Genomic DNA, 288,358 nt, shown 5'->3' with positions numbered 1-288,358 from the left:
TTAGTTCTCCACTCGTAGTTAGAAAATTATGTGCGAATAGTCACTTTCTCAATCGAAATATAGAAACTGGCGTCATATGTCGCGTGACGCCCAACCCAGTAATATATATCCATGGCAACTGCTTTTATGCTACTAAGCAGTATCCTGCACCTTAGGCAGTGTGATTTTACGAGGAAGAGGGCAGTTCTGATCAGGTCCAAATGTATTATTTAACCCTTGTGCAATCTTAGATGACCCCATCCTTACATTGACGTGTTCTCCCTACCATGACAACGGTGGATAAAGGTGGAAAGATTTCATGTAATCCAAGCCAAGTGTATGTTGTTTCTTAATCATGCTTGTTAATGTTTGCCTGTGATATGACTAATTCTGACATAATGGATAATTCTGAAATAATTTCTTTACTTATAACTATTACTTTACAGTTAAAAACGTGTTACTATCAGCTGTTTACTCATTAAAGTTTTTTCTCATAATAATGGGTTGTAAGAATAAAAGTTAAATTAAAGTGCTAGTTCTTTGTGATCTCTGTACTATCAAACAAAAACAGCCAGACACAATAAAACTATAAAATAATTTTCAAAGATCATCTATCATAAAAGAAGCATCTAAAATAGACTTTTTTCAGATTGTTAAAGCAAATGACTCTTTAACAAATTCAAGTATGTGAGGCAGACCAAATCACAATGGAAAACCTTCATCTGTAAACATTTGAAAAGAATGAAAAGAATGTAATCCTATTTTAGAAAAAAATAAAAACTTCAACCAATAATTTTATTCAAAGCAAGTATCATTGTTAAAATAATTGTTCCAAAAAAGAAAGAATGATAATAGACTTGGTTTGTTTTTGTAGGTAAACGCCACGCCACCAGAGGGCGCTACAATAACAAAAACTTGTAGAAGGACAGGAATAAACGTAGAAGAAAGGAAGCGTAAGTAAAATAAGGGGGAACAAGTTAATAAATGCTTTCCTTTGGACTTTTTTCGCTATTTGGTGTTTCTTCTGTATGGAGGTGAGACGCTGCTGCACTCAAACTACACGGACATCGACCTTCGCTCGGTTTTCTGCTGATATTTACCGCGAAGCGTTATGCCGCTCCACCGGCTCCAGACCGGGCGGCTCAGGCAGCCAGGAGCTCTGCCGGCCGCTGGAACTATGTAACGGAACGGAGATGTAACGTGATGTACGTTACATCTCCTTTAAATCCACAGTAGTCACGAACAGATATGAGTCGTTATTGTTGTTAAACTCGATGAGGGTGGTCAGTCTCGCTTTTATTTAGCAATAAATGTTGGCTTTGTTTAGTGAAGTTATTTAAATCGTGCTTTTTAAATAACTCACTGCATTTTGAATTTTGTCAAGAATTAAACAAATGTTTATTGTAACATTTTTGTTATATTTTAGGTGTTTATTGCCTTAATAAGCTTCTAGACACAATAAAAATGGAAGTTAGTTTCCAATTAGCAATCAGCGTTCTTCTTTATTGTTTAAGTCTGTCGTCTCCATAGTCATCGCAATGATACCCGTTACCGCCAGATGGCGCTATTGCTCTATTTGTGAACATCTTCAAGCTTCTCTTTACTTTACGGAACTGTTTTCTGTGAAGTCCAAACTTATAACAACATTACTTCAGAATTGTGCTGCATTACTTTACAATTCTATTTTATTTAAATTTTTTGTTTTGTTTTTATGAGTTTAATTGATAGGGGCATGGTACAATAAAATGCATCTCTGCAAAAGGACAAGTTTAGCAAAAGGCTATTTTTCATCATTTTTCATACAGATTTGGCCCCCTAAAACCAAATATAGACATGAACAGAAATATATATTAACGTTATAAAAGGGTAAAAAATGCAATATAATTAAAAGTAAGTATTAACCTAAATTATTTCTCCTTGGCATGAATGTTAAAATAAGACTGTACAACCTATATAAAAATGGCCTGCAGAGCATTTAATCTTAATCTGCCGTATGTGTTGTCATGGTAACCAACCTGTTTTTAGCTGATAAAGTACAGGTAGGTTTTTACTAAAGAAACAGAGTTTGTGTTTAAAATATTTGTTGCAGTTTCTGTTTTCTGCTGCGAAACACTAAAACCTGTGGGAAGATAGAAGAATTGCTCTACATGTAACTTAGTGGTGATTGCAGCAAAATGAGTTGATGGCTGATGACAGAACATATTCATAATGAACTCATTTGGCCAACAGCATAGTTCCCAGGTTTGTTTGAGCAGGTATTTGCTCTAGATGTAGAGTCGTTGATTGGTTTTAGAGATTAGAGATATTTTATAATGCCGTAATAGAAGCCAATATTTAAATGTAAATTGTATTGATTGTACTTTTACAAATGTGTTTTGATATTTTTCTATTCTTTGACAGGAACAGTGTATATATGTGTCCTTCATCTCCTTTGATACAGTTGGACAGATTTCTGATGAGCTCGTTTATTCGTTATCTTCTGCTTCCGGTTGCATCACTCTCTCCATTCTGCCGTCTTTCTGTCCTCTTTGCTCCCAAAGGTCGTTTTCAGCAGCGTGTCGGCAGCGGTCTGTGACAGCAGGTCACCACATTCTACGTCTCTCCCACTCGCTCACAGGTAAGAGTTTTTATTTAGATTAAGGAAACTTTTCCAACCATAAAAACATATTTCCATAAAAAAAAAACAGTTTACTGTCCCGTATGTGCTCAGTTTATTCCTTTACTGTTTGGATTAAACATTAACCAAAGACGACGGTTTAGAGTGTTCTGTTCCTTCAGGCTGCAGGATGTCCAAGAAGCTGCTGGTGGACGTGGACTGTGGTGTGGACGATGCTCAAGCCATCATGCTGGCGCTTGCCGCCCCAAACGTGCAGCTCCTGGGCATCACTTGCGTTCATGGAAACACGTCGGTGGAGAACGTGTGTAAAAACTCTCTGCGTGTTCTGCAGGCCTGCAACAAACTGGAGGTGAGCTGCTGCAAAGCAGTTTCAAACCTGCGTTCAAAGGAGAAGGTCAGAGTTTTCAAGGAAGTTCTGGTTCTGAACTACAAGTGGAAAGAGTTTTGTAAAGGTTGTTCTACTGGCATCATGTGACATGTCAGCCTGTTTGAATAACGCTCCAACAATAAGCGTTTGTTCCTTAAGCCTCATGATTTGAAGCAGAAATTGGAGAAGTGTGTTTCCTGTTTTTATACACTCAGAAAAAAAAGACTGAAACATTGTGAGGAGCAATAAAGTCAGTAAATGACGGCAACATTTGCTGTTCTAACAGCAGTATTAGTATTTCGTACTTTGAGTGTGAAAGAGCCACTTTGAAACTGTAGAACTTTAGTACTCCCTTTGTTTACCACAAACAGAGACTTTTCATTTTCATTTTTTCATTATCCATCACTTACTGCTTTAATAAAGCAGCTTTGAGAAAATTACCACAGTAGGAAAAAGCTAGAAAACCTTCATAATAGAAACTTAAAGGGCTTGAAGAAAAAATCCTGTTGTCCTGATTGTTCAAAGGACTAAAAAAAAAGAGTAAAGAATACATTTTAAGAGGTAAAACTTTCAACTTCAAACTTTCACTTTTTCATTAAAAACTTTTCACTTTAATGAAGCTGCAGTAATTTTATTCTAGCAATATTTTAATCAAGTTTTTTGTAATTTTAGCATTTTTAAATGAATAAAACTTTATTTCTCTCGCACTAGTCGCGGTGCCAAAGCGCTTTACAATAAAATAGATGAAAAAAAAATGGTTTAAAATTGAGCTAATTAAGAACAAAACAACAGCATAAAATTACAACAGAGAATAAAATACACGAACGACAAAACAAATAGAATTAAATGAGGAAAATAAAGACGCCACCAACTACCGAGTATTGAAAGCCATTCAAAAAAAAAAGTAAGTCTTAAGTTGACCTTTCAACCTGTTTAGTTCTGATACTATGCACAGTTTGGGAAGAATATAATTCCATAACTGAGGACAGGAAATGGGAAAAGCACCCAGTGTTTCTCTGGGACACATGAAGCAGATGTGTTGGCTGACCTTAAAACTGTAGAATGGCTGCAGACAGTTGAAGGTTTTGTTGAGTCATACAGGGGCAAGACCACATTGCTTCTCACGTTTTCCCCCACAATCTATATGTCATAAACACTTATCAGTCTATTTTCTTAGACTTGTTCTTTCCAGGAACCGTCCTGCAGCATGACTGTACCGGACCAAAGCAGCAGTAACAAGTGTTGAGCCTGATGTTGATACAAACGTTGAAAATTAGTCAGCAGAATATAAAGTTTGAATGAACTTCCGACATGGACAGCAAAGCTCAAGACTTCCATCATTTCTGCCTCTAGTGGTTTTGCCCGCCCTCGTAGTTCCTGATTTGTACTAGTATATGATTTATATTCACGTGGTTTTGTTTACTAGCTTTGGTTTAGTTGGTTTACTAGCTTGACGGCAATCTGAATACAGACCGAAGCGAAGGTTCAGAGCTCGATCCGGACCAAATTAAGTGGACTGAGTCTGGAACAAATGATTTTCCCCAGTCTGACAACATCCTCAAAGCGAACCGAAGCTCAGTCCGATCGGAAACGTACCGACACCACCTCCAAAGATGGGGCTGAGAGTGGTTCCTGGTCCCGGACCAGGGTCCACTTGGGTGTTTTCAGACAGAGAATTTGTTCCGGATTATTGGGGTAAACAAACTCGGGTTCACTTTAAGCTAACCAAATGTGTCCAGTCTGATTACAGACAAGTTGAGGTAAGGTTTTGTCTTAGAAGAGGCTGGACCACAGCATGTGTAACCCTGGTGCTATCCTATGGGGTCAAGATGACCATTGACATGTTCTCCATACCATGACACAAGTGGATAAAGGTGGAAAGATTTCATGTAATCCATGGACACCAGTGAAGACAAAAGTTCAGCGCACTGTCTAGATGACCCAATTCCCAATGTTAAAGTGCCTAGGATAGCACAAGGTGTAAAAAGCAGTTGGAACGACTCCAGAACTTGAGGAAGTGTTAATAAAGGTCCAAAGTCCAGGTCCCACAATATCAAAACCTCCCTTTAGAATTTCAATATGAAAGCTGTTTCTACAGAACGGTTGTAATATGATAACAGGATGAAATGACTGACATTAGTTAATATATGTTGTGCACAGATCCCAGTGTTTAAAGGTGCGGACAGACCGCTCCTGGGGGACAGCATTGATGCTGGACACTTCCATGGAGAGGACGGTTTGGGAGACGCTCCAGACTCCAACGCTCCCACTCTGGATCTGCTTCAGGAACAAGAAGCTGTGTCTGCCATGATCAGGATAGTGAATGAAAACGCAGGAGAGGTGAGATTTCAACAAACACTCATTAGCTCGTTGGTTTTCCAGAAAACAAATACTGAAGTTTTTGTGTTCAGACGAAGGTCTGATCTTTGACCATTTTTTAATCTGGTGATTCCGTGACTACAGTGCGTTCCAAATGATCATTCAGATGATATTTTTCTATAATGTATTTTCTAAATACTCATTGCAAATGACAGTCAGCATAATTTTCAAGTCTCTAAACATTAGAGTAAATACTAAATGTCATTAAACCAACCTCCTAAAGATAACAGTCTTTTCTTTTTCAAAAAATAAAATATTCAAATGCAATGTTCCAGATACGCAGCACAGACTTCCACAGCATTTGATAGATTCTAATCAACTGAAAATGGACATTTGTTGAATTTACTGCATTAGGAGGTCATATTTACAAAAATCAAAAGCTTTCCATTTGAACGTAGGACCCTTATTTTGTAGCAGCGTCAAAATTCTTGCATCCATTGAATTTGTGACTTTTGGAGACTTTCTGCTTACATTTCTTTGCAGGATGTCAGAACATCCTCCCAGAGCTCCTGTTTGGATATGAACTGACAGGATTCTCCTGAGGTTCTCAATAGGGTTGAGGTCAGGGGAGGCTGAGGGCCACACCATCAGTTTATCTCCTTTTATGCCCAAAGCAGCCAATGATGCAGAGGTATTCCTTGCAGCATGACATGGTGGATTGTCATGGAGATGATTTTTGTTATGGAAAGCACGGTTCTTTAGTCAGAAACTCCACCTACCTTTCAGAGGTCATTTTCACATCTTCAGGGACCCTAAAGAGGCCGACCAGCTCTCTGCGTTCGATTCCCAGGGCGTGTAAAAAATCCAAAACCTTCCCCACTTCTGCCTATCTGGGTCTCCCTGTGCTGTAAATGTACAGGGTTGTGTCAGGAAAGCCATCTCTGCCAAAGCACCTGTGCTGATTCGCTGTGGCGACCCCTGAGGAAATGTGCCGAAAGGTGACCAACATTTTGTTATCAAGGAGGTTCTAGAAACTAAAAAAAAAAAAAAATACAGACAAACGTTTGATGCTGAAAGTACATCAATGAACAAACCCAACTGTTCTGATCTGTTGTGTTCTGATATAAAGGCCCGCAGCGCCTCAGGTGATTTATTCCTTCTCTTTTTGGTCTTTCAGTGACCATCGTTAAACCGGGTCTGGGATGAACTTTTGTGGGAGCTTACTCCCGTTGCTATGTGTCAGGAGAATGTTTTGACTGTGTGGAACATCATCAGGTGTCTCTGGTTGCCACGGGGCCTCTGACTAACTTGGCTCTGGCTGTGAGGTTGGACCCGTCTCTGCCGAGCAAACTCCGAGGGCTCTACATCATGGGGGGCAACACTGAGTGTGAGTAAAACACTGTCAGTCTCTCAAGTCCTGGAAGGGACCTTTATGCTTCAGACCACAGTTTATGAAGCTGCGACCACAAACATCACAATCCCACAGAGTCTCTGCTGCTGCATTGTAGCAGATCAACCTCTGGATGCTGTCAGACTTCCTTCAGTTAAACAATGATAGTCGTTGTCATGGAAACACAAAGGTAGAAAGAAAATGACCAGAAGAGGTGATTTCTACAGTAAATAAAGGACCAATATTCAAGTTAGAAATGTTTAGGTGGTTACCAGCTGCATGTAGGAGAGTTTAGAAATCACTTAATGGTGTGGGAGCCAAACATCTGTCACATCTGTTTGTGGTTCACAAACATTTCTTCCCTTTTTTGAGATTAGCAGGTTCTGAGACACTCTGAGCCCAAACCAGTACTGCTCCATCTCCATGCTTAAAAAAGGGGAGATTAATGTTTGTTGATGTCTTGGAGCTGGCAGAGACCAAACAGTCTGACTTTGGCCTCCTTTGTTCAGGGCGTTGTTGTTGTTGAAGTCCTGCAGTTTGGACAGATGGATGATGTTTGTGGGACTTCCTGTTCTTTTTGCTGGAATGACTCTAAAGGAATACATGTAATAATAAACATTAAGCTCTCTGCATGAGGACTGTAGAGTCTGAGGTGACGCTTTAGTCGTTGTTTTTCTTTTTGTTTCTTTGAAAACAAAATGATTGTATCTTGTTTCTACAACAGTTTCAGAGTTTGTCCTCTGCCTCCTGTGTCTCAGCTCGAGGAAACACCACAGTGTGTGGCGAGTTTAACTTCACTGCCGATCCTGAAGCTGCATACATCGTCCTAAAAGATTATCAGTGTCCCACATACTTGGCCTGCTGGGAGTTTACCTGCTACAACAAACTATCCTGGGTAAAAAAAAAAAAAAAACAAGATTGCAATAGTTGTATCTTATAGATGAAAATGACTCAGTCTGTTTTTGCAGGACTTTTGTGAGGCCTGGTTGGCTCAGGACAGCCACAAAGCTCGCTTCATGGAGACCATCTTCCGCCACAGCATCCAGGCATCCAAAAGTGAACGCTTTGAGAAGGAGTGTGTGGCCGGCACGGGCTTCATTTCCTGTGACTCCTACGCCATGGCGGCCGCCGTGGATGACTCCTTCATCATAGAAAGCGACTGTTACCCCGTCAGTGTGGAGTTGACAGGAAGTCACACCAGAGGAATGATGGTGGTGGACAAGCTGGGCTTTCTGAAGAAAAGCCACACGGCTTTTATCATGAAGAAGGTGGACATGGAGAAGTTCAAGCAGATGATGATGGCTGCTCTGAAATAGCAGCTTTAGTTCAGGCTGATGCAACTCAGCAGAAACAGCAGATTTTGGATCATTACACCTGTTGTTTAGTTCAAAACTTTAGACTAACAGTTATTTTAAAAATCCAACTCACCCCAGTTTAGGGTACACGTCATTTTGACAGAAAATTTTCTAAAATCAGCTCCAAATCATCTCATTTGGAATGATCTGCTCTGAAAATTATTGACCCTAAAGAATCAAAGATATCTGATATTTTATATTTGTTTACATTAGTTTATTCCACCTTTATAAGTTTGAAAATGTGAGCAAATGCAGATTTACCGAACTTAATATAAATAATATTGTTGTATTAATGTGCTTGAATATAGAAGTGTAGCTAAAAAGCTTATTTAAATTATTTCCAATCAGTCAATCGTTGCAAATGTGAATTTAAACCTTAGAAAAGAAAACAAACCCTGGACATGAATCACTATTGTTATAAAATACTTGATCTGTATAAAGTTTCTAAAACTTTATTAATAATTGCCAAACCAAACATAAAATGTGTAAAAAAAATACAAAGAAACAAATGAGAATGACTGACAATGTTAAATAAAAAGAGCTAACACTTGAATCACTTTAGGAACTTCAGTCTAGCTTAACATTTTATCAAAGACTAGAAGAAAACTGAATTTGAGCAACTGCCGAAAAAACACTTCTGAACGGAGACGACGACTTTAAGAATGAATTCCATGATATTCATTCATCGATGCAAAAGAATTAGCTGTCCTTATTTAAATGACCCCTTCACATAATCTGCATGTTTAAAGTCCGAAATCAAACTTAATGTTATGCAAACTGCAAAATTTGTAGGTAATGAATTTTATGTAATTCAGTAACAACGGGTTAAAAATGTGTGGATTAAATTTCAATCTGTATCTTTATTTCCCTAAACATTCATGTCAATATTTTTGTATCTTAAACTAATGTGAGAAAAAACTAACAAATCACCCAAAATTTATACAATTATTATATCATTAAATATAATGCAAATTTTTTATTGTAGATTTCATAAAAGGATTTAAAAAAACATTTTAATTCCAAAAATATGTGATTTTTTTTTCTGTCTTCTTAGATGCAGTAGACGGTACGGGGTCAAACACGTACTTGGTTCAAATCTATAGCCGTTTCCTGAGATTAAATGTGTGAAAAACGAATCACTAAAGTGAGGAAAAACCACAACAATAATGATTGAATTGAGGAAATCTGGTAACTAATATTACGGAGCTCAATCGGAGGCCCTGCTGAAAATGATTTTGGGTTTTACATTTGTAATCATATTTCCACAGTAAATTCCTGTGGCGTTCAGGGAACAGGTCATCCTAAGAAAGATGACTTCCTTCTGGGTTTTTGTTATAGCACTGAGAACTTCTGTTTGGTCATTTTCTGTGACTGATGATGTCCTTCTGAAAGATTGGACCTTTTTTCTGGAAGTATTAAAGCTGAAAAGATGAAGCACTTTAAATGCATGGGTTTTATTAACTATAAGACATCCTCTAAAGGAGTTTCATCCTCTGACAGCAGCTGGTCTGTAAACTTTATAAGGTGATGGATACAAATGTGTTTCAAACTGGACTAAAGCAGGAAGTTCTTAACCTCTTCAGGCGTTTAGGACTCTGCTGTCACTTTACCTAACTTCCAGAGATAAGGGAGCAGATGATTTCTTTACCGTGAGGAGGTGGAGGTCTCTGAGGATGAGATGAAGGCTGAGCTTCATCTTCATCTGACCAACAGGAAACCACAAGAGTCATTTCCTGACATAATGTGTTAAAAAAAGCTGTGAAAGCAGTAATTATTCCCCCTAAACCTTTGAATGACTGCTTCATAAAAATGCATAAACACCACAATGATAACTTGGACTTTATGCATAATTTTAATCCCACAACATACTCATAACAACAAAAGTATTTTCTAAGGAATGGATGCTTACGACAGACGTCCTGTTTGCACGCTGCTCATGAGTTTGTATTTCTGAGAAGTTAGTGGTTCTCTCAAACTCTGAAGACGTGTGATCCATCACGGACACGCACACCAACGGCGGCGTTCATTTCGACAAGGCAAACGCGCGCAGCCGCACGGCTGCTGGCGGCATGTGGTCTCCTCAGTATCCTTTCCTCCCTCTGAACCTCGACCTCGTGTCCAGCTGCAGGGAGAAGTCGAACCCCGGTCAGCGTTAGCGTTAGCCCGACGCTGTGAAAACCTTAAACATCCTCAGTAAATTCCTGCTCACGCACCATCGACCTCTTGCACTCAAAGAAGGATGTCTGCAGCGCTCTGCAGTGGCCTTCCTTCAAACACTCGCTGGGTTTCTTCCCTTCCTGACACGTTCAAACAAAAAATTTAATAAACTTGTACAGCATCACATGTCATATGATCTTTTAAACCAAATCTTGGGATTATTTGGGACTACAAATATTAAAGTCTTAAGAATTTCATCCCAGATATTCATTCAGGTTACGGTTTAGATTAAGAGAAAGCTAATTCATGATTAGAAAGGATCTTTCAATGCTGTCTGCTAAGATTTGACCATTTTGGATTTAAAGTATGAAAGAAAAGTGAGTAAAGCTGAACTGGACTTTTATTTTCAGCTGTAAATGTTTCTCCATCAAACAGGAAAAGACTTTAAAGACAATTACAGCAGTTTCTGTTTTTTTCACAAGATCTTTTCAAAATAAAACAAATTTCTTCTCTTCACAGTAGCAAAACCTTTGCTGATAAATAAAACAGCTTTGAAAAATTGTAAAGAAATGTCAACGGTGTTCCCTTTTAAATAATTTATTTACCACATTGAGGACAATATCAAAAAAAGAGTAAAGAGTTGCCCAAGGAATTACTCAAGTTGCTGTGACTCAACTTCAAGACATAAAATAATTAAGATATTTTTTTCTCAATTAAATTATGAATTTTAAAAATTGCACATTGACTAAAATAATGATGTGTTTCCATTCAGTATCCTACCAATGTACACGAGCTAAAGTATGAGCCAATATTATCAAAATTAAGAATTTATCAAGACAGGCTGCTTTAGAACTGAAGTCCATATGAAGAATATTGGAGTTTATATATATATATATATATAAAATATTTTGTTGCTGCTGCTGAGAAGGTTCAGTGTGTGGATATGTTTAATATCTTCTATTATCAGAGATGATGTATTTATCTTTCAAGCATTTCTACATTTTTATTGCTACAGCTTTACATTAGTAGCAGTTCAGCTAAACGAATCTGAATACTTTTAGCATCAATACCAATAATGAAATAGTTTAAAATAAATATTTCTGATTTTTAATTTGTGATAACTTTCCACTCAGCCGTTCTCATTTGCCCCCCATAACTAGTTCAGTATAGTTACCTGTACTAGTACTAACGTTAAAGTAAGTCGTTACTACCCAGTTCAGACAGTAAGAGTGACCAGGAACAATGTCACATACGATACCTATACTTAAAGCCATGCTATAGTTACTAATTTACATTTTTTTCAGGTTATTAAAATTATAGTCATTTTCGAAATGTACCAATTGATGACCAATGGTCGCGTGCGCCAAAACAGAATCGTATGTGTCGTTGACAAAAAAAATGTTCACGAAGCAGATCTTCAATTTAGCCTTTGCGGTTGTATTCGTCCTCATAAACATTTGTGTTCCGATAGACTTCTGGGTTAGTGGTCGACAGGCTTACTTACTTTCACCACGCAGTCATGCTGAAGGAGACAGGCTTTAAAGTCCTCTCTGACGCCGGCGCAGGCTCTGTAATCTTCTTCCTTGTCCTCATAATATTTCGGCATTTTCCCCCAAAACTCAATTTAACATCGATTTGGAGTCATAGGATATTTCAAGTGGAAGAAAATAGTCTTAGTGAGCCGTTTTCTACCTTGTTATGAAAGGTTGTTGGCCGCCATGACAGGAAACGGTATTATGGGAAACCGGAAATGCTAACGCATGCTGGGAACACTTGTAGTTTTATCTGTTTGCTAAAATATGATGAAAATTAAAGCTTTAAAAATGTAGATGAGATGAAAAAAATGTTTGTGGAACTGATTCACAACACAAAAGATTATGACTTTGATTTCTGTAACAACCGTTCTCATTTATTTTGAGCATTTCAATGAAAAATGATCAGGCAGATGCATGTACACGGGGAAGGCACGTGAACTGATGGGAGCTGAGGGGCTGTTGGCAGAACGTCATTTTATCTATCGTCTCATCAAAATCCATGACATGTCATCCTCTGCATGCTTTCACTTCTGTTCGTTTGTGAAATCAAGAAAGGGAGAGTGGCCTGTCTTGTTTGCAACACCGAAGCCATCTTTCAAAATAAAAGGTTTACAAACTAATCTCTTTTCATCAAGCCTGCTCAGAAAGACTTTAAACATTTTAGTTACCCTTAAAAGTACTCACAAGTAAAATCATTGATGCTTACTAACAATAATTTCTCCATTCAAAACAAAGAAGAAATGCACAATATCCCCAAAAATATGCTTCTGTAAACTATTCTGAAGCAACACAAAAACGCACACAGCCAGTGGCAGGTTCTAAAATCAGTAGTAGTTACAAATAACAGACAAATCAGGTTCCATCGTGAATCTGAGAAACGGAACTCAAAAATATGAACTATGAGGTACAAAAATTACTGAATGAAGGGTGAAGAAGCTGTGCAAATATTGCTGTTTTAGTCAGTAAACTGGTTTAACTCCTTTTGTTTACTAAATTCATTCAGTATTACAATTGTTGTCCTCCACATCCAATCATACACTGTCAGTGATTTTCAAAATATTTGTACATCCAGCAATCAATTTTGTAGGCAAAAAGTTCAGGGAAACTGATTGTACTGATGATGATGAGGGCGATTTCAAAGGATCAAGCTATAAGGCACATATTTTAAATTTATACCAACAACGTTGACAGAAGATATTCACAACTGTCCTATCATTTGCTTAAACAGAAAATAAACCATCTTAGTAGCTGTTACAGTGAAAATAAAATATACAACTGCAATTTAGATTAAAAAAAGCACACAATAACACAGTCTTTTAATCTACCATGAACATCTTTTGGTAGAATAAAAATATATTTTACTTTTTGTACAAATTCAAGATTTATTTCAAATAAATTAAGTCACCTTCATAGATTGCCAGTAACTGTAATGTTATTTCAATAAAAACAATATAATCCTTCAGGAAAATGTTACCAAAGCCATGTCTGGTGTTTTCCTAGAAACGGACACTGAGGTGATAAACAGCCTGTCAGAAAGTAGGCCAGTCAGATGTGATATCGTTACTGCACTGTGGTCCAAATGTCCCAGACTGGCTGCAGGCAGGATTCTGAAACGACGAGCTTATAGTGAGTTTTTGTTTCAGGACAAGAACAGCATCTGATGAGAGTGTGTGACACATTCCCATTTTGGCTGGAGTTGATTTAAAGCTCCAGCATCTACGGGAACAGAGAACAGCTGAGCGTTGGAGACAACGACATTCTTGAAGATCCCAGGTTCTGCTGAGGCGTTGGGGACAGTGCAATACCTCAGCTTGCCCATGTGTGGCAGCACTGAAAAACAAAGAGGGATTTGGCAGCATCTACATCATTGGCCAGCTGACCGGACGTCGAGACATGAAGAGTCAAGTTCCTGGTCCATGACTTTTGTGATTGTTTTTCAAAGCTGCTGAATAACAACGTCACTTTGAGAGTCGCAGCTGAGAACAGCTGCCTTCAGTGTTCAGCAAACAGTAGTATTCACATTCTGACAAATAGATGAAGAGCATAAAGACGGATAAAGACAGGAAGGCAGAAATGGAATAACAAGACAGAGAGGTGGCGCTTTCTCTGAGAAACGGCTCCATTGACTTCACTGCTGGTTGCTAGGTGCCAGAGGTCCTGCACAAGCAGTCTGGTGATTCTGCTTCTACAGGGACCATGATTCATAAACCTGCTCCAGAGACATCAACCAGCTATCCTTTTAATGTGTATCTGCAATAAGAAGCAAAGTGTTTAGGATTACAAAGTGTGGTCAAATCGGCATTTGGTAAGAGAGAAGACTCACCTCACTGAGGATCGCCCAAACAGCAGAGTCTTTCTGAACTGAGAGGCGAAGTGCAATAACGGGATTGAAGGAAGGGTCTACAACTCCCTCTGCCACTCCTTTCTCAAAGTGACCTGTGTTCAAACATGCACACGCTGATTTAGGTCATGAAAACCACATGTAAAACAAAGATAAAAATTCAGCAATCTTTGTATTTTAAAATAAAATTGAACTTCTCGTATGTCGGACACTTTTCAGACAGCCGGATGTTTTTACCGATCCTGTAGAAGCGGTCTTCAGTTCGCTTGAACTTGTCTTTGGTCAGCAGTTTATTTTCCTTAAAGAGAAAGGCGAAAATCTGTGAAGATTTACAACATTCAAACTATTCCCGATACATGTCAGCGAGTGCTCTCACAACTGAAATGTGTGAATGCAGAGTCACAACGTATCAGTTGCATCACAGCTAGCATTCTGTCATTAATCAATCCTCCACGTGCAAAAGAGCAGCAAATCTATGTAATCTAATCAGAATCATTTTCACCATCCAAAGACAGTGTGAGTGAGTGTGTGCGTGTGTTTGTGTGTGCGCGCGCGTGTGTTTCACTACCGAGACAGGCAGTATTTCCACAGTGGTGTTCTCGATTTTATCCCCGGGGTGCTCCTGGTTACCGCTGCGAAACAGGAACCTACCATTCAAATGAAGAACAAATAGATTTTTATTACCAGATAAAGATTCAGTCTTGTTCACTGTTTATTTTAGTGTGAGCCATATCTAATGCATGGAAAAGCAGTGGTTTAAGAATTCAAATGTCACATATAAGAGTTGTTGTATTTGTATTGTACATTTTGCTATGCAAATGCTCTGATTGTTCCCTTTTCATAAATCCAAAACTGCAGCAAACATTGGAAAAATAAGCTAATCGTTAAACATGTTTGTGCTTTTCTTCAATGATAATATCTAAACAAAAGTTGCAGAAAATCAAGAGCCAGCAACAAAACAAGACAACATTGATTGTGTTCATTTTCTTCTTCATCAATCATTAAAATTAGTGTCTATTAAATATACCATACCATTTATTTTGATTTTCAAGTGCTGAAATTGTATTTATTTTGTAATGGTAATAATAAGTAACACTGTCATTTTTGGTTCAGTTTGAAGGATGGTATTTTCGAGTTCTATAGATGAAGTTTAACTGACATTCATTTTCATTATTTTAAAGGCAAAAGTTTAGAATATAGTTAAAAGAATAAGTGGTAGTTTTCAATTTTATGAGGATTTATTAAAATGGGACAACTTGTACTCTTATTTTGTTGACAATTTGTTCTAAAATAAGTCATTTCTACTTATTCCATTAGTTTTTTTTGTCACTGTATTTAAAAAAACTACAATCAGGTACATAAAAACTAAAAAAATACAAAACATTTGCTTGGAAGTAGAAAAAAATACTAATTATTGGGCTATATAGCATTCAATCTGAAGTAATTCAATCTAACAGTCTTTTTAGCTTATTTTTCCCTTTTTGAGTGTTTAAGTAGAACTCATTATTTCTAGATTTTGATATCTAATTAGATTTCTTATAAGTAAAAATTACTTGCTTCATGGACAGATGAATTTCCTACTTTCTAGTCATTTTTTTACATTTAGTGTTCTTTTTCTATTTAAGGCTACCTCTTTTACAGTGAACACTAACATATACTATGTAGGTTTGAGTGGGCTTTGGTCTGTCTTTGTGACTTTTAACCTCACTTTATAATTCAGCGATTTCCCATCTCCACAGAGGGAAAGGATGCTGGCCTTAGGAAGTTAAATTTAGAACAGTCTCATTAGGTGTCACTGATCACCACAGAGAGAGCGTGCAGGGACACTCATTAAAACTGCAGCAGAATAAATGAACAGGAAGATGAAAAGAAGGTTTGAATCCCCCCCTGAAACTATTCAAGTCATTACGTCAGGTGCAGACGCCGTCACACACTCCTGAAGCTTGTCAACAGACCTGTCTGTTCCCACACTACATTAACTCAGTTGTGTGGTCAAAGTACTATAAATAACTTTCACATTTACTCTTCAGTGCACAGGTCACAAAGCTCTGTTACAGTCAGTGGAAATGACTAAAGAGCTCTAGCTGGAGGTGTATTTTATTTCCACAAATACATTGGGGCTGGAAGTGGATTAAGCATCAGCCAGCCCCCACCTTCATATTTATGCAGCTCACCTTTTTAACCTTTTCCTTACATCTTAGAAAATAAAATGACACCAGAAACTGGAGCAAATTACCTTTTTGTCTTTGGTGTAATGAGAAAACTTTGCCGTTAATGTTCTTAAAGACCCACTCTGATAAATAATATTATGTTTTTGGTATTTTAACATGTTCTTGGGGCATTTTTCTCATGATGGAGGACATATGAAAAGAAATTTAAGCTTAAAATTGCATTTCTGAGGATTTCTTTAGTCAAATTGTCGAGAATCAGAAACAAACAAATATGCCGCCTGCTCCAAGCTGGGGGGGGGGGGGGGGGCCTCCCACCCACAACTCAGAGGGGATTTTCTAATGAACTCCTACCACTCTGCAAAACTAGGTCCTAGAAAACAACACAGGCTTTTTGATTTTGGCTAAAAAAAAAGACAATGATGGTTAAAAGACCACTGGGGATGTTTTTACAATAGATCTAAAGATGATTGGAGCGGGTCTTTAAAATCCAGTTGGGTTTAAGAAGTTTCAATTTTCTGCACATATACTTATTACCAAAAAATTGATTCTAGCATTTTTTATTGAGTAGGATGGTGGAGAGGATAAAAAGATTTAAAAAAACATTCCACTGTTTAGCATCCAAGTCAAACTTTCATAAAGTGCTTCTGCTTTAACTTTTAATCTCTTATTTTTTCTCTTAGAGCATTTGAATTCTGACTCTTCTACTGTTCTACATGAGTACATGTGTCTCATCACTCTTTAAAAAAAAAAGTATTAAAGTATTCTAAATATGTTTTAGGCTATAAAAAATATATAACTAGAACCCCTCCTCCAAAGTCACTGGCAGGTACTTTACCCTCTTACCTCTGTAGTTTGCTTTTAAAATGTTACCCTAAAGTCCCTGCGTTCTCTGGTCCAGTGTGTGGCGCTGGTTGTGAGAACTAAATGCAAGTTCTGGGGGGACCGTGTATTTGCTGTGTTGTCTCCTTAACTCTGGAACAGACTGCCACCAGCGATGAAGGAGGCTCTCTAAACTGTTCCTCCACTGTCGTGCCTTGGTTTCTGCCTAGCTGACCTTTTATTATGATTATGAGCATTACGTTCTTAATTCGTGTCTAATTATTTTTATCGTTTAAGCATTTTACTGATGTAATATTCTGTACAGCACTTCTGGGCCTCCTTCAATGGTGCTGGAAGGGGCTCTAGAAATGAATAATTAAGAATGAATGAGCAAACCCTCACCGCTCTATGTTGACAGGCCGGTCAAATTTGAAAAGTACGTAATCTCCTTTAGTGGGAGTAATGGCCCAGAAGAAATCTTCTCCCAGGTAGGTCTTCTCCAGCGTGTGACCCTGATACACCTACAAGGTAAAAGGCACATTCGAATGAAGGTTTTCTCCTAGATGACATAATGTGTTTAAACAATTTTAAAGCTTTTTTAATAATGTGTAATTTTATCCTAAGGAAGTTTTCAAAGGTTTTCTTAAAATCTAAGAAAACCTGGATTAAAAGTTCACAAAGTCGCAAACACTGCATCTTTCGGTTAATTTTAAGTATAGAATTTCTTTTTTAAAAATTAGTCCAAGCACTATCAATCTATCAAACAGCTGCTGAAAGTGCCATCTGAAATCCAAAGAGGCCCTTTTCCTACACTGTCTGCTCTCTTGTGATGCCTCTGGGTATTCTGTACCTTCATTGAAGTGGAGACCTCAGCTGGGGGGTTAACGTGCATCTTGTGAAGCAGCGGTTTCAGGAAGTCTTTATCCTGTGAGAGACAGACCGAGAGGAAACCTCACTTTTCACACAGGAAGCTGCTTTAGATGCCTTTGGCCAGAGTGCGAGACTCACTGTGAGTTTCTGAATCTTCCCAGCCAGAGAAGAATGGAGTCCCACGTGCTGAAACAGCGAGGGTCTAAAGCGCACGCGAAGGCTGGACTTCTGCCGCTCACAATGTTTCTTTAAGAAAAGAAAGAAGGAATAATTCAGAGCCTTTTTTACAACGATCAGAACTTTCTATACAGCAATGTCACGACTTACTGCATCTTTCTCAGGATTGCAGACTTTTACCCAGAGAATGTGGTCCAGCAGCCAGTCAATGGGCTTTTCTTTATAAAACATAAAAATAAACTCCACTATGAGGTTTAAATCTGGGGCCTGGAACATTTTTCCTGTAAGGACATTTAAAACAGACATCAATCAAACACAAAAGTGCTTTTGGTATCCCAGCAGTTTTTCCTCTTTCTGGATGACAGCCAAACAATAAAAAGACAGTCATCTGCATCAGTACTACACTGCTTCTGCCTAGTTTGACAGAGTCCTGCTAAATGCTGCATTACCAATGAAGCCCAGCTGAGAGAACTCTAGAATCATCCAGTCTTCTGAGGAAAGCTGCAGGGCAAAGTTCTTCATGGTAGCAAAGTAGTTGGGCTTGGCCACAATGTCGTCCTCCAGCTGAAAGATAAAAAGGAGTTCAACACACAGGTTAAAATAACATAAGAAGCTACTTCCTGCCATTTCTGTGTGTTTTTAAGGTCATTGAAGGTGGAGTGGGGTAGCAGGTGGAAGACAATGGGGCATCTCTCTAAGTAGATAGTCTTAAACTAGAGATGAAGCTAACTCTAAGATCACACACAGTACCTCTTCCGCCTCTGTGAGAGACGTAGCAGAAGCCACATCCATGAAAAAGGCATCAGCATGAAAAACAAACAGATAAACTGAACCAACAATGGCTGCTACTTCAAATCAAGAACCGGCATTTACTTCAAGTCAGCCGTTGATTGACTGCAGCCTGCTAAACATTACCTTCCTCTATCAAAGGGTTTTTGATTTTCTAAAACACTCTAGGAAATGTTTTAAGTCCCACTCCAACTGCATTTTTTCATTTGTAAAAGCGTTCCCTGTGGTCAAAAAAAATCAAAGATTGCCAAAGACAGAAGTTAGCCTCCACTAATTTTCCAACAACCCTTTGTTTACACTATCTCCCAGCTAGCCAATAGCACCTCACAAGCCCAAGTTAACAACAGCGTATCAAAAAAGGAAAAATGGTGAGCAATGTCAGAGCTATCCAGCAGTTCAGTTTAGAGCCAGATGCCCTCCGAGATGAATAAAAATGAGACACTGATTGATCTATTCCTCTGCAAGTGGATGCATCAGAATTGGAGTGGTGAAAGGAGAATTTGGCCCGCCCGTGGCATTTGCTGCGTCACAAACCCGGGCTTTTCCAAACTGCGAGTTTTGATCTGCTCCTGGTCCAACACGATTTCAATAAAGAAATACCCAGAAATGCAGTTTTAATCCTAAATTATTTTTTGCATGTCCTCCATCATGAGAAAAATGCTACAACATGTTCAAAACACCAAAAGATGATTTTCGTTGGAGTGGTTCTTTCAACAGTTTGTGTTGAACTGTTTTCTGAGCAGATACAACAAATGCCTCTATTAGATGAACAGGAAAAATATGTAAACGTGCAGTAAAACAGTATGTATATATATATATTAACTGAGACAAGATCAAAGCCCAGAGGTTACAGAATTTCCACCGGAAAAACAGTGTACAGTCCGACTATACATGAACTCACAGCTGCTCCAAAGTTCAGTGTCAGGTTTAAACAGCTTTAACACGTTTAAGAAATCATTCTCTTGCCATTTTTAACCTTAAAGCAGAGTTACTCTTGATCTCAGCTGCAGTCTGGGTGGCCTGAAGGCTCCAAATAAACAGATGCTTGCAGAATGAGATTGGTCTGCTTGGTCCAGCCCTCAGGGTGGTTTGCTTTCTCACAAGTACCAAAGGTTTTTGATTTTTTTCAGATAAATCATCACAAAAGCACTGGAGTTTATCACCACAGGTGCATTTTAAAGGTCAATTATTATCCCTGGCCTTGGAAGACTAATGACTCCAATGATCAACCAGGCTAATAATCATCAACTCATTTCTAAAACCGTTTTTCTTTTCTAAATTCAAGAACATACCTGGACGTAATAAACCCCTTTGCTCACTGCATACATCATGAGGAAGGAATAATCCAGGTTCTGCTTTGTTCGCCATCTAAAAATAAACAAACAATAAGACATGACACAAAAAACTAAAGTAACATGTGTGATGTTCAACATTACAAAGGTCATTTTCCAGATGAAAGCTAATTGTGCCCAAAAAATGATCGATTCACAAAGATCAATAATGGAAGAAGCTAAAATATCACAACAGTAGCTGATGAATTGTACCATTTTGCAAGGTCCAGATCACACAGACAGGAAATGCAATCAGGAAGAGCTATGTGGCTTAGCCAGTTACTATCCATCAGATTCTACTATTGCTTCTAATCTCATTCATCCCTGTGTAGCTTGATTAAAGTCTCAACACTGCAGAGCAGACACAGATCAGCAGCATTGGATAGTGACCACTGATTAACCAATGATCATCAGTAATGAGTTGGATACCCCTCTTTTTAAAACAAACTGACCTAATGAGAGGGATGACACAACCTACATGTCAAAAAGTCAAACTTGACTCAGTTGAGAACTGGACTGAAGGACCCCCCCCCCCTGGCATTCCAAACAGAAGTACCTGCTGGCTCCAAAAAGCCAAAAATCCCATCAACTTCTATAGAGAAACTAACAGCTATTATTACTCAGCTTTTATATTTGTCAGAACAAATATTCTTGCCCTGCTACTTTTTTCTTGTTCTTGGTAATCCAATTTTTTTTCTTTTTTAGTTCCAAGTCCAACTAAATTAAGGTATGAACTGACCAATCAGACGTCACGTATGATGCTCACGTCGAACATTTGAAATGTTTGATTGTCAGAGTCTCTTAAGCCCACTGTCAGTGGTAGATATGTGGCCTTCCAACAAGCCCACTCCTGACTGGCGAGAGTTGTTGCCATGAAAACAATGACCCAGACTGTCTCGGACCAGTAACAATTTACTGACGTCTGGCTCTAACATGGCGGTGTCCATATTAAAAAAAAAATGGCGCCTGAATTGACTTCATTGGGTTGGAGCTGGATGAGGGAGGGTCTAAGGGCAGGGATGCCCAGTTTAGTTTAGTCTGTTTAGTTTAGCAATCAGCCACTGAATTCTATGACTTTATGTTCTTTATGATTCATGTTTATTACACAATCACCGGCATGAAGCCCATTGAGATGACTATTGTTGTAAATATTGGGCTATATAAATAAAATTGAATTGAAGTCATTCTCTATGGATGACATCATGATCACTTGATCCAGTTCTTAGATAGAATCGATGCTTCCAGATCTGCAACCACTAGTTGACTCAAGAAGTGACTCAAAAAGGCAACAAAAGATCCCTTCCTCTGTGGTTCGCTTTAGTTTTTAGTTTTTTTATGTCACTTTGAGAGACATAACTTCAGAAAAATGAACTGAAATGCGACTAATTACTGCTGCTGTGAAATCTGTTGCTTTAGTAAACCCATTAAGCATTTAATGTTCTGCGCCTTGTGTTTCTAAAGGGAGCCCTCTGTGTTATGTCACCAGTGGAAACCATGTCAGAGAAGCTACTTTACATGACTAAAGCAGATCTGCACTTACAGGTTTACATTCAGAACTGCGCTAGCTAACTGAATAATTTATAAACCACAGCTGTCACAGTAATTGTTTTACCCCAATCGAGCCGCGGTCTGTCTGAATGCTGTTCAGAAAGGAGCGCGGAGAAGTCGGCAGATTTCTGAAGAACGCAGGCTCGCAAACATCCAAGATTCTTGGAAAACGTCTGACTAAACGGACCCTCATTCCAGCACAGCCAGGTGGTTGGTGCTTCGGTTTTCACAGGGAGGGTTATAAAACAGACTTAGCACATAAAACGTGACAGCAATGCTAAACAAGATAGTGACTGATGTCATTTAGGTAAGAAACATCTGTGAGTACAAACATCTGCAAACAAGAAGCCTGGAGGACTCCTGAGGGCCATCGTCAGAGTACATATTTCCTGGGGGCAGTTCTCTAATGAAGCCCTCTTAAAGAGCGAAAAAAGCACACAGGATCAGTGTGAGCACTAAAGACATAGAGTGCTGCTTCTGATGACCTTGATCTGACTTTGACAAACGCCTTTGGAATACTAATTGCCCACTAAATCTTCCCTCCCACATTTCCACTGACTCATCCATGCACATTCTCTGGGATTCTCATCACAGCTAGTCTCCAGCACGGTCTCTAAAGCTTTAATCTGCTCTTTCATTACTGATTTTTGTCCTTTTTTCCCCCCCACAATAGCTCCAAATAAGGCAAACATGCTCAGCCATTTTTTTTTACCTGACTCTTTCTTTGGAGTCCCCAAAAGTCTCCTTGAGGTTGGTGAGATCGGGATAGTAAGATGCAGGAGGAGAGATGACCTCCAGCAAACCTGAGTTCAGCTCTGTAGAAAACCTAAACACGGAAGTGGATCTGTTAGAAAAAAAATAATGTACCACAAGTCCCCGTTCTTTGTCACAGAGTCGAATTCCTGACCATTGAAATGGATTGCAAGGAAAAAAAGAGAACTTTACTCACTCTTTCTCCAGACCAGCAACCACACTGTGAACATAATCCAGGTCCGTCTGCAGAAGTGACCCCAACAGATTAAATGTACTGATTATTGACAAACAACAAGCTTTGACTTACATGACTTCTCACCTCCCCAACAAACACAATGATGACACAATCAAGTTTTTCCTCAGGGGTCAGCTTATCGATGAGGGAGCGCAGCGTCTCCGACAGATACGACTTCACCTTCCGCTTTACCGTGGGAATCCCCATCACCATCGTCACTGCGAAGGACATGAACAGTTCAGAGGGTTCATCCACGAGTTTGCATCTGCAAGCAGATAATCTGAGTTGACAGATTATGTCCACATGAAAACTTTATTCAACCCCAAAATAACAGATGGCAGCACACTGGAGGAAAGTTTGTGATGCATTTATACTGCAGTCATTTATGCAGACATACTTATATAATACTGTGTTCACAGTTTTCATACATAGTGGAGACAAGACACATTCACTCTGAATTACTCTAAGTGTAGAACTGTTTGTGAGCTCTGGTTTGGCTTTTAAGCAATAGTATGTTGGAATAAATGCATTTAAAAATTCTTAATAATCACTTCTAAGCTGCATTTAGAGCACCTTCTTAGGCTACAAGGCAGATTTCCATTGAGCCTAAAAGCATGTCGCTTGCACGTACTGGTGAGATCAGGGAAATGTGCGGTTATGTCATGAAGGGCACAGCAAGGACACATCGGCGTGTAGACAGCCACGGCTGGGAATGAAGCCACAGACACTTCGATTAGCAAATAGTCTACCGACTTCGTCCTGAGCAAAAGCCTCCAAAAGTGAGGTGGCTTTTAAGAAAGCTCAATAAGGCAGACATAGCAGAGGAAGGAGCAGGAGTGGAGCCAACTGGCTCAGTCAGTCAAAAGATAAAAGTGAACTGTCTCATCCACAAGCTTTTCCCTGAACACAACAAAAAATAAGAACTACCAAAAAGGAAAGGTGTAATACGGCTCCTACCTTCAATTCTGTTTTTTTTCTAAAGCACCAATTCATAATCAATGTCTCTCAAAGTGCCACAGACATAACAAAAACTATTTTTACCACTACTGTCTTATAAACAGTTTATTTGAATGTCAACAAATATTCAGGAAAACAGGCAACACTGCAGTTGAAAAAATGGAATAAAACTTCAGCAAAACCAGACTCAGTCAAGGTAACCATCTCTAATGATCAGAGAGACCAGACACAACAATTATTAACCAATCAGCTAAATGTCAAATTTATTTTTTTTAATTTTTATTTTTTTACTTGTTCTGTCCAACAGCTGAAAAAAAAGAGCTGAAGGCCTGTTGTGTTGGACATATTTTACTGTTACAACAGGGGGTTGTGGATCTTCTGACGCACAGTGTATGTTTGAATGAACCCCTTTTGTAAATTAGACTAAACTTTATTCATATTAGATATATATGTAACTGTTTTTTGTTGAACCGGACAGAAAAGAAGAGGAGGGAAGAAGACAGAGGGATGTTAGAGAGAGAGAGGGGGGGTGGGGGGGTGGAGGGTGGTTATAGAAGCTAAGACTGGCTGAAAGTTCTACAGGTAAACAAAGCCATCTTTGTTGTGAGAGAAAGACAAGTAGGAAGCCCAATGCAGCTTTATGAAAGAAAGATGTTTTTGGAAGCAACAGCAGACGATGCTGACATAACCAGCATTGAAAGGAATGACATGGGATGTCTCGCCTGTCCTAGAAATGTCTCAGCTTCGCTTGGCATGAGCTGAATGAAGGCGACTGGAGGGAGGAAGGTCTGTGGAAATTCCCATTCTTCATCACAAAGCTGGAAGCACTTGGTTGTTTTGTCTTTAGAATAAAAAAATTAAAGTAAAACAAACAAAAACAAAATTAGGTGTGTTATAAAATTTAACTTATAAAAGAAATGTACTCACTATTAATGATAAACTCTACCTTGAAACGGCATTCCGTGCAAATATGCATGTGTGAATACTTATTAAAATTAAATATGCTGATGTGCGTTCAAGCATTATCGGAAAATATTAGGACAAAAATATATTTAAGAAAAACTTTAAAGTAAGTTCACTAATCCTAAATTAGCTTGTTAAGGGTGACTAATACACAAAATCTGATATCAAATATTAAAGATACTACAATAAATACCAGTTTGAATAACAACTACATTAACTCTATACATTTTCATTTTTTACTAAACAGTCAAAGAAAACATTAAATTATATAATAAAGATTAGAACTTGTAAAAAGAAAAATGCATATAAAATAAAGTATTTTAAAAATACTTCCTTTTTTCCAATAATTTTCTATATGTGTAAGACTATTAGACTTTAAAAACAATAAAAGCTAAATGTCAAACATAAACCTCGACTATTACCTAAATATCTCAATCCCAGAAGACATTAAAAAGCAAAAGCAAGCAGGCTAAAAAGTTTCTGCGCTCAAAAAAAACCCACCTAAATGCTTCTCACTATTTACACAAACATTACCAAACAAAGTATATTCATTGAGCTGAAAAAAAGAACCTTCGGGCAAACAGTGACTCGTGGCTTTAAGAAAGCAATTGGTCAGCTGCTTTACCAGACAGAATCATCTGACTTTACAAACAAGAATGTCATTATAACCTAAAATATAACTCTGTGCTGTGTCCTGATTCCCAGCATCTTGTTTGTGTTATTTGTTGCCTAAACTGTGAATCCATATCTAATAGGTCTAAATTGCAAAACAAAAATATAGCTTTACATTAAACTAAGATTACAAACTGAAAACAAATAATGACATTCAATAAAATATGAAAAAATCCGACAACTAATCTAGAGTAAAAAAAAAACAGGAACTACACATTTTACTTAGTAGATAAAAGGAAATCTTAAAGATGTTAAGCATTTCCAGTATAAAGAACAATCCTCTATTGTCCCCACGATAGCAAAGTGTCTATCGTCCCCCCTTCTATTGTTTCTAACCTAAATTTATCAAATAATACAACAGATATATCATTTAATAGCTTGCAACGATTGTTTTAGTGTCGTCTTGTCACCATGCATTTTCAAAGTTTATAAAGTGAAAATAAAGCACAACAAAGATTTTGACTTAAATAAAGCGTTGCTACTACGCAAGTACACAAAGCTGTTTTAATGGGAAAACAAGCCTTGTTGGGGCTAGTAATAAAGCAAAAGGATAGTGTTAGTGTGGTGGAGGCTTGACAGGGTTAAAGGGTGGAAACGGGCTGACTGACATGATGTGCGAACAAACAAGGCCCAAACAAAAGCACAAAACAGAGTTCAGGTCCAGCTTCAGTGAACTGCACAATGGACCAAGATGGGGAGCGATCCTCCAGATCTGTGCAGCGTAGAGAATCTGTCCCACTTCTGCTTTGTGTCTCTCACTCTAAGCTTCATGTTGTATAGCGACACCCACCACCACCGCCAAGAAAGTAGGTCGAGGATGAAAAAAACAACGTGGGAGGAAAGACAAGAGACTAAAGTGACACTGTAAAGGAGGGAGGCAGAGGGATAATGCATGCATTTGAAGCTACCCGTGACCCTTGATCAACCTGCACACATCTGCCACCCCTTTCTTCGCAGGGGTGGGGGCATAACAATCTGCATGTCTGCACACGTCTGTTGGAACAGAATGCAGGGACTTGGTGTGACATGTTCAACCGAGAGCATAAATATTAGGATTTGTTAGGACTGTTGGTACGTCAAGGCTGTTATAGATATGTGACATTTTCCTGAAGCCAAAAACAATCTGTCACCATTAAACAAGAGAACATCAGGGTCAGAACACACATTAGGAACAAAAAAAAAAGAATAGATTCCAACGAATTTCTATCTAAATTTCACATAAATATTGTAATTTATCGATTAAATGTGACAATCTGATAAACTTAATCCTTCTTAAAGAATGAATTATTGGAAAATAATCCCATCTACTGTGCTTCAAGTACAGTACAATTCTTCACACAGAGACGTTCAATTCAATAGAGGTATGAAAGCTTCAGCTTGTGTCGTTCACAGAGGTCAAGTCTGGGTGAGGCAGAGGACATTATCTAATCAAGTCAGTTTCCAATGATGCAGTCCATCAATCTTGTGCTGGGTACACAATTCAACGATCCCACCCAGGAATAACATTTGATTGTGAAACTAGGGGAGCTTCATACTATGGCAGCAGACCAACCTGAGGGCAGATGAGCTTTTGTTGCCCTCCTACAAAGTCAGCAGGGAGACAAACAAGCTGGGGTCAGGTGTTTCTGCACAAATATTAGGAAAATAAATCATGTCCCTCAGTATCTAAACACATTTTGTTTAAAGTTTTGTTTGATAAAAAAAAGATGAAATAGCTTTTAAAGGTATAATTATGTCAATGTTTGACCTGTTTAGCTTCACACGAGGGAAGAAAACGTGCTTAGGTAGAAGAAAAAGTACTGAAAACAACAGAAATGACTTCAAGAATTTGCAAGTGGCTGGTTTATATGGGATAAGCCAGTTGTTGCTGAAACCCAGAAGAACAACAGATCATAGTGAATTACAGTCACCAACCTACAGGGTAGTTATAAAGAAGAAGTGATTAAGGGGGAAAAGGGTTGACAACAAGGTAACAGCACTAAAAACAAAGAAAAACACAAAAGAGTTTTTATTGCTAAAAAAAAATCTTTTATTATATAGAGCAGCACTAATAAAATAACTTTAGTAGGACTCTTAAATATGTGCTAACCCAGCCTCAAAAAGTAAAACCAAGTCAAGTATTTTATGAAAGTTAAAAAAATGCCAAACTGAGATGCTTATCTTTAGGTTCAGGTAGGTCTGCTGACACCTGAGTGTGAGTACTGCAAAGCCTCAGATCTCTTCAAAAAGTGTTTTCCTCACTATGTCATGGTTCCCCTCCTGGTTTTGTATTCTATTTTTTTTGTATAGGGGCACTGTGTTCCGAGTCCTGACTGGCTGGAGACCTTGTCAATCGATCTCCTCTGTGCCATGACTCCTGCACAGATATGTGCAGCCTGCCAAATCTACAGAAAATCTTTGATCGTGAGCAGATTTTGTCTTCATTCTGCGATACAGTGTTCCTCACTATACGTTTCATGGTCTTGCTGTTTCAGGAGTGTTTTTCAGTGCTACTATGCAGGGACTTGTTTCTTTCTTTAACAGTGCACTGTATTCTGCGCCCTTATAGAATGGTAAATCTTGTCAATCAATCTCTTCTGTCCCGGGCCTGCTTTACAGAAACATGCCACGTGCAGTGGGCCAGAGCTACATATTCCTTTGATTGTGATCAGATCTTTGTTTTAATTCTATAATACTTGACTTATTTTTCTATGAAGGTTTGAACTTTGAGAGTTTAAACAAGAGAAAAGTGTGAAAATGTTCATGCGTGTATGAGAAAAGTGTGTAGAGAGGAGCTTTAGAGTCTTAAACATGTGTAAAACTACATCACAGATTTGAACTACTGTGGGATTTTTTTAGAACGTAACCCTTAAAATGACAAAGGGAACACTGTGTGTAGATATCAATGACTACAAATCCAAATTGGACTATAAGGTCACGTTGGGGTTGAACTAGTGCTTTGCCATGTTACTTGTTCAAAGCTTCACACACTGTTGCTTCTGTTCTAAAGGTCTAAAGCCACTACAAACAGTTTGTACATTTTTCATGCAGGAAATTTTGGTCTTTCGTGATGCCTGCGTGACATACGTAGTTCATATGAGTTTCTTCTTCTTTTCAGTTGTTCAAAGTTTTTGGTCGGTTGAGGAATTTGCAGCTTACGCATATTTTACATGGTTTATACGCTATTATCATGGAAATCTTGCGCAGTTGTACGTGATTTTTGCAAGATGCATACCCAAATTAATGGCTTTCCATGACCGTTCCATGTATGTCTGACGGACTTCTTACATATGTAACACTGATTTTTAGCTTTTATATTGTATATACGGTGCACAAATCACATTCAAATTACGTAATTGATGCATGCGTCACTAATGAATTCCATATTAACAGCACAAAAGTCACACACGGTTCATGTTTTTTGTTCATTTATGAGTACTTTGCATGGTTTATTCATGATACATCTGTGAAATTTTCATGTAAAGACCACAACTTTTCTCAATTTTTCCACGTGTGTGCATATGTGCAAAATGTACATAGTGGCTGTGTGACACAGCCTTCAAGGAACATGGAATTGCCAGTTTTGTTGAACAACCCTTGAATTTTATTTTCTCCAGGTTCAATTTTACCCCCACCCCAAACTTAGCAAAGGCAGATGAATAATCCTCTTTAAGAGAACCTGACATAGGAGAGGTCACCATCAGTAAACTGCACTGCGATGGGTAAAGACGGGAAATTAGTATCGAATGTGAAAGCCCAGAACAGGAGTGGTGTAATCCAACATGAGAGGAGATTATTATGAGAATAGATAGATGAACTGAACATCTGGGAGTATTTTTTTAATCTTTGCTGGTGTTTTGAAAGAAAACTCTCAGAAAATGTCAGACTCGAAACCAGACGGTTTCCATATCCAATAAGGGACTTTTTGGAAACGTAATCCCTGGAGAACAATCAATCACAACAAGGACTTGTTTTGTAAAGCTGGATGCTTGTTGGGACATGATTTTTTTCCCTCGGGGTCATGGCGATGTTTGGAGGTTTCATTTACCAGAGAAACCAGCGTTGGTGTATTCAACAGGGACCATAAAACATGGGTGTCACTCTTATGCTACATTCATAAATGCGCTTTCACTTCTCACCTCCTGTGCGTCCCAGACCAACCTGCACCGCCGGGTGTAGGCTGCCCTCATTGTTGAGAAGGTGAGGCAGGTGGTGGTAGATGTTCGGCACCTGGAGAGGCTTCTTATACGCAAGCTCCTTCAGTAGTTTCTGTGTTTCATCTGAGAAAAGAAAAAAGAAAAAAAAAGAGGAAGGAAATTTATGACAATGATTAATTGATGAGCCTCCAACCTACATGCATGCATTAATCATTAATTTCATCTTTATGAAATTAAAAAAATGTCTCTCTTTCTATTTGAATCAAAATGAGAAAATGTTTTATTCTAAACCACAATTTCACAATCTGACATTGAAATAGAGAATACAATGAATATATGTTGCTTAACTGAAATGTCACAAACAAAACCAAGTTAAAATGGTAAAACATTAACTGCCATAAGAAACCAACATGTGAGAAAAGACCATGCTTCTTACTAAAGTCAATAAATCTAATTTAGTAACTTATTGCTATTGTGAGTAAAATAACTCACTCAGTCTTCATTAGGCGGTTATAAAGTCTGATTTAGTTTCGGACGATCTTAACCATTTAGTTTTTTTGTAGCGAATCAGCACACAGCGGTCTGAATGTGTGGGTCACCTGAGAAGTTTATGAGGGCATCTTTGCTGCTGTTGGTTTCAGCAATGGCTCTCCTGAACTGCTCCAGAATGTTGTTGAGCTCGGATGAACGCTGCAGGGTTCTGTGTTCTGCCACACGGAGGCGCTCTTTCAAAGCGTGGAACTCCCGCTGGTATGCTACCAACTTTTCTGTGAAGGAAGAAGAAATGTTTGCGTTGGTTAAAAAAAATAGAAGTACCGATAGTTACATGTAACAACTGATTGGCACTTCCTGATTTTGTCTTCCCATCTTCCAGATCGGAGTTATGACCTGTCATTTAAAATTCAGTTAAAAGGAATCATTAGCTTTTTTAGTGCTGCTTCTTCCTTATATTTCCCCAAATGTCCTTCATTTGAAAGCTAAGATACACAATCCAAATAAATAAAGAAGTATTGTACTTTTCTAAGTAACATAGTATTTAACCTATTTTGACACTCATAAAAAGTAGAATTTTGAAGAGAAAAAAACCCACCAAGCAATTTTGACCATTTAAAAGTCACACCGATAAAGACTGTGTTTTTGGTGTTTTTAACATCTATTTTCTAATGATGGAGGACAAGTGTATACAAAATTGAGCACAAAATTGCACTTCTGACTATTTCTTGATTCAAATCATAGTGAATCAGGAGCAGATAAAAACACGCCGTTTGGAAAAAGAGCTTATTTAACATAGAAAAATACGCAGATGTGTCAGCGGGACACATGCTCCCTGCTCCGCTCCATTCTGATGCATCCACTTGTAGACGACTAGATCCATGAACATCTTTGTTTCCTTGTCGACACAGCTTTTTTTTTATTTTTAACTAAAAATGGGAAAGCTTTAATAATAGATCAAAAGATGATCGGAGTGCGTCTGTAACAGCCTTAATTTAACAGCTATATTTGTTGGAGGTTTTTTTTTTTTTTTTAGAATGAAATAAATGTACTTAATCTCTTTAATTTCCCTAATTTACCTTTATGTCTGATCTATCAGGGAAGTCCCCAATTGTCCATATTTTTGGGAGACCCTCAACATTTGTACATTGAAAAACATTAAAACCCTGATTTACTCAAATGAAGACCAAGAAAACACAAATGTTCTGGGTAGAACTATGTGTACAAATCTAACATTTTCCCCCAAATCACAAAGCAAACATGACCTTAAAAAGCTAGATGTAGATCATATGTTATGTATTTGTGAGCATACACAAGGAAAATAAGGTTTTGGTTTGGCTCACATCTTCTCCTGATGGGTTGATTGTGCCCTCCCACAGAAAGCTGCACCAAAACAAACAACAGGCTCGCTTTGTCTACCTGTTTCCATCACTGACCGAGTTATAGTCCATACAACCTGACCCCACTCTTCGTCAGCCCAGAACCAGCATACAGCTCATCCGACACTGTCATTTATCCCAAACCTCAGTAAACTTCAAACTGTAAACAAGACTTTCCTCTTAACCAAAGTGCTTTGATCGTAGGGAGCTCCTGCAATGAAGCCATGACAGTATATCGCATTTTAAGAGAACACAAAACACTGAACAGCACAGAAACAAGAGCGAAGAGTTTCCCTGTTAATTTTAACACACTCTTGTTGCCAGCACTTTAAAATACGTAAACCTACAGAGGAAAACAAAACCTGTTTAGTTTTGATTGCTGAACTGAATTAAAATAGATCCAGCCAGTCTACCAGGGCTGTTTGAGTGAATGGGTGAGCAAAAAGCATTACCGGTAACCAATTAAATTTACCAGAGGTCTGGAGTACGCCTGTACAATCTGATTATTGTCCACTGATCTCCAACACCGTAAGCAATGCTAGAAGGGCTTAGAGACTCTGAGCTGCAGAATGTCTCTATTTAATCGTGCTTTTTGAATCTGACCTCCAAATACATCAGACATGAAAACACACAGTAAATCCATCGTGATTAAATGTTTGAGATGATTTTGTTTTAGCCATTTCTTTTTGAAAACAAAACTACAGTTGAAAACTAGATGTAAAATGAGTTTTCAAAAGTAGATTTGTTTTGATAAATGACTAATTAAGCTTAAAGTCCCATTCTGATCCTTTTTGATCTATTTTAAAAAGTGTTCCCTGTGGTCTTTCAACTATAATTATAATTATGCTGTTTTTAGCCATGGATCTAGTCATTTGCAAATGGATGCATCAGAATGAAGTGGTGCAGGCAGCTTGAGGCCTGCTATAGTAGCTTCTACGTCACAGCTACAAGCTTATTCCAACATATTTTTCTCTGGCCTGATACACAATGTTTTGAAGAAAAAAAATTGCTCAGAAATGCAAATGTAAGCCTAATTTTTTTATATATGTCCTCCACCATAGTAAAAATGCCACAAGAACAATTAAAAACACCAAAAACACTATTTTCATCAGAGTGGGTCAATAAAGTCTTGTCAAAAAGAGGCTATTTCATCTATTTTATAGGTAAAATGCCCTTGATTTTCTGCCTCACCTTTTTTGTATAAATGACATGCTCAGTAGTTACACTACAATTAATCACTTATCATTTATTTAAGCAGGAAACTCCAGCTAAAAGAATTATTCCTATGAACAAAGAGATTTTCTTTGTACTGACAATAGTAGGAAAAAATTCCAAAAGACGCATTTACAACATTTCCAAAAAATAAAAAATAAAAACCTTTCCTAATTCTGCTTGTTCCTGGTCAGGATCATGGGGTTGTTGGAGCCTATCCCAGCTACTTTCAGGCATGTTTTGTCAGTACATTACACAGTGACAGCCACACACTCAAAAACACACCAAAGGGATAATTAAGAGTCACTAATTAAGCTTTGAAGTAAGATTACGAAGCCAGACAGCCCAGAGAAAACCCGTGCATGCACGAGGACACAAACTCTACACAAAAGTCCCAGCTACGATTTGAACAAGAGCCTTCTTGCTGTGAGCGCTAACCACTATACCATTTCTGAAATCACCAGATGAGTCTACAGATCTGTGCAAAGATGACAGACAGCATGTTCCACGTCATAAGTAGTTGTAATGTTGAGTGAGTTTCACATTCCTTTCTGTTATTTCACTGCTGTTTTAGCCTGGTTTTCTGACAATTGGGCATGTGGAGCAGTGTATTATGACAATCCAAGGATTCAAATTTCCCATGATTCATTAAAACCTCGATTTTTGGGCTCACAGTACCGTTTACTTCGGAAAAAAAGCTAAAAGCAAAACAAAAAACCTAAAAAATGCATTTTTTTCTTTTTTATTTGCTAATAAGAAAGTAACAATCAAGAAAAACCCTTTTAGTTGGCTTATAATACACCTGGTGTAATTTAATGAAACAATTTTAAATAGTTACATTTAGCACAACACACGGGTTTGACACTTTCAAGTTCAATGTAATCATATGCAAAAGTATGCAATTGCAACAATTCACTTTCCTCACGATTCAGTTCATTGGTGTAACATACAGTTTGGTTTTAAATCAGGAATTGTGGCATCAATAGTTTATTAGAAGGTCGTCATTCAAACTGCATAATAATGGGCATAATTGAATCTGTGCAAGTAGTTGTTTTAAATTTCAAATTACCCAAACTCTATAAATTATCTTATGTTTAAATAATAGAAAGGCCAATCAGTTATTTAGAATGTAACAAGGAAACTTTAAGATGTTGAGTCGGAAACCTACAACATGATCATCATTTTGATCATGTTGCGAAGCCCAACAACCACAGCTGTTCAAATGTACTGCAAGAAAAATGATGTTTCTTTAAACATTGTGCAATAGGAAGAAGGAACATTGAAGTTGTTTTAATCCATTCACCCCTAAAGTCCTTCTCATTACAACACTGCCCGGGGAAAAAGCTCACTAAATGTCTTCACAGTGATCCTGCACCTCTTGCTGATGCATGCTGCTGACAGCATGACCATGAGTGCTGACCAAGTACTAGTCTGTGCATTAAATGGAGATACTTGCAGCACTCTAATATGCACATTTATTTGTCAAAGTTTCCTAAAACTATAACACACAACGGGCTGATTAGAAGGAAAAAATACTTTTGACAATATTGTTGTGATCTGAATACAATGTGAGAGACAAAGTGAAGTCAAAATACTGCAGAGGAGTTACATCATCCCTCTTTTCCAACATCAAACTACTGCGTCCACAGATGCTCATGACATACTCAGAGTACAGATTAGGCCACCCACTCTCATCTTATCTGCCTAAACATGTAATAAACTTTATTACTTTGCAATCCACCCTTAAAATATATTTATAACACAAACAACTCCACTCAAAAACAAACAACATAAAAAAAACATAAAATCAGGGAACAAAACTACTGATTTACACCAAAGACGATGTAGATATTTTAGTCACTTTGCTGCCACTCATTTTCCTCAAAAGCTTTTCAACTTTAACAAAGTCGGATAAAATTGGTCATTTAGCAGCTGCGATGCATTGCACTGCATGTGCATGATGCACACATCTTGTCTTACAAAACAGTGTGTTTTTGTTCTGTTCTTTACAGATTCTAAAGAAAGAAAAAAGAAACGTGATTAAGTGATACTAGTTACGGTAGATTAAAACTTTGACTCTAGAAGTTTTACTAAACTCTACAATAGTAAAGACAAAAAAACCAACAAACATTGATAAAAGAATGAATGTAAACAACCAAAAAGCATAGAAGTTTTTTGTAATTTTGATGGAATTTTCTTGTAGTAAAGTCCAAGAGACCTCTAAAGTTTGCAAGTATTATAAAACCATTTTTTTGTCTTTCTTTGAACCAAAATACATTTAAAGACTATAGAGGGATATTTCTGCCACCACGTTGCACACAAAACTTTTAAGTTGCCAATGAAAATATTAAATATTTGCTCTTCGATTATTTTTTATTATGCGTTAAAAAATGTTTTGCTTTCAAAAATTTTTTTTTGCTTTCAAAAAAGTTTTTTGCTTTTGCAAAACATGTTTCCGCATGCGTTGTTTGTCATCTCACTTTTTTCCTATCTTTGATTTTGCTGAGATAAGTTTGATTTTAGCGTGACAAAGCTACCATCAAACAGCTGCTGATGCAAACAGCTGCAGTCAGCTGTCTCTGTCTCATATTGACGTGCTTGGAGGCACACATGGACTTTTTGACTTTGTGTCGGTTCTGTTCTAACGGGATTCTGCCGTTTTCAACCATTCTGGCCCCATTCTCTCAGAGTAAAACCCAGAAGGAGCAGCTAAAATAACTGCCATAAAAAAACAGAGTTTTGTATTTATTTGTCAGTGTAGTGACCATGTTTAAAATGTCTGCAGCAGAAAGAAACGTCAGAGCTCCGACTCCGTCCAGCAGGAAGTAACACTTTTTAAGATTTGTATCTGAACTACTGTTTTATTTTAATCAATAGAAAAAACTGTTTGATGTGTTTTCATTGTGGTTTCAAGACGTTTAACAAGAACGACTCGTGCGCTGAGATGCTGTCATTTTAACCCAATGCATCATGGGAAATGTAGTGCAAAGAGCCGCCGATTGCAGAAAGACTCTTGTCTCTGAGCTTCATTGTTTTGTTCACTTGTTCCACGGTCTGACACCGGATCCCGCAGAAAGCTACACCGCTAAAGACGAGCTTTAGCTGGTATTTTTGTTAGAACCGAGAGACTTTATGAGCAGAATCTGAACAAGGAAGTGAGGACTTTAACCACTTCTGATTGGTCAGACTGATGACGTGCGATTGAGCCTCCAAGAATGATTGGTGGAGACAGTTAAAGGGGCGGGACTTTTCCTAAAACAATTATAGGCTGTAGCTAAATCGCGGTACCGTCATTCTTATCAAAATGTCTTTAATAGAATCAAATAAACACAAAGAAAAAAGTATTTTACGATTCTTCATATTCCTAACCTCTCGGTGTTTTATCAGGGCCTGTTTGGATGAACACAGAGTTGATTTCCTGGAGATGGAAAATGTTTTAGATCAGTTAATTAGGGCAATTTCCCACGGCAGCACACTGGTTGAAAAACACTGCTCTAGATAATCCTTTTTTCACAGCACTGCAAACTCTTCTTCCACTTTCGGCTTCTCCCATCAGGGGTCGCCACAGCGAACGAGTCGCATGGTAGATTTGGCAATGTTTTACGCCGGATGCCCTTCCTGACGCAACCTTCTCAAACCGGGCTTGGAACCGGCAGAGGTAGAGAAGGGAACAGGGAGCAGCCCGGAGTCGAACCCTGGTTTCACGGACGGAAGGCGCCGCAAACCAGCACGAGCTAAACCGGCCCCAATTCACAGCACTGCAAACAATAACTGAATAAATTACTGTGACATGAAACTAGAGTTGTATTGATTCAATTCATGTCATAATTTGTTGTAAATATGGTAAATGGTGTAAATGGCATATACTTATATAGCGCTTTTCTACCTACAAGGCCCAAAGCGCTTTACAGTCACAGACCCATTCACCCAAGACAATCAAGTGTAAATGAAATCAGGGGTTGACATAGCCCAGAAATTTGCACTGGCCCACAGGGCCAGTAGTTTTTGAAACTTACTGGCCCTGCCTGAAAGTTACTGGCCCGACACCGCGCATAGCGGGACCCGCCGCTCCGCAGGTGCTTGCAACTTTAGGGGGGTCCGGGGGCATGCCCCCCCGGAAACTTTTAATATGGTGCAATTTGGTGCATTCTGGTGACATCACTTATTTCTACACTTTTCAATGACTGAAAATAGACCATATCAAACTTAAATCTGCTCTAGTCTGTTTCAGATGTTTTGAAGAGAGCACTGCAGTGTAGTAGGTAACACTAGTTCAGAAGTTTTCATGGTGCTTCTAACGGCAAATAGCGCAATAAATCATAAACCTTAAATGTGTTAAAACAATCTAATGGCAGCTTGAACCATTTAACGAATCAAATAAATCCCTCAATGCATTTGACCAATCGGATGGACGCCTTCACATTGTTGACCAATCAGATGAAGCCCTGTTATGTTAGATGTTTGTAACCTATGTCAACGTGGGTCATTTGGAGTATAATTTTTAAACTGGGAATGGTTATTTGGTTATTTTGCTGTTTGTTTATATACCGCAAATTATATCGTTATCGCAATTTTAATCTCTGATATCGCATATCGCGAGTTTTCCTCATATTGTGCAGGTCTAACTGAGATCATTCAGCTAACTAGAAATACTTACTGCTTACAGTGTTGTAAAGAAAAACTAAATTAAGTAGTTTAACATTCTACTGCATTTGAGTCTGAGATTCAGGTATTTGGAGTTGCCTTTGATTCTTTGACATTCAGCTTAAAGCTTAGTGCATACAGTTTCATCTTCAATGCATTCATTAAATATCTTGCTGTCCATACTACTAATTATACCCACTACTCCATCCAACATATTCCTATCTATTCCTGCCATGTCTTCCACATCTCTGACATGCTTCAGTCTCTCTTCAGTGACGGTGTCGGATTTATAATCAAATGTAATAATAACCCACTGGCTTGTGCCTTCGTTGTTGCTGTTTAACATTGTTTTGTATTGAATTGTTACATTCAATAAAGTTTTTAAAAAAAAAAGTAGTGAGCGCGTGCCGCGTGGTGCTCGGCAGCGACAGCCGCGCGCGCAGGCGGGAGAGAAGGAGAAGTGATCAAAGGTTTCCCATAGAAACCCTTGAAGTCTGAACACAGGACTAGCAGAAAAACTAAATTATGAAGACGAGGTAAATCTACACGTTTTCGCAAAATTTACTTTATTGAAAAAGGTGAAGAATATATAAACCGTTAGATATTTTAGTGGCCCGAGCGGGCAAGTGAAAAGTAAAGTCTTGTGGTCCGCACTGCTCGAAAAACAGGACCGGGCCAGCGGACAAATGGCTATGTCGAGCCCTGGAAATGTGTGCAAAAAAACAAACAAGTAAACAAGAATGAATGTCAAATTCATTTACATTTTAGTTTCCTAAGGTTCAGCCCACTGTTGTTTTTCCACATCAAAATAATCCAAAGGGAACATTATTAAAACATTTTACTTCATCGCATGGTCACATCTTTGCTAAATTCAAAGTGTTTCCACACATTGGACTGGAATGAGGGACATGCGTGTTGTCCGCTGTGATGCACTTGGACATTTTTATGTTAGAGTAAAATAAATCTACGGTTCCTCAATCCAAATCGTATTTTCCAATATTAAAATGATCAATTTCTTTCATTTTGAAATCATTTTATAATGGTATAGGTTGATTCAATTAAGAAAGACAGACTGAGGTGGTTGGACCCTAGAAAATAAATCGAGTCATCAATAAGTTGAATAATCCTTACGCCCATATGTGACATACCTTTTTTTAAGCAACAAAGAATAAAACACAGTCTAAAAGACCCAACATGCCAGTTTTAAATGTTTGAAGTTGTTCTGTCATATACATTTTGTGTTTGTTGCTAAAAATAAAAAGGTGCAGTAAGAAGAAAAAAAAGAGAGTTCCTCTGTTAAAAAAACGCGTATTTATCGTTTCAAATGCCAAATGAATAATATACAGTATATCAGTGTTTTTCAACCTTTTTTGAGCCACGGCACACTTTAACCTTGACAAAAATCCCGCGGCACACCAGCATCCCAAAAAAAAAAAAAAAAAAGCAGAAACTCATAGTCTGTTTTGATCTACAGCCCCCCCCCCCGGCAATCTGACGTGCATTTTTGTGATAATTGTGGCAGAAAAAGCAGGAAGTTGCAGATGTTTTTCTAAAAGATGTAATAAAAGTTAAGTTACATACAAACTGTATGTCGTTGTGTTTTCAAGACGCTGTCCCTTTAAGCCAATGCATCATGGGAGATGTAGTGTGAAAACTGCGAGAAAACGGCAGAAAGACTCGCGTCTCTGAGCTTCATGGTTTTGTTCACTTGTTCCACGGTCTGATACCGGATTCTGTGGAAAGTTACACCGCTAAAGACGAGCTTTAGCTGGTGTTTTTGTCGGAACTGACTGAGTTATGAGCTAAATTGGAACAAGGAAGTGGAGACTTTAACCACTTCTGATTGGTCAGACTGATGACATGTGATTAAGCCTTCAAGAATGATTGGTGGAGTCGTGGAGACAGTAAAAGCTGCGGGACTTTTCCTTACACAGTTATAGCTGCAGCTATTTCGCGTTACCGTCATTCTTATCAAAATGTCTTTAATAGAATCAAATAAACACAACGAAAAAAGTATTTTATGATCGTTTATATTCCTAACTACTCAGTGTTTTATCAGGACCTGTTTGGATGAACAAAGAGCTGATTTCCTGGAGATGGTAATTGCTTTTAGATCAGTTAATGAGGGCAATTTTCCACGGCACACTTGACCATCTCCCACGGCACACTAGTGTGCCGCGGCACACTGGTTGAAAAACACTGCAGTATATCTACATTGTATCCATTTAGCTAAAGAATCGGAATATATCATTTTGCCACAAAGTTAGTTGAATCTTGTCAGGACTAGTTAGCCCTCTGGCTGTCACTTCCTGTTTTATTTTGAAGTCCTGTCTTTTCTGTCTTAATTTTCAGTTCCTACTGTGTGATCTGCTTCCTCCCTAATGTGCTCCACCTGTGCCTCATTGTCTTCCCTATATAAGCAGTGCTTTTTCTCAAGCCAGTGCCAGATTGTCTTTCTTTCACTGTGAGCAATCCAGCCTTAATCTCTCCAGAGTTCTTAGAGCTTTTTTGTTCCTGAATGATTCCTCTTTTGGATGGCCTCCTGAAATTATATTAAAGACTCTGATTCTGCCAGTCCCTGACTCCACCATTGTGTCCGCCTGAGCTGCACCTGATAGTACAATCTGGCCATAACATGGATACATCGGAGTCAGAACGTCTCCTCGCAGCGCTTGGAACACAAGGTCAGAGAATAACCCAGCAAGACCAACAGCTCGCACAGCTTCGCCATGATTTTGCCACCGCCATGTTATCACTCTCAACGCAGCTCTCTGACGTAACCACGGCGCTCCAGAATCGGAACGTTTCGGAGTGTTCTTCCTCCGTGACTCCCTCTGCTCCCTCTGAGACAGCTACTACGTTCCCCGGACCTTCCGAGCCCCGCCCTGTTAGACTATCCAGTCCAGAGCGCTTTTCCGGGGACTCAGGAGACTGTCGCTCTTTTCTCACGCAGTGTGAGCTCCATTTTGAGTTCCAATCCCACGCCTTTCCTTCGGACAGAGCCAAAATTGCCTACATCGTATCCTACCTGTCTGGACGAGCCAAGGCGTGGGCCACATCGGAATGGAGCCGGCGCAGCGCTGTGTGCAACTCGCTGCCTTTATTCCTAGAGACTTTCAGACAGATTTTCCATTCTGCTGTCCCTGGAAGAGAGGCTGCCAAAGCTCTTGTGAACATAAAACAAGGTAGAAGATCAGTGATGGATTATGCCATTGAGTTCAGAACTCTATCTGCTGATAGTGGATGGAACCAGCCGGCGCTAGTGGATGCCTTCTACACAGGATTGTCGGAGTGTTTAAAGGACCATCTCGCTCCTCTCGACCTCCCCCCAGAGCTGGATGCTCTGGTCTCGCTGGCGTCCAGAATAGATCAACGTTTACAAGAGCGTCAACGTGGGAGATTATCTGCCCCTCTCTCCAGACCTCCAAGTTTGCCCTACGCCCCTGCACTCCAACCATCATGCTCAGGGGCTGTTCCGCCTCTTGATGCTGTTGAACCCATGCAAGTGGGTCACACCCGCCTAACTCCAGCAGAACGCCAACGGCGTTTCAGCGAGGGTCGCTGCCTCTACTGTGCTCAGCTGGGACACCTGATCGCCAACTGCCCTATCAGGGGAGCTGCTTCCACCAACACCTCCTCCGTCATGGTGAGTGCAACCCAGTCCAGGATCTCTGTACCCAGAAAATTAACGCAAGTCACGCTCACCACAGACACCTCCACATCCGCTCAGGGTGCGCTGTTAGATTCCGGAGCAGACACCAACTTGATGAGCTATGCGCTAGCGTCCAAACTACGCATAAAGGAAGTTGAGATGTCAGTACCTCTCACAGCCACTGCACTGGACGGTAGATTGCTTTGCTACATCACGCACAAGACCCCTCCCGTGACTCTGTCATTTCCTGACGGACATTCAGAACTGATAACCTTTCACCTGTTTCGCTCAGCAGCTCATCCTCTGATATTAGGGTTCCCGTGGATTCTCAGGCACAACCCTCACATAGACTGGTCCATGGGAACTGTGAAGTCCTGGGGGAAAAGCTGCTTTAGTGACTGTTTCCCTGTGTCCCCTAACCTAAATCCTGATGACACTCCAGACCTGGAAGGTGTTCCTCGGTGCTACCATGACTTAAAGGATGTGTTTAATAAATGCTATGCCACCTCTTTACCTCCCCACAGAGACGGTGATTGCGCCATTGACCTCCTCCCAGGGGCCCCCATCCCTAAAGGCAGGCTGTTCTCCCTGTCAATCCCTGAGCGTCTTGCCATGGAAGAATACATCAAGACCTCGCTACGGGCGGGGCTGATCCGGCCGTCCTCTTCCCCTGCTGGTGCAGGATTCTTTTTTGTTGAGAAAAAGGACAAGTCTCTGAGACCTTGTATAGATTACACTCAACTAAATGACATAACCATCAAAAACAGGTACCCTCTTCCCCTTGTCTCCTCTGCCTTTGACATTCTGCAGGGTGCTAAAATATTCACAAAACTTGACCTACGGAATGCCTATCACCTGATCATAATACGGGAGGGGGATGAGTGGAAGACGGCCTTCAACACCCCCATCGGACATTATGAGTACCTGGTCATGCCTTTTGGCCTCACAAATGCCCCCGCCGTCTTTCAATCTCTAGTGAATGATGTTCTCCGGGATCTGTTAAATAAAAAGGTTTTTGTGTATCTGGATGATATCTTGGTTTTTTCCCCCAGCCTGGACGAACACGTCTCCACAGTAAGAGAAGTCCTCACGCGACTACTTGACAACAACCTCTATGTGAAGGCGGAGAAGTGTGAGTTCCATAAGGACCAGGTCAGTTTCTTGGGTTACATCATTTCGCAGGGGTCTCTGGCCATGGATCCATCCAAGGTGGATAGTGTGCTGAAGTGGCCCACCCCTACCACCAGGAAAGATCTCCAACGGTTCTTGGGCTTTGCAAACTTCTATAGGAAGTTCATCAAGGGTTTCAGCTCGGTGGCTGCTCCCCTTCATGCGCTAACCTCCTCTAAAACTACCTTCCAGTGGTCTGCATCGGCTGACGCCGCCTTCCAACGTTTAAAGTCATCTTTCACTACAGCCCCCGTCCTCACCTTGCCGGACCCAGCTAAACAGTTCATCGTAGAAGTGGATGCCTCCGATGTTGGTGTTGGAGCTGTCCTCTCCCAGAGGTCAGGTGAGGACGGAAAAGTTCACCCTTGTGCTTTCCTTTCTCGCAAGCTGTCTTCTGCAGAGAGGAACTATGCTGTGGGGGACCGCGAACTTTTGGCAGTCAAAGTCGCACTGGAAGAATGGAGCAGTCCATCCGGTTCTGATCTGGACCGATCATAAGAATCTGGAATTCATAAGGACAGCTAAACGTCTAAATCCCCGGCAAGCAAGGTGGGCTTTCTTTTTCTCCAGATTTAACTATATACTTTCATACAGACCTGGATCCAAAAACGTAAAACCAGATTCTCTGTCCCGGATGTATTCCTCTGCTGACCTGCCTGTGGAGGAGTCTGTCATCTTGGCTCCTGAAAGAGTTCTGGGAGCATTCACATGGAGCATTGAATCCAAAGTAAGGTCTGCCAACAGGTCCATCGCCAGTCCTGCAGCATTGCCCCCTAATCGGCTGTTTGTTCCTCCGGAGTTGAGAAGTGAAGTACTACAGTGGGGGCACTCCTCCCTGATATCTTGTCACCCAGGGGTGAAACGGACCTTGTTTCGTGTAACAGAGAGGTTCTGGTGGCCAGATATGAAAAAAGACGTGTCCGAGTTTGTGTCTGCATGTTCTGTCTGTGCCCAACAGAAATCCTCAAATGCCCCTCCAGCTGGACTCCTTCAACCCCTGCCTATTCCTCAGCGTCCCTGGTCAGAGATCTCTGTGGATTTTGTCACCGGATTACCTGAATCTCAAGGTAACACTGTGGTTCTTACAGTGGTTGACAGATTCTCCAAGATGACTAAATTTTTCGCCCTGCCCAAACTTCCAACTGCCAAACAGACTGCTGAACTCCTCACCACCCATCTGTTTAAAGACTTTGGCTTTCCTCAGAGCATTCTGTCTGACCGGGGCCCACAATTTGTTGCCCAATTCTGGAGAGCGTTTTGTGTCCTGATAGGTGCTGAGCCGAACCTGATCTCAGGTTACCACCCCCAAAGCAATGGCCAGACAGAGCGAGTGAATCAGGATCTGGAAACGGGACTGCGATGCTTGTCTGGGCAGAATCCCTCGTCCTGGTCTAGATCTCTTCCCTGGGTGGAATACGCCCACAACACGTTACCCTCTGCCTCCACTGGCCTGACGCCCTTTCAGGTGGTTTTTGGTTACCAACCTCCTCTTTTTCAGAGCTTGGAAAAGGAGGTTGCAGTTCCTTCAGCAGCAGCTATGGTGCGTCGTTGTAAAGGCATGTGGATCAGAGCGAGGGCAGCCCTGTTGAAATCGTCGCACTCATACAAAAAGTCTGCAGACCGCCGCCGTCGTCCAGCTCCGGTTTACTCGCCTGGGCAGAAGGTGTGGCTTTCATCCCGGGACCTCCCGCTGAAAGTGCAGTGCCGTAAGCTGGCTCCGAGATTCATTGGACCATTTCCAGTATCAAAAATAATTAATCGCTCTGCTGTCAGACTCCGCTTACCCAGGTCTTCTCGGATTCATCCCACCTTCCATGTTAGCCGCATCAAGCCGGTGCGGGAAAGCCCCCTGGTTCCATCCTCTGTACCACCTCCGCCCCCCCGGATCCTTGGTGGAGGCCCTGTATATACTGTCCGCCGCCTGCTGGCGGTACGGCGTCGGGGCAGAGGTTGCCAGTACTTGGTGGACTGGGAGGGTTACGGGCCTGAGGAACGGTCCTGGGTTCCCTCCCGCCATATCATGGACCCCCAGCTCATCCGGGATTTCCGCACCTCTCACGGGTCTGGGCCGCACGGGGTCGGCCGTGGGAGGGGGGGGTACTGTCAGGACTAGTTAGCCCTCTGGCTGTCACTTCCTGTTTTATTTTGAAGTCCTGTCTTTTCTGTCTTAATTTCCAGTTCCTACTGTGTGATCTGCTTCCTCCCTAATGTGCTCCACCTGTGCCTCATTGTCTTCCCTATATAAGCAGTGCTTTTTCTCAAGCCAGTGCCAGATTGTCTTTCTTTCACTGTGAGCAATCCAGCCTTAATCTCTCCAGAGTTCTTAGAGCTTTTTTGTTCCTGAATGATTCCTCTTTTGGATGGCCTCCTGAAATTATATTAAAGACTCTGATTCTGCCACTCCCTGACTCCACCATTGTGTCCGCGTGAGCTGCACCTGATAAATCTTTTATGTAATAATTGGTGGACCATGTATTGAGCTGTGTATCATATCATGCAAGAGGGAAAAATACACAACCTTAAAAGTAATTGATAATCTATTTGGAGTAAATAGAAATAAGTTATTAAAAGGTTTATGCAAAACTCCTCAGTCTCTCCCATTCTGATATTAGACCTAACTTCAGCGTATGACAAATATGTCTGAATCTACAGCTGCTGTCTAACTGACAAAATATTGAAATCAATAAAACAGTGAAAGCATGTAAATGTGGTTGGTGTCCATAAAATCATTGTTCATTTATTTAATATACTTTATGCAAGAACATAGCAAGACATTCATTTGTTAGAAAAAAATGTTTCATAGAAAATAAAGATGACCTAGGAGAATTGTGAAAAAAATATTGCCACACTGTGCTTTCATAGCTAAATTTAATTTACTTTGGTTGCTTCGTACACAGTTTTTTGTTATTACCATTTGTGAATGCTATTCACTGTTTGCAGGGCTCGACATAGCCATTTGTCCGCTGGCCCGGTCCTGTTTTTCGAGCAGTACGGACCACAAGACTTTATTTTTTACTTGTCCGCTCGGGCCACTAAAATATCTAACAATTAATACATTTTTCACCTTTTACAATAAAGTATATTTTGCGAAAACGTGTAGATTTACCTCGTCTTTATAATTCACTTTTTCTGCTAGTCCTGTGTTCAGACTTCAAGGGTTTCTATGGGAAACCTTTTATCACTCTTCTCCTCCTCTCCCGCCTGCGCGCGGCTGTCACTGCCGAGCACCACGCGGCACGCGCTCAGTCAATTTTTTTTTCCAAACTTTATTGAATGTAACAATTCAATACTAAACAATGTTAAACAGCAACAACGAAGGAACAAGCCAGTGGGTTATTATTACATTTTAGGCAGATATATTTAAACTGACACACATATCAGCGCGCCCCCTGGTGGTTTTTCACCGCGATGATCATAAATCCGACACCGTCACTGAAGAGAGACTAAAGCATGTCAGAGATGTGGAAGACATGGCAGGAATAGATAGGAATATGTTAGATGGAGTGACGGGTGGAATTAGTACTATGGACAGCAAGATATTTAATGAATGCATTGAAGATGAAACTGTATGCACTAAGCTTTAAGCTGAATGTCAAAGAATCAAAGGCAACTCAAAATACCTGAATCTCAGACTCAAATGGAGTATAAGGTCAAACCACTTAATTTTGTTTTTCTTTACAACACTGTAAGCAGTAAGTATTTCTAGTTAGCTGAATGATCTCAGTAATTTAATTGTATTTAATTTTTCAATTATTTAATTTAATTAGGTAACTAAAGTAACTAAAAAGTAAATGTAACTTTGCAACAGTAACAAAAAGCAGAACCTTAAGGCAGTCAGGGCAAAAAAGTCAATAAAACTTCTTAACTATTGATTAGGAACAAATGTGAAATAGCAGTGATTAGAAGCAGCATGAAAACTTCTTAACTAGTGTTAACTACTACACTGCAGCGCTCTCTTCCAAACATCTGAAACAGACTAGAGCAGATTTAAGTTTGATATGCTCTATTTTTAGTCATTGAAAAGTGTAGAAATAAGTGCTAGATGTCACCAGAATGCACCAAATTGCACCATATTAAAATTTTCCGGGGGGGCATGCCCCCGGACCCCCCTAAAGTTGCAAGCACCTGCGGAGCGGCGGGTCTCGCTGTGCGCGGTGTCGGGCCAGTAACTTTCAAAAACTACTGGCCCTGTGGGCCAGTGCAAATTTCTGGGCTATGTCAACCCCTGGTTTGAGGTCTAAGATTCCAGCAAACAACAAATAATGCTAGTCTTGTTTGCAAGTCATTTGAACATAAAAAAAAGTGTCGTTGTTTGAAGACTATATATAAAAATGTTAAAATATGCATGTTTTAAAGGGCCTATATCATGCAAAATTAACTTTTTGAGTCTGAAGTCGAACCCAAATTCTTTCTCTATCCCTTCCACTTCTCTCCAACCCCCAATTGTAGAGGCATTTGGAGGGTTAGGGGGGTCCTTAATGTTTTTTTGAAGGGGAAACCTTCGCGGCAGAGGGATTTGTATCCCTATGCTGCGAGGGTGATCCGCGTCGTGCTTTTCCGTGGAGAAGAAACGTATTTCTTCACGTGGGTGTGCTCTGAGGCACAGAAGTCTACATGTAAATGCAAGTACCGGTAATCACTTTTTTGTTTTAGCATGACTTTTTAAAGTAATTAAACTGATTTCAACCATTTCTGAGCGCTGGCAGCTACGAACTAATGTGGATGACGGACTATACATTACGTAATCAAGTGGTGGTAATGTCCGAATTAGAAGACACTATTTTTCCATAACTCTCCGTTTGGAGGGCTAAATGTATAAGTGATCCATTCACCTATCTCAGAGCATTCCTCTAAAAACCTGCTTTCTGAGCAACAGCCCTTCCCATTCCACGAAAACGAGTGGGTTCTCACATTCATACTTATGACAGTAAGGAACCACCACTTCCAGGAAGAGTCTGCGCTGCCAGCACTGTCCCAAGGCTAACACACACTTTCTCTATCAGTGATGAGCAAAACGCTTTCATTTTATCTGCACAATATGCACATCCATCTTTGCAAAAGTTTGGATGTTTTTGTTTTCTTGGGCGAAACACAGACGCACTGCCCAGTTCAGCTCCAGGTTGACGTCATGAAATGTGGAACCCACATAAAAGATGGTGCCTTAGAGGTTGAATCGTCTTACTTCTGGGTAGGAAAAAGAGCTGTGAAAATAACTAATTTCATTCAAAAAAATCATTTTTTAGTGCGCTAAAGGTAATATATTATTGTTAATATGGATATAGTTTACTTTGAAAGGCTTAAATAAAAGCATTATATAGGCCCTTTAAGTAACATAAGATCAGATTTTAGGGAAGCTGACATGTCAGGATATCCGTTTAAAAACTTTTAGATTCAATGATGAAGATAAAACGTGACGGTAAATAATTGGATCCAGTCACTTGATGTCCCAGTATATTTATAAGTCCTGTGACAGTGCATGATGAACGGACCTTTTCAGAGTTGAACAGTGACAACTCATTGTTTAGTGTCTGGGAATGCTGCTGAGACTGACGTATGAATGGAGTACACTGAGTAAAGGAAGTGAAAGGCGGACCGAGAGGCAAACAGAGACTTGACTCCTAACTCACAACAGTAAATAACTAATTAAACAGAGTAGGGACTATAAGACAAAGAGCAATGGGTGCATTTGTGTGGTCTGTATCTGACTTTTTCACTGCCTTGTCAGCACCCACTGCTTTCTCTTCCCATCATTAACCTCAAATTCTTCCTATCCTCTACCTTAACATCCATTCTTCTTTCCTTTCATGGCCACTAAGGCTTTGTCAGGCACAATGTCTCGCCTCACAATCTGAAACCGAACATACAGACATACATGTAGGCAAATGTGAAATAAGGCCAAAAACAGGAAAAGAGCAAGCAAGCCACAGCACACCACAGCACACCACATCATGCAGCTATTCGTCCTCATACTAGCTGCTTGCTCATTCTTCTCCTTTACTGCAATAACACATGCTATTTTTGGTCTATTGTGTTAAGAAGGACGTGATGATGGAAAAAAACTAAGCCTTTAATAACAGCGCGAAGGGACACTGCATGTTGAATAAAAGAGGAAGCAACTTTTGCAAAAACAATAGCTTGTTGGTGCTTGGTAGCAGTGAACAGAATAAGTTCAATGACGTTGACCATGTGCTCCTATAACGATTTCTCTGTTTCTCCAAGTCTAAACCTGAGCCAGAAAAGTTTTTTTTTTGCCTTCAAAACGGAGTTTAATCATTTGGGATAAATGCCCAATCTGAGTTATTGATTACACCTAGAAGGTCCAATCAGCTGCAGTAAAAGCTGCCAAAGCTGTTTCAATTGTTTGTAGAGGTCAGAGTGAACAATTATCAGATCAGTTTCAGTGCTTTCTTACTAAATCACATAGTGTGGAATCGAGTTCTTTATTATCAAAACCAACATAATTTCTCTGTAGAATAACAAGTGTTTACATTATAGTATTTTCGACTTTTTGGTTCCACTTTAATGGTGGGTTTTTTAACAAAAAGTAGACTTTTAAATTCAGTTACGGTTCACTTGAGATAAATTCACAGAGAAACCAGAGTATTCTCTCACCGGGGGAATGGATGAGACTCAGAGTGAAGTACACATTCTGAATGTGGAGTGTTTAGACAGCTGACTAGCAAAGCTCTTCCAGACAGCAGCAAAACAAGCACAAGAAAAGCGGGGCCTGAAACTCAACATTCAAAACAGGAGGGAAAACTTTGGGATACACAGATGGGAAGAAATTTCTAACCTTAAATACAGGCTGGTGATTCAATAATCCACTTTAAAAGGTTTCCTAAATAAAGTTCATTCTTCCTAGCTTTTCTTTGGGTCATTTTATGCCGATAATCAACCTTCAAAAAAGGAGGGGGGTAAGGATTAATCAACTTAATCGACAAATCGATTATTATTTCTATGGTCCACCAACATCAATGTGTCAGAGGCAAGCCATACCATTATAAAATCATTTCAAAATGAAAAAAAATCGATATTAGAAAATACCATTAGGATTGAGGCATTACATATACATATTTTTATATTACTACAACATCACAGCGGACAACACACTTGTGATGGCAGCAAAAGTGTGACTCACATTACCAAAGTCCTTGGTTCCAAACAAACCCTTTGGTTTGCTGTCAAAACACTCACCTAGAGCTGAAGGAGGCAGCAATATCTCTAATTGTTTTATACCAGTTTTTATAACAGATCCATTTAGAAATATTTGATGAACATGTGGACTAAACATCCAAAACGTCCGTTTTTTTAATTTAATGAAGTCACATTTATTAGGATGCACCTACATTTTATCCAGAATAGAGCTTTCCCATAAAGATTTCCAGTAAGTTATTCCCACTTCTGCTGGTAAAGTTTTGTTGTTATTATGGCTGGTTATGTTTTTATTACAATGATTGGTGGGTCGAGATAAACATTTTATCATTCTTGTGAAAACGCCCTTTTTAGTCTGAAGAGATAAATTACATTCTAAACAGTCAAAGCTGTAAAGTAAATTTAACTTTTAAATGATCCAAATTGCTACTTTTATCAAAGGTCTATGTTATGCTCACATCTATGTCCAAAATAAAAATTAAAAATGGGAGAAACTACAAAACAAATGGAGGGGGTAACAGAAAAAAGAACCTAAAACTTATGACCAAGAGCAATTGGAAAAAAAAAACATTTGCTTTCAAAAATAGTATAGATACAAAATTTATCATAAGAAGACAAGAAAAAGAGTTCAAAAAAATTTATTTTAAAGATTATGTCAAATATTTCTCAACTCTCAAGTTTTCCAAAATAAAATGTGAACATCTTTTAAGTTCCCAACAAACATGGATCCCGTTTCAAAGACCTATATTAAATTACTGAAAAGGTTTTAACACATTTAGTGACAAAAGTTTACCAAACAAAAACCAAAATTTCAGTTAAAGAAAAATAAATAAAGAAAAACCCAGCTAGACTACATTTTAACTGCAGAAACAGATGTCTGCAACATACTTCAGGGAATCTGGTTCTGGTTCTAATCAGTTCTATGGAACTCGTTCGGTTTTGTGAGTTGAGAATTGTAGCAACAAACCACACGCTGCAATATCTGTTTGAAGGCTGTTGCAACCAAAAGTGGAAGTACGACAAATCTGATTAAACAGTCGAGTGGAGAAGTGCTGCTCTCTAACAGATGCTTACTAGCGGCAGCTCACAAAAAAAGCATTTTTACAGTTTGTACTTAGTTGATTTTGAATTCAGGTCAACTTGCAAAGAAAATTTTAAATAAAATAGTTTTTGTTAAACATATTCTGTCATTGACAATTTTAAGAGCGTAAAAGGAGAAAGAAAAAAATTATTAAAATCAGAAATCGAATTTGGTGTGAAAAAAAAATCAGATTATATTTTTTGGCCATATGGCCAAGCCTTTTTAATCGAGTATATAATTTGTAACAGATCTTTACAGTTTAAGGGGGTATCTGTTTTAATGTATCCACACATAATGTATTCACTATAGGTTAAAAACAGGACAGAGATCATAAACTCTTCATGTTTGTCATTCATTTATTCATTCATTATTCCCTTTCAGGATCACGGGGCTCCCGGAGCCTATCCCAGCCACTTGTGGCCGAAGGCAGGGGACCTCCTGGACAGATCGCCAGTCTGTCGCAGTCATGTTTGTCAATTTAATGGAAAACATTTCATTCAAGAATTGGGAACACTGGGAATAATTTTAAAATAAAGACTTTTAATTACGATTCTGCCATTTCTAGCCAAGATTTGAAATTAATTACTTCAATTGGTAACAATTAATTGAGTAAAATTTATTCAACCTAATTTCTTATGTCTATCCGACTCAATAATTCTTTATACAACTCAAATTTACAAATTTATCAAACTAAATGTAATTTTACTCCAATTCAATTAAATGTTTTTCCATCTTAATTTATTGTAATTCTTGATCTCTCATATGTCTGAGTTTGAGCCCACAGGTATTCTCTTTTTTTTACATTAAAATCAATGATTCAATGTGGATTTGCAATATGAAAAATGTATTCATTTATTATAGCTCTTAACAACTTAAGTTGTTGTGATTCAAATCACCACTAGAGGTGCTAAATAAGCTCATCATTCTCTTCCGTCCTCCCTCTCACTCATGGTGCAGAAAGAATTAAACATAACAGGGTAAAATAACTCGGCAAAACACAGTAAAACAGCTAAACAGCTAAACACATTTGGTCAAAAATCCACACTTAAACACAAATCCGTCCAGACAGGCAAAGGGAATGGTATCCCACAATTCCTTGCGCTGCCAATCTAACAGCTGCACCAAAGTTACACCTACTTAATTGAATTAATTTGAATAAAAGTCAAATAAATGTCTGATAACTATGTTTTATTTTTAGGTTGACTGAACTAAAAAAAATTATTTATCTTAACCGAAGCAAATAATTAAGTTGATCAATGTAAACAAGTTTATCTTTCCAACATCCATACGTGGTCTCATCACCCTCTCATGGTGGAAAAAGTATTATCTGAGCTTCTTCATCCACTTAATCATCTTCAATGGACACACCATGCTCCTTTACCTCTCTGAAACCAACTAATCTAAACCTGCTCCAGACCAGGTTATTTTCAAAGCACGAGTTGCTATGGCCACTTGATATACCCTGAAACATACTTCCATTTTTGGAACCAAAAGCTGAGGTTATACGCTTCCTAAGCCTCAAACTTACCATGGTAACTCACATGACCTGCTTTTGGGAATACCCCCCAAGCCTGCAAACTACAAACTTTTTCAAACAGCACCTTTCCTCTGTTCCTGATTTAAAACCATTTTAAATAACGAAATATGCAATTTTGAGCGTAATTTTCTTTATAAATGTCCCCCGCCATCAGAAAAACGCCACAATATGTTAAAAATGCCAAAAACACTATTTTCATTGGAGTGGTTCTTTAACCTGTTAACAGTATTAATTAAATAATAAAAACAAACAATAAGACCTTAGTTTTTTTAAGAAAGTGTCTATTTGCACGTATTTTGAAAATTACGTGCAGCCAGCCCTGAACTTTTGTCGTGGATGCACGGACATAGAGGAAGGGTTAAGGTTAGGATTACGGTTGCGGTTAAACCACCCAATAGTATGGTGTCAAAATATAGCCTAAAGTATTGCGCATCAAAACAGTAAAACCGCGCATCAAAACCCCAAATCTGCGAATCAAAATGCATAAATTGAGAACCAAAACCCACAATTTGCAACCAAAAGCCTTTCCCCAAAGCACAATCCTATTTCTCAGCTGCCGATTTGTTTTCTCGCCATTCTGAAATCCTGTTTTTGAGTTGCAGTTTTATTTTGAAACTGTCTTTTTGAGTTGCGCTTTTATTTTTTGAGTTGTGCTTTTATTTTTTGCGGTTTTGATTCTAAAACCTGTCGACACGTAAAAACAGTGACATGTCAGTCAAGGGGAGGGAAGGCGGGACATCCCTGATATCCAGAAGCTCATTGGCTACCGAATAAGACCGAGTCTTACGTCAACAGACCAGTTTAGAATGTGCCGGTAAGTTTCTCATGTTTTTCATATCTTTTACTATATTAAAATATCAAAATTGTACTTTATTTAACCAGAGGACGCCAGCACATTCAGATGAGGAGCTCCACCAGTAGCTGCTAGTGAAAAAAGATGTTAGAAAGTTAGATGTTGCATGACAAACTATCACCATTGTTCTCCTGTGTTAGCATGCTAGCTAGCTCAATGCTAGCGGGGTATCCAGCTCTTTTCATGACTTTTGTGGATTAAACAAAGTACATTTTTTACCACAGTGTCAGGATCAGTCATGTCAACCTGGGAATAATTGCCCGTGGATTGTCACTATGGTTATTCAAATAGTTTTATAAGAAGTACATTCATGTGTATATATAAGGTTTTTCAATATTTCCTTAGGGATTACACAGATGGATTGAACAACAAAGCAACATATTGCTGCAAGAAAGTGACACCTTTCCTAGTTTGGGATCAAGTTAATCCCTATTTAAAATAAATAAATAAAAGAAACACAATTTTTATTTGAAGTACCAGAGCAAATTTCCCACAGGTGGGATCAATAAAGTTTTTCTGATTCTGAACTGTATTCCAAAATAATTTTCTCAACCTTAAAGATTGCAGGTTAACACAGGAAGTTACCTTTCACAATATGCAGCTACTGAGTAGCAATTAAGGTGTGTGTGTGTGTGTGTGTGTATATATATATAAATATAAACACACACACACACTCATTTTAACTGTCTTAAATACATTTTTCTTTGTGTGCAGGATGCTGTGGACATTGGACGACAGACTAACTTAAACCAGGCAGAGCAGGAAACTGTTGGAGTTGTTGTTCCCTCTGTGGCTTGTCCTCTCTCCTCTCAGACCTGTTCAACCCTTGTGGGACATCAGAAAACCATGGCCAAGACATTAACATTTATGTACTGATCTATGCATGTCATCACAGCAGGATGTAACAAAAACTAACAATGTGAACAGATCTCATCTGCCTTACAAAATACTGCCCCCCTTAAGAAAATAAATGGCTAATAATCACCACTGGTATTTTGTAAAGCTTCATTTTTTAATGTTTGACCATTAAATGTGTTTTGTACAAAAGACTGATGGTTTTGCAAAGATCTTTGAAACACAGAGTCAAGTGCATTAGGTTCTGTGAAATTCTGAACCACAATTCAGAGAAATTAAAATAACTGTTTTTAAAACTCCTTAAAAGACTTGAGGTGGAAAAGTCACTGTTTTCGTACAGGCACTAAGAAATGGGAAGCAGACAGTGTGGTCGAAATGGACAACTATCTTAAAGGCTTCTCTTTCAGTTGACAGGAGATGTCTGTGAGCCTGCTGGACAGCCTTTGCATCACACTGGGACATCTTTGGGGCCTGCATCTGGAAAGAAACAAAAACAGCAAAGTTAATTAACCAAAAAAAGAAGAGAAAAATTAAGATTAAATTTTTTTTCATTACCTTAAAGAAGATGTAGACATCCACGTCGTAGCTGCCTCAGTATTCCTGCCTTTTTTGTTATGGTATGCATAACAACGGCCCTTATAGAAAACAACAGACATACAGCATTAGTCAATTTTAAAACCACCACCCAATTAAATATACTAATAATTCTATTGATGTCTAATACTGGAATAATTTTAAGTGGAATAAAACACGTTTTTGCTGGTCTGCTACAATTTACTCTGCTCTGGTTCACTCGAATACCGGACTTCTGCCAGTCTGCATAGTGCAGACGCATACATTTTGAATAATATGGCACAGCAATATTGTTTCTCTGTTCAATAATTCCCTCTGTCTGTAAACCCTGAAAAATATTGAGAAACCTTATAGGTTATAACGTATTTGATTAACCCTAGTGACAATTCACGGACAATTATTCCCAGGTTTACATGACCGATCCTGACACTGTGGTAAAAAATGTACTTTGTTTAATCCACAAAAGTCATGAAAAGAGCTGGAAACCCCGCTAGCATTGAGCTAGCTAGCATGCTAACACAGGAGAACAATGGTGATAGTTTGTCATGCAACATCTAACTTTCTAACATCTTTTTTCACTAGCAGCTACTGGGGGAGCTCCTCATCTGAATGTGCTGGCGTCCTCTGGTTAAATAAAGTACAATTTTGATCTTTTAATATAGTAAAAGATATGAAAAACATGAGAAACTTACCGGCACATTCTAAACTGGTCTGTTGACGTAAGACTCGGTCTTATTCGGTAGCCAATGAGCTTCTGGATATCAGGGATGTCCCGCCTTCCCTCCCCTTGACTGACATGTCACTGTTTTTACGTGTCGACAGGTTTTAGAATCAAAATCGCAAAAAATAAAAGCGCAACTCAAAAAATAAAAGCGCAACTCAAAAAGACAGTTTCAAAATAAAACTGCAACTCAAAAACAGGATTTCAGAATGGCGAGAAAACAAATCGGCAGCTGAGAAATAGGATTGTGCTTTGGGGAAAGGCTTTTGGTTGCAAATTGTGGGTTTTGGTTCTCAATTTATGCATTTTGATTCGCAGATTTGGGGTTTTGATGCGCGGTTTTACTGTTTTGATGCGCAATACTTTAGGCTCTATTTTGACACCATACAATAGTTCCTGAGCATGGCTGTTTCTGCTGCTCACTGCTCCTCCAGTGGATGGATCAAATGCAGAGAACACATTTCACATAACTACGCATGTGCGAGATAATAGAGCTTTAAGTTTAATATTAAATACGTGCGGCCAACAAGAAAATCCAACCTTGGACGCACTTAAAATACATGTGGGCAATGAAACAATGTGCATCTTGGTAGCACGTTTTACGTGTGACCAACACATTTCCATTACCTTTTGTGCTGGTTGCACGTAAATACATGCAAATAACATCGCCCTTGTTTTTTATTTAGTTTTTTTTAAAGCTGACTTGCATTAGGGGGTTTTAACCCTGGTCTTTAACACCCCATCCTACTTGTATTTTAGCCATCCTAAATGCTGCAGATTACCTGAAACAGGTGTGTTGGGTCAACAAGAGCCTGAAGTCACCTGACCAAGCTAATGAGCAACAAGTAAAGTAAACTAAAAAAGATAAATAAAATAAAAAAATAACAAAAAACCTGGCTGATCGGGTGCTTTTATGAGTGTTAGCGTGAAGCAAAGTGCAGTTAGATAACTGACAACTGTGTCCATCGTTAATTTAGTGTATTGAGACGCAATAGATTATCTTTAATCTTTAAAATTTGTGACTATTTTTCCATAGTATGTCACAGCTTGAATTAAGCTAAAAGTTTATAGGAAAATTTAAAAAAAAGACTGATGTTATTTCAAAGCGAAATTAGAGAAGAAATTACAATAACTCACATAAACCAAAGAGAAAAACAAAAAAACAGAGTGAATGTGAAGACACTGCATTCACAAAAAGTCCTTGGTAGGACATGTGTGTGGGAAGTGGGGGTTCCACTTACCTTTGCCGTTCTGCCATGCTGTGTACCAGGAGAGGCTGAGGAAGGAGGTGAAGAAAACAATCGCAGTGGCCACAGTTCCATTTCTGAGCCTCATCTCATTTCAGCGATGCCTGTCCTCGGCTAAGTGTCACGGACCCCGGAGCTGCCTTCCTTCCTCCCTCCCTCCCTCCGTCCGTCCGTCTCTGTCTCACGGCTTCAGGATGTTGAGACGGGCGTAGGCGAAGACATAAGGGCGCGCCAAACCGCAAACCGTCCAGATAGCAAAACGGGGATGCAGACTCTTCCGCTGTAAGAGGCGATGTAAGAATCTAATGTGTCCCAGAGTGTCCGTCTTCTTCTTGGAAGTGAAACCTGCTCATGCACGATCTAACGGCGATCATCATACCCGTGTCACCAGATTGTCGAGACAGTACAGCTTACATGGTCATTTAACCTCGGATAACTAACAGCCTGGGGGATTCATTCTGATTTCCCAAATAGCCTCGTTAGCTACAAGTTAGACTAGATATGGCATATCAAGTGCTTGGCTGATCTTTCTCGCGATAGGCTGTTCGGACTCTGACGGTGTCCGCTAGGCGACGCCTCAAATCACGCCGATTCTGCTGTGACTGGCCAAACATTTACACGGAATTAAACACAAATACATTAAATAAAGGGAAGCAGCGTGCTGCTTACTCAAACAAAGTAGCCGGTAAGTTGAACGCGTTACCGGTCGGCTGCGACACAGTTGGACAAACCTAGTTAGCCGTCAAGCTAGCATTGCACCGCGTCTGTCTGTGACTCCGGTCAGTAACACCGACGCTGCCAACGCAAAAAGCTGCTTCCTCACCCGTTTTGGGCACTTAGCTTCAAGCTTTTACCTGTGTTAACAATAAACATTAACACAATGTTACTCCCTGCTGCCTCCATACATTTCTTTATGATCTACGTTCAAAACTAACTGCCAGCCTACACCTGTCATGAGCAGCAACTACTTTTCCGTCATGAATTTTCAAAATAAAAGAAACACAGTTTGATGAACATGGACAAAACGGAAATGCTGTCGAACATGAAGATATATAATATAAAAATAAATAAGAAAATATTCTTTCTAAACATTGATCTATTTCCTTTCTAAATACATTCTTTAAATGTTTTTCCATTTGATTATTTAGCTCCAGGGTACCAACTTTTGAGTAAACCTTCTAAATTACATCCATTTGATTATCCCTTCTTACTCACTGGACAAAACAACAGTTAAAGTTGTATTGAAAGATATTATACAAATAATTTTTTAACTAATCTTTTAAGCAAACATGTTGACTTCGTAAAAAAGAAACACCCCCAAGGTACTAAAAGAAGTTGGTGAAAAAAAGTGATGGTTTTCTTTTTGAAGTTTTGAAAAGGAATTTTACTTCTTTATGTAATAAAGTATACTTGAGTACAAGTATAACAAACAAATATAGTAAGACTATATCTGTGTAGTGTAGGAAGTATAACTGAATACTTCTTCACACTAAATTGGACCATTTTAAGTTTACAATAGTATATAAAAAATAAATTCATATATATCCGCCTCACTTATAGTATAAAGTATACTTGTAATACACTGAAATAGACTTATTATTATTAAGGTTTTTTTATTAGTAAAAATGTTTATTAATCATAAATTAATAAATTATAAACCATAACCCTTTTACTCGTCATGGCATTAATTCAATTTCTATCTATTTTTCCAATAAATGTTTAATATCTATAACATAACATTAGGAGAGGTTGCTGCAGGAGAAGAAAAAGCTTGGAATTTTCTGTACAGATTAAGATGTGAGAAATGAGTTTTCCTATCATCTCTGGAAAAATGGCACCTTCACACGTGAGTGTGGTCGCGCGTGTGTGTTATTCAGCAAGAGCAGCAATCCCAAGCAAAAAAGGCTCTGGAAGGATAGATTGAAGAACTGAAATGTTTTGCACCGTTTGTGTGTCAGCAACTGTCACTGTCAGCAACTATAATATATAATATGGTTAATATAACATGGTTAATAATCTGTTTTAAATTTTGTCTTCAAGTTGTTGTTTTTTTGTTTCGTTTGGAAGCACTTTTAAAATGTTAAAAGTCCTTTACTTTGAAGTATATTTTATTTTGAAAAGATCATCAAACAAAAAGGGCAAAACCTGTTACTAATTTAAAGACTAGTAATTTTTGAAAAGATTACAAATATTTTTCTGTAAAGACCATCGTTGCAGCTCATCCTACAAATAAATTGACATATCAGTTTGACAGGGAAAGAAACAGACTTTTTAACAGTATAAGATTTATTATCAAGAACTCTTGCAAGAAATACAAAACCAAACAGTCTTTCTCACTTTGTCTGTTTAATTTTAATATAGTTGTAAACTCATTTTTCAGAAAATGTCAATTACATGTGATAGTTCATTTTTAATGCTTATTAAATATGAATACATTCATGCATCATCAGGCACCATCCTAACAAGGATCCTCCTCCTCTCTCAATGTAGTGTGTATTTATACTGATTTCGCCATCATTTTGGATGTATATAAACATGCGAGAGAAGTTTTCTTTGCTTCATCTGCTTTATGAACTCTTCTTGCTTGTGAGGCAAACCCAGAAATGCTCGGCATGTTCAGATGGATGATGTAAGGCAAGAGTGAACTTTAGAAGGGTGTAGCTTTGAAATAGTCCTCCACTGGAACGAGGGACACTCCACCGACCCAGTCCTGCAGCCAGACCTGAACCAGATCCATCTTCATGAAAAACCACTTGTGTCCCACAGGCCACTTGGCCATCACAGGATGTCTGTCAAAAAGATGCACGCAGGAATGAATGTGCCGAATGCAGCCTCAGCAAACTGCACCTGCTGCTAACTAGGTTACCTTGAGAACATTGCCTCCTTTGCAAAAGCGAGCTCTTCTGGGAGAACTTCCACCATTTTGCCAGTCAGTGTCAGACGAGCACACCTGGGATCCTCTGGATCATACATCATCTGCCTTTAAACATAAAAAAAAGCTTATTACATAATCTGCTGCTATCAAAAGCTTTAATTAATCAGCAAAGTGCAATCGCACATCAGAAGCTCAACCAAGAATAATGCTCAGACTTTTGTCATTTCCTCTAAACAGCTGTTTCAAACCTAAAAGCAACAAAAGAATCAACATTTTCTGAGGTCCATACACAGCTGTGAGTCAAACTCTACAGCATAAATGGTTGGAAAACTCAGGACATGAGATGGATAGGGGTGGGGAGGGCAAGTGAGTGGGATGCAACCATCAAAATGTGAGGCAATATGAAATCAGTAAAGATGCTCAGAGATACAATCCTCTGAAACTCAAAAGGTTTTACTGATAGAACTGTAACATTAAAGATCCACTCCCATCATCTTTTGCTATATATTAAAGGCGTTCCCTGCTGTGGCTATTGTGTTTTTAGCAAGAATTTTAAAAAGTCTTTTTCTAAACCTTTTTTTCTAAAACCTGTGTCAAAATTCTTAATTTGAAATTCACAAATGAGTAGTAGGCAGGACTTTTGGCATGGAGCAACCACACCACCTTTCCCCTCCCCAGCACCCATAACTGAGCTATGTGTTTACACTCTCTCCCACTAGCTTACTGTCCCTCACTCGCCCAGCCTAACATTACAGGTGCAACAAAAATGGCGATTAATGTTGGAGCTATCCAGCCGTACAGTTTTGATCCTGATTCCAGCTCAGACGAGGAAAACAGAGACGTACATGGATCTATTCAGCATTAGAAATAAGGGGGGAAAAATGGCAAGTAAACTTGGTTGTCCTCCCAAATTTTTGGTTGTCCTTCGATACCAATATTCAACAGCGACGAAACCTACTCAGATGTCAGTACTTACATCTTTATTTCTTCTATACATCTAATATCAACTGCCTCTTATAATGGACATTTAAAAAACTCTTTAAATATTAAAAAACAAACATTTTACTAAATATTGAAGCATCTAGTTACACAAAGTATTGCCAAAAACTTGAAACTAGTATATTTAAAACTAGTATCTTTACACAGATTTAAATATATTGGTTCTTTTTTTTCTTTGGTTTTGATAATTGTTGCTTAAAGAATATAAAATACAAAGACTGTTGTAAAAATTTAGAATATCATATTAATCCCATGGAAAAAGTTTTTTTTCAGCTCATGTCAGTCTGATCTGTTATGAGTGAAAGTTCTAGTGTTATATGAATGTGTTTTAAATTGTTTTTTGCGTGTTTTTGGAGAACTCTAGCGGTCGCGCCAGGTACTGTTGTTCAACACATTTTTTGAATAATCTTTATTGAACAGTACACATGTAGAAACAGAAAGGATTCGCTAGCATGCACGCACTTTGTTAGTGGAAAGAATTTGCTGCATACGTCTTAATTAAGAGGTTGCCAAAACTAACCCTTGAAACTTGAAAAATAGTCGAAAAATACCAAAATGTTGAATAAAAGACCTGGTTGTCACACGGTCAACCATCAGGTTCATTTTGGTTGTCCTCCGTGAAATCTGGTTGTCCCGGATAACCACTTATTTCGAACGCTGCTATTTGACTACATGTGGATGCATCAGAATGGAGCAGAGCAGTGACCCTGTAGCCTGCCGGCCCCTCATATGCCCACCTAACATATACGCTCTTTCTTTAAATTGCATTTTTTCATCTGCTTCTGATTCACCACGATTTTAATTAAAAAAAATTCAAAAAGTAATTTTGAACTTAATTTTCCTTATCCATCATCAAGATGGATAAGGAAAAACACATTTTTCACTTTTCTTTAATTTTACTCACTTTTCTTTTTTTAATAAAAAGACAGAAGACCAACAAAAGTACCAAAGCATGTTGGAGCGTTTAGGCCCAGTGGTTCCCAAAGACACCCTTGGGGGAGAGCGGTCCAAGTTAATATGCAATATTACCATTTTCATAAGCAATAGATCAATGTTTGAATGCTCTCTACTATAGAAATCAAACAAAAATCCTTTAAAAACTGACTAAAAATGTGTGACTAAAGATCGCTGTGTTAAAACATACATTATTCAGTTCCCACTGACCTGCAGAATTCTCCCTCTGCCTCTGAGAAGGTGAGAGAAGCATACGGGTTACTTTTCAGGTCTGCCACCGTGTTGTCCATAGGAGTCACATAAAAGTAGATGACTCCTGTGCTGTTGTCCAGAGGCCCGTCGCTGACAGAAAAGATATTTCCAAACGGTAGGCCTTTGATCTGTAGGAAAAACCAACCACATAGAGGCAATAACAACATCTTGTTCATAAATTTAACAGCAAATGTAAAGAAAATTCTTGCCTAATTTTTAAGAAAATTGAATAAACATTAGGAAATTTGGTGGGAAATAAATAGAAGACAAAGGAACAATTAAATAATAGTTATGTAAAACAATGAAGTATGCAGATTATTTTATTGTTGCTATTAACATAAATGCCTGCATTTTAGTTATCAGTTCTTTTATTTTTATTTTTTTATTATGTATGTTGTATCTGTCTTCTTTTATGGACCGCATCTGAGTCTGAAATAAAGGGAATTATTATTACTTTAATATCTTAATCCAAGTCTACTATTAGATTTAAAACAAGAAGTGAGTAAACAAAAGTGGTAATTTTGCTAAATGTTAAACCATCAGATTACCTACATTTTATTTACCTATTTTTTCTAATGTAACTCTTACATTAGATTTTTTTGGGCTAAATCCTTAAACCTCTCTTAAAGATACCAGAATTTACAGCAAAGCCTCTTTTCAGTACTGTGGTTCTCATCTGTGGAATAACAGAGTTTTCAATTTAGATCAAAGATACATCTTTTTAATTTAGGATTGAATTAATTCATTTAATAAACCTTTCCTATCTCTTTATTTATCTTTTTTGTAGCTTTTATGGTTTCTCATTTGTACATTTTTAACCTTTTTTATCTTCTAATCTACACAGTGCCTTCTCAAACTATTAGCCACAGCATTTTCTTCCAGTTCATGTCATCTTTTGATGTTGTTTTTGGTCCCTTGTGTTTTATGACTTTTCATTGTTTTAACCCATGTTTATCTGTCTTTTCTGTTGTGTTCTACAGCATTCTGATGAAAGATGTTCTACAAATAAAGTGACTGATTGATAAAGATGATAAATAAATGAAATAAGGCAAAAATAGGTAAGGCAAAAACTGAATAAATTAGCAATATTTATCATCTATTATATTTTTATTTAAAAACTAAAAACCTTTTTAAAGGTGTTTAAGACCCACTCTGATGGTGTCTTTTTAACAAGGTCTTGTGGTAGTTTTCTGATGGATGACATTTAGGCATAAAATTACATTTCTGAGTATTTTCTGTATTCAAATCGTTGTGAATCAGACAGAAAAAATAAAGTTCGGAAAAAGACCTTATTTGTGCCGTTGAAAGTACGTTGGGTGGGCTACAAGTTCCCTGCTCCTAGCTCTCAGCAACCAGGAGAGGAAGGGGGGCGGGGTGGCTCCACGCCAACATTCCCGCCCACAAATTTCTAAAAAACTACTGCCGCTCTGCAGTAACTATGTTCTAGAAAAGGACACAGGTTTTTAGATATTGATAAATCATGTAATAAAATGGTTACAGTAGAACAGGGGTGGGATTATATAAGTTTGCTTCCTTCCACTCCCTTTCAAGCAATATTTATTAATATGACTAATTATCCAAAGTTTGATTAGTTATTGTATGAATGTATAACTGATGATTGTATTGTTTTTATGTATTATTCCTATTTGATTGCTTGAAATAAACCATTTAAAATCAAATCAAATCAAATTTAGGTTAAAAACGACACAATCCTAATCAAAAGACCAATGGGAACATTGAAAAGGGATCAAAAGATGGTACTCCATTGGTGAATTATGGAGTCATATTTTTGCTGTCTGATGGCAGCTATGTCCCGCTAAACTGAAACTTATGTGAGCAACATCAAAGATAGGAAAAAAGCGAGGTGAGACACAGGAGAAATGCGAAAACATTTGTGTTGCAGACACAAAAATATTTTTTGAAAGCAAAAAAAAAAGTATTTGAAAGCAAATGTTAAATATTTTCATTTGCATTTAGAAATTTTTTTGTGCAGTGTGGCTGTATACTACGGAGCCCCTAAAGTGCCAATGATGAAAAAAAAACTGGAGGAAATAATTTTTTTTTGAAGTAAAAAAAAATTCTTTTGGAGTAAAAAAAATTCTTTTGGAGTAAAAAAAAAATTTTTTTGAAGTAAATAGGAAAAAAAAAACTAACTGGTGCGCACCAGTTAGTTTCAGGTGCGCACCAGTTAGTATCAGGTGCGCACCCGTTAGTATCAGAAGATATCAGATAGTTGACCTGCTTGCTCATTGTGCACCAAGTAGCTACAGTTGTCTTGAGAATGGCTAAAGTTGAGGATATGGACCTTGTAAACTTTCTGAAAACACGAAATATTACTGACAATGTCATAATGTCACCTGAAACTAATTGGTGCGCACCTGAAACTAACTGGTGCGCACCTGATACTAACTGGTGCGCACCTGATACTAACTGGTGCGCACCTGAAACTAACTGGTGCGCACCTGAAACTAACTGGTGCGCACCAGTAATTTATTTTTTTCCTTTTTACTTAAAAAAAAAAGTTTTACTCCCCAAAAAAAATTTTTTACTTCAAAAAATTTTTTTTTCCTCCAGTTTTTTTTTTTTTTTCATCAATGGCCCTTTAGGGGCTCCGTAGTATACATATTCATCCATAGTGAATTGTTTAAACTGTCGACAGTTACATTTAAATGACTATATAAATATTTTTTTCGACACTGGACTTTTTTGGCCTCTTGCGGCTTCCGTAATTTGTTTTCACAACAGAAAGTGTGTAGATTTAGATGTGAAACTCAAGAAAGAAACATTTTGAACAAACAGGCTTAAGTTATGAGTCATATATTTGTTACATTACCTTGTCTAGAGTTGAAATTGTGGCTAAATGTCCCCAGTCGCTGTAATGAGCGATGTATCTGGCCGTTCTAGCGGTCTCCTGGTGAGGAGGAGGAGCGCCGCTGCTGCCAGCCTTCAGCTTCTCTATTCTGTAGGAAAACAGCCGAGAGGACTGCCGCGCGGCGGCGTCGCCTTCGGCCTTGGCCTGTTCTCTGGGGGTCTCTATGCCGTCCCCGAGGACGTTGGCTTTCCACAGCCCCGCTCCGTCCACCAGCAACGCCGGGGCGACTTCCTCCGACAGGTCCGCATCGTCCACGTCGTTGGAGGACACCACCCACGACACGGAGCTTCTCAGTGTGTAGCTCTGCCCCAGGCACAGAAAGCAGGCGAACAGAGCCAGAGGGAAGCAGCGGGGCCTCATGGCATTGAGATGCGGTCGCCTTCCTTCACCACAAACTCTGTTGTTTACAAACTGCTGCACAGAGAAGGTTCTACAGCGCCCTCTGCTGGCCGGCGTGAAACGTCCCGAGTAGGGGTCACCTCTGCCCCCGTCTTCTCATTACATGACACGTCATTGTTATACAGGAAAAAACAGATTTTTCTGAATATGTAAATTGTGTGTGTACGTCTATCTAAATACATGCATACAGACCAAAAGTTTGGACACCACTTCTCATTCAAAGGGTTTTCTTTATTTACTTGACTATGAAAATTGTAGATTCACACGGAAGGCATCAAAACTATGAATTAACACGTGGAATTATATACATAAAACAGTGTGAACCCGTAGCAACTGAAAATATCTCATATTGTAGGTTCTTCAAAGTAGCCACCTTTTGCTTTGCACACTCTTGGCATTCTCTTGATGAGCTTTAAGAGGTAGTCACCTGAAATGGTCTTCAAACAGTCTTGAAGGAGTTCCCAAAGATGCTTATGGCGTATACTTTTATAGCACTTTTCTACCTACAAGGACAAACCACTTTACAGTCACAGACCTATTCACCCAGTCACACATTCACACACTTGTGGCTGCTCCGCTGCCAAACACAAGGCGCCTGTGTTTGGCAGCCCAAGGACACTTCGACTCATGGGTGTGCAAGGCGGGAATTGAACCTTCAATATTACGATCATGGGTCGACCGCCCTGCTGCTGCACCACAGCCGCCCCTTATCACTTGTTGGTCCTTTTGCCTTCACTCTACAGTCCAGCTCACCCCAGATCATCTCAATTGGGTTCAGGTCATCTGGCGCAGCACCCCATCCCTCTCCTTCTTGGTCAAATAGCCCTTACACAGCCTAGAGGTGTGTTTGGGGTCATTGTCCTGTTGAAAAATAAATGATGGTCCAACTAAACGCAGACCGGATGGATGGAATAGCATGCTACTGCAAGATGCTGTTGTAGCCATGCTGGTTCAGTATGCCTTCAATTATGAATAAATCCCCAACAATGTCACCAGCAAAGCACCCCCGCACCATCACACCTCCTCCTCCATGCTTCACGGTGGGAACCAGGCATGTAGAGTCCATCCATTCACCTTTTCTGCGCCGCACAAAGACACGGTGGTTGGAATCAAAAATCTCCAATTTGGACTCATCAGACCAAAGCACAGATTTCCACTGGTCTAATGTCCGTTCCTTGTGTTCTTTAGCCCAAACAAGTCTCTTCTGCTTGTTGCCTTTCTTTAGCAGTGGTTTCCTAGCAGATATTCTACCATGAAGGCCTGATTCACACAGTCTCCTTTGAACAGTTGTTGTAGAGATGTGTCTGCTGCTAGAACTCTGTGTGCCATTGACCTGCTCTCCAATCTGAGCTGCTGTTAACCTGCCATTTCTGACTCGGATGAACTTATCCTCCACAGCAGAGGTGACTCTTGGTCTTCTTTTCCTGGGACGGTCCGCATGTGAGCCAGTTTCTTTGTGGTGCTTGATGGTTTTTGTGACTGCACTTGGGGAGACTTTCAAAGTTTTCCCAATTTTTCGGACTGACTGACCTTCATTTCTTAAAGTAATGATGGCAACTTGTTTTTCGTGCTGCTTTTTTTCTTGCCATAATACAAATTCTAACAGTCTATTCAGTAGGACTATCAGCTGTGTATCCACCTGACTTCTGCACAACACAACTGATGGTCCCAACCCCATTTATAAGGCAAGAAATCACACTTATTAAACCTGTTAAGTGAAAAACATTTCAGGTGACTACCTCTTGAAGCTCATCAAGAGAATGCCAAGAGTGTGCAAAGCAGTAATCAAAGCAAAAGGTGGATACTATGAAGAACCTACAATATGACATATTTTCAGTTGTTTCACACTGTTTTATGTATATAATTCCACATGCTGTAATTCACAGTTTTGATGCCTTCAGTGTGACTCTACAATTTTCATAGTCATGAAAATAAAGAAAACCCTTTGAATGAGAAGGTGTGTCCAAACTTTTGGTCTGCATTGTTTATATATGACGATTTTTGTTCAAGTTATTTTGACAAAATTTCACACACACACCACCATAACCAAAGTTTTGTTGATCTTTGACCTCAATAAGAGCCTGCCATCTTGAAATAAATAAAAAAATCACCTTTAGTGCATTCTACAAATTTAAATTCCACCTAGGGATTTCAATCTATCGTCTACAAATTCCTCGTACATCAGTGGCAAGGTACGTGAGAAAAAAATTAGTTTTACAGTTTGTATATTTTGAACACTGTTAAGCGTGGTGAACTCACAGAAGTGGCGTTATTCTGTTGTTGCTCGCACATTTTTATTTTTAACAGAATACTGTAAAAATGTAATACATGAATATTTGGCTTAAACTGAATGAAACAACATGTCATACAATCGGACTATATTTGGAATTCAATTTAATTCAGTTTTAATGTTATAGCCCAATATTACAACACAGTTGTCTCAACTGGCTTCGCTAATTGTACAAAACATAAAATCAATCATAAAATACAAAAGCTGATTGCTAAATTAAAATAAACAGACTAGTAGACTAAGTAGGTGAGGTAGGGGGAGGAATAAGTAAAGAATTCTCTACTAGCAAGCCTGACAATAAGCCTGTCCAAAGAGGAATGTTTTAAGCCTAACTTTGAATGTAAAAAAACAGTGTCGGCCTCTTTTACATGAGCTGAGAGCTGATTCCATAAGACAGGGGCTTGGTGGCTAAAGGCTCTACCTCCAACTGTACTTTTACTAATTCTGGAAACCAAAAGCCGTTCTGCTTTTTGTGAGCAAAGTTTTCTGTTTGGGTGGTAAGTCACTATGAGGTCTTTGATATAGGACAGGGTCATACCATTTAAGGACTTATAGGTTGGCAGGAGGATTTTGAACTTGATTCTGGAATCAACTGGAAGCCAGTGAAGTGAAACTAACACAGGAGTGATGTGATCTCTTCTGCTAGTTCCTGCTAACAATCTAGCTGCTGCGTTCTGAACAAGTTGAAGACTGTTTTCACTTTTAAGTGATTTTATAACTTGCCTTAACAACTCGCCTCAAACGGATTGATCTGGTTAGATTGTAGGGATATAAATCAATTTATCAATGAAGTTGATTAAACATTACACCAGTAGTTAAATGTTATCTCGTCCAATAAGTTGCATTATAGTTAATTATTAATTGAATTTTGCACCCAAACCGAGAGCTTGTTTTTTCATAGGAAGTGAAAGGTAAACTGTGTCTTCCACTGTGGGACTTGCATAAAAGTGCTACTCATTCATTATCTTCTTCTTCTGTTTATTCCGTTTCGGGGTCACTGTGCTGCCGGACTCTATCCACATGTGGGCAAAGGCAGGGGGCACCCTGGACAGGTTGCCAGTTTGTCACAGGGTAGAGTGTCCACAATCACACACCCACCCATGCACACTCACGTTCACACCTAGGGACAATTTAGATTAACCAATGAACCTATGAAGCATGTTTTTGGGACGGTGGGAGGAAGCTGGAGTCCCCGGAGAAAGCCCACGCATGCACGAGGAGAACATGCAAACTCTACACAGAAAGGTCCCCCATTGATGTTTTGGTCCCCCAGCTGGGGACTTGATCCGGGGGCTTTCTTGCTATGAGGCAGAGCTGCGCCACCATGCAGCCCTCCTGCACGGTGGCGCAGGAGTAAAAGTGCTACTGTAAGGTTGTAACACAAAACATAAGGCCATTAAAGCATGAATTGTTTGCATTAAAAGGGTTTTTTAAAATCTTCACCAGGTTTTTAAAAATCTTATTGTTAAAAAGTACATTTATTGCCTTTTTGGTGCAAATTGAATACTTTTCTACTTAACCTATTAAACACCTTTGAACCTTTGTTGAAATTTTCTAAAATATACTAGATCATATATAGATAACATAAGAAAGATAATTCTAGAGAGCTATGGAATCTTTAAGGGTAAAAGCAGATTTCAGTTGAAAGAACACGCCTCAGAGCAAGGTGTTCATTTACAGATGTTAAACTTTTAGGGTAAAAATGAATGCATTTTCCAGGTCAAGTTAAAACTAAATTCTAGACTATTCTATCTCCATTGTGTTTCTGAAAAGGGTCCATGATTTCAGTAACTGACGACTTGCCCTTTTAAATAATTCTGTGAATTAGCAGCAGTTTGTCGTAATGCCTCGTCATTCAGAAAAAAGAGAATAGTCTTTGTTTAGAAATAAAAATGTGTGCTAAAAACTTCAGATATTATTTTTTTTACTTGGGGGTCAAAAAACGTGAAAACTCCACACAGAAAGGTCTCAGATGGGATTCGAACCTGCACCACTGTGGAGTCTGAAAACACGCTTTTTAAAGAAAATGGAAAACCGTTCGTGCTCGTTCAAGTGCAGTTCCAATATCTGACCTGCAGGGGGGGTTGTAAGCTAAATAAACGGGTGTCTTCTGTGTTGGTTTCATCCGTTCAGCATCACAGGGATCAACTGAAGCCATCTGTATAAGAAATTTATTGAAATTTACAAAGCTGTGAAATGCTGAAGGATTCGTATGTAATTCATAAACAGACACATTGAAATGGGATTGGCATTAACCTTCAGTATGCTTACAGAACAATCAACATTTTACAATTAAAACCACCTCACACTCAAAACTGACTGAAGAGTTAAATCAGCATCTCTGTGAAATCTCAGCAATTCTAATTTTTTACAACTTCCTGCATTGATTATCTCCTCATTAGTCCATGGTCTTATCACTCCACGCCATGGACTTTCTCTTCGCCAGCTCCATCCAGGATGGCTGCCCGCTGTCAGACATGGACTGCAGCACTGACGGCTGCGTAGGTGACGATGACGGTGATGGAGACGAGCCCAGGTTTCTCCTTAGCCATTTTTCATCGCGAGGCTTTTCTGGTACTTTGGTGGGGCTTGACTCTGAAGAAAAAAAAGCAAATTTTAATCTTACATAGCAGGTAGATTTCTTTTAGTTTTAGAAGTCAGTCTTACCTGAGGCAGGCTTTACCCACTGCTTTCCGTCGGCAGTCGTGTCTTTGCTTGGAGGTGTCACTTTTGCTGGAGATGGGGGTTCGCTGGCTGTCTGCACTTCTGTTTGAGGTTTCCTTAATTCCACCTGGAGAGAGAAAAATCACTGATGAAGGACGTGAAACCAATATCTTGGTAGTTTAACGATATGATAATTACTCCAAAAGCTTTCAAAGTTGCTTTACTAAGCAACTTATAGAGGAAACCTAAAAAAACAAATGTAAAAGCATTGCACGTGCCTGATCTGAGCCTCCTGATTTTTCAGGAAAATATTTAATTCTTTAACCCCTTGATGCCTATTCATGGAAATATGCAACTGCTCCAAAACTGACTTTAACTCAGCATTAAATCAATTTAGCAAAAACATGTGATTTTTTTTCATACATGGAAATAAATTCAGGCCTCAAAGGGTTAAACATTTTACTTGCTTTAAAGACTGAATGAGCCCCAAAGGAGCACCACGAACCCCTTTGATCACAGGTGTAGTGGTCCACGCTGTGCGTTTTTCAAGAAACACGGCCCTGTCGCTGGCTGAACCTGTCCACACTGCTCGCCTCACTGAGAGGGATGGCACGTCCTTCTGCGTGGGGGGTTCTTTCTCCCCACTCTCAGAGGCAGAGTCTGCAGGAGGACCTGCAGGAGTCGGTGTCTGAGCTGCAGTTGTTGACTTGAGCTGGCCGGCGGGTGGATTGCTCCAGGGTGCCTGCTGGTGCTGGACTGACGCCTGTGCAAGCGGCTCTGGGGCGTTCACCTGTGCAGAATGAGATGAGCTGACTGTTTGTGATGCAGAGCGCAAGGGGGACAGGCTCATCCATGGGTTGGTTTGCAGTGCTGAAGGAGAAACAGACTGTGAGGTGTGTAGGCTTGGGTTTAGCTGTGACTGATCTTCTTTGGTTTGTTTAAAGGAATATGACTCTCTGGAGATGTGCGACAGAGCAGGAGACGTCATCTTCTGCCTTTTTACCACTATCGATGGTTTCAGAGACGTCTCTAGAGTTTGAACGGATTCTTCCCATGCTGCATCTGACAAAGGTTGGTTTGGAGTTTGCGCCAGATGCTGCTGACACGTTACTGTCTCATTTTGAGATTGTAGGACAATTTTCGTCTCACTTTGATCCACAGACTGTCCCTGCGGCCGAGCTGTGCTTTGAACGTCTCTGAGGAACGTGCCGGAGGAAGGCTCTCCAACAGCTTTTTTATCTGCAATCGTTGGATTTGTAGCTGATGGCACAGTTGGATTTTGTTGACCACTCGTCGTCTCCTTGTGTGTTTGCATCCCAGATGTGGCCTCTGTTTGAACCGTAGATTGTGGTTGTGTTCGGGCTCCTGAATCTCTGGAAAGTCTGCTTGTGAAAAGCTGCTGGAGAGTCCTGGTCTTTTCCATTGCCAGACTCATCCAGGACACCTCGGATGAGGACGTTTGGGGGCCGGGCTGTGGCTCTGTTTCTTTGACGCTGGAGGAGGATGTTTGGACTGTGTTGGGGGAGTCGAGATTGTCAGTCGGGGGGATGTTGTGCTTTATCTGAAAGGAGACACCAGCTGGAGCCGGATCTGGGGAAAGACAAACATCTGTTAGATCTCCTTGGCAACAGTTAAAGCAAGCCTGTAATGTTTATGAGTACAAGGTTCTTCCGTCATCAGAGGAAATCTTATCTATGGTGCTGAATGATTATTTACTACAACAAATCATCTTTGCTGCAGGAACTTTCTTTCTTTCTTTCTTAATAATGAGTAGAGTAAAAATCTGTCACCCACAAAAATATTTAAAAAAAAGATCAAAACATGTGTTGTCTTTTTTCATTTCAGTATGTAATTTTCTGTCATTTTGCAGGAACAGAATATGAAGCCATGTCACCTGTTGGTCTAAGGGTGGAGCTGGTGCTTGTAGGCAACTTTTCCGACATTCCACTGGATTTTTCACCTACTTCCGTTTTTTTTGGCTTCTCGCTGAGCTCCTCTTGCATGACTGTCTTTGAAAGGCGGTTAGTAGCTGCTTCCGATCGGAATTTGATCGACTGAGAAGTGGCCCGCAGTTTAATACCGAATGCTGTCTTTTTTTCCTCCTCCCGGGCCTCTGTGACTTCCTCCGCCTCCTCTAACTGCCCCGGGCTGTCGTCCGCCTCCTCCGTTTCCGCAGCAACGGTTTCCACAAGTACGGTTTTGGTTGGTGATGCTGGTTCTTCAGTTTTGGCACTGTCTTTCTTATCCCACGGAGCTCCTGAGACTTTGATAGATGCTCCCTCTTGTTTAAAGCGTCCCAGGGCAAAGGGGCTGCCTTTGAGCTGGAAGCCTTTAAGATCTTCTTTGTCCCTCACGATTTTCTCCTCCCTCTTGAGTAAAGCTTCCGCCTGCTTCAGCACAAAACTGCTTGAACGGGGTCTATCATCATCACCGCTTTTGACACTGGAGAAATGGAAAGATCCAGATCCTGGAGAAGGCCTTGTTATCCCTCTGAAGCTCTGGCCCTCAAAGGGAGCACAGCCAGACTTGGTGGGCACCGGTGAGCTGAGGTTACTTGATATCTGGTCTGACAGAACCTCAGCCATTCCCGTTTTTGTCTTTTCATGAAAAATTACTTGTTTTCCCAAATCTGTTTCTCTTTTGTTTTTAAGTTCTGACTCTAAGAAGGAAGAAGGTTCATTGGAAAAAGCCTCTACGGCATCCATGTCAGGATTAACTTGGAGAACCCTTAGGAGCACATCCTCAGGAGGAGCATGGTTGTGTTGTGGGAGGTTTGGATCGGATAATTTGAGTGGCGGGTCTGAAGTGATGGGTGGAGACTCCTCAGACTTCAATTGAAGTTGCTGTGGAACCTCTTCTTCTGACTTCTCTGTCATTTCCTCCTTCACACCACTCTTCTGCTCGTGCTCCTTCTCTGACTCCTCCTTGTTGTTTTGTGGAAAGGACACAGACTGAGACTGCAGAGAAACAAAAAAGAAGTTCATAACAACAAAGACAGAGGATGGTTTTGTTGTTATCTTCTCACAGGTGAGTGGAGCTGGTGTCTCACCACAGAGGAGATCTTCTTCTTGGTGCTGGCTCTCTGGTTTCTGGGCTTCACGGACATTCTGTGGCGTGCCGCAGAGCTATCTAAGCGTGAAAGGGCTCTGGGCGGAGTGCCAAAATCTAACAGAGGCTCGATGGTAGATGTAGGGGAATTTTTGGTGGCAGAATAAGACCAAGGATTGGAAAAAGTCGGGGACAAAGTTTTAGTTGGTGGAGGTTTGGAAATAGGACAGAGAGGCGGATAAACCAGCTGAGTCTGAAAGATAAAAACAAAAGAAATTATTTTCAAGTGAATTAGCTTATTAGGATTTCTTCAATTGATCCATACTTGCTATTTTTTACTGCATTCTTTTTTTGAAAAGTAGATAATTTTTTTACCAAGCTGAATTTTGTCTGATGAATTCTGAGAATTCCTTAAAATTTTGAGCACAAGCCACAATGAAACACATTTATAGAAAACGGTTTTGGGAGCTCTGAATTCTTTGGGTTGAATAAAGTTTTAGTCAGACATTTATTTAAAAAGGACTCAGGTCTTAATAAGTGATGCCTCTTTCATCCAGTTGCCCATCTTTGTTGAAAGTAAGTCTCTGTAGCTTTGTGGTGAGCATGGACTTTTGTAAAAAGCTGATGAGAAAGTGGTTTTTAACCAGGTTTCCAGTTTAATTGACAGTAAAGAAATTAGATTATTCCGGAAAATCAACTGCAAACCTTTAAGAATGCAAACATGACAGTGAACACCTAGTTTTGTTCAGCAAGTCGTTATCTAAGAAAGAAGCTCAGGTTTCGGCCAAAAAAAAGATCTGGCAACTTGTGCAGTGACCCTGGATCAGGTGAAGCTTTGAACTGCTGAGAAGCTGCAAATAAAAACTGTTTTTAAGCCTGTCTGCTTTTAATTAAAAAAGAACTGCAGAAAGAATAGGCTGTTAAAGAAGCTGCTACAAACATGTTTCTGTTAAAACTCATTGGAGTTGTATATAATTTCACAAAAGGAACAGATATACCTCAGTTAGGTCTTTTTTTGCTCTTGTTTCCCTAAATCATTGCAAATAATTACATTTTGCCTCAGAGCTTGAACTTTGTGAGATTGTGAAGCTAATAACACAACAATAATGGCAAGTTTTCTTTAAAGACCATCTCGGATGAAAATCATATTTTGGGCATTTTAAACGTGTTCTTGTAGCATTTTTTTCATGATGGAGGTCACATGTAAAGAATTTTAGGCTTAAAACTGCATTTTTGAGTATTTCTTCATTCAAATCATTGTGAATCAGCAGAAGACGAAAAAAATCCTGTAGGAAAAAGCCTGCAGTTGTGAGGTCAGAGCTTTAATCAGTCAGCCACAAGCTCCCTGCTCCGCTCCATTCTGATGGATCCACTTGTAGATGTCTGGATTCATGACCGTCTTTGTTTTCTTTGTCTGAGTCTGACACTTTTAAATGCACTTGTAATGTTAGGTTGGGGTTGTAAGGGGCTGTAAGCTAGTGGGAGAGTGTGTAAAGAGATGGATCATGGGAAATACGGGTGGGCTAACTCCGTGCCAACATTCCTGCTGTTCTGCAGAAACTATGTCCTAAAAAACAACAGGTGTTGTTTTTTTTGTTTTTGCTAAAAACGGCATAATCATAACTAACAGACCACTGGGAACTTTAAAAGCAGAAAAAATAATGATTAGAGTGGGACTTTTAACAAGCTACCTCAGACAGAGAGGCTCCTGGCTATTCACTTGTAGAAAGCGTTTTAGAATTTTTTAGTGAAAACCTCAACTTGAAATCATTTGGAACGTGTTTTCTGACTCATTCTTGCTTGAGAGTTGAGAGGTATCTGCTTGTTTAGTTTCAAATATTGCAGTTCCATAAAAACCACTGGAGGCTGGTTACAAAATGGAGCAAGTTCCCAAGAACTTTCAGGATTTAAAAGTCCAACTTTACAGCAAAAATAATTATTTTTACAGTCTGATTTTAAGTACATTTTCCATTAATATTGATATGACTGCTACTGATAACAACTGCATGTCAGCTGTTTTGATTTAATCAGAGCTCAAAGTTGTGCATTTGTTTAAAGTTCCACTTCGATCATCTTTTGGTTTATTTTCAAAGTCTTCCCAATGGTCTTTTAATTATGATTATGCCATTTTTAGCCAAAATAAAGAAGCTCAGAGTTGGGTGGCGCAGGGTAAGCCTGCCCCCACTTCTCATCATCCATCTGTTTACTTGCTCTCATGCTAGATTTGAGCGTTTCACAACCTCAACCTAACATTACTAGTGAAACAAAAATGGCGAGCAAATTAGAGCTATCCAGCTGTATAGTTTTTATCCAGATTCCAGCTCAGACGAGGACAACAATGACGTACATGGATCTGTTTGTCTGGGAGGGGATGCATCAGAATGAAGAGGAGCAGGGAGCTTGTGGCCCACCATAGTAACATTTGAACACACTTATAAGCTTTTTCTAACTCCATTTTTTAATCTACACCTGATTCACAGCGATTTGAATAAAGAAATGGTCAGAAGTTAAATTTCAAGATAGATTTTCTTTATTTTTGTCCTCCATCATCAGAAAAATGCCACAAGAACATGTGTAAAAACACCAAAAACAACATTTTCCATCAGAGTGGGTCTTTAAGGGCAATTGGATGGACCAATATGTGAACCCAACTTTATTGGAGTCAGGCGCTGACCAAACCTGATTAACGTCTGACTCCAGACTTCATTTTAACTGATCAGAATCCAACGACTGACATCAGAGACTATCTGTTCAGTATCTCTGTTTACAGCTGTGGTTGTTGTGCTTTCGCTCAGCACACTTCAGTTCTGGCAAATGTGTGCTCATAACTTTCAGCCTTTGCCTGCAGCTTTTTCCCCTTCAGACCTACAGAGGCAAAGAGGAGCTACCTGTAGCTCCCCTTATGTTTTTCTTTTTGGATTCATTTATATTGAATAAATAAAAAATAATTTGGATTCAGTTTGTCTGAGATGGACATTCCTCAGTAAGACACATTACAATCAGATGATTTTTGATGACTTTAGTCAACAAAACCAGGAATTGCGAGAAGGAACGCCACATTTTCAACTTTGAGATGCTTTATTACCTTGTTGAGGGTCCCCTGGGATGAGACCGTTTCTCCTGAGGTGTCACGTGAGCTTTGAAAAAAGAGATCCTCCGAATGTCCACACTTGTCTTCTGAGTCTGGACTTCTGACGGGTAAAACCATAGGGGGGGGCCCAAAATGCATTTTCTGCAGCTGAAGCTTCATCTATGATGGAAGGAAACAGCTTAATGCTTTAGAAATAGTGTCAATAATGACAATAAATATTATATTTCACGTCTTAAAACAAAAAAGCAGTACCTGAAGAGCTTTGATTTTGCCGGGAACGTTTTCTTGAGATAAAATCCTGGCTGGTTCCGGGTCTGACAGACCCTCCTCAGACAGGAAGATGCTGTCATGGGAAAATGCTCGAGAGCCCATTATTCTCTGACCGCTTCTGAGAGGGTGAAAAGGAAAAAAAGAGAGGGTGTATGAACTTCAATTGTAAAAAAAAAAAAGGATGCATCTGACATTAAAAAATAAAAAATAAAAACTTCCTACTCACAGTAAATCCTCATCTGATCCAAGTCTCTCTGCAAAAGTTATGTCACTGGCTGATTGGCTGAGTTTCTCTGCTTTCTCTTCCCCCGATTTCTTACTCTTCCGGAACAGTCGCGTTTTCAGAGACCTTATTTTGAACTTTTTATTCCCTGAAACAGATTCGGGACACAGATTCAGACATGCAGAAGGACTCTCTTCTCTTGTTCTTATCATCCTTAGCATTCACATTATTTCTCCATAGCATTTTCTATCTTATTGATGTGTCTTTTCATTCTTATTTTAGGAAATTTGAAGTTAATCTCACCTGCAAGGTCCTCTGTACCTTCTTCTGCATCTCCAGAAAAAGACTCCATCAGTCTGATCTCTGGAAAAGAAATGCAAAAAATGAGAGAGGTGATAACAGAAAGGAGAACTGAACCAAAAAAAGTACCAAAAAGTAAAGTCATACAGTTTTTAGAGGTCCCATAGTGGAGGGCACCAAAAGTGGAATGAATACTGCAGCTGTGAGATCTCAGGATCAAATACGGGCGTGCGGTTCAAAGGTTTATTACTCTGCATTATCAGGAGAAAAGCTAACCATTACTGCAACAACACTGGATGGGTGAGGTTGCCCGAAGATCAACAAAATATAATGAACTGAAGATAGAAATGGTTACAAAAACCATAGGTAAGTTAACATTTGAGCAAAGTAGACAATCAGGATGCAGAGGTTTCATTGTTTTTTTTACTGTTTTTGTTGCTTTTGACCATATCCTAGAGAAGGTATTGAGTCTGAGATTTATAAACAACCGAAGCTGTGCCTCTGAGACATAGCATGGTCTTGCATGATAAGACAAGAGGTGTTAAACAGCCAAAGTCCACATTGCTGCACAAAGTACACCTTTTTAAAAGCACACATGATTGTCTCATGACACTCAAAGGGGGAAAAAAGTGTCCAAACTTCTCCGCTTTAATTAAACTTGTTTGTTTTATAGCTCCAACAAAACCAACCAAACTCTTTACAGCTCACACAGCTAATATATTCCACAGAAAAACAAAGAATAATCTCCTCGATTATATTGACATTGCAGAGAGATCTTTGTAAGACTGTTGCACCATAATAATCCACATCAGGAGCTTAGCACGGAGCACAGATTCCCGGGAATCTCACCTGAAAAAACACAGACAGTCCTGCTCTCATCAAAAGTAAAGGAACTTACCTTCGGTTTGTCCTTCTCTCAGGTTTAAACCTCAGGCTAGCCAGATCTGCAGAGCAAGAGGCAAATAACTGAGGGAGGTGGGAAAAAAAACAGCACAGGGAAATAAAGAGAGGGAGAAGGTCACTGAATGACTGGGTAAGCAAATGCAGAAAGAAAAAGGAGGACAGATGAGAATGTGTGAGAGAAGGAGGGAGAGGGATACTCTATTACATTAGTGGCACACTGTGGCCCTCTGCGCTAAGCTCCTTATAAAACGCTAACCTGATTTTAGGCCCAGAAATGAGAGTAGAGGGAAAAAAAAAATAAAGCCCCCGTTGGAAAGAGGACACGCATTCAGGATTATGGCTCATAGAACTGTTTACACTTCTGACTCCTCCCCACATGATCCCCGGGGGGGGGCTGTATGTTGCAGGTTGAAAAATTCAATAGAACAGCCCTGGAATGTACAGTTTCAATATATCTAAACTGCAGTCAAAGGTGTAATTTAATGTGCTTAAAGACTTATTCCAATCAATATCAGGTTTCAGGTGTTTTTTAACATGATCTTGGGACATTTTTCTGATGATGGAGGACAGATATGAAGAAAATTAAGCTTAAAATTGCATTTCTGAGTATTTCTTTATTCAAATCATTGTGAATCAGAAGCAAATAAAAAATAACTTTTGAAATAGATTGTATTTTTGACGTAGGAGCTACAATCAGCAGCCCATAACCTCCCTGCTCTGCTCCATTCTGATGCATCCACTTGTACAATTACATCCATTTCCTTTCTTTGTTTTCCTCATCTGAACTGAGATCTGAATCTTAACTGTACGACTGAGTAGCTCACCATTTTTGTTGCACTAGTAATGTTAGGGTTGGTGTATGATGGCTATGAGACTGTGGGGGAACGTGTAAACAGATGGATGATGGGAAATGAGGGAAGGCTCACTTCATGACAACTCTGCCCTGCACATGAATTTCTGATTAACTCCTGCCGCTCTGCAGAAACAATGTTCTCGAAAGCAACATCATCAAAAAAAGTTCATATTTGTTAGGTTTCATTGGAGACATTAAATTTGGAGTTTTAAAAAATGTCTAAAAACCAGTGAGCATGGTGTCTGGATTCCCTTTAATATCCACGGCACTTGATAGTCCTGCACTATAGAGTTTTTCTTCAGTTAGGGATTAGGGAGGGATTTCGGACGTACAGTAGCCCCAAAACCCTGTGATAATGAAATTTCGGCGTAGTGATGCACCCCTCCATAAACACGATGACATCACAGCTGGAATGGGGCCCAAAATCTCTTATGGGGATAAAAAAAATCCAAAATCCACTAACAAAACCAAAACACTTTTGTCGAGGATATCCAAAGGAAGTTTTGAATTTATTATGGGATGGCAACAGGATCTACAGCCAGTTGGTGGCAAAGTGTGAAATTTGGCGATTTTTCGCACGTTATGAGAGAAAAAAAACTTTTGTTCAATCTTCATGAAAATTTTTCATGCACACCACTAGGTTAAGTGTACAACCACAACTGAAGTATTGTTGACCTTTGACCTCAGGAAAACACTGTCATCATGAATAAAAAAGAAAAAAAAATCTCCTTTAATTTAGGCTACAAATTCGAACTCCTCACAGGTAATTTGGTTTCTCTCGTCCTAACTCCTTGAGCATCATTGGGAAGCCACTGTGGAACAAATGTTGGATTCAGGAGTTGTAGATTTTGAACTGCGTTAGTGTGGTGAGCTGCAATAGTAGCATTCCCCTCTTGCTCGCTCATTTTTTTAAATACTGGAATACTGTAAAATGTAATACATGAATCAGTGGCTTAAGCTGAACAAATGTATATGCATATGAACATATTAAGAATGTGGGCGTGGTTAACAAAAAAACCTCTGTTGCCAAGGAAATAAAAAAGTGTACTTTTGCCAATTCTTCTAAAAATTATATAGAGCTGTTCATCACCCCCAGTCCACCAAAACATGAAATTGTTGCTATGGAGATAAAACCAACAGAAAAGCCACCATTTTGAAAAGAAAAAAAAAAGCTTTTTATGAGTTTCTTAGTGCAGCTCTGACCAGTGTGGCAGAGGCAGAAGGGGAGAGTGAAGGACCGGGGAGGTAAAAAGGGAGCAATGGGGGGACAGCAAAGGTGGAGGTGGATGTCAACTGTGGGGTAATTAACACCGTTTTAATTTGAAATTAAAAATATTTACACTGCTGAAATTATTCAAATAAATAATAAAGAAAAAAGTATAACATTGAAAACTTTTTAAATGCAATATTGCCATTGAAAACAAATTTTTTAGGCTTCGTATTAAAATAGAAAATGTTAAAACGTGAAAGCAGATAAAAATAACAGGTTAGGTATTTTGCTTCCATTTGAACTAAAATAGAAGTTGAATAAAACTACAGAAGGAAGTCATCTGCAAATTATTTGACCTTATTAAAATGTGCAATCCAGTTTTCAGAAATGCTGAGTAATTTTGGTTCCCCTTGACCTATTATTACTTTAAAATTTTGAAGAGTAAAATATTTTTAAAAAATCTTCTTGGATTTCCTTTAAATTAAAGTTCAGCTGCTGCAGCCAAAGTTTTGTCCTTATCATTTCTAATTAAAACTCAGTTTGCTTGCCGATTTATTTCTTTTGTTTTGTGGATTATTTTGTGTTGCAGCTGTCTTGCACATTCATACAGCATAGTATTCCCTTACTGAAGAGCTATGTAGGCCACTGGGCTACAGTCAGTGGGAGGGAGGGAGGGAGGCAGGGAGGACAGCAGGAGTTGACATTGCATCCACATTCATTCATCTCGCTGCAGCCGTCTCTCCGTCACGTAAATATACCGGCCTTGTGTCAATGAGACCAGTTTCTCTGATCTGCACATGCATGAAAAATATGAGGTTTCTTTATCTGCATTTATATTCTACTATATAGTATATTTTTGGCACTCCGCTTCCTGCATGGCAACCCTTGTATCCACCTAACAACGAAAAACACAACACATTCAGCTAAAGGATGCCATATCAGTGTCTCTTCAGGAGGTTTCCACATGGATTATTTTGTCTTCCACTCGGTCACCAGATAAAGACCGAGTATATCGAGATTAAGGCTGAAAGATAATCCGATCCCATCCCTGCGTGAAGTGTCGGAGTCCACCTCTCAATTGAGATTTCATGAACAGCGTTGTTCTTCCATAGAAAATGATTTTATCTTGACTAAAACAATAAAATTTGATTAAAATGTGTTTGTTATCCATCTATAAATCCATCTTTGTCCTGTTCAGGGTCAGGGTTTTTTTCGCGGGAGCCAATCTTAGATACATCAGGGACAATCTCACACACACACACACACACACACACCCACACACATTCACAACAAAGGGCTCATTTAGTCACCAATCAACCTATAAAGCGTATTTTTGGACAGTGGGAGAAATCCAGTGAAAACCCACAAACGAATGAGGAGAACAACCAACTGAAAAACCCAGCTGGGATTTGAACCAGCTTTGAGGTTTTTACCACCTGTGCAACCCCTGCACAAATCCAAACATACATCTGGAACTAATTTTGGAACCTTTTCTGGTTGTAGACACTGCAGACATCATCAGCTTCTCACTGCTTTAATCTTTTATAGGATTTTCTGTTAGTTGCTGACTGAATGTCAGACTGAACTTTTTTTAAACATCAGTGTATATCATCTGAGTGCCCTGACATATTGGTAACTGTTGGTTGATACGTTAATAAAAAACAAATGTATATATAGAAATAAACAATATCAAATGTCATACATTATTTTTTCTCAGTATCCCAAGCAATTCACCAAAATGTGGCCCAATTTAGCTGATGTCACCCTAGTAGAATTAATATTTGGAGTGAGTTTTTTTTAAGCTACTTTGCTTTTTACAAATTCTATAACCTGGGATTATTTTGATGTTATAGTTAAAAGATTATGCAAAAAATTACAACAGAAATGTTTGTGGTATCATGAAAGCTTATAACGGTTTGTTTTCTACACAAAAAAAATGCTCTAATTTATTTACAACACCTAATTCTTTAAAATCTTTAACATCTAAAAGTGCCATTTTGCAAATGAATATAGTTAAATAACATCAGAAGTGCAAGAAGAAACAGGAGAAGCCCACAAAGTACAAAAGTATAAAAAAATGTAATGTCGCGGTTAACGTTTCACCCATTCCAGATCTGAAAAGTAAACCCTGATTATGAGTCCAAGCCCTGCAAATGAACTGAAGGCACTATTAGATAATATGCATCCCTGCTTTTTTTTTTTGCATATTTATATAAACACACGTTTGAAAAAAAAAACACCTTAAGCTTTTAAAGTTTCATAGAGATTTGGTGTGCTTGGTGTGGAAAATGTCTACGGTGGTCTCCTGGCACTGCCTGAGGTCGTAGTCACAATATCCCACAGAGAATCTTCCCTGAAAGGTATAAGAGGATCGGAGCTTGTTATACCCGTTCACAGTAAAAGACAAAAAGAATAGACAGCAGTCATTTTCTGTGCTGAAATCCCACCTTAGGTCTCTTGAAGTAATCTAGTCCTCTTCCAATTTTAATGATCCAGCCATTGTCAAACCTAAGAACAAAGTCTCGTTTATTAGTCTTGTTTATGTTGTACGGATCCCTGAAAGTGACATTCAAATATTTTAAAAAAAGGTTCCCTCAAAGTAGTAAATTATTTTTTTGAAGCCAAGTCCTTAAAATTCAGCCTATAAAAGGTGTAGAAAACAAAAGAGTGTAACTAATGTCATTGAAGGGAAGACCTGATCTCCCGGTCATGGATGGTGGAGGAATACTGCAGATCCAGATCGACTCCCTGAGTGCTGAGGCTGTCCTTCAGCTCAGCCAGAGCACTGCTCTGCTGGCTGCTGTTGGCCTGCAGGACACAACGATAATCTCTAAAAACAAACTGAAACAAAAGAAACTTTTGCCGATTTAGGAAACAAAGTGACTTACCTCATCTTGTGATGTGAGAAGGTGGATCTGTTTCACCTTGCAGGGGGCTTTCAGCAGCATCTCACAGAAGCGCAGGAAGTTGTACAACTGGGGAAGTGACAGAGGGGCTCGGTGCAATAAAAGCATGTAGTGCAGTTTACAAGACGGCCTCCGTGTTTTACTCTTGTGACAATTTTAAAGCATATTGAACAAAAAAGAAAAAACTAAGATTAATAACGAATCTAAGAAGTAACGTTTTTTACCCTAAGTAATTTAGAAATAAGAAAGAAATAATAAGGTCTTTATGAATCCAACAATGGGGAAATTGCTTTTAATGTACAACCAGTATCAACATATTAACAATTGTTGTTCATTTAAATCAATATTTGAGAGTTTTCTTTATTATGAATGGAAAGGATCTTGAACTTTATATAAAAAAACTACAATTTTGTAATATTCATGTTAAAGACTCGTGTTCCCAACAAAATCATGTTTTAACACTTTAAATGTTTTGAATAAATATGCATCATTTGGGGTTTTTAAGCTTTGCCTGAATACTGAAATCATTCAGTGAAATTTAAAAATGTACAAACAAGTGTTTGAAAACTTTAAGAAACAGTTGTTGAGATAAAAACAAAGTTAAGGATTAAGCTCCGTTGATGGTTTTTGTGGTTAAAATCTTTGGTCAGTTGGTCAGTGCAGTCTATCACACTGGTTTCATCTTTGGATTTATAAATTAAAACAATAATAACAACAATGAAAGCCTCAATAAAAATGATGATCCTAAAAAGCACAAAAACAGTGATAGAGAGGAGTTTTCATACTTGGTGAGTGTGCCGGATGTATGGATCCTCCACCCAGACCTCTGTCAGAGCGCTGCTGATGTACGGCTTGAAAAGAACCTCATAGCTGTAACCGGTGGAATCCTCTGCGATTTTTATTTCTTCGTGGTATTTCCCATCTATCCAGAGAGGGAATGGTAAAAGATGAAAAAAGAAGAACGCTTAAAATGTAAGTTTGGGAAAGTCCGATACTGAAGTCCAAAAGTAAATTCTATTAGGGGTAGGATTATATAAATTTGCTTTAAAGAATGAAAAAATGAATGAAAACTTTATTAATCCCAACAAGGAGAAACTCAGTTCCAGTACATCTCGATGAAGAAGGTCAGACAAACAACAACACAGGATACACACACATCTCGAGAGGTTACTGAGGTCAATGCAGCCGAGCACCTTAGATGACCTGCGCCAGCGCACCTTTGTATAGCATGCAGATGGACCACGAAGAGGGTCAAGACGGAGACGGCGGATGCCTCCATGCCAGCAACATGATTTTGTGTCATTCTGACTTTCCGTAAATTTAATGTAACTAAGGTGCTTTAAAAACTGTCTGAACCTGATGGAAAGCTCCCAGTGTACCACCAAAATAAGTCCAGGAGAAACACAACAGTTCAACAATAAAATAAAACACGGTTTATATTTCAGGTACATTGTAGGATTAGATGTTAAATATTTATTTTAAATTATTATTTAATATATTATTATTATTAAATTATCCCACTCCCTTTCAAGCAATTCATTAAACTTACTGATTAAAGTCACATCTATATTTTTTTTCCAGTCAAGTCACAATTAATCGCCTAGAGTTTGATATATGAATAGTCATACATATCTTTTGCTTGTCTTTCTTCGATATTTATTGTTTTAATTGCTTGAAATAAATCAATTCCAAATCCAAATGAATGTTATTAAACTATTGGTTTCATGTAAACTTTTTAAGATGAAAAGATCATCAAAAGAAGCTTAATTGAGTATGAAAGCTTGCAGTCCGCCCAATCTATTTTTTACCTAAATACAATCGATTTTCAAATTGCATTTTTCATTTGCTCCTGAATCACAACAATTTAAATAAAGAAATACTCAGATGTGCAATTTTGAGCTTTATTTCTATAATATATGTCCTCCATCAGAAAAATACCACAAGAACATGTTAAAAACAAAAATGTCATTAGAGTTGTACCTCAAATGTCATATTAAATGTCCTTTCAGGTTGTTGGATCAATCTGTTTGGAAACTAATATCTAATTTATCTTTGCTAATTCTTTACACGAATATTAAGGTCATTTTACCCACAAGCAAAAGAAAGGAGTAGGTTGCCTCAAAAACAGCTGGATCATTATTATTTACCTTCTTTCATCTGGTTAACGTGAGCTTTGATCTGCTCTGCTCTGTCCATGTAGCCTTTGATCCTTTCTCTGAAATGTCCTCGTTTTGTCTCTTCCTTTACCGCTGATCACAAGGAAAACAATAAAAATGACTATTAGCATTTAGAAAATGTATATTATTGTTGTGAAAATGAGAGGAGACCTTTCAGCACATCCATCAGAAGCTGGATGCCCTCCTGGTAGCAGACAAGGGACTCCTGGAAGCGGCCGTTTTGGTCCAGCTCCACCGCCCGCTTCAAGACGGAGACGGCGGACGCCTCCATGCCAGCAACATGATTTTGTGTCATTCTGACTTTCCATAAATTTAATGTAACTAAGGTGCTTTAAAACGGTCGGAACCTGATGGAAAGCTCCCAGTGTACCACCAAAATAAGTCCAGGAGAAACACAACAGTTCGACAATAAAATAAAACACGGTTTATATTTCAGAAACATTGTAGGATTAGTTGTTAAATATTTATTTTAAATTAAATTCTAACCGTCTCGGTATTTTTTGGCTCAAAAATTACCCACACTTCTAAAATCATTGCGTAGTTGCGGAAAATATCGATATCTGTTTCTTCGTATCGGTACCATTTAAATGTAACACCAGAAGCATTTCCGGTTTAGACGTAAATGAAACTAGACAAACGTGTGTTCAAGAATTTACTTCTATTTAGGTATATATATATATTTAAAATTCTAGCCTTGTGGTTTTAGTTGTAGTATTATGACAGAAGAGTCGCTTCATTACGATCGAAATAAGCAGTAATTTGGCGGGTTTCGGGACAGTAACCTTGGTGTGATATTGTTGTTTCCCAGCATTCATCATGTCAGCTGTCAGCTTTTTACCGGCGAAGGTAAGTGCAGAACTGGTTTCAATAAATTCACCTTTGATAATGATCACCAATTTTTTTTTCTACAGTCAAAAAATTTGATATAACCCATTTTTATTTCCAAGCTCATTAAAGAACAACAAAATCGTAACACAGGGCTTTAGAGACGAGCAAAGCAGTATTTAGGTCAACTTAGACTGCGTCTTTGGGTAAATGACTATAGTTCACTATGAAAAGTAAAATCTTATTTACGATTTACTTTGTTTATCTTTCAAATTTAATAAATCAGAAAAAAATGACATCTCTTTTTTACATGACAGTCCCTGAAGGCAGCAGTTCTGTCCCCGCGTGGATGGCTTGTGTCAGCACGCAGCACCTTTAGGAAAGCAAGGATCCTCAAAGAGGTAAGAATAAGATGGATAGATATAATTTATTACAGACACATGGTCCAATCAGTAAAAAGGAATACACAGACCCAATAATTTAAAAAAAATACACAGTGTCAAGAATACACAAGTTGAGGTACAGTATATAGTTAATAAACAATAAATTAATTAAAAAGGATAAGAATAAATACCAAGATAATAAGATTACATATACATACCACACCATAAAAACATCAGTTGCTATGACAAATAAAAAGACAGTCCCTCCAGTGTTTCCATAAATTTGACTGGAAGCGCATGGCACTAAATCTAATGTTACTTATAGCCAAGATGAGAGTATTTTCTGAAGCATTTAATCTGCAGATAAACTTGAACATGAGTGAGGGCATGCAAGCCCAGAGAGTGTTAAGTCTGAGAGAAACGAATAAGAAAGAAAAAGCTTTTATGTCTGTCATTCGCTTTCTGACATGCACTCTTTTCTGTTGAGCCTCAAGCTGGTGAATATGTCTGACTCAGAGTAAATGTCCAAGATGAGTTGTGTTCCAGGCTGAAGGAAACAATTCACACATTCAGTTAGAATAGAAAATAATGTGCATTGAAAGACAGAGAGAGAAAAAAACCATACATATTGTTAAATATAAATAAGTAAATGTATCATTCATTAATACGGAGCAGATCTTGCAGGGGGTTTGGGTTTTTCTTTTCATAAAGTAGATCCAATCAGACGTCTTTGAACTCTTTCCAGGTGTTTGCTGAGAGATCAAAAGAGCACGACAAATATGGTGGTGACCCAGACCAACCCCACAAACTGCACATAGTGACTCGGGTGAAGAGCACCATGCGCAGGCCGTACTGGGAGAAGGAGATGGTGAAACACCTCGGCCTCCAAAAGGTGAGGATTCAGTCGTGGGTGGAGCGAACGCTTGCATTTTAGTGGCTCTCAAGACATCCACTCCTCAAATAATTGTTTATGTACCGGTACCTGTTTCACAACACAGTCTTGATATTGGGCTTCCAAAGGGTTTTTAACTGACAGATTCCAGATCATTCTTTTTTTTTTTTTTTGTCTTACAATTTTGTCCAAATGTCTTGCTTATAGGCACATGTACCAGTAATTCACAAAAACACACCTGCAGTCAACAGCCAACTAAAGTTTGTGAAGCATCTTGTGAGGTAAGATTCCTGCACTAAAGCAAGCGGTTAAAATTGTCCAATGTTAAGTCATTTTGGTGTCTGTGCTCCTTCAGGATCCAGCCTCTGCAGACTCCCTATGGGCTGCCCGCTGAGCAGGACATGGCCGACGCCTTCCTCAACAGCAAGGGCGAGCTGATAGTGCGGCGCCTTCTCCAACCGGTCGCCCGAATCAGCGAGTCTTAGCTTCGTCGTCGCTTTGTGATCCAGTGTTCAAAAGTTGCTTAAAAAATAAAGTTTTTGGTTTTGCTGTAGTGTGAAAATAATGATTTGAGAAATTTCTATGTAATGCCAGCATGATCCTTAATATCTGTATATTTTAGAATTGGATACAAAATTAAAAATTGAGTACCAATTATCTACACAAAGCTGTTAAATTATAAAAATGTTTATTTTCCACAGCAAGTCTGCACTAGTTGATGTTTGAAACATTTAATTGACATGAGTGACATCATGAATACATTTTTCAAAGTTAGGAAAATGATTTGGTATATTTTACCAAGACCAGAAAAAGACCAGAAAAAAACGTTGAATCCGAAACATCAATAAGTTAAGACGTCCACATTTAGACATTTCTCTGAATGTCTTATCAAAGGTTAACAGAGGTATAAACTTGAATAGAAGCTATTATAACATGTGGGCTGGATGTGTCTCCTCAATAAGGTATTAAAAAGAGACAGGAACATGAATGTTTATTTAGAACTTACAGGGGGGTGGAGAATCAAACTGCAAAATCAAGCAAATATATGCTCAACACTACAAAAGCTTATTATATTCTGAGTCATGCTGCTGCTTAGTGATTGGAGAGGAAATAACTTAAGGAAAAGATTAACTTTATCAACAAAAAAAACTGCAGACGTTCTTTCTGCATCTTAGTCATTTAATCAAAAATGATTCAAGGCGGATTTCTCACAATTGGGGGTGCTGATTCCTAATCACATCTGCTGCTGATGACCTGAATCAGGTGAGCAGAGCAGAGCAGAAGCTCCTGAAGCCTGGATTTGTTACTGAAATACATTAACAAAGTCAAGATTTGTCAAATTCTTTTCATACAAAAAATTATACTGATGCAAAATCCTGAACACATTTAACATTGGCACACGTGTTACAATGGTGGCTCAAGGACAAGACTGACGAAATATATCCACTCAAAAGGAAATGAAATGCTAATAAGGAAATAACTTGGGAAGAGCTTTCCGTTCGACCTAATGCTGAGGTAGAAGAAAAGCGGCTTTTGAGTTTTCAGTCCTCTCCAGAGTCTGAATCAGACTCGCAGGCTCGCCCTCTGATGCTTCTCTTCTCAACTTTAGAGAACTTCGTGCCTGATTTCTGTGCTGCTGTTGGAGGCTCCATCAGGTTACCGCTGGAAGAATAAAATGACAGCGTTAGTCCTATCTATAGCACCACAACCCTTTTTATTCCAGATTCTGCCCATCTCACCTGTAGTTGATAACATCGGCGCATCCAAGTCTCCATTCCAGCATTTCCGTTGAAAACTCGTCCGTGTTTCCCAGGTCAGTGAATCCAACCACATAATCCTTAGACTTTCCGTCAATGAGCAGCGCCAGCGTGGGAATGACTTTGATGCGCAGCCTCTCTGTCAGGAAAGGGGCCTTTTCTGCATTCAGTTTGAAAAACTTTGTCTCAACGTGCTTCTTTGCCAGTATGGCCAAATGTTTGTCCAGGATCTTGCATCTGCAGATTAACGGAGGAAACAAATGTTTTTTGATTTGTTATATATATTTATATATATATATGAATGAAGCAATACAAACTTTCACAAAAGTTTAGAGTATTGTCATTTTTCCCAATGACAATGTAACCTTTTACAGTCATTTTATTTACTATTGAATGTTTCAAATATTTAGTTCTAATTTAGTTGATTAACAGAATTTGTTTAGTCTTTAAGTTATGCCTTAGTGAAATTTGACTAACTGATTCTGGATTTTGGTTTACTTGTATTATAAAAACGGTCTCATTCCTTTGCTGTGCAAAGAATTTAAAGGCAAACTGATGAAAATTGTAATTTTGGTCTTTTTAACATGTCGGGTCATTTTTTTGAAGATGGATGACATATTTGAAGAAAATTGAGCTCAAAACATCATATTCTGAGATTATCCTCAATCAAATCTTTGTGAATCGAGAGCAAACGACAAAATGATGGTTGAAAAAGAGCCTAATTGTGACGTAGAAAATACACTCCCTGCTCCGCTCCATTTGAATAAAAGCGGCATCATTATAGTTAAGACCAATGGGAACGCTTTAAAACAAGACGAAAAGATGATGGCATGGGTCTTTAATATCATCTCAAATTTCAAAGTTTAAACTTTTTTTCCCCAAAACTTAGAAATTCTTTTAAAATGCACTTAATGTTAGCGTTAAAATCTTTCCTCAGGTGGGTGTTTCTTATGTAGCTGTAATTATACCTGAAGGTTGAACTCTTGTAGAAATGGCAGACGACATTCTTGCTCTCCTTCACCTCGCCGAAGAAGTCTTTCTCACTGGCGATCTCTCTATACTCACCGTGGCCTTTAGCCAACCACTCCTAAAAGGAAAAAAACATCAAATTATTTACAATCTTATCATTTTTCTAACTGTCAGACATGAATATTACCCATTTCAGGAAAAAAAAAAAAAAAAAAAAAAAATCACAAATCTACACTAATTATCCAGATTTAGATAGTTTTATTTTGCTGGGTTTTTTGCAGAGCAGCATTTAAAATTTGAGCTGATGTCAGTCAGAGAATGACACAGGAGCAGATTAATAATTGATCACTTCAGAAATTAGATAATTTAATCCATATGCATTGGCTACAAGATGTTTGCAGTCATAGTTTGGCCATTTTCTCTTATTAAATAAGACAAATGTGAGTTTCCTAAAAGAGAGATTAAACTAAAACAAAACATTTTCAAAACGCACAAAAACTAAAAGGTCTGCTTCTTCTAGACTTGCACCAGTTACAGCTGCTTAAATGTAGGCACAACTTTCCTTCTTGGTTCATGATTATGAATTGAATCAATTAATACAATCAATCATTTAAAAAAAAGTCTATTAGATTCAACTGTAATAGGCCTGCACAATATACCGCAAATTTATCGTTATCGCGACATCAAGCTGTGCAATATGCATACCGCAAAAGACGGCAAAAATCGCAATAAATGGTTACCTTGACCCTTGTGCTATCCTAGGCACTTTAACATTGGGAGTGGGGTCATCTAGACCCACTAGACCAGAGGTGGGCACTGAGGGCCGCATTCCTGCATCTTTTCCAGCATACCCTGCTCTGGCATGTTCTAATTGGCTGGACACACCTGAACCAGGTAATCAGCCATGAGTAGGGCAAGATTATTGGCTGGACACACCTGAACCAGGTAATCAATCATGAGTAGGGCAAGACTATCTGGAAATCATGCAGACACACCGGCCCTCGAGGCCTGGAATTGCCCACCCCTGCACTAGACAGTGCTCTGAACCTTTTTTCTTCAATGATTTGTGATCTTCACTGGTGTCCATGGATTACATGAAATCTTTCCACCTTTATCCACCTTTGTCATGGTAGGGAGGTAGGGGGGGGGATCATCTAAGATAGCACAAGGGTTAAATGTGCTAAAACAAACTCATGGCAGCTTGAAATATTGAATAAATGAAATAAATCCCTTTGTGCATTTAACCAATCGGAAGGACACGTTTACGTTTTTGATCAATCAAATGAGCCCTTTTATGTTTGCTGTTTGCTTCCTATGTCGACAAGGGTCATTTGGAGTATAATTTTTATACTGTTGCATTGAAATGGAAATTATGATTTTGGTTGGTTTGATATTTGTTTATATACCGCAAATGATATCGTTATCGCAATATTAATCACCAATATCGCATATCGCGAGTTTTCCTCATATCGTGCAGCCCTAAACTGTAATAACTTTTTATCATGATTTATATTTTATTATTCCAGTGTCTGGGTAAACACTCAGTTCTGATTGGCTGCAGGGGGTCCTTTAAAAAGTGATGACGGACACCCAAAACAGGAGTTCTGGTCACATAGCCTAAATGTTCAATACCACTCTGCTGGCCTCAACGCCAGTTAGTTGGGACAACAGAAACATGAAACACAAGTTTAGAAATCGTTTAATTATAAATTAATTTAAAAATTGATTTAATGGTGAGAGTGAATGGTGGGTATTTCTTTCATATAGGATTTAGGAAACTACTTGTGGACTTTGTTTCTTTGGCAGAAGATTTTGCTTCATCATTTGGACAAAAACAAGTGGGAAGAGGTAAACGTTCCCTCTGAAATGATACTTTTCTCTGCTGCTGCAGAGCGAGATCGGTGCAGACTCTGTAGCTATTACCATGGCAACGCGCATCAAAAAGTACGCTTCTAATGAAAAATCTAAAGATAAACATACACCTAAAAATAACTAAATTAAAGTACTAATAACTGATTAAATATTTATCGCTTTTGTAAATGATCAAAGTATAATTGGAATAATGCACTTCAAGCTGTCCATTATCAGATGTTAATGGACGCTGATGCGTGAACCAGTTGCTTCTGCAAAGTCGGACATTCTCCCTTGTTTATTTTTACGCTTAAAAGAAAAAGTGGGTAAAATAATCCACTTTATGAAATTCTTTGAAATGTTCAAGTGCTGCTTTTCTAAAATGTTAATTTTTTAAAAGGAAATCGTATTTAGAGAAGCAGACTTTTTCAATATTTTATAAAATACATAAACATTTTGAAAACATACAGAACTTATGGTTTCAAAGTAAAGGTGCCATATTCTTACAAACAAATACAGATTCAGAGAACATTAGACTCACCTGCTTTTGTTTCTGTGCTTTCTTCAGTGCCTCTAGTCTCTTCTCTTTGAGTTTCTCCAACTCGTCTTCATCCATTTCATTCAGCTGGCTCAACTTCGCATCCACCTGCTCTTCTGCTATTTTTGCTGCTTGCTCCAAAATGTTGGATATTATTTCTATGGATGAGTTGGCCATGGCTCCTAGTTGAGTTGAGTCTGCCACAATCTGGAACAGAACTTTAAAAATATATATCAGTTTATTAGACATGGCTAGTTTTGGCTCACATGGGTAGTAGTCTTTGAATCTGCAGATATGTTTAGGTTGTTGTACATGTCACATCCAACTTAAAACTCAAAAGGTACACCTTGAACCTGATTCATTTCTCCTTGTAACCCTTGTGCTATCCTAGGCACTTTAACATTGGGAGTTGGGTCATCTAGACCCACTAGACAGTGCTCTGAACCTTTTTTCTTCAATGATTTGTGATCTTCACTGGTGTCCATGGATTACATAAAATCTTTCCACCTTCATCCACCTTTGTCATGGTAGGGAGAACACGTCAATTCAAGGGTGAGGTCATCTAAGATAGCACAAGGGTTAAAGACTTTGACCAAGTCAGTTTTTGAAATAACTTTTAAATGCAGGTTCCTGCACTTTCTTTGGACCAGGTGCCAATAACAAAGAAGTTGATAAGAAAAAACAGTCAATAAATGTCCCAATGATCAGTGTATCTTTTGTTCTTAGCAGCAATGGGAACAAAAGATGACACAAGCAAACAATCAGCAAAGAAAAAACCTTTCTTCCTTAATTTTGAGGTGCATCATCATTAGGTCACACCTCTCACTCAAAACATTCAATCATTTCAAACTCAAAAAAGGAAAGTTTGATGTTTATTACACTGTGTCTGTGAGCATTATGCTACAGCAAGAAACAGCAAAAAATGGAATCATTACATTTATTTATATTTTGTAAAAAATAGTTTGCGTTAACTGTTTTTCCTCACAAGTTTCACGGGGAAAATTAACGAATCTACACACAGTTAATAACACCGACAACGCCTTTATGTTGTTCGTCAGTTGTTAGCTAACATTTGCTAAGTGCAACACAGCTAACCATAAAATGCGTCTCTCTAGGCTCTTCATATTACTTTTAATTTTTACTGCTGGTAGTTTGGACGTAAACATACAAACATTAGCATTTAACGGGTTTATTAATTTTAACAAACACGCGCATTTGGCGATTCATTGTGTTACCCAAATAAGCTAACTTGCTATTTATCATCGTCGAATGCCGTTAAAAAAATTACAAAACGTATTCTTTTATATTTCTACCCCCACCCCAGGATATTAATTTATGCTAGTGTAAGAATTATGCATCTACTAATTTTTCTAAATGTTTTATATTCTTATTCTTACCTTAAGGGAAGATATCTAGCGTTGACGGCAGATGTTCCCGAGGAAATCTTGTTACGTCACACATTCACTTCCGGACCACTTTCAAACTAAAGCTGCCAAAAGTTTATCTTTTTAAATGAGTGAGTAACAAGAAAACAATGTATTTACTTATAAATTGTACAGAACGCTATTTTCTGTAACTGTTTAGAAGGAAGGAAGAAAAAAGACGTGCCGTATCAAGTCATCTACAAACAGATGCGTTAAAACGGAGCGGAGCAGGGAGCTTGTGGCCTGCCCAGCATATTTTCTTGCACATTTTTAACCAGCATTTTATTTGTCTGCTCCTGATTCATTAATGGAATAAAGAAATACGCTACTCAAAAATGCAATTTTGAACTCAATTTTCTTAACTCCATGATATCCAACATCATCATCATAGAAATGCCACAAGAACATTTTTAAAAAAAACAAAACATTAATTTCATCAAAGTGGGTCTTTGGGTCGCTTAAAAAACTAAATTAAAACAACGCCAAAACAAACACAAAAGAATCAATACAGAATTCAGTTTATTACCAAGGTTTAGAAAACTTACAAACAAGTTCACAGCTTCAGGTCTTCAGGCACAAGCCAGTTTATAGAACACTGGCCAATTTTTACCTGTGGCCACTCCTTTGATAAAAAGATGACAGGTGAAGAAACTTACACTGAGTGAAAGTGAGTGAAAATATACACATTCCAGATTACATTCAATTCAACAAGTATTCAAAACGGTGATAGACTGATCTGCTTTGCATATAAGGATACTGCTTTTAAACTACATACATAATATCTCCCAAGGAGAGTTCAGAGGTCATCCGGCCATATTACAACAAGTACTTCCAAGTGATTGGTATAAAAATTAAAATGTGCACAAATACGGAAATGTAGCCTCATGCTATACAGCCGTTTTCCAGAGTGAGTACAACAATAAGTAAGAAAATCCCCTGTAATTATACAAATCAAGAATTCTCTCAATATAAACATTATTAATCAGTGAGAGCACATTGCAACGCTTGATACTTTCTTAAAACAAATGCTTGCTGAACATGGCATCACTTTTTGAGTAGACATCTTGCTTGTAAGTAGAAAAAAAAGATGCATAAGCTGCTTGATTGCCATGAATCATGTCAATGTTCTCCCGAATCAGAGTGCTACAGTGAATCAGTAACTAAACCTTCATGAGGTACTTTGGCGAGCTTCTGATTTCCATGTTGGAACAATTAAAGAGTGAGTAGTGTTACAATTATAAGACTCTTACTAAGAATTCACTACAGGTAAACAATACAAGAGGCAAGTCCTCTCCACTTTTTTTCCTTAAAAATTCTCAACCACGATTTTAAAAACATTATTTACACTGAATAATAGGATTTGGCACTTCTTTTCTTTTAAAAAGAAGTAAAAAATATTCCACTGTGTGCAGCAGCTTTGAATATTTCACAGATAAGTGTTGGAAAATTAGAGCACCGAAGAAACAAGCAACCGTGTCTTTTTGTTGCTGTTTTCAGAAATCTGTGCACGCCTGAAGCAAGAATCCTTCGATTCAACAGGTAGGAGATGTACTTGAACAGAACGAGCACGCATGTAACACGAATACTTTTACATATGTGGAAGGAGTAGTGGATAAAAACACATTTTTTTTTCCTGCAACATGGCAGGGTTGGAACATTGTTCTAGACACAGGTAAAATCATGCATTGTCTGCAGAAATAAACAAAGGGGGCAATTTTATAAAGCTGCTGGTCTTCACAGAAGGAGGTGAAGGGAAACTGAGAACAATTTTTAATTTGATCAACTAAAAAAAACAAAACAAAACAACCGTATGTACTGAACATATCAAATACTGTCATGGCTCCCGCTGTTTATTGTTGGCCACAGAGATCACTGGTAAACGTGGCACACTTGAGAAGGTATTACAAAAGAAATCACTTCCATGTGACTTCATTACTAGATGGACTTTATAAAAACAATAGAAGTGCAAAAACCACATCCGGTGAAGACGGGGACTGCTCCTTCACGTTATCTTCAGGATGCTACCATACGCTTGCTGCAAGATCACCTGCACGTTGTCCAGGATGAAGTCGAACGCCATACTCCACACAGACTCCACCGACTGCTGCATGAGCCTGCAAAGGAAAGAAAAGCATACAAATAGCACAAGTCAAAAATGAGCAAAAATCAATAACAAGAGATGACATTTGTTTTACAAAGGTGCCACGCGACGGAACTGACCTTTTCATGTACTTTATAATCAAATCTAACTTTTCCAGATCTTTGTCTTCGATCAGTTCAGTGCAGTATTTCACCACCTGCAGGATGTCCTCCTCCATTGGTTCTAACAAAAGGCAAACGCATGTAAGAAACCAAAAAGACAAACCTAAACTTTCTGTTCTATGAAGCATGTACCAGTTATGGTGGTGACCCATTCCCGCAGCAGTGTCCTGATGTCTGTCAGGTCAAAGGCTCCGGCCAGCATTGGAACAGGACTAGAAACGGCCTCGACCGCAGGTTCTGCGAGGTCCAGGTTTGAGGTGGAGGGATTGTTTTCATTCTGAGCAAAGGAAATCCATGAGAGCCGTGAGTTCAGCTATTAAGCTACGTACACATCGCCCTCTGCAACGCAACCACTTCCAATCAAACGTTAAAATTTTGCGTTCACGTGTAGCTGCTCAAGTTTTTACAACCTTTTTGGGGCTCTAGTACAAAATGCGTGGCCATGAAATGCGTGTTGGTAATGATGGTAATCCATATCTGCAATTGCCAGGATGCTGGCAATAAACCCAATTGTCTCCAGTTTGTTCCCAAATTGCGAAATTTGCACCGCTTCGTCATTTTGCACCAAGTCTCTTCCAACTGTAGGTGACGAACATGCGCTAGTAAACAGTAGGAAAAGAAGAAGCCCCTCTCTGCTTGTCCAGTGTACTAAACACACGTCCTGAAAGTGTGTCAAATGTCTGGTAGCTTCAGACTTCCATCACAGCAAGACTCACCTTTGGTATATTGATCGGTTCTCTTGATTTTCCAGCAGCTGCTATGGGTTTGACTGGACTGTTTGTCTGCTGCCTCTTCATGGGTGACGTTCCTTTTTTAAGTGGACTGACTGCGTTCTTCCTCTTGTAGCGTCTCTTCACTCGACCAATGCCAGTTCCCACCGCCGGCTGTTTTAGCTGTAGCAGTGGATTCTTCTGCTCCACTGCAGATAAACCAAGCAAGTAAAAAGTTAGACTTGGAAAAAACAACAACAAAGAAATGTTAGCAAGAACTGAAAGAGTCAACTCACCTGTTTTCAGCTGGGCTTGCACATTGGCTGCACGGTTGTAGGCGGACTTGAGTTCTTCCTGTAGCTCTTTGGGGAGGGCTGCAAACACATCTGGATCAACCTGCAATCCAAATGATGAGATATAAGTCGCATCATTAAAATGTTAGCTGGGTGCAGTCAGAAAAGAACAAACACGCTTCTCTGCAGGAACCTTTTAGTATCCGTTATAGGAAGATATCTTTATGGAATTGCTCTAGTGCAGCATTTCACACACAGCATTTTATCTTTCTTTTACATGACAACTTCTCCTTGATTATAAACGTAAATCCAAAAATCAATGTATATTAATAAAAATAGCATCATTCCTGCTTTAGGTTTTTCAAATTACAACTTGACTATTACAACATCTTCTACACTTGTTATGTGAGTCTTTAGCTCTGAATATATTAATATAGAGACAGCTTAAGGTCACTAAATCGCCTATACACTTTTCTCAGACAGAATTGAACATTTTAACACTTTTATTCTTATTATACTTTTGTTTAAACTCTTTCAAAGCTCAAATCTTCATAGAAAAATAAACCCAGTACTGTGGAATGAAAAAGATTTGCTCACGGTTGATGATATATGTAAATCTAGCAAACTGCATGCATTCTGTACAGGAGACACAGCACAGAGGAGACTGACTGACAGACGAGGCTCTACAGCCAATCAGGACTAAGAAAAGGTGAACTGCAATATAGCGAGGGAACACTACTTTTTTTCCTTTGTGCTAAAACTCTAAATAAATGTAATAATTCTAACCTGTGAGAAGTTTGGTAGTTCAAGTACAATTCCTGGAGTGTTTGGCTGGTTTGGAATCTGCAGGACTAAGGTTCCAGCAGGTGGACTGGACAGTGCTGGACGAGGAGGGGAAGCTTGGCGGGGGTGTGGCGAAGACTGCTGCAGAGCAGGTGAATGGCATTTATTTGGTATTCCATCTCTCTTGGTCCACGACTGCTCTACTTGTTCTCTCAATTCTGGGGGAAGAGCTTCCAGCACAGAACGATCCACCTTAGAGTGATATCATTAAAAAAAACACTGAGGGTTAAAAACTTTAAGGGTGCCACCAAACAGCAAGTATTGTCTGAGATGTACCTGGGAAGGCGAGGGAACTTCAATGGTGATGCTGAGACGTGTGCGTGAATGTTTGGGTGTCTTCCTGCAGGTCGGCTGTTCTTTGCTTGTTCCTGGAACCGGCTCAGCAGGAGACGAGATAAGCGAAGAGGTGCTAGCTGATGGAGTGGACTGTTCCTTACAATAATCTGCAACATTCCAGACAAAAATACTTTAGATTTTGCTTGTCTTTCAAAGCAACAATAAAAAGTGTACAAACAAATTAAACTAACTGTTCTTATTGGATCTGATGGTCAACATCTCCTTAATGGAGCATGACCGAGGACCCCGACCGTCCGGTGGAAGATGCCGATTTCCTTCGAGAAGTTGCACCTGAATGCCAATTCCTCTTAAGTCCTGCACCTGCAGCTGCATGGCGTGGAGTAGCTTGATGACTGCGGATGCGATCAGCTGTCCACTGTCAGTGGGCTGAGTGAGCATGACAGTTCTAAAATGAAGTAAATGGATGGGGAAAATAATGAGGAGAAAGTTGTTTCCATGTGTACTCAACAACAGTAGTCCCCAACCAGCAGTGGTACAGAAATTGGGATTATTTCTGTCTTATTTTCAAAAACTATCAGATTCTGTCCGTTTATGACTTACTCTTGACGCATGTCAAGTCCTTCACCTCAGTCAGATGTCTTAAAAACATCTGCTACCTTTTTAAAGGGGCTGCTTCGACGGCTAAATCAAGGACCCAAAGCTAGAAAATCAAATTAAAAAAATAAAACAAATGTTTTTGTAAAGTTTCTTTAGGGGGAAAGGAGCCATTGAAGAAATGGAGAAAAAATTTCCAACTACAACCACACCAGGCATGTAATACTCATTCTTGAATGCGCATGTTTCTGCAAGCATCATATAAAAACACGGACTGCAGTGCTTGTAGCGGGCTCGATTATTTATGAATCCACTGTCTTCTGAAGATAAAAACGTTGATGAGTTATTAAAAAAATACATTAAAAACATTTTTTTTGACAAAAATTGTTCCGACGCAATGCATTGTGGTCCATCAATCTAGTGAACATCGATGCAGACTGGTTTTGCGATTTGGGAATTTTACACTACAAAATGGCGAGCGCACTATATAGAGCAGTGTATAGGGTTAGGGTGGGAATTTGGACATAGCCCGAATCCTGAATTGAATTCTCCGTGTTAAAAGTAGCATTCTATTAAAAAAAATGTAATTTTGTCTTTATAGAATTTTTACAAATCATAAACAACTTCTTCAAATCAACAACTTTGTTTTGTTGGATCTTCATCATCTGTAAAATGTCTCCAGACAGTTTTAAATAGTCTTTTTAAACTAAATTTTACGGAGTAGCGTTTTCATTTGAAAAATACATTTTTCAGAAAGCTTCAAAAACTTAAACGCAAACTTCAGCCCCGTTTGGACCAGTCCATGAAAATACTGTCTGTCATTAAACCAGTTCATGGCCTAAAAATAGTTGGGGACCACCGGTCTACAAAGAAAACTGTGGTATATTTCCTACCTGGCTAAGTTATCACAAATGCCATGACCACCATATTTGGCTGACTCTAGCGGTGCTCCAACCTTGCGAACCATGACTTTGAGCGTCACCCTGCGACCCCGCAGTCCTGCTTCCCGTAAACGTTTTTGCACCTCCATGGATAAATTTGACAGGAAACTCTCTGCCTCTTCAACCTATTGATTTAAAACAAGAGAGACTTTTAGAAAACACAAAGTAAAAAAAAAACAGACTTCAACTGGGGAAAAAGAAAAGTCTCAACCTTTGTAAAGCGAATGTTATAGTTCATCTCGGCGGAAACAGATTTTCTTTCCTTCTCGCAGCGGACGGGACGGTCATCTAAACCCCTACAGAAGCGAAACAGGGTTTGTCCTGTTCGGGGGCCAAACATCCTCTGCAGCTGAGACAAAGACACCTGCTGGAGGTCCCCACAGGTAGTCACACCCAAAGTAGCCAGCTTTTTGCCCATAACATGCCCCACCCCTAAAAAGAAAAAACACAAAAAAGATATTTATTTATTCAAATTGTAACACAAACAGGTGCAGATTGTAAAATAATGTCTGTGGCCAGCAGGGGGTGCTGTGTAACTACCTGGTAATCTGGTCACAGGCAGATCTCTGATAAAATCATCCACCTCTTCAGACTTTAGGAAGTACTGCCCGTTTGGCTTAGCCTTGCGAGTTGCCAACCGAGCCAAAAGTATGTTGGACCCTGAGCATAACAGATTAGTTTTTTTGAATTATACCATATGACCACAGCCAATTATGTCTTATTAAAAACCGCGAGGCAAACATGGCTCACCCATGCCCACTGATGCACTGCATCCAGTTTTCTCCTTGATGTCTGCTCTGATGGCCTGGGCCAAATCATCAGGGCTAATTCCCAATTCAGCAAGCAGGGCAGAGCCATCTATCAATGCTTCATCACAGCTGAGGGCTTCAATGTCACGTGTGTAACTGTGGAGGGCCAAAAAGCAGAATTTAGGGGTTTTTATGTTACACAAACAAAGCAGGGATAGACAGAATTCAGCTCCCTCTCACCTTGCCAGAATCTCATACATGTTAATAGCCACCTCTTTATAGGCTTCAAAATCATAGGGGACGGACTGCAGAGAGGGGCACAGCTGCTTCGCCTTGCCAAAAAACATCCCGTTCCTCACGCCCGCCTGCCTGTGGAGCAAAGATCGTCACACACCCCCGTCCACGCACAGCCATTGAAGTTTGTTATAACGTTTTACCTAGCCTCATAACTGCAGGAAGCTATCTCTGCCATTGAGAGTGCAGCAGAATCCAGATTCACTCCGTTGGCATACGAGTCCGGACTATCTTGGGATGGGGATGTGTGTAAAAGATCCCCTTCTTTCTCTATAAAAGAAAAAACCTCTGTGTTTCATTGCTTAGATAATGTTTTTCCTATCATCATCAGAAAATTCAACACAATACGAGTTGATTTAATCCTATATTTAAAAAAAAATAGCATTAGGAGAACAGTTGACAAAATGTCCCTGTATGTTAGTCAGGCTCAGTTCACCACCACGATGAACCAAAAAAACAAAAAGAAACTGACTTCTGGATTTGAAGCTCATTTGAAAGCAAAAGGAACTGGAGACAGTTCATCAAGTGACCACTAGAGGAATGTTTTTCCAATGTAAAATATTTCTAGACTTGGAACATTTTTTGGTTCAAATTTAGAAACAACAGATATAAAAATGTAATACAAAAAGTTAACATTTTTATTCCATTTAGCTTTGAAGGCAAACTTATTCACAGAGTGTTTTATTTTGATTGCTTGATGGCCATCATTCACCATCCGTCCATCTTCTAGACCCATATCATGACCTCTGTTGGGGTCATGGGGCTGCTGGAGCCTATCCCAGCTTCTTATTAGCAAAGGCAGGGTACACCCTGAACAGGACAGCTGTCCATTCCAGAGTCAAACAATCACACACTCTCACATTCTAATATGAGCGTCTTTGACATACAGTAAATTGATGCAAAGCCACTTTTCTCTGTAGAATCAGCTGATTTAAGTTGATTGTGTAAGCACTTCACTACTAAAAACTGTTGCATATCAGCACAAAGGCGGCTTTTCTGCGCATTAGAATCTGCTGGAATTATGTTAATTGCACGAACGATGAAGAGTTACGGTAGTCGAAAGAATGTCAACACTGGCGTTAAGAAAGTGTCACCGTTAAGGGGTCACAATAAAGGAATGGGTAATATGACCAAAAACAGTTTTACAGTTACTGGGTATTCTTATTCCTTCAATCTGGAGGGGGTCCTGTGACCCAGGATTGGGAAAAGCATGCAGGCTGCTGCTCGCTGATGGGATGCTTTTGAAATGGCAAAGCCGTTTTCTGTAATACTGGTGTCGTACCAGGCTGAGGATGCGCATGTTTTCTCTGGTAGTACTGCTGCTCCACCTGAGGGTTCGCTCCGGGTCTTGTGGGCACCCGGCCGTGTCCACGGTTACTGGTCACAGCAACAGGTTTGCCTGCAGAAAAGCAACAAGACTATAAAAAACAACGTTCAAGCTCACCAGACAGTATGAAATAATGACACACCTTTAAGGTCCGGTCGATGTCGGATCCCCACAGACACAAAGAAACAGTCCATGTCTACGTGGAAAATGCACGACTTGACACTGACTGGTGCTGAAGAACCTGATGCAAAAATAAAAAAGTTTAAAACAAACACTTTGAGTAAATGTGCCATCAAATCAGTAAATACTTTGGATGAAAAGTAAGCATGCAATGACAATTTTTAATACTTCACATCAGCAATCCTGAACCCTTTTTGCACCACATACCGGTTTGATGCCAGACAATATCTTTACAGACGGGATTTTTGGAGCAATTTTGCCTGTTTTTTTTTTTTTTTTCCCCCCCAGTGCACTATGTTCTGCATCCAGATCGGCTGGAGACCTTGTCAATCAATCTCCCCCATGCCATGTTTCCTGTACAGATACATGTAGCTCTCCAGATCTACAAAAATCTCCAATCACAATCAAACTTTTGTTTTCATTCGAAAACACTGAACTTTTTTTTCTATGAATGTTTGAACTTTCAGAGTTTACACAACAGAGAAATGGGTGAAAATGTATGTCTGAGAAAAGGGGATAAAGTGTTTAGTGGGGGTTTTGCTGCCTGAAAACATCTGTGATCTTACTTTGTGGATTTCAGCTCTCGCTGGTTATTTTTGAAACATATCACCCGTGATAAACGAGGAAACCCTTCTGTGAGAAGTGAACTCAATGAGCCCTCCCCCCCCTTGTTCCAAACAGGAAGTACCTGCTGGTTCCTAGAAGCCAGAATTCCACAGACTTCTAGAAATGAATAGCTATTACTCAGTCATTCTATTTGTCAGAATAACCATTCTTGCCAATACCTTTTTTAAACATGTTCTTGCTAATCCGAGTTTTTTCACAATTTATTTTCTTTTTTGCAAGTTATTCAAGTTATATACTGGTTAGTTATAAACCTTTTTTATAAACCCGAGGCCTCAATCAAAGTATTGTGGTCTCACGTCGAACTTTCGAAACGTTTGACTGACAGATTTCATCTAGCCCGCTTTCAAGCGGTGGGTTGATGACTTCCAACAAGTTCACTGGTGAGACTGGTTGCCATAGAAATGATGACTCAGACCAATTGGGACCAATCACTGCTGACTGATGTTGTCTGGCTCCAATATGACGGTGAAAAAATGGCGACTGAATTGACTTCTTTTGGTTGGAGCCGGAAGTAAGTCACTCAGTCCAGTTCTCTTAAACAGTCGATATTAAAAATAAGTTAACAAGTGAAATGAAAATAACATAAGCAAGGCACTAAAGTAGATGCATTCTTTTTACCTCGACTGTCTGATGGTCGTTGAGCTGCAGCTTTCCTTAATCGATCTTTCCCTGGGTAGGAAATGCTCCCAGATTCTTTTTTCTTATGATGAAGTTCATTTATGTATTCAGAAAAGCCGATCCTCCATGTGGAGATCTGGTGCAATCGGGAGTGGGAATAGAACTCGGAGATCAGACTGCCCGTCTGTTCAAGCAGCTGCACAGAAGACTTGGATGAGGGGTCGCTGTGAAGGTTAAGTTTGGTCTTGACACCAGCAGGGCTGGAGAGGGCAGGATTACATGAAAAGGCATTGTGGTGACTCCCATTTGGGCGGAGTAAAGAGTGGGAATGAGAAAAAGGCGGCTGGGACAGATGGTTTTGCTCAGAACCCGTAGAGACCTGTGGAGATGGTTGGTGCAGTTCAGTGAAGAGTTGTGTTTCACTGTCTTTTGCAGTGTCATGGTTGGTGGGTGGTGTATGGGGACATCCACTGGCACCCTCTGTACTGGATTGATCTAGAACAACTGGGGACATCTGAGATTGCTTTGGGGGACTTAGAGGAAACTCATACGGGTCAGACCTGGCCTGTTCTACAGGACTTTGAGGTTTCTCAGGTGAACTTCTAGCTCTGTGCTTTGGCTGGTTAGAGCCATGATGATCTATAAGGGGTTCCAGGTCCTCTGGTCTTAAGGCACCATTGAGAAGATGAGCATGTCCATTGGTCAAGGGGACTTCCTTTGCCATGTTAGAAGCCGCGGGCAAACAAGGACCGCCTTTCACACACTCTTGCATTTTGTTTGTCTTTGAATGGCTCATAACATCCGATGAGGTCGGCAGTATACCATTTCTGCTGAGGAATAAAACATGTCAATAGATTTGCAGAAACACCTTGGATCTTTAAGGGTAAGACAATACAATCAAAGTTGAGTCAGAATACTCACATTGCTATTTTTTCTTCTTCTTTACGGTGAGTAGACTTGTGTGGGGGCTTTGTGTGGTTTAGGTTCTGAGGTGGGTGGGACTGTAGTGGGCCTCTATGTTTGGAATCCGTAATGATTTGACCGACTATTGAATGGCCTATTGAATGCTGGGTGGGCTGAGGGCTACTGCAGCTGGAGGGAGGGATGTGGTTGTTCCGGCAGCTAAGTAAGGACGGCCCAGTGTGGGGAACAGAGAGGCCGATTTTTTGCTGTGGCAGATGCAGCTTTTGACGAACATTTGGCTGAAGGGAACTTTGGCTTGTTCCTGCAACCTCCAGGGTCTGGTGCAAAGTGATGCCGGGGAAGAGTGTGCTCTTCTGTTTAGCATACAGCTGGTACTTTAGGTGGGGTAGAAGATGCCCGGCCTTGATGCTGTTTGAAACCAACGAAAAAGTAGAAACAGAACATGAAACGATCTGGGCTAAACGGGTAAAATCTCACCTTCACCTGAACAAACCTGTCAGTGATCCACTCTGGCCTGATGACCTTTTCACCTTTGAGATCTTGAATTTTGCAGTTGGGCAGATTATTGGCGATGATGTGGGTGGTTTTTGAGCGTGAATAGTAGACATGGAACTGACCCCCATGCAGCATCATCAGTCTGCGAAGTTCATCCGCACTCGGCTCTAAATATCAAATAAGTCATGTGTAAAATGAACGTCAAACGAAAAAAAAAATTGGTTCCTTTGCTGGAGGGAAGAGGACAAAAAGGACTCAGCGCTTCACAAAAGTCTGTGCTCAGGTTTACCTGTGTATCCGTTGACATAAATAGCCACCCCTCTGAAGATGCCTGAGCATGCTCCTTCCTTCTGCTTTTCTCTGGGGGCATCGAGTCTGAACTGCTCATCCAGCTTGGACACCTTGGCAGCCATGTAGCCCCCCTGAAATTCACGCAAGACAGGAAAAGGATAGAAATATGTGAGCATCAAGGGGCTTGTTTATGTTCAACTGAGGATTAAGATTGTGGGGTTTAATGACAGTTTTGGAACATTTATGTGATGAGACAAAAACATGAAGTGGAGGTAACAGAATTTGATATCTTAAAAGCGATATCATCCCATCATTCATGCTAACAAAACGTAGAACTAAAAACACTAGTCATCACTCTTAATATTACTCTATTGTAGGGCTGCACGATATGAGGAAATCTTGTGATATGCGATATTAGAGATTAATATTGCGATAACGAAATAATTTGCAGTATATAAAAAAAATAGAAAAATGGCAAAAACCTCCTTCCCATTTCATTGCAACAGTTTAAAATTATACTCCAAATGACCCTCATCAACATAGGTGACAAACATCTAACATAATAGGCCTCCATCTGATTGGTAAACAATGGGAAGGCGTCCATCTGATTGGTCAAAGCATAAAGGGATTTATTTGATTCGTTAAAAGCGTCAAACTGCCATAAGATTTTTTTAACACATTTTGGGTTTACGATTTATTGCGATATTCGCAGTCTTTTGCGATATGCCTATTGCAGAGCTGGATATTGCGATAACGATAAATTTGCGGTATATTGTGCAGGCCTACTCTATTGTATTTGCAAAATGGCTGCACAGTGGTGCAGTGTTTAGCGCTCTTGCATCACAGCAAGAAGGCCTGAAACAGAACACTAGTGGGGAACCTTTCTGTGTGGAGTTTGCATGTTCTCCCCATACATGCGTGGTGATTGAGCCCCTGCGACAGACTGGCAACCTGTCCAGGGTGCCCCCTGCCTTCGCCAACAAGTGGCTGGGATAGGCTCCGGCATCCCCGTGACCCCGAAAGGGACAAAACGTTTAGCAGATGACTTTGCAAAAGATTAAAAAAATCAATCAAAATGGATTGCCCAAGTATGAACCCGTCACATTTCCTGCACTTCAAAGCAAAGCTTTGTTTAACTCTTGACAATATAGAAATGGCCAACAAAATATTTAATAGCCAGGATAGGTTTTTACAAAACACTTTAAGTCAAAACCATTAACTGTATATGTGAATTGGACTGAGTGAGTGTGATGTTGCCCTCAGAAAATGACTTATTTCTGGCTCTGACTAAATTAAATTAATTTAGTTGCTTTTTTTTGTGCGAGATGGACACCACTATGTTAAAGCCAGACATCATCAGTCGGCAGTGATTGGTCTAAATCTGTCATCGTTTCTATGCCAACCACTGTCGCCAATCAGGAGTGAGCTTGGTGGAAGTCCAAATCCCAACCAATTAAAAGTGGAGTCCTCATGGGCAACACAAAATCTGTCAATCAGAAATCTCGAAAGTTCAATGTGAGACCACATGCTTTTATTGAGGCATCTGATTGGTCAGTTTATCACTTAAGTAACTTGCACTACAGAAAAAAATATCAGAAAAACAAAAAACGAGGATTATCAAGAACATGTTTAAAAAAAGTATCAGACCAAGAATGGTTATTGTTCGTGTGCTAAGTGTATCATGAAGTATTTGTAAGGCTAATTTAAATTTCACACTCTTATGACATACGGGTGGTGCTGTCGCAAAGCACCCTTACGTCGCACATTAATTATTATTGAGATGCGCGCACTGGCTCCTTACAGATAGCACACAAATGTGGCACACAGGTAGTACACAAGTGCCCTTAAAATGCACGTAAGATAAATACACAAACTACACTGCGGTTGTCCATTTCCTAATTTCTTACAGCCAGGCTACACTGCAAGGAGTGCACACTTGTTACTTGAGCAGCACAACAGGCTCCTCGCAGAGGTTTCGGGGAGGTTTAATATATGAAAAATCTGTATGACGGACCTGCATCTCACCAACTTCACCCTTATATTACCCTTGTGTGTTGTGTAAGTGCTATGATCTGTTGCCCAGTAGAAAAAAATGTTCATGAATATTTTGGCTCTATGGGCCCAGTAACAGAAATGCCCATTTTTCACCTGCAGACAGCCCGTATCCACCCATAAGGGCAGTTGGGACTAAGGCATAACCAGTGAAAGTGGCTGCTTTTTTAACGCCATGCATAATGCCTGGAGTAGCTTTTATACATTTGAATCATATGTTCTCTTCATGCTTTGAGATAATGTGCTTTGTGAAACTCTCAACACTGCAGCACTCACCCTTTCAGCCCATCCATTGTCATCACCAGCACTGGCTCTCTTCCTCATCCAGCCATCTCGACTCATACTGAGCCACCTGAAAAAGGCCATCATTCCTCAATTAAAAAACACATATATAAACCAAGCCTTAGACTGAGACCTGGTTATCAAACCACATCAGACGTAGACTGAAGGATCAGTCAGTAAATGAATCTGACATTTTCTTTCTTTCTTTTTTTTTTCATTTTATCCCCCCATTTTAAAACGATTGGCAGTGGCTGACACCTGAGAGTGCTGAGCCAATTATCGGGCCAGCAGCATTTGTGGACACCAAAGTGCTGTTGCTCTGGAAACAAGTGCAAGAAAAGAGAAATCTGCCCTTTAATTTCTACTCTCATTCTTACTGCCTTTTAGAACTTTTGCAACGGCTGTATTTTATCAGATAAAAGGGAAAAAAATGTTTATCATTAAAGAAATATATAAAAGATCCTTACATAAATCCGATCAATAATCTTTCTTATGTTGAAAGATAATTGATCAGATTTCTGCAAGGATTAATTATCTTTCATATGTTGAAAATAAGAAGTGAAATCATCTTTTTTGTTTTGTTTGTTTAATGCCCTGTAAACTATTTGATACATGCAAAAAAATGTAAAAGCTTGTTTTTAAAGATTCAAGATATTTGACCAGGTTAGAAAAGTTACTTCTATTTGCTCGATACCTGTCTACGCTTTTCTCAAAATCAGCACAGTTGATAATTTTTTGGTCTCATTAAGAGCTAAGATCTAGAAAAAAGGAAATTATTATCAAAATGAATCCAAATCATTTTGCTGTCACCCCCCAAGTGTGGCTAGTCTGCAGGGGATGGGTCAGAGTGCAGAGAAGAATTTCTCCATTGTGGGATAAATAAAATATCAATTATTATTATTATATTTATGTTCTAAGAATAAGTGCTAGTTTTAGATTTTATGAGGATTTATTAAGACGAACCAACTTGTACTAAGATCACATTCTCATTTTGGTCACATTTGTCTAAAAGGTACGGTGGCCCTGAAGTGCAAATCACACCAACAAATCACTTCATGCAAAAAAGTCTTAAGAAAAAACAAAAGAGCAAAAAAAACCAAAAAAAAAACAAACAAACATTACATTTTAAAAATCAAAACAAAGTCCCACAAACCAAAACACAGTTTAAAAAAATGAAACAAAATAATTTATGATTCCCAGAAATCAAAATAAAATGTAATAAACTGAAACACGATAAGAAACCAGGAAAGGTAGGTGCTATGGGATATCGCTGATGATCCAGTATTGCTTTATGGCAAATAACTTTCAGTTAAAATAAGGAACAGTCATAATAATTGATTTCCTTCATCTTCTGGTTTATTATTATGTTTTATTTTTTAACTTTTTTATACTTAATTACTTTTGTTTTCCTGAAATGTTTTTGTCATTTTATACAAAAACATTTTCCAAACATTGAAACAAAAACATTAAAAACCAAACATTGAAGATGCATTTGAAAAAAAAAAAAAAAAAACTCATGTCAAAAATCAAACATCAATATCCAACATCATCCTTATTTTATTTACTTTTCATTTTTAATTCTGGAAATTCCCAACCTTTTCATTTTTTTGAAATCATGCTTTTGGTTTCTGGAATTTTGTTTGGATTTCTAAAAAGTTGTGTTTTTTTGTTTTGCTTTTTATTTTTATTTTTATTGTTGTGATTGTTAAGATGTTTTTGCAGTAAATGATTTGTACTTCAGGGTCACAATAAAAAAAATTGAATTTTTACCTTTTACACTCGTTTTTTCTGTCACTGTAATAAAATGAACTACAGTTGGGTCCACAAAAACTCAATAAATACAAACCCTATTTTTAGAAATAGAAGTAGCAAAAATACTTTTTATTGGGCTGTACAACACTAACACATTTAACAGTATGGTTTTTAGCTCACTTTTCAAATACTTGAAGTCCTTGTTGATATTATATACATTTCCTAAGTATAAAAAACTTGCTGCATTGACAGATAATTTACTACATTCTAGGGATTTTCTTCTTAACGTGTTCCTATTTTTAGGCTAGCTGTTTACAAACTTTAGTTAGAGTAAACACATGTATTGCGTGTATAAGTGGTCAGACTGTTGTTGTGATCATGGGTTGGTCGGGATGTTGGGCAGCATGGTGGTGGAGGGAGGTCTGTGCCCTCAGACATGCCCGGGCAGCCTCCCTCTGACAGGTCGGTCACAACACAGCCCCATGTGGCACTTCAGATTTGGAGCTAGCTGCTAGGTCAACTGCTAACATTAGCATAGCAAATGTAAGAAATGTATCGCCGTGCTATCCGGCGCGCGCCAATGCATGAAAACATCGTTTTATTTCCATACAGCCTAATCTGGAAATGTTTTAACTGCACTTGCTAACAAACCTGGCGAGAAGGAGCTAAACAACGAAGAGGGTGGCGGACTGTGCAACTTCAACACCGTAAGTAATAGGGTCGTAATCAAAGAATGGGGTTGAGTGACTGTTTATCAGGAGAAGTCACCAGGTTTTGTCATTTTTGCTACCTTTTTTGCTGTCAGGCGACGTTGTTGGTCACACACTTCTCCCTGCAGATACTGAGCCGTTGTGAAAGCGCTGCTGTGCTGCTCAGGTTAAACGAGGTAAGACCGCGGCGAAATGGAAACCCTCCGCTCAGCTCGACCCCTTGGCTTTATTATTCAGACGAGTCCCACCGTTAGCTGGAATTCCTTTATTGTGTCACGCTGCCACGCCATGTCTCTTGAATATTTCTGCGCACCCTCCCAATCCATTCGCTCTCCATTTCAACCGCCTGATCCATTTGCCTTCTCTTTTTCTTTCTGGGCGCCTGTCAGCAGCCGCTGTATTCAGGCTTCCGGGGAAGTCGCTTTCAAAATAAAAGACACAAGGCCCACAGTTACTTTTTATGAATTTTTTCCCCCTAGATATTTTAATAATTTTATTTTTTCAGTTGTATTCATTTAATTTTATTTCTGTGTGTTCTGCCATGTTGAAAGATGAATTTCTGGTCCTTTAACATACATAAAAGTTTGTCTGTCTGTATGTTTCCTAGATATTTGAAATCTTTTTACCGTGTATAATACTATACATGTTGCTCATATTATATATGTTGCTTCAATATTAAATGTAAACTAATTTTGAAAAGGAGAAGTCAAGCAAAAATAAAATCAAACTACAGGATTTAACTTGCTGCAAAGCAGGACTGGTGGCTCCTTAAGATTTGGAAAACCTTTGGTAAAAACCTGGTCTGAAAACATCGCTTCTGTTGCCCAGTTCTTTTCTTTTGAAAAATAATAGAGCTCAACCTCCGGTTTTGTCGACTACAGCTAGCTTGATAATTGTCCTCCTGTCTTTTTTTCCGCTTTCAAGTTGAGTAGTAATACCGCCTCTAAGCGGACACCAGAGAACACGTCTCTTCTTTGTACAACAGTTGAGAGGCTCAACAGTTTTGACCAAAGTACGGCCGCGTTGTTTACCTGCTGTGACCCCGCAGTCGTTCACACGCAGCCCCGTTTTTCTGTTGCTTAATAATAGTATTCATCCAATGACACTGATCGTTTCCCTTTTCCATTGATACCAGTCTAGTGTCCACCATTTCCACTGTTCTTTTCTTTTCATTGCTTCTTTTTTTCATTGTCTTTGTTTTGACTGTTGGCAACCATTGTCCTCAGGCGGCTCCATCCCGTTGCGAAGGCAACCGGACCGCCGTGACGCAGAGGCACGTGCAGTTTGCTCGAGCCAGCAGCAGCGTCACGGGTCCATGACAGCAGTCATCTAACACTGTCTCCGTGGAAAAACATCCTCTGCTCGTGATCTCCACCACAACAACCTGCACATACATGTAGTCTAAATCATTCTCCATGTTCGAGCCTTGAAAATAAACTATTAAAATAAAAAAATAATTTTTTACACAAATGGATCAGAAGACTGTTATTTTCGAAAAAAACAAATAAACGAACATATAGCTCTTGAAATGAATGAGTGGGAAGGAAATTTTGTATTGAAAAGAGGATGCTGTTGACACATTTCCAACGGAGCCTGTGATTGGTTAGTCTCTGTTGCTATGGTACCAGACATCTGATGCTTTATGTCGGTGAAGCAGGAAGTGACTCCAGTCCCCTCCAGAGACCATGTGAGTTTGTTTTTGACAGACAAACATGCATCATTTATATCTTTTTAATATGAAAAAATGACTAAGAATGTAAAATACTTCCTTGTAAAATGTTGTTTAAAATCAGTGAAGTAAACAAAATTTAGGACCAGCCTCTCAGTGGAACCAAAGTGTTTTCAGATGAGATGAAGCTACAAGGGTTTGTGGGTCAGAGAAAAAGAAAAACAGCAAAAGGATATTTTCTTCATGTGATACTTCAGTAAAACTAGTTTGCAAAAAAATCAAAAAAGTTACAAAACTAATAAAAATTGTAAATGATCCCCAGCGTTTATGAATATTATTTGAAATTTGAATATTCTGTGTCAAATTATTTCACAATTTGTTAACATTTACAACAAATTATTCTTTTTACAAAACAATTTAAGTAGTAAGACTAAAAAAATTCTTCTAACTAAAGTTGTAAAACAATGTTAATTAAAAAGACAAATACATATTTTCTATTGTGCTTTCATGCTTTTCAAGTAGAACTTTGGATATGAAATTGTTGTTGACTGTTTTACCTGAGCTACACTCCTTAAAAATACACTTAACATGTTTCTCTGGGAAACATGTTAAGTTATGAGTATTTGCTTTCAATGCTTCAAGGGGTTAAAATCAAAGAATAAACAAAGACAAATAATTCATTCTTCACATTTGTATTTAATGATTTTTTCTTATTTTTCAAAAAAATTCTACAATTCAAAAATATTGCACAGTTAAAAAAAAGGTTTAAAAAACGTTCACACACCTAGTTGGCAGAAATTTTCAAACTTTTTGGGATTTTTAAAAAATAATTTGTTGATTTTATTCTTACACATTGTATTTCCTAACTTGAATCCTGCGCTCAAAAAAGAAAAAAAAGGAATTCAAATATAAGTAAAATGACATTTTCCACAAAACGTATGTTTGGCAAATGACTTAAAATCTCAGTCATACACAACACAGCTCCTCAGGTTACTTCATCCGTGAGAATGAAATTGATGCATGTTAATCCTTTAGAAGGTTTTGTGCAGCCTTTTCCCACTTTGACCTGTTGCGGCTTCTTCCTTTACACACTGCTAAGTCCTGCAAGCTGCATGGATTCCTGCATCTCCTATGTGAAAACAAAATCTCTGCTGGGTCTCCAACAAGTCCTGTCAGTGTCAGTTCAGTTTGGCACTAATGCGAATCCACTGAAGAGCCTGTCTTGTGTATTGGACAGCGTGAGCAATGCTGCTGTGGAGAGTCAGTGGCCCAGATAAAGTATTCAAGTAGTTGAAGAACTCTGAAAAGACAATATTTAAATCACATTTATATCATATTTATATCTGTTTTAGAGAAAAAAGATCAACCTCATTGGCTATCATTGATGCTGTGGAGAAAATCACAAATGCTCTGGACGAAAAGAAATATGAAGCTGGAATTTTCATTGACTTAAAAAAAGCATTTGACACTCTCAATCATGACATCCTACTTGACAAACTGGAAGTATATGAGGACTGGTGCTAACTTGGGTCAAAAGCTATCTAATGGGAAGAAAACAATTTGTCAAGATTGATAAATGTACATCAGAAACCATAGAGATAAGTTTTGGTGTCTCACAAAGATCAATACTGGGCCCGCTGCTATTCAATATATACGTAAATGTTACATTCAATGTTTCAGAGCTTGTGAAACTCATATTATTTGCTGATGACACAAACATATTCTCTTCTACAGACAATCATAGGGAACTCGTCAATGTGGTAAATACAGAGTTAACCAAAATAAAATCATGGATGGATTACAGCAAATTATCTTTGAACCTAGATAAAACCAAAGTGATGTTTTTTGGTAACTGCAACGCCAATACCAAGCTCTCAATTGAAATAAATAATGTCCTAATTGAAAGTGTTACAGAAATCAAATTCTTAGGGGTTGTTATCGATCACAAACTAAATTGGAAGGAACACATACAAACTAAAGTCTCAAAAAGTATTTCAATCATAAATAAATCTAAACATATATTTGAATACAACAGTAGATATTTATTGTACTGCTCCTTAATATTACGATATTTGACCTGCTGTATAGAAATTTCACTACATCCTCTCTTTTCACTTCAAAAACGAGCCATCAGAATTGTACATAAAGCTGGATATCTTGATCATACAAACAATTTATTTTATCAATCTAGACTTTTAAAACTGTATGACCTTGTGGATTTTTACACTGCCCAACTTTTATACAGAGTTAGTGGGAAATCGTTACCATTCAATATCCACAGTTCTTAGAAAAGGAAGAAGGCTACAAACTGAACCACAAAAGTTTCTGTGTGTCAGTGTGTGGCACTAAACTTTGGAACGGTTTAAGTAATGAGCTCAAACAGAAACTCTGATTTCAGGATATGAAGATACGAGGGGTTAAGGATCAACACGTGTTTGAATTATTCCAAATACATGTGTGAACTTGATTGTGGTGAAATAATCAAAGCTCTTTTAATTTCAATCAGTGAGTATTACATTATGTAATGTGCAATAATGATTACTGAAATGTTTTAATTACAGTTAATAATCTATTGATTTTCTTTACTTGATCTGTAATATGTAGCAATAATTACTGGTTTATTGTGATAATGTGTTCTAATAATCGATGATTATTACATATTGGTAACCATTACTGTTTACAGAATTCATGAATGAATGTTTTCTGAAGATAATCAATCATTTCTAGGCACTGGATTTTGTTACTTGAAAAGAATCTATTTGATGAGAACCGAATTACAAAAACTATGTAAAACTATCAAATGAATGAACTCAGTAGGGGTGGGATTATATAAATTTGCTTCTTCCCACTCCTTTTCAAGCAATAAATCAAGCTCTACCTGACTTTAGTTAATGATCACTGTATTTAATTAATCAAATGTGATTTAAGTGACCTTTTCGTTTTGTTTTATTTTCTGTCTTTTTAATCTATGCATTTCATCATTTCTGTAATGAGTTTGATAAATATGCGTAAATTCTTTATTGCTTTGAGTGCAATGCTTGAAATAAATCAATAAATCAAATCAAATCATATATTTATGCATTATGATTTTAAAAATCTGACATTTCAGAACAAAACCGCCCAAATAAGATGATGGATTTACCTTTATTTTCCTTTGCAAGGTTGTCTGCTACCTCCCAGTACTCATAGCTGTACAGGAAACTGTTGGTTATATTCAGATGATTTGCAGCCATCTGGTGGATACGGTGGGGAATGCTTATGAGAAAAGGACAGCTGATTGTCCCAGGTATCTCCTGCTTTTGTTGTTTTGCAGTTGGTGTGAGGGAGGATGGGGGCTTCCCAGTGTTTCTGAGGGGCAAAGTATATAAACTTGTAAATATATATTTGATTGATCATAACCGTTGACTGTAAAAACAATGGACAGCTCAACCCCTCTCTTCTCGTGTTCCCAAATAAGAAGTACCATTGCTTGCTAATGGCCGCTACTGTCGCCAGTGCCATAGAAACGATGACTCAGAGCAACTCGGACCAATCACTGTCTACTGGTTTCAACATGGCGGCATCCGTATCAGGAAGCAATTGTGACGGATTTGGCCTCATTTCGAGAGAGCGGGAGGTAAGGTATTTTCTATGGGTGATGTCACACCTTGATTCATCCATTGTTTTTACAGTCATTTGATCAAAACACCACTTCACTATAATGATTATGCACTTACTTGGAGTCACCCCAAGAGGGTGCTGTTGCAGGCACTTTAGGAGAAGCCTGTTAAAGCATCAAAACAAAGATACTGAAATTACACACATAGATGTTAATCTTTCTACTTCGTAGTGAGGTTTTCTTCAGACAAACCTTAAAATAGTTGAGCAGCACTTTTGAATATTTAAGTGCGTGATCCTTCTTTAAACGAAACATCTGCCAATAAAGGAGTGCAAGGCATCTGAAACTGCAGCAAAGAAGCAAAAATTCAACCAAGACTCCTCCTATAAATGCTGCTTTTGGTTGTGGTGAGATCATACACACCACAAAACCGCCAGCTGCTTATCCTCCTGTCTTGCTCCAGGACCCGAATGACTCTTCAGCTTCATTGCGTACCTTAAAACACAGCAAGGTCAGGGTGGCTGCAGTTTTCATGTGTTTGCTTCTCCTAATCCTAATTATATCTGTCTATAAATGCATCCGTATATATGTCACCTGATCAGCTCCACTGTTTCGGAGTACATGGTATAAGGAGACTTTGCTTCTAGAGGCCCTTCCTCCATTGCTTTCCCGCATTCCATGAAAGACAGGGCGGCATCAATGTAGTTTACAGCTTTTCCTAGCTTGTCCACCTGAATAAAAACAACAGATGTGTAAAAGAGTAGAATTAGGAACTGCAAAATAGAATTTAATGTCAGTTTTAATGTAATAATAAATGGCGAGACATAAATTAGACACAATGAAGAGATTTTTTCAACTCACAGAAGGGATTATTTTTCACATTGATCCATTTTTTATAAATGCTTACTATAATTCTTGACAATAAATGTGGAATTGAACAAAATGACAGTAAATTTGGAGCCTTTAGAACAGAGATGTCCAAAGTCCGGCCTGTAGGCCAAATGTGGCCTGTGTTCATATTTCCACCAACTTGCAGGCTCCTTTCGTAAAATTTATTATTTTATGAAAATTATAGATGAAAATTTCTAACAACAATTTGTACAATTTTCTTTTATTGTAAATTATGTCTTAAACCTGTGTCAACACTGTCACATGACCCTTCTGTAACACTTTTTATGTGATTACTGAAACAACGACCGTAAATAAAAAGAAAAGCTGACAGGGAGGGTTGCCGCTTCCAGGACAAGTAGAAATGGCCTTTTTTCAGTGAACTATGAAACAACTGTGTCTGCCAAATTTGTCAAAATGCTGTGGCTGTTTTCAAGAAGTTCAATATCAAGAGGCACTACCAGACGAGACGTGCTATCTACAACACGCTAATTATGGATTAATGAACATTGTGAAAAATTTGACAAATTGACAGTAATTTTGGTACTTAGACGAATGTGTTTCCTATAGGCAGAGATGAAAAGTATTCTACTGAAATGTTCATTAAAAAGTAAATTTGCATTTAGTGCTATTATAATAGTTCAAAAAATGTCAGGCCAAATGGTTGGCCCCTTAAACATTTACATCTCACCAAATCTGACCCTCTTTACAAAAAGTTTACTTTAGACGTTTGGTTTTTGTTTGTCCTTTAACTTTTATAATACCTTTTCTCTAATGGGCTTGCAACTTTGCTAATCCTGTGAAACCATCCAACACTTCACAATGAAGCATTTTCAGATGCTCAGACACATACAGTCAGGACCATAAATATTTGGACAGAGACACATTCTTTCTAATTTTGTTTCTGTACATTATCACAGTGAATTTTAAATAAAACAACTCAGATGCCATTGAAGTGCAGACTTTCAGCTTTTATTCCATGGGTTGAACAAAAAGATTGGATAAAAATGTGAAAAACTAAAGCATTTTTCATACACAATCCCTTCATTTCATGGGCTTGAAAGTCATTGGACAATTGACTTCTATGCTATTGCATGGGCAGGTGTGGGCAATTTCCTTGTTGTGTCATTATGAGTGAAGCAGATAAAAGGCCTGGAGTTGATTAGAGGAATCATGCTTGCATTTTAAAGATTTTGCTGTGAACAGACAACATGCGGTCAAAGGAGCTCTCCATGCAGGTGAAAGGAGCCATCATTAAGCTGATAAAACTGAAAAAACCATGCGAGAAATTGCTACAGTATTAGTAGTAGCTAAGTCAACAGTGTGGTGCATCCTGAGAAAGAAAGAAAGCACTGGTGAACTCAGCAATGCAAAAAGACCTGGACGTCCACGGAAGACAACAGTGGTGGATGATCGCAGAATCATTTCCATGGTGAAGAGGAACCCGTTCACAACAGCCAACCAAGTGAACAACACTCTCTTGGAGGTAGGCGTATCAATATCCAAGACTACCATCAAAAGAAGACTGCATGAAAGTAGATACAGAGGGTACACTGCGAGATGCAAGCCACTCGTACGCCTCAAGAATAGGAAGGCTAGATTGGACTTTGCTAAAAAGCATCTCAAAAAGCCAGCAGTTCTGGAAAAACATTCTTTGGACAGATGAACCAAAATCAACCTCCACCAGAATGATGGCAAGAGAAAAGTATGGAGGCAGTGAAGGCAGTGTGATGGCCTGGGCGTGCATGGCTGCTAGTATATATTTGTTTTTAAAATTAAACTGTAATCTCTGAGAATTTTTTTATTCAAATCGTTGTGAATCAGGAGCAGATAAAAAAATGTCGTTTGAAAAAGTGCTTATTTGTGATGCAGAAAGTCTGATGGGCGGGCTCATTGTATTATGTTCCTGCTCCATTCTGATGTTTCCACTTGCAGACAAATAGATCCATGTATATCTTTGTTTTCCTCGTCTGAGCTGGAATCTGGATCAAAACTGTACGGTTGGATAGCTCCAATATTGCTTGCCATTTTTGTTCCACTGGTAATGTTAGTTTGGGAGTGTGAGGGGCTGTAAGGGATAGCATGTAAACAGAGAGCTCTCAGCAACAGGGAGGGAAGGGGAGTGGAGTTGCTCAGTGCCGACAGTCAACTCATAGCCCCCAACTCATAGGTAAATTTCTAATGAACTCCTGCTGCTCTCAGAGCTCAGTCATGTGTGATGGTAAGGAGGGTGGGGTTGCTCTTGGTCTCGTCCACAACCCAGAGGCGAATTTCTAATGAACTACTGCCAATCTGTAGAAACTATGTCCTGGAAAACAACACAGGTTTTTGAATTTTAGCTAAAAACTGAGTAATCATAATTAAAAGACCACTAGGAACACTTTGAAAATAGATCAAAAGATGAGAATTGTATGGAAGCAAATAGGCAATTTTACTTGTATACCACCTGCCAAACTAACAAAATGCTCAAAGTACCAATGAAAACTCAATAGAGGCATTAACATGGAAGGCCAGTAAATGAGGACTTTTCCTTTCACTAAAAAGAATGATTACTCTGAGTTTTAAATTGGATTTTGGGAATCCCTGATAAATGTTGGCCTGTTGACCTCAATCCTCTGGAGGGACAGGAAGAGGTCAACAGGGCCCTGACCATGACATAATGATTGAAATTTGAGAGTTGATTCTGAAACTGATGAGCAGCCAGTGAAGTGAGCAGAGTTTTGCACAATCTAGATGGATTTTTTGTGTTTTTTTCAAGATAAGCAAAAGGAGATTTAAAATTGTTTAAACTGGAAGGATTATTGCCAAGTGTTACATGGGTCAGAATTGATTAAACCAGTGGTTCTCAAACCTTTTCTCTTGTTCCCCCCTTTGGAGGAGGAAAAATGTTCGCCCCACCCATTTGATCTTATCAGACCAGTAAAGTAAGATGAATATGTGCTTTTCCCCCTTATGACTCATTTTCCAGCATGCAAAACCCGTAAAAGATTTTCAGTGTAAAACATCTCTATGTCTTTGGCCCCTTAAATAATAACTGCTGCCATTGGTTTAAATTATTAGTATTAATTTAATTAGTTTAAATTAGTATTTTGTAGCTATACTTTAATTACATTATAGCTGTATCTAATGCTTTCCTAATGATCCTAACACATTTTTATGGTTCATTAGAACATCTTTTATGTGTGTGCTAGATGAAGCTGCTGCTGCTGGAGAATTCAGAACCTCAGTGCCAAACATTAAAATGTCAATAAAAGCTGTAGGCGGCTCATGTGAAAAAGTCTGCTGGGTGTAAAAGTGTTTGTCGCCAGGCAGCAAAAACAAACTCACCATGGCATCAGCTCGGTGCTTCATCCTTTTAGCCTCGTGTAAGTAGTATTCAGCATGGTGAGGACTGCAAAACACAAAAACATGTGAGCAAAAGGAGTATAAACCGTCTGCAAAGTTTTTACGGGAATCTATTTTTTGGATGTGAGGCAGTTTCAGTGTTTTAAGGATATATCATTGACTGTTTATGAGAACTGGACCAAGCAAGTGTGACGTCACCCAAAGAATAGGGCTTACTTCCACTCAAACCAAATGGTTGGTGTTGACTGGTGTCAATTCAGTCACCATTTTCTTCACAATACGGAACCCGCCATGTTGGAGTCAGACAATATCAGTAAGCAGTGATTGGTCCAAGTTGGTCTGAGCTATTTATTTTTTATTTATCAATCAGGAGTGAGCTTGTTGGAAGTCCATACCCTTTCCACTGAAAGTGGGTTTAAGAGAATCTGACAATCAAACATTTGACAAGGGGGTGAGCAGACACATACTGATCTGATTGGTCAGTTTGTAACTTGAAAAATTTTCACTACAGAAAAAATATTATGAAAAATAATTAGGATTATCAAGAGCATGTTAATAAAAGGTATCAGAGCAAGAATAGTTATTCCGACAAATAGAATGACTATGTACTGTAATAGCTGTTTATTTCTCAATAGAAGTCCAAGGGATTTTGGCTTCTTAGAGCCAGCAAGTACTTCCTGTTTCGAATGCCAGGGGGGAGGGGTCACTTTGTCCAGTTCTTTTATAAAGTCAATGGCATATACTATTCAGACTCACGTTTCATGGTTTGGTACTTTGGCACCTGCAAGGCCCCAAGATGTCTCAGTCACCGGTTGGAGCTGCTTTGAGACCTTGACACACTCAACCTCTGACTTGGGCTATTGTGACCAAACAGATGAGAAATGAACTGAAGTGTTTGACAGTGGGCTCGTGATAGTAAGGCAGAAATTTTAGGTTACCTTTACTGCAGGATCTTTACTCTTGTCTCTGCTCTTCTGGGTGTGGAAATGATGCTGGTCAGCAGGCTTTGCTTTGGAGGTAGGCTTGTTTGACTCAGGGCTTTGAGGTAGAGGAGACAAAGGAGATAAAGGAGGTGTTGGCCGGTCTTCTTCTGACAACTCCTCCAAGCATCTGCAAATACACTCACACATGTGGATTGCACATTTGAAAAATCTACTTTATTATTTTTGTGCACAAAAAAACATTTTATGCCTTAATCACATGCACCCATACAGGGGTTGACCCATTTGGATGCTTTGGGTTGTTGGGTTGTCTGGACACGTGAAGCATTGTAGAGAGAAGTGGCCAGATCTTAAAGGATGCGGAGGTGTGTCTTGCTGTTCCCTTGAGGTTGGTATGGCCATCTTAAGGGACGTAATGAAAATATGGTTGTTGTGCGTGTGGTTAGTGTATTGTGAAGTATTTGTAAGGATAATGTGAGTAACACGCACTTATGCCGTACAGGTGAAGATGTTGTACGGTGTCCTTAAGTCGCGCTATAGTCATTAGTAAGATGTGAGTATTGGCTCCTTACTGACCGTATGGGGTGTACAAGTGACACGTAAGTTTGCGTAGTATGCCTGTAGGATGTCCACACAAAAACCGCTCTGATTGTCTAATTGCGTTATTTCTAAGGGTGTATTCAGACTGGAAAAATCCCTAGATCGGGGGACCCAGTCTGCTTAATTTGGGCCGGGTCGAGTCCTGAACCTTGCGTTTGGTCTGTATTCAGACTGCCGTCAAGCAGACTTTCCTGTTCCGGACTAAATCTTGTAAACAAAACCACATGACAAAAGATCTCTTCACTCACTGGTCAGAAATTATGAGGGCAGGGCAAAGCAACTGGAAGCAGAAATTATGGAAGTCCTTGACGGGACAGTTCATTTAAATTTAATATTTCGTTGACCAATTTTGAACGTCTGTATCAACGTCAGGCTCAACACTTTTTACTCGCTTTTTTTGGTCTGGTGGAGTCATGCTGCAGGACAGTTACTGACAAGAAGACTGCTAAGAAGGTACGCTGTTTATTACACATAGATCGTCGGGAAAACAGTGAGAAGCAATGTGTATCACTTTAAAAATTGTTTCAATTAGGCTGCATTCATCCAACCACATTTAAATGAGTTGCTGTGTTAATATTTGAGGTGTTATGGGATTATTTTAAGAGAATTCTGCAAAGGAACTACACTGACCTCAAGGTAGCTTTTAGGACGTCACAGCAGCGCTGGGCGCATGCCGCGTAACGAGACACAGACAAGCATGTAAGAAGCGTTTTAGCGGTGTAGAATAAATAAATGTTCTAACAAATAAGGAGTTGAACCTTTTTTTCCTCTTTCATAACTCGACAGTTTTTGCTTAACATTTGTCAGCCGCTTATCTGTTGCTACATTCCTATTTTGTTTACATCACGTGGTGGCCGTATTTCCGCTCTGAGGATGAATTGTATTCAGACTGATGAATCTCTGAGCGTATTGAAGCTCAGTATGATTGGAAACTAACCGACACCCCCTTGAAAGATGGGTCCGAGAGCGGTTCCTGGACCCGGACCAGGGTCCACTTGGGTGTATTCAGACTGAAAATTTGTTCCGGATTATCGGGAGAAAGTAATTCTGGCTCACTTTAAGTGGACCAAATGTGTCCAGTCTGAATACACCCTAACAGTTAGGCTACAATTACGGAGTCTGCTTATCACTAATCAACCTTATGCAGGTTTTGGGGGCTTGAAAAAAATCAAAAGTCTGTACAACATGCCTGCATCTCAACTACTTCAGCATTACGTAATCTTGTGTGTTGTTAAAGTGTTTGCTACAACCTGTCGCCTGCAGCATTCCCATAAAAAAATGTGCACAAACATTTTTACTCTATGGTCTCACAGAGTGGTTTACAACCTTGATATTTTGTGATAAAGCAAAAGGTGTTTTACCCATTTTTCACAGTCTCAGTAATCACAATTCCAGCAGCGATTGATGGCGATGCTGTCTGCCTTGATCTGTCATTTGAGTCAGGAACACTCCTCTTGTTTTCTCTCTGTGACACACCATTCTCCAGCTGATCAAAAACAAGGGAAATCTTTACAGAGATCAAGTCAGAATCAGCTCAGATGGCTTCAAACCCCAAAAGGTAAGGACCCTTATGTCTACCTTGCGTTTCCTTTTTCCGTCCTTCATGGAAGTTTCAGATTCACGTGATTGCTTCCTAACGTCTCCTTGCTTGTTGGCGTGGGATGAAAAGGAGGCTGGTTTCTTTGCAGCTGAGTCTGTAGTGCTGTCAGGGATTCTTTTCAGAAGACAGAGGTCAATCTGAACCACTAGATTTCGCAGTCCACGTTGCGAGTTTGGGGGTGCCTTTTCGGACCGCCCAAATGGGACTAGAGTGTAGAGTTTTCGCTTTTCTTTGCTCTGCTGGAGTTCATCTGTAGTAGCTGTGCCGGGCTCTTTACAGTGCAGCGACTTTGTCCTGATGCCATCGGGCCTGCCTGGGCCTTGTTGCCCTTTCCTTGTGGGTCTCTTGTGAGAGGTGGAGTCTGCTGGTACTTTGGCAACTGGAACTTGTGGTTCAGACTCTGAGTCTGAACTTGAAAAAGAGGAAGACGATGAGGAGGAAGACACTCTGTGGGGACTTGGAGAAGGAGAAGTGACAGGTACCGGTGGGTCTGGTATTTGCTTGTCCTCCTCACTTGACCCTCTTCTTTTAGTTCCCTCCCGATGGGTTGGAATGTCCGGACGGTGGGGCCGCTCGGCATTTGCTGGTGCTCTCTTTATGGCCTGAGCAGTTTTCCATTCGAGAGGCTGCTCCTTCTTTCTCTTGTTGTCCCCTCTCACTGTCTCCTCTCTCTTATGTTCTCGTACTTCCTCAACCTCCTCCTCCTCCTCTTCTTCTGAACTTTGAATCCAACGGCGTCTCAGCAGCTGCTCCTCCGCCAGCCTTCTTTTTTCCTTTCTCTCCTGGTGTTTCTCCTGGTGTTTTTCCTGATGTTTCTCCTCCTTTCTTTTGAGCCCTACCCTGTCTTGGATTGGGTGGTCCACTTTTCCCGCTTTAGCATTGAGCTTTCTCTTAGAAAGCCTCTCGTGACTGAAAGACACAGAGTTGGAGGCTGAAGCCTCCCAAGATTTGGATCTAGTAGGTTTTAGACCGAGACCAGGTCTACAATTTGACTCAGTGCTTGAGATATGAGCGGCTTTAGAGTTTGACTGAAAGTGACTAGAGTTGGGTGGAGGAGGCTTTGCTTGTGTAGGTTGTTGTAAACTCTGTTGGAATGAAGGTCGAGTTTTGGAGTTGGATTTATTTCCCTGGATCTGTTCAAAGTGGGTTGTGTTTTTGGCCTTAGGGGACTCAAAGAGCCATTCTGCATCTGGATAAGCAGGGTGGGATTTAGACCTCTGGGTGTAATGCCGACTTGAAGCTACAGGAGTTTTTGATCTGCTTGAAATTTGCTCTTGGTCCTGCTTAGGGCGTGTCTTGGACCTGAGCTGGGAAGATGATGGCTCAGGAACGTGATTTTTGCTCTTAGCAGCAGGGGAGGTCAGTGGAGGAATCCATGGTCGAATTTTTGGCCTCTGTGGGATACTTGTTACAGTGGGATTTAAATTGTTCTGAGTTTGAGGGTCAGAATGACGACCAGAGTTAAAGGGAGCATGTAGAGTGGGGCTCGGGCTTCTTGGAGGATGTCTTTGTGTAGGGCTAGGGCTCCTGCTGGCTCTGGGGCTCCCACATGGGCTGGGACAAACACCTGGGCTAGAGTTTGTGCTGTGCCTTGGACTGAGAGTAGGACTTGGACAAGTGCTAGTGAACGGGCTGGGGCTAGGACAGTAACTATAACCAGGGCTTGGTAGGGGGCTGTTGTGGCTATAACTGAACTGTGGACTTGGAATAGGGCTTTGGCTAGGGCTGTACTCCTGACTGCTGTCCCATGATCTGGCTGGTGAAGGGCTGCGCTGGGTGGGCGGAGAGATCAGGCGTCTTGGAAAGCTCTGGGATGAATTTTGTTCAGTGCTGGCAGATTTCTTCTGGGGCTTCTGAAGCCACTTATCTAACTGCCACTGGGTAGCAGGTGAACGAGGAGCCTTAAAAAGGATCAGGTACAAAAAACAGAGTTAATAGAATTACAAGAGCTACATATGTATCATTGCCAAAATGCTGAATTGATTTGAATTGGAAGTTATTGACTTCATTCACATTTTGAATTAAAATTCAATCTAAACTAGTCCCACTCCAATCATCTTTTGATATTTCATAAATGTGTTCCCAGTGGTCTTTTAATCATGATAATGCTCATTTTAGACAAAATCAATAAAACCTGTGTTGTTTTCTAGGACAGTTTCTACAGAGCAGCAGGAGTTCATTAGAAATTCACCTATGAGTTGGGGGTGGGACGGTTGATGCATAGCAATTTTACCCCCCTTTCCTCCCTGTTGCTGAGAGCTCTCTGTTTACACTCTATCCCGTGAGCTTACACCCCCTCACACCCCCAACCTAACAACAAAAATGGTGAGCCATGGTGAGCCATCCTGGCTCAAACAGGTTTGAGCCAGATGCCAGCTCAGAAGAAGAAAACAAAGATATACATGGATCGATTTGTCTGCAAGTGGAAACATCAGAATGGAGCAGGAACATAATACAATGAGCCCGCCCATCATCCTTTCTGCATCACAAATAAGCTCTTTTTCAAATGACAATTTTGTCATCTGCTCCTGATTCACAACGATTTGAATACAAAAATTCTCAGAGATTACATTTTAATTTTCTGAATATATGTCTTCCATCATCAGAAAAATGTCACAAGAGCATGTTAAAAGCACAATTTTAATCCTAGTGGGTCTTTCAAATCACAATATGTTAAAGGTTACCAATTAAGTTAGCTTTGACAACTAGTACATGGCGTAAATAACATCTGCATTTTATACATAATGTAATTCATCAGTATTTCATCAGCTGTCCTGACAGTTATGAAAGTTTCCACAAATAGCCAATTTTTTAACCCTAGAGAACCCAACAACAATTTTCTTTAGGGCCTTTAAAGTTAATTAAGCAAATTTGTTTTTGTTTGTTTATTTTAGGAAACAGCAATTAACAACAGCCAAAAAAAACATTACAAAAAATTGGAAAAAAGAATTACTTTTAAAATTAAAAAAAATAAACAACAAAAAAAGGGCCACATTTGACCATGTGGGTTCTCCAGGGTTACAGAACATCCAGGACACGAATAGAGAAAGGTGAGTTGGCATTAACATTAAAAAAAAACAGTGGATTTGACAGAATGACTGTTGGGGAAGGAAGAAGGGCAGCCACATTTCTAGAATTTTACATGGATCAAAGAGCATCTGTTTTTTTATTTATGTAATTAGTTTAAAGGGATTTTAAAAGTGAGCAAGTAGATAGTTACTCAATTTTATTTGAGAATGTATCATATTTATTAGTTTTGATAATAAAGAAACCATCAAGACACAATAAAAGGGTTTTTGTAGCATATGACAAAAATGAATAGGAATCTATCCAGAGGTGTTTGCCAGCAAATGCCTTGACAGACCATGAGAATAGGAGGAAAACCAGAAAAGAAGATGATTTTATGGAAAAAGATCATAAACAGAGGATACTCACAGCTGGAGAGCTAACTTCTTTATGTCTTTTTCCCCCCTTTTTCTGTCTGAGCAGCAGCTAAATTAAAACTCTATTCCCGAAGTCAAACAGTGGCCCCTGCCCCGCTCCCCCCATCCCTCACCCTCTCTCCAGAGAAGACACTGCATCTCTTGTACTGTCTCTGCTGCCCTCCCACTCCTCTGTCCCTCCCATTTTTCTACCACTACCTGGAACTCTGAACATGCTGCTTCCACCACTCCAACCCCCATCTTTTCCCTGGGAGACACTCACACACAAATGAAAAACACATGGCGGCGGCGCACCCCTTAAATCCCCTCCCTGCCGCTCTACAGGGGCTGAAAGCACAGCATGTTTAGTAATACAGTCGGCTATGTCACACAGGGCACTGCATTCATAAAAATGGAGCTCCCTACATTGATGGCCTCTAAACCCCCACTTTGCCCCACACCCCCCAAAAGTCCATCATATCACACTATGCATCCCATCTCTTTATATTTAAAGTTTACAAGCACTTTAAAAAAGTTTTTGCCTCAATTCTAGAAACAAAGTAAACTATCACTTTTTGCTTTCATCACGTGTGTGTTGTCCACTGTGATGCACTTAGTTGTTTTTATGTCACAGTAAAATAAACCTACAGTCCCTGGTATGGTATTTTATTAGAATTTTATAATGGTATATATTAATTTGATTAATAACTTGCCTCAGATAGATTGTAGTTGGATAAATCATTTAACTGATTCATCAGAACAACCCTATTTGTTTTGGTTTTAAGTTGTCATCGTAAACCCAAACCCTAACCCTTCATTTTGTATTGTGTTGAGTGATTCGTTGATATGATTTAAACCTCAGGGCCATCATAATAAACAGTTTTATTTAGCTTTAAATCCGTAAAATCACAACTGTGTTTTAGCCTCAGAAACTTGTGAGGGTTAACTGACTTGAATTCAGTTTAAGGGACACTGATGGATGTATTTCAGTTGAGCACTAGGATCTCTATGCAGGACATGATTGGAAGTAAAACAAATAAGTAAATAGATAAGAACGTAATGAAAAGGGGTGCACCTTTGGAATGAAAAGATCCCTCATCCCATACAAATATGATCAAAACTAAGTATTTGTATTACTTAAAAGGTTGTTCCAAGACCCAGAACAACTAATCTGGTAAGGGACTCAATACGTACCTAAAATGCACCAACCTTTGCCCAAAAACCTCACATTAATGACCAAAATGTTGGTCTGAACAACTTCGACAATAGTAATTATGCCTGTAACTGTCGTTTATGATCTATTGGTTTGGTCATACTAATTATATAATGTAAAATATTTAAAGGAAAAGCAGAAGAGTTGATACCATCTCCATTTTGAGGCATGGCAGTGGCAGTATTATGGTTTAGTGCTGATAAACCGGTGAACTTTATGAAAGAATTCCCATAGACATCAATTAGTTTCAACAGGAACTAGATTGTGAGTCCGATTGAGTTTGAGTAATGTAATAACAGTAAAATTATTTTAATTAATTTTTTTTGTGCTGTTTTCTAAATTTTTTGAAATACTTTTCACATAGTGTGAAAGTTTTTTTGTAGAAAGCAATTACTCATCTTTTGTAGCTTTCAGGGTGTGGACTTCCAATAAGCTCACTCCTGATTGGCAAGAGTGGTTGCCATAGAAATGTTGACTCAGACCAATCAGTCCTTACAGACGTTGTCTGGCTCCAACACAGCAGTTTCAGTATCACAAAAAAAGGCGACTGAATTGACTTTTGTTGGAACAAGAAGTGAATTATTTCCTGTGGGTGACGTCACACTTACTCGCCCAGTTCTCAAATAAAGTCAATGTTACAAACTTTGACTAGAATTGTATCTCAGACATTGAAGACTTTTTTGTACTCATTGTTTTTATTTTAATCTCAGCTAAGACTGTCTGCAAACACTCATGATGATTAAAGTCCCAAGTCTTGGAGTTAAAGTCCCAATCCAATTCTCTTTTGATCCATTATAAAATGTTGCCAGTGATCTTAATTATGATCATGCCTTTTTATTAGCTAAAATAAAAAAAAAACTATGCCGTTTTCTTCGACATAGTTTCAGCAGAGCAGCAGGAATTAATTAGAAATTCACCTCTGAGTTGAAGGTGGGAGTGCCAGTCCCCCACCCCACACCTCCCTTTCCCATTGTTAAGAGCTGAAAGCATGGAGCTTGTAGCCCGCCCAGCATATTTTTGCCATCACAAATAAGCTCTTTCTTGTGCTCCTGATTCAGAACTATTTGAATAAAGCTATATTCAGAAATGCAATTTTAATTTTAATTTTCAGAAAAATGCCACAAGAACATGTTAAAAATCTCCAAAACACAATTTTCATTTGAGTGGGTCCTTAAGGGCATCACCTTTATCATTGTTGCCTTGACTCACAGGACAAAGTCTCTTAAGGAAATTGGACTCTTGACCACCAATCATTCTTCTCCACTTCACAATCATTTGTGAATCTTATGTCTCCCCTCCATACATGTTGTCAACTGCCACCCCCCTCTGGGGGCCTTAACATAAAGCCTGGCTTAAAGATGAGGAAGGAGACACACAGGACAGAATAGAAGGCTGTCGCCTCAACTTTTGGTACCTGGTTGTTGCTGCATGGTGGCTGTGTGTTGACAGGGGACGGAGGACCTGGATGAACTTCTGGACTGGAGCTTGGGCTGCGGGAATAAATGCTGCTGCTGTCCGACCCAGTGGTGGAGCCTGAGCCCGAAGAGTCGGAGCTGGTATGTCTCACCCTTCTGCCATGTGTGTGCGCTCTACCAGCCCACATGGTTCCAGCGAACAACCATACAGACATCAGGCAGAGGAAAGCGATGAGACATGGGCGAGTTCAGCTTTTTTATTGGAGCTGTCAAAACCCTTTTTTAAAGTGCAGTGCTTATTAAGGAAAGTACCTGCGTCTGTCCGAGGATGCTGACCCGTGAGTGGCCTTCAGAAACACACAAAAGGAGCATCTTATCATCCTAGTTCTCATCAAAACGTCTGGGTCAAACACATGACAGGTTAACAGGGACTTACTCGTTGAGTGTCATCATCATCCTCTTCATCACTGCTTAGCTTCAAGTCATCAGCAAGCATCCTTTACACACACAATAAAAACCCACTTTAAAACCATGACTTCAAACTTTATAATACAAAACTGAGGAATTTCAAAACTTTGTCTAAATGATCCTGATGTAATTTAACTTACACTTTAACCTATAACTTTACACTTGCTATACAGATTTTATATGATGATACCGACATACTAAATAAAGCAAATATTTACACTTTTTTTTTTGAAAAATAACTATGCTAAAAATTTAGATGAGATCTAGCGCTTTAATTTAATTTGACCAGAAATTACACTTTTTTAACAATCTGAGTTATATTTTAAACATTTAAAACAATTCCTAATTAAATTAAAATTGCCAACTGTCATTTTTTTTAATCCAGAAAAAATATTCTAGTGGATAAACATTTCATTCAAGCTGAGTGTTTTATTGTATGGTTCCCATATAGTTATATCTTATTGTTGCCTAAGGGGCTGTGTTAAAAATGTTGCTTTATTTGGAGGAAAAAAGAGTATACCGGTAATTCTTTAATAACCCCTGCTGGGAAAACACAAAAACAAATGCAAGTCAATAATTTAAACCATGTTTTTTCTGTGTTCATTAAGACCAAAATGTTTTTAAAATATAATCTCTTAAACCTATATAGGTCCAACTATCTGTATAATATTTGGCATTAAGAAAAACTCAGCATTATCACCATTGTGCCCTTTTACCAAAACATAAACTGTTGAGCTGGGATAACTCTATTAAGAATACAGAAGTCTGCCTGTTTTATATAATCATTGATGGCTTGTCATCCCCTCCACTCAACCAGTTTGTCCAAATAAGAACTAGCTCCCAAAGAGTGACATGGGGGTCAGTGCGAGGAGAAGGCATAATTTCTCTGCGGAGAAGTGCCTTGAGTCAAAGCGCCTTCAGAGTAACAGTTAGAAATGAAACACTGTCCCACAACGTGGGACAGTGTTTCATTTCTAACTTTTATAGAGAAGCTTCTACATTCAATCTGTTTAAAAAACACATCAGAAACGGGTTCTTGTCACAGCAAACTTGTTCACATTGAATTTTAATAGGACTCTCTCCCTTTGCCTTTTTTATTAATTTTAATGTTTTGTAATCTATGTATTTTTTTATCAATAGGTATTTGAATTTGTTGTTTTATAATTGTATTTTTATTGTAAATCCTTTTTTAATATTTTGAATTGTGTTTTTATTTGTGGTTTTTAGCTTTTTAGGTACACAATTTTAACAACTGTCCGGAAACAACCGATGAAAATAGCCCCTGGGCTAATTATGGCTTAATGCATGCAATGCTATTAATGTGCACTGTCCCCGAGAAATAAATTAATAGAAAAATTCTGAGACCCCTATTTCATTAGCATGATCAAACATTCCTTAGAACCTATTATTTATAACGATGTCCTTGTTTTCTGTCCTGTAGTCCTTCTTCATTCCACTGGGGGCAGTAGAGGGCTTTTCCTGCTCATTTCAAAATGGCTGCTTCCATGAAATCTCAGAAACCCTTTTGGCATATGAAAGGTTTTGCTAATTTTCAAAACTTTATGTTGAGAATAACTCATCTATTGTTATTCATTAAGAAAAAAAAGACTACTTGCTGTATTGAAAGAATACGACATTCTTTATAAAACAGTTACACCATGTTATAAATATGTGAATCAAATTTAAGACTGTGGGTAAATAAGGTGTTTTTTGCCTGAAAACACATATCAATATTTTTGCATCTTGCACTAAAATTGTTGGGAAGAAAAATGTATCAAATTACCCAGCATATTGTAATTAATACTATCTGTCATGAGAAAATGTTATTGCAATTTCTTTTGTGGATTTCAACAAACGGTTTCAATCACATTAATTACAAAAAATTGAACATACAGTTCTATAACTGTAACTATGTACAATTAGTGTTGTAAATGAATGTTGCCAATATGCATTTCATTACAACTCAGTAGTGGGTAGGCCTAATATTGTGCACATCCAGCAGTGGTCATAAAAAAACCCACGAAGAGTCTGTTATGGAGGAGTATCTCAGATGGGCTACTTACATTTTTACAAAATCTAAGCTTCTGTGCTACTTTGCCCATTTCATGTACCCCATTTAAAAAAATGACCTTAGTCTTTATCCACTTTAATTGTTTTTTTTTGTAAGTATTGGCAACATTATTGACTGTTTCAATATCAGTCAATCAAATATAAACTGCAGTTTTTCTCTACATACTTCTAGTCTTCCATCATACATTTTCATATAAAATGACAAGTTTGAAGTTAATAAGCTGTGGCAAATTCTTCTTTGGTCAAATTCAATTTATGTTACAGTTATTACTAGAATTAGCCTGCAAATGAGTTTGGAGAAAATCTGCATGTCATCAGAATTCCTCTGGGAAAATGTGAGGCATGCGTTTGGTGCACACATGTGTTTCTCATTAAATGAGGATATAAAATGTTAAAAAACAGAAGCACATCGCTCTTCACTGACAGCTGGTGGAATGTTGAGTCACCTTTGACCTGACCTACAGCTACAACAGTTTTAACTGCTTACATGCTCAGCTCTACCCTCCAAGACTTGTGTGGTTGCTGTTCAAATGATATGTTTGTGTGCTTTTACAAAGGTGGACAAATCAGTTAACTGTCTGATGCAATTTTCTTCTTCTGCTGAATTCAGTCTTCACGACTGGATTACTTTTCCTCAAGTCATACTTACGATTTTTGAGGTGCCATATGGGGATGACGGGTCATTCGGAGCTGAACATCACCCCCTGACAAACATGACAAAGCAGTTTTAGAGAGCCATTGAGTAACAATTACATCAAAGGTGCAAACTGTTGAGACTATATACATACTCTGCCTTTGCTGTGTGGAGGAATGCTTTGCATCCTGGAAAAAAGAAGACATTTACATTTAAAGTTAGACACCCAATACATTATAAGTCAAATAAACCTTTAATACTTTTACACTTTTTTGTAGACTCTCATTCTCTGCATTTGCTACAGGTTTTCTGGCCTGTGTGAGCTGAGGCATTGCTGAAAAGTGGAAAGCTTTTTCCACCACTGTTGCACGTCTGCAAAGTACTATAAGGTAGTATTTTTTTTCCCAAGTTGAAACAAAAAAACACATTAAATAGTATTTTGTGGCAATTTCTGAAGAACAGCCGAAAAACAAAAACTATTAAATTTTCTTGCCTTTTTTTCCCTTTTTTAAATTTCCCACAACAAGATAACAAATCATGTGGAGTCCCACAAGAGTCAATTTTAGAACCTTTCTTGTTTCACTTATTTATGCCGCTCCATGGTTGTTATACACAAACATTAGTTCCTTAGATTTGTGCCTTACGGCAAATGTGTGTTGTAAATAAAATTGTTGTAGATGGAAAATGTCTCTTTTTTAAAGGTTAGCTTAAAGCCATCTCAAATAAAGCTGTCAAATAATGTTAGTTTCTTAGTTAAACAAAAGTGGTCTTAAGTTGTTAAGGTTGGAACGCATTGAATCCGTTTAATGTTTTCTGACCCAAGAAATTAGAGTCATAAAATTGAATTTTAGTCTTTATCTAGGTCTTTATCTAAACAATTAGATAAGTAAATAATTCTATACCACAAGGGGGCAACAGTATGAGATTAGTTAAACCACACTAAAGGAGAAGGTCAGTTGTTGATTACCGGTATATTTTTTAGAGAAGATGTTTCCCTGCTTCTCTGAGAGCCCTTCTCAATTCTTTATTAAGGCATGTAGTTCTTGTAAATTTATTATAATCAAAAACATCAAATTTGGGGGGCAAGTTATATAACTAAACATGGAGGGATAGAGACATTATATAAGAGATACAAGGCACAATATTATCCATTTGGAGTCCATAAACTTACATTTAAAAGAATACCTGAAAATCGATTCTATAACTCAACTGGCAAATGGTTAACAGGTTCAGTGAAGAAGTGCAGGTTTTATACATTGTCGCTCTTAGTGCACTTCATTCAGGACAGGTAAGGGTCCAGTTTAGGATGTTGGAGATGGTACAAAAACAGGAGTCACTGACATTATGTTAACTCTGGTTTTTCTGAATCCAACAAGCTAAAAAAAAAAAAAAAAACTACCGGTAGTTTCCCCATTTAGAATGAACGCTTTTATCAAAGCTGTAAATATACCCTGGAGTTGTAAAAGATTCTCTGGCCTTGGTCACCTCCAAAGGGTCGCTGGGACGGCCAGGACTGAGTCATATCCTGTCAAGCATAAATGAGAGGTGGGGGTTAAAGGTAAACGGAAATATGTCACTGTGATTAATGGGTCTGCACACAGAGAAAGCAGACATCGTAAAGGTGTCGTCAGAACATTCCTTGTTTCTATTTTATTCATGACCCCCACTCCCTTGCATTTGTGCACGTACAACACACACATTTAATAAAAACGAAGTCTTGTTATCTTGCATTTTAAGTATATGCTTTCCTCCCCCACCATGGGGGGAGCTTTGGGGGGAGGGGGGTAAATGGAAATCATCTTCAGCGTCTAGAGTGCAGTTTACGGATGTCACATGCTGGAAGTGGTTTCTTAACCAGTCAAAGTGGGGTAAATTTAAACTCAACAGGTGCATGTTTCAGCGGCGGGTTTCCTGTTTATGTCGGCAAATCCCTCTGTCATCTGAAGATGCTGCGATCTGAGTGTGCGCAGTCATGAAATGTTCAAATAATGCATCTGGGAGGAGCCACTTTAAATCTTTTTTATCAGTCCATTTTCAGCCAATGAAGTCCTCTCACCTCTTCTGAACCTTGAAGGGAGTCGACGAAAAACGGAACAAGAAGCATCAACTACTACAGAGAAACAAACGTCCCTTTCATAAATAAATAAAAAAGATTTAAAAGGGAGCTTGCTAAAGGATTTGCAAAATTAAACCTTGCAAGTTTTGATGGTTTGTGTCACTAATGTCTACATCTTTACCTTGTCGACTCCTTTTTGTGATTAAGTTATATCGCATAAATAGATCATTCTTAAACAAAGTTTCGCACTAATGAAACCTTTTTACATTTTATTTTTTTAGACACTAAAACTGGCTTTTTAATGGTTAATAAAAAACAAAACAAAAGATAACCTGGACGTCAAATATCAATGGATAAACAAAGCTAATAATTAAAAACTATCAATTTATCTATTTATTCTTTAACTATTCACTTGTTATATCTTAGTATTTAATAGTTTAATTAAGCCTTCAGGCAGGATAGGTTAACAATAATGGTAGTTTTAATAATAATAATTTTTTTATTTGTTGCTCAGTAATTTTTCAACAGAAGTCATTTAACAGTGTAAAGGGCTTTGAGTTGCATTTTTACTTAGTTAATTTCCATAACTTAATCAAAGTTTAAAATGAAATAATAGTTTATCAGTTTCGACTTCACCCTAAGTTAAATTCAAAGTTCTTCTCAAATAATCTCCAGGCCCCAGGATTTCTGTTCCACAGAACAACTAGATTTTTGACATTTCTGACGACCTTTTTTTCTCATTAGATCAGCTTCGTCAGTTTGGAACCATAAAGGTCCAGTTGGAGGAAAAGAAGGATATGACCTGAGAAACCTTTACAGTTCCCTTCCAGGTCTGTTTAAGGGATTTCTTGCTATGTTGAAGTATTTTCAACACCTTAACAAAACTGAAAGGAATTATAATCACACTACAGGAGTCTTTTTTTAAAGCCCTACACAGATGAAAATTGTGTTTTTGGTGTTTTTCTAACATGTTCTTGTGGCTTTTTTCTGATGATGGAGGACATATAAAAAACCTAAGCTTGAAATTGAATTTCTGAGTATTTCTTAATTCAAATTGATGTGAATCAGGAACAGAAGAAAAAATGCAGTTTGAAAAAGAGCTTATTTGTCACGTAGAAACACTGGGCGGGCCACAAGCTCACTGCACTGCTCTGCTCCATTCTGATGCATCCACTTGTAGACAATTAGACCCATTTAATGTTAGGTTATGTGAAGGGCTGTAAGTTAGTGGGACAGCGTTTAAACATATGGATAAAGGAAAGTGTGCATCCACTTTGGAGGTAGGATTGCTCCACGCCAACAGACCACAACTCAGAGGCAAATATTTAATGAACTACGGTCACTCTGCAGAAACTATGTCCTTGAAAATGACAGGTTTATTAATTTTGGCTATAAATTGTAATTGAAATACTTTTAAAATAGCTCAAAAAGGATCAAAGTGGGACTTTAACATCAGTAGAAAGGAAACCAAGTAAAAAAAGACAGATACGTCAGCTTGGCCTTTGTTTCCTCAGCCAGAAAATAACTTTGTTAGTGTTCAACGAATTTCTTTTCTCTGTTCTTCATAGTTCTGAAAGCCCTCTTAAAACTTTGAAAGAACATCCATAAAATTCAGGTGTGTGTGTGTTTTTTTAAAAAGAATTTTAAGTACCTGCAGGAATTGTGCCTTTTAGAGAAAAGCGTGTTATGCTCTAGATATGAAATGGGACAGAGTTTCAACAGCGACATCCCATAAGACATGTCAGTGGCAATGTGGGACTTAGTGCCCTGCTCAATGACAAGGAATATGAAACATCACACTGGGAATCAAACAAATTTTCAAATTGCAAACAATCTGAAAAGAGCTGTTTCGAAATTGATTCGAACATAATCACAATAGCAGATGTCTTTGTGTTGCCTCTTATTCTTGCTGTTCCCACCAACAACACTGCACTGCCCCAGGGAACGTGTTGTTTCCTCATGCCGCTCATCCTTCCACTTCATTATAAGGTCTTCCTCAGTCACCAAGGACACAACCCCTCACCCTCTTCCTCCTCCAACAACAACAACTTCTCCCAGGTGGAGCAGCATGTGTTGCTATCTGCCTTACTCAGTTACCTGTGTTTCTGCAACTTGGCTTTGCTCCTGCATCCATCCCGCACAAGCGACAGACAGTAAATTGAAGGAGAGCAGACCTTCTTTACATGTTTTTATACATCTAAATACTGGTAAAAAGTCTTTTAATCACTTCTATTGCTATTGGACAGACCCGGAGTAACCTTTGGAAATTCCTCTCAGCAATTCTTTCCACTGTCAAGCACGGTGATGGAGGTCTGATTATATGGGCTTGTTTTTGAAACAATGAGAGATATGAAGTTTGCAACATAATCTTCTCTGCATGCCAGAAAATTGTATGTTTCCTTTAATAATTCAGCACATATAATCAACATATGAGCAATTTCTGCATGCTTTCTAGTTTTAAAAATTAAATGTTGCAAAATGAGTCTAAAGTCCTTTACAAGAATGAATTTCACAAAGCAAAAAAATTCTCTTGGTGTTGCTGCAAAATATGGCTGTAAAATCTGCTTAAGCATTGTTGTAAATTGATTTTCCACAAACTACTACTGCAGACAGGACATAAAATATCATTAAAACTAATTGAACAGTTCATTTAGCAATATAACCAGGAAATATGAACAATACGTAGATAATAGAAGTAATTAAGAGAGGTTAACAGGTCAAACAGCATCTGTTGCTTAGGGTTTCGCCCAAATAAATAATTTTTTTGAAAAGCAAAATCAAAATATAATAATAATCTAAAAACCAATGCAAAGAAATGCAGCCAGTTCATGTGTTTTCACAAACATGTATTCATGAAAAATGAAAGTACACCTTTAAGCTGAGGTATTTCAAGTGACAAAGGACATTTTTCTTTGTTAAAGCTGCAAATTTTAAAAAGTCTTACCTCAAAAATATCTTTGGCACAGCTGTTGTGATGGCCTCTTTTTACCTGTTTAATCCAAAGCAGGCAGACATTGTAAAACAGTGGAGCACGTTATGACTAAGAAGGAGTTTTGCGGTACAACTGTGCAGCTCTGACATGCAAATGTCACATACAGCACAAATATAGCACAGACAAGGTGGACAAATGAGCCATTTCCTTCACATTTAAAAAAAAAAAAAACATTTTCACACATAGGAAATTCAATTACAGAGACACACTTCAAAAGTTCTGGAAAAAAAACCTTAGGCATTCTGCTTCCCGCCTTTTTTATCTGATGCATTCACATCTCAGTAGAGCGCTTTAGTGTATCTTACTGTGTCTCCCCCCAACACACACAAAGACACACATGCAAAACAATGATGAGAGCTGAGAGGGCTGTGAGGCTCGTTCATGACTCATATCTACGAAAATCAAAGCTGCAGATGATCAACCCGGATGCTACCTCTGGTGCATGCAGCTTTTGGTTTCCATACAACCCTTTTTGAATAATTCATCGCACAACTTGTGTTTAATACAAAACGTTCTTGTTTTAGACAGACTGTAATAGAAACGTTTGTAAATCACCATTTTTTAATGGAGGTGAGCAAAATATGTGTCTTGTCTGAGCAATTTGACCAAAAGACTGAGTCGCAAATTTGTTTGTACGTATATTCTACTCAGTCTGAACTATCAGATTCCTCTCTAACTTTCAATTAAAAAAAATGTTTTCTGCTTTTGAGGTTTAGGAGACAAATGCTTGGCAGGATTTAGATTTCCATGCGTTTTATTTTGGTGATTTGCTTCTCTGTTGCTGCAAAAACATTGAAAAAGATGCAACTCAGCAAAGAGGAACCATATCTTTTTAAGTACAAATGTGTTCATGCCTTCCCTTGCCTCAACTGTGAGTGTGAAAGTTAGGAGTGAAAGTCTATTATTCATTTGTGTGACTGTTATCAAGTGCAATGTGTTTCAAACCCACAAGGCAAGCACGCAGGCTACAACTGTGGTGCAATACCCAAATGAGTGAAAACCCTTGGGGTCAAACAAACCACAACCCATCATAACACCTGCAGAAAGCCACAGGAGCGGCCTTATGACTAGAGTCTGTTGCATTCTTAAAGTAACTATAGAGTTATGCTCTATTTTTGATGTATCTCCTGCTTATCCATCATTGCAAACAAACTTTAATGAGATTTTTACAGAGTTGCGCAAAGTATACTGTGTTCACTGACTGAGTAAGAAAATGTGAATCAAGTTTGTTTAAGAAAAAATTACTTTTTGTAAACAAAACTGTAATGCATGCCCCGAATCTCATTAAAAAAGTCAATTTACATCTCTCCACGTGATTCTGTTGAAGATTTTAAAAGATCCTCTCACCTGAGAAAATGCGCATCGAAGCAGAACGCAGACAATGGAAGGTTCCCCTTTGCCACCGAGGACGGTAGGCATTGTTCCTGGATGGTCAGTGTTCTCCTCCGGTGTCCATGCCAGTGAGACAGGAGTCAGGCCGGATGTGCGGCGGCTGCGGCTCTCCCTCCGTCACGCACGGACTCAGCGGGGTATGTAGGCGGGCCGCCAGCGTCAGAGATGACACGAGCGTTTACGCACGGGGATCACGACTCAGAGATATGAAAAATCGCAGAAAATCGCAGGGTTTCTGTCCCCTTCACAGAGACCTGATAGCAAATGATGGGAAACCTCCCTGGATCATCAGTGGAGAGAAAGAAACAGAAATCAACGCACATCTCTCCCTCCACAAAGTGATATAATCAAAGCTGAAGCATCAGGATGCTAGCTCGTAGATGTAGATGAGGGTGGATGCTGGGAATGACAGCGGGAATGAGAGGATGCAAATCCTTAAGACCAGCCTCCACCTTCACACACCAACACTCTTAGTTACAGACCCATGGTGACAGAACCAAAAGGCACAACTGCATCCCCTGATGCCTGCTCAGACTATAACCTCAAGAGTCAGCCTTCATGACTACACACACATTTCCTTCTCACTGGAACACACACAAATGAGTACCAAAGACTGAGCTGCCTCCTCTCCTTGGGTTGGTTTCTGTTTTTTTTTTTTTTGTAGATTCCATGTGCAGAAAAATAAGAAAACCCATGAGTCAGCAAGTGGAGATATATCACTTTTTATTGTCTGCATTCAAACTGTAAACGGGCATGCAGGTTTATATTTCACAATTATACACATTCTCTTATTTTAGATATGAGTGTCTTCTAAACTTGGAAGCAAGTACCTTAAAATTATTACTTTATGGAGGAAAAAACTGATGGTCATTGTTAGTAAGAGCTTTCTAGCTCCCTCTTGGTATTGTGCTAAGATGACACAGTGCTAAAGCACATCTTAAGGTGTCTGACAACCAGCATGCAGAAAACAGTGTCTGAAAGCAGATAAGTGCACTCAGAGGGCTCCACTTTGTGGACAGTAAGAGAAGTGATGTGTTTAAAAATGGAGTAACAGTTACCTTTCACACACACACACACACACACACACACAGATGGTATTAGAGTTACTTTTGGTTTGTTGACATTTTACAAACTAATATTTCACAGAAGAAATGGTTGATTGGGTGATTTGGGATTTCTTTGTCATTTTCCACATCTGGCCAATAATCGTGACCCTCAATAGTTTTCTGCCTCTCTTGGAACCTGTTGTTTGAAGTATTTTTTGTTTTGTGCCAGATTAAAGTCATTAACACTTAAGCTACTTTCACACCACCCTCAGCAACGCGCATTCAAGTGACTGCTTACAATGAAAGGTTTGTGTAAACACATGTTAATGCATGTTTTGGGCTTCCGCATTCAAGATGCTTGCATTCATCCAGTAGGGACATCAGTTTAGTAGTGATGTATGGATGACATCCCTATAAATTCACGGAAGTGTCAACCATTTCAAAATTTATCATGGAGGAGAAATTACTAATTGAGGTTTTTGGAATTATAAGACACCGAATCTTTCATGTATCGGACTAGAGCTGTGAGAGAGAAATCCTGGAGCAAAATTCACCAGATTTGAATATGCACAAAGGCTCCTCCAACTCCAGGTGGTGGTCATGTAAACAGCAGGAAAAGAAGAAAAGAAGCCCCTCCTTACTTGTTCATTGTGAACACCATAGTCTAAATGCATTTTCAAGAACCTACATCTAGCGCGTTCTTGAGCCCGTCACATGCCTTGTGTGTCTATAGCCGTAGTGGTTAAATCAGTTTGCTCGATTGGTTTATCTTTAAAACAGTTTTTTGTGGTAATGCTCGACATAAAAAACCCTAACTTCATTTTTGTAAAGATATATTTTTGATTATACTATATAATGCAATAGTTCCACAATAGAAATGTCAAAAAACTAAATTCTGAGTTGTAAATTATCATTTTTTCATACAAATATCACAAACATTCAGAAACAGTTTTTAAGTTTTATGACAAAAGATCAAATGTGCAAAATAAAAATGTATAACTCCACAAAGCTAAGACAAGGTCTCCTGGACTAAAGAAAATGTTTCAGAGATTCATTCCAGAGGGTATAACAATTATGTGTTTGTTTAAACCAAAAAGTTCAAAGCTAAAAACTTTTTGAAAACTTCGTGTTAAATTCTGAGAAAGGAAAAAAAAATGCTAATGAGGGGCTTGGTTTCCTTTCTGCATTATTTTAAACAGTTGTTGTGATTGGCAATCTCATCAGTTAGTTCAGGGAACAATGATTGTTTGATTGATTGATTTTAACCAAAAACAAATAATATACAGAAATATCAATCCATTAAGATAATAATTGAACAATTGAGAAGATTAAGAAAACTAAAGAAAATAATGTCATCTTCTAGACATTATAAGTAATCTTGATCATAAACAGACATTTTAGATTTAACATTCAGTACACACACAAGACACATTAAGTCCATTACATTAAATCCATTATATGTTGATTATTCGTGAAGGTTCTCTATAGGTGTTGTCTTGAAATCATAGCAACTGCAACTGTTTTGAATAATAGCTTGTACAAACGGTTTTTGTTTGTTTTTGTGCTAAGTTTGTGGTGTTTTTTCCTCTATAGACATGTTTTGTAGGATTTACAGTCAGGATCATAAATATTTGGACAGACTCATTCTTTCTAATTTTGTTTCTGTACATTACCACAGTGAATTTTCAATAAAACAACTCAGATGCCATTGAAGTGCAGACTTTCAAATTTTATTCCATGGGTTGAACTAAAAGTTTTCATTAAAATGTGAAAAAATAAAGCATTTTTTAAACACAATCCCTTGATTTCATGGGCTTGTAAGTAATTGGACAATTGACTTCCATGCTATTGCATGGGCAGGTGTGGGCAATTCCCTTGTTATGTCATTATGAGTGAAGCAGATAAAAGGCCTGGAGTTGATTAGAAGACTCGTGCTTCATTTAGAAGATTTTGCTGTGAACAGACAACATGTGGTCTCAATGCAGGAGCTCTCAATGCAGGTGAAAGGAGCCATCATTAAGCTGAGAAAACAGAAAAAAAAAACATGCGAAAAATTGCTACAGTATTAAGAGTGGATAAATCAACAGTGTGGTGCAGTACATCCTGAGAAAGAAAGAAAGCACTGGTGAACTCAGCAACGCCAAAAGACCTGGACGTCCACGGAAGACGACAGTGGTGGATGATCGGAGAATCATTTCCATGGTGAAGAGGAACCCGTTCACAACAGCCAACCAAGTGAACAACACACTCCAGGAGGTAGGCGTATCAATATCCAAGTCTACCATCAAAAGAAGACTGCATGAAAGTAGATACAGAGGATACACTGCAAGATGCAAGCCACTCATAAGCCTCAAGAATAGGAAGGCTAGATTGGACTTTGCTAAAAAGCATCTCAAAAAACCGTGGAGAAGCTCATGATCCAAAGCACACTCGATCATCAGTAAAACACTGTGGGGGCAGTGTGATGGCCTGGGCGTGCATGACTGCTAGTGGCACTGGGACACTAGTGTTTATTGATGACGTGACACAGGACAGAAGCAGCCCAATGAATTCTGAGGTGTTCAGAGACATGCTGTCTGCACAGATCCAGGTGAATGCAGCCAAACGGATTGGGCAGCGTTTCATAATGCAGCTGGACAACAACCCAAAACACACAGCCAAAGCAAAGAAGTGGAATATTCTTGAATGGCCAAGTCAGTCACCTGATCTTAACCCAATTGAGCATGCATTTCACTTGTTAAAGACTAAACTTCAGACAAAAAGGCCCACAAACAAACAGAAACTGAAAGCCGCTGCAGTAAAGACCTGGAAGAGCATTCAGAAGGAGAAAACCCAGCATCTGGTGATGTCCATGAGTTCAAGACTCCAGGCTGTCATTGCCAACAAAGGGTTTTCAACCAAATATTAGTATTAACCATTTTGTTTTCAGTTATTTCATTTATCCAATTACTTACAAGCCCACCAAATGAAGGGATTGTGTTTAAAAAATGCTTTAGTTTTTCACATTTTTATGCGATCTTTTTGTTCCATGGGTAGCATGGAATAAAAGCTGAAAGTCTGTACTTCAATGGCATCTGAGTTGTTTTATTTAAAAGCCACTGTGGTAATTTACAGAAACAATATTACAAAGAATGTGTCTCTATCCAAATATTTATGGTCCTGACTGTATTTCCCTATGTAAATATGTCTTTGTGGTTTTTTTTTTTTCAGCTTTTGCCAATTTCCTTGTTGTGTTTGCTGTCATACTTTTGCAAGACGTTTCAGATTTTTTATTATTATTGTTGTGCCATTTAACTGTAATCTGGTACCTGACTAATTTTAATACATTTCAGTAAAGTTTGTATGTCTTTTTTTAGGGAAGGGAATTTAAGAAACACGTTATTGTATATTGAACAAAATAAAATGGGTGCTCTATGTTCAAATGATTTCTATGGTTTTTCTTCTAATATTTTTAAAAACTGCAAAAGGAAAGAACTCCAAACAGGCTGGGCACTAACCTTCTCTGTTCATGAAAACTATAAGATGAGCTACAGTTAAAAGTTGAAAAGCCACATTGCTCAAACAACACAAATCATGGAAAACATTTGAATGAAGATCCCCCACTTTTCCCCTCACACCCCCAACCTAATATTACCGATACATCAAAAATGGTGAGCACTATTGGAGCTATCCAGCTGTAAAGTTTAGAGCCATATTCCAGCTAGGACAAAGAAGATAAAAACACACATGAATCTATTTTTTCTGCAAGTTAATACATCAGAATGGAGCAGAGAGCTTGCGACTCACCCAAAGTATTTTCTACGTCACAAATGCAATCTTTTTTAAACCTTTTTTCTGCTCCTGAAAAATCATTTTTCCAAAATGTTCTCCATGAGAAAATTGTTGTGGAAAAAAAAAACACCAAAATTGCAATTCTCATCGGAATGGGTCTTCAAGCTTTCAAACCAAAGCTGGCAGCTTGAGCAGCTATTTGTCATGGTTGGGGGTTCGAATCCCAAGTTGCTCTCATTGTGTCCTTGTGTAGTGTGGTTTCACTTAAAATAAAACTGCTCTAAAGTATCTTTCAAATGACTAAATGTAATTGGAATAAGAAATAAGATTAAGAAACCTAATAAAGTGTTTGAAAGAACTTAGATACATTTGAAAAATATTTTTGTAAATTTTACATTTTATTATTGCCGTAATTTGACCTTCATTATAGTTTTTTCGATATGCTTTAACAAAAAAATGCAATGATACATTTCGAATGAATCATATCTATTTCAAACCTTTTTCAATACATTGACATTAAGTAAATTTAAGGTCTGGCCTAAAAAAAGAGGGGGAAAATGTCCTCCGCAGCAGATAAAAGAGCAGACTGACGTGGTAGTATAAAACGGATAAAGGAGCAGGATATGCAAAGCTGCATTTTGAAAGCCTATTCATAACACGCTGACTTGACCCAACAACTGGTTGGACTGGCTTTGCTGCTCCTGTGTGATGTCATCCAATCGATGGGTAGCTGGCGGCTGCGATGCGCATGTATGCGCATCACAGCGAACCGTATGTGACAGCTTTCCAGGTTAGACCAGAAGGAAACAGGCCATTCAAGGGAAGGAGCCAGGCTTTTGGATCCAAACAAGCTGCTCGTCTTTCATCTCATCTGCACCCGAGGTGGAGAGCTCCCTGCGTTCTCAAAATTGATACCTCCAGCATCCCTTTTTTGTCTCTGAGGGGGATTAGTAACGTTTCTCCTGTGACGCACAGATGCCAGCGTAACCAGGGCGGCGAGCTGTTAGAGATACCCACAACACCGCCTCTTTGTTGAGCAGGATCTGCTGCGCCTGGACATGAATTCGGCGGAGCAGACAGTTACATGGTTGATTACGCTCGGGGTGCTGGAGTCGCCGAAGAAGAGCATCTCGGATCCTGAAGCTTTCCTGCAGAGCTCCCTCAAAGATGGGGTGGTCTTGTGCAGGCTGCTGGAGCGGCTCAACCCGGGAGCCACGGAGAAAGTAAGCGCGGCTCCTCTCCACCCCTCCACCCCACCCTGCAACAGACCGCGTGCCCGTGCGCGCTGTCCACAGGCGTGACACCGACGCGGTCTGTTGTCTGGCTTCTCTTTTTGCGCACTGATCCATGAAGCAATTTCTTTTGTAGGTCACGGCGGCCCTTGTTATTGTCTGCAGCAGGATGGTGCGCGTTAGTGAGTGTCAGCCTGCAGAGACAGTTAGGCCATTGTATCGATCAATCTATTGATCTGTCCAAAAAAGAAGCCAACATAAGGAAATGTGTTTAAAAACCTCACTTGGGGTTAGATCCAATTTTGCTTTATGAGGGGCCTCAATAATAAGGTAAAAACATTGGTGTCATTTAGTGGGCTTGTCAAAAAAAATCCTTTGTAATCTGATGTTTGTCAGTGAATCTGCACACTGTCACCAGACAGGGATGGTGAGCTGTCTGCAGACCTGCTTTGAGAGTGGGCCGCCATTGACTGCAAAGAGACAGATGAATGCTTGTTTTTTTTTTTTTTTTAAAGAAACAGTGCAGTTTTCCCCACCAGCATTTACCTTTTGTAGCTCCGCCCATTCCCCCCTGTCCTGTTTTTAGGCATCCTCCTACCATGGTGGGCTATAGTCCAATTCCATTTATCATTGCGCAGACATCAGTACAGCATCAAGAAATAGATTCGGGATGAGTATTTGTCATGTCAACCTAAATAAAACATAGTAATCGAAATCATTTCTTATAACTGATAAAAAATAATATTTGAAGACTATGAAAATTGGGTTTTTGACATGTTCTTATGGCATTTTTCTGATGACATATATATAGAAAATTCAGCTCAAAATTGCATTCCTGCGTATTTTTCTATTCCAATGGTTGCAAATCAGAAGCAAACGGGAAAAAAAGACATTGAAAAAGGTTCCCATGTCCAACCTGGCATCTGGATCATAACTGTACTGCTTGATAGCTCTTTGCCATGTAAGTTAGCAGGAAAGCATGTAAACAAAGAGATCTTGGTCATGGCTAGGGGATCAGGATTGCTCCGCACCAGCAATACCATCCACAATTTCTACCAAACTCCTGCCACTCTGCTGAAACTGTGAAATGACATACTTTTTGATTTTGGCTAAAAACAGCATAATCATAATTAAAAGACCAATGAGAACACTTCAAGATCAAAAGACAATTGGAGTGGGACTTTAAGTACTGAGTATACAGTCTGATGCTTATCTAATTTATGGCCTAAATTTACACTATTTAACAAAAAAAAATCCATGTCAGTGTTGGTATTTTGGAGATACTCAACACACATGAGCACAACTAAATATTTCCTGCAGTACAGTGTTTTAGACACCAAGACTTTCACTGATAGAGAACATTAAATCTTAAATCATAATGTTTGAATGATTAGGTTTATAGGTCTTCATTGTACTATTATTATTATTATTATTATTTTTGTGCATTCTTATGTTTAATGGTACAGGAGCACTGGTTTCTCACTTCATAAATGAAAGAAAAGTATAAAGTATGGTGCAGTAAAATAACTTTTATGGTATATTTTCATGGTACAAGGATAACTTGATTTTACCAATCTCTAACACTGAACCTTTGAAGAGGAAGGCTTAAAGGAAAGCTAATGTTAGAATCAGTACATCATCTGAATGGAGGACATGGAATGTCTTTTTTTAATTTAGTATTTAGTGTTTTTGAAGATTCAGAAACGATTGAAAAAAACAATGCTAAATGCAGTTTAGAATAAAGAAAATTGATAAATAAATTCTATTTTAATGGGCTGCGCAGTGGAACAGTGGTTAGCGCTCTTGCCTCACAGCAAGAAGGCCCCTGGTTCAAGTCCCAGCTGGGGGACCTGATCCAGAACATCAATGGGGACCTTTCTGTGTGGAGTTTGCATGTTCTCCGTGTGCATGCCTGGGCTTTCTCCGGGGTCTCCGGCTTCCTCCCGATATCCCAAAAACATGCTTCATAGGTTAACTGGTTAATCTAAATTGTCCCTATGTGTGAATGTGAGTGTGCATGGGTGGGTGTGTGATTGTGGACACTCTACCCTGTGACAAACTGGTGACCTGCCCAGGGTGCCCCCTGCCTCTGCCCACAAGTGGCCGGGATAGGCTCCAGGAACCCCATGACCCCAAAAGGGAATAAACAAAAGAAGATGAATGAATGAATGAATTCTATTTCAGAGTATATTGTGATGAACAAACATGTAGATTTCTCTGAATCTATCTTAGGGTATTAGATGTCTTAGCAGTGGGCAACCTTGCATTTTGACACATAAAAATCTAAAGATACTTTGACATCAAGTGATCTTTAGTTTTTTTAAGCCTGAAAAATATCACACACCAGAAATATTAAGACAACCACATCTCCTTTTTAACACTGCTTTCAAAATGAACCCTTTTTACATTTAAAAAAAAAGTTTTTGAATCACAATTGTGAAGTTAAACTGTTTGTCTGTTTTAGTTGTGTAATACGCCACTTATAAATGTCATATTTATAAAGCCTCAAGGAGGAACTGATAGTGATATTTAATTGTTAAAAATATTATCCTCTAAATTCACAGAGTATGTAGGACAAATTATTAAGTAAAAAACAATTTTAGTGAAAAAGTCTGTATTAGCCATTGGAACATCTTTTCGTTTGTGGAAAATGAACTTAGTTCAGATTAGAAGAACTTGATTAACATAAATGTTTCATGCCATAACATCCTTTTCTGGTGTTATGGGTAGCTAGATATTCATTTGGTGTTTTTGTAAAATTGGCATTTATGGTGGCGCTGTGGTTTGCACTCGTGCCTTACAGTGAGAAGGAGTTTGTGTGGAGTTTACCTTTTTTCTTCAGGATCTCCAGATTCCTCCCACAGTCCAGAATCATGCTTCATAGGTTAATTGGTGACTCAATTGCCCCTGTGGTTGTGAATGTGTGACCCTGCAACAAACTGGTTACCTTCACCCAACAGTAGCTGGGTTGGTTCCAGCAACCCCATGGAGGGATCCACCAGGTTCTGAAGACAACTAGATGGGTTGTAACTTTGAATCTTGGGGATTTTCTGTCTAAATTTTACAGTTACTGCAAAAAAGCTTGATTGGCAGTAATCTGTCAAATCAGATGTCTTAATGACATAATGGCAGAATCTTCCCCTTAACCCTTGTGCCATCTTAGATGACTTTAAAGTGTTAAAGTAATACTGACAAAGGTGGATAAAGGTGGAAAGATTTCATGTAATCCATGGACACCAGTGAAGATCACAAATCATTGAAGAAAAAAGGTTCAGAGCACTGTCTAGTGGGTCTAGATGACCCAACTCCCTACGTTAAAGTGCCTAGGATAGCACAAGGGTTAAGACTCATTTAAAACAATGATTTTTGATCAGAAATTGGATTAAGTTTTAAATATGTTGATTATGTAACCCTGATGACCAACCTGTGTGTTGTTCCTCTCAGCTTGGATCTTGAACTTATTATTTTGGAAGGAACCATTGAGCTAAAAAGGTGTTGGTGTATGTAGTTTGTAAACATTTTTTGTAGTGATTTTTACAAATAAGAAGATAAGACTATTAGTGACAGTTGAATGATTTGTGTGAGATGTTCATAATTGAATAGTGTTTATCATCAAAAGTGTTGAGGTTTGAAAGGTTTTTTGATGAGTGGAAGAAATTCCTTTCAATGAAGTAATAGGTGGAGCTTCACAAACAGAGAGCACAAAAGGCGGCCGTTTGGATTTGATTGTTGCCGTTGGTGAGAGAAAGTGAGCTTCCTCTACTATACATTACTCTATTGTCAATAAATCCCAGAGTTAATAATACCTAGACCTGCCCATTTACTGTGGTAAACTGCTTCTGTGGCAGTCTTGTTACAATGAACTGTCTTTTGCTTGTTTGTAGTCTTGCGTGCAAATACAAATAACATAAAAAAATGTAAGCCTTAAACTACACATTCATTCTCCCTTTTTATACTGGACATGTTACAATACAAATTTGTACACTGCAAAAAAGGCTCCTTAAAAATGAGCCATAAATTCTTACCCATTTGCAGATTTTCTTTAAATAAGTTTAAAAAATTGTTAATGGGATAGGAAAAATTGCATTCACCAAAAATTCTTATTTGAAAAGATAATCTAGTCACAAAGACATGTTTTCTTAAAGTAAAAAGATTTTGCAATTTAAAAACAATCTTGGTACGATTATTCTTCATGCGATACAGATGGTAAGACCATTTTTATTGAAACAAGGGTCTTTTTCACTTTTTTAAGATTGAGTTTTTGTAGTGTATTTGTTAGAATGAATACAACTGGTTGGCTTCGGTTCTAAGTAAAACATTTTTTATAGAATGTTTTCATCTACAAAATCATGACATGAAAAAATAAAAACCCCTCACTCACACTCACACCTATCTGTAAAAAAGGTCCTAGAATAAACCATACTTGTTTTCATTTTGAGGCATGAATAAAGTAGAAATTGAGATCAATAATAAATTGTTCAAGGCATACGTGTGAGTCCTTCAAGTTGATCCCAAAGAGTTCCAAAGTAAGCTTGGTCTGTAGCTGGAATTTAAGAGAGAGCCAGTTCAAAAGATGTTTCCAGACATTTTGGAGTATGAACAATGAAAGAAAAGATGTTTGGTGGTTTCTGCTTTAGAGTCACAGATATTTCAATTGTCACATGGACCAAGTTATTCAAATTGGGTTTTTGAAGAAAGTTTGGAACATACTAAATGAGATAGGTGTCACAGAAATGTGTGTTTTAATTATCATACCAATGGTTATATAGGTTTAAATGACTGTAGAAATCAGATATTTAGACTCGGAGAGCTTTTAAAAATAATTCGATGTTATTGTTTAAGCTCCATAAACAGAAATATTTCGTGCATTTTATACATTTGGTTGTGAGTGTGTTACTGTCAGTGGAGGAGGTTAGAGACCACTGCAACATCAGTGGTAGTCTCCTCTGACGTCATTTCCCCTTCATCCAGTCCTGAAGGCTCTTCCACTTCCCGACTGCGGGGTTCTTGTGTTCATCCCACCGGAGGTTCTGAGCTGCTGCTCATTCAGGCTGTAGAAATGCTTGTGGGAGAAGAAATAGTTGCTTTAAAACCAACAACTTTACATTTCACCCCAGTTTGAAAAGACGAGCGCCCCTGAAACGCCAAGTGGAAGTATTTCCCCCCTTCCCTTTAATCGAAGTTTCCGTTTTTCCCCCTCCAGATTTACCCAGAACCGAAAAACGACGGCGAGTGCCTGAGCAACATAAAGGAGTTCCTCAAGGGCTGCACATCGTTCCGCGTCGAGGTAAGAACTATTTTTCTTAATTTTCAAAATTAGACTCCTATTTACTAGGGTTGTGTCGACAATAGTCTGCATTTTATTCCACAAAGAGGGGTGTTGTGTGTTCATTATTGGTAGATAGATACAACAATACACAAAGCGTCCATGGACGAACCGTCACAGCGCGAGGACAATCACCCATCGCTCGGCTCGGAGAGCTTTTCTCTAGCTAGCTTGTTGTTTGGGGTAACGATACGACATATTAGTATTTCTGTTAAGAATTCATTAAAATAGTTAAACTTGTTCACGTGCCCACCCCCAGGTGGAAACGTCCGACTAGTGTTTCGTGTCTCTTATGACATGAACACACGGCTTTGTCTTCGCGCTCGTGCGTGACTTTTGTGTCCCTAACTTGATCGATTACCCAAGTCATCATCTGAAACCTCACCGTTATATACAGTGTGAGGCGGATGTAAAATCTTTCTCCTGTTTGCTAATTCTGAGGGCATTTTTAAAGCAACCTGCCTTGGGAATTCTGGGAAAATAAAGCACAAAGTGGTGTTTATGTTCATGTTTTTGCCCTCTGCCTAAAGAGTTCATTGAACTGCACCAGTGTGACAATGCAACTCAGTGTTCCTCAGCATTGCTTCTCCCTGCACTGCCTCCAGACATTGAAGCAGAATAGATGAAGCCGTGGCGTCACAGACTGCTGTCAGACTCTGTTTGAGGCCAGACGACTGAAATGAGAGGGAGGTGAAATGCATTCAGCCTCACTTGAGAAGTTATTGACAGCTTCTAGCAGTACAAATACAACATTAGTTTGATGACAGCATCTTCAGGTTAGTTTTCATATTCCAACCAATAGGGGTGTAACAATTCTGTTTTATAACTATTCGATTCATATCATAATTTGTGGGTACTGATACGATTCATAGTTGATATATTGGTTCATTTTGAACAATCCGATTCACTGACTTAAAATGGGTACAGGACATCTTTAGTCGACTAATTTCAACCAATATACTGAACAGTGCAGGTGAAGTTTTCAGATTACTTGTATTTCTTGCAAGATTATTTAGTGTAAATGAAATACATGTACAAACAAGTAAACAAGAATAAATGGCAAATCCATTCACATTTTTTTCTAAAGCTCAGTCCACTGTTGTTTTTCCACATCCAAATAATCCAAAGGGAACATTTTTAGAATATTTTTCAGCACTGTATGGTCACATGTCTTTGATAAATTCAAAGTGTTTCCACACATTGGACTGGAATGATGGACTAATCACTTTTTGTTGACGTCACATGTGTTGTCCGCTGTGATGCACTTGGTCATTATTTACTGTGAAATAGACTTGCAGTGCCTCAATACAAATGTTGTTTTCCACGATAGATTATAATTGATATATTTCATTTTGAAACAATTTTATAATGGTATAAGTTGATTCAATTAACAACTAGCCTCAGACAGTTTGATCTGGTGGGGTCATAGTAAAATAAATTGATTAAACAATTAATTATTACACCCCTACTAACAAATGATTTTCCTTTTTTTGGAATGAGCGGGATGCAGCAGGATTTAGAGAATGGCAGGCGGCTGTTCGCCATCTGTATTCTAAAGAGGATCTTCTCCAGAGCCTTAAGCACCTCTGGCTCTGACCCCAGTAAGCTTTGGTTATAATGGAGCTGTGGCCTCATGAAGGACAGAAACGAGGACACTGCTTTTTCCATTTTGAATGGGGGCCCTCAGTTAAGTGCTCTTAGAATCGTTAACTATTTCAAACGTCTTGGTTTTAATTTAGATGTTTGGTTCAGTTCATCACAATCTGATACCTAAGAAGCAATTACTACTGACCCGGATGGTTTTGGTGACAGAATGTCCACTTTAGGGTTTTTTTCTATAAATAAAAGCAGGATATTTCGTCTCGTACTAAATTATAAGACTAAATTTAGATAGTTCACGTCTCCAAATAAAAGCTGAAGTTCTTGCATAATTCAGCACACCCCGCTTGTCGTCTCATTTGAGCTGGTTGGGCACTCCGATGAAAATTGTGTTTTTAACATGTTCTTGTGGCACTTTTCTGATGATGGGGGACACAAATAAGAAAATGAAGATCGAAATTGCACTTCTGAGTATTTACTCTTTCAAACCGTTGTGAATCAGGAGCGGATGAAATAAATGATGTTTGGAAAAGAGCTTATTTGTGATGTAAAAATACGCTGGTCCACAGCTACCCATCTTGTCATTACATGAAACCTGCCATGTTTACCACAACTGTCACTTTGGAAAAATTAAAATTGGAGTTCTGTGTAGACCAGGGGTGGACAAACTTTTGACCCGTTATTTCAAAACTGTGAATTTGCTCTAAATTTTAGTATTAATTGCACCAATGGGTTGGTGTCCCTCAGAGAAAAACTTTAAATAAGATAGAGGCTGTGTTGATGTGGTGTAGGAATGATCAGAGAAATGCCCACCCCCGGTGCAGACCAGTGTCATTGTTCATGAACCTGTTGTTCTAATGAAGTTCAGTGAGTTTTGAGTTTGCTTTTGTAAACAGACATTTAGGGAGAATGAAATAAGATTTTTTTTTTAAAGTCCCACTCCAACTATATTTTTTATCTATTGTTAAATTGTTCCAAGTGGTCCTTTAATAATAATTATATGCAGTTATAAACTAAAAAAACTGTCATTTTTTAAGACATATTTTGTGCAGAATGACAGTAATTCATTAGAAATTTGCCTCCGAGTTGTGGACAGGACTGTTGGCGCCGAAATAACCATCTGCTTATATTCCATGATTCCTTTTAGTTACACTTTCTCCCACTAGCTTACAGCCCTTCACAATCCTAAGCTAGCATTACCAGAGCATCAAGAATGGTGAGGAAAACAGACATAAATCTATCTATTTGTCTGCAAGTGGCTGCATCAGGTCTTCATCTGCTCCTGATCATGATTTAAATAGAGAAATACTCAGAAACACAGTTTTAATCTTAAAACAATATATATGTCCTTCATCATATATAAAAATGCTACAAGAGAATGTTAAAAACAACAAAAACATAATTTTCATTGGAGTGGGTCTTTAAACGAATTAAACCTTTAAATTTGAACCTTTGCTCCAGTGTTTACATTCTTTCGACAACCATGACTCTTCAACCGTTAATATAAGTGACTTTATTCCAGCTAATTTTGAAAAGAAGAAAAGCAGCGTTGGGCTGATACGCAACACTTTACAGTATTGATGTGTTTACGCAGTCGATGTAAATCATCTGATCGTGTTGCTGGGAAAAGTGGCTTGGGGTGGTTATGCTTATGTTTATGTTAGTAATGTGTTGCATATTGGTTCAAAGGCGATATGAAAGCCCCTTTTCTCTGCGTCAGAATTCGCGGATTCAGGTTGATCGCGTAATCGGTCCTAGATTTATGGCATGTGTTATTTATGTGTTGCTGACCACATCTCCAAAGACAAAGAGTTACTCAGGACTTCAGAATCAATACAAACCCCTAACCATAATACCGCCTCCACAGAATGTCAGAATATTTTAATGCTATAAACTGCTTTAGCTTAAGTTTTTTTATTCGTATTAGTCACATAGACAGATTTTTGCCACTCTTTAATAAACTACAAATGCATATACTGTATTCGCATATTTATACAAGAAACATACCGCTAAGTCATCTTTTTTTAACTCACTTGCAGTAAACCAGAAAACTCCTTGTGGGAAATATTTGAGTAAAAATTGAAGGATCTAGTTGTTGTTTGTTAGCTTCATTTAAATGGTTTGTATGGTCTCAAGTGTTTGGGTCAGTCACTCTGTGCTTCATTTTCTTTGGATAAAATAGCGTTTTGTCTTGTGCCGGACATTTTTGTTAATTAAAGACGGTGTATTGTGGCCCCCTCTGCAACTATGTGGTTGCAACTCGTGTTGGAGTTGCAGCCTAAGAAATCATTGCTTCATGACAAGTAGAAGCTTGTCGCCTTAGTTATGCTCTTCACCTCCAATCGCCAACAGGTCATGTTTATCATTCGTCATCTTATGTGGACCATTTTGTTGAGGATTCAAAAATCGGATCAAATTATGTAAGGACTCAATTAATTATACTTTGAATAACATTAAATGTTAAAAGATGGCAGTGAGTCCTGGAACTGTCTTACACTGTGAGTTTCGAGTTTAACGCTCGTCACATGACGGCTCCACACAGAAAAGAGCAGATGACGACAACACTCGTCCACAAAACAGTCTTTGTCATTGACCGTAACTTGGAGGCCACAGAGAGCATTGCTGATTTTTAGACAGGAGTGATTTGGACATCGTTTTTATTATTTATTAATGGATGCCTTCCTGAAAAGCACTTCATAAATGCCAGATGTTGCTTTTAATTTATTAGTTGCAGGAGGTAAAATTCATCTCTTCACAGTATAATAAAATGCGCAGTGTTGAAAAAAAGATTTTTTTTTTTTAGTAACGTTTATTTCTAGTCAGACAGATGTGTTAGCAAATGTTAGTGTGTTAGCAAACAGAAAATTGTGCAAACTTAGTTTTTTTTAATTTTTTTGCGTTAGTTGTTAGTTAACTTTAGTAAAACAAAACGATGATGACTTTAAATGTTTAATACTTTTCCACAGTACGTCGCCAAAAAGTGTAATAAACAATAATTATTATTCTTTTTTCCAGGTAAAACCCCAAACAATCTGTGAATGAACTTGAAATGGACAAAAGTCATCATAAATGACATGTACTGTGAATCTGCAAATATTAATGCACTTGGCAGTTAAAGTGGACATTTTACATTAGAATGCATAGTTATATATTGTGTGCTTTGTTCTATTATTTGTGTTTTTATTACCATAGTTTTTTAAAATCGGCACAGGGAGAGGAACAGTACACTACAGTATGTTCAACACTTAAAGTAAACCAACAGTGAAGCTCCTGAAATCAGACATAGTTTTTTAATTAAACAGCTGAATCAGATTTGAATTTGATTTAATTTATAACCTTAAATGATATTTAATTATTAATTAAAAATCTCTTGTCACCTGCAGCCCTTCGAGGCCAGTGACCTGCTGCTGGGCCTGAACTTCTCAAAGGTGCTAAACTCTTTGGTTGCATTGAACAAAGTAACTGCAGGTTAGTAGAAATGAATGCATTTGTGTGCATGTGGAGTTGTTTTTATGAAAGAAGGACTGGCAGTTGTAAGTGTGTGGGTGCTGGCAGTTTATTTATACTGTTTTTTTTTTTTTTTTGTTGTCCTTTCTTTTTCCTGTGTAGATATCGGCGTGGGCAGTGATTCTGTGTGTGCCCGACACTCCTCCGCCCACCGCATCAAGTCGTTTGAATCACTGTCCTCTCAGGCGTCTCTGGGGCGATCCTCCAAGCTGCTGCAGAGCCAGTTTCGCAGTCTGGTAAGCTCCACCTGCAGAGAGTGTCTAAAACAGGGGTTGGCAAACTACAGCCCACGGGATGGATCCTGCCCTCCTCCATGTTTGGTCCAGCCCCCTGAACAATATCAGAGACCTTTATGTATTTATTTATTTTTCCCAAACTGGCCACGCCATCGAGACCAACATAGAACGTGAGGTTTTATTCCACCCTTCTGCAGTCTGTACCCTGATCTGAAACCCTCCAAAGATCTTAGTCAAATAGAACAGAAGACCGCATTCACTTTCTACGTCTCAGTTTATTTTCTGCGGACTGATTCTTATAGTGATAATGCTGCTTTTTTTTTCTTCCAAACAGCGCACTCTGTTCTGTGTCCTAATTGGCTAGAGACCTTGTCAATCAGTCTCCTCTGTGCCTAATCTCCTGTACAGAAACACACAGCTCTTCCGATCTACAGAGATCTATGATTGTGATCAGGGGCCTCATTTATAGAAAAGAAGGCGTACGCCACTCTCTACGCAGTAGTTGATATTTATAAAAAGCAAACTTGACGGGAAAATGTGCGGTCCTTCACGCAAGCTCTGACCCAGGCGTACGCACAAAAACGGGTGAAATGAGTAATGGCGACACCGTCGGCAGAAGGAAGAAACACGTGAAAGTGAAAATGACAATACTGCCTCTCATAAATAACGTGAAGACTTCACAAAGCAAGTTTATAATTAACAGCTACACGAACATCCGTTTGATCAATCAGCAGTGAAACAAACAAAAAAAAATCAAACGAAAATTACAACAGAAATTCAAATGAACACATATTTGCAAAAAGAAAAGTGAAATATGTTCTGCAATATTGGCATGTTGTGCAATTCATCCTCATAAATAATAGTTAACAGAACGAAATAATGTACAAAACTGATATTCTCGTCAGTGTGTCCGTCTGGCGGAGCAGATATAGGTGCGGGCGTGCGGACGGACGGACAGTTGTATTAATTCTCCACTGAGGAAAGTTGTTTTCATATTAAAACATTTCTTCATAAGCTATGGTATTATGGTATTCATACATATGCCTTTAGTTTGTTTTATCTTTGATAAAACAATGTATGGCGTATTTTTCAACCATTCACAAAGCAACAAGAAATTACATTTGCGCTGAACAATTTCCCATCTCCACGTCGATTATTACCGACATCTGTAGCTTGTCAGATGTAATTAAATGAATGGAAATAAAATGCCCCATCACAATGCGGAATGACGCACAATGGCTGATCTTGCGCTCTTAGAAGATGTGGCAAATGGAAGAATTCGGAGTGAACGCATCTTTAGACAAGAAGACTTGCTGGCAAACGAGGACGAGTGGCTTATAAGCCGGTTCCGACTTCCTCGAGCCGTCCTCTTGGACCTCTGCGGGCTTTTGGGCCCGGCGTTACAGACGAGCACTCGGAGGAACCACGCGTGTCACCCGGTGCATCTGGCGCTCCGGTGCCGCCCCCCCGGTGGCAGAGACACACTGGCGATGCAGCGCTAGACGTTTTTTTGCCTCGACTTTGATGTCCGACCATTTCTTTTTCATTTCGGCCACGGTCCGAGGTTGTGAGGCTACAGCATTTACGGCGTCTGCCGTCGTTTGCCACTCAAGTGCTTTTTTGGCATTAGTAATGCCCACACTGTGCCCTCCAAACAACATTTTTCTCCTCTTTTCCACCTCGCCAACGATAACTTCTACTTCACATTGAGTGAAGTTACCTTTCTTTCTATTTCCTCTCTGTGTTTGCCGTGATCTCGCAAGACATGAATATTAATTTGTGGGCGTTTCACGGACTATTTATGGGCAACTATAGGTGTGTCATGAAGCCGCAAAAGCTGCGCAGCATTTAGAATTGGTTGTGATTTATTAAGGGAAAGATGCGTAGGATGTGCGTGCGCAGGGTTTTATAAATCCGAATATTTCTGTGCGTACACACGTCCTATGTTTCATCCGTACGCCACTTCTGACGCAAATCCTACGCAAAGTTTTATAAATGAGGCCCCAGATCTTTGTGTTCATCCTAAGATCCTTTGAGAATTTAATCATGAAAGAAAAGTGTGAAAATGCTCATGTCTGTCTGAGAAAAGTGTATAAAGTGGGCAGTGAGGAATTTCACAGCCATAAAACATCTGTAATCCTACTCCATGGATTTTATCGATCACGGGTTATTTTGAGAACGTAACACCCGCAATAGACAACGGAACACTGTACTGGTGAAATGGTAATGCAGATAAATGTCCGGCTGCAGCAGAAGACATAAGAATTTGACTTTGTTTTTTTATTATTACTGGATGAGAAACAGTTTGATTTGGGAAATTTAAGGCAACTGTGAGATGAGTGAGGAGCTGCAGCCCTCCACAGTCTTAAGGGGACTAAGACAGGAGACAGTTGACTATTTATTGGTGTGGTTATAATTTGGAAATGTATTAGTAGTATTTTTCCTGACTTCTTTTCTCTGAAGATCACAAGGAGTTATTTGTTTTTTATTTCATTAAAAGTGTTGTTAATTTTATTAAATGAAGGAAAGAAGGGATGAAGGAAATTTTATTCATGTAGCACTTTACAACTCCTTTAGGATACCAAAGTTCTTCACAATAAAAGAAAGACAAAAGCAGTTTAAAATCAAGACACATCAGAGATGAAAAAAGTTATGTGGCCCTCACAATAATATGTTTGGGGACCTCACTATAGCATCCATGTGGAGTTGGAAGATTTGTTGTTTTTCATTTAAACACATTGCGTTTTACACAATGTACATCAAATGGTGCAAATGGCTCTAAAATCATAACTAAAACCACAGTTTTGATATAAAAACTCAAAAATTGTTCTATTTTAAAGTATATGTTAATTTTAAATCAATGTTTCGTCCAGATTTCATGTAATTTCTATCTTTTATAAGTTGGATTACCAAAACCCACACATCTGCTCCTGGTCCAGCTCCTTCTATTGCATTTTAGAAAACCTTTGTGGCCCACAAGTCGAAAAGTTTGCCAACCTCTGGTCTAAAATCAAGTTGGAATGTAGAGTTTTGAGCAAAAGATTGTCATCATCTTATAGTTCAGAAATGCACTAATAATAAAAAAGACAGGGCAGAAAAGAAGTTCAGTTCTGTTTCTTTGGTGCTTGATTTTGATGTTGCACTCTTTTTCCAGCAGCATTTCTGTATACAGTGTTCCCTCATTGATTGCAGGTGTTTGGTTATAAAATAACCCACATAGGTGAAAACCGCGAGGTACCGGTAGTCATTTTCATTTTTTTTTTAAATAAGTCTAGATGTTTTAAGGCTCCACACTTTATACACTTTTTTCAGACAGACATCAATATTTTCACACTTTTCTCTTCTGTTTAAACTCTCAAAGTTAAAATCTTCATAGGAAATTCAGTCCAGTCGTATCGAATGAAAACAAAAATCTGCTCGCAATCGAAAGACGGGCAAATTTGGAAAGCTGAATGTATTCTGTACAGGAGACACGGCACAAAGTTCTTTGTTAAAATGGACAGCATCAAGATGCTAAGACGCAGAAAAAATGATGCACAACTATCAGATGTGGTTCATTTGCAATACTGCTTAGAAACTGAGTTAAAAATCCAAACCAAGGATCCTTCAGCTTGATGGGGTTACATGAAAGCAGATACAGATGCTTCATAATAATTGGGACCAATTCTTTACCCAAAACCAAAATATTGGTCATTTGCAGTCCTACTGATTAAAACTTGACATATTTTTGTAATCTGACCATATTTCTCTCAAGACATTTCTCCTGTCTCCCCCACTACATCAGACAGGAAGCCTTTTTTATTGCTTTAAACATTTTTACACACAATGCTAAGCATTGTAGTCTGTTTTCTGCTTTTGGTTCACATGTTGTGAGCCATTGTGACAACTTTGTTCATTCACACCCATAAATATACTGATTAATTTACCATGTGATTGGAAACATCTGCAAGTTTAGATCCAGATGCCACAACATTTGTTGTCCTGCTGTTTAGTGAAACTCCTGTTATTCTTCAGTTAGTTTTTTGACTGAAAATACTTTCTTTGATCAACTTTAACAAAAGTCCCTTGCTGTCATAGATTTTTTGGTTTACAAATGATGCCAGTGGTTGTGAGCTCAGTTTTTTAGGCTTCAATTTTGAGCATTGATAATTGCAAAATGGACAATTACTGTCCATTTTTAACCGATCTCCAGACGCCTACCTACCTGCTGATCACATGATCAGGGGCTGAATGGCCATGTTGTTTCTTGCTTCTTCAGTATATTCGACCACACAGGGTTATTACTCTTGTACAAAAAGCACTTCAGACTGCAATTCAGTTTTTTTTTACTGGATTCCTTTAAGTCTATACATTGCTGTTTACACGTTTCTCTTCTCCTGCCTGTACATAACTCCATAATTACATAATTTACATACGTTATCTGTTTTCCCCCTCTCTGGGCTGACAAGAGTATAGGAATGCATTTGTAAAATTCTTGTTTTGTTGCTTTTATATAATATAAAAGAATCAAACACACATTGAAGCGGGGATCCAAAGAGAGGGATTACCAACAAAAGAAGAAAAGCAAAACTTATTATTGTTAATGAAGTAGAAAATACAGGAAAGCAAGGTGTTATGTTCAGAAAAAGTCTGCTTCAAATCATGGTCATATTTGGTTCAAACTGAGAAGTGAATGTTTCAAAAATGAATGTTCTTGCTGATGGTAAAACCCCTTTCTCCATTAGGACATGTCAGAAAACAGTGGACAGCAGCTGCTGGTGAAGGCGCGGTTTAACTTCCAGCAGACCAACGAGGATGAGCTCACCTTCAACAAAGGAGACATAATCAATGTGACTCGGCAGGAAGAAGGCGGCTGGTGGGAAGGGACCCTCAGCGGCAGGACTGGGTGGTTTCCTAGCAACTATGTGCGCGAAGTCAAAGGCTCCGGTAGGTGCCACAAAAATCAGGGGAGGAGGGATGCTGTGTTTGGAAATAACCGAAAACGTTCTGATCTGGCAGGTTATACGATTACTTATCAACATCATGATAACTTTCTCAGGGAGATCTGAAGTGGAGACACTTTTTTTCTTCTGTCAAATCTCAACTACAAAGTAAAGATTCATCATAATAATAAAACGTACAGGCTTTTCTAAGGAATACTGATCTGAGCAAACGAAACATTCTTGTCGAGTTTTCCAGATAGTTATAGAGCTGGATTAAAAAAATCTGTTAAATAAATCTATTGATTGATATACAATCGAGCTTTTCTTAGAAAATCGGTAATCAGAAAATCAGTTGATTCACTGAAACCAGAACTGATTATTTTTAAGTAATTTTTTTGTCTACACTGTTTAATCTTTGTCTTATTTATATTACTAGTTATACCATTTTTTTCAAATTAATCTAATAAATTGGTTTGAACCCTTTAACACCAGAGATGTCTTGGACAACACCTAAATATTACAAGCTCTTTGACATCCCGGAAGTCTTCGACGTCAATCATTTAGTTCTGACTCAAGAAAAGCAGCTTTTGTACTGGCTTTGCACCAATAAGTAACAGCTTATTACAGACCCAATCCGATGAAAACTGTGTTTTGATGTTTTAATATGTATACACAAAATGTAGCTTGCGTTTCTGAGTATTTCTTTATTCAAACCGCTGTGAATCGGGGGGGGGGTCCATTAAAAAATGATTGCATCGTGACGTAGAATATACTTTGGGCGGGGCACAAGCTCCCTTTTCCATTCTGATGGATCCATGTACGTTTTTGATTTGTCGCTGTTTTCTAGATCAATGGAAGATCGTTTGTGTGTTGTTAACCAAAGCAGCATTCAACTGAATGTCACTTTGTGGATCTATCAGAAGACTTTCTTTCACTTGTCCTCTTTCTTTGCGTCAGACAAACAGGTGTCTCCCAAATCTGGCACCTTAAAGAGCCCACCCAAAGGTTTTGAGCCTCCTGCAATTAGTAAGACCTACTATAACTTGGTAAGAATACAATTCACATTCAGACAAATTATTGTTTTCACTTACAACTTTGTTCGCTATTGCTGTCTTTGTGAAGAGAGGTTTTTGTTAATTTGATTTCTTCTTTCTACTGCTGTGTTTCCCTTGTTTTGTCTGTGTACGTGCTTCCAACTTGTTCCGATAATTTATTTTTACTTCTAACAGTTTTGGCTGCAGATTTAACCAAAGTGATTCCTGCAACTCTGCTTGAAAGCCTCTGAGATGCACTTTTAATTAAAGATTTTTCTTTCACAACAGAACTTTCAGTATGATAAATCTTATGATCAATTTTGAGACCAGAACCTGAACTTCTGGTAACACATCACAATAATGTTAATGTTTTAAAATGCTAAATCTAGCAATAATTAACTAAGTTACTAAGTGTTTTACTCAAAGCATAAGTTAACAGTTATTCATTTTTTCACACTATCTAACCAGGCAAAAAACGTGTTGCAAATAACATGCTGGCAAGAGTTTGCTAATCTTTACCTGTTTATAGCTGTTTCTCATTTAGTTTTTCTCTTTCCAATTTATTAGGCAATACTTTTTCACCCTTTACAATAAGGTTACAATATTCAAGTCATAATTATTAACTAAGTAATGCTTAATTAATGCTTATGAAGCTTATTAACATTTATAAAGGGCTGGGTCAGGCTAGAAAACCTTATGTAAAACCTTATTTATTGCTTTCTAACTCTGTTCAAACAATGATTATTTTTAGGGCTTTCAAATATATTAACTAACATCTAGTCCATGAATACATAATGCTAAACAACTGAATTCTGCAGCTTTTGTTAATGCTTTAAAATGCATTAAGTACAAGAACAAGAAACATTAGTGAAAGAAGTAATGCAAAGTAATGCATTGACAGGCTTGTTAACTCTTTACCATTTGCAAAGAGACATTTACTGTAAACTGTTACAGGACTTGATAGTCTTTGTGTCTTCAGCTGTATTAAAAAATGAAATGATGTTATTACGGGGAGGAAAAATTCTATTAAACAATTTTTTTTTTTTGTGTGTGTCACAGGTGTTGCAGAATATTTTAGAAACTGAGACGGCATATTCAAAGGACATTCAAAGCCTCCTAACTAACTACCTGCGACCTCTCCAGAACTCTGACAAGTAGGATTTGGTTAAATATTATATGAGAACTGGTTGATTCAGCTTTAACAAGTCGCTGTTTGAGATCTTCCTTTCTTGGCTTCCAGACTGAGCAGCTCAGATGTGGCTCTGATTCTGGGGAACATGGAGGAGATCAGCACCTTTCAACAAATGTTGGTTCAGTCCCTGGAGGAGTGCACTAAGTTAGTCCCACAAACACATCCTCCTGCACAGCTACTGTAAAATAAGAACATTCTCTTTGAAACCAAATGCCAACAAACCTTTGGAAGTTTCTGCCACTTTAAAGCAGTTACTTACGTGTAAAATCTTATATTTATATTTATCTTTTTCCTTTTTAGGCTTCCAGAAAGCCATCAAAGGGTGGGAAGCTTCTTCCTTAACCTCATGCCACAGATGAAGGCTCTCTATATCGGATACTGCTCCAACCATCCATCTGCAGTAAATGTGCTGACTCAGCACAGGTGTGTTTCCAAGCTGCAGTCAGCCATGATGGTGTAGTGCTGCTGGAGTGAGCTGCGGTGTTGCTGCAGCACATTTTGGTGTGCTTAGAGAGCACCAGAACATCTTCCTGAGATCTTCCTTCATTACTGTGAACTGCGTAACCCCCCCAAAAAATGCGTAAAAATAGTTTAACTCGAAAAGGACTGTAAAGCATGGCTGTTGGAGCCAGTGATTGGGATAGATTAAAAAGATTACACTCCCAACTGGGAAAAAACCTCAAGCATTTTTGAATCCTGGAGGTCAAGATTTTTGTTTCTTCATTGGAGTGGAAGGAGTCTTGGATATGGAACAAGAGTCTAGCAGTTATTTGGTGAAGTGCACTTGGCCCCAGTTACTTGGTTTTTAAATGAGCTTCATTCAGGATGTTAGAGGCCTGGGTCGGCTAGAGAAAACTTTAAAACTAGATATTCTTGCTGTTTTCCTCGTTTGTGCACTGATAGACTGTGTATTATATACCTAAAGTAGTTTAAGTATTTATTTATTGATGGCTAATGATACATTTAGCTTGTGACTATTGTCATTTTTTTTCTTTCTCTATGTTGCTTCTTGGACGTATGCACAGAAGAGTTTTTACAGCCCATTTTTACCATCTTAATTGATAAAATCAACAGATTTCCAGGAGCATACTAGGAACTGAAGTTCAGAAGTTTAGTTTTCATCTAAACAACACATTTATAAAATAAACAGAAGTCAGAGAGCCAAAAAAGCAAGAGACCAATATAGTCTGACTCAGTTTTAATGACTTCAAAATACCCAGTTGATACATTTTTTGTGTGGTTTTTTTTCTGTTTTTTTAATTTTTTTAGTTAAGACAGATTTTAAACTGTATTCATTAATAGCTGAGGACTTTTCTATCATTTTGGTCCAATGCAGTGCTGGATTTGCAGGTTAGTCTGAAAGTCACATGTCCATCAGGTGGTGACATCCAGCTTTGGTTTTCTTTGCTTTGGTCTCTCATCTTGAGGTCCCAAACTATCCCAGATCTAAACGGCTATATCTGCTGTTTTTTGTTTCGTAAAAGGTTCCCCTTCAGACTCTTCTGTCATTTTAGGCTAAACTTATTGGGCAAGTTTAAATAAATCTATATTTATCTGAACAGACTGGAAGAAAGTAGAATATTCATACTCGATGGTTGTTAGGAGTCTTCACTTCTGAACGTTTGTGTCTTTCAGTGAAGCTCTGGGGGAGTTCATGGAGGGACGGGGTGCAGTCAGTCCTGGAATCCTGACCCTCACTACAGGCCTAAGTAAACCCTTTATGAGACTGGACAAATACCCCACCTTACTGAAAGAACTGGAGAGGCACATGGAGGTTTGTGTCCTTGGATTGAGACATGTATGTGTACTTTGAGTTAAGTTGTTTTTTTTACATTTTATTTCCTCTGTGTTCTTTCAGGAGATTCATCTTGACAGGCCAGACATCCAGAAGTGCATGGTTTCATTCAAAAATCTGTCGGTGAGCTGCACACTCCTCCCTGTGCAGTCAGACGTGGCATGTAGGCAGGTTTGATCTGACTCAATTAGGCTGTCTGCTCCTCTTACAACAGGCTCAGTGCCAGGAGGTGCGGAAACGAAAAGAGTTGGAGCTCCAGATTCTCACGGAGAGCATCCGACTGTGGGAGGGTGATGACATCAAGACCCTGGGCTCTGTGATCTACATGAGCCAGGTCTTGGTGCAGAGTCCCATGACAGAGGTATCTACACCTTACAGCTCCTTTTTTTTTTTAAATCAATTATTCAACATGCTCAGGATTAACCCACAATAGTTGCACTGGAGTTTAAGTCACAGCAGCCAAAAAAATGCATAACAAAGAAGAAAGAAATCACACATAAGATGGACTTTTGGGAGTGAAGTGCAATCCGCCAAGCCTAGCATACTGCTGCGTTCACAATGAAAGCAATTCGCATCCGCTGCCTTCTTTGACACACATTATATTCGATGCTTAATGCTTTTACAAAATGTGTTCATAAACTACAGGCTACCCCCGCATATGGGAGGAGCTGTTGTCCAAAGTTTTCAGTCTCATTTCTACATGGACGTCTTGACTATATATCTCATTTACAATGCATAAGACAGTGAGTGTTGGGTTTATTTATTCTGAAGAACTCTACAAAAGCATCAGTAATCACGTCTCCCATGTCTGGGTTCATGACATCATGAACTGCATGAAGTTCTTTAATCTGAAGTCTTCTATGCAGGTTCCTGCTGGGTTTTTTCTGGCATTTCAGCAGTTGCGGTCATGAAGAAAAACTTTCCTCCTGTCACAGAAACATTCAACAGGACTTGGGTTGGCTTGAATTTGCGAAACAAATTGGCTGATGAGGAAATATGTAAATTTTACAGATTGCAAAGAACACTTGTAAATGTCGGGGGTTTTCTTTTAGATGGAGAACTGAAAGCTTTCTAATTTCACCTTCTGTTGCCTGTGAAGCGTTTTGACTGATGACAATAAAGGTTTATTCTAGAATAGATTTATATTTCATAAACCAAATGGCTCCGTAAACTTTCTTTGCTGCTTGTAGGAGAAAAGTGAGCGCTACCTCCTGCTTTTCCCCCATGTCCTCCTCATGTTGTCTGCCAGCCCCAGGATGAGTGGCTTCATATTCCAGGTCAGTATTTTATCTGTCTCAAATGTAAAATTGGAGTAAATATAAACAATTTGTAACTGATTAATTGATTCATCCTCCCAGGGAAAATTGCCTTTAACCGGCATGATGGTGACCAAACTAGAAGACTGTGAAGCACATAAAAACACTTTTGAACTGAACGGTATGACCTCTCAATGCGACCCTAAATACAGAGCTATTGAAATGACAGGCAGCGCCTTGAATAACTCTGTCCGTCTCCCTGCAGGCACATTGTTCGACCGTCTGCAGGTGATATGCACCAACCAGCAGGACCTGCAGGACTGGGTGGAGCACCTAACGAGACAGATCAAACACGCCACCGCCACAGCTCCCAGCCACAAACCCCTCACTGTTCCCTGCCACACGGTCAGCACCTAATGACTACACGACTAGCAGTTACTTCCTTTTTGTTCCACCCAGCGGGGAGTCAACAAAGTGTTGATTTCTGACTGTTTAAATCGATGCAGCTCCTGATGTGTAAAGATGCCTTATGTGATGCACAGCAGTCAGTGGTTCTGTCAGTAATGGTCTGGTCATTTTACACAGATTGTTAGTGAGGAGTAAAGAGGAATTTTTACCCATCAGCCATTACAATTTTACTTTACATATTACCGTAATTTCCGGACTACAAGCCGCTACTTTTTTCCTGCGCTTACAGCCCTGCGGCTTTTTCAGTGACGCGGCTAATTTATGGATTTAATTGGCAGCCGCCATGTACGTATTTTCGAACTCAGTGAATAGTTTGAATTCTATATCTAACACCAAGCACGAGGCATTTTTATTCAACACACCTCTTAGCAGCCGAACAGCATGGACTTGACTTCAGGTCTTAGACACTTCAGTCATGGTTCAACAAAACGAAACACGCATGCCCGGCCGCATCCCAGAATCCTTTGGGGCCATTACACCGTGCACGTGATCGCCGCTACATTATGATGAAGCTTTCAAGTTAAAAGCAATCGTTAAAAGCAGCGTAAAAAAGTCCACCGTCACCAACGGGTTTGGAAAAGCCGGTTTGCTGCGTGACGGAGAGAACAGCGCATGGAGTGAATTTACACTCCATTTACGGTTTCTAAGGAAACCGTAAAAGCGGAATTTTGCTTTGAAAAACTCACAGCCTCCGTGTGAGCTGGAGACATCTTCTCCTGCTGATTGAGCTGCGGGGCCGATGGCAGTCTGAAGGCTCCCACACGTAACAACGCACCCGCCCCTCATACACAAAACGTACAGTATTAAGTCCGATTGCTTTGCACAGAAACGATTTGCTCCATCCACCGGCGCAACGGGGACGAAGTGCTCCTCCTTGAAGCTGCCCTGGCCAGAGGTGTCGGAGTAGATAGGAAGGGGAGACAAGGAGCGCGCGGGGCGGGAGCGGAGCGCAGAGGCGTCCGCGGAGTGCAGAGGCTTCTGAATTCTGACGCACGCGCCGCACTGAGGCGCGCGTATCACGCTGAGGCGCGCGCTTTTCAGTCGCCGCTGCTTTATTTTACCGTTGTGTTTTCTAACCAGTCCTGTTACTCCCATAACGCTGCTGCGACACAAGCAAAAGGAGAGCTTTTCCCGTTCACCCCTCCATGCACTGCTGCTAATTCTTAAACACGTACAACAGAATGGCGAGCCGGGCGTTGGCCCCGCCTTTAGCCCCTAAGACTCATGGGAAATGGGGGATCGCGGATGTAAATTTCTTCATTATAACTGAGGGATGTAATGTTGATTATATGGTTACTGTTTGTAATTTTATGTTAGATACCTAGATTGTCAATAAGTAAAAAAAAAAAATGAAATAAAAACACCATAACTGAGGGACTTGTGAACAGAATAGAGGTCCATGCTGTTTGTCAGATGTCGATACACTTAAATACGTGACCCAGAGGCAAAATTGGCACCACCCACAATGTGCTAATGAATTGCACTCGCTCTGGGATGCTGGGCGTAATCTGTCAGGATGACAATATCGGCTTTCACATGCGCGGCTTGTACTCTGACGCGGCTTGTGTATGTATAAAAGCAGTCAAACACGTGAATATGGGTGGGTGCGGCTTGTAATCGGGTGCGCTTTGTAGTCCGGAATTTACGGTACTTCTATTGTCTTGGGTTCCTGTCCTTTTCAGTCACTGATAGTGTTGCTAAAAAGATGAGGTCTTTTTAGCTTTGGTCCCCAGTGGAGGCTTTTGATAGTAGGGAGGAGTACCGGACTTGACGTATTTAGTACTAACGGAACCAGATAAAAACACAGATTACATTGCTTCATTTCAATGCTTTTTTTCAGACACGTCAATCACGTGTGTTTTATTGTTTTGCTGTACAATTCTAGCCTATCATTTTACCTCTCCAGCATGTGTGGGCGGGCTCATATAAGAATGCATGTTGGCATAAGGGTACGAGGAGCTTCAGTAAAAATGCTGAAGGCGAAGCAAGTGAAAGTTTGGCTAAGCAGTCTTTATTCTGTATGTTCTAAAAATAACCCGCGATAGGTGAAATTTGCGAAGTAGGACAGATGTTACAGATGATTGAAGGCACTAAAAGTCCTCTCTAAACATCTTATTCACTTGGTTTAAACTTTGAGAGTTCAAACAAGAGAAAAAAAGTGTGAAAATGTTCATGTCTGTAGGAAAAAAGTATATTAAGTGTGCAATGAGGAGTTTTACTGTCTTATAACATCTATAATTCAACTTTGCAGATTTCACCTACTCCGGGGTTTTTTTTTAGAATGGATGGAGGAAACACTTTACTTCTCAGCCAAAGATTCTAACTCAGCAACTTGATATATAAGAGTGACGTGTCCAAACCTCCAAAAAGGACCGCCATTGTGTCGATGTGTGGTGAAATGCGTGCTTACTTTGGTGTTCAGTCAGGACCATAAATATTTGGACAGAGACACATTCTTTCTAATTTAGCTTCTGGACATTACCACAGTGAATTTAAATAAAACAACTCGGATGCCATTGAAGTGCAGACTTTCAGCTTTTATTGAAAAACTAAAGCATTTTTTAATCACAATCCCTTCATTTCATGGGCTTGTAAGTAATTGGACAATTGACTTCCATGCTATTGCATGGGCAGGTGTGGGCAATTCCCTTGTTATGTCATTAAATGTTTACGAAAAAATAGCCGTTTTTTCTTTTTGAAGCACCAGTTTGAGGACCATTTAGGCACCAGAACCGTTTAAAAAAACAAACAGTTCAGCCTCGCATAAAATCCTAGCAACACCCATTCCTAGTCTGAGGCTGCGCTGGAAGCTGAACTGTGCATTCCAATATCCTACATAAGTGTGGATTTGGCTGTTTCAAAATAAAAGCCTTTTTGAGTGTGGCCGGCCCAAAGCAAGTTTGATATTCTTTGCTTGTCTGAGGCTGATCAAATATTTAACAAAGAAAATTTTTTGAGAGTTTTGCTTCTTTATAGTCCCACAAAAAACAAAGTGGGTGCAAACTTCAGCTGATTAAAGGCAACATTGCTTTAAATAGAGATGGTTTTCAGAAGGTGTGATCCAACTGGTTGGGACATAAAGCTTTCTGGAAGCTTCTAAGAAGGAACATACTGAGTGCAGTCCCCCTTAACGCATTTCCAAATCAGAGGTTGCAGATTCCTCACTTTAGCATTAGTTTTTCACCATTTCCCATCAGTTTTTTTATCACACAAACCTTAAAGCTCTTTTGCAGCTTTGATCTTGTTAATGTTTCTTCAGAACACTAAATATAATCTTAATCTTTCTTGTATAATAAGCTTTCTTTTGTCTTCAGCTCCCATCTCACCCTGTCACCCCATCTCGGCATGCTGAGGGCAGGGCCATGACGGTGGCTCCTACCTACCACACCCTTCCTCATCCGTCCTCTCACGGAACGTCTCACAGCACCATGATGTGGGGTCCGCTGGAGCCACCCAACACCCCCAAACCCTGGAGCCTGAGCTGCCTTAGACCGGCACCGCCGCTGCGGCCCTCTGCTGCTCTCTGCTACAAGGAGGTCCTTTTAAAAATCACTTAAAACATATTTTTTTCTTTATTTGATTATTGTCAAACAAGGAGCTCACCGTTTCCCCTTCATGTACAGGATCTAAGTAAAAGCCCGAAGAGTGTGAAGAAACTGCTTCCTAAACGCAAACCAGAGAGGAAGCAGTCTGAGGAAGAGTTTGCCTTGAGGAAGAGTAGGTTCCCCTTTAGTAGATTCTAAAAGTTGTAAATTTTTTATTTTAAAGACCCACTCCAATGACAATAGTGATTTTGGTGTTTTTAACATCTTGTGGAATTTTTCTGATGATGGAGAACATCTATAAAGAAAATTAAGCTAAAAATTGCATATCTGAATGCTGTATTTTGTGCTCTTATGATCTGGAGTGCCTTTATGTGGATTAATTCTGGTTGTGTTTACTTATGTCAAAGCGATTTTGAGAGGTAGATGGAGCTCTGTCAAAATGTCAGTCTGCTTTTTATGAGCTGCGAACAAGTTTGGCTGTTATTGTGGTTATGCTAATGCGGCTAACGTATAGCAGTGCCAGACTGTTTTTTTTAAGCGTTAATAGCAAGTTTGGGAGTTAGCAGTCACAGTAATGTTTCTTTTAGTGTCTGCTTTTTATGTGTTGCAAACACGGTTAGGAGTTGCAGATATTGTGAATACGCTAACATGACTAAGGTGTAGCGGGTTACAAACAAGTTCTAAAGTCACTGTGAACCTAGTAAAGTCTGACTGACATTTATTTATGACTCTTTGTCTCGCATAATACACCTTATAGTTCTGTGTGACTTATATGACACAAGTTAGAAAAAGGTCATTCATTGACAGTGCGCCTTATATTCCAGTTTGCCAATTTGAATAAAGAAAATTTAAATTTTCTTTATTCAAATTGTTGTGACTCAGGAGCAGGCGAAAAAAAATGCAGTTTAAAAAAAGAGTTTATTTGTGACAGAAAATACCCTTTGTTCCACTTAACATTTCTCCATGAACCCTTTTTGTAGACCAACAGGTATGTTTGCACATTCGGATCTCTGCCACTGAGAATCATTAACTTTATGGGAAAAGAGGAAGAAGTTACCAGAATCCCAATTTGCCAATTCCTGCGTTTCACAGATGAAGTGTGTTTGTGTAAAACGGCGGGACTTCCTCCTTTTCTGGAACCAAACGGTTGATTTTCATGTTTTGCATTTGTGTCTTCTCCTTTTCAGGTACTGCTGCTCTCGAGGAAGACGCCCAGATCCTAAAGGTGATTGAGGCGTACTGCACCAGTGCCAAAACCAGACAGACTTTGAACTCCAGTAAGAAGTTCCTGAATCTACCTCACATGTGTACTCAAAGGGGAGAAAAGCTGTGTTTGCAGGGACTGCTCCTATTCTCTGCTGTTTACCGTTCTTTAACGCAGAAATTCTTGACTGCTCCTTCTAACAGGATCTTCTTTTTCTGTCTCTCCTCCACTTCTCGCTTTTTGGCATTTTTATTTTTTGGGTTTCCCTTGAGTTTTGTTCTCATTTTTGTCCCCCCCCCCATATTTAATCACATTTTTCTTTCATCCTCCCATCATGCATCTGTCACTGCTTTTATGATTTTACGACTTGTTGCCGACTCCCACACCCCTCTGCACCGTCTTGTCCTCTTGTTTGACCACCACCCCCCACCCCACCCCACCCCCACATTTGCTTTCACCCCGGGCTGCCGTATGCAGCTTGGCAGGGCACTGACCTAATGCACAACCATGTGCTGGCTGACGTGGACCGGTCCTGCGCGGAGTCGCCGGGGCGCCGTAGCAGCATGTCTCGGCCAGAGCTGAGCTCTGACCTCTCGGAGGACTCTGACTATGACTCCATCTGGACCTCCCACAGTTACAGGATGGGCTCAGTGCCGCGGAAGAGCTGCATCTCACACCAGAACTAAAGAGCACACGGAGGTGCCACAGCGTACTCTAATGTCATGTACTGTGTGCTTACCTCTTTAAGACTTATTTATTTATTCTTATTAGGTTCATTTTTGTTAACTTATTCATCTAATTTAATGTAATTTTAAAAGTTTCTTTGAATATTTTTTTAAAGTACTTTCCTGTTGCCTTTCCCATGTTCCCTTTTACGTGCCTCCGCTCTTTCTGTAATAGTCATGCAGTAAATGTTAGATATTACTTTATCTTGAATGTGACCACTCCTCTTGTTTGATAGCTCTTACGCAGCGTTCACACCGGGCATGTAACACGGGTTCAAAAACCCACTAAACGCGCATTCTTGAGCCCACATTTTGCATACGGTGTTCACACTGGTCCCCACCCTACTGTAGCGCATCAACAGTTGGAAGAGGTTTGGTGTGAAATGTGGAAGCGGTTCAAATCTGGTGAATCTTGCTCCTGGCTTTTTTGTTCACAGCTCTATTCCCATATATGAAAGACTTGGTGTCATATAATTCCAGCCGGACACAAATTTCCATTAATGATTTCTCCTCTATGATCAGCGTTCAAACGCATGGCACTTCCTTGAATTAAAACAGACGTCATCCATTCCTTGCCACCAAATCTGAGTCCCTGATTCGTCAAAGTTTGACCTGGTTTGACTTCCAACACACGTTTTGTACGTAAAGCCAGAAAAGAGCCTTAAAATTGTGCGTAAATTTGAACGTAAAAGTTTTGAACACGGAAGCCCGAAACACGCATTTACACGCGTTTACATAGACTTTTTAGTAGAAGTGGGTGTTTGAACACGTGTTACACAGCGCGGTGTGAACAAAGCTTTAGCAGAGAGTACCAGGATTTTGGAGTGAAGTTTTGGATCGGGAGGGAGACTGAGCTTTTGCTGTCTGATATTCAGATGTAATTCAGGAACGGGTGTATTTAATTTACCGTGATTCATTCCTTTGGGGCTCTTCGAGTATGCCTACTCAGACTTAGCACATGTGCTTCAAAAGTATGCACACAGGGTCAGACACATGCTCCTCTACTATCTGGAAAATCCTACTCAATACATTTCATATCATTGCTCTTTCCTAATTTCAAGTTCATTTTTTATACTGGTTTACATGATACATTTTCTTTTTGTATATTAAAATCATTGATTGTATAAGACAACTGGACCGAGTGGCTCCTCCCTTCTTGTGTTCCAAACAGGAAATACCTGCTGGTTTCAAGAAGCCAAAATCCCAGACACTTCTATAGAGAAATAAACAGCTGTTACTCAGTCATTCTATTTGTCAGAATAACCGTTCTTGCTCTGATACTTTCTTAACATCTTCTTGATATTCCTCTTTTTTTTCCCGCATTTTACTGTACTGTGACTTATTGAAGTTACAAACTGACCAATCAGATGCCTCTGTAAAAGTATGTGGTCTCACGTTATGGATCAAACGTTGTTTGATTGACAGATTCTCCCAAGCCCTCTTAAGGGGTAGGGGTGTGGCCTTCCAACAATCTCACTCCTTATTGGCGAGAGAGGTTGCAATAGAAACATAGACTCAGACTGACTCTGACCTATCACTGCTTACTGACATTGTCTGAGTTCAACATGGCATCATTTGTAACGTGGATAAATGGCGACTGAATTGAGTTAATTTCATTGGAGCTGGAAGTAAGCCATTTTGTATGGGTGCTCGGTTCAGTTCTCATATTCAATCAATGATTAAAAAAAAAAACACTTACACTTAAACATTCAGATAGTTAAAAATAAGATGGAAGGGAAAGTAAAATCTCAGAAAATTCATTTCCACGTGCAATGAATCATTCTGAGTTTGGACATGGAAATTGCTAAATTTCTGCTATGACGTCGTATTTTAAAAAGATACTGAAGCACAAAACTGAAAGGCTAGATGCCACTGAAAAATAGAGACAACAGTTTGATTTGTTCTTTTACTGTTAAACCTCTGCAGAGCCTTAAACAGCAGATTTCTGGCCTTGCACGCTCTCGTCTTGGGTCTTATTTGTGTGTTTTGCTCTGCTAGTACACTAAGTAATCAACTTTGGTAGAGTTTCTCAAAACGTGAGAAACTTTAGAATTACAGGGTTTCATTCAGAGGAGCACATACAGCTGTGCATTACAATTTACACCTCTTTATATGTTTTTTTTATTCATTACAGTGAAAATGATTTAACAAAAGTGCTCACCTCATTTGTTTGTCTTTTCTGAAAACGCACAAACTTTCTATGTTCCCATGTTTTGCAGAAGTTCTACTTTTAAACAAGAGCTTCCCCTGAAACTATTTATCTTTTCAAAATTACATTTATAATATACGTTTTGACAGCATGTATTAATGTTAAGCACATTTTATTCTTGTCTTATCCACAACAGTAATGAAGATAGCTTTGGTGCTTTTCCCTCATACTGTACTTTAAAACAAATATTTTTGGCCTCCTAAGAGCCTGGTGATTTGGTAGAAAATATTATGTTCTATCAAGTCAAGTTTTTGTAAACTTTTTTTTTTTTATCATTTGTTTCCTCAATTGATCTTTATTAATCCAGTGTAATATTGGTTCCATTGAAAATGACCTTTAAAGACTTTATTTCTTCATTTGTTGAACAAAACTATGATTGTAGTGATAAAACATGCGAAACCCTTATCATAATCAAGAAAAAATTAATTTAAAAGGGGGACAAAAGTCTTCAGCAACTAAAGGAAATGGATTAAATTGAATAGAACTGACTGTGTGAAGTTAAAATGAATTTATTCAGGACCATTGACTGTATATAAGAACTGGACTGGATGCTCAGGATCCCAACAGGAAGTACTTGGAACACGAGGGGGAGGGGAGGCTAAAATCACAGACTTCTATAGAGAAACAAACAGCATTCTAACAGTCATTCTATTTGTCAGGATAATCATTTGCTACCTTTTTTTTTTTTTTAATGTTCCTTATAATGTTTTTAATGGGCAAGTTATTCATATTATAAACTGACCAATTATTTCCTCAATAAAAGTAATTATTTGTCCTAAGCCCGCTTTTTAAATTGGTAAGGGGGAGGTCTCCCAACAAGCTCCTTCCTGATTGGTGAGAAGTGTTGACTCGGACCAAGCCCCGCCCCCTGACGATTCCTGGCTCAAACATGGCAGTGTCCTTATTGTGAAAAAAATGGCGACTGAATTGACTTTATGAGTTTGGAGCTGGAAGGAAGCGGTTTTCTTTCGCTGAATTACACTTGACTTAGTCCAGTTCTCTTATACCGTCAATGGTCAGAAGTGTGCTTGTGAAACTTTGCCTTGAAATTGACATTTACGTCAAGTATGAACAAAGGAAGTTATTTATCAAGTTTTCTCTATAAGCCAATCATTATTTTCCACTAGAGGCATAATTTAACCTTAACCATTAACCTAAATGTAAGACTTAATTAACATTAAGTCTTACATTTAGGTTAATTCTGTTTGTCTAATGTGTTGTTTGGGTTTGTCGCATCATATTTTTGACTATCTAATGTACCCTGAGGTACTCCTAGTTCTGTTGGAACACACTGATGGTTAAATCGATGTGGGTCTTTATTGTTTGTGGGGGGGTGTCTGTGGTTACAGATGGCTGCTCATATGAGAATGTTGACTTTGTATGAGAAGGTAAATAACCCCGATCCCCTCAGCAGAAGATCCCAGCAGACTTTAGCTCACGCCTCATGCCCCCACAATCTGTCTGGCATCAGCAACTATTTTTATGAAGAAGTATTTTTCCACTGATGGCTTAAAAAAAAGGCGTGACTAGAGCTTACAGTGAGCAATTCGAGTGACCTAAAAAATACGATGATCTATCGTTCTCCAAAATAATTTCTGTAATGTAATTATCATTTAATGTGTATTTATTTTGTTTGGTTTTAAAGCTATATGTCAAAGTTTACAGATGATTCCTGAAAAAAGCCTATTTTTTGTTGATTTCTGTCAAAGTTTACACTTAAATTATCTAAAAGAAATGTTTCGATTATTTTGCACAGTAGTGTACGAAGACAGTTTTGGGAAGGGAAGTCAGGATGGGGGGGGAGACTCTTTTCTATTTTTGTGTCATCTACCTAGAATGTGTACGATATAATCTTAAAGATAGAGTTAAGTATTCAGTGTTGCTGTAAAGTGAATGCTCATTCGTGGTGTAAGTGTTCACCTTTGTTGTTCATAGAACAAACAATAAAGGTAAAAAAACTAAAAAAACTGGGAGGAAACAGAAAAATCCTATGTGAACTTCTCATCTAACCTCAGAATGCCGACAGAGTAGACTTGAATAATAATTTAAAAAAGCACATTGTCTCCCTTTCTGTAAATAACTGTTGTCCTGGAGCCAAAAGAATCAGTATTTGAGCTGTCACTGTAGTAATCTGTGCTTTACTTTGTGACAGGTGCATTCTGTGGTTAATGTGTGGGGCGGGCGCGGTCAGGTGACAAACGCTAGACGAACCCCGTTTTCTGTGTGGTCTGTCCACACGTGCTAGCGACGCCTTCGCTGTACTCTTGTGTTCCACTCCCAAATGCTGTACCATGAGTTTTAAATAAATCTGTGGTTTGATAGACTCTGGTTTTCTGGTGGTTTGTTGGTGCTCATCCGTTTCCTTCTTTTGATCGTTTTCTTGTATGTCCCTTTACTCTCCTCTGGCTCTGATGATTTTCTATTGCACTCCTGTTCCGAAGCTGTTTCTTTCTCTCTGAAAAACAGTTTTCTAAAGCAGAGAAAGGGGAAACTTCCAGCTGTGTGAGTGATCTTCTGTTTTAACCCAGGAAGAGAGACGGGCCTGCATGTGATCATCCCAGGGGAGGACAAAGTTTTTGTGGAGGATCCCAGTCGGAACGGACCAAATGCCCTGGAGGAAAAGTAAGAGCTTCTTTGCTTTTTGACTTCATTTAGGTTCATGGTTTTTGCTAAAATTCTGTTTAATGACATAATTATTTATATTTGCAAAATTAACCATTTAAGTTCCAACTCAGATCATCTTTCAGTCTATTGTAAAAATTGTTCCCAGTGGTCTCTTCATTATTGTTATGCCATTTTAGCAAAAATCAAAAACCTGAGCCAGTTTCTGCAGAGTTTGAAATTTGCCCCCGAGTTCTGGGTGGGACCGTTGGTGCAGAGCAAGCCCACCCCCACTTCCCATCATCCAGAAAACAAAGCTATACGTGGATCTATTTGTCCAGTGCATTTTCTACATCACACATACGATCTTTTCAAATAGCATTTTTTCATTGGTTCTTGATTCAAAATGATTTAAATGAAAAGTACGGTACTCAGAAATGCCATTTTTGAGCTTTGTTTTCTATTGTGTGTTATCTATCATTGGAAAAGTGTCACAAGAACACGAAACACAATTTTCACCACAGTTGGTCTTTGAATAAAATAAAAGAATAAAAAAATGTGATCTAGCTCAACTAAAATTATATTTAACAGTAAAAGTAAAAACTAGGATATTGAGAAGCATTTCTTCATGTTGGCGGGTTTTATAACTTGTTTCACAAGCTTTTTTTGTTTTATCATTTTCAACAATAAAGCTTTGTCTGATGGTTATCCTTCTTTTATTCTTGTAGAGATTGTGCGATGCTTCAGATAACAGATATGATCCATTAGCATGTTTACTGACTCTGTAAATGTTGCTGATGTTAACTAGAGCGACACTTCTAAAGTGACAAACAGAAAACCCTACAAACATTCAGATAAAGCAAAAGAAACAGAAGTCTGTCAAAGAGACAAAGTCACAAGTAAACAAGCTTTAATTGTGTTTTGGGGATTTTCAACATGTTCCTTTGGCATTTTCTGTATGATGGAGGACATGGATAAAGGAAATAAAGCATAAAATTGATTGATTTAATTCTTTGTTCAAATCATTGTGAATCAGGAGGCAAATAACTGTCAACAACAGTCCAACCTAAGACTCGGAGGCAAATTTCTGCCGCTCTGCAGAAACTGTCCTAGAAAATGACTGTAGTTGTTTGTGGGATTTTTGATCACAGCGGTGATGAAGCAGCAGGAGTCGCGGTTAACTGCACCCGCACCCAACCAGAAAAAGTAAATTATTAGCAAAGATGATAGTGTTTATTATAGTTCAAATCACGCACCATATGCAGAACTTTCAAAAAGAAACAGAGGAACGTCCAGTCCTAGACTCATCACCACGGTGATGCGGTTATCACACCCCTAGTTGTTTGCTAAAAAGGATTTTTACAAAGTCCTCATACACTCCTTACTGTAAAAACTACTGTAAAAAATTCCTTGTTTTATGTGCTACATTTTTAAAGAAATATTTAACCAGCTTTTTATTTTAAGTGAAAGACAAACTCAGCATTTCACACATCAGCAAAACAACCCAAATAAATAAAACCGGGCAGAAAATTCTCAATCTCACCCTTTAATTCCCTTTTGATATGATTTTTTAAACATTTTTACAAGAATTATTTCCCTTTTCCTGAATTTCTTGAGTTTTATGCATATGATTTCATTGATAATCTGGTGGTAGCTTTTGCCGCCTGCTGGTTTGCTGAAATCTTAGTATGAGTTTCTGCAGACTCTCAGAAATTCTTTCTTTAGGAAGAAAATATTTTCCCAGCCCGGCCATCAGACACGAACAGAAAAAGACCAGAGAAGAAATGAAATGATTATTTGTAAATTATTAAGCTAATAATGTATCTTTTACTGAATGTTAGGATTTGTTGTACTTTGAAATTTTTGAAATGCTGCATCTTGATCTCTTAGAAAAGTTTTCAAATTTATAAAAAGGATTTTAGATCCCAGAATTGTATATGTGTATTTTATTAGAGGGGTTGGAAAGTGTCTTAAGAAAAAAAAAAAAGAATAATTTTCTTTATCACTTACTGTGCAAGAGCGACATCTGGCGTACACATTCCCTCATGTCACTAAGTATTATTTGTCTGTTTGGACTAAAGCCTCCTTTTCTCCAGCCTGGAATGTTTTGTCCCAAACTGTGTGACTAAGTCTGTTGTTTTGTTAAAGGAGCCTAGTGGATGTGGTGTATGCTCTGAGGGACGAAGTTCAGGAGCTCAAACAGGTGACAAGCTGCAGATGTTTTATCTACTACTGCACTTTTTGGAGAGAAAGTTGCGTTTTTTTGCTGAGTTTGGCCAGGGCTGCGACTTATACCCAGATTTAAACAAAATTAGGCTCACATGTTTCTTTTTTTCCCACTAACAACCACTAGAAGGCATTGTCAGTGTGTGAATCGTTATTTGCTGCTGACAGCAATGCAGAAGAAGAAACACCGCTCAGTCATACGTTGGGATCAGCGGAATTGTTCTACATTGACACAGAGGATGAAGAATTCAATGGATTTAGTGATCTGAAGTGATCTGAAGAGTTTAGTTGACTTGTTAGCATGTTTTTTACGGTTATCTGAACAATTGTTTATATGTTGCGCTAATATAGAAGATTCGTCCAATGTTTTATGAAGCTAAATACGGTTACGGTAGTGAGGCGTGCAGAGATTATTGTTCTCTATTCCGTTATTATGATTTTCCTTCCAAGAATGAATGTCCGTTCTTGTTCCTGTATTTTGTTATATCAATTTCTCCCAAATGTGCGACACACATTATGCATCTTTTGGCTGCTGCAACTTATGCTCCAGAGTGACGTATAGTCCAAAAAAAAGACAATAACTTTGAAAAGACTATACCTTTGGTGATATGTCGTGTTTGGCTGCAGGATAATAAGAAGATGAAGAGGACGCTGGAAGAAGAGCAAAGAGCTCGAAAAGACTTGGAGAAAGTAGTGAGGAGGGTGCTGAAGAGCATCAACGACCCAACCTGGGATGAGACGAATCTGTGAGGCTTTGCTCCGGATCACCTGGAGCTTCAGGAAAGAAACTAGGATGGACTTGGATGAATTCAGGCTGGCTGTGTGAGCTTGTGTGTGATGTGTCTCTACAGCCACGCCCACTGCAATGCATTCAGGTGCTTTACAGTCTTTTCTGAAATGACATTCCTGGAGCGCAGAGGATTCTTAACCAGAACTGCTTCTGGATCACTGTCCAATGGTACATGGGTGGTACTTTGAAAGTCTTATCCAAGTGTGAACTTGAAACCTGCCATTTCATCATTTCTATTTAAGTTTTATTGAGTTCTTTTTACTGCCAATGTGTGAACACGTGTATGCTTGCTGTATTTTAGCCCATATTGAGCCTCCATCAGAAAACTCATTGTCAGGGTTATTTTTTTCTTCTTGTTTGTTTTTAATCCAACTTTTTTTGTCCTAAGTGAATTGTAAAGATATTGAACTTCTGTAAATACTATTAAAACTGCCTTTTCCTTTTAAAGAAATAAAGGAATCAGTTGAATGAATTACTGTTTAAATCTGAGGGACAAAATACATTTAACTATTGTGGTTTCCACCTCCGAAACGTTTTGCTGAACTTCTATAAAGATTAGTCTCATCAGATTGATTGATCTCTTCGGAGCAATTTCATCTATGAAACAAAAGGAAAACTCCATATAATTACACAGTAATATTCAATCTACAGATGATATGATCTCATTTAACAGCTGGAATACCAGATGATGAAATCGCAGATTATCCAGAAAATACAAAAAAAAAAGATGAGCCTTCAAACAGGAAGTGGTGGAGAAGTGTAATTATATATTTTATATTAGTGTTTTTATATAAGTATATTTATCAAAATAAGTCTAATTGGTTCCTCAAACTGCTTTAGATATACTCCCCAAAGAAAAAATGGTGAACACCCTACCGGGTGCGCTAAGTAGTAAAACAGTGAAGGCATTTGGACACACTTGATATATAATGAACCTTTTCCTCCTTATTTTAGGAACAAATCTGTAACTGCAGGCTGATTTGATTCAAATAACAACGAAAATGTTTCTTTGTTTTAGTATTTATATTTTAGTTTTTTTCCGATAATCTTAAAATGCCATAGGAAAAAAATCCCATTCAAATTTGTTTGACACAAAATCTATGCAGCAAATGTGGAGAAAGACTTTAATCTGCGAGCACAAACCTTCTGCGTGATTGTGTGGAGATTTGTGGAGGATTAATTGTCAACCTTTTCTCTGTGCCTCTCACCTTGTCGTGGTGAAAAACAAAAAAAGGTCTTTTGTTTCACGCTGCATGCCCCCCCCTCCATGGAACAAAAGCTGCATTCATCCTGTGAGGCAGATCTCAGAAGATAAAGGTCCAGCTTCTCCACATCCTGACCTTCCTGACTTGATTTTGTCAAGGAGTCTGGCAGGCAGAGCTGTCACTCAGGGTTCAAAGAGAAAGTGAAGGATGAAAGCACACACTTTTATTCAGGCATCTGATTGGTCAGTTTTTTTAACTTGAACAATTTGCACTAAAGAAAAAATATTAAAAAATTAGGACTATCAGGAGCATGTTAAAAAAAAAGTAAGAGAGCAAGAATTGTTATTGTGACAAATAGAATGACTGAGTAATAACTGCTTTTTGGAGCCATGGCGGATACTTCCTGTCGAAAGTTGGAGGGGTCACTCAGTCCAGTTTTCATATACAGCATGCATGTATTTATTTGTTCTGTACCATGTAGTACCAACCAAAACTTAAGGTAAATAAAAAGATATTAAGGGTTACTAATATATTTTATTCCAGTTTGGCAGGCCAGACTAAAAAGTTTAAGTATTTGGCTGTGCCCATCCCTGATCTAAACTACAGACAAAAATGAATGAATACTGGGTATTGGAAGTACACAACTGTGGGTTTTGCAGTAGAAGATGGAGCAGCCTAAGCAGGAGAAGCAACAGCAGGCTCTGAAAAAAGGTCTCTCTGGATTTTCAACAAAGCATGGCAGCTATGTGAGAGCTCCAGTTGAACGAATTGAAGGTTATGAAGCTCCACCTCCACTGGAACAGCAGTTGTAGTTTCTAAGAAAACTACAACTGAGATTTGTACTTTTCAGAGGATTTCTTTTAATCATTTAGACCCATTGAGCTCAAAGTGTGATCTCATCCCTCTTTCACTTTTAAAAGAGGTTTTCCCCTTAATAGGCTCAGCTGTTCTTGCACTTATCAACAACAGTTTAAGTTTGGGTATTGTTCCCTTATATTTTAACCCTTGTGCTATCTTAGATGACCCCACCCTTACATTGTCGTGTTCTCCCTACCATGACAAAGGCGGATAAAGGTGGAAAGATTTCATGTAATCCATGGACACCAGTGAAGATTACAAATCACTGAAGAAAAAGGTTCAGAGCACTGTCTAGTGGGTCTAGATGACCCCACTCCCAACGTTAAAGTGTCTAGGACAGCACAAGGGTTAAACACGCTGTAGTATCTCCTTTGCCTAAAAATCCTGCATTGAATCCTACAATTTTAGCAAATTTTAGGCTCATCTCCAGACCAGTGTTTTTCAACCTTTTTTGAGCCACGGCACACTTTAACCTTGACAAAAATCCCGCGGCACACCAGCATCCCAAAAAAAAAAAAAAAAGCAGAAACTCATAGTCTGTTTTGATCTACAGCCCCCCCCCCCCGGCAATCTGACGTGCATTTTTGTGATAACTGTGGCAGAAAAAGCAGGAAGTTGCAGATGTTTTTCTAAAAGATGTAATAAAAGTTAAGTTACATACAATCTGTATGTTCGTTGTGTTTTCAAGACGCTGTCCGTTTAAGCCAATGCATCATGGGAGATGTAGTGTGAAAACTGCGAGAAAAAGGCAGAAAGACTCGCGTCTCTGAGCTTCATGGTTTTGTTCACTTGTTCCACGGTCTGATACCGGATTCTGTGGAAAGCTACACCGCTAAAGACGAGCTTTAGCTGGTGTTTTTGTCGGAACTGACTGAGTTATGAGCTAAATTGGAACAAGGAAGTGGAGACTTTAACCACTTCTGATTGGTCAGACTGATGACATGTGATTAAGCCTTCAAGAATGATTGGTGGAGTCGTGGAGACAGTAAAAGCTGCGGGACTTTTCCTTACACAGTTATAGCTGCAGCTATTTCGCGTCACCGTCATTCTTATCAAAATGTCTTTAATAGAATCAAATAAACACAAAGAAAAAAGTATTTTATGATCGTTTATAGTCCTAACTACTCAGTGTTTTATCAGGACCTGTTTGGATGAACAAAGAGCTGATTTCCTGGAGATGGGAAATGCTTTTAGATCAGTTAATGAGGGCAATTTTCCACGGCACACTTGACCATCTCCCACGGCACACTAGTGTGCCGCGGCACACTGGTTGAAAAACACTGCTCTAGACTACTTTTATCTTAAAGTATTTGAAAGGACAGTGCACTTTCAGCTAATGACCTTTTTGGAAGAACACTCGACCCTTGAGGTCTTCCAGTCAGGGTTCAAAGCTTTGCATAGTACAGAGTCAGCTCTTTTAAAAGTTTGTCATGATATCTTTTTAGTTACAGACTCTGGTGATTGTGTGGTTCTTGTGCTTTTAGACTTGTCCGCCGGCTTTGACACTGTTGATCATGTAAGGGTTAATGGTCGACAAAGTGTGCATTGTCAGAAATTAACGCATGCCATGGAAGTCTGAACCGTGCAGTAGCAAAACAGTCTATATGCACTGAATAGGTCATTTATTATGACACGTATAGATAAAAGACTTTTCTAATATTAATCGTCCACTTCTACCTTGGGCACATCTGTAACATCTGCAGGCTTTCATCAATTTCTACAAGAAGTTCATGAAGAACTGCTGCATACCAAACTCTTCTCCTCACATAACTCAGCTCTACTAAAGTTCATTCATCTGGTCTCCACAACGCAAGAAGAGTTCTCTATTCTAAAACACAGATTCATCTCTGCCCCGAAATGAAATGCAATGGTATCTGGGTGAAATCAACACCCCAAGAACACTTAAACAATATTGTAGGTTTTCACCTCTTATCCAAGAGGATAAGAGGTGAAACGTCTTCTAACTTTAAAACTAAGTCCAGATGCCAGCCCCCTAAACCTACTACAATGGAACCAACCTGGATGAATGAGGATCTTCATAGACATACTAAACAATATTGGAAAAATTACCAGGAAACAGATCCACACTTTTATTAACTCACACTTCATTGTTTACGCACACTATTTTCATCTGTACCCTGTGTACATGTTTTTTTTTCCAATGCAGGAAAAATCGCCTTGAGGCAAAAACAAATGGCAGAAGGGGTTGATGTCCTTCAGGAAAAAAAAAAAAACCTTAGAGAAATGCTACGTTCATGTTGGGCAATTGAAAAATCAGAAAAATGACTGTCGGACACTGGAAAAGACGCACGAACTTCGGAAAAACAAATGCTGCACCAACTTTGGGAAGACACCACAATAACAGGGGAAATAAAACACTCAGGACTATCAGTATGATTTATTCCAGTTTGGTTGCCCAGATCACATAGGTTATTACCTATTTATGGCATATGACCCACATAGTTTGCCCATCCCTGGTGTAGACCGTTGTGAGACAGGTTAGTTTTACCCTCCTGATGATGTGTTTTTGCAGTGGTGATCCTGCTCAGTTCAGGAGGAACAGCAGGTTCAGACAATTGGTGAGTGTGTTTGGCTGAGGAGCTACCATCTGTAGAATTTTGACTGAATGCCTCCAAGTCTGAATCCCGCCTAGATGTGACGATACCGTGGCGCTGTGGAGCCTCGGTTGGGATAGCTGGCTCCACCTGGAGTGGAAAGCAGTTTGTGATGAGTCTGGGGGGAAGTCCCCATGGTGCTTGCCTCTTTCTCATTCCGTACTGCACGTTTGTGGACAACCTGGTGCTAAATCACATGTAGATGACCTGGTTCTGGGTCAGAGTTTTGTTTGTAGTAGAGCGGCTCCCTCGCTGCGGTCTTTTGAAAGTCATTCCTCCATCCAAGCTTTTGCACAGTAAAAAGGAAAAGAGAGAAAAAAAAGTATGATAGGGGAAAAAGAAAGCGAAAAAAAGATTTATTCTCTTTATCTATGTCATCCATCACGACAAAAATGCCATTAGAACATGTTAAAAATATCAGATTGTGTTTCTGCATCTCTGCATTCATCACATTATCGCTCAACAGCAACAATTTCTCATAAAATTGTAAAATAAACCGAAAGAATGCAGAGAGATTTGAGCTTTCCCCTGCAGAGTGACTTGTGGGTGACTAATGGTCTGAACGGAGCCCTGCCCCGGCTTCCCTTCACTTCCTCTGACTCCGTCTCTGCTCCAGGATGGAGTGACAGCTTGTCACAGTGGGCGCTCAGACCTCTCCACTATTGTGGGGCTGAGGAAGAAAAATAAAAGCATCAAGGTCTTCCTCTCTCTTTATTCCTTTTTTCCCTTCCTCTCAAAGCGAAGAATCAATCAGCTGTACACACACACAACCATACACACAACTCATTTCTTTTGCCTTCGTCTATTCAGCAGCTCAGTGATCATTTAGACTTGACATGTATTGTGAAAAACCGAGCTGCTTTGCCTCTTTCTTCCTCTCTTTCTTTCACTCCTTTTCTCTTTCATCTGTCCGTCATTAATGTCCAGGTCTTACAAAATACAAAGAGAGGAGAAGAAGAAAGCGAAGAGTGAGGGATGAATTGATGGATGGGAGGATAAGCACTCAATGTCCTTTCTTTAAAGATTTGTTATTGTACAGTACTGTCTCCCAGTCATTTTTGGTTGGTGTTTCAGTCTGAAAGCCCATCCATGTGCTCTTTTGTATGGGAAAGCAATAAGGCCCCATTGAATGAAGCTGAATGGACCTGCCATCCTTAGGGGCTGAGGCCTGAGGACTCCTATTCTTTAGCCCCCAATCTAATTGGAGCTGAAATGAAATGGAGGTTTCTTATGAAAATAGGCTTTGTTTGGCTGCAAGGCTGGTAATTCATAAACAATAAGCAGGGCCCATTGTGTGGATAATAATATATTCATGCCGCTAGAGATGGGGAGAAAGCAAAGCGAAGGCTGAGGATATATAAGGAGGATAGGCAGTGACAGCGATGGAGAGTAGAGGGTTGAGAGGAAGGGGAGGAGGAAGGGCTAATAGTAAATAGTGGGCAATGGAAAATTGGTAATAGTTGGGTTGAAGCAGAGTTGGGGAGAGGCAGTGAAAGGAGTGAATGACAGGGGAATCGAAGGTGGGCGAGATGAAGATTAGAGGAGCAGGGCGGCAGGTTGGTAAAAGGTTTGAGTGGCACTAATCCTACAGGTGACGCGTGGGTCTGTCACGGAGGCGGGAGGCAAGTAGTGTCATCAGGAATGGAGGAGTACGCTGGAAGTGAAGGCGGACGGACTGCTCATGTGCAGACAGAGCTGAGGAGAGTCTGGGAGGCGAGGGGGGAAAAGGAGGAGCAGAGAGAGGAGACCGGTGTGGCGGGAATCTGACAGGAGGGCTTCCACCCGGCAGCTGAGGGGAACAGGTGAGCCGTCTTTGCCGCATCCGTCTGCGCAGACCGATCTGCGGTTATGCATGGGGGAGTTCACTTAGAGAAGGGGGGGAGAAAAGTTGGTCTGTTTTCTGACAGCAAATATGACTTCACTGCTCTGAATTTTGAACCAGGAGTCTGAATTTGGGCTGCTGTACTGTTTCTGCTGTGGTTTTTCTTGGGCAGTTAGCTTTCACTCTTCTGATAAATGAAACAGCAAGGAGATGTTCTGTTTTGACTACTGTAAATCCAGTGGTTTTCACAGAAACGGTGAGTATATCTAAATTGCCGCTTTAATAGTGGACTGGAACTGAGTACATCAGAATGTGAGTTTGCATGCTCTTTGCACAATTCTACAGTGAAAAAACTGAATCCTAAGTACAAAGACACTTAATTTGAGAAAAAAAAAAACGTTTTGTTTTCTGTCTAGAAAAGAAAGTTTTTCAATGGCAAAATAATCTTAATTTAAGAAAACATGTCCTAATGACTGGAATTATTTTTCTAAAAATGAGACTTCTTGTCAAGATCATTTTTTGGCAGATTTTTGTTCTTATTTATAGAAAATCTGCGCATCGGATAAGAATTTTGGACTTACTTCTAAGGGGCCTGTTTTTGCAAGTGTAAATTGAAAACTTTAGTAACTTTTAGTTATGAACAACACACTTTGACTTTGGTGTTCAGTCTTCTTCCTTTACAAAAAATAGCTTTTCTTTAAATGTATACAGAAGATTTATGAAAAGCAGCATATATTTTTCAAGTTTTGATGGAATATTCCAAGTTTTAAGTCTTGTACTGCAAATATTTACCTCTTTACAGTATCATTGGAGGGTTGACTAAAAAAAAAAAGTTAGTCTTTAAGAAAAATCCTTACATTTTTAAAATTTTTGCGTTTTTCTTTGGCCTGTAGGTGGTGGTACTATTGCATACTTGATCAAAATAAGTGAGGAGCTTCAGACTAAGGGATTTTACCACTAGATGTCAGCATTTATCTAGACTAGAATTCCAACTTCTTGTTTTTTGTTTTTTTGCCAAATTCTGCACACAGCCTGGCTAAACCATCAATATGTGAACAATGATTTTCTTTAGGAATATATGTCTATATTTTTTTTATTTAAGACTTTTTTTTTCATTTATCTGATACTAGAAGGCAAATTAGTTGAAATCCTTGGAGGAGATTTTTTTGTATTCCAACGGTTTGGTAGCAGAGTAATATGTGGGATTTATTTTCAGTAAAAATGAAGGATTAGCATTGGTTTTATGGAAGTTTGTTCTCACCACAAGATGGCAATCATGCATAGTAAAACTCCTGTCTGCACTCTGTGCTTGAGTGTGTGTGAAAGTGTGCAGGAGCTGAACATTTCTGCACCTTTTGCAAATATCAAGATGTGTTTGCATTTCCAGAGAATGTTTTTGTGTCCTGAGTTTGTGTGGGAGCAGAGCTGGATGTTTCCCTGCTGCCAGTCCCCATTTGTATTATTTTTTTTTTGCCTCTTTGCATGCTGCAGACTAGACTGGCTGCTGGCGGCGTTGGTCACTACAAGGGTGCTGGCATTCACTGCCTGGTAATCAGGCTTCGGGCAAACTGGGTGGCAGTAATTTGAATGGTTTGCTTGAGATTATCCCGAAATTATCCATGAATTATCCCCCAGAATTACGCTCTAGCGGAGGCCCTGTCCAGGAGGAAGGACAGTGTTGGACCATGATGCATAAGGGGAAGATTTGGATAGAATGGCATTGGGATCATGTGTGTTTGTGTGATGACTCTGCAGTGACAGTGTTAGTTTACTGGATTAACCCTTTGATGCCTAAAAAAAATAAAAATCATTTCTGTTTTTGGCATTTAAGCTAAAGTGGTTTGATGCATATTTGCATCAATTTGCGCTAATTAAATATGTTTATGAATTTGCAGCACATTTTTCACAAAAATAGACTTTTTGGACACTTTTTCTTGTTTCCAAGTGGCAAAAAAAGAAAATTCTGCTTAAACATACTTACTGCTTTACAACCATCATCTTATTTTTCAGACAAATTGCAGTGGAAGTCATTTTCATGCAAGGCATTTTCTCTTGGAGCTGCAGCTTTTCTAGCCTAAACTCATCATTTTGTGGAGGTTGTCACTGCGCATCATGCTGTCATTAAAGCCCAGAGACATGGGAGTGGAGCTGTTGAAGCTGGGAGAGGGATGGAAAGTGCTGCTGAACCTCTCTGTGATAAGTGTTGAGAAAACAGGTCAGTAGATTGTCCTCCAGGCTCAATTGGAGTTATTTTCCCTGTCTGAGAACACAAATTATTTCCTGTATTCATTCCATAAACAGACCGCCAGCAGAGCAGAACCGGCGCTGTTTGTTGTGGTCGCCTCTGTGCTCGGTCATTTTGCTGCGCCTAAAACCGTATGGGAAGAAGCATGTTCTCCCACAAATGCATCACTTCCGAATAGATTATAAAGAATTAAATAATCTAGGCTCTGTTAAATGCACACATGCAAGGAGGAGGGAAAGGGTGAGAGGGGCAAAAAGAGAGGGAGGTGGAGGCGGTGAAAGGTTAAGTACTCTTCCCTCTTTTTGGACGCTGTACTTCCTGCAGGGCCTTGTTCCTTGACCTGCTGGTTAGAGGAGAGAGGTTGCAAAAAAAAAAAAAAAATTGAGAGCAACGGAAGGAGGGAGAAAAAGGCTAAAGCGACATGTGAGGTTTGCAAGGTGAGAGGTGGAAGAGCTGAAATGGGAGGAGTATTTGCCTCTTACTGATGGGGAACAATGGGACACGCAAACTGGCGCACACGCGCGCTCAAACAGAAACAAAAAATGGACATTCTCGCACACAAACTCACACACTTAGGAGTACAGGCCCAGCAGGCGTATGAACTTCAGTGCAGTTGTTGCCATGGTGATACACTGAGTTGCTGACCCCCTGACTCCATTTTTCCTCTCGCTTGGCTATTAAAAGAGATGATTGACAAGTGTCCAAATGTCAGCCGACCCAGCCGGCCACACAGATTTTCTGTTTTTGGAGGGGTTATGCCGCTTTCACTCCCTGAGAGCAAGGGGACATGTGCGTGTATGTGCATGTGTGTGTGTCTAAGAGCAAATTCTGTCAATTCTAGGTTTTTGAGCTTACGGATGTAACATAAATATATATTTGTGTCTGTTTATTTTATTTAAAAATAGAGGTTTATTAACCAGAGCGCTTTAGCACCTCACCCCCGAAACTTTGATCTGCAGTTGCAGGTTGATGGTTATGAAATTTGAAAAGTATTTCCAAACCAGATTTTAAAATTAGACTGATTGGGGGCAAGTAACAGAGAAGCTGATGATATTATGATTTTCTATAATTCATCAGCTGATTTGAATGAAAGTTTTACATTTACTGTCGGCTCTGAGAGATTGAGGATGTGTCTTTTCCCATTGGTATCCTACACAATCCGTGTACAATCCTGCCATTTATGTCACTAGCATTCTGATATAATACTTTGAAAGCTAAAAAAATCGTATTTTGTTTTAATTTATCATAAATTTAAAGACATCTCACTTTCTTTTGTTTTTCTGAGAATATTTCCTGTTCGAAAAGGGAACAACTTTAAGATTCCACTTGTCAATTTGATATCTCTCCTTAGAATCTTTCCCTGGTGTTTTCTAATTTTTTAAATATATTTGTAAATTCAGTGAACAATAACTACTTAAAATCAGAACATATTTTTTATTCAAGGGGAAAAATTGCATTTTCAGCAGAACTCCGATCACCAAACTTCAACCAGGGCAAACAATGAAAAGCTATGCTCAATAAAACAGTGCAGTGCAAATTAGGAGTGGTTAAAATGACGTTTGCAGGTTTTCATAGAAGAGTTGTACAATTTTATTGCCACAGAAAAGGTAGTCTTGGTCTAGCTGCCCGTGTTCTCCTGTATTGGTCCAGAAGCAGGATAAGAAGGTGGGTGGAGTTATCCAGGATGCTTTGCAGTTTTTGAAGCATCCTTTCCTCCTTAACTGTCTAGGCTTCACTCCCGCCACATCGCCAGCCTTTACAGATCAGTTTAGACAGTTTGGGTCTGCCACCCTCAGTCTGCTGCCCCAGCACATCACAGCAAACAAGGTGGCACCAGAGACCACAGACTCATTAAACATCCTCGTCATGATTTGACAGGATCTTCCTTAGAAAGTAGAACCTTTTTTACAGAGAGGATCACTGCTAAGACCCCTGACCAGTTTGTTGTCCCAAGTATGGACTCCCAAGTTCTTGTAATCCTCCACTGTGTCCACATTGACCCCCTGGATGGAAAGAGGGCTTCGTAAAATGTTGACAATTTAAGACAAAGTAAAAGACTGATGACTGATCTGGATGGCTGAACTTTTTTTGCTTTTGTTTCTTTTAGTTTTTCAAAATAAAGTGATTTATTTCAGGCAAAACAAAATAAAGTAGCACTCCAAGAATAAAAGAGTAAACTAGGTGTCATAAATGTAATGAACTTCAAATAGTGATCATGTCTGAGATTCAGTCAGTTAACATTTTGGTTCATCAACAAAACAGACGATTTAAAATCCATCCATCCCTCCAACCATCTTCAGAACTTGCTGTATCTCTTTCAGGGTCATGGGGTTGCGGGGACCAACCCAGCTGCTGTTGGGCAAAGAACCTATGGTGAATTTAGAGACACCAGTTAAGCTATAAAGCATGATTTTGGACTGTAGGAGGAAACTGGAGTGCCCTAAAAAGCAAAAAACGAAAAACTGAAATGGTACAAAAGTGATCTGAACCCAAATTGCCGTACCGAAACGGTTAGGTCCAACTACATGTACCGTTACACTCCTTTTAAAAAGCCAACATGAAATAGTTTTCTGCCCCAGCCACCTCTAAGTTAAGAACATTTATTATCTATCTTGTCCTGATGGGGGAACTTTTTCCAGACGTCTTTAGGCAAAGGCAGGGCACACCAACGTCTGTCAAAAGTAAATCCCAGAAGATGAATCGATATTCTTACATAAAATGTAAACATTTTGCTAAGTTTGTAAAGACAAATTTCTAGGACTTTGAAAATAAAGTTAATTAAATAATCAGAACTGGATTCAAACATTTTTTTCACAACTATCAAGAAATTAGGACAGAAAATGTTTCAAAATATTAAAAAACATTATTATAGATAACGTTACTGTTGTCATTACTTAAATTCATAGAGTGAAATATCAAAGTTTCTTTTGTAAATCAAAGCTTAATCTTGTGTGTTTCCTCCTCTAACCTTTTTTTTTTTAAATCTAAAACATATAAATGCAGAAAACAGGCGAGCACGCACCAGCCTCTGCTGGAAAAGTAATTCAGTCACAACAAAGTGTCGACCCCCTGATGTTAGCGACACACCGAACAAAGAAATCAGCGGAGATAAACACACATAATGTAGATGTATTTACATGTAAACACACATATCCTGGCCGGCACAAAGAAAAGCTGCGAAATAAAGCCCTTTTGTGAGGGAAACAGGGTCATACATTTGTCTTTTGAGCTGCTCCGATAACCCATTCAAGGCAAGGTGGCATCAGTTTGTGGTGCCCCCCCCCGCCATTTCTTTTCTTTAGTGTTGAGTGCTCTGCTGTAAGCATGTATGTATGCGTAGCATCGATCTACATTACTCCAGAAAGAGTAGTGGTTTTGGCTTCGCACCAACAGCTATTTGCTTATTTTTGTGTGGTTTTTCCTCCTTTTTTAATAGTTCCTCCTGTACATGTGCCTTTTGTGTCCACTTTCCCTTTCTGGCTGTCTCATTGTTTGCAGGCTTGAAGAGATCAGTCTTATCTTGATCACCCACAGCAACACATTAACCTCTCCTCTCTTATCTCTACACTGGTCATTAGTGCCAAAACCCTTAATGTCCTATTGACAGGGAGCATATAATACTGTGTGTGTGTGTTTCTGTGTGTGTGTTATTGTTAGTGATTTAAATCTGCTGACTTATTGATCTGAGCTGATAACATTATTTGCATCTTTGGACAAAAATGAGGAAGACTAGTTGAAGTTTTGTAATAGTCCTTAACCCACTGCTTTACCATTGTCAGGCCTCATTTGTGCACATTTTAAAGTTAAAAACAGGGATTTAATAAAAAAAACAAAAAACTATTTGCTTTAACCCTCAGTAGTCTCTAAACTCACGGGTACCAATCACATCAACTCTTGATACTTATTTATGCAACCACTTCTTCTCTAAATTTACCATAATTTATTATCTACATGAAAGCAAAAACAAAAGGGAAATGGGTTTATAGTTGGAAATAAATTCAGGCGTCAAGAGGTTATTTCAAACATGAAATATAATAATAATTTATACAAAAATAATTAACACCGTGAGCTGTGCTGTATAGCCTGGTAGCGCTGCCCTCGCTGCCCCCTTTTGACCTACCCTCTCTCGCTGAGCGGCTGCTCTGCGCCTTTCACCCTCCCCTTTTGATCCCTGCTGTGAGCTGCATGTGACAAATTCATGGAAAAAAAAACCACTTATTTCAAAATGGCGTCTTTTTTGTTTTATTTTATCTCCATAGCAACCATTTTCTTTTTTGGTTGCCTGTGCGTGACAAATTTTAGGAGAATCTGCAAAAGAAAATTTTTGGATTTCCTTGGCAACTGATGTTTTTTGTTTTGACACCCACATCCAACATTTTTTTCAGGTTGCACCAACAATTCATGTACAAAATTTTCACAACATTACAGTAAAAATTTGCGAGCAACAGGGAAACACCATTTTTGCAAGCTTGCCACCCTCATGCCATTCAAAGTCTAAAACTTCTAATCCCAAAATGTTTTCCCAATTATCTTCCCTGGGATGCTCGGAGAGTTTTGAGGCAATACATTGTAACCATAGGAGGAGTTTGTACTTGTAGAAGCTCCGAAAGGTTTTTCTTTTTTAATTCAAGATGGCAGCCTCTTCCTAATGTCAAAGGTCAACAAAACTTTGGTTCTTGTTGCAGATTTAACCTGGTGGTGTGTGTGTGTGTGTGAAATTTTGTAGAAATCGCTTAAATTAAAGTTTTCTTTTCCCATATTGTGCAAAAATGTGAAAGTTGCAGAATAGTACCCCTTGCTGCAAAATGGCCACCAAGCCATAGGTCCTCTAGCCATCCCATAATAATTTCAAAACTTCCTTTGGACGTCCTTGACGTGTGTTTTGGTTTTGTTAGCGGATTGTAGTTTTTTTTTGTAAGCCCTGCAAGAGGATATTGACCCTGTTCATTTTTTTGATGGATTATCCCGCTGTGATGTCATAGATTTTGGGAGGGGGTGGGGGGTCATTTTTTATGTCAAAATTCCTTTTCAAAGAGTTCTTGGTCCTTGCAGACCAGGACTGCTGCAGGACACAACAAGAGTTGAAGTTTGAGTAGAGGTTCCTAATTTTTCACTTTATTTTAACCTTTTCTTTGCTTTGTTTGTAGAGTTACACATTTTCATTGTGTCTCTACATGTTTCATCTTCTATTATAAAACATTAAAACAGTTTGATCTCAATTTTGGTGGTTTTTTGCAGTGAAAAATGACTAAATTTGGAATTCAGTTTTTTTTTAACAGTTTCAGGTTCATTGTGGAATTATTGTGCAATACTATCCCAAGTATATCAGTTTAAAAAAAAGCTGGGGTTGTACTACAAAGATTAACATCAATAACTGCCACAAAAAAACTGTTTTATGGATAAATTACTTGTAAAGTATTAAAAAAAAGCTCAAAAAGGCTGCTGACTACATGCTAAGGGTTGAAAAGACACAATATTGGTGTCTATGTTCAATAAAATATTTTGTATTTTGTGTAAAAAAGTAAGTTCCTTGTAAGGCAGAAGTCCTTCCTCTTGTGTGAAATCTTTTCAGTTGAAAAAAATAACGGGATTTTTTGGATTTTAGGCAATTTTGAAGGTATAGAAATAAAAAATCTAAAGTATGTCGGTATTGGTGTTGAATGGGTTACACTCTATGTCTCTTGCCTGAAACAAAATGAGTACATTTCCTGTTTTTACAAGCAGAAACTGACATTTCTGAACCTAATAAAACCCTATATTTAAAGTAATTCAATGTTGTTCGTTTAATTTTTTTTTTTTATATTCCCACTTAAAATCTGTTATTTCAAATTGCATGTTTGTTTCAGACAAGTTATCCTTAAAATGTCGTCTGCTTTGGCTGGAAAACCCAAATCCTATAAACAACAGCAGAGAAATTTAGTTGGGAGTTACAGTAAATATGTGTCGCCAAATGCTGCACTTATCCATCTGTTTTCTGGCTTTTCTCAGCTCTGTGTGCTAGCGGGTCTGACAATCTAACAGGTTAAAAGAATAATTGCAACTCTATTTACCCTAAACAGCCTCTCCTCTGCACATAATTGCATCCACTCGCACACACAGAGACACAGACCCACTACAGATGCTCACTTGCAGAGTGGGAGAGTCCCTGCACTAACATTTAGGTTGCAGCAGTCATGTGTTGGAGTGAACTCTCCTCTTGTCCTCCTCTTCATCGCAAAGCACTGTTAACCACTGTGTTGCTCTTTGAGTGAGGAATACACCCAACACTGAGCGCGCTCTGTGTGCTTGATTTGAGCGCAAATTGCAGGGCGTATTCAGCTAAAAAACATCAATATTAACTTTAAGTATTTTTTTTCTGTATTCTTTATTGTTATGAACTTGTTAAAATGGCTTTTTTGGTTGGACAACCTTGAAAATCCTCAATTTCCAGTTTAAAAAATATTATGACACTACTTTGAAAGGTAAAAACACTAAATTTGACTGAAATTTGGCATCAACTGGCTTCATTTTTCCACTCTTGAGACAATCTGGCAACTACTGACAAAATGTTATTTAAAATGGCTCAGACAAAAAGATACAATATCTAGAAATTGATGGTAGGAAAGTAAACACAAAGCACATCTTAAGTAAATATGTCACATCTAATTAATTGATGTCGCCCTGTGATTAAATATACTTTGTGTACAGCTTTGAGTACCTGATAATATTTCTCATTTGGCATTGAGTCAAAGTGCTTCATGTTTTGAAAGCTTTATGCGTCAATTTTAAGTTGTAAGGTGATTTTATTTATATAAACAGAATACTTTGCAGCTCATAATCTGCAGTGTTTTCTCTGTTAGGATCAGTGCTGCAGCATCCAGGCTCAAACATTGGTGGCGCTGCTGCTGCATTGTTATTAAAGGCCACTGCAGCAGCTATATTGTGGGTCCACTCACAAACCGCCATTGCATTAGGAGACATTATCTAAATGCTCAACAAAGTGAAATTGGATTTACGGCTCCTTTTGCACCCCCCTTCCCCTCCGCCTCCCTTTCTGTCGTTTAACTAGCCCGCTCCAGGATCCCATTCTCTCCTTATTGTTAGGGGGAGTCAAGCGGGATCCTCTGCTCCTCATCCACTTTCAAATTGAATCAGCCTCAATTTGACCTTTTATGTACCAGAATCCGCTACAGATGTACAGTATGTGCATACAAGTCGGATCTGGCACACGTGTTTGTGTGTGCGCCCACATGTGCCCCCAGTGTCAGCTCACATTGCTTACAGTGAAGTGGGAAACAGCATCTCCTTATTTGCTGCAGAAGAGACCAATTAGTGTTTAGCAACAGAGCAGGAACCCATGTGAATGTGTCATTGATTAGCAGGCTTTGGCTAATCATCACATGTCATAAACTCACCCGTTAATGTCAGCTGGATCTCTTACAGTCCGCCTCCTTTCCCTTTCTCAACCCATCCCTCCATCTCCTCTCCTCCTTTCAGCTCCTTCTTCCCGTCTGTCTTTCCGCACTTGTATTTTTGCCCATCTGTCTCCGTCTTCTTTTTCTTCCTTTTCCCCCTCTTCTCAATTTCCTCCTTCCTCTTTTTTCTTATTGTTTTGTTTTTACAAATCTGGAGGGTTTACAGTAGAAGAAGCAGGGCGGATGCTGACTTTCCTCCTCCTGCATGAGACATTGTCATATCTGCAGTTATTATTTGGCCTCTGAGGTTATATTGTGCTCCTTATCAAGATGCCTTAATGAGGATTTCCTTTTCTAATGTTAATTCATCTTTAACTCGCACAAAAAAGAAAGCGCCACATCATAGCATCAATTTTCATCTTTAGGCATTTTGTTTAATTGCTCAAAACCCTAAACCAGTTTAATTTAGGAAAGCAATTTAAGTCAAACAGTAAAAACACTCAAAAAACTGCCAAGATTTTAAGGTTCGAACATTGGAAAAAAGCAAGCCAGATTGCAGACTACTTAAAAAAGGTAAACCCTGCAAAGCCTACTACATCAAAGTATTCCTTTTTTATTTATTCAGATGTTTGTTGTGATGAAATCCACAAAAAATTTCATTTTTATGAGATATGGATGGTATCAATTGATTATGTATTGAGAAATTTTGCAAGTTTTTGGTCACAACAATGTTAGACCAAGATACAAAAATATGGGAAAAAAACTTTATGTACACTTCCTTAAATTTGATCCACACGTTTATAACATGGTGTAACTGCATTGTAAAGAATTAATTATCAACAAATGTTGCAGTTTTTCAATACAGCTGTTAGTCATTTAAAAAAAAGTGAATAACAATATATGAGCTGTTCTCACCATAAAGTTTAGAAAAATGGCTAAACTTTTCCCCGCCAAAACTTTTTTGGGATTTCATCCAGGCAGTCATTTTGATATAAGGTAGTGGTATGATGATGAACAACAGGCAGAAAACATGGACCGAATTAAATACAATGCATTTTAAAGTAGTTTGATTGTGCTAATGAGGTAGATGTCTCAGAAATGTATGTATCAAATATGATACCAATGGTTACGCAGTGTTAGGGGGATTTAACATTTAAAATGCAATCATTAGTAAAAATGGATCTCCTTTGTCCTTTCTTTTCCAAAACTTTAAAATTTCTTATTAAATTAGCATCTTTTACTGTTACCTTAAAATTGTTTTTGTTTAGGTTATATTTTTAGCTTTGATTAGGAAACAAATGAAATCGGTGTTATTTTTCAGCAGTATAATTAGTGTTTGTTGTCATATTAATTAACATCTGTTTGACACAGTGTGGTGGCCAGCTGGGAGTGTGAAGGAGGGCATGTGGTGCTCATGTTAGTGTGTTTGTGGTTGCGTAAAGGGCGCGTTTGATTTGTTGTGTTGCTAATGTGACACTGATTATACAGGTCACAGTAAAACAAAACCAAGAGACGCTGCAATGCTAATACAGACGCTGAGATAACAGCTTGTTGGCTAATAGTTACATGTACTTGGAGAAAACACTTTTGTTGCAAACTCACATCGCACGGAAATAACAAAAAAAAAAAAAAGCTTTCTCGATGACTTTAGCAAGCCACGCAGTGCCTTTTTGTGAAGAGGTAGACTGTTGCCATGGAGAGAGGAGGTTAGTGAATTTGACCTATGCTATCATGCTAGCTTTGGTCCCGCAGCTGTAATTTTAAATGAGAGAAAAAAACATGTGTTTCTCACTGAATTGATTTATCCCTATGTTTATGAGTAGATAAGTGCAGTGATGCTTAGATGGAGGGTTATTTTCATGGGGTGACTCTTTTGTGTGTATTGTGTTTATCTAGGCCACTGTCGATGCAGGGAGTACTGTAGCTCTTTTGCTCTCAGCGGGGGCCCTCTTTTTGTGTTTGTGTGCACGGCTTTCTCTATGTGTGCCTGTGATTTTCTTGTGTTTATGTGTTTGTCCGTCTCCGCCGCAGGTACAGCAAAGGCATGGGACACATTGTGGTTTATTAAGAGCAGTGCGTGAACAGACTGCCCTGCTACACAAACAGAATCAATCAAAATAGGGTGGACAGAAAGTGAAAGTCAACAAACAACGCGGAGGGAATTTACTCGGATTTAATCATCACGTAACCTTTTCATTCCTTTGAATTAAGTCAGTCGTGTGGCCTTGGCGGAGCTTTTTCTACCTTCATGTTCTGCAGAAAAAGAAAAAGAAATCTTATCACCAACACATTTTGCCGACTTAGATTTAAATGGGCAACAAGTGCACGAAAATATGGTCATCTGTCTGGGATTTGGGGTAATTTGTCTGGGAGTGGGGGTGAACTGGTGGTGGTAGGCGGGGATGTGTCAATCATGTGTTTGACAGGGCCACGAAGGGTTTGTCATGTTGCCCAGCAGCCGAAGCAGAGGAGCTGTGGACCCTGGGGCCAAAAAAAGGTGACAGTCTGCCCCTGAAAAGTCCACAAGACAGCCAGGGTGCAGATAAAGGCAAGCCGTAGCTCCATGAAGGTCAGCCGAGGGGTGATCCAATTCTCTGTGTTTGGGCGCCCGGAGATTGTGTGTTCACCTCTGTCAGCCCTTCCATATATAGGTCAGGACGAATGAGACAGAGGCTTGTAGAAATGGGAGGAAGTGTTGACATTGAAGAGAGGCAATGGTTAACCTGTGTATGAACATGTGTGTGAATGTATGTATAATTCTGCCACTTCTTCAGTCATCTGAACAGGCAATAAAGTGGACACCAACACTCCATTTAGATCTCATTTGACCCTTGAAGTCCACAGTTGGAAGGTTAGGGTGACTTCCATTTTTATTGTTTTTTGTTTTTTGTCCCCCACTTTGTGTACCTTTCATAACTTCTCCATTGTGTGTTTGTACCTTTGTCTCTCAGTATTTACCAAGAGTTTCTCTTTCAAGCTTCCCCCTCAGGGAAGAATTTCACCTTGCTTTTAAATGCTTTACAGAATCTGGCAGAAAAGGTTCTCTCATATGACCAATCCTCGAGGATAAGGAAAAATCAATGAAGTCCCGGTGCTTTCATTTTTTTTCTTCTTTTTTTTATCACCAATGATGAAAAAATATAGATTGAGGGCGATCTTGGTTTTGTTAAAACTAGCAAATGCAGTGATGGATCCAGTAAAGGAAACAGAAATAGTAGCTTCCTTAAACCGGGAAGGACGTGGGAAAAATGTCTGCAATCGAGCCTGTAAACATTCTTTGTCAGTTGTGTTGTTTTTTTCACATCTTCTCATGGAAACAGGGCATCGGGACGAGCAAGGACAAGCAGTTTTTGGATTTATGCAGTGAAGTCTGTACCAGGGCCCGCAGAGGGAACTTCATCTGAAACCGAAGGGCAGCGGTTCTCTTAAATGACATTTTTTTTTTTTTACCAACAGTAATCCACACAATAGTTTAAAAAGCTCATCTAGTGTTGAATAATATATGTCCCTGAGAAAAAGGCAGGAGGCGGAGCTGAACATGTTGAGGTTCTTTTTGAGAGGGATGAGAATGGATAAGATCAGGAATGAACACATCAGGCAGTGTGAAGCTGATGTGTTTGCATTTGCTAGTTTTAACAAAACCAAGATCACCCTCAATCTATAAAAAAATGAAAGCATCGGGACATTATCTGCCCTGAGCAACGCCAGTTTAAGCCGCCACTTCCAAAGAAAAGTCAACGGCTATGTCCAAAATAAAAAAAACTATATAATGTGGGACTATGTAGTGCCCTGGACTCACTGAAAATGAAGTAAATATTCAGTGTAATTCCAAATGAATTCTTGCCTGGAATAAGAAAAATAAATAAAACAGTTTTGTTTGGGATTAGGTTTACGGAGTAAAAGACATGTCACCCTACAAAAACAAGAAATAAGCAGAAAATTCTTAACATTTTTCTTTAATAAAGCAAAAAAAAGTAAAGAAAATCAGCCAATGTGATAAGAAAATGGTTATACCAAGAATTTTCTGGTAACTATAGACATGTTTTAAAAAAAAAAAAGAAATATATATATATATATATATATATATATATATATATATATATATATATATATATATATATATATATATATATATATATATATATTTTATTTTTTTTTCCCTTTCTCAATATCAGTTTTTTGCATTGTGCTGATTTATAGACATAATGCAAGGATAGATTTACTCAAAATAAAAAGATTTACACATTTGGAAAGATATTGATTAAAATGCTTTGTCCTAACTCAAGTAAATAAATAAAAACTACTAAATCAAATTTAAATACTGTTTATGTATTTTTTTTTCTTTTAGGAGAACAATGCCATCATTACAGTTGTTATAATGAATACAATAATGTTGCCGGTTTTTTAGAGGCCTAAATAGTATATCGGGTTGTTCATGCAGTCTCCTCCACCGCTTACCCCCCTTAAACCATACATTCATCCCATGGGCAAACCAGGGGCTTATAGCTTTGTTTGTGTTCCTCGCTAAGTGATTTTTAATCAACTGGTCTGCATGAATCCTCTCAGGGGCCAGAGCAACTGATGCTATGAGACACTGAGCTGCAGGCTGATGAATGGTCTGCAAAAGACTCTGAAACTGGAGCAACAGTGAAGCAAAGTTGTAAAGATCCAGTAACAGTAATCCAGAAAAACTGAACCAAAGCGGCCACCATAGCTGGGCATTACGAGATGTAAAAAGAGAGCCGGGGAAAAATGTGGAGCAGTGATGTAACAGCAACCCTTTAAAATATGGTCGGATGAATGCAGGCTCATTAAAAGACATTTTAAAGTGATACGCATGGCTTCTCACTATTTTCCTGCCAATCTATTTGTCATAAACACTTATCAGCAAATCTACTTTGTCACCCCCTAAGTAACCGCCTTACAGCATGTCTTTACTGTACCAAAAGGTGTTGTACCTGACTTTGATACAGACGTTCAAAATTGGTCAGTGAAATATAAAGTTTGAATCAGTGAACTATTCCGACGAGGATTGCAAACGACGGAACATCTATTATTCTTACTCTCTGCTTTGCCCCATCGTTGTAATTTCTGGGAAATGATTGAGGAGATCTTTAGTCACATGGTTTTGTTTACAAACTTTGGATTGAAAAAGGGCAGTGCAAGTGACAGAATAAATCCTGGAATAAAGAAAAAAACACGATTTTTAAAATTCCGGTAGAAAAGGCAAAAAAGCGTCCTTGAAGTGAAATTAGCTTGTCTAGTTTATTTAAAAAATGCAATTAAAAAATTAGCTTGAGTAGCTCAGTAGTAAAATAGTGAACTTGACATTATTTTTTTAATATAAAACATTTTTGTGTGAGCATTACTCTTACTATACCAGAATTGGTTAACATGCACTTTTTATTGCCTTACAGTGGAGCAAAAAAGCCACCAATTGTGCAAGTTCTCCCACTTAACCTTTGTGCTATCCTAGGCACTTTACCATTGGGAGTTGGGTCATCTAGACCCACTAGACAGTGCGCTGAACCGTTTTTCTTCAATGATTTGTGATCTTCACTGGTGTCCATGGTGTCCATGTTTTCACAAACTTGCTGGTATTTTGGCCCATTCCTCCATGCAGATCTCCTCTAAAGCAGTATGTTCTGGAGCTGTTGCTGGGTGACACAGACTTTAAATTCTCTCCAAAGATTTTCCATGGGGGTTGAGATCTGGAGACTGGCTAGGTAACTCCAAAACCTTGAAATGCTTCACACAAACCATCTGCTTCGTTACCTAGGCAGTCTGTTTGGTACTGTTGTCATGCTGAAAGACCCAGCTACATTTAATCTTCCATGCCCTTGCTGATGGAAGGAGGTTTTCACTCAAAATATGGTGATTATGGCCCCATTCATTCTTTTCTTTTCACGGATCAGTCATCCTGGTCCTATTGCCGAAAATTAGCCCCCAAATCATGATGTTTCCACCCCCATGCTTTACCGTAGGTATGGTGTTCTTTGGATGCAACTTAGCCTTCTTTCTCCAAACTTGACGGGTAGAGATTTCACCAAAACGTTCTGGTTTTTGGTTTCATCTGACCATAGGACAGTCTCTCAGTCCTCTTCTGGATCATCCAAATGCTCCCTAGCAAACCTTAGATGGGCCTGCACATGTACTGGCTTTAGCAGTGGGACACGTCTGGCCCTGCAGGATTTAAGTCTCTGCCGGTGTAGTGTGTTACTGATGGGAGCCTTTGTCATTTTGGTCCCAGCTCTCTGCAGGTCATTCACTAGCTCTCCCTGTGTGGTTCTGGGAAATTTACTCACTGTTCTTGTGATCATTTTGACTCCTTTTGACCCTGTCTTTTAAATGGGAATGGTCCATCCATCCATCCATCTTCCTCCGCTTATCCGGGACCGGGTCGCGGGGGCAGCAGTCTAAGCAGAGATGCCCAGACTTCCCTCGCCCCAGCCAATTCCTCCAGCACCTCTGGGGGGACCCCGAGGCGTTCCCAGGCCAACTGACAGACATAGTCTCTCCAACGTGTCCTGGGTCTTCCCCGGGACCTCTGCCCAGTGGGACATGCCCGGAACACCTCTCCAGGGAGGCGTCCAGGAGGCACCCGGACTAGATGCCCGAGGCACCTCAACTGGCTCCTTTCGATGTGGGGGAGAAGCGGTTCTACTCCGAGCTCTCCGCGGGTGACCGAGCTTCTCACCCTATCCCAAAGGGGAGCGCCCAGCCACCCTGCAGAGGAACATCATTTCAGCCGCTTGTATTCGGGACCTCGTTCTTTCGGACCTGACCCATAGCTCCTCACCATAGGTGAGTATTGGAACAAAGATCAACTGGTAAATTGAGAGCTTTGCTTTTTGGCTGAGCTCTCTCTTCACCACAATGGACCGATACAGCGACCGCATAACTACGGACGCCGCTCCAATCCTCCTGTCAATCTCATGCTCCGGTCTTCCCGTACTCGTGAACAAGGTATTTACTCCCCCGTGAACCGCCACCTTAACGTGGTGGGGGAGTTTGAGAGCTCGAGTGATCCCAGGAGCTAAGCTGTCTGGGGCTTAAGCCCCTGGTAGGGTCTCCCATGGTAGACAGATCCTGGGTAACGAGCCAGACAAAGAGCGTTTCAGAAACCCCTGATAAAAGGAAACAACAAGGACCCGATTATGTCACCCGGATTGGCTTCACCGGGGCCCCACTCTGGAGCCAGGCCCGGGGTTGGGGCTCGCAGGTTAAGCCCGGCTAAGCCCGAAGGAGCGACGTGGGACCTCAAAAGGGGCCAGTGCAATGTGCAAAGTGGTTTGGGTTATGCTGATGTGGCCCTCTGTGAAAATGAGTTTGACACCCCTGCTTTAGAGTATAGGAAGCATTTCTCTGCATTTCTTCTTACGGTTCAAATTGATTGTATTCTTGTTATTGCATTCCTACAGTCTTTCTAAAAGGCGAGGAACTCAGCTCAACAAACAAACTAAACAGAAATAGACAGATATATGTATAAAAAAACTGCACAAAAAATCAGTAATGAAAGTGTTTCTAAGGTTTTTGATGAAGGCCTCACATGAGTATAGTGATTTTCTTTACTGACATTTTCTTCCCACCATTTAAAAATTTCGTAAGTTGTTTTTTTGCCTCATGAATAAACGGATTTTCATTATATCATTTTGAATTTATAAGAAAAAACTTCCAAGAAAAGCCTAAAAAACGAACTACTTACAATGATTTAACTTCTCTGATATCTTTCAAAACAATCTTGACAGTAAACGATGTCAAGTGCAAACCTAAACTCTAACCTCACCTAAGCTTTCTTCAATTTGAAAAAGGACAAGTAAAAACAAAAATCGAAAGACAGCTTCAAGAAGAAAAGTTTTTTTTTTCTTAAGCCTGATCTTCATAATGGGAAGTACTACTACCAACCCAGTCATTCCTGTAACTGCAAACACCATTACTTTCAAGTTTGCCCAAACTATTCTGCCGACAGACTAAATTGATTCTCAATTTGATAAATATTGAAATAGATTTGATCAACTTGCTTGGTAGAAACTGGAACAGCAAGTCTAAAATGGGGACGCTCATAAGCTTTGATTTTCAATTATGCTGTTTTCCAGCTGTTTTTGTTGTGACCCACTGCCCTGAATGTTTTACCCCTTTCCTTCCTTAAATATCTATGAATCATTTTTACAGTTGTGTGTTGGAGCTTAAAAACATGAAAAACCTCAAGATTGGTCTAAAAAGTAAAAAGGACAATCTGAGTATTTTGTTTTTTGGGGGAATATTACCAAAGAATCTGGGTCAGTTACTGGTAGGTAAGTTTAGTTTAGTCTAATAGCCCCTAATAGATGGGCTATTTGATGGCATAGAACCATTTATGCGTAGTAAAAGTATATGTTTAAATTTCATATTTGTACAATTCAAAGCAATACTTCATCAGTATTTTGCTACAATTTGCATCACACATTTTTTTTCGGGGGAAATGGATCTTGGCAGCCATATCTTTATGTAGCTAAAAAAAGGCAAAAATTCCCTGAATAGCTTAAAAATGTCATCTCACACATTTAAAATTGATTTTTATATCCTTTATAATGTGATTCAGAAAAATAAATCTTATCTTTCATTGATAATCTTTGATCACATTAGAAGATTTACTTGTCAAATATGTACAGTCATTATGAAGATGTTTTAATTTAAGATGACTCTTGGGTCATATTTAGATGGAGGTTATTTTTGCATAAAATTAACATAAATTCATAGCATCTCAAAAAGATTTGTTTTATTATTAATAATTACTTTTATTGTATTTATTTAGATAAAGAAAAATCGTATTATTAATGTAATAAAATGACACTTCACGCTAGTTTCAAGACTAATCTATTGAGGGGGGGGGCAGTTTGAAAGCAGCGTGATGCTACTCATTTAGTTTAATCTACAGAATTATTACTATTTATGTGATAATCCTCAGACGGAGCAACGATCTGCAGCTAGTAATGAGCCGTGCTCTCCCGCCATGCATAACACATGAACACACAGTGGTGCATTTGACAGCCTCAATACTTTATGGGGGAAATAACATTTGCACAAAAAAAACTGTGTTTCCTACATGCATTTTTGTTCTACTTCTGTTAATATTTCATTTAATTTAACCTGAAGTTGTAGTTATAAAAGCTACAAAGTCAGACAAGGTGTAAGAAATGTGTTTTTCTAAATTTCCTTTAAAGGCGGATTCAGCTGTAAAATAAAAAATACATTTTCCTGAGGTCTTTTTTTTGGCAAGTCTTTTAACTTATCTGACTCTATTGGGTCTGAAAACATCAAGGTCTCCAGCCTTAAGAGAGGCGTCGAAGCGGAAGAGAGTCCACGAGTGCAGCTCTACTTTTTTCCTCATTGTTAAACAGCCTTCAGAGAGAAAAGCTGCTTCTGTCAGTGTTATTAATCAGAAGTTTATAGTCAGGATGAGAAAGGCTGCAGATGTCTCTGTAATTATGGAGAAAAGAGGCATTGTAGGTTTTTAGCTTGTCAGAGCAACACTTGAACAGGAGATCTGCTGCAGTGTGGAGGATATTTGGTAAACTTCAAGGCTTATTGTAGAAAGTCTTCTAATATATCTATAAGAAGAACCTATACAGATATGTCTATATAATAAAAAGCAACAATAGAACTTTTCAGAATGCAAAAAACTGAGCAGAAACTTATTCCAACCTTGAAGTTTTCAATTGAGTGTTTTAGTCCAATGTGCTGTTTTTGAGTCTATTTCCTGGGTTACCTGCTTTTTCATAATGAAAGCAATTGTCTATTTCAAATTTGACCAAAATATCACACAAAAAGCCATTCTCTACAATGCTGACCTTCAAAAATCATCAAAACTACAAGATTTTTAGTTGATGCGGCGACAAGTTGTAGTGAATACACTTACACAAGTGATGGTACGTTCACACCGAACGCGATCCATGCATTATATTCGCGTAGGCCACCTCTCCTGTGTGTTTTTAGCCTGACTGCTACATGGAGCAGTGTCTGTCTATATTTAATGTACAATGCATGGAAGACACAGTGGATGCTTAGAGATCAGGTTTATTTATTTTCAAGAGTTCTACAATCGGACATAACATAAAGCTTATCAATCCCGGACGAGCCCCCAATTCATGTTATGCCCTTTTCGTCTAGGGAAGATCTTGAGGAACATAACAACAACAACAAAAAGATTGCATCCAGACAACCAACAACAATCAATGACAAAAGCACCAAAAGTCTGATTTATAACTGATTTCTTTATGAGAAAATGATAAATAAAAAAATAACTTAAAGAGGTAAAGCAAACAGGCTTCAGGGTGAACTAAGGCCAAAACAGCAAACAAAACCCCACCTATCTAACCACAGTAAATGTCTTTCCTGAAATAAAATAAAAGGAAAAACAATGACAAACACTAACCTCCCTGAACTAGCAAAACAGGAGAAAACATATGCTAAAGAAAATGGCGGTTCACCCCTACAGCTTCACTTTCAACTATACAGTAAGTCACACAAAGGTATAATGGCGTACTTGTACATGCTTTCTACCTTCCCCAATGGCTCAAGGCACTTTACAGTCACAAACCCATTCACCCATTCACACACACACACATATTCACACACAGGTGGCGGCTCTGCTGCCGAACACTGGTGCCAACCTTCCACCACAGGCAAGGTGGGGTTCAGTGTCCAAGGACACTTCGACACATGGGCGGACCTGCAATCTTCCGATCAGAGGTTGACTGCCCTATCGCTGCACCATGGCGACCTAGACAAAAACATAGAAGGCCAAACTGCACTGGAGACTGGTTACAGCAAAGCTTCCTTCTCCCAGGCTAGAGGTCCACACAGTGCTTTGGTCAGTGGGAAGCCACACCTTTTCAGGACTACACTTGTGAATGATCAGACACACAAAGTTCCACAAAAAAACAGAGGTCCCACTCTGACCCTGAAATAAAATTTACAAAACACAGAATTTAAGAATTAATAAACAAGCAGAACTAAGTACTGCCACAGCTGTAACACCAGACATGTGTTGTACGTTCAAGAATGCACTATACATGGTTTCATGAATGCAGTTTTAGCATATGGTATTCACACTGGACAAGCATGGAGTGCCAAGGAGAGGTTGGTTTTTTTATTATTATTTTGTTCTTTTACTGTTTACCAGTGCTTGTCCGCCATCTACAATTGGTAGGGGCTTGATACGAAAAGTCAAAGTGGTGCAAACCTTCTGAATCTTTCTCCGAGTTTTTTCTTTCACAGCTTTATGTATATGAAAGTCTTGGTGTCATATAATTCCCGCAGGACACAAACCAAGTTTATTTTGATTTCTCCTCTGTGATCATGTTCACAACGGTTGGTACTTCCATGTTTTGAAAAGGATGCTATCCACAGGTCACTACCAAATCCAAGTCCCCCATTGGTCACAGTTTAGCGTTTGTGCGATTTCGCAGTCAAAAGTTCAACTGGTATAACTTCCAACGAGCACCCAATTTGTATTTAGAGCACGCAACCGGACTTAAAAACCTGCATAGTGATGCAAGTTGTCATTGCTGGTGTAAATGTAGCTTGAGAGTTCTTAAAGTTTTCTGAAGTTGTGATGCAAGCACTGCTTCCACACATGATGCCAACTTATTCAAAGTGAATGAAAAAAAACAGACAAGAGATCTAAATCTATCTTCAGTGAGAATGTGATGATCGCCTTCTAGTTAAAGGGGGCATTGAATGCAGCTACAAATAGTCAGATCCACCCCCACACCCTTTTATTTTTATTATTTATTATGGACTCTTATAATCAACTTAAATAAGACTGAAAATATACTTCCCAGAAGTTTCAATCAGTTTTCCTTCCTCTTTAATTACATTTTTTTACTGATCACATTAAAAAAACAGTCCTCATGTGTGTTAGAATGGGACAAAAAGGACTCGTTTTTCCACAATGCCCTAACTTTTTTCCTTGTTTTAGTAGCAGCAACTGTGGTTTACAGAATGCATTCAGCATCCTATAGTCTCAGCTCTTTTGCCACTAAAGTGCCTGCTTAGTCTCTGTTCTTCCTGCTGTGCAGAAGCAGATGCGGAGGAGCAGAGATAACTCTTAACTTTGTTTTGACACTTTTGATTAAGGACCATTGAAGGAACACCTGTATGGCGGGAGGGAACAATGCGGCGAGCCCATAGAGAGATTGATTTTGTGCATTAGAGAAGCAGCCTTTGTCTAAAGCCACGAGGCCCTTTGTTATGCTAACTAGCCGTGGAAGATTTCCAATTCAATTTCACCTGAACGCTGGTCAGCCGTACGCTCTATTGTATGTTGTCCCTGGGGCCTGGCAGCACACCCTCACCACCACCGCCGCCGCCGCCGCCACAGCAGCCTCTCCTCTGTCGTCCCTCAAACTGCAATTTCTGAGGAGGGTGCGTTTGGATGTGAGCGTGCTGGATGTGTGTGTGTGATGAGGGGGTGCTGCAGACGAGATTGACAGCCGACTGGATACTCTTGCCACAATATTCTCTGCATCCTGTCCTTGTGTGTGCAGCGGGCCGCAGAGAGGATCACAGTGAAATGAGATGATATTAATTATCCTAATCCTGATAGCTCTCTGTGGAACTCTGCTGCCACTCGTCTGTCTCAGGAGAGGACTTGGATGGTCAGACAGAGAGAATGTCAGAGAAGTGAAATAAAAGCAGATAAATTCAGTAGAGAATTCTGCCAAACAAAAACGGCTGCTTACACAGAACGAGGTACTTTCCCTCCTCCTGTCTTTCCTTTCTTTGTAGCTTAATCGTCCACTCTAAAGTCATAATTTATAGCTTTCCTTTTAACCCCTTTTTCCATTAAAAAACGTCTCACCGTGATCATCTTTTGATCTGTTGAATGGCGTTCCCAGTGGTCTTTTAATTATGATAGTGCAGTAGTTTATAAGAAATTTGCTGGAGTTGGGGCCTCCGTTGGCAACCCCGCCCCTATCCATTTGTTCACATCTCGGTAGCTTACGGCCCCTCACAACCCCAACCTAACATTACCAGGGCAACGAAAATGGCGAGCAATATTGGAGCTATCCAGCCGTACAGTTTTGATCCAGATTCCAACTCAGACAAGGAAAACAAAGATGTTCATGGATCTGTTTAGTCTGCAAGTGGATGCATCAGAATGAAGCAGAGCAGGAAGCTTGTAGCTTGCCGTAGTAGCTTCTACATTACAACTATAAGCTTTTTCAAACTGCAGTTTTCCAACTGCTCCAGATTCACGATTTGAATAAAGAAATATTCAGAAATGCAATTTTGTGCTTAACTTTCTTTAAATATGTCCTCCATTATGAGAAAAATGGCACAAGAACATGTTAAAAACACCAACAATTTTTCTCAGAGTGGGTCTTTAAGAAAAATCATCTCTTTTATTCTTTTGGAAATAGGAAACTACTAACCTTTTTAAACTAATAAAAACAACTTTTTCTTACTTACAGATCAAGTTCAGTGCTTTTCTTTAATTAGTATTTACATTTTGCCACATTGGTTTGAGTTGTTTCCTAAAGAATTCATTTTATTTTAATAGCACTACAAGAAAGTCCTGATAATTGAAGTGGAGGCTCATTGTTTTACACACAGATTTGCATTAAGATCAAGTCTCTGCAGTGATAAAACAGCACAATGCTCAGCTGCATCCATTTATTCTCCATGCAATAAGAAAAACTTTCCAACTTACTCATTATGCTTGATGATTGTGTTATTTCCTCTGGTGTCACACTCCACTAGGCTGGATTTGATAACTTGCGTCTGAGAGCTCACTTCATTAATTAGTCTTTTTCTGTCTGTAAAAGAAGCTGTGCGTTTTATGATCAAAATTCTATACAACCCTGGACATGAAAACCACAAAAATATAAATATATTATTTCCTAAAAATTAATACCTTGTAGCCACAAATAGGTAGTTGGAGTGCAGAAATTAGTATTTTGTGCGCATTAAATAGTATTTTGTGGGCACAAATGACTATTTTTGTGGGAAAATTGGCACTTTGTGGCCACAATTTAGCATTTTGTGTGCAAAATGCTAGCGGTGTGTTTGGCAAGAGTCTGGCGATACCATACGTATTGCAATAGATCTCAAGTTTCTGGAGTGAAGCATCTACAAAGCACCACCCGTATTTTTATACATGGTACTGGTACTGGCAGCAATGTGTCACAAAGTTTTGGTTTGGTACCCATCCCAAGCAAAAAGTAAAGTAGTACATGTCTTATGACAAATAAAACTGCAAGACCTACTAAATATTTAGCTTTTAAAACAAGCTGATTCTCGCAAGATCTTGTTGTCTTGGTGCGGTGTAGAGCTGCTCAAAGAGGCTCAGTATGCTTTGTTGCCAACTTTGTTGGACGTTTAGGTGGAAAACGAGTCAGACGCTGAAGAACGCTCATATGTAATTAAATAAATATTGTCTGAAAAAAAAGAAATATGGCGATATATCGCCATATTTCTTTTTTTTCCTTCCACAAAATAGTTTGTAGCCACTCATTTGTTTCCACCAAATGCTGATAAAATACCAACTTGTGGCTCTAAAAAGCTATTTTATGTACATAAAATACAAGTTTGTGTGCACAAAATGCCAATTTTGCCAATCTGTTGAGCATTAAATTAGTTTTGTGACCGCAAGAATTTTGTGACCACAAAATGCTAAAAGTAAATGCAAATTTTTGGCCACAAAATATTAATGCATAAAATACTTTTAAAATGCATAAAATGGCAAATTTGTCCCCACAAAGTATACATTTGTTGCCACAAATTTTGTGATTTGTAACCGCAAAATACTAATTTGTGGCCACTAAATACTCATTTGTAACCACAAAATGCTAATTTCTGATCACAAACTACTAGTCTGTGTGTTTTTGTAACTGCCAATTAGCGGTCACAAATCAGTGATTTGTTTGATTTTTTTTTAAATCATGTCCAGGGCCCCATTAAATGCAGCTAAAAGATTATAAAAAGTTCTGGCATGTGGAGGTCCTCCTGCTCTTTTGTCATTTTGGCCTCCTGCGTAATTTTCATTCCTGCATCCGTTTGTCTCGTGCTCCTGTTCATACAGTGCATTTCTCCACATTTAAGATTAATTGATTCACCATTTATCTGTGTTTTCATGCTTGTTTCCAATTCTGATCGTTCTTTGTTCTGTAATGGAGCACATCAACATAAATGTGCGCACAGAAAGGCCTAATCCTGGCCTCAAGTGGAGGTACAGTATATTTAGAATGCTTTGGATTGTGAGGGTTGTTATTATTGAATTTGAGTGACGATCACGCTCGTTTGATCATGAATCAATGCTTTGCTGTTGCGCTGGGATGTGCTTGAGGGCTCGCTGAGGTGTAGAAATTGTTTCATGGGGCATTTTGGTCTTTGAGGAGCTCTTGTCTTTTCTTTCTTGAGCTTGCCCCGTAGCCTGATGAGACCCCTGCAGGCGCCCCACTTACTCACACTCTCCCTGAAACCAATGCTGCTGACAAAGTGAAGTAAGGAGAATAGCTGTTTACCTCTTGTGCCGGAGGTATCGGTGCCAGCGTGGAGTGGAGCATCTTCCTCCTCCCCCCGCCAATTCAATAGGCTTGTGAAGTGTGAAGTATATTTTTGTTCTTGTGTTTTTATACCAATTTTAATTCCACAGCTGCATATCTGAGAAGCAGGATTTCCTTGGTTAGCTTCCCAGATTTATTTCTCTCAGCGTAGCTGTCTTCCTCCCTTGTATCCTCCTTCTCTTACCCCAGCAATCCTTAACCTCTCTGTCTCTTTTCCCCGTAACAAGCCCCCCGCCCTCCACCCCTACTTAAAAAAAAAAAAACAAATAACAAAAAAAAACAAAAAACAAATGCACACTTCCCACCCTCCTCCCCACTCTGGTGCCTGAGGGCTGATTACTTCAGTGAAAATACCGCCATCATGTACCGCTGCCAGATTCTGCCAGCCCAAGCCTCTGCCACCCCGCCCCTCCCTCCATCGCCCCCATATCCACATCCCTCGACTTAGAATAACCAATCTGATGATGTGACAGTTTCTTTCTCCCTGTAGAAAATCTGCCTCTAACCCTTTTTCTCTCCCTCTCGCATTTTAGATTCCAGCGTTGTTTGACATGTTATGGAAGGGTTTCAGCTTCCCACCTCCGCAATCCTTATTCTATCCCAGGGAAGCGGTTGGCATGGGAATCTAATACTTGGCAAAGAGGGCACGGAAGGAGGTGGTGATGAAGGGACGTGGGGTTGGGGTGATTTAAAAAAAAAGTATTTTCAAATGCTCTCTATTTCATACTAGTTTTTCTTTTTAAACATCATTATTTCCAGCAATTCCTCAGTTGGAATAGTTTTTTTATTTTGCTTTCATGCATTTATGGTGTGACCAAACAAAGTTGAAACAATTTTGTCTTTCTATCATTTTGCTTTGCACCAGAATTTGGGTCACATCAGAGTATTGTGGTTCTTTTTAAAAACAAGGACAAGTTCACATCTGCAATACATGGACACCAATCAAAACATTTGATATAGTGGATCCACTATGAGGTGGTGCCTGTTCTTCAACTAAAGGTCGTGTCACACAGCCTCTAAGTACATTTTGCGCTTTTTCCACGCATAATATTTTGGTCTTACGTGATTCATGCGTGACATAGGTGATTCAAACGTCTTCCTTGGGATTGTCCTTTGTCAATGTGCGCAGATGTCCGTCGAGGGTTTCAGCCAATGGGTCTTTACGAGAATTCAGTTTTGAGCTGTTCAAAATTTTTGGTCGGGTATGAATTATCCAGCGTATGTGTATATCATGTAATTTATATGCAATTATTACATTAGTCTTACGCAATTGTTTGCGATTTTTGTGAGATACATTCACAAATTTGTGGTTTTCTACTTACACTGAACAAAAATATAAACGCAACACTTTTGTTATTGCACCCATTTTTTATGGTATGAACTCAAAGATGAGACTGGACTGGACCAACATTCCACAGGCCACAATAGACAACCTGATCAACTCTATGCGAAGGAGATGTGTCGTACTTCATGAGGCAAATGGTGGTCACACCAGATACTGACTGGTTGTCTGGGTCCCCTGACCCCCTCAATATAACAAAACTGAAGATTTCAGAGTTGCTTTTTCTTGTGGCCAGTCTAATGCACACCTATGCAATAATCATGCTGTCTAATCAGCATCTTGATATGGCACACCTGCGAGGTGGGATGGATTGTCTTTGGCAAAGGAGAAGTGCTCACTATCACAGATTTAGACAGATTTGTGAACAATATTTCAGAGAACTGGTTATTTTGTGTATGTGGAAAATGTTTCACATCTTTGAGTTCATACCATAAAAAATGGGAGCAATAACAAAAGTGTTGCGTTTATATTTTTGGTCAGTGTATATCTGTCTATTTCTGTTTAGTTTGTTTGTTAAGCTGAGTTCCTCGCCTTTTAGAAAGACTGTAGGAATGCAATAACAAGAATAAAATCAAATTGAGCCGTAAGAAGAAATGCAGATAAATGCCTCCTTTACTCTAAAGCAGGGGTGTCAAACTCATTTTCACCGAGGGCCACATCAGCATAACCCAAACCACTTTGCACATTGCACCGGCCCCTTTTGAGGTCCCACGTCGCTCCTTCGGGCTGTGCCCGACCAGGGCCCGTGAGAAGCACCACGGGCCCCACCTGCGAGCCCCAACCCCGGACCTGGCTCCAGAGTGGGGTCCCGGTGACGCCAATCCGGGCGACATAATCGGGTCCTTGTTGTTTCCTGTTACCAGGGGGTTCTGAACCGCTGTTTGTCTGGCTCGTTACCCAGGATCTGTCTGCCATGGGAGACCCTACCAGGGGCTTAAGTCCCAGACAGCTTAGCTCCTGGGATCACTCGAGCTCCCAAACTCCCCCACCACGTTAAGGTGGCGGTTCACGGGGGAGTAAATACCTTGTTCACGAGTGAGGGAAGACCGGAGCATGAGATTGACAGGCGGATTGGAGCGGCGTCCGTAGTTATGCGGTCGCTGTATCGGTCCATTGTGGTGAAGAGAGAGAGCTGAGCCACAAAGCAAAGCTCTCAATTTATAATAATAATAACAACAAAAGTGTTGCGTTTATATTTTTGTTCAGTGTATGTCTAACAAACTACCACACATATACTACACAGCACACATTTCACGTTCTAATTACAGAACTGACAAATGAATTGCATATAAACAGGGCAATGGTCACGCATGCTTCATGTTCAACATTGATTTACGTGTGCTTTGCATGTTTTATTCATACTTCTTCCGGGTTTTTAACGTTGTTCATTCGTGATACATCTGTGAACATTTTACTTGCACACAGCAACCTTTCTCATTTTTTCCCACATGTATTCACGTATGATGTATGACCAATTTTCATCCGTGCAATAAAACCAAAATGTGAAAGTGGCTGTATGACATAGCCCTAAGGTGAAGGTGGACAAAGAAACACCAGTCTTCAAGGTCTGGAAAAAACCCACCCCAGAAGGCAAATGGTAGGCCTCAGGTACACCTCCTGTTTTTTATTTCAAGGTCCTACAAGAAATATACAATATTATTTTTTTTCAACTGACCACACACTGGCTATTATCTTATTTCCAGCCAAAAAATCCTGCAACACTATTTTCTACTTTTGAAAATCAAATCATGTCTAGGTACTGAAAACTGTTTGAAAAGTAAATGGAAGCACATCAGTAACTTTGGTGCAACATTTCAAGGCCTTTGCTGTTCGAATCTACAATTCCAAAATACATCCAAAATCCCAGAAATATCTGCGGAAAACAAATGTGCAACGATGCTCACTAGATTGACGAATGTAGACCACAATGCAAAAAATATTGAATGAAAACATGTTTACATTTATTTTTTATAAACAATTTTTCACAGGTTTTCATCTTCAGAACAGTGGATTCATAGATAGTCTTTGTAAAATATTTGTATTTATTAGATTTTTACTCTAGGAAACTGGTGACTCAAAATAAAAAAAATCCTGATATAAACTTCAAATAAAGTTCAGTCTTTTGGAACATTAAACATTATAAAATATAATGATTAAAGAGTTTCATACACCTTGCCTGTGCGCAGCTCAGTTATTAAAGGGCCTATATCATGCAAAATCAACTTTTTTTTCTTTTAAGTGTATTGTAATGTTAATTTTTCCGAGAATAACTACTCCAAAGCGATATTTTGATCCGTTCACGCATTTCTGAGAATTCGTCTAAAACCCTGCTCTCTGAGCACCAGCCCTTCCCAACTCACAAAAACAAGCAGGTTCTCCTGAGCTGACAAAGACAAGTAAGGAACCGCCCATTCCAGGAAGAGTCTGCGCTGCAAGCATCTACCCCAGGCTAACACACACACACTCACTTTCTCCTTGGAGAAAGTAAACTTTTATTTTATATGCACAACCATCTTTTTTTTGTGGGCCAAAAGGTTGACGTTAGGTTGACATCATAAAATGGGCGGCACCCACAAGGAGCCAAAGGCGGTGCTTCAGAGATCGAGTCGTCTTATTTTCAGGTAGGAAAATGGTCTCGCACAAATATCTACGATTTCACAAAAACTCGTTCTTTAGTGTGCCGGAGGTAATATATGATCATATACATGGATATAGTTTAGTCTGAAAGGTTTAACAAAAGCATGATATGTGTCCTGTAAAAAAAAGAATTGCGACAAACAAACAGTATATTATACATTATACAATCTGACATCATTAACTAAACGTTTAATGTTTTATAAAGCTGATGAAATTATGTTTCCTTCCATTCATGTCTGATAAACGTAATTGACTGAGCACCGTTTAGTAGTGAAACTCACTTTCCAAAGACCTTTAAGCCAAAGAGGATGTGTTGATTAAAGAACAAGGCACTTTGACTCTGAACCTAATCACAGCTCACCGGTTGGGCCGCGCCAACGCCGCCACAGGGGGTTGATAGTTTGCAGTCTCTGACTCCACTCATAAACTCGTTTTCCCCCTCACAGCTAACTCATGGCCTGGTGCAGTAGGGGGCAGCATTTACTCCTATAGTGCTCACAGCACACCGTTTTTCGAGTCAATGGGCCGGTACGATGCCGGAGAGGTCACAGCTAACATTGTAGTACTTTGAGGCCAGAAGCCAGACCTTAAACAAGAACATCTAACACTAGCCCACACAAGTGTCGCAAACCTAAACTAAAAAAAAAGGCAAAAAGTACGACATCATACAAATGTTTGCACAAGAAGCTAACCAGACCATGACAGAAACTCAACTGAGGACTGGTTTAGAACGTCATCTAAACACTTATAATAATCTACCAGCAACATTGATGTATCTTTACTTACCTGTCAGTCAGCAACGAGCAATTTTCAGACCAGTAAACGTGGTCAGTTATGATCTGCTCGTATTGATTTAAGGTTTTGTGTGCAGACACTTTGTTTCTGGTTTCCTTCAGTGCATTGTCCAAAAGAAGTGCTGTCTGTCTTCCTTTTTTGCCCGTCTCTGTCTCTTTCAGAACATTGCGATCTGGTTGCCTGCAGATAACTGCAGTCTTTGTGAAACACATTGCAGACCCTTCCGTACTGTTCATTCAGACAGCATCATGTCAGGCGTATTTATTTGTCAATGCTCATTTTCATTCCACAAAAGTAAAAAAAAGATGTGCTGGGTTGTTGTGTAGGATGAAACATGTATGGTTTGACATAGAGACGTAGAATAAGAGTTCTTTAATAATTGTGCCAGTCAAGACCCCACAGGGTGTTGGGCCTGCAGTTGGGCCGCATATGCATCGCATTGTGCTCCATATTAACATGTATGGGAGAGAAGATGAGCAACGATAACCCTGTCTGGACTGAGCTGTTTATCAATGCGCCGCTCCTCTCAGCATGCAGAGCAGCCCTGGCAGCCCCCAGTGCGAGCCCGAGCAGCCAGAGCTGTCATTGTTTAACGCCTCTCCTGATTAGTTTACTCTCGCCTGATTAGAAATTAATTAAAATGATGACACAGATCCCAGCAGAGTAGCAGGGGAAGAGGAGGAGGAGGGCAATGAAGGATTTTCCGGGGAGGGGGCGGGAGTGCAGGCAGGGGGGGGTTAAGGTGAAAAGAGGGTTAGTCATTTGTTGGTGATGTCCACAGGGAAGAGGTTAAGTAAAGTCAGAGAGCTTTTAGCGGGAAAGTGTGCAGGAGAGAGGGATTTGATGTGGATTGTGTGGCAGGCAGATGGGAAAGTGTTTTGGGGCAGAGGGGTGGTTTGTGGGGCTGGTGGGGGTACAGCAGGAGTGGTGCTCTGGCGGGGGACAAACATGGCTTAATAAGCGACTCTTGTCGCAATCAGAACATCGTTTCCTCATGCATTCTAATGAGCTAGCTGTTGCAGCGGAGATCAGTTCCCTCTCTAATTTATTCAATATGTTTTGTGTATTCACCCTGTTTATTTAATAACATGGACCGTGCACATTAATCAACATCTCTGCCATCATCAGTGCAAATATTCTGCTGAGAGTTTTCTCTCCATATCTGCCTGGGTCATGGCGCTGATTCTCAGGACAACATTGTTGCGCCTCCACTATCTTCCTCCTGCTTATTGCATTTGGAGACACGACGAAAGAAAAAGTCAGAACAAAAACTCGGAGTATTAACGCCGAGGCTTGATAAGGCGGCGGTTGATCACAGTGGAGACATTTGAGTGGGTACGGGTGCAGCTTGTTGGAGTCCATCGTTGTAGACCAAGTTAAACTCTTTGCTTTGTTTCACCTGCTGGTAGAGACCAGGAGAGACTGTGGACTGTAAACGAGAACTGGAGGGAGTGAGTGTGACGTCGCCCATCGAAAATGCTTTAGCCAATTCAATCAATTCAGTTGCCATTTATTTGTGATCTAGACATGGCCATGTTGGAACCAGACAATGTTAAGGCCACACAGCTACTTTGTACATATTGCGTGGATGAAAATTGGTCATATGTGGAAAAAGTGAGAAAAGTTGTAGTCTTTTCATGAAATCACAGATGTATGACAAAACAAAAACGTTAAAACCATGGAAGATTTACAAAAAAACCACACAAAAACCACGTACATCAAAGTAGAACATGAACTATAAGTGGTATTTGCGCTGTTTGATATTCATTGGTGATTCATGTGTCAATTGCGTAATTTCTACGTGACATGTGAGCTGTACGCGATATAGAAGTTAAACATCGGTGGAAAAGTCCGTCAGACATACTTGGAACGGTCATGGAAAGCGACAAATTTTCATATGCATTTTACAAAAATTACACACAATTGCTTAAGGTTTTATGTGATAATTGTGTATAAACTACATATATTACGTGTAAACTGTGTAATTCTCAACCGACCAAAAATTCGTAACAGCTCAAAACCAAATCCACATAAAGGACCTGTCGGTCAAAACCCTCGATGAACATCTGCGCGCGTGTACGAATGACAAACGCAAGAAACACTCGTGAATTACATATATCATGCCTGCCTCAAAATGTATGTAATGCCTGTGTGACACGGCCTTTAGTGAGCAGGGATTGGTCCGAGTCTGAGTCAAAATGTCTTTAGTCATTGCATTGTAAGCTTGTTGGAACTTCACACTCCTACCATTCGAACGCGCCCTCAGGAGAATCTGTCAATCCAACATTTCAAACATTTGCGAAAGACCACATTGTTTTATTAAAGCGTCTGACTGGCCAGTTTGTTACTTAAATAACTTTCACTACAGAAAAAAAATATCCTGAAAAGGATTAGGATTAACAAGAAACTTGTTAGAAAAATGTATCAGAGCAAGAATGATCATTCTGTCTGGGTGTTTTAACAATGATTCAATTCATATCACAATATGTGGCTGACAATACGATTCATAGTTGATATGGGTTCAATTTTAAACAACCCAATTCGATCCGATTCACTGACTTAAAATGGATCCAAAACATTTAGCAAAAAATCAAACCAGTGTGACTCAGAGGTAAATAGCTGATACTGAACAGTGCAGGTGAAGTTTTCCAGATTCCTTGTGTTTCTTGCAAGATAATGAAGTGTAAATTAAATATGCGTAAAAACAAGCAAGTAAACAAGAATGCATGTCAAATCCATTTATATTTTAGTTTCCCTAAGTTCAGCCCACTGTTTTTCCACATCCAAATAATCCAAAGGGAACATTATTAGAACATTGCACAGTGTATGGTCACATGTCTTTGCTAAATTCAAAGTGTTTAGACTGGAATGATGAACTGATCAGTCTTTGCTGACATCACGTGTGTTGTCTGCTGTGATGCACTTGGTCGTTTTTAAATTATAGTAAAATAAACCTACTCTTCCTCAATCCAAATAGTATTTTCCAATATTATTATAATCAAATAATCAAATTTTAAATGATTATCTAATAGTTAGTATCGGTTGATTTGATTCGATTAACAACTTGCCTCAAACAGACCGATCTGGTTGGATTATATGAATTGATTAATTCTTACACCACTACATTATTCTGACAAATAGAATGACTGGGTGATAGCCTTTTTTTTTTTTAAATCTATGGGATTTTGGTTTCTTGGAGCTAACGGGTACTTCCTTTTTTGGAATGCAAGAGGGTCCATTTCTCATATTGAGTCAATGAAAGAGTCATCTTTCATCCAGAAAAGCTTTCACACTCCATCTAAGTTGCTGTTTTTTTCTCTCTCTATCCCAACTTCTTGCTTCCCTGCCACAGCACATTTACTTGATCCGTGCTTCTGGATGTAATCTCCTCCTTCCACTGCACCTCCCTTTTCTTCATGTCAGAATGTAACCAAAAAAAAAAAAAAAGGTTGAAAAGGGAAGTTGATGTGCCATGGCTGCCTACATGTGTGTGCGGAGTAGAGACTGGTGGGTTTCCCATAGCAATGAGGGGGCCGAGGTTCTCCTGGTAACCTAATTGGCATGTGTTTCCTAGCGGGCCTCATTGTGGCCTCTCCTAATCACCGTCCCCAGCCCTAACAAGAGCGACCTACAGTATAGCTGCGGCGCTGAAGGAGCATGTCTTTTGTTGTTTCATTTCTCCCTCTTTCTTCTTCCTCTCGTTTGTCCTCAGCCCCTCCGTCCTGAGAGAGGGACTCGTCGATGCGGCCTGATTATCGCAGCGAGGTTCAGAATTGTGCATCTTTGCGATGGCACACAAACACACCATGAAGACAAAACCAAATAAAAAACAAAAAACAGTTGGATTATTGAGGCAGACTCCTGCCCAACTGAGCTTGTAAACCCTAATTGGGAAATGCTTTAAATAATTTCTAATTAGCACAAGTGTGGTAATAATTGGCGGGGTAATCTGAGGATTAATTAGCAGTGTTGTTATGTGTGTTTGTCTGTGAATGAGGGTGTGTGCGCGCGGTGAGCACGCGTGGGTCATTGTGCGTGTGCGTCTGTGCGCTCACTCAGGCCTGGACGGGCGGCTGAATAGATCCCAGGTTCTGCAGCTTGCTAATGGAATCCCGTCCACTCAAGGAGGTCTGTGGAGGAGGGAGGCCAAGACAGAAGCACCTTTGTTGGCCACGTTGTACCGTGGGTGGCCCCCTCCCCGCCTTCAGAACCTCATTTGTATCACGGCGGGCATCCACCCCCCTCCTCTTTTCTGACCCCCACCCTATTTAACAGCTAACCCGGTCTCTGCCTCCCCTTCACCTCGTTCAGCCGTCCCAGCTCGAGCCCCCACCACTCACTGCTCTCATCCTCTTTCTTTGGCTAAATGACACGTTTTATTTTCTTTGACCCAATATGCACCCAAGCCCGGCTGCGGTTCTCCCTCTTTCCGTCATTGCCGAGCTGTTTTCTTTCTGCCACTCTCTCCTCTCCAGTCACGTTCACCCTCTTTTAGCCTCCCATACAGCCCCGTCCCTCTCCCCATCCTCCTGTGCAGGAGAGGGCGAGGAAACGCTGGGCCCTTGAGTTGTGTACTTCCACCTGGTCTGCTCTCTAATTACTGCATCCTTTCTTCTGAGGAAAAAAAAGAGGAAAAGGAGGAACAGGACTGCAACCACTTGTTGCACCAAGCGAAGGTTTTATAAGACCCTCCTCCCCCCCGTCTGAACTGGTAGCATTTTCCAACGTAAACCTAACCTTTGATGGGTTCCTTGGATTTTTTTCTATTTTTCATTGCCATAAAAGCTTTACTTTGAAGAACATTCAAGCTCTGTATCTCATTGCCATCTGTATTTTGCTCCGCATTACATCAAGGATCCACTCAGAATTTTGGTCATTCATCTTCTGGTGTCAGCAGACGTACTGAGAATCGCTCTCCCATTCACTCCGTCACCTTCTGCCTCCCTTCTCTCACTCCCTATCTCTGTGTGGCAGATGGCTCTTAAGGCCATACAATTGGGAGGCAGGAAGCAAGTAAACAAACAAACCAGGATCAATAACCCGACAGACTAATTGAACCACGTCAGAAACAATTTTCCTGAAGCTGGCTTTTAGTCAAGATGTCTCTCTGGACAAGATCAAAAAGTTCGACTGGCAGGATGAAGACTTTAAAACACATTCCCCTTCCTGTTTTACCAATTAATATTAATAGAACAGAATTATGAATCATCTATTGCATTTTTGTTGAATTTGTTGTGTTTTTTTTAATTTTTTTGATATAAAGTTGTGTTTTAATGACTTAGTGTTTTTGTGCTCCCACGTGTATACTCACTAAACTATCTAAAGATGTAACCATAGGTTCTCTATAAAATCTATAAAAGTTCTGATTCAATAAATCTATTTCCCAAAGCTGCAAACTTTTTGACACTTGCAAAGATTTAAACACTTTTTAAACGTTCAAGATATTTTACCAGGTTTTGACTAGTAATTGTCTTATTACTATTAGTGTTCTTTTCCTATTTTTAGGCTACCCGTTATTGCAGTGTGCCATGTGGCGGTATTTTCTTTAGGATACACTGCAAAAAGAGATCGCCTGAAATAAGTTCCACACAAGCATTCAAAAAGAGAACAATGAGCTAAAAAAGCTCAATGTTGGAAAGAATATTTTAAAGTTGAATGTTCCACAGCCCAATAATACGATTTTTTTCCTATTTCTAAGCAAATGTGTTGTATTTTTGAGTTTTTATTACAGCGACAAAAAAGTAGTGTAATAAGTGGAAATGAACAATTTTAGAACAATATGTGAACAAACTGAGAAGATCTTAGTACAATTTGGTCCATTTTTAACAAATCCTTATAAAATCTAAAACTGACACTTATTCTAAGAACATAAATGTACATTATTGTTTCTACAATAATATAAAGAAGGCCCATCTAACTTGTCAACATTTACTGAAATGTGAAATAGCATCATTAAAATTAAACCAAAATTCTCCGTACAATTTGATTTTTTTAATCTTAAATCAAAATGTTTTTTTGTCCAGAGTTTGAAGAAAAAAGATCTATTTCTAGATCCTGGTTCTTTAATGAGTTAGAACATTTTCCTTGTGCTGAGTTTGAGAAAAGCTTGTAATAGTGTAGAGCAAAGAAAAGGTGACTTCAAACCTGGTAAAAATGCCTTGAATGTCTAAAAACCAGGTTTTAAATAAAATAGTTTGCATTGCACGTGAGTTTGGACAGGTCTTAACATTGATTTTAAACTTTTTTGTCATCATTGATGCATACCCAATCCAGCAGGTTTGTCTGGCTGCCTGGCCAGTTCTTTGACATTTTACTGGTCTGGTACAAGGGCGTTTCCTCTTCCCCTTCCCTCGTCTTCCTCCCATTCCTCCCAGTTAATCAGACTGGAGTGAAAAGGAGGCTGATAAGCCTATTGTCTGGCTGACAATGTCTAGGTGATAGGGCTTTAGTGGCCAACTGGATGGTGCTCGGTTCCTTCTCCTCCTGCATCAACCCATCCGACATTTCCTTCACCCTGAAGCCCCTTCCTCCTCTCTCCTCACCCCTTTTTTTTATCAGTCTTTCTTCTTTCGTCTCTCCAACTCTTACCCCCCTTTGCCTTCTTGCCAAGTCTGAGCCCCGCAGACCCCTGCCACAGCTCGGATTCTTTCCTCCCTGACCTGTCTCTTCATTCCCCTCTCTGCTCACCCTGCGCTTCCCTCCTCTCCATTGAGCGCCGCAGAGCCACCAGAGGGAACTCATTAGTGCGCTGCTCCCAGGTTAATTGGCTTCCTCAAAGAAAAGGACTGAAAAGGAAGAAATGAATAAGAAGAACACCCACTCTGTCCAGGGAGAAAAGGGAATCGACCTGTGTGTTTCTCACACTGGCAGCTCCTCTAAGCAGTGATGCAGCTGCTGTCAGGCCAGATGTGATCCTCTCCCACTGATTATCAGCACGGCCCTGTTAACGGTGCATGCGGAGGGGGCAAGGCCTTAGCCCCTATTGTTGGATTTATCTGCCTCGGAACTATGTAACAAATCTGTAAGGCGCCCCATGTGACAGGTTCATATTTCTCCTTGTAAAGAAAGACGATGATATCAAGCTGAAGTGAAAGCATTATCTCTAGACCATCTAGATGAGTCTATGCAGAGACTGTGGACTCGTGTGCATCCATATACTTCCAGGTTCATGAAAGAGTCAGCAGACTGGGCCTCAGTGGCCCGGAAAGCATGGCCCTTCATGCCCCGAGAAACAGAGGGGAAGGACTCTTGAGGGAAGGGGATGGAGGAGTGGTGCTTGTGACAATAGCAGGAGAGTGTGAGTGCAGCCTGGAGAGCTGTCCACTCTTTAATTAAACACACTTCCTTTTAGTCATTTTGGCCAACAAACTCATGTCACCAAAAAAAAAACCCAGAAGACTGATAAGGTAGAAGCTAAAAAAAATCAGACGCTAACTTCAACCTGTTAAGGTGCAACAAACAAAACCATAAAACAATACAAATATAATGATAAACATGAGTACGCAGTTCAAGCAACTTTATTAGCAGCATCTTTCAGATTTCTTTTATTTTGAAGTCAAAGGCTCTTCTTCTGTTTCTCTCTGACTTTTTTTCTGCAGAAAGAAACTTTCAAAATGCGTTTGTTTTTTACCTTCTTATTTGGCTTCTTTAACTCAGAAAAAGAGCTATAAAGTCTGCAGCACCTCACTTGCCAAGTTAAGTTTTGTTTGCATGTGTGTCTCTTGTGTACAAGTTTAATTCCTGACATGCAGAAAGAATTCGTCATTAGTTTGGCTGCATGCACCAACAGACATTCAGGCATCCTAATTCTCAAAGGTACCTACCGGTAATTTGGCTGTTTGCTTAAAAAAGAAGTTCAGAGTCTGACTTGTCATTTCTCGTTTTTGCAAGTGAGGATGACCTCATTTGGCCTATGAACAAAGAAAAATATTGCTTAACTACTTAAATCATACAAAGATGATCTGCTAGTTTGTGACTTGATATACAGCCATTTGGTGTTGTTAAAAATGTAAGAAAATGCCATTTTATAGCCAAAAACAAAAAAACCTGTGTTGTTTTCTAGGACATAGTTTTTGCAGAGCGGCAGTAGGTTATTAGAAATTCACCTCTAACTTGTGAGTGGGACTGTCAAAGCAGTCCCACTCACATCACCCATAACTGACGTACATAAATCTATTTGTACAAGTGAATGCATCCAAAGGGAGCAGAGCGGGGAACTTGTGGCCGGCTCAAGATCTTTTTTACATGAAAAACAAGCTCTTTTTTAATCTGCATTTTTTCGTCTGTTCCTGATTCGCAAAGATTTAAATAAAGAAATACTCAGAAATGCAATCTGGAGCTGAGTTATCCCCATGTCCTCCATCATCAGAAAAATGCCACAAGAACATGTTAAAAACACCAAAAACACAATTTTCATCGAAGCAGGTCTTTAACTCCGAGTACTGCTATATAGAAAAGACTCTTTTTTTGCCAGTGAAGCAGAAGCATGCACCAACCTTACAATTACTGTGCAGGTAATACAGTGCAGGTTTGATTAACTGAGCTTCACCCTGGTGAAATCAATAAGCCTTTGAGAGAGTATCTGTGTGGTTAAACGCCGCAGAAAGAATGCCGGGAGTGAATGACAAATAACGCCTGTCCTTTCTTCCCTTTCACCTTGTCTCCGTCTCTCGGTCTGGGTCTCACCGGTGAGACTATGACAGGATGAGCGGCTCTCTGGGCCTCTGCCAGCGCGGGGATCACACTCAGATGAGAGGGGCCGAGTGGGGGATTAGAGGCAGGAGTGGCACGAGCATTAGTCTCCTGCTCATCTCTAGCCCGTCTTCTCTGGCTCTGCTTTCGCTGTGTTGGACATCATTACTACCCGACCCACCGCCAGCACACATCGCACACGGACTCACTAACCTCCCCCCTCGTCTTTTCAGCTGAGAGAGAAAGCAAAAAGCAAAGAGGGTGTGTGTGTGTGTGTGTGGGGGGGGGGGGGCATAGATTCACTGCCATTGTGTGTCAATCATTCTGTGTGTGTGTGTGTGTTAGGCAGAGAAACAGAGAAAGAGCTCTTGCCTCCAGTGATTAGCTCTGTCAATGCTGGGCTCTTGCTGCTTACAGAATAATACAGTAAGGCCTTGAAGAGCAGGAGGGAGAGACAGGGAGAGCTGTATGCCTGCAGGCCTGCCGGCTCAGCGGTCAATGGTTTGTGTTGTGTGCTTACCTGTAGCTGTTTGCCTGTCCACTATCTATCCATGTGTTGTTTTTAAATTTTGAAGGCTGTATTTTTGTTTATGTGTCCGTTCCTTAGCCTTGAGGATCTATATCTGATTCACTGGTCAGCAGCCTGAAGCGCTTTTCCCTTCTTACAGTCTCCCTACACTTTCACATGCACATCTTGTGCACACAAGTGGGTGTGCATCGCCTTGAGCTGCAGAGGAACATAAAATAAACACAAACAAGGATGGTGACAGTTTCAAATCGGCTTTAGATCACTATGAAAGGTAAAGGATTAGGATTCTTATTCCGGTCCTGAGGAGATAGGACGCCGTTTTGGAGCAGAGCCCACTCCCCTCCGCCTGCTGTGGGCCGTGTGTCTATCTTCTAATCTTTTAACGCTTTCCTGATATATTTGCATACAGTGGCCTACATAATTTGCATGCTCCCACCTATATATATATATATATATATATATAATATATATATATATATAATATATATATATATATATATATATATATATATATATATATATATATATATATATATATATATATATAGATAGATATATATATATATAGATAGATATATATATAATATATATATATCTATATATATATCTATATATATATATATATATATATATATATATATATATCTATATATATATATATATATATATATATATATATTAATATGTAGATATATATATGGGGAAAAAAAGCATCTTTTCTAAAATTCATTTGTGATGGTCATCAAACTGTTCATTCCTATTCCATGTCACTAACAAACCTTTTATATGTTGCTTAAAAAGGTCACAAATTGGGACATTAATGGTTATTAAAATAAATTCCATCTCATTTAATTAAATTATTCATTTTTTGTGTCAATAAACCTGAATTTCTAAAAGGCTGACATTCCAATTCAAATTATTTTCTATAAAATCCCTCATTTCAATTTTTTTTAATCCTGCTTGAATTAAATTGTGACAAAGGAGGAAGCCACTGCTTTTAAAAAAGACAATTAATTTAATTCACATTTTCATAATATGTCTTAAATAGGTTTATCTAATTGTGTATTGATTTAGGTAAAGTTTGTTACTTTATTGATTTTATTTTTTTGTATTTTTTTGCTGCAGCTACATCAGAACCAAATTTTAGCACATTTCATGAATTTTTTTCTTATTTTCACCACATAATAACGCTTTTTCTAGTTTTTTTTTCCATTTTAAAGAGGGAACTGGATAAAAAAAATCAAATTAAATTTCCATTGAAAATGTTGTTCCTGTTATTCAGATGCTGGTTTGGGCTCCTTTTGTGTGAATCTAATTATTCTCCACTATCAGGACGGTCCACAGGGGTAATTAGTCACTTCTCACCAAAGTCCTGCCTGCATCCTAGATTTTTATCTTAATGGTGACATTTAAAAAAAAGAGACATTTTTGTCTTTTTGTTGAACCAAGTTTTTTTTTCTTCTTTTTCTGTGCTTTCTTAAAAAAATACACCTGCCTTATTTTTTATTTTTTTACATTTTTTGTTATGGAGGGGAGACAGAAAAATCATGTTTTTGCAGAGATGCTGTGCCCCGCCTATCAGAACTGCTACGCAGCGTATAGATATTTCAGCAACCGGAACAGGAGCCGGTGAATGCATGCTTTAAGGGACAGTTCTGCACCGGAGACATGCACACGTGGGAGGAGGAAGAGGAGGAGGAGACGGAGGGGTTTGGTCATTTTGTTGATGCTCTTGAGCTTTGAGCTGAAGCAACACATTTTCTCAAATTAATAAATTACCAGAATCTGTTCATAAAAAGATAATAAATAATAAATAAAACTGATTTTTTTTGTTTGTTTTTTACAAACGTGTAGGAAATTCAGTATCAAACCTGAGTGTAAATGTTATATTTAATCTGCAGCTGGAATAAAAAAAATACTTTTTTTTTTTAATTTCCCCAAGTCGCTTTTATGGTAATGTAATATATTATTATCATTGTTTTTTTTACTGCTGCATCATTCTGCTCTTCTCCAACCCTTTTTGCTCATGTGTGCCACCTGTAGGCTAAGTTCTTCGCAGAAACATTCCTGTGTTGTCACATGCTTCTTTATTTGTGAAGGAAGTGAAAAAATCCCAGATCAGGAGCGATGACCTTCCAGTCATTAAGATGGAATCACATCCGCTTAGCGTTTGCCATTCCCGTCTGCAAAATATCAATTTAGGCTATTTTGTGCTTCAGCAGACGTCCTGGCAGGGCTTGATAATGTGTGATTTTGGTGCCGAATGGGAGAGTGGTGCTTTGGCTTGGGGGGGTTGTCGGTGAAGGTGGGGGCTGTTTTCTAATCAGAGTCACAGTCGTTTTGTTGTCACCTGCTCCCGTACAGACAAAAGTGGCATTTCCTGACTGTTCCTGTCCCCGTCTGAGTTATCTGACACCCCAAAAAAAAAAAAAAATACAGCTACAGGGGGAAGCAGGGAGACGAAGCTCCACAGCCTTATCCCGGTAAGGAGATGGCTTCTTATCAGATCAAGCTAGGAAGTTTATTTTATGGAGTAAATCTGGATAGAGGGGATAAAGAAATGACACATCCCTTGCGGACACAAAGGGGAGAGGAGATTAGTCCTCCAGCAGCATATATGGCTTTAGTTCAATCTGACAGGCAGCGGATTGAAAGGTCATGAAATAATAATCCCTCTATTCTTCTGCTCTAATCCTACGAGGGTGTGTTTCACTATAGGAACGTATGGGCTGAGGCTATGTACTGCAGGGTAGATGTTCATTTTGTCTTGTCACGGTATTTAGATAGCACTGATTTAAATGAATTAGACTAATTATGATGGAAGAGAAGAGTTTCTGTCACATCTGCCTGATGTCTGAAAACATGCTGGAGGTTTATTTCTGCATGTTGATCTTGTTTTTTCCTCCTTTCTCCGTTTTATCAGACAGACTGGCTGGAGGTTAAAGGGACGCAGCCGAATCTCCCCATCACCAGGAGTCTCCTTCCACCTCCAATGGCTGTCAGGTGTGACCAAACACACATCGCTCTTTTGTGTTGGGAGTTTGTCTGCATTTTAGGAGAAAGACAGGTAGTTTGTGGGATTTGTACGGTGGCCCCGAAGTGACAAACCACAAAAACATATACTGAAAAAACAGCATTACTTTTCAGAAAGCAAAATTCCAAAAAACGAAACATGAAAACATGAAATGAAACATTTTAGAAAAAAGAAGTAATTTCCATAAATTAAAATGAAATGTTAAAAAATGAAACACAATAAGATACCAGAAAAGGTAAGTATTATGGGATATCACTGATTGTATGATGATATCCAGCATTGCTTCCTGCCAAATAAGTTTTGATTAAAATGATGGACTAACGTCTCATACCTTTTCCAGTTTCCTTTTTTTTTCATTTCATTTTGATCTCTGTAAATTACTTTTGTTTTCTAAAATGTTTTTTTTTAATGGAAAAGGTAGGTTCAATGGAACATCGCTGATTGAATGATGATGTTTGTCCATCATTTCAACTGAAAGTTATTTGGTATGAAGCAATGATGGATCTGGTCCGTGATCATAAACTTTATTTGTATGCAAACACTGTAGACGTATGTGAAAAAACATCATCATCTAATCAGGGATGTTCTTGTTGCACCCAAGATCTGTTTTTTATTGTGTTTTGTTGTTTTAACATTTCTGGAAATAACTTTTGATTCATTTTTATTTAAGGTTTTTTTTTGGAATTGTTGTTTGGTTTTCTGGAATTTTCCTTTGATTTCTAAAATATATTGTAGCTTTTTTATGCTATTTGTTTTGCTTTTTTAATCGTCGTTCGAATCTTTAATACGGAAGATTTACTGGTGTGATTTGTCTTTTAGGGCCACCGTCGACTTTGGGAAGTGTGATGCAGCTCTGTGTGTTTGCGTGCTTTGTAGGGGTGGGGGTAAGGTGGGGTGGGGGGAGGGTGGCAAACGGCCTGATAATCAAGCATCAAAAATGCGAGACTATCTCAGACGTGTGACACACAATTACTCCATTAATAATTTTTATTCCATTATAGGCCAGAAAGGAAAGGGAGAGGCAGCAGGAGACAGATTTTCTGAAGCAGGGAAGGAGACGAGTGGAGGAGGAGGGAGGGAGCACATCAGGCTAAGAGATCTGCAGTGGCTGTATATTTCCCAATGCCTAGTTAAGGCTGCAAGGCAGGGGTCAGGAAACTTAATTATAGCGTAAGTGGATAGAAAACTGCAGAATGATAAAGAGAAACATGCAGACAGATTGGAATGGCAAGGACAGGTTTAATACTATCTTCTCCTGTCTGCTTTCCTCCCACAATACAAGCAAGACTTGCAATCACACAAGGAAACAGCCCATACACCCTGCCTGACAATAACACTAATACGTATCAAAATTACATACTCCAAAACTGCACGGCTTTTTTGCATGGCTGCTATTACTTTCCAATTTTGCGAGTTCAAGAAAATACATATCCCCCATAATGGGGATATCACAGGAACGTATTTCCATACTCAGTGTGCATGTCAGATAAGCATTCACCTGTGCTTGAACAAAAGTTATTAAACCACCTCCACAGTGATGGAAAATGCTCAATAAATCTAGGATTTTTTAATAGTTATTTTTTATTTTTGAGTTTAATTCCTCACGCCACCCCAACTTTATTTATTTTCATTTTAATATCTGAAAGACCGGAATTTTTTTTTTTTTAGGACGCCACATGTGCGTCTCACTGTTCCCCCACCGTCGTCTTGATTGCAAATTATTGAAGCCCAACACTGACTGTCCTTCTGCGCGAGCTTCCCAATCTATTTGCACTGTATGAGATTTGCATATCGGCGGCTCATGAAGCAAGGCTTTAATTTCCTCCTGCTGGAGATAAACATCACCTTGTTGGAGCAGATGGGCGGAGGCAGGATGTGGTCAATGAAGAAGAAGCAGGACAATGGTGATGGTTCACACTCTGAATGGAGAGAAGTAATAAAATTGCACAATTTCCATATTGGGATTTTTTTTTTTGGTCATGATAACTTAGGATAGAAACAGAAATATGGGGGGGGGGTGCACAAGGGTATTTGTGGAGCAAAGTTTCTATAAAATAGGAATTCTGGTTGAAATCTCTGAGTAGCAAAAGTTAGGAAATTAAAGGATTTTTTAAAGCAAAAAGAAAGTATCCCAGTTGGAAATTTGTTGTGGGGGGTACTTTTGTTCCAGAAAGTGTGAATCATGAATACATACTTTTTCAATGAGGCGTATTCAGCTTTATTACAATAAAATGCAACAGAAGAATCAACAATTTACTATTTTTTCTGTATGATAAACTCTATAGTTTCACTCTGCATTCTTTAGATTGAAGGAAAACTCTGGAAAATGTCAGATATTTACAGCAGCTGCCAATTTGGGGTAGAATTATCTGAAGCAAGCTCTGAGGGAACAACAAGAAGCATGACACAGAAATTTAGGAAATTTTCATTATTATTATTATTACCTCAATAACACCATGTTTACCTGCAAGTCATTGTCCACATTGTTGAGTGTTTCTTTGAGTTTTATGCCATATGTTTTTCTTTTATTCTGTCATTCGCTTTTGTTTAAGTCACTAAATCTTTGTGTATTACCTGCATTTTTGACGTCATTTTCTGAATATACGCAAACTTTACTGTAAATACCAAAATATCTAGGGAAGTTGTGCAACCAACTTTTTTGTGAGATGGTTTGCAAAAGACTGAAATGAAGTAATTGTTTCTAATTCATCTGAAACCCAACCAGATATGGTGGTCTGTGTGTCTGGACCAAGCCGCCACTGCTCCTGGTGGATTCAGGTTGGTGCAGTGTGTGGCAGCAGAGCTGTCATCTGTGTGTGAATGTGTGTGTGGGTGAATGGTACTGTGACGGTTAAGCGCTTTGGGTCTTGATAAAGATAGTGAAATATTGTATAATTATATGACGTCTACATTTCAAAAGTTGACACAAAATGAGGACTTTTAAATGTTGCACTTCCTCCATAAACCACTGGAGGCAGGTGGCAGTAGAGAGTAATTCTCCATTGACTGCCATGTTGAAAAGACAAGTTTTACGCCAAAAATAAACTATTGCGCGTTCTCAATTTCGAATTTTTTTTTAGTTAGTTAGTTGATCAGTAGGTACGTTGAAGCCGTTTGAAAAAGGTCATGGTTGTGTTGTGGAAAATGCGCTGGGTGTGCCACAAGCTCCGTTCTGATGCGTCCACTTGCAGACAAATAGATCCATGCATGTCTTTGTTTTCCTCATCCTAGCTGGAACATGTGGATCCAAACTGTACACCTGGATAGCTCCAATATTGTTGACCATTTTTGTTGGTCAGCTGATGTTGGGTTAGGGGTGAGAGGCGCTGTAAGTGTAAACAGAGAACTCTTAGCAATGGGTCTTGCCTACAACTCAGAGGTGAATTTCTAATGAACTCTGCAGAAACAATGTCCTAGAAAATAACACTTTTTTTAAAACATTTTAGCCAAAAACTATAATTAAAAAAATATTTAAAAGACCGCTGGGAACTCTTTAATAGATCAAAAGATGACCAGACTTGGTCTTTAAGGATCAGGAGCAGGATTAGTCTACCAGTTTAAGTCAACAAGTAATATTATTTAAGAAAAGTTTCAGGTGTAATGTGCGATGGATGATTTTCAGTTTAAATGAATCAAAGGGTATAGAAATCTGTGGTGAGAGCAGCCATGTTGTTCAATTTAGACAGTGGCACTGAGGATAAGACAGGAAGCAGAGCTGGAGGTAGCAGAGATGGAGATGCTGAGGTTCTCTTTGGGAGGGACCAGGATGGATAAGATCAGGAATGAGTGCATCAGAGGAACAGCACGTGTTAAAGGTTTTGGAGATAAAGTCAGAGAGGCCAGACTGAAATGGTTTGGACAAGTCCAGAGGAGAGACGGTGATTCTATTGGTAGAGGGATGCAGGGTCTGGAGGTCTAGAGGACGACCAAAGAAAAGGTTTATGGATGCAGTGAACTAAGATATAAAGGTAGCTGATGTAGAGGATGCAGAAGACAGGGTCAGATGGAGTAAGCTGATTTGCCGTGGCGAATCCTGAAGGGAAAAGCCGAAAGGAAAAAAATAACCTACTTCCATCTATCTGGTAACAACCAAAACTTCCTCACAAAAACTACAAGACAAACGAACCAACCTTTTTTAACAAACATAATTGGATTTACCCCTTGTGCTATCCTTTGACCCCACCCTTACATTGACGTGTTATCCCTACCATGACAAAGGTGAATAAAGGTGAAGAGGATTTCATGGACACCAGTGAAGATCACAAATCATTGAAGAAAAAAGGTTCAGCGCACTGTCCAGTGGGTCTAGATGACCCAACTCCCAACATTAAAGTGCCTAGGATAGCACAAGGGTTTCAACAAAATTGCAGCCCAATATAATGAAAACCCCAATCTTCTGTGCTTCATGGGGGGTGATATCATCGCCGTCTGTAATGTCTAAGTAAATACTGAATTCTTTAACTACTCCTGGGTGAAAAGATAAGAGGTGTAAAGATGTGTGAATCAGGAATGTCAGCTAAGCATCTCTCAAAAATGAATAAAACTCAATGAAGAAAGTTTCTCAGCTTCAGACGAAATGTCATATATTTTCTAGCTGGAGTTCAGGTCATTATTCTGTGTAAAAATGTAGACTGGAGTGAACTTTTCTAAGTTCGGACTTTAACTTCTTTGTGGGCAGAAGCTGCTTCTGGTGTTCAGAGGGGAAAGTGAAAAAAAGTTTCCCATGTAATGAGTCATCTTAAGATCCCTCTGGTTGTAGAAACTTTAAAAGGGGAAGCACTTCACCATTAAAAGTGTGAGTAGAGAGTATTATATGTGTATTTATTCATTTATTAATTCATACCTACGCAAAACCTTCAAATGCTGCGAATCTTGTCAAACACTGCGGCAGAACTCAGTTGAAAGGCAGCAAACAAACCTGATGGATCACGCAACATAAACGTCAGAAGAAGAAAAAAAAAAAGGAAAACTCCCAAAAACAACTTCATCTGATTTTCAAAGACGCCACGCAGTCGGAGAAGATGAGAGGGGACAAGAAAAGGCTCAAAAAAATCTGCATCCGAGCGCTAATTTAATCAGACTTGCTGTGATACCTCCTCTTCTCCTCCCTCCCTCCCTAGGCAGCTTGTGGCTTCACAGCCAGCTTGAGGAGAAGATGAAGGGAGCTTTCAGGCTGTTAGAAGATGGGGGTTATTCTGAACGGAGAGATTAAGGAAGTGAGAGAGCAGCTGAAAGGAGCGCGAGGGATTATGTCATCTGCAATTGATGTGCTCTCTTAATGTACCTTTAAACATGTGCCACTGGGGCCCACTTTTATAACGTCTATTCATAGGAGGAGGAGGAGGAGGAGGAAAGGTGGTTGAGTATTAACTCAGAAATACTTTGCAACAGATGTGTGGTTCATGTATTGAGTGCAGTTATCAGGGTTTATGTCACTTTGATATTTATAGGGTGTGTGGAGAGGAAAGGAAGTCCATCTCAGACTCTGGAGGGCCTCCTATGATCTCTATATCAAATAAAGGAGATCCTTTATTGGGTGATCATAAAGACAAGTATGTCTTTCTTCCACATCTTCAGCACAAATGAAAACTGTTCCTGTAATCTGGTCCAACTTGGACTAAAAGCAAAAGGATTTAATAAATTGCCCGGTTCTCCTCATCTCCCGAAGAATTGTCTCTCAAACTGCTGCTTGCCTCAAAATGACAACAGAGAGTGAAAGTGAGGATCTGCTGATCTTATCCACCAGGATTTTCTGGCGTTACTCGGATGAGCGGTGTGTGTGCGCACACACTTGTCTCTCAGCGTCTGCGGCGGCACCCACTCGATTCAATCCACAGCTATCACTAACAGGATTAGCTGAGTGGACAGCAGAAGTCTATCATTGCTTATTGATTTCTTCTGATTCCCATCAGTCTGTCAGGGCAGAACGTTCTCTGAATGGCCCCGATGGGAGTGGCTGCTCTGGTCCGGGGTGTCACAGCTAATGTTTCGGAGGAGCTTCAAAGGCGCCCGTCTTTCCCTGTCATGAAGAGTCGAAAACGTCAAATATATCTGGGCCAACAGACACCCCCATCTCTTCGCCTTTGAGGGAAAACTCCAGCTGGAGTGGACCACTCAAGGATCAGTCTAATAAATGGATCACTAAGAGAAGTATTGACTAACAGCAAGAGAATCCCCCAGACTCTGTAGAGATCAGGGTAATCCTTTCTTTTTTGTTGTTTTTTTTCCCCCCAAGTGAAACAGTTGAAAGGGGGGATGCTATACCATGAAATGTTCCAAACATGGAGTTTGATCTCATTGTTTTTTTTTTTTGTAGATTTGAATACAAAAATTTTGATCCTTTGTGTCTAAAAATCTAATCTAAATTAATCTCAGTTTTTATCAATTGAATTTTAAGAAATGTTCAAACAAGTTTGGAATTAAATTCTTTCAAGCAATAGAAACAACAAACTAAAAAGACAAACAAAGAAATAGATATCTATACATAGATATAGCAAACTTAAAATGACGAGTCATGATTTGATTAGAAAATGAAAAAAATGAAAGAAAAAGAAAATACATTTACTTAAATATATCCATATACACATATAAATTATCCCATTATAATTAATCCTAATCATAAACAGATATTTTTGTACTAACACAAATGATGCATGACACACTGAATCAATTACATGTGAAGTTTGTCAAAAAACAATTAATTAATTGAAAAGGAGTAGATGGAAGTTATATATATTCCCACCCCCAAAATGCTTGGTTTAAAGGGCCTGTAATAGGTATTTTTGAACATTCTTCCAAAAGCGCATTGGTGAGGTCCTACACTGATGCTGGTAGAGAAGGCCTGGCTCTCAGTCTCTGCTCTAATTTATCCCAAAGGTGTTCAATGGGGTTCAGGTCAGGACTCTGTGCAGGCCAGTCAAGTGTGTTGCTCTATGCACTGTTGGCCTTTTTCCTCACATTTAAAAAAAGATCATAATCAAGGATCAAACATGAGTCTTTTTTATTCTAAACTGTTTAATGCAGGCATTAACAGCTTATGCCCCAAGCGGTTGGGAACTTTGTCTCGAAGAAAGTGCTAATACTGGCATTAGAGTACCAATCCTGCGGGACTATATCCAGTTCAAAAATGTCATCCATCTTCTTCAACTTACAAAGGACCGGGTCACAGGGGCAGCAGTCTAAACAAAGATGCCCGGACTTCCCTCGCCTCGGCCACTTCCTCCAGCTCCTCTAGTAGTAAAACTGTGTATTATAATGTATGTGTTTCAAGAGACAGAGGCAGCAGTAAAATCCAGTTCCCCAAATATATGTTTTGTTGGTTTTGAGACTAAGGTCAAATCGTGTCTCTTCCATCCATCCGTCCATCCATCCATCCCTCCATCCATCCATCCATCCCTCCCTCCATCCATCCATCCATCCATCCATCCATCCATCCATCCATCCATCCATCCATCCATCCATCCATCCATCCATCCATCCATTCATCCATCCATCCATTTGCTGTATACCTTTTGAGGTCATGGGGGTCAGATTCTTTGCAAAAATCCTCTCTTTATACAAGAAAAAAGCAGAATGAAGTGTTCAGACATACCAACCCAATAACTGGATGATGTTTGCTCAGCCATTTTAATAACTATACCTGGACAGTGGAATAAAGGTTTATGTGTCACTTCATGTAAATATTATATCCAAAAAAAAGATACGCTGGGTAGTTAGGGTGGGGGGAGAAATCTATGTGTAGGCGTATCAATAATAAAATGTAAATAATTATTTAAAAAACTATAGAATTACTTTATTTTTTTCCAATCTACTTAAAAGTGTAATGTCTTTGATTCAGCCTTCAATCAAGAGCTCCTTGAAAACAGTAACAATAGAAATGTGTGTAAGTTTTGCCTCAGTCGTGTTTAGAAATCAGCTTCAGCAGAGAAAAAGAACAATGAAGCCTAATTGTTCAGTGACCTTAAAGCTATTAATTTTTTATGTCTGAAAGGTTTGTTTTGAAAAAAGTCCTTCAGGACCAAAGTGTAATAAAATGTCAGGAGAGCTATTCAGTCTCTAGTGTGACATCCGCTGGAATCTCAAACTCTACTAGAAAATATGAGAAAGTTACTGCTGCAGTTCTGGTTAAAGAATCCAAAAATGTCAACAGCATTAAAAAATATGTGTTGCATTAATGATCTAAAAGTCACTGTACTTCACTGTGTCACTGTGTTTTTGAGCATCTTTCAGTTCAGTTTGGAGCAGCTCTGATCTAGCACATGAACCTTTAGCTCATAACGCCTCATACTTTGTTCTTCCTCCTCAAATCTTATTTAAACACTTTTACAAACATTAGGAGTCAGTATTGATGCCTGTGCAGCAACATCAGAGTAAAAGGTTTAAACACTATAGCCACGCATGTTGATGACATGACTCCAAAACCAACACGGAGGAGAATGTGATCATTTCCTCCTCATTTTCCTCATTCACATCAAGATAATAATGAAAAGATCCTCTAATTTTACTCTTGTTTTTATGTTTTTTCCTCCTCGGACTAATGGGGGACGGCAAGTCATCAAATTGGGTCACAGAGAGATGGAAGTAGCTCTGAAAGCGGCCGTCATTCATACGTATCTCCTGCAGTAAATGGTGAACCTCATTGTACTTTGTCTGAATTATCTCATGAACCATGGAGACCAATGCTTTTGTAAAGCTCTACAAAACAAATAAACCTAATCTCTCAACATGTCTTGCATGTTCTCTCTGTTCATGCGTGGGTTTTCTCCAAAAAGTGTCCAAAAACATAGTTCATAGGTCAATTGGTTACCTTAAATTATGTGGCTGGGATAGGCTCCAGCAGCCCCTTGACCACAACAAAATGGATTTAGAGGAGGAATTAACATTAAAATGCTTCCATTTAAAGCCAGATTCCAGCTCAGATGAGGAAAACAAAGATGTACATGGATCTGGATGCATCAGAATAGAGTGGAGTATGGAACTTGCGCTCTGTCCATCATAATTTCTACATCATAAATAAGGTATTTTTCAGATGACACTTTTTCATCTGCTCCTGATTCATAATCTGAAAAAGAAATATTGAGAAATGCAAGTTTAAGCTTAATTTTCTTTACACGCGTGCTCCATCACAAAGAGAAATGCCACAAGTACATGTTAAAAACACCAAAAACACAATTATCATTCGTCTTTAAAGCTATTTCCAAATGAAGTGAGTTTGCCTGCAGCACCTTTGCTTCATTTCCTTAAGAATAGGGGAGGTGAAAGGAAAAAAAACCCACTGAGGAGTACAGAGGGATCAGGCTTTTGTGCATCTTCTCACAGAAAGATAGAGAGATAGCAGCAAGATAATAATGGAGGGGAAGCTGACAGCAGTTCACCCTCAGTGATTCAGATGTCAAAGGCTAAAAGAGAAACCCAGAAATTAATAATAGTGAAAAGGCGAGGGAGACGTGCTTGAGGAGGCTTAAAATTGTGCCTCTGTGACAGGACCCGAAGACTTAGTCCAATTAAAAGTGGTGATTGCTTTGCTAATTTCTCCTATTAATTTCTCAGAGTGTAGGAAAAAGCGAGGAGCATCACAGTGAAAAAAAAAATGTTAACCCTTTAGAACCTTAATAGCTTAACTTACCTATATGCATAGTTTTCCTAATAGTCCGTCTGAGCGCTCTATATTTCATTTAGAGTTCCATTTGATGTTTTTTAAGGAGAGATTATTAACATCCTCCCTACACAAAGAAGAAGTTTATTTACAGTTTATTTACATGGATTTACAGAGCGGATATTAAGCAAACAAATTCTCCATCAATGAATTCATTTCATTCTTTTTACACTGAATTCATGTTGCATGTGAAAAGGATCAGTGGATGTTTGTCCCTTGCCTTTGATTTAGAAAAAAAAAACTGTACCTGTCTCTGAGTAAAAGCTTAACAAGTCTGAGGCCAAACTGCACAACCTTGAAATTCCTTAATGAGAATTACTCAGAGTTCTAAGGACAGTAAAAAGCTAAAATTAAATGAGTCAAAATTTGGAAAAATTTATTTTTAAAAAGCATTACAAAAAGTCAACAAATAACTTGATATAAATCACAATAAAGGTCTTGGTTTTGATTGAGTTTGATATCTAGGAGTTTAAAAACACCAAAAATAATGAAAACAGTTGGGGGAAAAGAAATTCCAAAAAAAATGCAATCATGGCCATTAAAATGGACAGACCATAAAATAAACCAGAATGAAATGTGCAGTGGTGCAAGTGGGGTTGTCTGACCTGCAGGTGCTACCTACCCTAACCATCATGCTTGCCTTTTCACCCACTCTCACTGGCTGAGCGGCTGCTTCAGGCCCTTCACTGTCCCCCTCTCCTCTGCCACCCTAGTGAGAGCTACATGCCACAAAATTTATGAAACACCAATTTTTCCCAAATGGCCGCTTTTCTGTTGATTTATCCAAGCACTTTATGATTTGGTCACCTGGAGAAGACCAACTATGTCTATGTCAAAGAGAGAGAGTCAGTAGCTACCTTCATTTTCTGTCTCTTAAACCCCTCAGATCAAGTTAGAAATCTAGGGGTAATCATGGACTCTGACCTAAACTTTAACAGCCATATCAAGTCAGTAACATCAGTGGCATTTTACCATCTGAAAAACATTGCCAAAATCAAAAACATAGTGTCAAAGCCAGACCTGGAGATACTTATTCATGCATTTGTCTCCAGTAGGTTAGACTACTGTAACGGCCTGCTCACCGGCCTCTCCAAACGAGCTGTAAAACAGCTTCAGTACATCCAGAATGCTGCTGCTCGAGTCCTGACCAGAACCAGGAAGTATGATCACATCAGTCCTGTGCTCAGGTCTCTGCACTGGCTCCCTGTACCTCAAAGAATAGACTTCAAAGCAGCTCTGCTTGTGTACAAGTCTCTCCATGGCCGAGCACCAAAGTACATCTCTGACATGTTAGTGCCATATGAACCATCTCGTACTTTGAGGACCTCAGGGGCCGGCCTCCTGCTGATTCCCAGAGTCAAAACTAAACAAGGGGAATCAGCGTTTCAATATTCTGCAGCTAAAATCTGGAACAGCCTCCCTGAAGGCGTAAGACAGGCCTCTTCTGTGTTCATGTTCAAATCTAGACTTAAAACATTTCTGTTTAGCCGTGTATATGACTGAAAGGTCCTATCTGGTCCTATCTACACTTTTCTTTCCTTTCCTTCCTTTATTTTTAAATCAATTTTCAAATTTTTTCTTTTCTTTTAAAGTAAATTTTACGTTGATTATTTCTATGATGTATTGTGATTTTAATGCATTTTTCTGTTTTGTGAAGCACCTTGAATTACTTTGTGTACGAATTGTGCTATACAAATAAACTTGCCTTGCCTTGCCTTGCCTTGCCTTGCCTATGTCATTTTTAGAAGAGTCGGCAAAAGTAAATGTTAGGATTTCCTTGGCAACTGAGGTTTTTTGTCGACCACGCCCATATTCCTTATATAGTCACGTTGTCTGTTATTTTGTTTTGTTCAGCTTGAGCCAACGACTCATGTATTACTTTTTCATAAATTAAAATTAAAATTAATGCGAGAAACAGTGTAATGAACGCCTTTTTTGCTAGCTCGCCACCTTTAACAACGGTCAAAATCCACAACTTAAAGTAGCGCAGGTGTGGCTCGCAGTTCCCCTGACGCTTGTACAGCCTAAAGGGATGTCATAAAAAATGGAACCCACTTATGTTGTGCGTTTAAGTGTATTGTGAAGTTTATGAAAGGCCTATTGCAAGTTGCACACCCTTATGACATACTGGTGATGCTCTGTCGTACAGTGCCACATGCATTCAAGTCGTTAAAGTACGGTGTGCAGGTAATACGTAAGCACCTGTAGGATGAACAGACATCCTACGGGTCTAGTTTCCTCATTTCTGACAGTCAGGCTGCACATTGTGAACCCAAAAGAAGCCCGTCAGGAGCGCACACTCATCTAATGAGCAGCACTAATTATGGGGTAAGATAGCTGTCAATAAGAAAGGTATGCATAAATACAAAATTGTGCTAAAATTAATACTTTGTGCACAACTTAACATAAAAAATATAAATAGATCATTCAGTATTACATTTGACATATCTGTTTTGAATATGATTTATCTTTGTTTTGATCTCCACCCTTAATGACATGATAAAACAAGCTAGGTCAACATTTTTTCACAAACTTGTTTCAATGAACAAAAGAAACTCCAAAACTCTTTTTAACACCATAAATACTCTTACATCACCTTCTTCCTCTCAACTCCCCAATCTTTCCCAATCTGATTGTAGCACTTTTCTTCAGACCTTCTTGGCTAGGATTTCAGATGTTGGACATAACAGTCAGTGCTCGGCCACACACCATCCCCTCAATTCTCACAAACTTGGTCTAATTTTTCTCCAGTCACAGTGGAGGAGATCCATTATCTGCTCAATAAGCCCTCATCTTGCCTTCTTGATATAATTCCAACTCCTATTTATCTCAAAGTGTTTGAGTGTATTGGTGCTGCTGTGATTGACCTTATAAATCTCTCCTTAATGTCTGTTCTTTCCTTTCTGAAGCACGCCATAATAAATCCTGTGCTTAAAAAACCTAACTTGGACCACTCTGATCCAAATAATTTCAAAACGTCTTTTTATTGCTAAGATCTTGGACAAGGTTGTAACGGAGCAACTAAGGTCAATCTTAGAACACAACAATGTTTGTGACATTTTCCAATCCGGCTTTAAAAAGAACCATTTAACTGAAACGGCTTCTTTAAAAGTTTCCAACGATGTGCTCATGGCGGCAGATTCTCGTCAATACACTGTTCTCATTCTTTTAGACCTGAAATCTGCATTTGATACTGTAAACCAGGAAATTATGATCAAACGTCTTCATAACGACTACGGTTTATCTGGTTCCGTCGTATTTCAGTGGTAGATCTTACAAGGTCTGTGTTAACTCTCTATCATCAGAAGCAAAAATCCTGTCTAGTGGTGTTCCCCAATGTTCTGTATTGGGACCCATTCTATTCACTTTCTACATGATTCCCCTTGGGAGACTCATTAGAAAATTTTAGAATAATCGTTATCATCTTGACGCTGATGACATTCAACTTTATTGCTCCTTTGGAAAAAATAATTACACAAATCTTTCGTATCTACAAGACTGCTTGGCCAGCATTAGAGTTTGTTTATATGACAACCATTTACTCCTGAACCCTAATAAGACAGAGACAATAATTTCTGCTTCTGATGACAAAATTCCCTCCATCAAAAGACACAGTGGTTCACTGAGCTCTTCTGTCCAGCCCAGTCTCAGGAATCTTGGTGTCTGGTTTGACAAAGCCACGTCTCTTGACTCTCACTCGAAGCTCTTGGTCAAAAACTGTTTTTATCACCTGTGGAATGTGGCTAAACTGAAGGCAATGTTGACCAAATCTGACCTTGAGCTCATTACCCATGCTTTAAGCTCTTCGTGTTTGGACTATTGCAATTCTCTTTTTACTTGTTTTAACAAAAAGTCTCTTAAACGTCTCCAATTGGTCCAGAAGTCTGCTGCAAGCCTTTTAACTGGAGCTAATAAGCGCACTCATGCCACCCCTCTGCTTTTATCGCTACATTGGCTTCCTGTTAAATTAAGAATGGATTTTAAAATTTTGATTTTAGCTTTTAGAGCCTTGCATGGACAAACCCTGAATTATATTTCTGACCTTGTAACTCCCTACACTCCTGCACATTCTTGAGGTCCACTGATATAAATCTTTTATGTGTTCCAAAAACTGGTTTTAAAGCTAGGGGAGACTTCGCCTTTCAGGCAGTCGCTCCCCGACTTTGGAACAACCTCCCCCTGTCTCTTTGCCAGAATGTTTCAGTCGAGTGTTTTAAAGCTCAAGTTAAGAGGTTTTTATTTAGGAGAGCTTTTAGCTGACTTATACTTGTGTTCACTTCTGCGTGTTTGTTTGTTTACTAATATGCCTGTGTGTGTTTATTTGGGTCTCACTACTGATTTTATATTGTTTTAACATTGTGAAGCACTTTGTGAGTTGCTCTCTGAAAAAAGTGCTATATAAATAAAGATTTACTTACTTACTCACTTTTATATTTTATTCAACAGAGCAATTATATCACGATAAATACCCTGAAAACTGCTGTGAAAAGGCTCGTTTTGAGGTATTTTCCTTTAGATTAGTGGCATTGTGGCGGAATAAAAACAGAAACTGAACTATTTTTTAAACTTTGCAGATTTCATTTATGAAAAAAAATTAAAAGGAATGGACCTAGGGCAACTCCTTGTAGAACTCCGGTATTTACCTTATGATGGTTTAAATTTTTTTCATTTACTTGTACATACTGTTGTCAGTTAAATAAATTTTAGGCCACTGGAAAGACAGACCCATCATCCCTTATATAGATCATTTATATAACAGCAGATTGTAATTAACTGTGTCAAAAGCTTTTTTTTAAATCTATGAACACTCCGAATTGTATATTGTCTATTCCAGCTGTAATCTTTTCAGTTAACTCAATTAGAGCCAGCGCTGTAGATCTTTGTGACCTGAATCCCTACTTTTTTCACTAACTAGTCCATTTTTTTCTAAAAAAAACACTTTATTTTAAAAGCATGCCCATTTTCAAGGATTTTGTAGAATTGAGAAAGTATTTATATAGGTCTATAATTATTAAATAGATGTTTATCACCATTAAAATATTGGAATCATTTTTGCTACTTTAATTTTCTCTGGAAAAACACCTGATTGTATTAAGCAATTGTCAATGTAAATCATTGGTTTGATAATAAAGTCAAATGTTTTTTTACAATTTTCTTATCAATTCCATCCTGCATTACGCACCACAGCCTGAACTATTTAGACTATATTATGTTTTTCTAAGACAAAAACAAGCGGGAAAAGAGGAACTTTCCCTCGGAAATGATGATTTGTTTAACGTAATTTAACATGGTCCGGGTGATTACTCGATTTTGATTGGCTGTTGGGTCTGGATTAAGTAAGGGTTAATGGCCGACGAAGTATGCATTATCACTTTTTAATGCACGCCGTGGAAGCCTAAACCGTCCGACGCGAAGCAATGGTCTTTGCAGAAGCAACTGTCTGACACTATCGGGCCTCTGTGTCTGACCGCGTCAGGAATGATCCATTGCATTATAAATAATAGTTATGGATTCAAAATGAAATTAATGTGGTTTAAGAAAATATAACATGCTAATTTGTCTGTAATTAGTTAATCGTGATTAATTCAATAATTTGAAGCCCCAAAAAATAATTGAATGTATCAGTGAAAATTTCAGTTGCCTGGACTTTCAGAGGTGCAGAGCCATTTAATCTGCCTGAAAACATCCTAATCTCCATCATCTGCGTTACGTAAGGTCAGATGTGCCATTCCTGCATTAAATAAAGCACCACGGTCTTGCATGCAACACAATTCCATGCTAAAACGACAGGATTTCCCTCCCAAAATGGTGCTGTCTGGCATGATTATAGTTCCCATATGTGTCAAGAAATATTCTAGGCACAGATGAATTTTTTCCTCCTGCTTCAGCTGACAAGGTAATTTGTTGCTGTCCAGCCTAAAGTGTATGGAGTAGGCAGTCAATTGAATTCCCATCCGTCATGGTTAGTTACACGCTTGTCAGCTGCTCTCCGGCTGCCCAGCGGTGTAGCCATCACCCCTGACCTGGAAGCATTATATCTAAATCACATTACATGGCCCTGTGTTCTTTGTATAGCCTTTGAAGTCACTGGAGTGAGACATCTGTCCGGCCCTGTTTGAGTTAACTTCCCACTCATCCTCCACATCTTAATTAGCTGATCTGATTTTCTGGTTTGGGTGTCTGCCGTGTGTTTGGGTGTGTCTTTGTTTCCTGTTGTGTGGAGGTGCACAAGGCTTCATTTGCGGGGCCAAGGTGATCGACGGGCTGATGGGAAGATAATACGCTGAGAACGCCAACCAAAGAAACCTTGAATTCATTCATTGTGACGATAATGAATTTGAGAGAAAATTCTTGTGTTTGTTCATTAGCAATTAAGATTGGATGACACAACCTTCCCCTGGCACTGTCTGCCACGGATGTCCCTCACTGAAGGATTCTGCCGCACCTGAGTCCTTCTTCATTAATAAGATTAAAATTAGTGTAGCATCAAAGGACAAGCTTCTCCATTTGAAAAGAAAGAGACATAAAAGTAAACTTTTCTCCTTCTTTTCAAATCAAGGCTGATCTGCTTCCACTTAAAGCGGAGCTGCGTGTTCCTGCACGCAACCTCCTAGGCGCTGAATGCGTGCAGCAGTGCACTGAACGCACGCCCAGTGTCTTTCTGAAATTTGACTATATCCTTGTTGGTACTGCTAAGAGATTAGAGGTGTAGAAATGTAGCATCCCTTTTTGCATCCTTTGTCAGACTTTCCATTAAACAGCGGAAGGAGGAAGTGGAAAAAAGTCGATTAAAAATTTTTGTGATAAAAAGGAAAAGACAGATGGGGTAGAGGTTTGAAAAAAGAAATCACCCTGAACCCGTAACTACAGACGTAATTCAGTACAATGGCTTCATTTAAAATCTAATTAGCCTCACAGCACTTGAACCCCAACCTTGTCTCCACTTTGTGTGTTATCCTTCTTCACACTGACATGAATCTGAACATTGAAATCCATGTTTTTTTTTCAAAATATATTTATATGTTTATTTGTGGCTGCAGCGTTAAGCTGCTCTTTTTTTGCTGATTGTTTACTTTTACAAGTAGTTAAAGTACGTTATTTTATCTGCTTCATTTCATGGAAGTTTTAAGTATTTTACATGACTATTTGGGCAAAAATAGATCAAGTAGCATCTCTGGAGCAAAACCTGTGGAAATAATTTATAAGTTTGTTTCCTCCTGTCCCTTTGCAGGCAATTAACTTAACTGATTTTGATAAATTTAATGGATTCAGTGTCATTGTAAGCAGGACTATGTCTATTTATTAATTATATAATATATTACTATGTTTATTTACTAACACGTTCACAGCGTTTTCCTATTTACTATATATTTTCTTTTTTTCTTTTCCAATCAAATAATGATGAATCATTTTACGTTTGACATATTTTTGTATAGATATTAGGGGTGTGTCTCCGTACGCGTCCCATGATACCATGCATGTCGCAATATTGTACAATATTGTATGAGCCGAACAGCAAACTGCGTTTTTATATAATATTGGCAGCAACAGGACACAGAGTTTTGGTTCGGTACCCATCCCAAGTAAAAACTAGGTATTGCATGTCTCAAAACCTGCTGGTTCTCACTGAGATCTTGTAGTTGTTTTATGGGGTGTAGAGCTGCTCAAAGAGGCTCGGTGTGTTGTGTACTGCCAGCTAACGGTCAGAGGTTTAAGTGGAAGTCAGATGCTGAAGGACGCCCATAAATACTTAAATAAATATCATTCTAACAGCATTTTATATCAATACAAATATGACCACATTAAATATATTAATATATCACTGAATTGATTTTTTTTCCTACACCCCTACTAGATATCTCTTTGTTTGTCTTCTTTTCATCAATCAATCATTTCCAAGACCAAAAAACAAAGACTTCTTTCATTTGTTTGAAGGGAAAGAACGATGAAGACGTCTTGGGGGGAAAAATTCCACAACCTGCAGATCCCAAATTTCTTTATTCTGTCCTAATGATTAATCCCCAAAAGGAGGAAATTCCTCGTTTTCCTGAGGTTGTAAACAGGGACTTTATGAAAAAGGAAAACGTTTTATCTTGCCAAAGAAGCGGCGCTGAAGCAAGAAATTCAAAAACGTTTAGCTCGTTTTAGCAATTCTGTATAGGTGGACGATCCAAATCTTTCATTATATTTCAGAAAATCTACATGTATTCAATAAATTACAATAATGTTTTAGTACAAATAAACAGAATCTAATATTTTCCTTCTGACAGTTTAAAAAGAAAAGAAAGTTGTATTTGAATGAGGCCAAACTTTACATTCAGAAAAACATGCCTCTTTTCATAAGTGCATGCCCTCTTGTCATATTCACATAGAATCCATCTTTTGTTGTGTTTCCATATAGCTCTATCAATAGTATAATACATAACGGTTCTCAGCTCAAGGCTGCATGTCATTCAGGCTACTCTCCCAGAACTTTCATGCAAGTCTCTGCTGCCTTCCATCAGAGCTTAACTCATAAGAGTTAGTGTCTACTGTTGCCTCCTGCCTGCCAAGGTGAAAGACAATCTTCTTCTTGCTTTCTTCTGCTTCTCCCCTCTCTCCTTTTCACCCTTTCGTAATCTGCTCCTCCTCATTGTTTGCTGTTTTGCACCCGAAAGTTGCCAGTTTATCTGCATGATTTAAGTATAATTACAGCTGTTCACTTGCTGTTGTTTCAGTTGTGAACAAGTAGGTCAAAAACGGAGCAAGTCAAAGTAAAAACCTAAACGTTTATGCTCCTTTGAGTGAATTCTCTCTTGAATGTTGACTGTGACGCACTTTGTCGTCACCCCTCGAGTTTTACGGATGACTGACTTTGGATAAATAAATCTCCTGCAAAAGCTGAAAGCAAAGCACTTGTTAAAAATCAGAAGAGATCACTGATGATGGTTTTCATTAATTGTGACCTAGGGGTTTCGCTTGAAAAGCTTTTGTAAAACAAAATCTCTTTTAAACTATTTTATTGCTAAATTTCAAATATATTGACAGATATGAATTGAAGCTTTTTAAGGAGGTTAAAAGTTCAGCCTTTAGGCAATTGTCAGTTCCTGACTTTGCCTCCAGTGATAATAGACAGGAAAAAAAGTTTTGTGAAGCAACGTTCAATTCTCATCTCTCCTGATATAGTAAACAAATTAGATTTATTCATAGCAAACACGCAACCTTCTCTGGTTTGATCTTCTCAAATGAGGGAATTTTGCAAACACGATTAACTGTAGAGTGTGGAATCCCAGTACTTTAAAATGATTGGCACAATTCTTGCAGATTGTCTGCAAAAAAAATGTTATTTCAATTGTTTTAGTATTTTTATTTAAATAATTTTATTATTTCAATTTAATTTATTTTATTTAAATTTATTTTAAATTTATGAAAGTAAAAAAAAAGAAATTAGAAAAAGGAAACCGTTTTTGACATAGTAGATTGCAACACCTGTTGCACATCATGGAATCATGTTCCCCTGATTCCTTCTGCTTTCTTTTTTTTTTTATATATATATTTTTGTTAAATATTTTTTTCTTTATGGTATTTTTTTAGAGATGTTGTAGCAGAGGTGAGACAGGTGCAGTGTTTCAGCTGGGTTGAAACGTGTTCAGTGTGAGAGGAACTTCTCTTCACGCTCCAAACCTCAGACTTCCATCAAGGCAGAAAAGTTCTGTCATCTGCAAAGAAATACTCAAAAGAACATTGGCTCAGGAGAAAACAAAAACAAAGGCCAGGTTGTGAATTTGGGGAGAAGATGCAATTTGTTGGTTTTTGGAAAAAAAAATGCATCCTTTTGTGTGCCTTGTTTTTTTGTCTTTCTGTTGCTTGATGAATCTATCAAACTTGTCAATGAAAATTATTACCAGGGTTAAGAGTGTAGCAGGGCTTGATTCTCCTGAACTTTAACCCTAAAGCAAAGCATACACTGTTCTTTATCATTCACCTTCTTTTGTACACTTTCGAAACAGTCTGAGAGAAAGCCTCATTTTAAAAGTTATTGATGTCCAAGTGAAGGTGGAGGTCACTGGTCCAGTCCGAATTCACTTAAATTAAAAGTTCATAAGTCTGGTAAAGAAAACAATAAATATGGAGCTTTGTCAGCCTGTCCTTAAACATAGGACATTGTTTTCTGTTTCTTTTTTGAAGCAGCTCATTTTCAAGAAATTTACTTCATTTTGACATGTTTTTGATTAAAGTGAAAATCTATTATCGATTAGCTGCCATTTTCTCAGTGTAGAACGAGCCTCAATGTTTTCTGTTATGTGTTTCATTATCATGTGACACAGCGTTCACACTGATCAGCAATATCAAAGATTGTTGGTGTCAGATTTTCTCATGCAAAATGCTACTTCTCTCAGTACTTTTAGTAGTCATTTGGCATTTTTAAAGGTAAGTGAGAACAGGACACTGTGGGGTCAAAACCCCATTCAAGTCACACCAAAGACTACAACCAGGACCCAATGCCTCCCTGCTTGACACTCTCAAGACCTCAAAAAGGGCTCCTGAGCAGGGCCAGACTGCATTTCACTGCACCTTCAAGGGATAGGTCAAATGTTAAGGGAATATTTTGTGCACTCCGGTGTGTGACCACATACTAGCGCTTTAACTCCATCCACCCAATCATCTAAAATTCTATCCGAGTCCTGTGCAGGGTCACCAAGGGGGCAGTAGCCTATCCCAGCTCCTTCATGGGAAAGTCAGGGTTCACCCTGGATAGTTCTCTTCTCCATCACAGTGACTTTAACTCTTTGAGCCCAAAACAATGACCAATGTGAAAGACTATTTACATTTATGATAAGACACTTTCACCATCTTACTTATGCATTATATGTTGTTACCTTCTATTCAGTAATTGCATCATTGACCATCAGACGTTTTCTGGTTCTACCTGTACCAGTTAAAAAAAATAAAATAAAAATGGATTGCACTCTGAAAAATGTTGCCAGGATTTTCCACACTATCTAGCACACCATATTATAAGGCGCACCATTAATGAATGTTTTATTTTTAAACTTATTATATGAGATGCACCAAACTATGGAAAACATTAAGTGCGACAAAATAATCAGGGATAGCTCAATCAGAGAGTCAGTCAGACTAGTAACTGCATTCACAGTAATTCTAGAACTCGTTTGTAACACGCTATTCATTAGCTATGGTAGAAGCATTAGCCGCATTAGTATATTTATAATACCTGTAACTCCCAACATGTTTTCAACCATCAAAAAAAAAAGACTGATGGTGACTATGCTAACTCTCAACTTGTTAGTAACACCTAAAAAACACAGTCCGATATTGCATATTAGCCAGATTAGCGTATTCACAACAACACGGAAAAAGGCATTTGAACAGGGCCCTCAAAATCTCTCAAAATCACTGTAACATTGGTAAGAACATACAGGATTAATCTGTGTTTAAAACACTTCGAATTAGAAGTCGCAGTCTTTTTCTGAAAAAAAAAAAAACTGTGCTCCTTATAGTAAGTGCTCCTTATTCTTTTTTTTTTTTTTTGTCTTTCTGTTGCTTGATGAATCTATCAAAATTTTCTTTGAAAATTATTATCAGGGTTATGAGTGTAGCAGGGCTCGATTCTCCGGAACTTTACACCTAAAGCACAACAATCATTCACCTTCTTTTGTGCACTTTCAAAACAGTCTGAGAGAAAGCCTGATTTTAAAAGTTATTGATGTCCAAGGTGGAGGTCACTGATCCAGTCCAAATTCACTTAAATGAAAAGTTCATAAGTCTGGTAAAGAAAACAATAAATGTGGAGCTTTGTCAGCCTGTCTTTAAACATAGAACATTGTTTTCTGTTTCTTTTTTGAAGCAGCACATTTTCAAGAAATTCACTTCATTTTGACATGTTTGTGATTAAAGTGAAAATCTATTATCGATTAGCTGCCATATTCTCGGTGTAGAACGAACTTGGCAGCAAACATCACACATTCATGTAATTTGTTCACTAAAAGCTGCTTGCATGAGGTTCATAATGCTGGTTTATCGAAGGTTAACCAAGACACAGGAAAATACATCAGATTTTCAAATAAGACTGGTAATCTCAATTAGAAGCTGAATATAACCTCATTAGTAGCAGGTAATGTGGTCAGCAGATGTAACCATGGTGATATCGCTTTGAGAAATAAGTGTCTTTGTGACACTGAAAACTCCTACAGGAGGCTTATACGTGTCAATATTCTATTAATCTGAACCCATTCAGATCTTCGTACCTCTGTAATAATTGAAGGTTATGTTAAACTTTTATGAACGCCTGTTAGCACATTAACATCTGGATTATTTACAACCCGGAGGACAGCTGCTGCAGAGAACATCGTCCATAAAGACACATTCGTCATCCACACATTACTTTTCTGTTATTGTTCTGCAATAACCCACCATCAGACATAGCAGTGACTCGCTTTAGAAACTCGCCTGCTCAGTGTCTTGTTTATTAAGAATTTTTATGATAAAAACAACACAGAAATGACCAAAAAAAAAGCATCACGAATAGCCTGAACTTCTTAAAACATCTGCATAATGAGAGCACACATGCACTCGTTGGTCCATCAAGCCACTCTCGGTCTGTGTATCCAAGGGTCTCCTGCGACCTTCCTCCCAACAAGGCCAAGGGATATTCATACTGATTTATTCAAAGGGACGGTTCTCATTCAATTTTCTCCATATTCATAAGCGCGTTTCGCACCCCCGCTCTCGTTTTCCTTTTCAGCTTTAAATTAAAGGTACAGGAACGAGCCAGTCCTTTCATCTAGGGCTGGGGGTGTAGAGGCGGGGGGGGGGGGGGGGGGTTGTAAAAAGCAGGGGCTTGTGTGCGTGTCTGTATGTGTGTTGGATGGTGGAGGGTGTGCCGGGCGATGGAGGGGAGGGTTCGGTAGTGGTGAGACTCTCTCTACTTTGTATTTATCAGCGCCCCCCCCCCTTTCCGCCACCCCACCACACACCTCCCCTTTCCCTCCCACCCCTCCTGCCGACCCCCACCTCCTCCCTCAACGACACCTGGCGAAAAATGATTCATTAATTCAAAAAGCAGCATTTTTTGAAAGCCGTATTTCAAAGGCATCGACAGGACAGAGAGTGGAGTTGAGTGGGGTATGGGTGAGTTGAGGGGGAGGGAGAAGGAGGGGGGGGGGGCAGAGCCAAGGTGTTTGAAGGGGCAGAGTGTGCTTAGTGTTTTGGTGAAGCCCAGGCTGGCAGGGGAAAGGAAGAAGTGCAAGAGCAGCCAGAGTTTTCTGCAGATTTTCATTTGCATACATTTGCTGCAACAGCACAGACTTGTGTTCAACCTCCCATTCAGGTACATACACATATCGCGCTTGCAGATTGAAATAAGTCTTTGTTTTTCATTTGCATTCATTTCCAAGTCCATTCCTAGTTAATTCACTGCCTAAATTAAAAGATTATTTAAAGTCAGCGCAGTGCGGCCACTGTCACATTTGTCCACGCAAGCGGTGAACGGTGACCCCAGGATCAGGTGTCGGCCACTCCCCGTCCAGCTGAATCTTTCATACGACTGCAGATGATGTGCTTAATTATGGATGGCAGGACAAGCTGGGATCCTTAGCCTCAATTAGACCGGGCCACAGGGTTGCTGACCTGCACAACAACTGTCAGTGCCGATTACACATTACACATGGCCAGTGACAGTGAGAGGGTCTTGGGGGGTGGAGGGCAAGGCTGGGTTATTAGGGCCACCACTGTATTCTTTTCCTTAGTTAAATATAAAAAAAAACCTCAGGAGAGCTGCATTTTTAAAGAAGTGGTATTTAGACATTTGTGGAATTTACGTTTGTTTATGATAAATCTGTTTGTTTGAGTTTGCAGCTAAATATTTTCAAATAGCGTATTTTCTGCAGTATAGGACAGATTGTAAGGGGCACCGTTAATTACAGTAATTCTAGAACTTGTTTGTAACATGCTACACATTAGCTGCATTAGAAGAGTTGGCCACATAAGCATATTTACAATAGTAACTACCAATCTTGTTGGCAACACTTAAAAACAGACTATACAGCTGAAACAAACATTACTGTGGCAACAGTAACCCCCAACCTTGTTAGTAGCAGGTTAGAAAAACTCAGGTCAAACCCAGATCAAACTTTGACCAATCAGGGACTCGGTTTGGAAGTAATGTATGGATGGCATCCCTTTTCTTTCACAGAAGTGTCAACCGTGTGAAAATTGATCATAGTGAAGAAAAGAATAAATGCGGTTTATGCCCGGCCGGAATTATATGACACCAAAGCTGAATCTGAATTGTTTCCCAACCCCTTCAACTTATCCCTATCCCTATATTTTTCCCTCCAAATGGAAAGATATGGACAAATAGTGGCTATGACCGAATTACCACCCTAACGCCTAACTACTAAAAAACAGCGTTTTGAGACGATCATTTATGAATCCAGTGTCTTCTGAAGATAAAAACATTGATGATTTATTTAAAAAATCCATTTAAATACAAATTTTTGGCAAAAATTGTTAAGATGCAATCCATTCTGGTCTACATTCGCCAACTATGGCGATGCACACTGGTTTTTCGAAGAGACTTCTGGGAAATTTCTAGGGCACTGGATTTTGGAATTGCAGACAGCGCCACAAAATGGCAAACACACTATGAGGTGCACTATGTAGTGAGTAGGGAAGGAATTCGGACACAACCAATCTCTGTAACTCCCAATCTTGTTCACATGTTTGCAACACGTAAAAAAGCAGACTGATATAGCTAAAAAAAAGATTGAGACCACGCTAACTCCCAATCTAGTTTGTAACACATAAAACAACACAGTACGACAATACAGTCATGTCAGCCTAATTACAATAACTCCCAACCTTGTTAGTCACACGTAAAAAGCACAGACCGAAACCATACATGATAGCCATGTTAGCAGACTTACAAAACACCTAACTTTGTCATTGATTAATAAAAAAAGACGGACGGATAGCGTGTTAGCAAAAAAACACAGTCGGACACCGTTACATATTAGTCTAATTGCAAGAACACTCAACCTTGTTTACAAATTGTAAAAAACAGGAGACTGACATTTTGACAGAGCGCCGTGTACCTCAAAATCGTTTCGTATCACCACATATATATATATATATATATATATATATATATATATATATATATATATATATATATATATATGTGTGTGTGAGTGTGTGTGGGTGTGTGTGAGAGTGTGTGTGACCTTAGATTGTTTCTTGGGGACTTTTTCAAGCTGTCCCCTGCCACCAGTTGTATCTGTGGTTATTATCTACCTTGGAGAATATGTCTCCATGACGATACAGCAGCGGCTCTTCTCCCTCAGAAGCAGGTACAGTTGATGTCCTGGCATTTTCCTCAAACCTGTTGCCGTGTTGTTCTCTTGATCCAGCTTCCTGCCGGGAAAATAGAGCACTTTTGGCCACATGTCTTGGATTGTTGTTGCCTTTGAGGATACTCTATAGCTCCAAACTGAATATTTAGCTGCGCCACATGTGAATTTTAATGGAAGTCATGTTTTAGCGGTATTAGTCTGTTTTTTTATGTGTTGCAAATGAGGATAATAGTTAAGGGCATTGTGAATACGCTACTATCAGAATACAGCAAAACTCAGAAAAGTTTTTTTTTTAATTAGTTATTCATGTCTTAGTTATTTATTTTTCTAGTCCTTGCTGTGTTCCCTTTTGTACTGATGCTGCACTTTGGTTATCAATGTATTTATTGGTCATTTATTTGGTGAATTAAACTGAGTGACTGTATTTGTTGATGCTCCAAATGCATTTTTGTTGTTTTCACTGACAATGAAAAATAAATGAATCTTGAATAAAAAACATCCAATGATGTCAAGCTCAGGAAAATTTTAACTTCCAAAGACTTCATGTTGTTTTGTAAATCTTTTTCGGCTGCTGTGACCTGAAACAGGTCTGAAAGTGAGCCCTTAAGAACATCACCGTCAAGCACACGCCGGCACAAAGCATTGATATATGCCGTGTTTTTCTCACGGAGGTCTCTGTTGGTGTAGTGTGTCCCATTCCCAGGGTGTATCTTGGAAAACTGTCTCTGGGAACAAAACCAGGCAAATAGCCCTGAAATCTATCATATAATGATCCAGCCCTGATGACTATAGCCAGAGGAACAGGAACAAGTCCTGCATGGGGTTAATGGCAGCTGTTTCAGTTTCCTATCTTGTAATTACTCTGTCTCTTCTCTTCTCTGTCACAGTTTTGTCTCTGAGCTGAACAGGAAGAAAGCTTCTTTTGAATCTAATGTGTTTATTTTATGTTTTTTTGGTGGGGGTGGGGGGTGTTGAACGAGAGCATGCAACATCTCTGCATCAGAGCTGCAGAAGCTTGTCTCACCTGTACTCACCTGTGTCTGTCTGTCCAGGTGACTAGGAGCCAAAGCACCTGTGGGACCTGCTGATTAAGCTATGAAAAATAAATAGCCTCCGTTTAGGCAGGGGGGGGGGGGATTGGTGGCCCTGTGGTATATATTTCTGTTAATTTTTCTTCCCCCCTCCAACTCTTCTCCCTGTCCAATGTAGTGACTGATCTCGCAGAATATGATAGCGCGGGCTGTCACGGTAATAATTAGGCTTATTTTCCGTGAGGTCATCTTACAGGGACGCTGGGCGGCTGTGGTTCACACACAGGGTGCTCTATGCTGCTTCTGCCCCAGAGCCCCCAGGATATGATCGTCCACACAGGGCAACAAAGAATCACTCCGCAGCAAATGAGCGAAACATAAAACACCTACAATCTGATACGGACTGGGCTTCCCAAAGGCTGGGAGAGTTTACCTCCCTGGGCTTTCACACTGAAAATCAAACAACTCTCCATTGAACTGTCTCCAGCTCATAACATTTAACAGGATCGGTGGGAGGTGTTGGGGTAATTATCGGTATGCGTTTGCTTGTAATCAAGCAATTAGACATGGAAATATATGAGATGAAGACAAACGTGGAGGTGTGAGGAAGACATGACAGTGTTTGGTAATGGGTTGGTTGCCTGAAAGCCAACGACGCCAAGTCAGAGCGCAACATATTTGAGATCCATTCAAAACACTCCCCGGTTGGGTCAACAGCTGCAGGCTAGAATTAGAAATCAATTATTCAGCTTCGACAAGCTCATTAAGTCTGTGAATAGGATTTTCTGTACTGACTCTGCCTGCTCATTTCTCCTGGCTTGCAGTTTCTAATTAGTATTTCTTCTCCCTTTAAAGTTAGATGGGAGTTTTGGGTGAAACTGTCGACTTTAACTTCTGCAGGCCTGCTGGCCCCCTCTGATTATCCGTGGAGGAGGCTGTATCAGAACATCGGAGGACCACTGAGGTTGTTTGCTTTCAGTTTGGGTGCTGTCTAATGATCGGTGTCATCAGGCTAAATTAGGCATTAATAATCAAAGTAGTGTAATCTGGGAAATTAAGCAAATAATCATAGGATGACTGGAAATTATCACATGCAGTTAATGAAGCAGCACTAATCAGCAGTAAGTAAGAGGGTGGGAGGCCAACGAAGTATTTTAAGACAGAAAATTGAGGGATGTGTTCTGGCAAATGCATTTATAATCAGCCCCTGCTGACAGACTCGGCTAAAAAGATTGATGTTGTCATAGAAACATGCATCCCCTTGGTTCATTGGCATCCTCAGAGTGAGGCCAGACTTGCCGAAATCACCTGCAGTGCAAGGAGGCATATTTGCAAACCCTCTCCCCGGCCATCCCTGGTTCTGTCTCACGTCTTTCTCCTCCTCTCCTCTCCTCTCTGTCTCTCCTCCCTTCCTCTCCTCTCCACATTGTGTGTGTCTATCTGATCCCGTGGCCTTTTGTTGCGCTATGAAAGGCCCGATGCCACACTCATTATTTTCTCCTTTATCTCTCTCCCCACTGCTCTGATTAGAACAGTCGCCCCTGACAGACGCCCTCAGCCAGCTCCTATCCATTACACTACATGCGTATGTGTGCGAGTGAGAGAGACATGTGAAGCTACTTACCTATATAAACCATAATTGTTTTCAGCGCAGTAAATATCTGCACAAAAGAACATGAAAACATCGATACTGCGTGGAGAGCAAAGCAAGAGGGGGAAAATTTGAGGCGTTTTAGTAATTTCGCAGTTTTTGTGATATTGAATTACCGCCCTCTTGCACATGCACACCGTTGCACCTCATCCTGTCACGCTCACACAGTCTGGAAAAAGTGACTTGTGCACTTGCTTTTGTGCTTTTGATGCTGCAGCGGGGTTTGCAAAATAATACTGGAAAATAGAAAAGGGTTTGACAGCTTGATGTGAGCAAAAAAAAAAAAAAAAAAAAACAAACAGCTGAAACAGTAAAAAAATCCAATAAATTTGTCGCTTATGGGGCTTTTTGCAGATAAGATGTGAATATAATTTATAAAGTGTTGTCACAGAAAACTTTAAAGAGCATCACATCACAAGTAAGATTACATTTGTACAATAAGAAATGCTTAAAAAAATCCCCCTGAAATGAACAAAAAAGCCTTTAAAGATATTTTTTTCTTATTCTTTGCAGACTAGCCCAAATATGTAATTATTTTTTAAATAGTTGTATTATGCAAAATGAAGTAGAAATATGATGAAACTCAGATGGATTCACCTGACTTAATGGAAGATGGCTTTAAGAGAGAACTAATTATCCCAGTTTAGACGGCAGCCAATGCATTTCTGTGCCAGACCTGATTTTGAATGTAAACATTAATGGCTTCCTTGATTAGCATAAGAATGGCAACTTATTGTCCTGTTCACTCTGCATCCTATTGGATATTCATCTGTGTGGCTACGTGCACACGTACACAGCCCAACAGCTTTAATACATTTATTACCTGCCTTATCAAGGCACGATGCCATTGCTGGCATTGTTTAGCTGAACCATCAATTCATTTCTCCAATAAACCCACAGTCTTCAGACCCAATGACATTACTGAAACCCTTCTTTTTTTCTGCATTAGCCAAAACAAATTACAATTTCTGAGGTAGAAGGACAATTTTCCACATAAGCAAATTATGATGCCGTTCGTTTCAGTTTATTCTTTCTGCAGTTTTCCAAAGAAAGTAGGAGTCTTTAAACAAAAGAAAGCATGAAAAGAGGAGAAGAAAATACTGGACCTGGCTAAAGAGGTACATTTGACAAGAAAAATAAAAGGCAAAGAGGAGAGGTAAAGGGCAGATGAAGAAGCAAGGCTTTGACTTGAGGCCTCCTGGGGATGATGACCTTATTTCAAATTCTGGGCGAGGGACGACACTTAGGCAACTGAGGAGCCCCCCTCAGATACACACACACTCACACACACATTCAAACACACCTTCAAAACTCGGTTCAGGAGGAGAGAGCCCCCCTGAAGTTCTGCAGCTCCGTCAAAGGCCAACATGCTGCCCATGCCGTCAGTGAAGCCACGCAGCAGGAATAGTCCTCCGGTGTTCAGAAGTCACACCTCTCCTCGTTTTATGCTCAGAAAGCCCACATGCTTTCTCATTTCATGTCAGAGTTGAGCTTTTCTTTGCATTGGAAAGTAAATTTTCTTTTACACCAAAAAGTGGCTCAAAGTACCATAAACTTTTGAGTCTACACAGGTTCTGATCCTCAGAGGAGCTTACAATGGAAAATTCTCTTTCAGTTACAAACATTTTTCAAGATGAATTAACTTTGTCATTTCAATTTAGGTTTGTTTGTGTTTAGTTCATTAGTGAATTGTAATTTGTTTTGTCCTCGTTATTCTGGTTTGCTGTTTTGCTTCCTGTTTCTACCTGTTCCTTCATCTTCAAAGCTGCTTCCCCCATCAATTGTCTTCAGTCTGGGGTTGTGTCCGACTTTTAATAAGAATGGCAACTTATTCACTTCTTATGTTTTACAACAAGTTATCAAATCTTCTTTCAACAACAACAAAATAAAGAAGATTATCTTAAAAGATAAATGAAAACTGTTATACTGCCTCAGCCACCAAAACAAATCAGAAAGAACAAGAAGAGTGGTCTTCCTGCACCAGACGAGTCCAAAATGTCAATCGCGATTTTCCGATTGACCAGGATGTGTGGCTAGATTGCGGGCCATAAAAAATAAACAAAAGCATATATGATATATTGTCATGAAGTAGATCACTTGATAGACATGCAGTAAGGCCAATCAAATATCCTCTAATAGATTTGTCACTTCACATTTGTGTTCAGTGTACAATAACTGACTTTCTGTGCAATAACTGACTTTTCGTCTACCTCCACACACAGTACTTACTATGCTGCATTTTATTGCACTCCACTTCTATTTTCTTTTCATTCTTGTATTTAATTGTTGTACATATTTTGATTATTTAAAATGTTTTTTACCACTCCAAGGCTGCTACAATTTCATTGTATAAATATGTACAATGACCATAAAGGATTCTGATTCTGATTCTAATACAGTGATTGCTACGCTCCACTCGCAAATATGGAGTTTTTCTTCCACCTAAGCATCAGAAAGTTATGAGCGTTCTAACCACAAACACTTGGGTCTAATTCAAAGTGACAGGAACTTTTAATCATGTTGCAATCTTAAATATTAACCTAAATTTATCAGTTAGAACTTGTGATTTAACAGCTGGTCATTTCTAAAGTGGCTTGCTTGTTAGTGAAGTGTGGGGCACCCCTGGCATATCACCCTAATGACAACATAGTGCAAGACTATCCCGTGCCCTGGTTTTGAATGCAATTCAGACACCATGCTCACTACTTTTTTTTTCTCTCTCGTTGTTTTAAAGGCCAAATATGACGTCATTCATCTGCTGAAGTAAAAATGTCTCATTTTATGAAGGCTATTTATGAATACACTGTGCTCTGATGACGAAAATTTCGATGGTCTATAAGAAATAAATTTAAATACTTTGTTTTGAAATCGTTCAAATGCAGTGCATTGTGGTTTACCCCAGCCAATCTAGTGAACATTGATGCACATGTTTTATGGAGACACTGAGTAGTGAGGGAAGTTGGAAAAAGTAGCCCATGTTTTAAAGTTCCTCCTCAGATCCTGCTTGTCTCTAGACATTTGTCTTCAAGTTATATTTATGTTCATTTTTAAGTTCTAGCATGTTGAGCCACATTAGAAATTGTGATTTTTTTTTAGGTTCAGTTCTGCTATTTTTCCCTATATTTCCTTTTTCTTTTTTTGATGAGTCAGCTTGAGTTTTCTTAAGTCCTTTAGTTCCTGATAACTCTTGATTATAAAAATAAAAAAGAAGCAGCTTCGAAGCAAAACTTAAAAATTTTAACCTTTTTTGGTGGACCAAGGTTTGATTTGTTTGTTACAAACCAGCTCAGTTTTCTATTCCTTCTCTTGCAGTGTTTTTGAGTTTTTTGGTCCTCAGCAGAGCTTGCTTTCTCCGTTTTAGTCAGATTGAACACCTCAAGAGAAAACAGGTCCTCATGAAAGTGACAGTGTTGTGCTTGCAAGTAAATCCTGGTGTGGGTCATAACAGTGTGGAAATGTATGGACTAACCACCAGACCAAGGAGCAGAAATAAATTAAAAGAAAAAAAAAACAGCACAAAGTTAGAACTAAGTAAGGGATAATGGCCAATGATTTTGGTAATTTGTAAAAAATAATGCACGCTGTGGAACGGTTGCTTCCGCGAAGTGCCTTAATTTCTGTTATACCATGGTCCGAGTGAATACTCGATTCTGATTGACTACTTGGTGTGCGTTAAAAAGTAATATACCACAGGATAACCGCACGGTGACAAAAGAAGTTCCGGTCACCTAGCTTAAATGTTTTGTATCGCTGCGCCGGCTTCTTTAAAACAACCTTTTGCTTCATCATTTGGACAAAATCAAGCGGTAAGAGGTGAACTTTCTCTCTGAACTGATGCTTTATTTAAGTCATCGGAAAGATCAGCATATATATATATATATATATATATATATATATATATATATATATATATATATCGCTCTTTACTGCAGCGGTGGTGCGGCGCAACGCGGACTATTTGTTTGTTTGTTCGACAAATGGTCCACTTTTTGTAAGAGAAGCGATCCAAATCGGTTAATATTTATTGCTTTTGTAAGTGACCATGGTATGAGCGGGATAATGGCCTTCGAAGAGTGCATTATCACTTTTTAACACACGCCGTGGAAGCGAAAAAGTGATAATGTAAACTTCGAAGGCCATTAAACCTTAATATACACCCAGCAGCAAATCAGAATCGAGTATTCACCCAGACCATGGTATAAAAAATGTTAAATCATTTAAAAAAATTAGGAAATTATTCAATTTATTAATTTGAAGAGGTCAAGCTAACAATCAATAAACAATACTCAGATAATTAGCAAGATTAGCAATTATTTTCCTTTTTTTCCCTTTTTCTTTTGTTTGAGGCATTACCAAAAACGAGTCAATGTGCTAATGCTCAATGTCTCCAGGTGGTTTTTCTACAGTCTAATGTGAAACAAACCAAATGAAGGTGTGTTTATTTTTGGCTTTCAATGTTCATTTAAACACATTCTGTGGTGCGACTTTAATTTAAAACATCTTCATTGAGGCAGCTCTTTGTCTGAAACCATTTGAATCCTTTTTAAAAACAATGTTCCATTCATTGTTCAGCAGAATCTCAAGCATTTAGGTAACAGAAAAAAAATCCTGGAAAATCTGAGTACATGTGACAAAAATCTGAGACAAATACACCAGAATTGCACCGCTTCAACATTTCACACCAAGACTCTTCCCACTGAAGTTACATATGCTACTATAGGTAGCGACATACTAGTGTGCCAGTAAGCTAAAAGATGAAACACTTGGTGTCATTTAATTCCAGCCAGATACAAACTGCAATTAATGAGCAGTAGGGCAGCCAACCTCCGATCAGAAGATTGCGGGTTCAATTCCCCCGCCCATGTGTCGAAGTGTCCTTGGGCAATACACCAAACCCCACCATGCCTCTGGTGGAAGGTTGGCGCCAGTGTCAGGCAGTGGAGCCGCAACCAGTGTGTGAATGTGTGTGTGACTGGGTGAATGGGTTTGTGACTGTGAAGCGCTTTGAGCCTTCAAAGAAGGTAGAAAAGAGCTATACAAGTACAGTGATCCCTCGCTATAACGCGGTTTACTTTTCACGGTTTCGCTACTTCACGAATTTGCATCGTGCATTGTGTTCTGCATTCTGATTGGCTAAAAAGTCACTCCGCTTCTTCTCTACCTGTGCGTCAGTTTAAAATGTACAGGTACGTAAAACAGCTTGCCAAATTAACATTACGTACGTGCAAATTATCTTGCAATTTCGAGTTTCTCTAAGACCCATAGAAAAAAGAGCGACAACAACTGCCTATCACTATGTTCTTCTGCCGAACAAACACAGCTGCACCGCGGGCTTCAAAAGAAGAAAACACTGCAGAGCGGAGTCAGGATGCAGCGGCTCAGTCTGAAGAGCAGTGAAATACACCTGAGTCAGTCACTATTTGTCCGACTGTACTTTGTATTTTTTTCATAATCATTTTAAATTTTCTCCCGTTAAACCAATTACTCGGGTCGCAGTGGGCGGGGCTAATCTCCGCAATTTGAAGACTTCTGTTCACATCGATGATTAAAATTATTATTTGACAGTACAGTACAGAAGTTATTTGTTGTAAAAAACGTTTCTAAAGTACTTTTATTTGTGAAACAAATGCTTGAGCCTGTAAAATGGTTTGTTCTTTCTTTTCAATGTATAATAGAGTATTTAATTGTATATTAATTGTAAGAAAAAAATTAAGGTTTCTACTTCACGGATTTGGCCTATCACGGGTTCTTTTTGGAATGTAACCCCTGCGAAAACAAGGGTTTACTGTATACCCCATTTACCATAATAATTTCTACCTCATGATCAATTTTCAAACAGTTTTGGGAGGCCATCTATATGTCACAACCAAATCCAAGTCTCTGATTGGTCAAATTTTGACTGGCTTAACTTGTCAAATTGGGGACGTCTCTGTGTGGAGTTTGCATGTTTGCCCAGTGCATGCGTGAGTTTTCTCCGGGGACTCCTGTTTCCTCCCACCGTCCAAAAATATGCTTCAAAAGTTTTTTCTTTAACTCTCAATTACCCCTAGGTATGAATGTGAGTGTGCATGGGTGTGTGATTTGTGGCCCTGTGACAGACTGACGACCTGTCCCCTGCCTTCGCCTGCGAGTGGCCAGATAGGCTCCGGCAGTCCCTTGACCTCGAAAGGGACAAGACAGGTTAAGAAGATGAAATGAATGAATGGTTTAACTTTCAACATGCGTTCAGTGGCTGAGCATTTTAGATTTAGAGCCCGAAAATTGACCTAAAAACTTGCGTAGCGATGCATGAACGTTTTGAACACGGAAGCTCGAAATGCGCTTTAATGCACATTTGCTTTTTTACTTTTCGTTGGAGGTGGTCACTTGAACACGCGTTTCTGAGCCTGGTTTGAACATAGCATAAAAACGTGCTATCTGCAGCTGGCGTGACTGCTAAAAAGTGCCAAGGTGGTTAACCAAAAAATATGACTCCTCTCCCCTAGTCATCTTTTTCCTCACCAGACCATTTGAGCTTTCTTAACCCCCTCCTCCTTTTTTACTTGTCAATCTCCATCTCTGCCTCATCTACCATGACAGATTTCAGCATCATCAAAGAGAGCTTTTCCATTAATGGGCCTTGACCGTGTCTGACTACTATTCTTAAAAACCTCTGCTGCAAGGCACGCTTATTCAAATCTCCCCCTGCACGCCACACCCCAACTTTTCATCTCACCTCACCTCCTTACCATAATCTCCCTTTTTTTTCTCCTCCTACATAAATTTGCCGCTCCTCTCACCTTACAAGAGCCCCCCTCTGTTGTTTGTGGGGACTTGCCTGATAGCCATTAGTGTTACACCCTATTACATCAGTAATGACTGACTGTGAGCTCTAATTAGACATGTGTTAGGCAGAGCTGACTTACCTCCCCGACACCTCCTCCTCCTCCTTCTGTGTTTCTGCAGAGCTGTTACTGTGACTCCATCGCCGTGGCGACACCATTAGCACAGCACCTCCACGAGTTGCAGCCCGAGACTGTTAAAACCATTATGTTCATTACAGACCAATCAGAGGCAAAGGTGTTATGCCTAATTGATAAGCTGAACAATGCGTAAAATCTTGTCTCTAATTGCCCTGAGGGAAAAGGAGAAAGCACCCTGAGAGAAAGAGACAGTGAGAAAATGAAAAGAAGGAGAGCGCGGAAGCGGCTGGCGTGCTAATTTTAAAATCTGATATTTTTCCACTCGAATAATTTAGGCTTACAATATGTCTTCATCCAAACATGCTGCCGATTTTTTTTCCACCCTCTCGAATAATAGGATGTTTCTTCTGGGTTTGTCATCTGTGATAAGATGATTATCTGAAAGGTCTGTGGCACATTGTGAAGAGAGTCTCGCCTTCTCTGCTGGAGTAGGTAATCCTGGGTAATAGCATTATGGACACAGTGTTTTCCTAAAGCCCATGATTATCCTCTGCTGTTTGCTGTGGGATTGACATTGGCCTCCTGGTCTCCCTCTCTCCTCCTCTGCCGACTCCTTTTCTCACTTCCCTCGCTTTGTGTCATCCTGCCTCTGACTCACCACTCCATCAAGCCCTTATATACTCTTCTCCTGCAAGAGTAAGAGATGAAAATAGAGCACATGGAGCAACAAAAGAACAATTTGCTTGTAGACAAGTGTGCCCCAGATATTTGAATGACATGTTTATTCTCTCCTTCAATAAGAAAAAAAAAGAAAGATAATGGCTCTGACGGTTTGGCAGTTTGAGGTCCCGTTCTAACTTCAATGAGGATGAGATATGTTATGCCGTTTTTATAAATGTATGTTTGGCAGCCGGGTCTCAAAATTGCACACTCCAAATCGTCAGCTGACTTCAAATTCTTTCTGGCTTTCAGGTTGTCGCGGTTTGAAGTGTCCTGTTGTGCGGTTTGTGTGTTACAAAGCTAACCTGACCTTCGCCTCAAGCCAATTGGTTCAGACTTCCCTCAATGCTTTTAGGCCTGAACATGATCTTGATCTCTCATTCTCGCTGTCATTCATGCCCCCCCCCCATCTCACTCACCTTACTTTTACTTAGCTCACCACTCGGTGTCAATCCCCTGTGTTTATGTGTCACGCGTTTGCTGCAGAAAGCACAGCAATCTCCTTGACAAGTTCTTGTTTTTTGTTCATGAAAGAGCAGGCCAATTCCCATAAATTGAGTTATCTTGGTTTTATTTATAAAATATGTGCAGATTTTAGAATTTCAAAAATGCGTTTAAGTACTTTTAAAAGACCAAATATGTGTCATCTAAGGCAACAATAGACTTGCCAGCCGCAGAATTCAGGCAGTCAGCTCTAGCAGTGGAGTGGATGCTGCAACTTGATCAAATAATTGATTTATATTCCTACGATCCATCCAGACTGATTTGTCTGAGGCAATTTGGCAACTGAAATATGATGTACATTGATTAATTAATTAATTAATTAATATTGGAAAATACCACTTGGATTGTGTTGCAAGAAATCCAGGGAATCAGGAAAACTTCACCTGTACGGTCAGTAACGAGGTATTTATCTCTGAGTCACTGGTTGGATTTTTGGCTAAAGAACAATTTTAGGCCAGTGAATCGGATCAAAATGAACCAATATCAACGATGAATCGTATTGGCAACCGCAAATTATGATACGAATTGAACCGTTACGCCCCTGTGCAACAGGCAGTGCAGGGAACCATCAGTGGCCTTTTAGATTCATTAACAGTCAGGGAGCTGCTAACTCTGCTCCTGTGTTTGCGAAACAGACCAAACACCAGGCTTTCATTTCAGAGAAGAAATGAATCTGAGAGAAGTAAAGGGAGTGAATGTCAGAGCTGTGAACCTGAGCTTAATCAGGCTTCCATCAAGTTCAGTTTTACACCATGTGTGTGTGTGTCTGTGTGTGTGTGTGTTTCTGCACCTTGAAGCTGTCAGAGCCACATGCTCCCAAGCTGTGCAGCTTCCATATAAACTAAAGCGGATACTCTGCGCCTCACAGCTTGAAGCAATATTTGATGACTTCAGGATCATGCTGCAAGAGAGCTGCATGCCTAAAAATAAAAAATAAAAAAGACAAAGAAACAGCCTTCCAAGTCAATAAGTCCCCGTGTGGACCTTCTTGTCTTTCTCTTGCATCCTTTGCTGTTCCAGGATCAGTAATGGGAGTCAGTATCCAGGAGGAGACAAGGGGGTGCGAGGCTCCTTGCCAAGTCCTCCTCGCCCCTCCTCCTCGAATGCGGCACAGCTGCCTTTCAGAACCCCGCCGCTCCAGCCTATTCATCCTGGAGAGCCAAAAAAAGAAAAAAAAAAGGAAAAAAAGTGGCCATTTAATAGAATACTTGTTTTGTATTGTTGTGTGCCACACAAAAGACGTTCATTATGTTTGGAACGAGCCCCTTTTCGCAGAGAGAAACAATAACTTGGAATTGTCTGTTTTAGAGTGTATAATAAATGTCATTTCTTCTTGTCTCGGCCCCTCAGTGTGTGTTGAGTGGTGGGTTTGGGCACCGGGCATGGATGGCCTTGGCACTCGAGCGGCCAGGCAGTAGTGGGAGTAACGGTCTTACATGGAGCTTTGGAGGGGTTTAGGAAGGCTTTAGGAGCATGAAGCGACAAATCTGCCCACTTTTCTCCGGAGCAAAGGGAAGGAGAAGAAACTGCGTAAGTTTGGATCTGACAATTCCATAGAAGCAAACGTATTTACAATATTTAACTCGTGCGCATTTTGCGTAATTATAAAACACGCAGAGCAATTTTATTGAATGTTTTCCTTATTTGTTTGCACGCATTATGCGCACTGTTTTCCTCGGTTCCGCACAGACGCGATGCGTTTTCTAGCAGCAGGTTGACGTTTCATTCTGGGACAAGTGAGCCCCTCAGGGTTCGGCTGCACAGAGCGCACACTGCTTCTTTTTATGCTACCAGTTGCTCTCCGCTCGACTCCGTTAGATTTTCTTTAAAGTGACATTTACGTATTTGAGGGACCATCACCAAAACACGCAAAATGGAGAAATTTATTTTTTAAACTTTGGGTTTCTTACGCAAAAACTAATTGTCCAGATATGTCGAGAAAATGTATGTTTAAAAAGTTGAAAGGGAAACCAGTTGGGGTAGGCTGGGGTGGGGAGGGGGGGCAAAGCCTTTCACCTGGTTACCAGGCGATCTGTTGAAACTCACCATTGCGCGCGTAGAATCCGGCGGACGCGGGATTGTTGCGCACGGACACGGTTCTCCAGGTTAAAGCTGACAGTTTAAAGAAGAGGAGAAGACATGCAGGTCTTTTTTTACGCACGAGGCTCAATCTGGCAGGGGGTTGGGCGGTTTGGCTAAGCAGCGCGTGGACATGCATTCAAAAACATACCATCATATTTATTGTGATTTGTTGTGGTTCGGCTGGGTGAGGGGTTGGGGGGGGGGGTGGATAACTGCTTTGACCCTTGGCCTCAGTCGCACACCGTCATGACACCGCGCGCACACGGTGTTACAGAAGCTGGCGCACAAAAGGAGCAGGGAGCTTTGAAAAGAGGCTTGTTAAAGGAGGACTGATGGGGGATGACAGAGAAAGTAAGCAGGGGCCACCGGGGGTCTCGCTGTCACTGTAAAGGCTAATCCTGTATGTACAACCCAGAATGCTTTTAACAAAACACAACAATATGCTTATATGTGTTTTTTGTGTAGATATTTTCTTTTTTAAATGTGGATTTCTCTCATCATTTCAGTTATTTAACCTTCATTATAATTGGAATGTGTAGTATCTGCTTATTCGGTTTAGTGCTACAAATCATGCAAAAATCCAAATAGTTTTTTTTTTATAATCGTTTAATTTCACATTTTAAATTTTAAATATGCGAAAGAGAGAAAACCCTATCTCCAGATCTTTTTCTGTTTGTTTTCTGTGTGATGTCTTCACTATCACTCCGCTCCCCGCGGCCCTCATCATGACACTGCCATCCTTCTCGGGCCTTGAGCCACATGGCCTGAAAAGCACTGGAAACGGCTGTTGACCATGGTGACATCCCTTTAACCCCATTACCAAAGACGCACGGATCCGTCCGACTGATCCCGCTCCCCCGGGTCCCAAACAGAGAGCGATCTCAAGCTAAGCTCTAATTAAAATAATAATAAAAAAAATAGCAAAAGAATGATAGAATGATTAAATCGTTAGTCTCACCGCGGGAAGTGGTATTTCGTTTGCGCTTTCAATTAGAGGCTGATTGGGCTTTTCAGGGGAGGTCAGCTGTGAAATCTGGATCATTCCTGCGCAGACTCCAAAGTAAGGAGTGCGCTCCTTTTCAGTGGGACACCTGACTGGATTCAAATAAAGAAGGATTAGTAAAGGTTCAGAAAAAACAAGACCATAATTGAACCTGATGTATAGGGATGGCCTCGTTCTCCTTTACCAGCAGACGGCGATAACATCATGCCGCCAAATCCCCTTCATTAAAAGTCCATCCATCTATATAATGAGAGGGGAGGGAGGAGGGGGGGGTCATCCTCTAGAGAAAAAACATGTGATGAATTTGGTTTGCATAATTCCTCTTCCTGCTATTAAATCAAAATTATCCAGAAACGCATTTTCTCCAACATTGTAGATGATTTTGGAGTAGAAACTAAACCCAAAGCTTTCGGAAAACTTCTTGAAACTGGATAAATGTAGAGAAAAAAGTATGAGACAACAAACAACAACTCTTATCTGGTGCTTTTTTAACAACTAAAAGGGTCTTTTTTAATATGCATTTAAAAATGTCTAAGACGCACTCCTAACGCAACGTGTCCGTTACGTGGCTGCTTATTTGTTATTTTGTCACTGACGCTTAAGAGCCTGTTAGAAATTTTCAAATGTGCTATTTGTGGGACTGACCCTCTTCTCTTGCCTCCTCCTCCTCCTCCTTCTCCTCCTTCAGTGTTTTTTCCCCTCCATGGTAATCCAGTCACCTGACCAAACGCCATGCAAATCACTCCGCTGCTAGAGCCTCATTGGCCGCTTGTGGCTCATTTAACCGCTGTCAGTGCGCATCACATGGCCGCCACTTTAAGCAACTTCTGAACTCCGGCAGGGAAAGTGGCTCCAATGCGCGTTTCTCTGTGTGGACGTGAACCGAGTTCAGCTACTGACAGACTGACAAACTCTCTGGAGAACATTTTGATTTTCCTCTTCTTGGAATAATTCGAACTTCCTCTTCGCTTCGTTTGGGGTCAGTAGAACATCTATCTGTTGTAAAGCCGCAATCAGCCTGTGCGCAGCCAGCCCAGCGAGCGCACCTCTCCGATCGTGAGACAGACTTTTCTCTCTGTTGGTGGTAACGTTTAAAAGCGGGTGAATGTATAGCATGATGATGGAAACGGACCTCCACTCCCCCGGCCACCAGACGAACACGTCCACGGGGCAAACGGGGCCAAACGGTGGCTCCAAAGCCAACCAGGAGCGCGTAAAGAGACCAATGAACGCGTTCATGGTGTGGTCCCGGGGGCAGCGGAGGAAGATGGCACAGGAGAACCCCAAGATGCACAACTCGGAGATCAGTAAGCGGCTTGGCGCGGAGTGGAAGGTGATGTCCGAGGCGGAGAAGCGTCCTTTCATCGACGAGGCGAAGCGGTTGCGCGCCATGCACATGAAAGAACACCCGGATTACAAGTACCGGCCCAGACGGAAGACCAAGACGTTGCTGAAAAAGGACAAGTATTCTCTCGCGGGGGGGCTCCTTTCTGGACCCAGCGGTGGCGCTGGAGTTGGTTTGGGTGTCGGCATGAGTTCATCTGGGGTCGGACAGAGGTTGGAGAGCCCCGGGGGTCACGCGGGTTCCGCCGGTTCCGGCTACGCGCACATGAACGGCTGGGCGAACGGCGCGTACTCGGGGCAGGTGGCTGCAGCCGCGGCGGCCGCTGCGATGATGCAGGAGGCTCAGCTCGCCTACAGCCAGCACCCTGGCAGCGGGGCGCACCACCACCACCACCACTCGCACCACCACCACTCGCACAACCCGCAGCCCATGCACCGCTACGACATGACGGCCCTGCAGTACAGCCCCATCTCGAACTCTCAGAGCTACATGAACGCCTCTCCATCCGGCTACGGCGGGATCACCTACACGCAGCACCAGGGCTCCGGTGTCTCCTCCTCGGCCGCCATGGGCACGTTAGGATCTCTGGTTAAATCGGAGCCAAGCGTAAGCCCCCCCGTCAGCAGCGCGCACTCACGGGGCCCCTGTCCCGGAGACTTGAGGGAGATGATAAGCATGTATTTACCCACCGGGGAGCCCGGGGACCCGTCCATGCAGAGCAGACTCCACGCGCTGCCTCAGCATTACCAGAGCGCCGCGGCGGGGGTGAACGGGACGGTCCCTCTAACGCACATTTAGGACTCCCAGAAGCCCAGAAAACACAGAACCAAATACTGACCTCTTTTCTAAAACGAGCCTCCATCATTTTGTACAGAATGTTTATCATGTAAATGAAATTAACCCATTCATCCCGGCTTTTTTTTAACAGCCACCAGTGGAATTCTCTAAGACATTTATTGTGCGTTCATGTTTTTGTCCATGCCCTCAAAATCTTAGTTGAGGACAAAACACAGGCTTCACCTGGGGGGGGGGGGGGGGGATCTCACAATGTTTCCTTTTACTTCAAGGGGGAGGGAGGGATGCTTGTAACTTATTTTAAAATGACAGAAAGTGTCGTAATCATGAGAAAGTGCTTTAAAAGGTGTGGGCAGAAGAAAAATTACATTCCTTTAATATTTGTGTTCATGCGCAGAAGCCTGTGTCTTAATTCTTGGAAATCTTTTTATTGTAAGACTCTAATTATTGTAAATTGTGAATAATTTCAGTATTTTAAAGGGATCACAGGAAACCGCTGTTGTAATGTTAGCGCTTTTCTGGAAATGAAAAGCTCTGATACTGCAATGAAGAATAAATTTCACAAGATGTTGCTTGGATTCTTAAGAGAGCGGTGTTAGATTGATTATTTTTGTCGGGGTTGTTTTTTTATTATACAACTAAGTGAAACTAAATGACTAAATTAATTATTTTTATTTTATGACGTGCAGCTAAATATAAATTTTATTTTCAAATACCTGGAAAAATTATGTTAATTTTCTCTTGTGCTGAGCTGTTCAACTAAAGTTGACTTTTATTAGAAAGAAGTTTATAGTGGGATAAAGAAATAGTTAGTTTTTTTTTTATTCTTTCCGAATTTTAACGTTAATTATTGATATTTATACCATAATTTTATCTTATGTTTCATCGAACTCTTCACTTTGATATCTGCTTTTTACAAGTTTTCATTTTTAATCATGCAAAAAAACAAACTTAATATCAATAGGATTTGTCTAAGTGTAAAAAACTGAAACTTTCAAATTATAATTACAGCAACAAATTCTTAAGTTATTGTTCTGTTCGTCAGTTTTGACGCGATACAAAACAAAAACAAAAACATGAATTTTTCAAAAAAGGTTTGTATAATCTCACACCTTAAAAATATAAACAAAATAAAATGAAATAGTTTAATTTCAATACTGTTTGGAATGAAAACGAAATAATATTATTTGAATATGAGTCAGAATGACTGCAAAAGTTTGGAGTTGCATGTGATATATTTTATCCCTTTATTGCCTAAAAAACGTTTTATTTGGAAGTCAAGGACAAAAAGAAGAAGAATTCTAACTGTGGATGCATGTAGAACTGCCCTATATATAATTAATTATTTCAAATGTCATAAACAAACAGCTGGTGTTAATATATAGTTAGGTCATTATTGGCGCAGTCACCCGCACTGAAAATATGATCATACTGATCATATTGGGCCTTCTCTTACTGTATTCAATGCATTGTTTTAACAGACTCAATCTCTTTGGATGACATTTTTCTAAAGTTTAGGTAATTAAAAATTGTGAGCAAATTTATTTTAGCAAAATTCTTTAATCCAAACTCCCCAGTGGATTAACTATTTATTAAAACTTTCTCCGTGTTGTGTCTTGAAATTGAAAGTAAAGCCGTTACATTTTAACGCAACTTTGGAGATCATCTCCGCTGCTTGTTATTTTAAAGATCTCTCCAAATCCAAGAAATATCCACTTGCGCACGGATACGGTTAAAAATCAATGATCTTCCTCTAAAAAGTCAAAGGCCCTTTTTTTGCTTTCTTCAAAACTTTCATTAAAAGACAATCTAACCCCTGGGTGCGCGCGCGTAAGCGTTGGCGCGCGGATAAATCTTTTGAAGTAAATCACAGGAACAATGCTGGATTTCAGCTTTCTAGATGCGTGAAGAAACTGCATCGATGGGTCTGTTTCTGTACTCCACGCGCGCGCGCTGTGATGCAGAGGAGGAACTCCTCGCGCGCTTTGCATCTCTCTTATCTGCTGATGTGAAGAGATGCGGATTAAAGGCTGAAAGCGCGGAGAGGCGGAGCGCGTCACGGCGCATCGCCAGGCTAAAAAGAGGAGCGTTCTGGCAAATTTAACCCTCATAAATTACACCTCGAGGTGGAAGACGGATGGTGTCAGCGCGCAGCAGAGCTTCGACTGGTCCTGCGCATAAACTCTTGCGCGCTTTTGCGCACGCGTGTTCAGCTGACCGGCAATAAATCTCTCCACCTCGCGTCTCTTATCTTGTAGTCACCGATATATTCCGGGCTAGGAGGCCATCAGCAGCAGCGCACAAGCGCATGTTGGTAAAGCCCCGATCCTTTGCACTCCCTGTCCTAAATGGGGATAATTAGCGTCACTTTATCACGCCTCTGCATATTTTCTCCGCGTCGCTCCCCCCCTCTTTCCCTAAAAAATTACCAAGCAGCCTGCTCTTGTCGCCCGCTCTGTCACAGAAGATTATGGAGACAGATTGCACAGAGCGAATGTGCCGGGCGAGATTAGCACGGAATAGAGAAAGCAACTGGGCCAATGAATTTCTCGGAAGGGCCTTATCGTGCAATTACACGTTGACATGTTTAACAATCTTGCTGCCTCTTAATCCTGCAGTGCTGCTCTATCTGCCCACAGCCGCTGCGCGCTACGCGGGTGCACAGACCTAATGCACCGAAACGCAATACAAATAAAAGTTCAAGAGAAATTGCTTTATTTCCCAACTTTGTCCAGCCTTGTAAGGTATTTTGGCTCCTATTTTGTTGTTGCTGGAATAGTTTTGCGCCCTAGCTCTATTGAACAAAATAAGAAATACAATAAAAGAAAAGAAAAATGCTCAAACCATCTCCAACCTTTTTTAATGCGTAATTTCCAAAATGGCATCAACAAATTGGAGTTCAACGCAGGCTTCCCCATCTGCCTGCCTGCCCCCCCTCTCCCGTCCCCTCCCCCGTCTCCCCTGCCTGGCTGTACATGGACGCCTGTGTGGGAGTGATTGTGGCGCGCCACTGTAGGAATTTGGCATCGTCCGTGGGTTGGAGAGCCGCCCCACGCTGAGTCCCATTCAGCGGCCAGCGCGCTGTGAGGTTGGGAAGTTTCATTCAGCCGTACAACTCAATGGCCCCCACAAAGGCGATTACAAGCCCCAGCGCACTCCTTGTAGGGACCTGGGAGCGACGCAGGTGCGAGGGGTCGGGGGGGGGGGGGGGGTAGCCCCGTCAGAGGGCTGATAAAAGCGGGACAGGGCTGAGGCCACACAAAACTAACTTTTTTCTGGAGGAAGGAGGAGAAAAGAGGAAAGAGGAAGAAAAATACATCTGGAAAGAGGAACAAGTTTAGGTAAATGAGTCATGCTGAGAAGTAAATGTACAAATGTTCAATTTATTGTAGAATATCAAATTATCCAGTGAGACAATCACACTCAGACAACCTATATAGATCTGATTGAAAGCAAGCTGTTTCCCAAATCTTAGCTCATCTATTTTCAGATATTTCAATGTTGACCTTTTGAGAAAAGGAAAAAAAAGCAAAAGGTCAGAGGGGGACTCTTTCGAATTTGTCAAAACACTTAGCAGCTGAGACTTAAAGATATAAGGCCATAGTGAAAATACATTTTTGTAGTCAAGAACACTGAGTAAACAGCAAATGACTGTGAAGTTTCTTTACCAAAGCTGATCTTTTCCTCAATAAAAGTGTTGGCGATGTTTTTTTTTGTCTCTGACATTTTTGTGCTTTACATAGATTTACTTAAGTGCAAGACTTGAAATTGTTAATCTAAGTGGAGTCTTTTTCTAAAATATAGTCTGCACACAGACGGTCTGGGTTGGAAAACACAAAACAATACGGATAACCAAAAAAAGCTGCCAGTGACAAGTTCTGCCCTTTATTCAGACAGAAATGACACCTGGCTGCACCTCTAACACATCTGAATGTCAGATTAAAACTCAGTGTTCTGCCAGTTCAAGCAAGAGATGCAGAAACCTCTAATCCGGTGCATCATGGCCCTTCTTTCAAGCTTCCTGGCAATCAGGCATTCTGTGTTTTTGCTCCGTAAATACACCTTTAATGATGGAGTGAAGTGTGACTCCAAACACTGGATGGAAGTTTCTGGCTTCGGAGCAGCTTTACTGTGGTCTTTCTAATTTAACTGACGCCCACAAAGGTGTCAGCGAAACAGTAATGTAATTTTTTTGCGTCATAAAATATGTAAGGTGATTGGATTTTCACCTTTTCTGAGTAGGTCGACCTCAGTCTTCAGCCACACATTTGGACTTTAAGCTTGTATGTAAAGTTACTTTCTCAAAAAAAAAAAGAAAAAAGAGAATCTCAGCAGAATTAAGTCTCCTAAAATACATCTAATTTTAAGCCGTGTTACACAGCCACTGCATATTTGTACATTTTATACGTATGAAATTTCAGTCTTTCATGATACATACGTGATATACATAATTTATAAGTCTTTATTGCATTCATCGATGTGTGCAGATGTCCGCTGAAGGTTTCGGCCAACAGATCTTTATGTGAATTTAGTTTTGACTGTTCCAAATGTTTGGTCTGTTAAGAATTACGCAAATTATGCCTATTTTACGTAGTATACACAATTATTCCATATATCTTACTGTGGGTGACACACTTTCAAATTAAATCACTTTCAAATTACATAGCTGACGCAAGAATCATTAATGAATTGTATATAAATAATCATGCACGGTTCAGGTTCTACCTTGATTTACGTGTTCGTGGTTCATTCATACTTCTTCTGTGGTTTTAACGTGGTTCATTTGTGATTCATCTGTGAAAATTTCACACAAAGACCAGAACTTTACTCACTTTTTCCCCGTACATTCACGTATGACCAATTTTCGACTGTGCAAAGTGTGCAATATGTGCAAAATGTAGGTAGTGGCTGTGTGACATGTCCTTTAAATTCAAACCTTTAAATATGTATTATAATAAAATGGATGTAAATTTGTATAAAGTAACTTAAAAGGTTTCAGAAATTGCGTAAGTTCTACTTGCTGCCCAGTTGTTTGACTGAATCCTACTCAATAACACTGAAATCTGATTCAGTTTAGACTTAAGTTTATGTTTGCATCCAAATAAAAAGGATAACTTTTGTTGGTTAAAAGAACAAAACGATATGTAGTAAAAAAAAATGTATATATACATGCAAATATATATTAGCATATGGTAAAGGTTTGGTTTGATTTGATTTGATTTATTGATTTATTTCAAGCATTGTAGTCAAAGCAATAAAGCATTTACAAATATTTATCATACTCATTACAGAAATGATAAAATGCATAGATTAAAAAAACAGAAAATAATACAAAAAAGACACTTAAATCACATTTGCTTAATTTAATACAGTGATCATTAGCTAAAGTCAAGTAGAGCTTGATTTATTGCTTGAAAGGGAGTGGGAAGAAGCGATCTTATGTAATCCCACCCCTACTGCATTAATTCATTTTATAGTTTTACATCGTTTTTGTAATCCTATTCTGATCAGATAGATTCTTTTCAAGTAACAAAATCCAGTGCCTAGTAATGATTGATAATCTTCAGAAAGCATTCATTCGTGATTTCAGTAAAGAGTAACAGTAACCGTTATGTAATAATCATTGATTATTGTTAGAACACATTATCACATTAAAGCAGTTATTGCTACACATAGATGAAGTAAGGAAAATCAATAGCTTGTTAATTTCCAATAACAAATCTAGCCTTCTTCATTGGTCAAATTCAGTATTCCCATGAAGTTTTTTGAGCTCATGTGTTGATCAAACTCTGTGCTGTGCTGTGCTGTGCTGAAAAAATGCAAATAAGTAAAAACAAAAACAGCTGCATCTCGGACTTTACAAGCCTCGGGTGGGAGGAAGGAGGAGTCCCGGGAGAAAACCAACGCATGCGGGCGAACATGCAAACTCCACACAGAAAGGTCCCCCATTGGTGTTCTGTTTCAGGTCCCCCAGCTGGGACTTGAACCACGGGCGTTCTTGCTGTGCGACAAGAGTGCTAACCACTGCACTCTTGCCTCATGACTCAAAAAGAAAACTTACAACTGTGAGGCACAGAGGTAATGATTTGATCTGCTTTCTATCCAATATCATGAAATATTTAGACAGACTTATCTGTTTGATGGGTTAGAGTTGACTGAATTTCTAACAGCTGAGCTTGTTTTTTTTTTTGAGAAATACAAAAAAACAAAAATCTAGAAATTGTGTCGCCTCAATCCAGGGGTGGAGCTACAAAGGGTCAAAGGGTCATTATTGGCAAAGATGAAGAAACCATCATTCCAACCTTCTTTAAGCATTGCCAAAATACCAAAAGCAATACGTTTTAATTATTTTTTCTTTCATGTTTTGCCCCCCTTCAAAAGTCTTCTGCCCCTGCCCTCCCATACACAAACACACAAATAAAATGTTTTAGCTCCGCCCCTGCCTCAATCTAAATCAAGGAAAATTTGACATTTCTTTTATTTGTTGTATATTTTTTTTCAATTACAGAACAATTGAAAAAACACAATAGCACATATGGCAGTGCTCTTCCTCATGCTGTTTATGAGTCATCAAGGTGATCAGGGCTTTTAATTCTATAAATTTTAAGGAATTGTACTTAACAGAGGGAATGTTCTTTTCCTCCCTAAAGATGCATCAACAAATTCTTTAAATCTTAAAGCCCACGAAACAGCAGCAGAAAAATCCAAAGATTCTTGTACCACAGTGACAGACCATAACAATTACTGCTACATTTTGTTTCAGGCGGCATGAAAAAGTTGCTAGAAGGAAAATAATAACACAAAAGTTTATTACACCACATCTCACTGTAGTTCAGGTTTTGGAACAAAGTTGTGAAGCAATTGCCAGTTCCTTCTTTTAAAAAAATCTTACAGCTGGTTCCAAATTTCATGGTTTTTAAGCTCTCCCCTCATCTTCTTAGAGGAATGAGATCACTTTAGGACCATTATTTTTAAAACATTTAGAATTTTCAGGTGATCATTTTTCTGGACTTTTCTGTTATGATTTAAAGGATTCAATCTTTTCTTTTCACATTTTTACTGAATAGATTATTATAGATCTTAACATTCATGATCCCATTTTCTTGAAAGAGTTCTAGTCCTGATAAACAGTACAGCCTCATGCCCGGTTCTCCATGTGAGAGGAGGATCTTCTATTTGTTAATCTACGTACACACCGGGATTTGAACAATCATTCAAGTAGGTGATAAACACACCTTCTTGAACGCTCGTTTAGCTCATGGTGTTCACACTGAACAAGCAGGAAGGGGACTTTTCTTTTTTTCTACTGTTTACTTGCGCATGTACCTACAGTTGGAAGAGGCTTAATGTGAAATGTTGAAGCGCTGCAAATCTGGTGAATCTTGCTCCAGGCTTTTTTTTTTTCTTTTTGTAGTGATGCATTTTTCCTGAAGAGACTTTGCTCCAGACCTTTGTGTGTACATTGGAATGTTACTAAAGAAAATGAGAAAATTTAACAAATGAGATAAAAGACACACTTATTCAGCTATTTTCATTCAACCACTGAAAGTGTGACCTGCTTGCTTCTGATTTTAACAGCCGGTCACCTTCAGGTCTGAGTTCGGGTAATCCTAAATGCACTAAGCTTAATATTTGCAGAAAATTTAATGAATGTTAAAAAGCAGCAGAGACATTCTGTCTTAAAATGTGAATGGTTTTGCCTCTTGTGAAGCATTAATTCCACATAAACACACTGAATGGATTCATTGTAGTTTTAAGTCTTGCTGTTCTAAAAGCTTGAAATCATTTTCGACTAAATTTGACTTTTGGTTTGCACATAAATCAAGTTTCCAGAGCTGCTCTTTTTTTAATCGCTAGAACAGTTTTGAAAATTAGGAGCATCCTGTCTCTGATTGACCCAGAGATAAATGCATTTGCTACTTTAAGATGACAGTATTACTGCACCACTTAAAAATGGAATTATTTTTTCAAAATATTACAAATATATTTTACCATAAAGTTAAATTAAAACACAAGTTTTGCCCGAAAACAGAAATTTACTCTCTGCAAATAAAATCGTCAATATAAAAAAGGAGAAAAACTACAATAATGTTGTGCCTGATGCAAAATCTCCACCTTTTTTTTTTTCTTTCAGCTTGTCCCATCAGGGGTCGCCACAGTGAAGCATCCTTTCAGTCGCGGATGAGTTGCATGGTTATCTTGGCAATGTTTTATGCCGGATGCCCTTCCTGACGCAACCCTCTCAAGGTAGCTGGGCTTGGGACCGGCACAGAAGTAGTGAAGGGAAATAGGGAGCAGCCCGGATTCGAGCCCTGGTTTCACGGATGGAAGGTGCTGTAAACCAGCACAAGCTAAACTGGCTCCATGCAAAATCTCCACCTTAAACTTTAAAAATTGTATAAATACAACTTTAACATTTGTGTAATAATAATTAAAACATGTTTTGGTGACCTTAAAGAACCTGACAGAGACTGGACTAACATTGGTCAAAGGAAGAGAGATAAAAACAGAAAGAAGAGAACTTTGAATGCTAGAACTTGTAGACTTAAAATAAACCTTATTGCTTCTCCAATTGGTTCAAGAACAGATTATTAAACTGTCTTTAAATGTCCCAAACGTTAAAAAACAACTTTAGAAGATGCTAAACTCTTTAGCGAACATGTTCAATGCTCCCAATCTGAAGCTCTGTAATCAGGTAAACACTTCAAAAACAGACATTAATTGATTTAGTTGTCTGCAAATGGATGCATCAGAAGGGAGCGGAGCAGGGAGCTTGTGGCCCGTCCAGCATATTTTTTACATGGCAAATAAACTCTTTTTCAATCGGCATTTTTTCATCTGTCCCTGATTCACAACAATTTAAACAAAGAAATACTCAGAAATGCAATTTTAAGATTAATTTTTTTTATATTTGTCTTCGGTCATCAGAAATATGCAACAAGAGCATGTTAAAAACACAATTTTCCTCAGAGTGGATCTTAAAAGCTTGGAAGCAGAGTTCATGGTGTATTAAAAAAACAACTGAGTGGAAATTTATGAAGTGACTTGTCAGTTCAGGTCACAAGTCTGAAGAGTTGTAGTATATAATGTTGAAAGTTTTTAAGGTGGTTATGGCTGAGGGGTAGATGAGGCAAAACCTCCCAAAAATGGCTCATAAGGTTTTGTTATTAACTCAGGAGGAGGTTTTAAACATATTGGTAAGGCAGATCGAAAGAGATGGGAAGGATGTGCAGCAGGTCAGGATGATTAAGAATGGCGAAAGAAGAGCGTTCATAGGTGAAAGTGATAGAATCATTTTACAGGTTGATGATCGCGATTAATGAAGGCGTTAGATATAAAGAAAGTAGAAGTTTTGGCTAGGTGGGCACCGCAATTCTTGAATTGAGAAGGCCCCAAAAGCATGGAGACAAAGTGAGATGATACCAATTTTTTTTTTAAAGTTGAAAAGCAAAATGAAGTTATTGGAGAGAATAGTGGAAGCTAGGCTGGGGTCAGAAGTGAGCACATATGAGCAAAAATTTGGTTTAAAGCCAAGCAAATAAACTACTGATGGAATATTTGCTTTGAGGATGTTTCTGGAGTAAAACAGAGAAGATCAGGACATGGAAAAAGTCTGTGACAGGATACAGAGAGAGAAGCTGTGGTTTGGATGAGGTAGTGGTTCAGGACATATGAGAGCTGTAAGACAGTGATGAGATGTGCTGTAGGTGCGACAGAGAAGTTCAAGGTGGAGGTGGGACTACATGAAGGATCAGCTTTGACCACCTTCTTGTTCACTGTGATGATAGACAGACTAACAGATGAGGTTAGACAGGAATCTCTGTGGATCATGATGTTTGCAGATGATGCTGTGATCTTTAGTGAGAGCGGGGAGCAAGAGGGGGATCTCACTTGATCTGGAAAGTAAAGGAGAGAAGACATGTGAGACATGTAGATAAATAAAAGTAACCCAAGAGGCGATGAGGTAACAGGGAACATAGGTGGACCCTTAAGCTCTAAGGGTCAACAGTCCAGCAACACTGGAAAAGAGGCGTGTGCAAGCAGGTTAGAATGGGTGAAAGTGTCAGGTGTGATGTGTGACAAAAGAGTGTCAACAGGAATCAGGTATACAAAGACAGTGACGAGACTGGTGAGGCTAAAAGGTTTATACAGAGTTGCTGATGAAAAGACAGGAGTTAAAGCTGGAGGCAGCAGAGGTGAAGATCTGGAGCTCCTCTCTGGGAGGATGAATAAAGACAGAGGGACGGCTCACATTAGAAGTTTTGGAGATAAACGGAAATATCACTGACAGGATCTTGAGGTCAGAGCTGTCAGAGTTCCACAGGAGGACTGAAGAAATGTATGGGTGTGGTAAAAAGGGCGGTGGACTTAGTTGATTTGAGTGAAGAGGATGAAGAAGATAGGGTTACATGGAAGCAGATGATTGGCTATAACAACCCCTGGAGGGAACCGGGAGGATCTCTGACCTGGATTGAGCTTTTATTAATTTTATTCATGTAGTAAATGCAAATGTTTTGTTTTTTCTTAAGCTCTATGTTGCAATTTCTGATGCAAGGTTGCGTTTAAGTCACGTTAATTATTAAAAACAGGGTTGGCTTAATAGTTTCAGCTTTTGTCCTTGTTAATGACCCTCCTTTGGTAGATTTAAGTCCGTGGTTTCAGTTACTCTGTGTCAGGTCCTTTGTCTCGTCACCTTTTGGGTTCGTGTCAATTTCAAGATTAGTCTTTTATCAGTTTAGTCAAGTTCAGCTTCTGTTCTTAGTGGTTCTTCTTGTGATCGGTTTCAGTTAGGCGAACAAGATATTTGAAGAGACTCAAAGAGCGTAAAGAAACTGAAGTTTTGAGGCAGTTTTGACCCAGCACTTTGCAACAGTGTATTTCTCAGGTTTGGTCAGAAACTCAGACCCAATTTACGGCATGATTTTAGGAAGTAAATAAATCACTTTTTTTTTGGCACAAAAATATTAAAAAATTTTAACCCATTGAAATGAACTGTTAAGGTGTGTAAGACTAGGAACTGGCAGCAAAGGAGCCAAAACACAGCAGCCCAGGCTTGGTGACAGAAACTTGAAAATTTCACAAATACACTTGAACATGATAAAATCAAAGGGCCAATCTGCACACCCACAATGTACATTTTGTGCATATTGCACAAATGACAATTGGTCATAAGTGAATATAGGTGGAAAAAGTGAGAAAAGTTTTGGTCTTCATGTGGAATTTTCACAGATATATCAGGAATAAACTACAGAAGTACGAATGAACCAAACAAAGAGCACGTAAATCAATGTAAACTATGAACCGTGCGTGATTATTTTGCTGTTTATCTGCAATTCAATGGTGACTCATGCGTCAATTACGCAAATTGAACGTGATCTGTGCACTGTATACGCAATATAAAAGTTATACATCGGTGGTACATGCGTGAAAAGTCAGTTAGACATATGTGGAACGGTCGTGAAAAAACACAAGTTTGCGTATTAAAGTGGTTAAAACTAATGCCTAAAGATACTCTAATGAAAATCCTAATTTTGTTGTTTTTAACATGCTCTTGTGGTATTTTTCTGATGATAGAGGATAAATGTAGAAAAAATTAAGATTAAAATTGCGTATTTCTTTATTCAAATTGTTGTTACTCAGGAGCAGATGAAAAAATGCTGTTTGAAAAAGATTGTATTTGTGAAAGTAGAAAGTACGCTTGGCACGCCACAAGCTTCCTGCGCCGCTCCAGTCTGATGCAACCACTTGTAGACGACTAGATTCATGTACATCTTTGTTTTCCACTTCTGAGCTGATATCCACTCAGAACCGTACGGCTGTATACCTGCAATATTGATCACCATTTTTGTTGTACCGCTAACGTTAGGTTGATGTTGTGAGGGGCTGTAAGCTAGCAGGAGAGAGCGTGAGCAGATGGGTAAACGGGAGAGGGAGTTGCTCCATGCCAACTGTCCCGCCTAGTACTCAGAAGCAAATTTATAATAAACTCCTGTCGCTCTGCAGAAAATACATGTCCTAGAAAACAACACAGGTTTTTGATTTTGGCTTAAAACCACACAATCATAATTAAAAGACCACTGCGGAACAATTTTACAATAGATCCAAAGATGATCGGAGTGGGACTTTAATCTTTTTTGTAGATTAAATCAGAATTGATTTTTACGATTTATAAATGTAAGTTACTTTTAAGGATTAGATAATGCTGTAAAGTTAGGTGTAACCCTTGTGCTATCCTAGGAACTTTACCATTGGGAGTTGGCTCATCTAGACCCACTAGACAGTCGTCTGAATCTTTTTTTCTTCAATGATTTGTGATCTTCACTGGTGTCCATGGATTACATGAAATCTTTCCACCTTTATCCACCTTTGTTACGGTAGGGAGAACATGTCAATGTAAGGGTGGGGTCATCTAAGATAGCACAAGGGTTAAAAGGTTTTTATTTCACTAAATTCCAGATGAAACACAACTCAAATTTTCTATTTCCACAGACAAATCCATATAATTTCAATCCCTATTTTGTGCTATTTTAATCCTCAAACACATCTAAACTTGTTAGAACAGAAGACAATGTAAAGCTAGCAAAGAAGTCAGACACAAGAAAGTAAAACAAGAAAATGAGTCATGTTTTGAAAGTGGGACAAATGGCACAGATTATTAAAACTGCAGTTAAGGCTTCAATACTTTGGTTAGTTTTTCAATTTATAAAAGTGAGTTTTGATAATTTGTGCGTTCCCCATAATAAAAAATGTGCAAATCAGTACGTGGTGTATAAACATGAATCAATCTTTTATAAAATATGTTGGGCTGATGTCAGTCTCTGTGTGATCACAGAATATAAAACTTCAGATTTAAAATAGTTTTTAAGTCTACAAAAGGTAAAAAGGAAAAAAATAAATGTAATTATTCATTGTTTCTTGCGTTTGAATGAATTTTTTTATTTAAATTAATCCCCTCAAAAACTAAAACCTGCTTTGTTCAGACAATTTTAAAATTACATCTTTGTGTCAAACACAACAACACCAGGTTCTGTGACCTGTTTTGGGATTCTAGACATTTTGCTGTTATTAAAACACATAATATCTATTTTTTCTTCTACTCCTTTTTTTTTAAACATTTATAGCTTAAACAATAAAAAATTTCAGTGTAAGAATTAAACTTTTGACAAAAAATTTACCGAAAATATGTATTTTAGATCAGTGACTCTATCTATTTCAACGAAATAATTTCAAGTGCTTAACAATAAAAACCGTAGAGGAATGAGACTGTAGAATCAATGCAATATTTCATTCTGTGGATTCATTTTTGAACTTTTACAGACTTCAAATTCTGATAAGTTTGCCAAGAACATCATGGCATGAAATAGCAAAAACTAAGGCTAATTAAACTGTGCTAAAATGAGACATAAACCATCTTTAAACTAAACATTACTACAAATTACTTAGTGAATCACACGCCCACATGGTTGGCAGGGCTTCAAACTAAAAGAGAGGGGCCTGCACGCTCATTATAGTAATATTTAAAGCTCAGTTTTTCCAGGTATCACACAAAATCCTAGTTTTTAAAATTTTATTTTGACTGCTGGAAATTACTTTAGTTTTTCAATATATAAAGTTATGGTCTCTGTAAATTTGTTTAGATTTGAAAAATATAATGTTTTTTTATTATTTGTATTGCTTTTTAAATTTTAGCTGTGATCTTTATTATCTTTTTGCAATGAGGGATTTGCTGATGTGATTTGTACATCAGGGCCAGCATAGAGCTTAAAATGAATCCCGAAATTCAATCTTCTAAAAGCTGAAAGTAGCTCACTGTTTAAATTGTAGTCGCTGCTGACTCATCCTAACTTAGAACTTCTGCATTTCTTGCCCTCATGAAGACCTGCACAAGTCCGCCGGATGCTGTGAAGGATTTCTGCTTCTCCTGGTCAAGCCTTGACTATCAAAGCGGTGCTGTGGGGGGTTAATGAGGGGTCAAAGGGTTCAGATAAGAAACAGCAGTTTTTATGGCACCTTCTGCAACCTGCAGCACCCTGATAGCTGTTTAAAGCGGCCGACCTTTAACCTGCAGCGGGTCAAGTGATCCACAGCCTGGGTCGTTTAGATAGGTCAGATTGGAACAAGTGAAGGATTTGTGTGCCACGGCGAAACGTCCAAAAAGGCACAGATGAATTGTTCGTAATGATTCCAGCCTGATTTGTTTTGCTTGTAAAGCCGGGGGATTGATATCAGTTATCAGGATGTTTAACGCCGTATAAATTTGATTCATTCTGTTATTGATCTGATGTTTTACAGGTGCACTAAACACAGCTTATTGTGAGAGAAACACTTTATATGATAGCTGTATCAAACTGCTGGCTATTTTTCGGCGTCGTTTAATATAAATCAATACCGTCTGTTTATGCATTTCTCTGTCTTTCTCTCCTCCAGGAAAGTGACCATCAAAGTCATTTCCAGTGGATCACAGAGGGCCGACTGTGATGCACAGATAGCACCTTGTCTCATCCACTGGCAGGCCGTCATTACGCCAAACACCAGGAGAGACGGCTGCTGTGGGCAAGAAGACCTTTAGGAAAATGTCAGCACCTCCAGTTTTCACCATTTAACTCTTCCCTCTGCAGCACTACCTGCTCTAAACCCTTTAATTACACTATCTGTTTTTTGTGTTTGTATCCGAGTGATTTCAGAGCATGTGGGGCTTTTTTTTAAATGCATCCTTGCTGGGAAAAAGGTCCTTTGTTTAGCCAGTCTCAGAAGAAAAAAAAAATTCAAACAGAACCAGAAGGGACAGCTTTCCAGTCTTTATATCCTCAGTGCTTTTTCTGTTATTTTTGTACATTTTCAAGTGTGTCTAATGTGACGTCTGGCCGCAGAAGAGGACACTTGAGGAGATCCAGCTTTCTTTAATTTGAATCACTGATGCTTTTTTTTTTTGTTCCTATTTGGCCGTGATCCACAGTGTAAATTTTTCCGTTGGAGGGAAACCAAAAAAAAAAATGCAGTGAATGAAAGCATTGAGGCCTCTTTCTGTAGCTATAAATAGCACTTTTAATAATGCATGTCATGCCAATTTTAGCATTGATTTGTGACTAAAAGGAACATACTAAATATTGAGAGAAGTAATGTTGTTTGTCACTCATTTGTTCACTTGTTAGCTTAAAAAAATCCAATGAATAAAAGTTTTCCTTCTTGCCTAAAAATGTGCTGTCCTTCATTTGTTTTAAAGGTTTGGGGAAAATGTTTAACATTTGAGCAATGTGATAAATCCAAAAGCTTAAATTCACCTTTAGTTATTTTATCATTCCTCCAAAGTAATTGATTTTAGGCAGGTTGAGTTGTGTGATGTGCAAAAAAACCACATAGCCAAGGAATAAAAAATAATTGACTTAAAAACTGCCAGTATTCTAACCTTGCTCCATTTATTTTTCTTTTCCACCAAAGCATGTGGCAAACATAAAAAGCAGGCTCATAACAGAAAACCCACAATCAAAAGTGATTTTTTTTTCTCCAAATATTTCAGCTTCTCATTGTCAGCTGAATGCCAGGCTATCCAGACAGACGGTGAACGGACATCGCCGAGCCATGTACACAGACAAGATAATGAGTATCTCAGGTGACTACATGCAGTGATTACCAGGTTGTTATATAGAAATTATATCCCATAAACATCCTAAACTCCGTCTCTGTGCACACCCCCTGTTCAGACACGGAGCACACGCTCACAAATGCATACTCTCGACAGATCCTTGGTTATCACACCCTTCCAGATTGTTCTCAACTACTTATGGAAAACACACACACATCTCAAGATGTGGCCACTCTTGCCAATACGATCCCAGCGTTAAGAACAGTTGTTGCTGTCGTGTGTGTTTGTGTGTTTTTCTTTTTTTTTTAGCATCTCTAAATTCCTTGCGTTGCTAAGGTGCTTTGGGAGGGGATTAACAAAGGCTGGCGCCGATGAGCAAGCCTTGCAGATTTTCAACTAGCAGAAAAAAGACAAAGAAAGAGGGGGAAACAAGGAGGGAAAAGACGGCGGGTTGGACAACAGGGAAAAGGCAGTCAGAGCTTGTGTAAGCATGATGACATGAGAGAGTAAAGAGGTACAGCCCGGATGAGTGAAAGAGAGCAGAAACAGGTAAATGTGAGGCCTTAAAGACCCACGTTGATGAAAATTGTGTTTTTGGTGCTTTTAACAGGTTCTTGTAGCATTTTTCGGATGTTGGAGGACATATATAAAAAAAATGAAGTTCAAAATTGCCTTTCCGATTATTTCTTTATTCAAATCAATCTCAATCAGGGGCAGAAAAAAGGTGTAACACAGAAGAGGCCACAAGCTCCCTGCTCCATTCTGATGCATCCAGTCGCAGAAAAATAGATCCATGAACGTCTTTGTTTTTCTCGTCTGAGATGGTATTTGGGTCAAAACTGTACGGCTGGATAGCTCTAATATTGCTCACCATTTCTGTTGCAACAGTAATGTTAGGTGGGGGTGTTAGGGGCTGTAAGCTAGCGGGTGTGAGCAGATGGGCGATGGGCTTGCTCCACCAGCCTCTCTCCCAACTCAGAAGTGAAATTCTAATAAACTACTGCTGCTCTGCAGAAACTATGTCCTAGAAAACAATACAGTTTTTTTTTACATTTTGGCTAAAAAAAATCATTATCATGATCAAAAGATCGCTGGGAACACTTTTACAACAGATCAAAAGATGATCATCTGATGTGATTTTAAGTTCTGCAAAAAAAAAAAAAAAAAGTTAAAAAAAACTTTATTGCTTTATTTTTCATCTCATTTTCCCTCTTCCTCCCAAAAGCAACAGTTTGACAGCATCTCTTTCTGTCACAGCTTCAAACAGCTGGGAGACTGAGGCGCCTGGAGCAGCGGCGTCTCAGGTGAATGTCTCTCAGCGTGTCCTTGATGACACTCTTCTGCTTTCTCCCATCTTGCTGCTTTTAATGAGTTCAGCGGGGGGTGGGGGGTGCAGCACAAGCAGCTTAGCCACATTTACCAATTATTGACCCGTCCTCTGAGCCGTTCCTCTAATAACTCTGCAGCTGGAAAATGGGACATTAACACAAGCCTGACTTTCATTTTCACAGAATCCCCGGACGCGTCCTCAGACTAAATCTGACTGTTTTTCTAGGAGGGAAATCTCCATTAGCCGGCGCACTGCGGGGAGGGAGGTTTGCATGCATTTCTTTGAATCCCCTCCTCGGGCTCAGTTTCTCAGGTAGAGTGTAACTGGATATGGCCTGTTTGTGGAATACAAGGCACTTGACCAAGGGCCAGCACTGCTTCCCCCTCCTCTCCCTCCCCTATCCATCCACTACCTAGGTCAGGTTACCCCTCAACCCCCTACAACCCCTCCTCTTTGTGGTGGCAGGTAAGGTGTTTTGAAGTCCCATCAGAGTTTAAAGATGTTTAAAAGCATGTGTTTGTTGGTTTACCGGGCAGGTGATTGTGAGTCTTTCTGGGCCCGCCTGGGCCGTGTTGGCTAATGTAACTGGGTTGGCTGAGGTGCCAGGGCGGCTGTCTTTCAACCGCCAATCCCTTAGAACTACTCATCTGATCAGGCTGGATACTGCGCTTCGCGGCTGCCGGGGTCACACAATCCAACCCCGGGGTCAAGCAGCTAATTACACATCTCTGTGTCTTCTGTCTCTGTCACCGCCGCAGAGATGTGGACGACAAGGTGAGAAGGAGCCAGAGAAAGAAGTGAAAAAACTAGAATACCGACTCAGATATCAAAAGGTCAAAATCGAGAATAACTAAGTCTTTTTCATTTCAAAGAAGGAGAGTGGGAGTTTTAAAAAAAAAACTAAAAATAACTTGTCATTTTCAACCTTTGGCAACTGAAAAAAAGAAAAATACCTTAAAAGCCATGCAAGTAAATATGGTTACTCAAGGAAGAGACTTAAACGCCTTCTAAAGGCTTTCTTTGATTATCCAGCTATCACTGCAGGCAGAGCCGGAGGGGTTGAACGGTGCTGTGCGCCGGCAAAAGTTTCAACACACACTCAGAAATGTATACATCAAAAGTAAGAAGCAAAATCACTATTATATTACATTAGGCTGTGGGTTCATTAATCACAAATGCGAGGGCTTCTCAGCTAGCGTAGAAAATAATCAAAAAAGGGGACATTAATCACATGCATGAACAGCAGTAGTTACACCTGTGACAAAGCCATCTGATTTAAACGTGTTGCTCCAGCCTGTGTTAATGATGCCACCCAGGGGCAGGCAAAGCAACCTCTCTGCCATCACTGAAACAATAATGCACTAACTATGAAGCCATTCTTTTTGGTGTTATGAAGGAGTATGCTGATGCACATCGCGCAGAGGTCAGTGGGTGTTGCTGCAATTACCAGTCGCAGCTTTTTCCTCACAGCTTGACCACCAGGCTTTTCACTCACAGCATTGAAATGTCTGCAGAAATTAGTCACGCTTAATACTTTCAAGCCATTTTTCCCTCTGATAAATAGATCATCAATTTAAAACAACAACAGGAGAAAAGGTTCTGTTGTAGTGGTTTTGATTTTGTACAGGAGCAAAGTCTCAATATAATCTATGTGCATATGGCAAACCTTATGGCAAACATGATGAAGGTTGAGGTCTGCAGAAACGGCAGAAATCCTCGTGTGCATGTGTGCTTACACTGCCCTCTTTTGAATGCACCGCAGCGTGTCCCGCTCCTCTGCTGCTGCTACAGAGAAATTAGCATTTTAACACCGTTCAGGTCACAGTGATTAAAAACACAAATAAATTACATTTTCAGCACAAACTACATTTTTTAAAAAGCAAAGAGAACACAAAAGCAGTTTCCTTTTTTGATGGACACATTCTTTTAAACAAATTAGGTGGGGGGGAAAAACATTAAAAAAAGCATAAATTATTCATTGTTTTTTCTCAACAGTTTGATTATTTACATTTAAATTAAAAGAACTTTTGGATGATTAGGTTGTGTACCAACAACAAAATTTTTAACAGATAGTATTGATGCATTTATTTTAAAAAGAACAATTTGCTTCTAATAATAAAAAAATACCACAAGATATTAAAAAAATGTTTGCAATTTACTTAGTTAAACTGTAGTTTCCTGTTTTGTTAGCAAAAATGAATAATTAGGTCAAAATAAGCAGACTATTTGCATATAAGCAGCAATCAAACAAAACAAGATAATAATAATAATAACAATACATTGAATTTTCATATTAAAGAGCAAAAAATTAAAAGACTATTACAACAGTAAAAGTAGAATTTGGCATGGCTTTACTAAGGACCTAAAATTATCTTAAATTAGTTTGAATAGTTTGAATTTTCTTCTTTAAAATACCTCTGATTAAGGAATTTGCTGAATTATAATAAAAAAAATAGTCTCTTTTTTATATACTTGTTCTCACATCTTTTAAAAAACAGTCAAAGTCCCAAAAGTTCCTTCTTTCAAAAATTATGTCAGTGAATTTTCTCCTTAGTAACTTTATATTTGAGAGCCTTCAGACGGTAGTTTTCAAACATGGTGCTCTTCTGAAGCGTTATCACAGAGTAAAACGATGGGAATGCGACTAAATGCTGCAGCCCAGTTTGGTTTAAATTTTTACAATAAATAGAAAAATTGAATATAAGTAACTCATTAAACTTTTTCCATGCGTTTTTTTATTTACACAAGTCACTATCTAAACATTTCTTAGATGGACCTTCAGTCAAAAGAGTGGATGTTTTTCAAAGAGTCCAAACCCCAACGACCTGCCCTGACAAAAGGGAAACCAAAGAGCTGTCCTAATTAACAGCTGGGACGAGAGAAGGGAGGAGACGATCGACAGAGTGGAGGACTGAAAATCGAAATGATGACAGCTTTATTAACAAAGCTGCTGACCCCTTTGCTGTTTGTTTGAAGGATTTGGTTAATTTCACAAGTTCTCCTAAGGTTCTGTAACAAACCTGTTCATTGTTTTGCTCCTGAGAGCTTGCTAAGCCTTATTTTTCGAGCATCTTTCAAGCACTTGACACCTTCCACAGAAAACTTGCCTGTCAAGGTATTCCAGTCTTCCAAACGTGTCAGGTGGAGGAAAGTCTATCCCAGAGTGTAAACGGAGGGGGAGGGCGTGGAGGAGGGAGCTGCCGTAAGTCTAGCCGGCGATGGAGGGGGGTGGGACAGGACCAGGGACGGGGCAGGTAAAGAGGATTGTGTTCAGGCTCCTGGGGACAGGGAGCTTGATGTGCCACTGAACTGCCCACCCAACATCAACACTCTCAGGTTCCCGGGCTCAGATACTCTGATAATCAGCCTCCCTCCACAGGGACCATCTGGAGGCAAGAGGGGAGGTGAGAACCACGTTTTCTGTCCACAAAAGCGTGGATTTACTCATCTGCAGACAAAGTTTCAAAGGGGCGTCACCTTCTTT

General features: G+C 39.2%; 12 protein-coding genes and 3 long non-coding RNA genes across 20 annotated transcripts in view; 7 read left to right on the top strand and 8 right to left on the bottom strand.

The window, feature by feature from the left end:
* The window catches only part of LOC101168504 (inosine-uridine preferring nucleoside hydrolase-like), an 18,405-nt gene extending 8,934 nt beyond the window's left edge, over nt 1–9,471 (top strand). Inside the window, exon 7 of the mRNA XM_011489368.3 lies at nt 8,003–9,471. The gene's annotated coding sequence lies outside the window, so the exon portion shown is untranslated. The remainder of the gene's footprint in view (nt 1–8,002) is intronic.
* On the top strand, nt 906–9,461 carry LOC101168254 (inosine-uridine preferring nucleoside hydrolase). 2 transcript variants are annotated; one of them, XM_020713343.2, is made up of 7 exons: nt 906–1,013; nt 2,520–2,596; nt 2,758–2,945; nt 5,124–5,303; nt 6,558–6,669; nt 7,431–7,567; nt 7,641–9,461. In XM_020713343.2, exons 1-7 carry the CDS (start codon nt 964–966, stop codon nt 7,986–7,988), a joined length of 1,092 nt encoding a protein of 363 aa, XP_020569002.1. In that variant the 5' UTR covers nt 906–963; the 3' UTR covers nt 7,989–9,461. The 2 variants fall into 2 exon arrangements, with proteins under 2 accessions (XP_020569002.1, XP_020569001.1); XM_020713342.2 differs by having other exon boundaries at nt 2,740–2,945.
* A 385-nt stretch (nt 9,472–9,856) lies between the features above and the next one.
* Nucleotides 9,857–11,936, bottom strand: LOC101168000 (cytochrome c oxidase assembly factor 5). The gene is made up of 3 exons (XM_004081480.4): nt 11,689–11,936; nt 10,241–10,324; nt 9,857–10,149 (listed from the first exon to the last, which is right to left on the bottom strand). The coding sequence occupies exons 1-3, from the start codon at nt 11,788–11,790 to the stop codon at nt 10,108–10,110; spliced, it is 228 nt and encodes a 75-aa protein (XP_004081528.1). The 5' UTR covers nt 11,791–11,936; the 3' UTR covers nt 9,857–10,107.
* A 126-nt stretch (nt 11,937–12,062) lies between these two features.
* mgat4a (mannosyl (alpha-1,3-)-glycoprotein beta-1,4-N-acetylglucosaminyltransferase, isozyme A) lies at nt 12,063–57,031 on the bottom strand. The gene is made up of 16 exons (XM_004081582.3): nt 56,044–57,031; nt 30,081–30,248; nt 29,464–29,604; nt 22,838–22,971; nt 22,715–22,761; nt 22,478–22,591; nt 20,179–20,254; nt 18,547–18,661; nt 18,248–18,378; nt 18,059–18,166; nt 17,901–17,975; nt 17,453–17,571; nt 14,629–14,707; nt 14,298–14,358; nt 14,043–14,155; nt 12,063–13,969 (listed from the first exon to the last, which is right to left on the bottom strand). The coding sequence occupies exons 1-16, from the start codon at nt 56,135–56,137 to the stop codon at nt 13,943–13,945; spliced, it is 1,602 nt and encodes a 533-aa protein (XP_004081630.1). The 5' UTR covers nt 56,138–57,031; the 3' UTR covers nt 12,063–13,942.
* On the top strand, nt 52,561–53,644 carry LOC111946725. The gene is made up of 2 exons (XR_002872456.1): nt 52,561–52,614; nt 53,368–53,644. It is a non-coding gene; the product is annotated as an uncharacterized LOC111946725 (long non-coding RNA).
* Nucleotides 53,647–54,822, bottom strand: LOC111946724. Its single transcript, XR_002872455.1, has 3 exons — nt 54,774–54,822; nt 54,064–54,143; nt 53,647–53,985 (listed from the first exon to the last, which is right to left on the bottom strand). It is a non-coding gene; the product is annotated as an uncharacterized LOC111946724 (long non-coding RNA).
* A 1,342-nt stretch (nt 57,032–58,373) lies between the features above and the next one.
* creg2 (cellular repressor of E1A stimulated genes 2) lies at nt 58,374–64,433 on the bottom strand. The gene is made up of 4 exons (XM_004081479.4): nt 63,963–64,433; nt 61,088–61,257; nt 58,916–59,029; nt 58,374–58,838 (listed from the first exon to the last, which is right to left on the bottom strand). Exons 1-4 carry the CDS (start codon nt 64,359–64,361, stop codon nt 58,697–58,699), a joined length of 825 nt encoding a protein of 274 aa, XP_004081527.1. The 5' UTR covers nt 64,362–64,433; the 3' UTR covers nt 58,374–58,696.
* A 4,410-nt stretch (nt 64,434–68,843) lies between these two features.
* Nucleotides 68,844–78,485, bottom strand: kiaa1211l (KIAA1211 like). Of its 3 annotated transcripts, none has more exons than XM_011489366.3 (10): nt 77,185–78,485; nt 76,290–76,349; nt 75,990–76,134; nt 75,746–75,881; nt 75,488–75,652; nt 72,404–72,655; nt 71,249–72,311; nt 69,860–70,944; nt 69,358–69,481; nt 68,844–69,285 (listed from the first exon to the last, which is right to left on the bottom strand). In XM_011489366.3, the coding sequence occupies exons 2-10, from the start codon at nt 76,336–76,338 to the stop codon at nt 69,089–69,091; spliced, it is 3,216 nt and encodes a 1,071-aa protein (XP_011487668.1). In that variant the 5' UTR covers nt 76,339–76,349; nt 77,185–78,485; the 3' UTR covers nt 68,844–69,088. The 3 variants fall into 3 exon arrangements, with proteins under 3 accessions (XP_011487668.1, XP_020568932.1, XP_011487667.1); XM_020713273.2 differs by lacking the exon at nt 77,185–78,485 and adding an exon at nt 76,434–77,163 and having other exon boundaries at nt 69,385–69,481; XM_011489365.3 differs by lacking the exon at nt 77,185–78,485 and adding an exon at nt 76,434–77,161.
* A 2,285-nt stretch (nt 78,486–80,770) lies between these two features.
* Nucleotides 80,771–84,730, bottom strand: mitd1 (microtubule interacting and trafficking domain containing 1). Its single transcript, XM_004081477.4, has 7 exons — nt 84,486–84,730; nt 84,306–84,407; nt 82,944–83,080; nt 82,141–82,227; nt 81,948–82,060; nt 81,700–81,760; nt 80,771–81,605 (listed from the first exon to the last, which is right to left on the bottom strand). The coding sequence occupies exons 1-7, from the start codon at nt 84,628–84,630 to the stop codon at nt 81,510–81,512; spliced, it is 741 nt and encodes a 246-aa protein (XP_004081525.1). The 5' UTR covers nt 84,631–84,730; the 3' UTR covers nt 80,771–81,509.
* Nucleotides 84,731–84,917: 187 nt separating this feature from the next.
* On the top strand, nt 84,918–87,003 carry mrpl30 (mitochondrial ribosomal protein L30). 2 transcript variants are annotated; one of them, XM_011489362.3, is made up of 6 exons: nt 84,918–85,001; nt 85,144–85,181; nt 85,478–85,561; nt 86,289–86,435; nt 86,643–86,716; nt 86,791–87,003. In XM_011489362.3, the coding sequence occupies exons 2-6, from the start codon at nt 85,152–85,154 to the stop codon at nt 86,918–86,920; spliced, it is 465 nt and encodes a 154-aa protein (XP_011487664.1). In that variant the 5' UTR covers nt 84,918–85,001; nt 85,144–85,151; the 3' UTR covers nt 86,921–87,003. The 2 variants fall into 2 exon arrangements, with proteins under 2 accessions (XP_011487664.1, XP_004081524.1); XM_004081476.4 differs by having other exon boundaries at nt 84,925–85,181.
* A 147-nt stretch (nt 87,004–87,150) lies between these two features.
* Nucleotides 87,151–93,081, bottom strand: txndc9 (thioredoxin domain containing 9). The gene is made up of 5 exons (XM_004081475.4): nt 92,948–93,081; nt 91,554–91,768; nt 89,161–89,279; nt 88,175–88,429; nt 87,151–88,097 (listed from the first exon to the last, which is right to left on the bottom strand). Exons 2-5 carry the CDS (start codon nt 91,725–91,727, stop codon nt 87,977–87,979), a joined length of 669 nt encoding a protein of 222 aa, XP_004081523.1. The 5' UTR covers nt 91,728–91,768; nt 92,948–93,081; the 3' UTR covers nt 87,151–87,976.
* Nucleotides 93,082–93,475: 394 nt separating this feature from the next.
* rev1 (REV1, DNA directed polymerase) lies at nt 93,476–110,668 on the bottom strand. Its single transcript, XM_020712848.2, has 22 exons — nt 110,247–110,668; nt 106,748–106,823; nt 104,418–104,550; nt 104,127–104,295; nt 103,631–104,041; nt 102,710–103,539; nt 101,427–101,525; nt 101,240–101,356; nt 100,101–100,227; nt 99,904–100,032; nt 99,665–99,819; nt 99,455–99,574; nt 99,126–99,346; nt 98,867–99,039; nt 97,610–97,824; nt 97,359–97,525; nt 97,026–97,274; nt 96,243–96,342; nt 95,953–96,155; nt 95,369–95,513; nt 95,195–95,297; nt 93,476–95,088 (listed from the first exon to the last, which is right to left on the bottom strand). The coding sequence occupies exons 1-22, from the start codon at nt 110,402–110,404 to the stop codon at nt 94,977–94,979; spliced, it is 4,212 nt and encodes a 1,403-aa protein (XP_020568507.1). The 5' UTR covers nt 110,405–110,668; the 3' UTR covers nt 93,476–94,976.
* Nucleotides 110,669–142,991: 32,323 nt separating this feature from the next.
* On the top strand, nt 142,992–178,674 carry LOC101166510 (rho guanine nucleotide exchange factor 7). Of its 2 annotated transcripts, XM_023950669.1 has the most exons (21): nt 142,994–143,558; nt 148,771–148,854; nt 153,876–153,960; nt 154,102–154,235; nt 158,960–159,161; nt 160,115–160,203; nt 161,251–161,345; nt 161,432–161,527; nt 161,684–161,806; nt 163,019–163,157; nt 163,242–163,301; nt 163,393–163,539; nt 164,369–164,455; nt 164,537–164,615; nt 164,700–164,839; nt 168,217–168,438; nt 168,526–168,619; nt 169,635–169,724; nt 175,114–175,207; nt 177,335–177,389; nt 178,040–178,674. In XM_023950669.1, the coding sequence occupies exons 1-21, from the start codon at nt 143,394–143,396 to the stop codon at nt 178,160–178,162; spliced, it is 2,403 nt and encodes an 800-aa protein (XP_023806437.1). In that variant the 5' UTR covers nt 142,994–143,393; the 3' UTR covers nt 178,163–178,674. The 2 variants fall into 2 exon arrangements, with proteins under 2 accessions (XP_011487660.1, XP_023806437.1); XM_011489358.3 differs by lacking the exons at nt 177,335–177,389; nt 178,040–178,674 and adding an exon at nt 170,129–170,350 and having other exon boundaries at nt 142,992–143,558; nt 175,114–175,208.
* A 5,585-nt stretch (nt 178,675–184,259) lies between these two features.
* Nucleotides 184,260–283,158, top strand: LOC111946746. The gene is made up of 3 exons (XR_002872491.1): nt 184,260–184,682; nt 226,810–226,889; nt 282,389–283,158. It is a non-coding gene; the product is annotated as an uncharacterized LOC111946746 (long non-coding RNA).
* On the top strand, nt 266,927–267,964 carry sox1 (SRY-box 1). Its single transcript, NM_001164865.1, is given in 3 exon segments — nt 266,927–267,488; nt 267,522–267,541; nt 267,578–267,964. Coding segments are annotated over 3 exon segments (969 nt in total).
* Nucleotides 283,159–288,358: the final 5,200 nt, after the last annotated feature.

This window comes from Oryzias latipes, chromosome 21 (assembly GCF_002234675.1).
Source record: "Oryzias latipes chromosome 21, ASM223467v1".
Lineage (NCBI taxonomy): Eukaryota > Metazoa > Chordata > Actinopteri > Beloniformes > Adrianichthyidae > Oryzias > Oryzias latipes.
The sequence above is the reverse complement of the archived record's forward strand: the minus strand, read 5'-3'. Positions and strand labels throughout refer to the sequence as shown.

Excerpts from the sequence above, each read along its gene's own strand:
- creg2 (XM_004081479.4), bottom strand. The coding sequence starts at position 64,361 with ATGAGGCCCCGCTGCTTCCCTCTGGCTCTGTTCGCCTGCTTTCTGTGC. Across the intron at positions 61,258-63,962 it reads CAATTTCAACTCTAGACAAG|ATCAAAGGCCTACCGTTTGG; the intron begins GTAATGTAACAA and ends TTTTTCCTACAG. Across the intron at positions 58,839-58,915 it reads AAGGAGGCAATGTTCTCAAG|ACATCCTGTGATGGCCAAGT; the intron begins GTAACCTAGTTA and ends TCTTTTTGACAG.
- mrpl30 (XM_011489362.3), top strand. The coding sequence starts at position 85,152 with ATGTCAGCTGTCAGCTTTTTACCGGCGAAG. Across the intron at positions 85,562-86,288 it reads AAGCAAGGATCCTCAAAGAG|GTGTTTGCTGAGAGATCAAA; the intron begins GTAAGAATAAGA and ends AACTCTTTCCAG. Across the intron at positions 86,436-86,642 it reads AACACCTCGGCCTCCAAAAG|GCACATGTACCAGTAATTCA; the intron begins GTGAGGATTCAG and ends TCTTGCTTATAG.
- mgat4a (XM_004081582.3), bottom strand. The coding sequence starts at position 56,137 with ATGAGGCTCAGAAATGGAACTGTGGCCACTGCGATTGTTTTCTTCACC. Across the intron at positions 22,762-22,837 it reads TCATTGTGTTTGTTGGGGAG|ACGGACCTGGATTATGTTCA; the intron begins GTGAGAAGTCAT and ends TCACTTCTGCAG. Across the intron at positions 13,970-14,042 it reads TTTGGGCGATCCTCAGTGAG|ATACACATTAAAAGGATAGC; the intron begins GTGAGTCTTCTC and ends TTCTTATTGCAG.
- txndc9 (XM_004081475.4), bottom strand. The coding sequence starts at position 91,727 with ATGGCCAACTCATCCATAGAAATAATATCCAACATTTTGGAGCAAGCA. Across the intron at positions 89,280-91,553 it reads AAGCACAGAAACAAAAGCAG|GAGTGGTTGGCTAAAGGCCA; the intron begins GTGAGTCTAATG and ends TTTTCCTTTTAG. Across the intron at positions 88,098-88,174 it reads GCCGATGTTATCAACTACAG|CGGTAACCTGATGGAGCCTC; the intron begins GTGAGATGGGCA and ends TTATTCTTCCAG.
- LOC101168000 (XM_004081480.4), bottom strand. The coding sequence starts at position 11,790 with ATGCCGAAATATTATGAGGACAAGGAAGAAGATTACAGAGCCTGCGCC. Across the intron at positions 10,325-11,688 it reads AGCATGACTGCGTGGTGAAA|GAAGGGAAGAAACCCAGCGA; the intron begins GTAAGTAAGCCT and ends TGAACGTGTCAG. Across the intron at positions 10,150-10,240 it reads TTGAGTGCAAGAGGTCGATG|CTGGACACGAGGTCGAGGTT; the intron begins GTGCGTGAGCAG and ends TTCTCCCTGCAG.
- rev1 (XM_020712848.2), bottom strand. The coding sequence starts at position 110,404 with ATGAAAAAAAGAAGCAATGAAAAGAAAAGAACAGTGGAAATGGTGGAC. Across the intron at positions 99,575-99,664 it reads CAGTGCATCAGTGGGCATGG|GGTCCAACATACTTTTGGCT; the intron begins GTGAGCCATGTT and ends TGTTATGCTCAG. Across the intron at positions 97,825-98,866 it reads ATTTGTGATAACTTAGCCAG|AACTGTCATGCTCACTCAGC; the intron begins GTAGGAAATATA and ends ACTTCATTTTAG.
- LOC101168254 (XM_020713342.2), top strand. The coding sequence starts at position 964 with ATGCTTTCCTTTGGACTTTTTTCGCTATTTGGTGTTTCTTCTGTATGG. Across the intron at positions 1,014-2,519 it reads GGTGTTTCTTCTGTATGGAG|GTCGTTTTCAGCAGCGTGTC; the intron begins GTGAGACGCTGC and ends TTGCTCCCAAAG. Across the intron at positions 2,946-5,123 it reads AGGCCTGCAACAAACTGGAG|ATCCCAGTGTTTAAAGGTGC; the intron begins GTGAGCTGCTGC and ends TGTTGTGCACAG.
- mitd1 (XM_004081477.4), bottom strand. The coding sequence starts at position 84,630 with ATGACACAAAATCATGTTGCTGGCATGGAGGCGTCCGCCGTCTCCGTC. Across the intron at positions 82,228-82,943 it reads ACATCCGGCACACTCACCAA|TTGTACAACTTCCTGCGCTT; the intron begins GTATGAAAACTC and ends TCACTTCCCCAG. Across the intron at positions 82,061-82,140 it reads TTCTCACATCACAAGATGAG|GCCAACAGCAGCCAGCAGAG; the intron begins GTAAGTCACTTT and ends TGTGTCCTGCAG.
- LOC101166510 (XM_023950669.1), top strand. The coding sequence starts at position 143,394 with ATGAATTCGGCGGAGCAGACAGTTACATGGTTGATTACGCTCGGGGTG. Across the intron at positions 143,559-148,770 it reads ACCCGGGAGCCACGGAGAAA|ATTTACCCAGAACCGAAAAA; the intron begins GTAAGCGCGGCT and ends TTCCCCCTCCAG. Across the intron at positions 163,158-163,241 it reads AACTGGAGAGGCACATGGAG|GAGATTCATCTTGACAGGCC; the intron begins GTTTGTGTCCTT and ends GTGTTCTTTCAG.
- kiaa1211l (XM_011489366.3), bottom strand. The coding sequence starts at position 76,338 with ATGGAGTCTTTTTCTGGAGATGCAGAAGAAGGTACAGAGGACCTTGCA. Across the intron at positions 72,312-72,403 it reads AGAAGAAGATCTCCTCTGTG|TCTCAGTCTGTGTCCTTTCC; the intron begins GTGAGACACCAG and ends GTTTCTCTGCAG. Across the intron at positions 69,482-69,859 it reads CTACACCTGTGATCAAAGGG|GTGGAATTAAGGAAACCTCA; the intron begins GTTCGTGGTGCT and ends TTCTCTCTCCAG.